At 38.9% G+C, this 288358-nt stretch overlaps 5 protein-coding genes across 6 annotated transcripts; 3 read left to right on the top strand and 2 right to left on the bottom strand.

Moving 5' to 3' along the window:
- Positions 1 to 194: 194 nt before the first annotated feature.
- Positions 195 to 5980, top strand: LOC137044742 (uncharacterized). The gene is made up of 9 exons (XM_067421003.1): positions 195 to 210; positions 3244 to 3277; positions 3510 to 3634; positions 4325 to 4357; positions 4513 to 4602; positions 4745 to 4816; positions 5148 to 5236; positions 5532 to 5634; positions 5837 to 5980. The coding sequence occupies exons 2-9, from the start codon at positions 3271 to 3273 to the stop codon at positions 5978 to 5980; spliced, it is 663 nt and encodes a 220-aa protein (XP_067277104.1). The 5' UTR covers positions 195 to 210; positions 3244 to 3270.
- Positions 5981 to 6377: 397 nt separating this feature from the next.
- LOC137044741 (uncharacterized) lies at positions 6378 to 15902 on the top strand. Its single transcript, XM_067421002.1, has 11 exons — positions 6378 to 6425; positions 6658 to 6727; positions 8279 to 8338; positions 9845 to 9904; positions 10008 to 10060; positions 12312 to 12369; positions 13872 to 13931; positions 14035 to 14085; positions 14462 to 14733; positions 14935 to 15128; positions 15770 to 15902. The coding sequence occupies exons 2-11, from the start codon at positions 6709 to 6711 to the stop codon at positions 15900 to 15902; spliced, it is 960 nt and encodes a 319-aa protein (XP_067277103.1). The 5' UTR covers positions 6378 to 6425; positions 6658 to 6708.
- Positions 15903 to 16659: 757 nt separating this feature from the next.
- Positions 16660 to 22153, bottom strand: LOC137044740 (uncharacterized). Its single transcript, XM_067421001.1, has 4 exons — positions 22064 to 22153; positions 19958 to 20068; positions 17108 to 17274; positions 16660 to 16705 (listed from the first exon to the last, which is right to left on the bottom strand). The coding sequence occupies exons 1-4, from the start codon at positions 22151 to 22153 to the stop codon at positions 16660 to 16662; spliced, it is 414 nt and encodes a 137-aa protein (XP_067277102.1).
- Positions 22154 to 54211: 32058 nt separating this feature from the next.
- On the top strand, positions 54212 to 119235 carry LOC137045011 (exportin-5). Its single transcript, XM_067421433.1, has 33 exons — positions 54212 to 54436; positions 59129 to 59250; positions 64120 to 64192; positions 64286 to 64423; positions 67920 to 68102; positions 68242 to 68268; positions 73445 to 73630; positions 76470 to 76546; positions 76801 to 76830; positions 76928 to 77021; positions 77113 to 77196; positions 77298 to 77423; positions 77500 to 77590; positions 79979 to 80107; positions 84432 to 84505; positions 84596 to 84751; positions 88368 to 88409; positions 88492 to 88581; positions 88783 to 88982; positions 89089 to 89188; positions 92198 to 92379; positions 93277 to 93377; positions 94111 to 94207; positions 94331 to 94467; positions 96372 to 96469; positions 101912 to 101958; positions 106539 to 106642; positions 106724 to 106783; positions 110599 to 110699; positions 110779 to 110886; positions 112905 to 113042; positions 116176 to 116340; positions 118623 to 119235. The coding sequence occupies exons 1-33, from the start codon at positions 54335 to 54337 to the stop codon at positions 118770 to 118772; spliced, it is 3612 nt and encodes a 1203-aa protein (XP_067277534.1). The 5' UTR covers positions 54212 to 54334; the 3' UTR covers positions 118773 to 119235.
- A 1150-nt stretch (positions 119236 to 120385) lies between these two features.
- On the bottom strand, positions 120386 to 271745 carry wdr11 (WD repeat domain 11). 2 transcript variants are annotated; one of them, XM_067421334.1, is made up of 29 exons: positions 271543 to 271745; positions 267719 to 267830; positions 264388 to 264541; positions 256944 to 257117; positions 256600 to 256792; positions 232135 to 232300; positions 226219 to 226378; positions 224449 to 224653; positions 216756 to 216856; positions 215333 to 215512; positions 208524 to 208608; positions 196032 to 196138; positions 184813 to 184888; positions 180685 to 180793; positions 177431 to 177555; positions 174298 to 174445; positions 165196 to 165302; positions 164876 to 164990; positions 158071 to 158242; positions 156221 to 156329; positions 145616 to 145678; positions 145306 to 145371; positions 144957 to 145128; positions 132397 to 132492; positions 128924 to 129089; positions 128224 to 128321; positions 124474 to 124619; positions 123793 to 123872; positions 120386 to 122016 (listed from the first exon to the last, which is right to left on the bottom strand). In XM_067421334.1, the coding sequence occupies exons 1-29, from the start codon at positions 271638 to 271640 to the stop codon at positions 121814 to 121816; spliced, it is 3786 nt and encodes a 1261-aa protein (XP_067277435.1). In that variant the 5' UTR covers positions 271641 to 271745; the 3' UTR covers positions 120386 to 121813. The 2 variants fall into 2 exon arrangements, with proteins under 2 accessions (XP_067277435.1, XP_067277436.1); XM_067421335.1 differs by having other exon boundaries at positions 226276 to 226378.
- Between the last annotated feature and the right edge of the window lie 16613 nt (positions 271746 to 288358).

The raw sequence follows: 288358 nt of genomic DNA, 5'->3' as shown, positions 1-288358 counted from the left end.
TGTGCTTCAATGATGACCCTGGGACAACAATTGCCTTAGCCAATCAGCGTTTGTGACGTCATCACCACGAGACTTGCGCCCCCTCCCCCCCCTGCCTGCAGAGTCCGCCAAATTAAAAAAAAAAAAAAAAAAAAAACTACCGCCTCTGCAGTGCGCATTGCAGACAGTGCGTGCGTGCATCCCATCTGCCAAAAGCACAGCAGTTACAAGGTAAGTCAAATGATTTAAAAAACTAAATTATAATATTAGTGTACAGCAGTATGCTACTATGACATTAGTTTGCATTTGCGAGTGAATTGTCAGATTACCAGCCAAGATTAATCACCATTGCTACATTGAACAGGACTAACGTTACAGACTGTGTAGGTTAAGTGATAACGTTACATATATATGGGTGCCAGTGACACAGCAAAGGTTCTTAAAATCTCTTTAATTAGCATCTAAGCGCAAAAATCTGTTGCGTTCAGTTGCATCTTAACAGCACTAACGTTACTTTGCGTGCAGCTCGGTCCAACAGACTGTACCGTTAACATTAACGTTACAGCGCCACGCGATTGACTCGCTGCGAGTTCCAGGTAACGTAGAAGTGTTTAATTTAGCTTATTTATCAGTATTATCTTATATCACCGATTTATTCTGTTACATGATGTTGTCTTCAGACCATCATATGCATATGTTGACCTCAAGTCATCACTGACTGATTCTGTTACATGATGTTGTCTTCAGACCATCATATGCATATGTTGACCTCAGGTCATCACTGATTGATTCTGTTACATGATGTTGTCTTCAGACCATCATATGCATATGTTGACCTCAGGTCATCACTGATTGATTCTGTTACACGATGTTGTCTTCTGACCATCATATGCATATGTTGACCTCAGGTCATCACTGATTGATTCTGTTACACGATGTTGTCTTCAGACCATCATATGCATATGTTGACCTCAAGTCATCACTGATTGATTCTGTTACATGATGTTGTCTTCAGACCATCATATGCATATGTTGACCTCAAGTCATCACTGACTGATTCTGTTACATGATGTTGTCTTCAGACCATCATATGCATATGTTGACCTCAAGTCATCACTGACTGATTCTGTTACATGATGTTGTCTTCAGACCATCATATGCATATGTTGACCTCAAGTCATCACTGACTGATTCTGTTACATGATGTTGTCTTCAGACCATCATATGCATATGTTGACCTCAGGTCATCACTGACTGATTCTGTTACATGATGTTGTCTTCAGACCATCATATGCATATGTTGGCCTCAATTCATCACTGACTGATTCTGTTACATGATGTTGTCTTCAGACCATCATATGCATATGTTGACCTCAAGTCATCACTGACTGATTCTGTTACATGATGTTGTCTTCAGACCATCATATGCATATGTTGGCCTCAATTCATCACTGACTGATTCTGTTACATGATGTTGTCTTCAGACCATCATATGCATATGTTGACCTCAGGTCATCACTGACTGATTCTGTTACATGATGTTGTCTTCAGACCATCATATGCATATGTTGACCTCAGGTCATCACTGACTGATTCTGTTACATGATGTTGTCTTCAGACCATCATATGCATATGTTGACCTCAAGTCATCACTGACTGATTCTGTTACATGATGTTGTCTTCAGACCATCATATGCATATGTTGACCTCAAGTCATCACTGACTGATTCTGTTACATGATGTTGTCTTCAGACCATCATATGCATACGTTGACCTCAGGTCATCACTGACTGATTCTGTTACATGATGTTGTCTTCAGACCATCATATGCATATGTTGACCTCAGGTCATCACTGATTGATTCTGTTACATGATGTTGTCTTCAGACCATCATATGCATATGTTGACCTCAGGTCATCACTGACTGATTCTGTTACATGATGTTGTCTTCAGACCATCATATGCATATGTTGACCTCAGGTCATCACTGACTGATTCTGTTACATGATGTTGTCTTCAGACCATCATATGCATATGTTGGCCTCAAGTCATCACTGACTGATTCTGTTACATGATGTTGTCTTCAGACCATCATATGCATATGTTGACCTCAGGTCATCACTGACTGATTCTGTTACATGATGTTGTCTTCAGACCATCATATGCATATGTTGACCTCAGGTCATCACTGACTGATTCTGTTACATGATGTTGTCTTCAGACCATCATATGCATATGTTGACCTCAAGTCATCACTGACTGATTCTGTTAAATGATGTTGTCTTCAGACCATCATATGCATATGTTGACCTCAGGTCATCACTGACTGATTCTGTTACATGATGTTGTCTTCAGACCATCATATGCATATGTTGACCTCAAGTCATCACTGACTGATTCTGTTACATGATGTTGTCTTCAGACCATCATATGCATACGTTGACCTCAGGTCATCACTGACTGATTCTGTTACATGATGTTGTCTTCAGACCATCATATTCATATGTTGACCTCAGGTCATCACTGACTGATTCTGTTACATGATGTTGTCTTCAGACCATCATATGCATATGTTGACCTCAAGTCATCACTGACTGATTCTGTTACATGATGTTGTCTTCAGACCATCATATGCATATGTTGACCTCAGGTCATCACTGACTGATTCTGTTACATGATGTTGTCTTCAGACATGCATTACCATGATGAATTTAGTTCTGCTGTGAGTGGGATGCTGATCTCAAGCTATTTTATATATGCTGTCCCATATCTGCACAGTTGTCATGTAATGAAGTGGAAGGATATGGCAGCACCCATTCCCTGCATTTGCTATAACTAAATAATGAATATTAATATTAATTCAAGATCCAAAAAAAAAAAAAGTTAGTAGGCCAAACACAGTATCATAATATCAATGTCATACTGACTGTACTTGCTTCAGAATCTGATTTTTTAACATCATTGTTGTTGTATTTATTTTAAAATGCTTGACTAAGAGAACAAAATAGTTGAATGAACTAATGAATGAAGAAATAAATATACTGCATCCAAAATATATTATTCAGTCATACAGCTGTCAATTTTATAACATAAATGTCAATAATCTGGAGCACATAAGTGGTTCCCAACCCCTGACCAGTTTTTTTTACAGAGAATCTACATGGATAAAATAGAGTAAAATGTGTTCCAAATTGCTTCCCTGATGGTTATAATGACCTCAGAGAAGACCTTTCACTGTCTTAATTGTTGCTTCTGTATTTGAAGGTCACCAAGTTGCAATAAGATCGCAAAATGGAAGGTATGATTTTCACTTTATTTAATGTAATTTAACTATGTTTAATTTAACATCTGTTCAACTCTAACACAATGTATACCTTGCTGTTGGGGGGAGGGGTTGCTTCTGTAAGCTACATGTTATAATAAACATACCTTTGCATTTCTTTCAGATGGCCAATTTAATTTGTATTGTTAATGAAAACCTAACGTTCTTGCAAAATGTGTCATCTATGAATTATTCTTTATCTTTGTAGATGTTAGGCCATTAAGGTGTCTTCAAAATAAGAGGCCAGCTTTCCCAATTGGAAGTGTGGGGCCATATAGTCTACAAGTGAAAAGTTTCACAAGTTTAATGGAGGACAAGGAGGTTTCTGATGAGGTAACTTAATATCCTTGCAAATATTTACACTTATTCTTTTCCACTTTCCATACCACCAAAACAAACAACCATGTCCTCTGACTAGCATTTAGCCTTCACATTATGGAATAAATATTATTCGATTAAATTTAAAAGGGGAATTTTGCTAAATAAATAATCTAGGTCATGTATTAAATTCATACAAATGTAAATATGAACACCTATTATTGATAATTTCTATGAAACTATACTTTTTCTTATTGATGTCACACTGAAGCTGTGGTTTTCATAATAGGGACCCTTTAAGCTTACCGAACAATAATACGAAGTCTTTAAAAGACAGTGTAAAATCACAGAAATGTCCACCAGACACTGTGAATGGATACCCATATCTCCGAGTGCAATGGTCTGATTAACTTGACATTACAGAAGGCATATAATAACAAGCACATCAATTGGTTAAGACATCAAGTAGGATGATTATATATATTTATAATATGTAATCTGAGCTCAAAGATAGTAGTGTGCTTAATGGGTACTTGGGCTTAATAGGTACGTTTACCCTACTTAATTATTTATTTTGTTTTCATTTGTGGAACCATAAAGGTCTAGCACAGGACTGGTGATAAATGATTCACAACATTTCTATGTGATTCAAAATATAGAGCAGTTCAAATCTTTTACCTTAAATTTTTGCCTTGAAATTTTCAGGTCATGAATTCAATATGTAATGTCCTTAGCAAGGTAAGTGTAATTTTACCAGCAATAATTTGAATTTGGATATATCTAAATGTGCAGTTAAGCTTGCTTTAACACGTTTATTTCTCTATTCAGTTCTTGATTTAAATGTTAGAATGTGAAAATGCAAAACAATATTTTATTTCTCAACCTTAAATCAGGATCGCCAAGGGGTTGTGCATGTGAATTCCCAGGCTCTCACAAAAATACTAGATGGCTCCAAAAGGGCAAAAAGTCATTATTTTCTGAAGGTATGATGAAATGTTTTGTCTCTTACCTGCATGTATTTGGTAGGCATTATGTTAATGAATCACTGCTAGGTGTCAGTTAGCTGAATTAAACATTGTCATATTTTATACCTTTGAATTCATTTTCTATTTCGCTGAATTACAGAATAACATTTTTGAAGGGGCCAAAGAGGTGGTTGGCGTATATCTTGAGCGTGGCAATCACTGGAGTTTTTTTGTGAGTCAAACCTCTTTAAAGTTTTTGTTTTTCACATGTAGATTCCATTTTATTCTTTCCTTTACATAAAAATCTTAGTTATCTGCCAAATCACCACTTCCAAATGCTTCTATTTTGTGTAAAAATGTGTCTTAAACACCACAAAACCCATGAAAATGAACAAATCTGACTAACATTGTTATTGTCAGATTTCTTCAACATCAGCAATTTCTTCAATGTGTTGTTTAAGACATGTTCTCATACACTGGAGGCCAATGACAGCTGCAAATTGGCAGAACATATTGCAATAAGTGTCTTATGGTTATTATAATGTCAAATACTTCTGTTTTAGCATTGCAATGTTGACAGCAGGTGCATCACCTATTTCAATTCCCTTGGAGAGACGGAGTGGCAGTGCCAAGCAATTGCTCAACACTGGTGGTTGGTATTCATTGTTTTGTTTACTATAGGGATGTCAGTCGTCTAGAGGCAAAGGTCTACTTTAAAGCCAATATGGCAGTACCTTCTCCCATTATATACAGTATATAGTTCCGCTGTTGTTCAATTATGCTCACACGACTAGCACATATACTCACCAAAAAATTTAGTAGCCAAATTTAGTAGCCAAAATTGAAATGGAGTTTTGACTGATATGGTTATAAGTATGACAAAATAATTATTTTAAAATTATATGTTGGAGTTGGATTTCAGTGTTGATTTATTTTGTTGATTACAGTGCATTTGCATCTGCAAGGGGAGTGAAAGGAGAGTGGGACCTTAAAACCATAAAGCACAATATGCAAACTGATTCAGTGTCATGTGGTGTCCACACACTTGCGGTAAGTTAATTTCCATTACCAAGCCTAGATCACTGCAGGCATGTGTTGTAACCAATTGAATTTAAACTTTCTGTCATACATAATTTCCCCTTGTACTTATATTAAAGGGTGAATAACATGTCAGAATCTGTATTTAGTGACTAATATCCTTTTTTTCCTCTGTCTTGCATTTTCTTTTAAAATACTTTTGTCTTCCTTCAAGTTTGCCACTGAGTTTATGAAGTCTGGTGGCTGCATTACCTTCTTCCAGTGCCCTGTAATACAACAAGAGAGAATGCGCCTGGCCTCACTTTTGTTTCAGTCTTTAGATATGTTCCTTATTGATGGAAATGTTATCAATGGATAAGTATATATATATATATATATATATATATATATATATATTTGAAGGGTCAGAATTTTGGGCCCTTGCCATATTTCTTACACATCAACAATGTTGTTTAAGGAGACTGGAGATAATCAGTGTCTCCTTTGTAAGTCAAAAAGGAAAAGCAACAGGCCACTTAAATAAAAAATAAAAAAAATCCATAAGCCAAAGTTTCAGAACCTTTTATACGCGCTTGATAAGTGGTCAAATTATGTTTGTTTTGGGGTTAGATAGCCAGAACTGTGGATGTACAACAGCAAGAAAAAATATTTTTGTTGGTCAATGTAACTGGAAATGGGGCAAGTGGTCAAAAATCTGAAACTGTTCCTTTAAGCCAAAAAATAATTATAATATACTGTATATATTTACAGATCGAACAAAAAAGTGTGGAATTTGTGCCAAAAATGTTTCAGGGATAAAGAAAGTAAGTGTTCACATACGATAGTGATATTCTGTATGTGTCTTCATGCATAATCATCATATTCTAAATGTGAATACACAAAAATGCATATACACACCATACACTCACAGGTTCATAATTTTTTTTTAAACTTATCAAAAAATTGTTGGCCTAAAATAATCATCCTTACAGATATCATACTTTGTGTTTCACATCCATCTTGTATATGTAATGTCTCTGTATTTTGTTTTATCAGGCTGCATGTACCTGTGGGGCAGTGTTGCATGTAGAGTGTGCAACCACACCCATGTGCTACATATGTCAAGGTAAAAGACAAAATCTCAGAAGTGACGTAATAACAAAAGTTGATTCTCTAATAGTGTTGTCACGATACCAAAATTATGACTTCGATACGATACCAGACTAAAATATCGATATATCGATACTAAATCGATACCACAGTAAAAAAAAAAAAAAAAGATAAGATGCTTAATATGACAACAGAACTTATTATTATTCATTGTTATTTTTTACAAAAAAATCATGTGGCCAGCATGTTCCTTAGGGTTGGGCATCGTTTTGATTTGAACAATTATTGATCAATTGATCAATTACTATTAAAATTATCTCACAAATTTTTGCTTTTTGTTGCAATAGCTTACACACAGCACAAGAAAGCTTGATTTCGAATGGTAAATTGAATTTAAAAAGACGAGTAAACAGTAATAAAATAAGAACAAATAAACAGATTACAAACAATAGCACAAATAAATGCAATAGAATAGAAGATACAAATGAAATAGACTGCTTTATTTTTTCAGGTAGGTCTAACATTCAGATAAGAAACTGAATTAAAAAAATGCATAGTAATTACATTTAAAACAACATTGGATAATGTTCTTTGTAAAAAATTCAATAGCGTACAGATGAAACTATTAAAGTTACACAAGTTGATCAGTCAAGAGCAGTTGATCGTTTGTCTTTTTGTAGTTTGAATAGCAAATGACTGCGGTCCCTTTAAGACTATCGGACGCATGGATCCTAAACACTGCTCCTGTTACTCGTTCTTCCTGAACTGTTTGCGACTGTGTTTACGTTAATACTCTTCCATTTGTGCACTGATAATTCTTTGAGTGTATTTGACCAATAATATGCTGGAAAAAGAAGCAAATGTTTGCACTTGTATCATGTCAGAGGCGGCTTTATTACGGTAGGCTGTGTGTGTGCGCTTCAGATGTGAGCACGAAATCTGCGGGGATTAGTAGAATTCATTTATGTGCAATCCCGCGCGAAATTCAGACCGATCACACACTAACACTAACACACTGTCATGAGGAAAGAGTCCAGCAGAACGCGCGTTCGCCGCGCTCAGAGGTTAACCGGGCTGAGTGAGAATATGCCGGTGTGTGTCAACTCGCTTTCGGTCGGAGAAGGAGAGCGCAGCTGGTATCGATACTGTAAAAACGGAGAATCGTATCGTTTCAAATATTCCAGTATCGATACATATCGATATTTTTGACAACACTATTCTCTAATAGGGCTGCACAATTACTCTCACTCACTCACTCACTCACTCACTCACTCACTCACTCTCACACACACTCACTCTCACTCACTCTCACTCACTCACTCACTCTCACTCACTCACTCACTCACTCACTCACTCACTCACTCACTCGCACTCACTCACTCACTCACTCACTCACTCACTCACTCACTCACTCGCACTCACTCACTCACTCGCACTCACTCACTCACTCACTCACTCACTCACTCACTCACTCACTCACTCACTCACTCACTCTCACTCACTCGCACTCACTCACTTACGAGTGTCGTAAATGATGTGAATTTTTTGTATTTGACTTTTCATACAGATGACGGCAACCCATTGGCCCTGATCTCTCTGCCTGCACCAAGCAGTGCATCACACTCAGGTAACTGCTTTATTGACTAGTTAGATTCCTTGCATCATGTAGAAGTTTCTTTTAGGATATCTCACACATTTATAATTTGTTTCTTTTTACACCACTGACCCAGGCCTGTTAGCCCAACCATCTAGATCTCACTCACTCACTCACTCACTCAAATACTCTCACTCACTCACTCACTCATTTAAATACTCTCACTCACTCTCTCACTCACTCACTCAAATACTCTCTCTCTCACTCACTGAAATACTCTCACTCACTCTCTCACTCACTCTCACTCACTCACTCACTCACTCAAATACTCTCACTCTCTCTCACTCACTCACTCACTCACTCAAATACTCTCTCTCACTCACTCACTCACTTATACTCTCACTCACTCAAATTCTCTCTCTCACTCACTCACTCACTCACTCACTCACTCACTCAAATACTCTCACTCACAGTCACTCACTCACACACACACACACTCACTCACTCACTCACTCACTCACTCACTCACTCACTCACTCACTCAAATACTCTCACTCACTCTCTCTCACTCACTCACTCACTCACTCACTCAAATACTCTCACTCACTCACTCACTCACTCACTCAAAAACTCTCACTCACTCTCTCTCACTCACTCACTCAAATACTCTCACTCACTCACTCACTCACTCACTCACTCACTCACTCACTCACTCACTCACTCACTCACTCACTCACTCAAATACTCTCACTCACTCACTCACTCACTCACTCACTCACTCACTCACTCACTCACTCAAATACTCTCACTCACTCACTCACTCACTCACTCACTCACTCACTCACTCACTCACTCACTCACTCACTCACTCTCACTCACTCACTCACTCACTCACTCACTCAAATACTCTCACTCACTCACTCACTCACTCACTCACTCACTCACTCTCACTCACTCACTCACTCACTCACTCAATCACTCAAATACTCTCACTCACTCACTCACTCACTCACTCACTCACTCACTCACTCAAATACTCTCACTCACTCACTCACTCACTCACTCACTCAAATACTCTCACTCACTCTCTCACTCACTCACTCAAATACTCTCTCTCTCACTCACTCAAATACTCTCACTCACTCACTCTCTCACTCACTCACTCTCTCTCACTCACTCACTCACTCACTCACTCAAATACTCTCACTCTCTCTCACTCACTCACTCACTCACTCACTCACTCAAATACTCTCTCTCACTCACTCACTCACTCATACTCTCACTCACTCAAATTCTCTCACTCACTCACTCACTCACTCACTCACAGTCACTCACTCACACACACACTCACTCGCTCACTCACTCACTCACTCACTCACTCACTCACTCACTCACTCACTCACTCACTCACTCACTCACACACTCACTCACTCACTCACTCACTCACTCACTCACTCACTCACTCTCACTCGTTCACTAACTCGCTGAATGTGAGTGTCGTAAATGATGTGAATTTTTTGTATTTGACTTTTCATACAGATGACGGCAACCCATTGGCCCTGATCTCTCTGCCTGCACCAAGCAGTGCATCACACTCAGGTAACTGCTTTATTGACTAGTTAGATTCCTTGCATCATGTAGAAGTTTCTTTTAGGATATCTCACACATTTATAATTTGTTTCTTTTTACACCACTGACCCAGGCCTGTTAGCCCAACCATCTAGATCTGCAAAAGGATTTGCACTACAACAGGATAACAAATTAATAAACTTTCTCTTTTCATCTACTCACTCACTCACTCACTCACTCACTCAAATACTCTCACTCACTCTCTCTCACTCACTCACTCAAATACTCTCACTCACTCACTCTCTCTCACTCACTCACTCAAATACTCTCACTCACTCACTCAAATACTCTCACTCACTCTCTCTCACTCACTCACTCAAATACTCTCACTCACTCACTCACTCACTCAAATACTCTCACTCACTCACTCTCTCTCACTCACTCACTCAAATACTCTCACTCACTCACTCAAATACTCTCACTCACTCACTCACTCAAATACTCTCACTCACTCTCTCTCACTCACTCACTCAAATACTCTCTCTCTCACTCACTCACTCACTCACTCACTCACTCAAATACTCTCTCTCTCACTCACTCTCTCTCACTCACTCACTCTCTCTCACTCACTCAAATACTCTCTCTCTCACTCACTCTCTCTCACTCACTCACTCAAATACTCTCTCTCTCACTCACTCACTCAAATACTCTCTCTCTCACTCAAATACTCTCACTCACTCACTCAAATACTCTCACTCACTCACTCACTCAAATACTCTCACTCACTCTCTCTCACTCACTCACTCAAATACTCTCTCTCTCACTCACTCACTCACTCAAATACTCTCAAGATTCAAGATTCAAGATTCAAACAGCTTTATTGGCATGGTGAAGGAAATCTTTACATTGCCAAAGCATTCATAACACTATACGAAATAAATAATAATACAAATAAAATAAAATTACATGAAAATAAACATAGCAATAAAAATGTCCAATCTTCTAATATTTACAAAGTGGTTAGCTCTGTCCTGCTGGAGGCTCTTTTGTCGTGACAGGACTTCACGTATCTGGCAGCCAGGTTTGGGTTCGCTGGGCTTTCTCCGAGCAGGAGTGGGAGTTTGTCCATATTTGATAATTGAAGGAAGTCTTTCTGATGGGTTGTGAAAAGGGGATAGAATGTGTCTCTAATGTTTTTATAATTGGGGCAGAATGTCAGGAAATGTAGCTCTGTTTCCAGCTGCTTCTCTGTGCAGTGAGGACACAGTCGCTCTTCCTTCGGCAGCCAGGTCTGTCTGTGTCTGCCTGTCTCTATGCTCAGACTGTGTTCACTGAGTCTGTACATGCTCAGGACTTTCCTCAGCTTAGGGTCGCTCACTTTACTCAGGTATCCTGCCAATTCATATTTTCTGTTTAGGGCCAAATAGCATTCCAATTTACTCTGTTTCTCTGTTGCAACTGTCCAATGTTTGAGGTATTTTTCTTTTTGTGTTTTAATGATTTGGTTTGGTCTGGCTATGTTTTTATTGTCAGTTTGTGACATCAGCTCTAAGACCAGTCGGCCGAGGGCGTTGTTCTCTGGCTTCAGCTCTCGGTAGGTCAGGGCTTTGTGATGGAGGGTCTTTTCATCGCTACTTTTTAAGTGGGCATGGAATTTAATGGCTCTTTTTTGAATGGTTATTACCAGGGGGTATAGTCCTAATTCTGCTCTACAGGCATTATTTGGGGTTTTGCGCTGAACTCGTAGCAAGATTTTGCACAGCTCGGTCTGCAGAGTCTCTATTGGGTGTTTGTCCCATGTTGAGAACTCTTGGTCTGAGAGCGGACCCCAGACTTCACTCCCGTACAGCGCGATGGGCTCTATTACGGTCTTCATTATTTTTAGCCAGATTCTGATTGGGATGTCAATTTGTATATTTCTCCTAATAGCATAAAAAGCTCTCCGTGCCTTTTCTTTTCAAATACTCTCACTCACTCTCTCACTCACTCTCTCTCACTCACTCACTCACTCACTCACTCAAATACTCTCACTCTCTCTCACTCACTCACTCAAATACTCTCTCTCACTCACTCACTCACTCACTCAAATACTCTCACTCTCTCTCACTCACTCACTCAAATACTCTCTCTCACTCACTCACTCACTCAAATTCTCTTTCTCACTCACTCACTCACTCACTCACTCACTCACTCACTCACTCACTCACTCACTCACTCACTCACTCACTCACTCACTCACTCACTCACTCAAATACTCTCACTCACAGTCACTCACTCACACACACACACACTCACTCACTCACTCACTCACTCACTCACTCACTCACTCACTCACTCACTCACTCACTCACTCACTCACTCTCACTCGTTCACTAACTCGCTGAATGTGAGTGTCGTAAATGATGTGAATTTTTTGTATTTGACTTTTCATACAGATGACGGCAACCCATTGGCCCTGATCTCTCTGCCTGCACCAAGCAGTGCATCACACTCAGGTAACTGCTTTATTGACTAGTTAGATTCCTTGCATCATGTAGAAGTTTCTTTTAGGATATCTCACACATTTATAATTTGTTTCTTTTTACACCACTGACCCAGGCCTGTTAGCCCAACCATCTAGATCTCACTCACTCACTCACTCACTCAAATACTCTCACTCACTCACTCACTCATTTAAATACTCTCACTCACTCTCTCACTCACTCACTCAAATACTCTCTCTCTCACTCACTGAAATACTCTCACTCACTCTCTCACTCACTCTCACTCACTCACTCACTCACTCAAATACTCTCACTCTCTCTCACTCACTCACTCACTCACTCAAATACTCTCTCTCACTCACTCACTCACTTATACTCTCACTCACTCAAATTCTCTCTCTCACTCACTCACTCACTCACTCACTCACTCAAATACTCTCACTCACAGTCACTCACTCACACACACACACACTCACTCACTCACTCACTCACTCACTCACTCACTCACTCACTCACTCAAATACTCTCACTCACTCTCTCTCACTCACTCACTCACTCACTCACTCAAATACTCTCACTCACTCACTCACTCACTCACTCAAAAACTCTCACTCACTCTCTCTCACTCACTCACTCAAATACTCTCACTCACTCACTCACTCACTCACTCACTCACTCACTCACTCACTCACTCACTCACTCACTCACTCACTCACTCACTCAAATACTCTCACTCACTCACTCACTCACTCACTCACTCACTCACTCACTCACTCACTCAAATACTCTCACTCACTCACTCACTCACTCACTCACTCACTCACTCACTCACTCACTCTCACTCACTCACTCACTCACTCACTCACTCACTCACTCAAATACTCTCACTCACTCACTCACTCACTCACTCACTCACTCACTCTCACTCACTCACTCACTCACTCACTCAATCACTCAAATACTCTCACTCACTCACTCACTCACTCACTCACTCACTCACTCACTCAAATACTCTCACTCACTCACTCACTCACTCACTCACTCAAATACTCTCACTCACTCTCTCACTCACTCACTCAAATACTCTCTCTCTCACTCACTCAAATACTCTCACTCACTCACTCTCTCACTCACTCACTCTCTCTCACTCACTCACTCACTCACTCAAATACTCTCACTCTCTCTCACTCACTCACTCACTCACTCACTCACTCAAATACTCTCTCTCACTCACTCACTCACTCATACTCTCACTCACTCAAATTCTCTCACTCACTCACTCACTCACTCACTCACAGTCACTCACTCACACACACACTCACTCGCTCACTCACTCACTCACTCACTCACTCACTCACTCACTCACTCACTCACTCACTCACTCACTCACTCACACACTCACTCACTCACTCACTCACTCACTCACTCACTCACTCACTCTCACTCGTTCACTAACTCGCTGAATGTGAGTGTCGTAAATGATGTGAATTTTTTGTATTTGACTTTTCATACAGATGACGGCAACCCATTGGCCCTGATCTCTCTGCCTGCACCAAGCAGTGCATCACACTCAGGTAACTGCTTTATTGACTAGTTAGATTCCTTGCATCATGTAGAAGTTTCTTTTAGGATATCTCACACATTTATAATTTGTTTCTTTTTACACCACTGACCCAGGCCTGTTAGCCCAACCATCTAGATCTGCAAAAGGATTTGCACTACAACAGGGTAACAGATTAATAACCTTTTTCTTTTCATCTACTCTCGCTCGCTCACTCACTTACACTCACAACTGTTAACAAATTCGCTCTGTAAACTTTCTCTACGTAATTGTACATTCGGAACATTTATATTGTTTATGTTGCTCCAATGATGTGTCAGCTTGATAATGTAGAAAACACCTAGAAGTCTCTGTGTTCAGTTTGTTTATATATTATAAACAAATATTGTTTACTTGTTTTGACATGGGACATAGTAAGAGCAGACATGTATATAGTGTTATATAAAGGAGTGACAGTCCTCCTCAGAATAATTACATATTTATAAACTGTCCCACATTGTAAACCTATGATGTTGACATGAGTTCTGACATATTTTTGAACAGAAAATACTGTTATGTCCATGTTGGAGGCCATAGGAAAACCTATGGCCTGTTGCAGTGAGGAAGAAATGGAGGAGGAGAAAGAGAAGCATGAAAAACTCAACGAAGAAAGACATAGGGAAGATGAGGGAGTGAAAGAAAAAGAAAGGAAAGTGTACAAAGTTTTAGGAAGGCTAACGGCGCAAGGGAAGAGCTACGAGGTAGATGAAGAGGAGTTGAGGAGGAGGGTTAAAGCAGAGAACATGTCTACAAACATGTTCAGGATGTTAATAAGGGTTTGTATTTAAACTATGCATACATTTTAAGTATAAAAACATCATGTTGAATTATTAATAACATCCAGTCATAAACAGTTCACATAAAAACCCACTCTGCCCCTCATAGCTATTTACAGGCACGGTACAGTACATGATTGATATTTAGAAAGCCCTGCTCTCGTGCTTTGCATCTGTGACACTGTACTTGTTCATACATAGGTTGGCAAAAAAGATGTCCCACCCAATGTGCTGCAGCAGCCGAGAAAGGCAAAAACAAAGGTAACCATATTTAGCACATTGACAGAGGGCGAGGCGGAAGACCTTGCCAAGGGGTTTGGCATGGCACTGGCCAAACATTTGCCAAAAGAAAAACTGCTTGCTGGGATACCTGAAGAGGACATCCCAGCAACACTGTAAGTGTCTGTTTTCTCTCTCTCTCTCTCTCTCTCTCTCTCTCTCTCTCTCTCTCTCTCTCTCTCTCTCTCTCTCTCTCTCTCTCTCTCTCTCTCTCTCTCTCTCTCTCTCTCTCTCTCTCACTCAATGACCTACACCTAATCATTTCTTGTTAGTCTCTGACTGTTTATGTAATTCTATGCTACATTAACTCCATATCACATTGTTGTGTCTAGGATTGCTGGCCTCTGAGGCCCAATAGGAAAATATGGTAGCAGCATGGATTTAGACAGATTTCTGCTTTTCTTTTTATCTTCAAGTACAAATGTTGGGCACATTAATGTTCTAGAAGTGTTTGTTCTGTTAACAGAAACTATTTTGGAGTTTCTTCACCCTTTTTTAAACTTAGTTGGCCTAATGTGCATTTTATTCTAATATTACCATTGTACAAACATCTTCAGCCTGCTGTCTAGTCCCTGTATCTAGAGGTTACATAATTAGAGAATGGTGTAATGTGTATTGCATTTAGACTAGGGCTATGATGCAAGTGTAATAATCCCAGTTTTCTGACATAGACAAGTGATTTAATAGCAGCATTGTGGTGAGTAGTTACTCAAGTATCAAACATTTTAATGTTTTTTATTATTATTATTATTTACAGGAGGAGCATTGAACGAATGAAGATCAATGTGCAAAACCTTGGTCCTGATTCAGACCTGGATTTGGTCACCCACCGCTTTGGGCCAACAGCAGTTGATATTTTCTTTTCATTTTTGGAAGACAGTATGAAATAAGGTTTGACACAGAAAACAATGTATATTTATTTTCATAATCAATAGTTTTATTGCAACTTTACAATAACTGCACTTTAATAAAAAGTTCTTTACCTTACAAACCTTGTTTGTATTATTTTTTGAACCTCTGATTGCTTTGTGTTTTCTTCTTGACTTGATAGGAAAACTTGTGACATCTGTCTTCATCTCTGAGGAAGTGTCTCTGTCAGTTTTTCTTTTTCGGTTTGCAAATAGTGGACGTACTTTACGTGACTTGTTCTCATCACAAAGTCTTTTAAAGTTCATATTTTCTTCTTTTGTCTGCACTTCTAGCTCATTTATTTTATGGACAATATCCTCAGGAATTCTCTTCCATGTCTGTAGAGTCTTTACTATACTTTCCAGTTTCCTGATAGTTGTACTACGCCTATCTTCATCTGCAATTTCATCCTCATTTGGTATTGGCTCCACTGAATTGTTAACAGGAGTTTTTGATTTTGTATCACTCAACTCATTTAAAAGTCCCTTTGCAAGTAGTAGACAAGCGCATTTTTTATGATATGTGAAAGTAAAGCAATCACATAGATTTGTCACAATACATGGTTTTGATACTGGTCTTCCAAATAAGCTTTCAACCTCTAGTGTTTTTTGAGGCTTTGCAGAAATGGTATACTTATTCTTTTGAATCAAGTTGTTGGCATGGGCTTGCAGTTGTGTGTCCATGTCTGGAAAGGTCTCACCATCAACACAAGTGAGAAGACTTAATAAAATGAGATGCTTACATGTGCGTCCCCTTGTACCAGCTATACAGCTGCAGAACTGTTCTGCAGGGCACACACAGTAAACTACATGTGGGTTACTTTCAGATGGAACATTGTATTTGTATGTCTCTGTTGAAGCTAGATTAACTCTCATGGCCCAACCATTGTCTAGCATTCTCTGAGCAGACTTCTTTATTTCCTCCATTTGACTTTCCAGAGGGTTATAGACCCTCCCAGCAGACTGCAAATCCTGTATTATGTTGAAGTACTTGTCAGTCTTGTTCAGTAGCACATCAATCAGATGATCCAATCTACGGTTTCGTATGCCACAGAGGAATTGATATTTTAAACGGTGGAAGAGTCTATATGGAAAAGAAAGCAGAGAAATCAGAAAATACTCAAAACCCTATGGTAGCTTTCAGTTTGTCCACTAATGAAGCAAACATGCATAAAAATGGTATATACCGTTCTATTAGATTGTTTGTGTCAGAGTCTCCATGCTTATAACACCTTCCAAAATTAGACCAGAGATGACCAATTGGCTCCCAGTGGTTCCTAAAGTACTTGCAGACATCTTTTAAGTCCTTAAACTGGCAGAGAAACATCTCAGCTTTTTTCTTGAATTCCTGGTCCTGTAAAAATCGATAAAGAAAATGTGTTTTGTTATTAGTACAAGAACTGCAGTTGATATATAGGTCATCCTTGGTAATCAGAGGTAATCCTTGATACAGACCTCAACCTAGTGTGTGCAGTCATGTTCTTGATTTATTATAATAAAACCATTTAGGACTAAATGAAACATGATAGAATAAACAATTCTATGATTCTATTTGCAGTAAGTAAAATAATTTTATATTAATAAAATATTTAATTTAATTTAAAGAAGACTACAAATAACTGAACGTGTCTGACTAATACAGTGTGAGCCAAATGAGTGTTGCATCAGGAGTCCGATTTAATTTATTGCGAGCACGAAGAGCTGACAGACAAGATGATCACTGTTTTCAAAGTGAAATGTACAACTTGTACGTTTTATTGTGAAAACACTTGCTTTGCAGCACTCAAGTGGCCGCGTTTTACTTTTGCTTTAGAATTAGCGATTTAAAAGCCCTTACCGATGATACTGGTATTGCTGATTAACCAGAAGAAAAATGTCTTTGTTACATTCATAATTTTAGATCAGATTAAAGGAACTGTATGTAAGAAATGTATTTCAATTAATCATAAAATGACCCTGATGTCACTAGACATTAAGAAATCATTTTAATTTCAAATACTTCAATCACTAGCTGCGTTTCCATTACAGATTTGCGAAAAACTTTTGCGATATTTCTTAAATGTCGATACAAAACTGTTGCGAAATGACAGCGTTTCCATAGCTGCAGTTATGCGACTAAAACGTTACTTTCCTCTCGCGATAGGTCAGTCCAAAACGATGGCACTTGGTAGGTTTGTACATCCCATCCATCACACTAGCCATTATTTTTATTGGAAGGAGACATGTGCTATCCACGCATTAATGGCAAGGAAAGCCTCTTAGGTTACTGAAGCGGCACGGATATGAGGTGTGTGTGTGTGTGTGTGTGTGTGTCAGATCTGCTTCAAGGTCTTCATGATGATGTAGCATTTCTGTGTTTAGAATCCAGTATTCCTGTAATCCTATATTGTCTTTTATGAGTTTAATAAAGAACTCCATCTCGTCTTCTCTCCAAACCGAACCCGTCATCTGTAAAGAATGATCGACTTTTACCCGCGCCAGGTTGACGCAGCTAGAGTAGAGCGAAATGTTTGAATTTGCATGTTAACTCAAATGTTTTTGTTTTTTTTACCACTTTCGTTATTTTGGCTAGATATTTCGTTTGATGGACATATGAACTGAATTTAGAAATGCTTTGGAAAAGAAAAAATGGCATTTAATAAACGAAATAATTTTTTTTGAAATGGAGACAGCGTTGGAGTGAGTGCATGCAAAATAATGAGTTCCCTGAGTCCACAAATAAAAATAGACAGCTTATAGTTTATAATTATGTCTTGAACTTATCTGTAGAGCTAAAAATGACAAGAGTATTGTGAATTGTTTCATCTCTCTTAAAGGAAGAAGAAAAAAATGAGAATGTCGGCGCTTTTATCGGCTGTGGGTTAAAGAAAACAGCCTAACTACGAAACTAAATAGGCTACGTTTAGGCCTAAACATTAGCCTGTAATATTATTATTTTAATTTAGCCTATATGTTGATTATGAAAAGTGAGCAGCATGAGTAAGAATCGCAATATGTTTGAGACCTGGGGAGTCACATGATTTTGATCACTTCAAGTTTTATTTTCTAGAAAGTCTTTCTTAAATTTTTTTTTTAGTTTTGTATAAATTGTATTTTTATTTTGATCGATGTTTCATAAATTAATTGCCTGTTTATTAAATAAGACATAAACTAAGATCGTCTGGAATGGATTGACGTATGTAACTGGCCTGTTTCCTCGGCCTTTGAGTAGCCTAAGGCTGAAACTATAGGCTAGCTCTTTCTGTTTTAATACATTTCTTGAATATATGTCTTAATTACAGTATATATAGCCCGTAGTCCTTATTAGGAGAAAATATATGTCCTTTTAACTACAATATCTTGTTATTACGACACAATTGAGTGGAAAATATAATATATAGGCCCTATGTTGCAGCAATGCATCACCGCAACAGGTGACATGTAAATGCGGAAAAAACGTTTCCATTGCAGTTTTGTGAAAATGTCCTTTTTCAAATTGCCTGAAAAACCACCTCATGAGAGCGTAAAAACTTTTTTGCGATATATGGGAGTTTTTGCGAAATTGCCGCGTTTCCATTGGGCATATTTTCTAATCGCAATTTCAATTTGCGCAATTTGAAGGGTAATGGAAACGCGGCTACTGACAACAGTAGTCTGGCCAGGATATTGTCATGTAAAAGTTGTTGTTGCAGCCCTCAACTGATGTTGATGTTGACATGTTGTGTTTTGGCCTGAAGCTCCACCCTCCACCTATCGGCCAATCACAAAGTCAGTAGTGATTTAAGCATCCGGGTTGTCTGCGCTACTCTAGTTACCACAGCTGCAAATCTACAAACGTTCCTGCTGATCCTGCAGCCAATCTGGCAACCTCGAGTCAGGGGGAGGGGGTATACCTGCAGTACCAGTTTTGGCCACAATCTAAAATACACTTCCTTTAAACTTATAGTCTAATAAATATAGTCTAATCAGCAACATTTAAAACTGGACAGCATTGCACTGTATGTATGTCACACTATAAGTAACAATTGCACTATAAAACAAATGAAAAAGCAACATACCGTGGAACAGGATTTCAGCTCTGACATTAACTGCATTATGTGTGCTCTCGAATCTGCCTTTTCAGGTCCACTCACACCAGATTCCGATCTTGACAGCCAACGAGTTACTGCCTGTGTGTAATAAATAAATTTGTAAATAAAAATAATTTATTTAAACTGGTGAGATATTCCATTGGTCTAATGAACGTGGCTAGAATTATTGTGTTAAATTGATGGCAACAACTCAAACCTTATAAAAAAAAATCAAATATGTTATTATTGCTATAGTTTAGTAAAAGTTAAATCAATATTTGTGAATATCAGAGAATTAAGAGACACACTTGTGATGTCACCAGGTATTTTATGAGTTCACACTTACAAATAAGTCCAATAGAAAATTATATCTGTATTTGGCCTACAGTCTGAGGAGAGGGCTCCAAGCTCGGTATTTGGCCCGAACCCAGAGTACTCCCCTTGTATTCCTGGCTGAAGTAGGAATGAGTCAAGAGTGATTTTAACAAAAGTAAAGAAATCATACTAAATGTTTTTTTTTGTACTGTCTCGAATAAGCTATTTTACATTTAAAAAAATGCTTTTTTTTACAAACAATCAATCAGTAATCTTTATTTATATATCGCTTTTTCAGTCACTATTGTTTCAAAGCAGCTTCAGTGTTAAACAGGACAATACTGCAGCAGAATTAGATTTGGCTGTACAGTCGTACTGGAGAAAACAGTGATGTTATCAGCTTATTTTAATTTATCATATAGCGACAATGTTGGCAGATCTGTATTATAGTTTATAGAATTAAATAAGACCTAATTCATACATTTTATTTGTATATTTAGTATTTAGTGTCCCCAACTGACCAAGCCAAGCCAGAGGCGACATACAGTCAACAAGAAAAAAAATTAGCTGAATTTATTACAATGACCCGTTCAAAAGTGTAAGAACCATTGATTCTCAATACTTCCACGGCACAATTAATACAATCCACGGCAGTGTGTCTTGTGATGGTTGTTGTTGAGTCTCTTGTTTGTCCTGAGCAGTTAAACTGACCAGTTCTTCAGAAAATTACTCCAGCTTCCGCATGTTATTTAGTTTTCCAGTATCTTTTGCATATTTGAACCCTCTCCAGCAGTGACTATGATTCTGAGATGTGAAAACAATTGAGAGACTCAATCACAATAATAATAATTTTAAAAAAAAAACTCCAGAAAGAAACACGACGCATTAAGTCGTGAACAACGCATTCACTTTTGTTTAAAGCTAGGTTGAAGAGTTCTTATTTTGTATGGGTATAAATTTTACCAATGTAGTACTACTGCCCTTCAGAAGCAACAGGAGATACTTACCAATTAAGTACAATTTCAAAGTTCAAATATGCAGAAGATGCTTAAAACTGAAGAATGTGCAGGAGCTGGGGGATTTTTCTGAAGAACATTGGGCAGTATAACGGCTTAGAACAAACAAGAGATTAAAAAAAACAACCATCACAAAACACACACAAAGCCATGGATCATATAGAGAACAACACATTATTGAGAATTAAAGATTCATAAACTTTTGAATGGGGTCATTTTAAGAAATTAAACTTTTTTTTTATTGTCGCATTGTGGACTATATGTAAATATCATTTATATAAAATATCTAATTCAGGACAGCACTAAATAAAAAATAACATGCATTTTTGTATGATATCTTATTTAGTTTCTTGCATAGTCTTCCTCTCATGGTGATAGAATAGACACGATAATTGCTGATGGCAAGTTTCTGATAACGTGCCCCTCCTGAACTGTAAATAAAATATGTCTGGAACTTCTCCAAAGACAAAGAATGGCAGACTGGTGTGAACCTACATTGGGGTTTAACACCCAGATAATCTAGAGTAATTATATTGTTGTATTATGTTGTATCTACCTTATTTTGCAAGGCAAAATGAGTTTTTCTATCTACTGATTCATTAGCCACTGTAGATAAATAAATATAATAATAACTACCTGCTGTAAATCCTAAAACTGTTTGTGCCATGTGTTTACAATTACAACTTTACAATAAAATAGACTTATATTATTCGTTCAAAAGGAGCAAAAATCTAAGCAGTCATTTAATCTTAACAGTACTTACTTGGGTTACATGGTACCAACAAAGGAGAACGTCTGAGTCGCTGAATACCTTACGGATGGCATTGATTTCAGCCTGGTCTTTATCAACCATAAAGCACCTACGAAAATAAATACATGCTTACATAAGGTGAGAGGCAGAGAAAATCTTTAGAAGTTACTAATTCAAATTTGAAATCATTCTGTACATTGTAAATGCACTAAGATTTATATCTACAGCAAGTAATCATAGAATGCAGTTAAAGGGATAGTTCACCCAAAAATGAACATTTGGTGTTTATCTGCTTACCCCCAGGGCATCCAAGATGTAGGTGTGTTTGTTTCTTCAGTTGCTCGTATAATGCATGCCAATGGGGTCTAATTAGAATTATAAGGAGCTCTATGCATTATACGAGCAACAGTTAAAAATCTTCATTTGTGTTCTACTGAAGAAACAAACACACCTACATCTTGGATGCCCTGTAGGTGAGCAGATAAACATCACAGGCTCATTTTTGGGTGAACTATCCCTTTAAGAAAACAAAGTTTTTTTCTTCATTGCAAGATTGTTCTCTATGCAAATAGTAAAAAATATATAATTACACATTTAGTGTAATGTGTGAAGCCATGTGTTCATGGACATCCTTCCTGTGAATCAATTGTGTGTGATCAAAATATAGTGTTTTAAATGCATTTGTGATGCACTCATTTAGGTGATTTAGACAAATAAATAAAAAATAGATGCACTGTAGTCAAACAACTAGTCATAGAAAAAAAATATTAACTTGTAATTAAGCTGACTTCAAAACCTGACTTTCATGAACCTGAAATAAAGGCATGCATAAAAAGTTAAATTTTAAAAATATATATCACCCAAAACTGTCAATTCTGTCATCATTTACTCTCCCTCAAGTTGTTCCAGCTTTGTTATGCTGAATACAAAAGAAGAAATTATGAAGAATGTTTGTAATCAAGCAGATAGCGCAACCATTGACTACCATAGTAGGGGGAAAATACTATGGTAGTCAATGGTTGCTTGGATCTGCTTGACTACAAACATTCTTCATAATTTCTTCTTTTGTATTCAGCATAACAAAGCTGGAACAACTTGAGGGAGAGTAAATGATAGAATTTACAGTTTTGGGTGAACTACCATTATTGAATAATGTTTGTATTACGTTGGAGCTACAGAAAATGTTGGTTTCAGCTTCTGTAGTGCCAGCTGAAGTGTGGCCTGCTTTTCATTTCCCAAGATGATATAGGCAACAGGTATGCCATGACCATGACTGTCCCTGACAACTAATGTGAATAAAGGAAAGCCATACTGGTTGACACCATGTGTTGCGTCCATAAACACAATCTCTCTTCCATATTCTTCTAGGTTATCTCTCATGGATGGTGTTTGAAGAACTATGACAAGATCAGTTAGATGACTGTGAGGCTGATAGAAAACAACAGAGTCTCTGAAAGGGCCCTCAAGAAGTTGTGTTGTGCTACTGGCATCATCTTTGTGTAGCTGATTTTTTCGCATCATGCATGTCCGGATATTTTCAATGTCTTTTGGGGTAACAAAATATGCTCGGTTGTTGAGATCAGTATGCCCCTTTTCCTTTGACCATTCGTGGGATTTTAAGAGAACTGTATCTGGTTTAACACCAAGAGATATTAGATCTTGAATGTACTTCACTAGCTCTGGACAAATTTTTTCTGAGTGACCCTCAGAAGAACTTGTTGGGTCATGTCCTGAATGAATGCTATAAATCCTTTCCACTAGAACCAGTTTGTTGAGCCAGTCAGTCCTCTTTTTAAAGGAAACATAGGCCTTACATCCTTTGGCCCTTCGACTTCGGGGTGTGTGTGCTCCAGAACGTTTGCATGTAAACAAGAAATATCCATTTTTCTGATTTTGCAGACTTGCAGAATTCACACTCCTGAAGTTAGCATCTTTGGAAGTGTTTATGGCAGCAAGCCGTTCTTGAATAAATTCATGAGCAGCCGAATCCTTTTCTAAAACATGGACTGTTATACGTGTCTCTTTTTTATTTCCTTTAAATCTCTCCTCTTTGTATACAGATGTCTTTATAAATTCCTCCATTTTTGATGTAAAAAAACCCCTAAAAAGCAAAGAAACACAAACAATTAGACAAAAAACAATCCATCCAAATCCATGATGATATCAAGAAAGCAATCCAATATTACTGTAAGCTTTTTTTCTAAACATTGGAGTAAAATGGAGATGTTACGTACAAGCCAACATATGCATATGATGGTCTGAAGACAACATCATGTAACAGAATCAGTCAGTGATGACCTGAGGTCAACATATGCATATGATGGTCTGAAGACAACATCATGTAACAGAATCAGTCAGTGATGACCTGAGGTCAACATATGCATATGATGGTCTGAAGACAACATCATGTAACAGAATCAGTCAGTGATGACTTGAGGTCAACATATGCATATGATGGTCTGAAGACAACATCATGTAACAGAATCAATCAGTGATGACTTGAGGTCAACATATGCATATGATGGTCTGAAGACAACATCATGTAACAGAATCAGTCAGTGATGACCTGAGGTCAACATATGCATATGATGGTCTGAAGACAACATCATGTAACAGAATCAGTCAGTGATGACTTGAGGTCAACATATGCATATGATGGTCTGAAGACAACATCATGTAACAGAATCAATCAGTGATGACTTGAGGTCAACATATGCATATGATGGTCTGAAGACAACATCATGTAACAGAATCAGTCAGTGATGACCTGAGGTCAACATATGCATATGATGGTCTGAAGACAACATCATGTAACAGAATCAGTCAGTGATGACTTGAGGTCAACATATGCATATGATGGTCTGAAGACAACATCATGTAACAGAATCAGTCAGTGATGACCTGAGGTCAACATATGCATATGATGGTCTGAAGACAACATCATGTAACAGAATCAGTCAGTGATGACCTGAGGTCAACATATGCATATGATGGTCTGAAGACAACATCATGTAACAGAATCAGTCAGTGATGACTTGAGGTCAACATATGCATATGATGGTCTGAAGACAACATCATGTAACAGAATCAGTCAGTGATGACCTGAGGTCAACATATGCATATGATGGTCTGAAGACAACATCATGTAACAGAATCAGTCAGTGATGACTTGAGGTCAACATATGCATATGATGGTCTGAAGACAACATCATGTAACAGAATCAGTCAGTGATGACCTGAGGTCAACATATGCATATGATGGTCTGAAGACAACATCATGTAACAGAATCAGTCAGTGATGACCTGAGGTCAACATATGCATATGATGGTCTGAAGACAACATCATGTAACAGAATCAGTCAGTGATGACTTGAGGTCAACATATGCATATGATGGTCTGAAGACAACATCATGTAACAGAATCAGTCAGTGATGACCTGAGGTCAACATATGCATATGATGGTCTGAAGACAACATCATGTAACAGAATCAGTCAGTGATGACTTGAGGTCAACATATGCATATGATGGTCTGAAGACAACATCATGTAACAGAATCAGTCAGTGATGACCTGAGGTCAACATATGCATATGATGGTCGGAAGACAACATCATGTAACAGAATCAATCAGTGATGACTTGAGGTCAACATATGCATATGATGGTCTGAAGACAACATCATGTAACAGAATCAGTCAGTGATGACCTGAGGTCAACATATGCATATGATGGTCTGAAGACAACATAATGTAACAGAATCAATCAGTGATGACCTGAGGTCAACATATGCATATGATGGTCTGAAGACAACATCATGTAACAGAATCAGTCAGTGATGACCTGAGGTCAACATATGCATATGATGGTCTGAAGACAACATCGTGTAACAGAATCAATCAGTGATGACCTGAGGTCAACATATGCATATGATGGTCTGAAGACAACATCGTGTAACAGAATCAATCAGTGATGACCTGAGGTCAACATTTGCATATGATGGTCTGAAGACAACATCATGTAACAGAATCAATCAGTGATGACTTGAGGCCAACATATGCATATGATGGTCTGAAGACAACATCATGTAACAGAATCAATCAGCGATGACTTGAGGTCAGCATATGGATATGATGGTCTGAAGACAACATCATGTAACAGAATCAATCAGCGATGACTTGAGGCCAACATATGCATATGATGGTCTGAAGACAACATCATGTAACAGAATCAATCAGCGATGACTTGAGGCCAACATATGCATATGATGGTCTGAAGACAACATCATGTAACAGAATCAGTCAGTGATGACCTGAGGTCAACATATGCATATGATGGTCTGAAGACAACATCATGTAACAGAATCAATCAGTGATGACTTGAGGCCAACATATGCATATGATGGTCTGAAGACAACATCATGTAACAGAATCAGTCAGTGATGACCTGAGGTCAACATATGCATATGATGGTCTGAAGACAACATCATGTAACAGAATCAGTCAGTGATGACCTGAGGTCAACATATGCATATGATGGTCTGAAGACAACATCATGTAACAGAATCAGTCAGTGATGACTTGAGGCCAACATATGCATATGATGGTCTGAAGACAACATCATGTAACAGAATCAGTCAGTGATGACCTGAGGTCAACATATGCATATGATGGTCTGAAGACAACATCATGTAACAGAATCAATCAGTGATGACCTGAGGTCAACATATGCATATGATGGTCTGAAGACAACATCGTGTAACAGAATCAATCAGTGATGACCTGAGGTCAACATATGCATATGATGGTCTGAAGACAACATCATGTAACAGAATCAGTCAGTGATGAATTGAGGTCAACATATGCATATGATGGTCTGAAGACAACATCATGTAACAGAATCAATCAGTGATGACCTGAGGTCAACATATGCATATGATGGTCTGAAGACAACATCGTGTAACAGAATCAATCAGTGATGACCTGAGGTCAACATATGCATATGATGGTCTGAAGACAACATCGTGTAACAGAATCAGTCAGTGATGACCTGAGGTCAACATATGCATATGATGGTCTGAAGACAACATCGTGTAACAGAATCAATCAGTGATGACCTGAGGTCAACATATGCATATGATGGTCTGAAGACAACATCATGTAACAGAATCAATCAGTGATGACCTGAGGTCAACATATGCATATGATGGTCTGAAGACAACATCATGTAACAGAATCAGTCAGTGATGACCTGAGGTCAACATATGCATATGATGGTCTGAAGACAACATCATGTAAGAATAAATCGGTGATATAAGATAATACTGATAAATAAGCTAAATTAAACACTTCTACGTTACCTGGAGCTCGCAGCGAGTCAATCGCGTGGCGCTGTAACGTTAATGTTAACGGTACAGTCTGTTGGACCGAGCTGCGCGCAAAGTAACGTTAGTGCTGTTAAGATGCAACTGAACGCAACAGATTTTTGCGCTTAGATGCTAATTAAAGAGATTTTAAGAACCTTTGCTGTGTCACTGGCACCCATATATATGTAACGTTATCACTTAACCTACACAGTCTGTAACGTTAGTCCTGTTCAATGTAGCAATGGTGATTAATCTTGGCTGGTAATCTGACAATTCACTCGCAAATGCAAACTAATGTCATAGTAGCATACTGCTGTACACTAATATTATAATTTAGTTTTTTAAATCATTTGACTTACCTTGTAACTGCTGTGCTTTTGGCAGGCACGATGCACGCACGCACTGTCTGCAATGCGCACTGCAGAGGCGGTTGTTGTTGTTTTTTTTTATTTTTTAAATTTGGCGGACTCTGCAGGCAGGGGGGGGAGGGGGCGCAAGTCTCGTGGTGATGACGTCACAAACGCAGATTGGCTAAGGCAATTGTTGTCCCAGGGTCATCATTGAAGCACATTGGTCTCAGGAAAACAAGGACGCGGCAAAATCATGACGTGCTAAGTGCACTCAAGTCTCTGGGTAACTCGATGGCGTAGATCTTCTTGTGAACACGGTCAGCCAGCCCATGCAGGAACATATCCCACTGCGCCTCCTCGTTTTATTGGCACTCAGTAGCCAGGGTGCAAAATTCAATCATGTAGTCTGAGATGGGTTGAGGGTCTGGAGGCAGATCATGAGCCTCCGGGCCGCCTCGTGACCCACTACTGCGTGGTCAAAGATCCGCCTCATTTCCTCAGAGAGTGCCTGGAATGAGGAGCAGCACGTATGGTTATTGGTCCACACCGCCATTCCCCTCCAAGCCACACGTACCAAAGTTAACACCAGTGCCACTCTCGAAGTCTCAGTAGGGAATGTAATCTGCTTTAATGAGAAAAACACGGAGCATCTGGTCAACAATGATCTGAAAAGGTCGGGTTTCCCCGAATACCTTTCTGGTGTGGGTATGCGTGGCTTGTGGTTGCTAGATTAAGGGGAATGGACGGCGGGTCGGCGTAGTGGGTTGTAGACTTAAAAATTAAGCTTTTCCCCCGTGGTAGTTTAATTCACAGGACCGGACACCAGTTATTTTGCCAAGAGATTTATTTTATATAATTTTATATCAGACATAGGAGAGAAAGACAATTTTCCTAGGAGATGATCTTCATTCCAGCTTTCTCTGTCCTCCTGGACACCCAGTTTGGATTTTATAGGTTGCTCAGACAGAGAAATCAATTGTATTACTAGATAAACAGGTTGTTTGCGCTATACCTCGTGCTTTCACGCGGCATAATATACCCTAGAACATATGCATAGAGAAACTTGTTGTTCATTGTTCAAAATATGTCTTATACAGAACTTGTGACATGTGTCATATGCATTGGTAGGAAAACAACATCATGCTACACAATACTTCCTTACAGAGAATTACAGTCACATGTGCATAATTGGAAAACTTATGCTACATATTCCTGTGTTCAAAATTATCTCCTCTCCATGTCCTTCACACTCCTTTGCTCAGACTCATTCTGACTAAATAATAATGATTATACAAATGATAATGAATATTAGTAAAGAATAATAATACAAATACATGATATTAACTGATTATACATACTAATAATACAAAATAATATTAAACAGTAAAATTTCGATCTACATCTCCCTTCTTCTGGAACTACGGCCGTCCGTTCCACACCATCACCCAGGTAGCCAACCTATTGAAGTGATAGCGAGAAAGAAGAATAGCAGACGAAGAAATAAACAAGGACAGAAGAACAGAAATGGAAAAAAAACAAAAAGAAACAAAGAACCCAAACCCATGTTATGTTCCCGAGATATGTGTCATTTAACGTCTATGTGTATGCATTTAATAGGAACCCCAATCTTCCAAGAAAGTAAAAACTAATGAATCTTCACCAGTGCCTGGACTCGTTCGGGCCCTGAACTCCTCCAGTTCCTGGTCAAAATAACAAACAAACATAAACGTTGATGTTAAAGAATTCCTATCCCTTGGGGTTGTGAATCAGTAAGCAGATGTTGATTGTTTGTGAGGTTATATTCTGTAAGCAGTGTAGTGTGTAAAATCTCCTATTTGACTCTGAATTTCCTATTCTCTGTTTTATCCACATGGTTAGAAATAACCAATCTAACAGGTTTGGTACTTTTCCTTCTAGTAACACATTTTATGAGTTGTATCACTAACAGAAACACAAAAACTCCAACCGTAATCAGAACTATCCATTCCGACCAGGATAAATCCCCCGGAATTTGTGCTAATTTCTTCTCAGACAGCAATTTAGCTACTCCATTCGCTACAATAACATGACCCATTGCTTGAATTCCCTCTTCTTGAGCTGCTTTAACACTCTCCTTAACTCTTTTAACCATTTCAAAGAGTTCATAATTCCTTTCCTCTACTAAATCATTATTCCACTATTGTGGGTCTAAGTTCAACAATTGGACATGTGGAACATGGATTCCATCCAATTGAAGAGGATAGAGAATCTCAACGCAAAATGGATCAGGAGGAATTGGACACAACTTCCCTCCATATATCATAGTCTCACTTATTCCATCATGTAATATACACCACTGTGCTTCTGACACCTGCCATGCACCTGTGGCTTGATCTAAAGGAACTACTTCCCAAACTGCAGATCCATTCAGGGATAGACTAAGCATTGTAGAACACGAGCAAATTACCCACTCATGTTCCTCAACACAACAGTTTATGGTAGAAATCATTGGTGTTTCGCCTTCAGCCCAATATCCATTTTTCCCTAATCTGATAACAGAGTTTCCTTGTCTAACGCCCATTGATTGGAATTGTCTCACTGTCATTATATTGCGCTGTCCATATTGAGGCCATACCATAAATAAAGGTAATGTACCGGAACCTGACAAAGAGTCTTCATCGATAGCAATTTTGACTAATGGAATATGTTTAGCAGAAGTCAAATTGAGTTGATTACCAAACACCACTAACAAAGATTCCACTATTCGTTCAGGAACTTTACCCATTCGAATAACTTGAACATCCTCTACCATTTGATCCTTTAAATTCTGAGCTAGGAATAAACATGCTGCACGATGTGTCTCAAAATTAGATGATTTTACTAATGCATCTGCCAATTCCTTTGCTGCATCGTTAAGATGTTGACCTGCTGCTATGATATGTAAAGAACCTTTAAGAGCTTCAGTGAGTCCTTTTCCTGTCATTTTTCCCACCCACTGAGTGTTCACTTAATTGATTCATTTGCGCAGTATTACTTATTGAATTGACAGAACCAAATACCCCCGCTACGTCTCCCCATATACTCCTAGGTTTACGACTTCGACTATTCAATGGATCTTTAGAGGTATAATATTTTACTTCTTTTTCCAACCATTTCCTTATTTGTGTGAAATTTCCACAATATGACTGATCATAAACGGTAAGAAGGGATATCAAATTATAATTGATACGTTGTCTCACCATATGGGCTTCATTTATCAAGGTTTTGGTTTCTTTTGCTAACAAGATACCATGAGCTGGTGCAATATTTGTAGTTGGGCATGTTTTAGCTTTATTTGTTTTTTCAGCAGAAAGATAAAAACACCGTCCAATTTCCCCAGTTTCTAGTTCAGTCTCACAATATTCATTCTCATCTTCTGAATGCCATACTCTTACATAATTTCCCTTGAATCTTGTCGTTCTCGAGGCAGTATCCCTTAGGAATCCTTCACATGGCAACACTATGGGATAAATACACCCTAAAGCCAATGAATCCCATATTGTAAGCATGTGAGTATGGTTCAAAATGAAGTTAATTTCCACATTAGTAGAAGTTATGAGGTCTAACCCCACAATTTCACATTGTTCTCTTGAACAAATTTCTCGTCGTTGACCACTACTAGAATATCCCCCGTCTTTCACTGGCCAGATTACTCTGCTGTGGTAACATTGATGGTGATAGTTACATCCACCATAGATGTCCTTACGATATTTAGCAAGATCTTTATCATTACTTGGCACCCAATCCCATAATCCCCATTTGGAAATAAAGGGTAAAGTAAAATGTTGGCCAGATTTCAAAGTTGCATTTCTAGTGATTCCTTGAACTTGAGGGGTCCATAAAGCTTGGCTTCCTTGGTAAATGCCAAGTAAAATTAAAAACAAGCATACCATCATCGTTGTGTATCGAGAATAACTTGCAACCATCTCTAATCAATGTCAATGGGAATGATCCCTGAAATGGAAGCAGAAAAATAATTAAACATCACTCCTTTGTTCCCAATCTTTAAAGCTAATGGATGTACATTGCTCAATTTCAGGCCATAAGTCATCATTATCATTTGGTTCATTCACTAAACAAGGTTTAACTTGTGACCAGTGATACCATCTATCTGTCCCTACACCCTTCCCTTTAAGGCAAACACTTGTATCTGTAGTTAAGAGTATCTCATATGGTCCCTCCCACCTAGGTTCTAAACCTTTCCTAGCAATACGTTTGACCATAACAAAACTGCCTAACTCGGGAATGTGTGGAATGTCAGTAGTGGTGTGTTTTTCATCCCATTGCTTGTTATTGTCTTTGATAGAAGTGAGTTCCATTGTCTAGGTACCCTTCACTAGGTGACAAAGGTCCTGTGAAATCAATTTGGAGATTTGTCCATGGCCCTGTGGGTCTTGGTGCATGTGACATTCGCACCTTTACAGGTTTTCCCACATTTGCTTTCATGCAGATCAAGCATCTCCTGCAATAATCATCAATGTCTCTCATCATCCGTGGCCACCACCATGTCTCGCTGATTTGAGCTTTCATTGCTTTTGCTCCAGCATGCACTTTTCCATGATAGAGCTGCATTAGTTCTCTTCTTGTGCCGACCGGCATCACCACTTGTCCTGTTGGAATTCTCCAGATACCCTGATCATCTTCTTTCGCTCCTGATTTTATCCATTGTTCTTTCTCTTCATCTGTCTCTGTTTGATATGACAAAAGATGGAGTTCAGGATTGTCTTTCCTGTTTTCTCGAACCAAGATGACAGGAGTAGGAGGGAGTAAAGCCGCTTCTCTGGCTGCTGCATCAGCTGCAGAATTTCCTTGGCTTTCCTTGGACTTGTCAGATTGATGTGATTTTACTTTGACCACGGCTGCTTCTCTTGGTAAGTGGCATGCTGCAATCAGGCGACGAATTATGGAAGCATGTTGTATTTCGCTCCCACTGCTAGTGATGAGTCCACGTCTTTTCCAAAGGGCAAGGTAGTCATGGACCACGCCGAAAGCATAACGACTATCTGTATAGATGTTAACTCGATCTCCTTCCGATAGTTCAAGAGCTTCTGTAAGTGCTGTGAGTTCAGCTGCTTGTGCTGAAAACTTCCCAGAAAGAGCTCCCTTCTTCACGACAGTTCCATCAGACTCCACAACTGCCCATCCAGTATGTCGTTTTCCATCAACGTAGTAACTGGATCCATCAACCCATAATTCTTTGTCTGGATTCTCAAGACGGATTGGATTAACTGGTCCAAGGCTTTCTTCTTCCACCTGTTTTTCACACTTGTGTGGTATTAACTTGATAGAGTCTTTTTGTCTCTTAAACCAATTTAACTGCTCATCCATGGATGCATTAATATCAAGTCCTTTTTTCAAAAATTTAACTTGCTTCTTGTTCTTCTTTTCCAGATACCATGCAGAAATTGTTCTGCTGTTACAGTCACCTTCTGTCATTTTGCAAATTATTGGTCACTCTGTATCTGTGTCTCAGAACAGCAGGGCTTATGGTATGTCTGTGTGTGTGTGTGTGTGTGTGTGTGTGTGTGTGTGTGTGTGTGTGTGTGTGTGTGTGTGTGTGTGTGTGTGTGTGTGTGTGTGTGTGTGTGTGTGTGTGTGCGTGTGTGTGTGTGAGAATCTCCAAAGGAGGGGCTCTCTCTCTCTCTCTCTCTCTCTTGTCTAAGCTATATATACTGTGTATGTATGCGCGTGTGTGGAGGATGTGTGTGTTCTGCGGTGAGTGCTTCCCTGCTTCTCTCCCTTTCTCTCCTAAACACTCAAGGAACAAAAGAAAAGAGGGAAAAGGTTAAAAGAAAATTTCTCTTATATTTTCATATAGAAAACACATATTTTAGTTTCACTCAGATAAATTTCTTCCTTTAGGTTTTTTATTTTTTATAATAATGTTTTAGTTTCTTTGTTCAGTTGAACTCAGATCAATTTCTCCTCCTCAAATACTGAACAGCTTCTGTCAAAATCAGAATGCCCGCAATTTCAGCTACTTCAGCATGTTTAAACGTTTTAGGATTCTCTATAAACAGGACTCCCCTTTAGAGTCCAGATCCGCCACTTTAAACTGCTTTTAGTCCAGCTTGACACCTTCCCCGTCTGTCTGTAACAGCACGGATCTTCAGTGTGTGAAATATTTTAGAGTCTACTTCCAGAGCAGAGTCGCCACATTTCACCACCTCGCAGTCATGTCAAGCTAATTGCTGAATCGCCTTATGGCTTATTCTCCCGAAAATTTGACTAAATGGTCTTTTAACCAAAGATCCACTTTTACCCCAGCTTCATTCAAATATTGTTTAAAGGTTCACTGATCTGAGCAACTTAAAAGTCCAAATCAAATCAAATTATTATTTTACTTTTACTATGTCTGACATATATTCATTGGCAATACAACTGGTATTTTAAATAACACAATTCTTTTTAGCAGTCTCAGTCAATGTCTATAATCATCAGGCAGACTTAGAACTATTTAGAAAGAAAAAAGTCTTACCTGATTGACAGACAAATGGCTGAAGATGCAATCCTGTTCGTGACGCCAAAATGTAGACTTAAAAATTAAGCTTTTCCCCCGTGGTAGTTTAATTCACAGGACCGGACACCAGTTATTTTGCCAAGAGATTTATTTTATATAATTTTATATCAGACATAGGAGAGAAAGACAATTTTCCTAGGAGATGATCTTCATTCCAGCTTTCTCTGTCCTCCTGGACACCCAGTTTGGATTTTATAGGTTGCTCAGACAGAGAAATCAATTGTATTACTAGATAAACAGGTTGTTTGCGCTATACCTCGTGCTTTCACGCGGCATAATATACCCTAGAACATATGCATAGAGAAACTTGTTGTTCATTGTTCAAAATATGTCTTATACAGAACTTGTGACATGTGTCATATGCATTGGTAGGAAAACAACATCATGCTACACAATACTTCCTTACAGAGAATTACAGTCACATGTGCATAATTGGAAAACTTATGCTACATATTCCTGTGTTCAAAATTATCTCCTCTCCATGTCCTTCACACTCCTTTGCTCAGACTCATTCTGACTAAATAATAATGAATATACAAATGATAATGAATATTAGTAAAGAATAATAATACAAATACATGATATTAACTGATTATACATACTAATAATACAAAATAATATTAAACAGTAAAATTTCGATCTACATGGGTGTTGTTAGCTGTTGCATCCGGTTGATGAGCTCAGACACCTGCGTCAACAACACCTGCACTGCGTATCGTATGCAATAACGGACGCCTGTTAATCCTGTCATCCATGCGTTGGTTGCTGGAAGTCAGATATTCCTTTATCTCGGATACTCTCGCTGGATCCATGACGGTCAGATTGTTCTGTCAGAGAAAGATACACAAGATCCAGTTGCGAGCTCAAAACAGTGTTTATTATACTCATAAGCACAAAGGAAGATCAAACAGGAAGTCCAAAGACACAGAGAAACCAGGAAGTCCAGGAAGGCATAGGAACAGGCAGGCTGGCACGCAGGCTGTGAAGCAGGGATGCAATGGGCCACTCCACGGCCGAAGCAGACAATTTTCCCAGGCGATGACACACACACACGCACACACATGACCTGGAAGCCTGCAACTATCTGACAGTGAATGTGGGTGAGTGAGGTGAATAAATAGGGAGAGATAATCAGGTGAAGCTGGAGGTGATGATGAGAGTGGCAATCCGTAGCCACGCCTCCAACACAACCACACAAACACAGAGAGAGAATAAATTGTGTCTTACCAAGTTGTGATGAAGTGTGTTAAAGGTGATATCACTAAACTTGAGGTTCCAATGAAATTTTGTTTTGCTGTTCACACGCTCTGCAAGTAAATTTCATAAACAATTAATAAGAAACAGAAAGTACCACATTGAATTAAACATGACCCTGTCCATCATGGCCTCCTAATCCCATAAAATTATTGGCTTAATCACTCTTAGTCTCCTCTCCACCAATCAGCTGGTGTGTGGTGAGCGTTCTGGCGCATTATGGCTGCCGTCGCATCATCCAGTTGATGCTGCACATTGGTGGTGGTTGAGGAGATTCCCCCTTCTGTAAAGCGCTTTGAGTGCCTAGAAAAGCGCTATATAAATGTAACAAATTATATTAATTATACTTATGACATTTATATGATCTAACACTTATATTCTCAGTACTTTCTTGGCAGAGATGGGGACTCGAGTTTGAGACTCGGACTCGAGTGCGACTTAAGTCGTACACACAGTGACTTCACACTCGACTCGGACTCGAGCTGCGGGACTCGTGAACAATGTTTATTTTTAGAAGGGCAGTCAAAATTAACGCTCTAATAACGCGTTAACGCAAATTCATTTTAATGGCACTAATTTTATTAACGCAGTGCATTTTCTGTTTGATCTGTGGCCCGTAGTTGGAGAAAGTGAGAGCAGCCATAGTAATGCAACTGTAGCAAACATTAATAGGGGAAGAAAAGTGTTAACAATAACATTACTCTGAAACAAGTGCAGTTGTAGCCTACATAAGATACCATTCTACTTAACTTTTATTAGACTCCAGATCGAAAAGTGCGTTTTTTCACTGAGTACATTTTCTGCCGTCCGAGCGCGATGCGCTGAAGCTCATACTTGCTCATGTCTGAGGTAAATCAACACCATCATCACAGCTTACAGTACATGTGTTTTATTGAACTAAATACATTACAATCAGCTCAAATGAATACGCAGGTTAGTTTTCTGAACAAGAGCGCTCCCGAGTCCGTGTTACTCAGATTGTTACCACAGTCCGTGTTACCACAGTTTGGCGCACACACATACCGGCAGTTCAATGGGGAAAGCACCTCTTAAAGGGGCCACGCTATATTCCTACTCGTGGAATATGGACCTCCAAGTATGTTGTGGTGCTGGTGCTCTCACAGGTGCGCATTATCATTATAATTCAGCGACAGACAAGGGAGTCCTTTTTCTTCAGAACCTTAATTTTTTGGTCTGTACTGTATAGGCTACTGTGCGTTTATGCTAAGGAAAATGCAGGTATTATATTAAAGGTAAAGCATTCTTGCTGTTTTTGTCATGTTGCAATAGCCTGTTTACAGTTATATAACAAAATCAAAGCTGATGTTATTAAGAGATAGGTGTCAAAATAACATATTACATGCTTTGAAATCCTATAGCTTTGCAGTTTTCTACACAGCCTGGATGGTTCGCCATACGTGATGCAACACTCAAAAGACTTAATATAATAAAGAGACTTGAGACTTGACTTGGACTCAAGCTCAGAGACTTGGGACTTGACTTGGACTCGAGCCCAGAGACTTGAGACTTGACTTGGACTTGAGCCCAGAGACTTGAGACTTGACTTGGACTTGAGCCCAGAAACTTGAGACTTGACTTGGACTCAAGCCCAGAGACTTGAGACTTGACTTGGACTTGAGCCCAGATACTTGGGACTTGACTTGGACTCGAGCCCAGAGACTTGAGACTTGACTTGGACTTGAGCCCAGAGACTTGAGACTTGACTTGGACTTGAGCCCAGAGACTCGAGACTTGACTTGGACTTGAGCCCAGAGACTTGAGACTTGACTTGGACTCGAGCCCAGAGACTTGAGACTTGACTTGAACTCGAGCCCAGAGACTTGAGACTTGACTTGGACTCGAGCCCAGAGACTTGAGACTTGATTTGGACTCAAGCTCAGAGACTTGAGACTTGACTTGAACTCGAGCCCAGAGACTTGAGACTTGACTTGGACTCGAACCCAGAGACTTGAGACTTGACTTGGACTTGAGCCCAGAGACTCGAGACTTGACTTGGACTCGAGCCCAGAGACTTGAGACTTGACTTGAACTCGAGCCCAGAGACTTGAGACTTGACTTGGACTCGTCCCAGAGACTTGAGACTTGACTTGGACTCTAGCGCAGAGACTTGAGACTTAACTTGAACTCGAGCCCAGAGACTTGAGACTTGACATGGACTCGAGCCCAGAGACTTGGGACTTAACTTGGACTCGAGCCCAGAGACTTGAGACTTGACTTAGACTTGAGCCCAGAGACTTGAGGCTTGACTTGGACTCGAGCCCAGAGACTTGAGACTTGACTTGGACTCGAGCCCAGAGACTTGAGACTTGACTTAGACTTGAGCCCAGAGACTTGAGGCTTGACTTGGACTCGAGCCCAGAGACTTGAGACTTGACTTGGACTCGAGCCCAGAGACTTGAGGCTTGACTTGGACTCGAGCCCAGAGACTTGAGACTTGACTTGGACTCGAGCCCAGAGACTTGAGACTTGACTTAGACTTGAGCCCAGAGACTTGAGGCTTGACTTGGACTCGAGCCCAGAGACTTGAGGCTTGACTTGGACTCGAGCCCAGAGACTTGAGACTTGACTTAGACTTGAGCCCAGAGACTTGAGGCTTGACTTGGACTCGAGCCTAGAGACTTGGGACTTGACTTAGACTTGAGCCCAGAGACTTGAGGCTTGACTTGGACTCGAGCCCAGAGACTTGAGGCTTGACTTAGACTTGAGCCCAGAGACTTGAGGCTTGACTTGGACTCGAGCCCAGAGACTTGTGAGCATCTCTGTTTCTTGGGTAAGCACACTGTAATTACACATACTATATGCAACCAATATTTTAATGAATAATTTGATACAATGCACTTATATGCAATATATTTTACTTATATTTAATATTACCTGCATGTCAATAGAGCTGCATTGTTTTATGTAATTACATTATAATTACACTATTGACCTTCCCTTAACTCACCCTTAAATCTACCCACACCACCAAGCCTGTTGTAACCTTACCCGTATCTCACCTCAATAGCAGCACAAGTGTTTTGCAATACAACATCAATACAATATGCTATACATGTTTTAACATGTTCCACTAAAAGTTAAGCATAATTATGATCTACTGGTGCACTTACAGAGCAGTTAAAATAGAACATCATTTAATTAAGTAACAAGCAGATTTAATGCTTGTGTGATTGAATGTTGATGTTTGTAGGAGCAGATCGCCGCACTTCCTACTGTGTGACGCCAGACTGCTGACAGAGAGAGCAGCTTACCCTTCACTATCTGTCACTGCTTACATTCCTGAGATCATCAGGATACAGAGTGATAACATGGTGTTTATCTGTGTTTATTCCAAACACTTGATGCAGCGTCAAAAATATGTTAAATGTTAAAAAAATATCTTTGATGTAGGACGTCCTGTGCTGTGTCATTAAAGTGGATCCGGTACATGATGATCAGATTATAAATGAGCTGCTTGTAAATGGGAGTTAAAAAGGTTATGATGTGCCTGCTAAGCTAACCCTTTCTCTGGAACAGATATGACTCAATCCATTTTTTGTGTCACAGGACTCTTAACCTGCGCCCCTATTTTTGACAACATACCTAAATTAAAATGTCTGCAGCTCTTAAACCCTATGGCCTATATTCCTAAATCTGGTCTTATTTTAAACTAGACACTTGAAATGTGTTACCCAAGAGCCATAATAACTCAAAGTAGTATAGGAACAGAGTAAAGCAAGTGACTCATGTTTTTAACTTTTTATTATTATTATTATTCACTTAGGGAAAAATGTATGAGACTATAATGTTAAGACCCTGAAAATAACCTAAATATGAAACCAAATGTGTGATCCTGTTTTGATTCAAATTCGAGGATGATTCTCTCACTGTAGCTTCTGTAAGCTTTTATGTCAAGAAAAGTCTAGGCGTCCTTTAAAAAGGGCCATTTATTTCAGAACATTTGTAATTGTAAAGAATAGTTTTTCCATTGAAATAAATGCAATAAACTGCTAATTATAATGAATTTACAGTTCCTGAAAAATGAAACTGTCATATAGTCTGCGTGCTCCACTGCGGTGTGTGCATAAACTGGCAGGCAGGTGGGCCGGTGTCATGGAAACGAAGCACCAGTAGTATTCACCAATAATATTTCGAAACACTGCGCAAGATAATATCCTTTTGATTGGTTAATTTGTCCATCAATCAAACCTTTGACTGACTGCAGATATCCAACAGAAACCATGTGTGCTTAAATTGACAGCATCAAAAAAGTCATCAAAATGCCTGTGATTGAAGGAGAGAGACCTGAGAGGGTTTAACTTGAGAGGAAGAGGCCAAATGACAGGGGATTGAAAGAATAATGATTAGAATCAATGTTTCATTGAAAATGGACATGGTTAATCAAAACGCTCATGCAAACAAAGGATGATTTTTAGTTTTTTCCCCCTATTTTTTGTTGTTTTGGATAAAAAAAAAAGTGGGATGCATTTTGAAGAGTGGACCCTTACACTGACATGTGATTCTTCGATTCGTCCGATCTGATCTGAAGGACAGGAGATGAAAGATGGGTACTGCGTTTATTATGTTATCCCTCAGATCAGCAGGATCAAATCAGTTAGAAATACCAAGAGTTCACTCAAAGCAAGGAGAGTCTGCTTTTAGCTATTATGCCAGATCAGATGTGCTCCAACAGTAGCCACATTCAAATCCAGACTCAAAACACATCTGTTTAGCTGCGCATTTACTGAATGAGCTCTGAGCACTGTATGTCCGACTGATCATACCCTATCTTATCTCTTTATTCTTTTTTATAATTGTTTTAGTTTACCTTTGTTCTTATCTTTGGTTATTGTTATTTTATATGTTCTTTTGAGTTAAATATGATGAGTGAAAACTGGGTTTGATGGAAATAGTAAGTTTGACAATAAGGTTTGAGTATGTGTAAATCTGTGGAGGGTATGATGAGTGAGAATGGGTTTAACAAGAAGGTTCCTGAGTAAAAATCAGGGAATAGTGATTGTAATGGATGTTATGAACGTGTTTGAGAAAGAAATTAATGAGAGGTGTTCTAATTAAGATGGTACATGTATGTAGGCTGTAAACTGTTTTATTTTTATATCAGACCATTATTGTGGATCTGACCATTTTATTTTAATTTATTTTGTATTATTATTTTAATTTTATTATTATTATCTTTACAACTGTTTTAACTATGCGTGTTTTTAATTTTTTATTCGTCCATATGGTATTCTTTTTTCTCATGCACTTGTTACCACTGTTTTAATTAATTTCTATGTAAAGCACTTTGAATTTAGCCTAGAAATCTAGACGCACCCTAGCGGCAGCAAATTTAATTTGCCCGCAAGTGTCGTCTAGCAACTCTCAATACCCTTTTGAGGTGTATTCCTCACAATCTGGACGGGCCAATCACGTCGTGTATAGAGTCGGCGGGCGGGGCCATAATGACGACATCCGAGTTGTGTTTGCGTGCTTCTAGTAAACACAGAAACTGGCGAACGGCGGTCTTTCGAATCAGCTCTGACCGCGACTCTGGAAGACTTGGAGTTAAGCTTTTCTCTGAGAAAAGAACAAAGAACGGCACTGAAGTCATTCTTAAAAAGGGAAGATGTGTTCTGAGTTTAGCCGACCGGATACGGCGAATGTTTAATCTCTCAACAAGCTCTGCTTCACCTTCGTTGCTCTGGTTGGTGTAGCGCTATCCTATCGCGTGCAGAGGGAGTTTGAAAGACAACCGTTTATCCGCCCCTCGGATTGAGCTGTCAATGGTGAGTTTCCAGATCAAACATCTTGATGTGGGTCAGGCTTGTCAGGCTACTTTGAATTGCCATTGGGTATGAAATGTGCTATACAAATAAACTTACCTTGCCTTGCCTTGTTGACATTTAAATGGCCGGTTCTTTAGGATTTCATTAAACCGTTTCCTCTCTGGTGAATTTATTGCAAAAATAAGTTCAGAACATGAATCCTGAGTGTTTTAGCTTTCAAATTATGCTTAATTTGTGATAGTTGATTTTATATTTGTATAAAACAAAATTAAATAAAAGTACAAACATGCCCACTTCCGTCACCCCACCCCAACACACACACACACACGATCCGATGCATAGTTAAGAGGTTAATGGTATGGTTTATTGACAGGTAAATGGATAAACAGGAAGAGCAGATGATGGAGCACACAGGACACAAAGGGACACCAGACAATAGGGGTGAACAGAGCTTGAAGTGAAAAAAAAAAACAACGAGAACCGGGATTAATCTTAGCATGAAAAACAGCCTTCAATTCTAAGAATCTTGGTGACAGTAAATGTGTCAAAGAATTTGGAAATTATGTAAACAGCATGTATGACAAAGATGCAGATGAAGATATCAAGCTACTGACACACACCTTGTCTTCTATTTCTGACACTGTAGACTAAAGAACATGCTGAACAGGCATTCACAGCAGTGAATGTGTTCATGTGTTTTTATATTGTTCTGCAGACAATTTCAGTATACAAAAAACGGAGAAGTGTGCTCTATACAGCTTTTTAAACAGCATTGAAAACACGGTAAGTCCATCTCTCACAGCCCCGCTTTTATACCTGTCATGGCACGGTTCTGAATAAGGTCTAGTGCTAAAAGACGAGGAGGAGCTGAAGCCTGACACCGTTTTCATATGAGCTTTAAAGGGGACTGAGGCAATCACAAATTATAGACTCGTGAGCCCTGGGGTGAACACACCCTACAGGGCAAGGGATCAAAGATGATGGAGCAGACAATGGAGTTACATGGTTATTATCCACAGGTCAATGTAATGGTAGTCTGAAGCTGATGCCTAGACACCAGAGGTGGACAGTAACTAAGCTCTTTTACTTGAGTACCGTACTTAAGTACACTTTACTGGACTATAATTTTTTTCTGGATACTTTTACTTTTACTTTTCAATACATTTGAAAGACAAATATCATACTTTTTACTCCACTACATTTCTATCAAGGTCGAAAGTCGTTTCTGTAGCAGCTCTGAAAGTCAGAGGATGATTTTTTCCCTTCTTTAAAAGTTTTTTTGGTGTTGTTGTTTCAGATAGTCTATCAGGAATCTCTCTTAAAGGATCACATACATTTTCCCACCTTTTTTTGAACACTGATCAGTTCATAGCAAAATGGAAAAAGACGGTTCTTAGGCACAAGTGTGTGTTCCCATAGCCATACTTTGAAAGTATGTTTCAGTTTTTAAAAAAAAATCAAGATTAGTTTAGTTGGCATACACTTGGTGCATGTCTTATAAAATATTAAACATATAAACATCTGGGAGAAAGAGAAGCGTAAAGTTGGGAGAATATCAGATGTGTATCAGTGTATTGGATCCGTGCATTTGGCCTTAAAGTGACAGCAGCTTTATAAAGAGCTTTGTAACTTTTCTACAAGTATTTAAATGAGTTTAAGTTAGTCGTATGCTAGTACGTCAGATGGAGCATCACTGAATGGCTTAAACCATGATGGCAGTGTGCATTTATACAACAATAATAAAATAATGCATTGGCATAAAAAAGGAAATTTACTTTGATACTTAAGTACTTTTGAAAACAAATACTTCTGTACTTTTACTTGAGTAAAAATCTGTTTTTACAACTTTCACTTGTAACGGAGTAATATTTGACCAGTAGTACTTTTACTTGTACTCAAGTAATAGAGTTGTGTACTTTGTCCACCTCTGCTAGACACTGACATACCCAGACCACGTGTTTGTGTGAGTGCTGGGTTATATGCAGTTAAGTGCTGATGATTAGAGTTCAGAGAGAGTGAGCAGAGTTTGTTGGGACTAGTGATGCTCGATTCTTGAAAGCCAGCAGCCGAGTCCATTGGAATGACCATGTTGTTTTACCTTGCTCTTTTAAAGGAAGTGTATGTAAGATTGTGGCCAAAACTGGTACTGCAATCTCTTTCAAATGACTGTAGAGCGGTGTATCCCCCTCTCCCTGACTCGAGGTTGCCAGATTGGCTGCAGGATCAGCAGGAACGTTTCTAGATCTGCAGCTGTAAACAAATCTACAGTTATCTACTTTATTTGTCCATCAGTACTGTTGATAAATTGTGGAACATTTCTGTTGGATAAAATACAGAAATCAAATGACATTGTGCTGTTAAAGTGACTGGTTCTGCATTGAGTATTTTTGTATGATCTAAAATGTCCGTTGACTGGTGTGAGCACTGAGGATGGACAGCACAGCAGCATCCTGGAAATGGTTTAGCCCACGACACCACAACTGCCATTATTGTCACATCTGGCCCAGAGGATGTTGTGGTCTCTTCATCCTCAGTGAGCCCAGAATCAGAGAGAGCTTTTAGAAAAAGACAGAAAGACATTCAGGATGTGGTTTTGGTCAAGTTTGTTCTGCTGGTTTCTGTATACATACAATGGAGCCCGACTTTCAGAAGCTTCAAAAGCATCATCAAATAATGTCATGAAGCTAGAGGGAAGTATGCACTGATGTTGTGTTATCAGTAACCAGCAAGACAAACTTGACCAAAATCAACTTTTGTGTAAAAAGAAAAAGCTCAGCCCCCAAATACAAAATTTATGAAATGTATGCATGCATTTATAGTGGAATAAGCAGCTTTATTGAGCTACTTACAGTGCACTTATTAGGGAGCATTTGTAGTAAAGAGCCTTGTTCACGGACACACTGGTGGTGGCGGCTGTGGAGATTGAATCAGCAACCTTCTCCTAGCAGTTCAGTGGTTTAGCCCACTATGTAAGCTGCTCATCCCAAATAAGGGCAGTGACGTCAGTGGCGTCCATGGGGTTTCCTTGAGTGTGCCGGGCGAGAGAGAAACACCTGTGTCAAATTAGTAAATAGAGACTGAAACTATAAAGGGATGATGCTTTTGTTGTTTGGGAGGGCTTTTTCTGTGAGTGCTGCTGAGTTCCTTGCCGAGGCTGCCGTGTCGGGACGTGGGCTGAGGATTGTTCCTGTTGCGTGCGAATAGCTGGGAGGGATAGTTTGTAGTATTGGGGTTTTCCCCTACTAAGTTGGGCGGCCGCCGTTGATTTCCCCGAACGCTGTATCCCACGTCCGGTAGCGGGTAAAGCCTAGTTCAGACTGCACGATTTTCAAACTCGTGGGGTCACAGCTCTATTCACACTGCATGACTATCTGGGGCATCATTCAGTCACTGCTGTGTTCACACTGCACGATGGTTTGACGACAGAGGAGTTCACACTGCATGACTGAAAAAGAGGAAGAATCGCCGACAACTCTCTCGCTCTCCGGTGTGCAAACTACGTTTCCCAAACACACGTGCGATGTGACTATGGATGTGACAAGTAAACAACGCGAGATCACACGTGCGTCTCGCGCGAGACTTGGAATTGTTATTAAAAATGATAAACTGCACAAAGTTTGCTTCAAATTGTATGTGCGCTGATTTGTGGAGAAAAAGAAAAAAGATTATGGCGGAAGAAATTGTTGGCGAGACAGAGGGAGCCAGGATTTTGTTCTGCAAAGACAGTTTGAGGTAAATAAATAATTATTTAATGTGCTGCTGCTGTGGCTGGATGTGCAAAATGTTTGGCCTTTGTTTCTGTTTGATAGAATTGTAAATATATCTATTAAAATACTGAAATTCTGCTTTATAACTCCTCCCCGAACCTCCTGCTGCCCTGTATCTCACTCTCTCATTGGCTGTCGGTGTAATTTTCAGTCAGAGCGCTGTTCACACAGCAGGAGTTTGAATCGCCGACAGGTCCAGATATTTAGCATGCCAAATATCTCACCGGCGTCGGCGACTCGTCGGCGATTCTCTCTGATCGCGTCTTTGATAATTCATACTGCGTGATTGTCACTCGCGTGCACGAGCACCGATTTGCCTGTGATCTCGGGCATTTGTCGGCGATTTCACAAAACCGGTCGGCGACTCAAAATCGGGGCAAAAATCGGGCAGTGTGAACTAGGCTTAAGGAAGCCAGCAGTACACTTTTATTTTCACCGCTGTATTAGTGTTTGATGTGTTTTTATGTATGGTGGTTGTATTGCCGGGGAGACTTATTTCATGTGTGTGCCAATATTGGTCCCCCGGCGCTTTTTGTCTGTAAAGTGAGCGTGTGTGTGTGCAGGGGGTATGAGGGCAGGTTATTATCTCCCATAACGCTCCTGTAGGTTATACAGCTCGACGAAGGCTATGTATTTGGCCCGAGTGGTATCGATGGTCTGAGTGATATTTGGTGTGTATTTATTGGTGTTATTTAATGAATTGATTATTTATGCTACTGTGAGGTTTTGCGGTGTAATGAAATCATGCATGTATTGTGATCATAGGAATTAATTGAATGGGTGTGTTTTTTATAATAACTGTTGAGACCCCGAGTTAAATATGTTCCTGCTTGTTGATGTTGTATTCTTCTTATAGTTAACCTTGCTGAGTATCAGTATTATCAATTAACAAATTTCCAGTGAATTGTACCTATCTTGATCATGTTAACCTGGCGCCCCCTGAGTTTTAATACCATTGTCCATGAATAAAATTGTTATATTTTCTCTCTTGAGTACTTGAGTGTTTTCTTGGTTATTGAGCCCACAGTAAATTCATGGTCCATTAGAGAACCTGTGAATTAACCTTTCGTAGTATTTGGGGGTGGTTACACACTATGCCACAAAAGTAATGAAGCTACAACAAAAATGTGCATGTAATTTTACACAAATGAAAATACATTTGGCAAGAAGGTTTTTTTTCCTGTTAAAATGTTTCTGGAGAGCAGGCACACAAATGTTTGGAGAAGACAGCTCATCCAGATATTCATCATGGTCTTCCACATCCTCTGGCTCAACAATGTCTCCATTGAAAAAAAGCGAGATTTGTGAAGCGCAGTGCAGTACGCTAGCCTAGAAATCTAGACGCACCCTAGCGGCAGCAAATCTAATCTGCCGCGAGTGTCGTCTAGCAAATCTCAATACCCTTCTGAGCCGTAATCGCCTAACTCTTGCCGGGCCAATCACATCGTGTATAGAGTCGGTGGGCGGCTCTATACGACGGCCACCATAATGACGACGGCCGAGTTGCGTTTGCGTGCTTCTAGTAAACATAGAAACTGAAGCACGGCGGTCTTTCAAATCAGCTTTGACCGCGACTCTGGAAGACTTGGAGTTAAGCTTTTCTCTGAGAAAAGAACAAAGAACGGCACTGAAGTCATTCTTAAGAAGGGAAGATGTGTTCGGAGTTTAGCCGACCGGATACGGCGAATGTTTAATCTATCAACAAGCTCTGTTTCACCTTCGTTGCTCTGGTTGGTGTAGCGCTATCCTATCGCGTGCAGAGGGAGTTTGAAAGACAACCGTTTATCCGCCCTTCGGATTGAGCTGTCAATGGAGAGTTTCCAGAGCAAACATCTTGATGTGGGTCTGACTCGTCAGGCTAGCCTCAGGCACAAAGGCATGGCTCACCTCTGGCCATGAAGAAAACAGAGCACCGGTGTGTTTTCAGCAGGCCAAAGGTATGCTCTTCTATGCTTCGTGCACGTGAGTGCTTGCTATAGAGACGAGCTGGCACAGGGTTCTGTACCGGCTCTCTGTGTGGGGTGATGGGGCAGATGGGTGCACTCTGGCAAGGATGGCTCGATGTCCCTTTCCCATTTATGATCAGTTTCCAGTCTGACTGCAGCAATGAGGGACATGACGGATGCCAAAGACAGGTGAAGGTACAGTGGTCAGCTGCTTCATCAAAATAAACCCACAGCACTACCACTGCTGTGTTGAGATGACAGCAGGATGTGGGGTTCACCGCCTGTAATGTGTGATTAGAACAATATGTTTGAATAAAGGATTGTTTCATGTGTTGTTTGACTTGTTTGTGATGGTTACTTTTATTCATCCTTCTACTCATTCATGTTTCCTATTGTTTGTCAGTAAATAAAATATTTCATTAATTTTATGCATGTATTCATTGCTTGACTGAAAATTGAGATGTATTCACCTTGGCTGCATCTAGCATATTATTCATGCATAGCTATGTCATAACAAAACAAATTACATTTGGCTTGTTTTACTAAAACATATTATTTTTAGTATAAAAAAAGTAATATAAATTCCAAAAAACTTGAGACATTGTACAAATTGTGAATAAAAATGGAATGAATTGATATGGAAGTTTCAAATTTCAATTTGACGTATCAAATGTTTAAACTGAGAAAATGTATAATTTTAAGGGCAAAATAAGTAGATTTTAAATATTATGGCATCAACAAATCTCAATAAAGTTGGGACATGGCCATATACCACTGTGTGGCGTCCCCTCTTCTTTTTATAACAGTCTGCAAACGTCTGGGGACCGAGGAGACACGAGTCTCAAGTTTTTGAATAGGAATGCTGTCCCATTCTTGTCTAATACAGGCTTCTAGTTGCTCAACTGTCTTAGGTCTTCTTTGTCACATTGTCCTCTTTATGATGCGCCAAATGTTTTCTATGGGTGAAAGATCTGGACTTCAGGCTGGCATTTCAGTGCCGGATCCTTCTTCTACACAGCCGTGATGTTGATGCAGTATGTGGTCTGGCATTGTTATGTTGGAAAATGTAAGGTCTTCCCTGAAAGAGACGACGTCTGGATGGGAGCATATGTTGTTCTAGAGCTGGGATATACCTTTCTGCATTGCTCATCTTTCCAGATGAGTTAGCTGCCCATGCCACACACACTCATGCAACCCCAGACCATCAGAGACGGAGCTTCTGAACTGAGCGCTGAGAACAACTTGAGTTATCCTTTTCCTCTTTAGTCCGGATGACATGGTGTCCCAGTTTTCAAAAAAGAACTTCAAATGTTGATTCATCTGACCACAGAACAGTTTTCCACTTTGTCACCGTCCATTTTAAATGAGCCTTGGCCCAGAGGAAACGCCTGCGCTTCTGGATCATGTTTAGATATGGCTTCTTTTTTGACCTATAAAGTTTAAGCCGGCAACAGCGAATGGCACGGTGGATTGTGTTCATCAATGTTTTCTGGAAGTATTCCTGAGCCCATGTTGTGATGTCCATTACAGTATTATTCCTGTATGTGGTGCAGTGCCGTCTAAGGGCCTGAAGATCACGGGCATCCAGTATAGTTTTTCAGCCTTGACCTTTACGCACAGAGATTGTTCCAGATCCTCTGAATCTTTGGATGATAGTATGCACTGTAGATGATGGTAACTCCAAACTCTTTGCAATTTTTCTCTGAGAAACTCCTTTCTGATATTGCTCCACTATTTTTCGCCGCAGCATTGGGGGAATTGGTGATCCTCTGCCCATCTTGACTTCTGAGAGACACTGCCACTCTGAGAGGCTCTTTTTAAACCCAATCATGTTACTAATTGACCTAATAAGTTGCAAATTGGTCCTCCAGCTGTTCCTTATATCTACATTTAACTTTGCTGGCCTCTTATTGTCCCAACTTTTTTGTAATATGTAGCTCTCATGAAATCCAAAATGAGCCAATATTTGGCATGACATTTCCAAATGTCTTACTTTCAACATTTGATATGTTATCTATATATTTTTTGTGAATAAAATATAAGTTTATGAGATTTGTAAATCGTTGCATTCCTTTTTTATTCACAAAATGTACAGTGTCATAACTGTTTTGGAATCGGGTCTGTAACTAAGTTCAGCCTTTATCATTATTATTGTGTGTAAGTGTTGGGGTGGGCTAGTAATGTAATTTATTTTGCAGTAAAAGTAGCCTAGTGATACTTACATTTTTCGAGTATAAAATCAATGGCCTTCTCCAAAGGTTATCTCTTTGAGCAGCTGCACAACGTCACCTTTCTGCAGATTCCAAACACTGAAAGCGCTGAGGAAAACCATACTACAGGGTGGTCGAGTTAAGCTTGGTCCATAATCGAATGCGCACATTTTTTTGTTTTCTTGAGGTGACAAGAACAAGAACAAAGTTTGTTCAGGCCAGGACATTCCATTCTTCATGAGAAAAGCAGGTGCCGAACATGTCCGTTTCTTTGCATTAACCGCATCCACTTTAAATTTCTGACAAATCACGCAATAGTTCTCTGACACCCACAAGAAAAAAATTCTGCTCAGACGATGTGACGCGAACAAACTGTGAGAACTCCCGAACCAGGGCTGCGAGAAAAAATTACGTCATTTTGTTTTTGCAGCGCTGGGAGAAAAAACATTTTTCTCTGTTCTTGTGGAGTATGCAAAGGCCATTACTCTATGTTTAATTCCTGTAATGGCATGTTCTCATGCTTATGCCTCATCAGAAATGTGATAATTCGATTACGAGATCATTGCATTCAAGTTTCAAAATGTGAGGGCGCTCGTGCAAGGAAACTCGTATTTACGTTAATTCCCAGAGCAATTCCGAATAACTAATAGGCTATTTCCTGCCCTGGTTTTTAGCCTCTCTCAAGACACACTTTGTTTTTACGGACATGCCGCACTGAAAACTTGAAAGTAAACGGCCACTGCTATGATTGGATAAGCGTTGCATATTTAGCAGGATTGTTTTGAAAGCGTGTGGAGAAACGGCAACCGGAATGATTCACCCACATGGCTCAATGTCAAACAAACCTTTATATTACATGGCCCGCCCGATCAGTGGATATGCCTGTACACCATATATGTTGCAGACAGCATGATCAAAACTTCCACGATTGTATTTTTTCTTCAAATATCAAGTCAAGAGAGTGAACAATGCGCATCAAGAAAGGAATGTTATTTCACTATTTAACATAGCAAGTCGGCAGGCCAGTGAAACATTTTGGTAGCCCGTCTGGAAAGCCTGTGCTGGTCATATTATTATAAATTAAATTATATTTAAATTCCACTCACAAAGTAAAACTTGTATATTATATTCATTCATTACTCACAGACTGATATATTTCGATGTTTATTTATTTTAATTTTGATCATTATAACTGACAACTAATGAAAATCCAAAATTCAGTATCTCAGAAACCTGGTGCCACACTCTAATCAGCTTATTAGCTCAAAACACCTGCAAAGGCCTTTAAATGTTCTCTCAGTCTAGTTCTGTAGGCTACACAATCATGGGGAAGACTGTTGACTTGACAGTTTTCCAAAAGGTAACAATTGAAACCTTGTACAATGAGGGTAAGACACAAAAGGTCATTGCAAAAGAGGCTCACTGTTCACAGAGCTCTGTGTCCAAGCACATTAATAGAGAGGCGGAGGGAAGAAAAAGATGTGGTGGAAAAAAGTGTACAAGCTCTGGGGATAACCACACGCTGGAGAGGATTGTGAAGCAATACCCCTTCAAAAATGTGGAGGAGATTCACAAAGAGTGGACTGCAGCTGGAGTCAGTGCTTCAAGAACCACTACACACAGACGTATGCAAGACATGGGTTTCAGCTTCGCATTCCTTATGTCAAGCCACTCTTGAACAACAGACTGCGTCAGAAGCATCTCACCTAGACTACAGACAAAAAGGACTGCTGAGTGGTCCAAAGTTATGTTCTCTGATGAAAGTAAATTTTGCATTTCCTTTGGGTCCCAGAGTCTGGAGGAAGAGAGGAAATGCACACAATCCACGTTGCTTGAGGTCCAGTGTAAAGTTTCCACAGTCAGTGATGGTTTGGGGTGCCATGACTGGTGTTGGTCCACTGAGTTTTCTGAGGTCCAAGGTCAACGCAGCCATATTCCAGGAAGTTTTAGAGCACTTCATGCTTCCTGCTGCTGACCAACTTTATAGAGATGCAGATTTCATTTTCCAACAGGACTTGGCACCTGCACAAAGCAACCAGTACCTGGTTTAAGGACCATGGTACCCCTGTTATTAAAGGGTTACTTCAGCGATTAGCATATGGCTTTGTATCAGTAGAAACCCTGGAGTATATTCAAATGATTGTGCTTCCCCCCCTCATATCCACCTGAGACGAGAGATTTATGCATTTTATTTCTGGAAAATTCCTCCGATGATGCAAATATCGTCAATTCGCGTCATCTGAGGATTTTTTGGCCAGAAGCTAAAGACTACAGCCAGCAGAGGGAACTATTTCCACATGTTTTCAGCCCGCACATGGGGGGTGGGAGATCACACTCACAGCTCAGCTTGCAGCTGCTAAACGGAGCTATGCTGAGCAATGTAAGTGTTTTAACTTCTCAAATTAATTCCTATGAAAGTTAAGCTTCCAAAGGCATGAACTAAAAATGTGGCAGACTGATAGCGCGCTGTGAATCAATGCCGCGTTTCTAGTGCAGTCGCGTTTATCTCAGCTCGCATCACGAGAGCTTATTCAGCTCATCACGAATGTATGGAATCTGACTCCTGCTGCGTTTGGGGCTGTGACACTCCCTCAGCGGCTAAATCGCATATTGAACAGACACGTTCAGGTTTTAATTTTAGTGTCTGTTCTTTAACTGAACTGATTTTATGAAAATGAAAGCGGTGGGAAAGTGAAAGTGATCCAGTAATCTAGTAGCGGTGGCTTTGCAAGTGGCCTCGTAGGGCAGCGAAGCATTCTGGGAATTGTTGTCTTTCATCCCCATGAGACAAAAATACACGTTCTGTCTTTTCTCAGTCTAGAAAGCACCAAATTAAAAAAAATATTTTCACATTTCTGCTACATTAATGACCCATTTTAAATACAGATTCATCTTCCCAGTGCTGAAGTACCCCTTTAATTGGTCAGCGCACTCGCCTGACTTTAACCCAATATAAAATATATGGGGTATTGTGAAGAGGAAGATTCGATATGCCAGACCCTACAAAGCAGAAGAGCTGAAGCCCACTATCAGAGCAATCTGGGCTCTCATAATACCTGACCAGAGCCACAGACTGATCGACGCCACGCTGCATTGCTGCAGTAATTCAGGCAAAAGGAACCACAACTAAATATTGAGTTCTGTACATGCTCATACCATGTTCATACTTTTCAGGTGGCCAATATTTCTAAAAAGCCTTTTTTGTATTTCCTTGTATTGGTCTTAAGATATATTCTAATTTTCTGAGATACTGAATTTGTGGTTTTCCTTAGTTGTCAGTTATAATCATTAAAATTAAAATAAATAAACATATGAAATATATCATTATGTGTGTAATGAATGGATACTTTCCCTTTTTAAAAAAAAAAAAAAAAAAAAAAACGATGATATTCAACAACTGTATAGCCCCGGGACGTTGGGCTTTTGCAAGCCCTGTGAAAGTATGGTATGTTATGTTTAGTTAGACATCATGTAATTTGATCTGTAACAATGCTATCTGTTTTTACTTGCATTAGTGTGTTGCTTCATTCATTAATGTAATCTCATCCTGTCTACAAATCCAGTCTCTTGTTTACAAACGAATCAATTGAACATGCAATGTCTTCCCCATGTAAGAGTGGTTCAGGGGTACATTTGAAACACCTCAAATAATATGCAACAAGACTGATGTGTTTTGCTTTGCGAATGCATATTAGCGCGCCGTCTTCGATCGTGGGGAATTTCGCAGTACATTCGCTTCTCCAGTCCAAAGACATTGGCGAATTGACGTCTACGACCCTTCCACATTTAATAGCTTCTCATCCTTACATGACTGTTAAAGTTAACTTACATTTTTGTAAACCTTAATCTGTGTTCTGTCATGCAAGGTCATCGTAAAATCTAGAGAAATGTTCGAGGTGGTCAGCGAGGTTGAGACACATGAGTTATTATGCTTTATTTGTTTATTGTTATTATGTTTATAATAAAACAGATCAAATGCAAACAATAACCTAATATACAGTATATTGGGTTATTGTTTGCATTTGATCTGTTTTATTGTTGCTGTTTGCAATTGTTCAATGTTTTTTACTGCCACTCCACTTTTCTACTGTTAGCCTACTATTAACATGATGAACTAAAATTCATTATTGTGTCTTGTGTTTGCCATTACTGCAGGCCTACAATGTTTTATAAATTAAGTACTTCTAAACTAAACAAAAAAATCTAATGAAATACTGAATGTTGAATGAAATGAAAACAGTTGAATTTGTATTTTTAAAGGGTATTTTACGTGTGCAATGAACTGGTTAGGCAGCTTTACAGCATTACGGATGGGTGTCTCAACTCGGTTACTATTCCAACTGCACCAAACAAGGTTTGCGTGACACTAATGTGAAACTTTATTGAAGCAAACTTTATAATCGTTCCATGTTTGCAACTTCAAGGCTAATGTATGGGGCAGAACGCTTTAGATTCTGATTTAGATTGTAGAAAATCTGATGAGAAGCTGAAGTGAGTGATATGTCTTCATTGATATTGGCGTATGTAAGAGATGTACGTTTTGAATTCTTTTATATTCTAAATGCGAATTAGGTTATGTCATTGTTTTGGAACATATGTAGGCCTAGCTAAGATGTAGCCTATTGTAATATAGGCTAGTATTTAGCCTATTCAAAAGCCAAAAATGTTACATTTTGATTTGATGGGGATTTTAATAGGCTATAACAAGAACAGGCTGAACTTGTAAAATAGTAAAATTTCCGTTTTTGTTTTCTACGATAAAATCAAGCCATCTGGTCTATGTTTGAAAAAGAAAGATAATGTAGGCCTAGTATCAATAGGAACAGAGACAAAAAGGCGCATATACAGTGAATGTAAAACTAACTTGTCAAAAACATAAATAAAAAAAACTACAATCCCCAGAATTCATGGAACTTCCGCCATCTTGATTAAGGCGGTCCACAGCGGCACAAACCTACCACGTTTTGTTTAATGCACATCCATAGAGGCTGAACTAGTAGCCAAGCGTGCAATAACATTTTACTAGTCTACTGGCGTTTTACATCCCATCTCCTGGACGTGTTTAAAAGCCATGGCTGAACCGACACGCGCTTTGTGCGATGAGCTTATAAAGGCAGTGAATGTGATGATGGAGGCAGAATCCAGTCAGACATACCGCCTGGAGGCCCTTAAGGTAAATTATCATCTATAAAATACTATTAAAAGGTTATTATGTATGTACTGATATGTGTATCCATATTATGGAGGTCCCATTTGAATAACATTGTTATGGCAACTCCCGTTTTCATTCCATTCATGTCTATTCAAACGATCAAGTCGTAATCTTATTTTATGTTTATATGCTCTTTATGTTGATTTATAACCTTATCGATATCAATTAGGACGCATAAAGAAGTGTGCAATACGCGATATTGTGTAATGTATCACGCATACATAAAATATTGTATGCACATTCACATGATCATTTACTCAAGGGATGCAACGTTAGCAGAGTGGACACAGATGCACACAATGACACAGATGATATTATTGGCATTGCAAGTCCAAAATTTAAATAAATCAATAAATAATAAACATTGCAGATCAACACTTCGCAGACCAGTCGTTCTCTAGGGGACCAGGGGCCAATAGGGGGCCCTCCTCAGCAAACTTAAAAGTTGGTAGCAGACTCGCAGGATGATTTAAACTTATTTAAATTAAAACAATATTATTATTATTATAAATTATTATGAAAAAAGTTATATTGATAGTATCCATGAAATATTTCTCTCACCCTCATTCCAAACCTGTAAGACTTTTGCTCATCTTCAGAAGACAAATGAAGATTCTTTTGATGAAATCTGAGATTTCTGCCCCTGCCTTGACTGCTATGCAACTGACGCTTTGACACTTCAAAAAGTTCATAAAGAGATTGTTAAACGAATCCATGAATTAAGTGGTTTAGTCCAATTTTTCGTAAGAGAAACGTTCACAATCGCTTTGTGATGAACAGAATATAATTGAGGCTTTTATCCACATTTAAACATGATCAGTGAACATGAACAGAAGTTCAGCCAAAACTGCTTGACGGACGAGAACAAACCTCTCTGGTTCTTCCTGAAGCTGGAACGTGCTGCATAATAGAGGTGGGAGTAAGTCACACGTGTGCAAGTCACAAATAAGTCTCAAGCAAGTCAAAGTTGATTTTTGTGAGAATCAAGCAAGTCAAGTCATACAAATCTTTAATTATTGAACTGAATTTAAATATTAAAATTAGCTACAACTACAGTAGTTATGGACTATGTGAGTTTTATTTGCGACAAAAAATGCAATATGCATTTCTACTCAAATAAGGTGTCCTCATTCAGCTTTAATATAATACAATTCTAAAAATTTAAAAATAAATAAAAATTAAAACTACAGTGGGGCAAAAATGTATTTAGTCAGCCACCAATTGTGCAAGTTCTCCCACTTAAAAAAAGATGAAAGAGGCCTGTCATTTTCATCATAGGTACACTTCAGCTATGAGAGACAGAATGAGAAGGAAAATAAAATCCAGAAAATCACTGTCTGATTTTTAAAGAATTTATTTGCAAATTATGGTGGAAAATTAAGTATTTGGTCAGTAAAAAAACGTTTCAGCAAAGTGTCTCAATACTTTGTTATACCCTTTGTTGACAATGACAGAGGTCAAATGTCAGCCGCCACCTGCTGATAGTTTAACCCATTCCTCAATGCAGATCTCCTCTAGAGCAGTGATGTTTTGGGGCTGTCGCTGGGAAACACAGATTTTCAAAGATTTTCAATGGGGTTGAGATCTGGAGACTCCAGGACCTTGAAATGCTTCTTACGAAGCCACTCCTTCGTTGCCCGGGCAGTGTGTTTGGGATAATTTTCATGCTGAAAGACCCAGCCACATTTCATCTTCAATGCCCTTGCTGATTGGAAGGAGGTATGATAAAAATTACAGGCCTCTCGTCTTTTTAAAGGGTCATGAAACCCTACAGCTAAATTTTTGAGATTTTAACAGAGGTATGTGTGTTGAACATCATTGAACATAATGTTAGCATCTGTTAGATTTAATTAAAAGGGGAATCTGGTCAATTTTTATGTTTTTCACCCTATTTTCGTCTTCCGGGTTTAAAAACTACATTGCGTCCACGTCACAGCTTGTGACGTACCATCGCTCTAATAGTGCTACGTGACGCATCGGTGTCTCATTATTATTAATGAGACTGAGTTTTCTTATCCTATGAGAAGACACCGTCTCTTAATTATTCATGACAGCACGTGGTTCTTTCAAATGACAGAAGTGACAGTCTGCGTGTTCACGGAGTAGATGAGAGGAGTTTATGATGGGTCGTAAGTGTTTGTTTCCCTGGTGTAAAGATTCTGGTGTGTTGCATGGCTTTCCCCGCGATGCTGCCAGGGCTAGTCTCTGGCTGCGGGCGGTTGGTTGGCCATCAACTAGCGACACCTCAAAGCTTTATGTGTGTAACAAACATTTTTCGAATGAAAGTTACGAGAACTGGAGACAGGTGGACTTCGGTTTTGCTCAGCAACGCAGTTTGCGTCTTGCCGGCAATGCTGTACCAAGTCCGGAGGACTTTTCTATCTGAACCATCTTCCCCTGGGGTTTCAGGAGGAGAAAAGTCCTCCACCTCAGCAGAGCCCTCTGTACTGCTTTTACTGTAGTCTTCACTGTCGCTGTCCATCTTTATTATGGGTGTTCTGGGACGCGCGTAAGTTAGATCTCGGCTATATGTACATAACGGTTGTTGTTTTTTTCGATCATTTTTTTTTTCTTTAAAAAAATATGCATTTATACTGTGTATACAAACATAATTCTATATTTATAAATGACAATAATAATTGTGTATGCATTTCTATATTTTAAACAATTCCGATTAATCTAATATATGTAGCAAGGCATTCGGTTACTTTAAATGGTCAAACAGACGGTTGTCAGTGTATTTTATTGGACTTTAATTTTGCCAGCTTTAAAAATCCTGCATTTCGTTACGTTTAACCCCATATTTTTGTTGAGATTTGGCATGGGCCACTGCTCTGCACTGATAGATGACAGTTGCTCGCCCCCCTCTTTCTTCCCCTGCCTCGCTCTGCCACACCCACCCCCTCCCCTCTTTTCACGGGCATGCACGCCCATTTAAGTAGCATTTTTCAAAAAGATTACGAGGTGGATTTGAGCTGAAAGAGGGGGTTTCATGACCCTTTAAAGCTACACTGTGTGATATTTTCCCCCATCTAGAGGTGTAATATACCTGACCATCCAGTTAATACTAGTTTCTGTTCCTCTCAATTCTGATTTCGTTTTAACTCCTACGGTGGCCAATTAAGTCCAAGATTAACATGGCAATCCCCCTCTTCACATTCGACACGGTGCCATCGAGTGTTAAAACGCGAAAGGCGAAGCTTGAATTTATGGGTATGTCCCTCTTTGGCTAATGTACTTTCAAGATGGAGGAGCAACATGGCGACCGGCATTCGAACCCCTCACCCGTATGTATTTTCAACGGCATATTATAAACTTACGAGAATACTTTATTACTTGAAAGAAGTAAATATACATTAAAGGTGCACTATGCAGCTTTCCGGCCACTGGAGGGGCCTATTCAAAACAAATGCGTAGTTTGATGACGCAAAGTGTGAGCGCAGCATCTTGGGAGATGTGGTCTTCTCATCACAGCCGGTGGAAAATGGGACTCGGGCAGAAATCACGTTCATGCATGTGGTTATTAACGTTACTGTAGTCTAAAGCAGAGCAGGACCGAGTGTTGTGGAGCTGAGCACGGCTGCTGGAGCGATTGTTAAACAAATACCCGCCTTGCGAATACCGGGACTTTTATTATGACGGGACGGGACACAGTCGCCGGGCGCCTGCACAGATCCACTCTTCCGGTTATGATTTTGAGGTAATGGAGCTCTCTTTATCATATTAGATACATTTAAGTGTGTTTAAAACGATGTTATGACGTTACTCCGTGCGTTCACTTGTTCACACTGCTAAGAGTAAAGCGCTCCTGCCAAATAAAAGCCGAAACCGAGGGTAACGCAGATATGACGCAATTGACAGGCGACTCCCTCAAATGCAATGCTGAAACGTCACGGTCATTAGTTAAAATAGCAATTTTCTCACAATTTACAAATAGTTGGAAACATCTGGGATATTGTAGGTACTCAACTGAACAAAATATATAACACCGGCCTAGTGGTTTATGGATATTTTACTGCAAAAATACTACATAGTGCACCTTTAATGAGCATATAATAAGAACTAAGTGTTTTTAGCTAAGAATAAACTAAAAAAGTTACACAGTGTAGCTTTAAGTGGGAGAACTTGCACAATTGGTGACTGACTAAAAATACTTTTTTGCCCCACTGTTGCTTAAAATGGAAATGTAGCTGTAATTATGGTGATTATGGACATGTGACTCGAGTCCCCCATCTCTGCTGTGAAACAGGAGGATGAATCTCATTGGTTCACATGTTAAGTAAGCATGATTGAGCTTCTGTTTACCATAACTGATGTGTGAGTTGATGAATGTTTATGTGTGAATTAAAGCCTAAAATAAAACTGTTCATCATATAAAATGATTGAGACTCTTCAAATAACTTGGATTAAACCGCTCAATTCATATGGATTAGTTTTATGATCTCTTTATGAACTTTTTAGTGTATCGAAGTGGTAGTTGAGTTAGCTTTCAACGGAGGGACCGAAATCTCTCAGATTTCATTAGATCTTCATTTGTGTTCTAATGATGAATGAAAGTCTCAAACTGAGGTACATACTGCCCCATGTATTTTGTGTTGCAGCCCTACTAAATGCTGTTGATAAATGTTTTAATATGTTTCTTTATTGTTATAGTTTATTGAAGATTTCAAAGAGAAAAGTCCCTTCTGCGTTGAATGTGGTCTTCAGTTAGCGGAGAAATCACAGACTGCAGTGGTCAGACACTTTGGGCTGCAGATACTGGAGCATGTAGTCAAGTAAGTGTCTAAAACACTTCTCTGTGTGTGTGTGTGTGTGTGTGTGTGTGTGTAAATGTGTGTACATAAATAGTAGGGGTGTAAGAAAATATCGATACACGTGAATATCGCGATATTATGTTTGGCGATATTGTATCGATTCTCAAAAACGCTGTATCGATATTTATATATTTATTTATTTACATCCAAGTTTCATGGCTTTGTGTTCGGTTTAAACCACAGACTGTATAACACCCAACCGCTAGATGGCAGTGTTATCTCAGAACGTATAACTGACGCGGAGTCGGAGAAGCGCAAGGTGAAAGTGCTAGTGTTTACATTAGCAAACCCAGCTCTCAAGACGATAGCATTATCCCGCTCCTGCAGTATACAGAGCTGAAGTGTGGACTCATGTTGGCTTCAGCTATAAAGAAGCCACTAAGGAAATCGACAAGAATCATTTTGTTTGCAAAATAGGCCAAGTTATAATCTAATACTCGGGAAACACATTGAAACAGAGAGCTCGCTTAACATCCTGACGTCCTGAATGTCCTGCACGCTTTCCTCTCAGTAACAAAATAAACACACTCCAAAACTGACAGCGGTGGCAGGAGAACGAAAGATAATAGCAATGTGGATATGGATGCACCAGCTCTGCAGCTCAGTAACGTTACTTGAAATAGCACTTTATACAATAGACTGCTTTATAGAAAACAGCTTTAGGGTCCGATCACACAGAACGCGTTTTTCAGGTTCGAAAACGCGAGGCGCACTGCACTCCCTTTTTTGGTCGGCGTTTTTTCATTCAAAAATGAGCAGTGCACTTTAATGTTTCTAGGCAACCCCCGAATCAGCTGTACTGTCAGTCAAATCAATGTAACGGTCAACACAACGGAAGGCCCGTCTCTTCATTCATTCGATTGGACAACAGAACATAAGCGCGATGATGTTGCACGCTTTTCTGCTCAGAGTTGACTTTTTTTCAACTTCATGCGCTCGGAGCGCTCCTTCAGAAACGCGAGGCGCCCAGGGCGCATAACGCTCTCAGCCAACCGAAATCCATTCAAAAAAGGCTTCTCGCTGCAAAAACGCGTTCTATGTGATCGGGGCTACTGTGTTAAATATAAAACAAACAGTCATTCAGTCATGAAATGGACTGCACTTCCTGTTGTTAAATAGCCACTGCTATACTGTGAACCTTTAAAACATATACACATAAAGAATCCTGCAGTCACTTTACATTTCCCTTAATTTAGATTGCACATTGCATATGATAAGTGATATAAATGATACTGTATTAATAAAATAAAATACTTTGTCTCGTGTTTTAGGCTTATGGTTGTGTTCTTTATTCTTTTAAATTATAAAAAACAAAAACACACAAAAAAGAAATATTGCAATATATTGCCTCTCTTACAATATCGCAATATATTGCAATATATTGCCTCTCTTACAATATAGCAATATATTGCAATATATCGTATCGTAACCCCTGTATCGTGATACGTATTGTATCGCCAGATTCTTGGCAATACACAGCCCTAATAAATAGCTATGTTTTCATCCAAAGTTGTGAATTTAACCAGCATAGCATGTAAAATGTGTTCATAAAGTACTGTTTCCACCTCATGTGTTCAAGAGAATAAAAGTGTCACTTCCTGGTAAATTGTCACAAGACATCTGGGAAACTTTCTGCAATCGGTAAAGCAACTGGCTCTTTTTTTGTGTGCAGACGAAACGCAAAAAGCACTGTCATGTTATCTTGCGTTTGGATGCAGGTGTTTGAGCACACAATTCTGTGTGACACTTCTGGGAGGGAGTTAAACCAAAACTTTCTGATGACAGACTTTAACTCAGGCCTTTTAGAAACATCAAACCAACATTTGAGATGCTGCACGATGTGATTGGTCTGCTGGTTAATCCTAGCCTGACGTGGTCATACTTAAAGGGGGGGTGAAATGCTGTTTCATGCATACTGATCTTTTTACACTGTTAAAGACTTGGAATCCCATACTAAACATAGACAAAGTTTCAAAAGTTAAGGTGGACGTTTGATGGGAGTATTTCTTTGTCAAAAATACTACTTCCGGTTAGTCATAAGTTTCGGCAAGTTTTTTGAGATCATGCGTCCCCTTTGACGTTAGTGGGGGCGGAATTTCCTTGTATGGGCCTTACGGACAATTCTACCGGAAGCGAGTGAGAGAGAGCGAGGGAGAGAGCGAAAGCAACAGCCTACGCCCATCAAAGCGCTGGTTTGTAGGATGCTGGACAGGTGACAATTACACATAGCATATAACAATGTCACCAAAAAAGTGCGTTTTTGGTTGCCAGACCAAGACAGTCCTGCACAGATTCTCCAAAAACCCCGCGGTAAGGCAACAGTGGATGGAATTTGCTTTTCCGGATCAGCAACTGAGTTGCGCGAATGTTTATATCTGTTCGCTGCATTTCGGTGCCGACTGTTTCATAAACAAGGCCCAGCTTGACGCCGGCTTTTCCAATCGCCTAATGCTGAAGGATGGAGCAGTCCCAACGTTAGAAGGGTGAGTGAGACTGCTTCAAATGTCTGTGTTTTTTTTAGTCCGCTTACTGTCTACACAAACCACGCGTAAACACACAAACACACGTGCACAACTGCACTTCCCACATGTACACCTTCAAAGACAAAAATACGACGATATAATTCAAGTATAAATATGTAAATAACACAAGCCGCTAAGCATTTTATATAGTTAGTGTATAACTTGTAACTTACCACATACAGACGTCCTGCTCTAGTCGTTTTTGCTGCTGCTCCTGTTCAACTTCAGCCTCTGGGTCTGATTCCGGATCATAGATGTATGGCTGTATCTGATTAAAAGCCATATTTTTATTTTGAATAAAGTTTTTTTCCCGCTGTTAGGGATGACACAGCTTTACGACGCACTCGACTCAACACACAGCGAGCTGCTGCACACGTCATTATTTAGCTCCACCCACACGACACGCCCCCACCCCCTCGGCTTTTTTCGGAAAGACTCGGAACAGCGCATCTTTCTTATATAATTATTAAAAAAATAAAGACTTTTCGGAGATATGCAGGATGCAATGCTACTGTATAGGTACTCAAGATTGACATGACACTGACTGAAACTGAGTGTTTCACCCCCCCTTTAATTTTAGTCAGAATATGAGTCTGATGCTCCATTGGGCTGTGATTATGGGGCGTGTTCAATCGAACCAGGAAAGACATCAATTGGACAGACCTACAAGCAATCAGAGCAACGAAGTGACGCATTGTCAAATGTCAACAGAGCTCAACTGCACTGTGTTGCCAAGTCTGCATTTTTTTCCGTGGGTTGTTTTCTATGTCCGCGGGTTGAAGCGACTATTATGTGATATATAGACCCATGAGTGCGAATTTTAGCAGGCAACCTTGCCAAAATAACACACATTTTACCCCCCAAACGCCATTTTTTCCCAGAGAACCCCCCGAGAAGCTATTGTTTTGGGCTAGTGGTTGGCGGGTTTTGTTGTAAAAACTTGGCAACCCTGTCTGCACGTGCTAAAATAAACGATCTTTGCCGGTGTTGTAAATTTTTTTAAGAACTTAATGATACACAGAGTACTTATCCAACATGATCATCATTTCAGAGAGAAATAGTGAAGGTGAATGCAGATACAAACAAGCTCTCCGTTTAGGATTCGAGTAAATATAATCCAAGCCCCTTTGTTGACGTGATGATTACGTTACTGTTTATCATCTGTCCGTCATCGTCTAAAGCCCGCCCTGATGATTTCATTGGTCCGAACAGTTTCTGTTTGGGGATAATCACTCCCCTATGGAGCAAGGCCAGACCGAACCACCCGACCTAAAAAATTAGTGGGCAGGGCTAAGTTCGGCTGGTATCCAGGCTAGGCTAACCCTTTTATCCAATCACATTCTTTAAAGGGTTACTTCACCGCTTTTTCATATTAAACTGTTATTCCCTTAACTAAAACGAGTTGATACATACCTCTCTCGTCTCAGTGCGTGCACTTAATCTCTCTGACGCGCGGTGACGATCTGATAGCATTTAGCTTAGCCCACTAAGCCCAGCTCATTCACTATGGTATCAAACAGAGATCAAGTTAGAAGTACCAAACACCTCCACGTTTCCCCTATTTAAATACAGTTACACGAGTAGTTGAACGATCAAGTATGGTGACAAAATAAAACGTGGCGCGTTTCTAATCGGATTAAAAAGGAGAACTATAATGTATGGCGGAATAGCACTTCTGAGAGTACTTCGGCTCGGCGCAGTAAAAAGTCCCGGCCGAAACATCTTTCCTCACACCTCCCCCTCACTCACTCATTTCTGTCAATAGGGAGATGCGAGGGAAGATGTTTCGGCCGGGACTTTTTACTGCGCCGAGGTTAGGTTGCGGTGCGTTCAAAAACATATTTATTTACAAAAACAAGTTATTCCGAGTCATTTAACTCAAGTCTGAGTCAAGTCTCAAGTCATGAATGTCAAGTCAAAGTCAAGTCGAGTCTTTAATTAATTTTTGTCAAGCAAGTCTCAAGTTCTAAAATGTGCGACTTGAGTCTGACTCGAGTCAAGTCATGTGAGTCATGTGACTCGAGTCCCCCACCTCTGCTATATGATAAATTGAAATGAGCTGATAATATCACTGTTTTCTCCAGAACGACTACAGCCAAATCAAAATTTTGTTGCAATATTGTCCTGTTCAACACTGTGAAGCTGCTTTGAAACAATCGGCATTGTAAAAGCGCTAAGTTTACTGATAAAAAATATCCACCTCAATTGAAGTTTTTTAATGCAATATCCCATAATGAATGAATGGATGGAAATATAGCTATAGTGAACAACATTGAACACTAAACTGAACACATTCTTCTATGAACAGGTTTCGGTGGAATAACATGGCACCGCAAGAAAAGCTCCAGCTGAAGAACTGCACTATGGGCCTGATGTCAAATGTGAGCATCTTAGAAGTGTCTCTACTCAATCTTCTTATTGAATGCGTTATGGCGATTGCTTATTTATTTATATGGCTTAATGTCCTGTGTTAGGGTACACATCCGATTCTGCAAGAGGAATGTCATGTAAAGGATGCGCTCTCACGAATAGTAGTTGAGATGATCAAGAGAGAGTGGCCGCAGCACTGGCCCGACATGCTGAAGGAGATGGAGGCCCTGACTGCTATGGGGGTAACAAGAGCTTTGGCTTAATGTTGTAGGACAGGGCGGCTTGATCCTGAAGTTATGCCATCCTGTCAGAGTTTAGTTCCAAAAAATACAAAGCACATTCAAAACCATAAAACTGGTCTCTGGTGAAGAATGGATGTTCCCATAATATTTTTTTCAGGCACAGTAGGGAGGTGCCGTGTCCAAGGCTCATGTGGAGGGAAATTTTGTACATTTTAAAGTTAATTTAATCAAGCTGATGCACTCTGAGATTTCTAAATTTAGAGTTCTAACCCATGTGTAAAATTAAACAAACAATTAATTCTGTAAATTGACCTCCCTGTACTTACATTTTTAAGGGGATTCAACTTTTTTGTTGTTTGCTTTTACATTTTTAGTTGATTTAGTGTCTAAGCTTACATTACATTCACACTGGTGTTTAAGGAAGCTTAAATATAGGAATTATGTTTATGTTTAGGAACAATTAGAATATAAAAAAATAATAAAAAAAATATTATTATTATTGTTTTATAATAATAGTAATAGCTATATTGTAAAACAATTGCACTGAAAAATAAATGAAAATGAATATTTCATTCATAATAGGGGTGTCCCCGACTAAGGAATTACACATTCGAATCAGAATTTTCAAATCTCTCTATGGGCGACCGATAGTCGAATCATCTGTGTGTGTGTAAACCATAGACCGGAAAAAAATAAATGGTATAAACAAAGGGCAGGACACTAGTCAGCTGGAGGCTAAGACTATTTTTATTTTACTTTACACACTTTTAATAAAGTGATCAAAACTAGGCTACACTACACATTCGTAAATGAACCGTTCTCTCATAACATTTAAAAGCCGCGATCGAAACACAGAACATCACACAAATATATAAAAGAACATTTTGATAAATAAACCTAAAAAAATACCTGCCTAGAGAGGAAAAGAACACTTTGAGTGCGTTTATATGCACGTTCTTAAGCCGATTGTGCCTAAAGGGGGTCTCACACCGGACTGAAGCTCAGCGCCGTCTCAGGTAGGCTATCTCACACCAGGCAGACGTGAACATTATATACGCGCAAGCTCAAATTTGAATCGACTTCTGACAGAAGAGCTGCACGATGAGTGTATCTTGTAGCACAGGGTGAAATCAGTATGTACATTCATGATTTGAGGGAAATCTACATTTAATCGCCGTGGACAGGCGTCGAATGCCGCCGTCGGTGTATATGTGTTCGAATTTTAAAGGCGCGGCGCGTCCGGTGCGAAGCTCAGTGCCCTTAAAGGGGCAATCACTCAGCGCCGCGACACGTCTTTATAACACTAATATTGAGCACCCCCATATTGCCAAAATGGTATGATCCTCGTTTCATAACACCCGCGAAGATTCGACCATGAGATCAGTGGTCTAATCTGGTCCTGCATATCGATGCATCGAATCTTCGACTATTAGGGGTCACACCTAATTCATAAGTATATTATTTATTTATTTATTTATTTATTTATTTATTTATTAGTTTACTTGACAAGGACAATGCAGACAAAACATTGTACAGTTTCAAGCAGCCGATGCTCCACATATAGGGTTCTAGCCTAGGGCTAATTTGCAGCCCCAGTCCCTGGCTAGTTTTTTTATTTTTACTTTACACCACAGTAGGGAAATTGCCACACTTGCCCCCAAAAAACACCCTAGCTACATAATCTTGAGTCAAAACAAAATGGGTCTCATTTATGAAATGAACATAGAGAAAACACACAAAAGGGGGAGTCTCCTTATCAACCACCACCGATGTGCAGCATCCACCTGGATGATGAGACGGCAGCCATATTGTGCCAAAACGCTCACCACACACCAGCTGATTGGTGGAGAGGAGACAATGGATGGTATGGTATTGGTATGAATGCGAGTGGTGGCTGCGTCAAATCTCACATTAGGTCTTGGCTCGGGTACACACGTTTTTTTAGTTAGCTTGTAGCAATGTAGTAAATCTGATGGAGAATTGTAATGAGCATTCTGTTCATTTAGAAATTAAAGTTAATTAAAAATACCACAAATGTTTTTTGAGAGTGAGAATTCACACATCGCCGCATCAAGTACCTTCAGCGTTCTGTGAACGAGAAAAACAGAATAAAGTTAACTATATAAAATAAATAGGACCGCAAGAAAAATATTTCGCTTAATTAACAGATTAACAAAAAAAAAGTGATTTAAAGGGTTCGTTCACCCAAAAGGGAAAATTTAGTCATTAATTCCTCTCCCTCATGTCGTTGGACACCCGTCAGACCTCCGTCCATCTTCACACACAGATGAAGATATTAGTGTTGAAATCCGATGGCTCAGAAAGGCCTTCATTGACACCAATGTCATTTCCTCTCTCAAGACCCATAAAGGCACTAAAGACGTCGTTACAAAGCCCATCTCACTACAGCGGCTCTACAATAATATGACTCGTAAGCGAAGAACTTTATTTACAAGCAGAGGAAGACGTGCCGTATCTAAGCCAATGGAGGTCTTTCTGAGCCATCAGATTTCTTCAAAAATATCTTCGTGTTCTGAAGATGAACGGAGGTCTTGCGGGTTTCGAACGACATGAGGGTGAAGAGTTAATGACAGAATTTTCAAAAGTTTTAGGTTTAATATTCGGTTCAGTTTAAGTTTCAGTACATTCAGTTTAATAAGTAACAAGAACAGAGATACAATCATTTCAATCAAGATTAAAACAAATATTGTGATATTTTTACATAATCAAAAGATACACATTAAAAACAGGAAAATAAACACATTAGCGCACTGCTGCAATGATTTGTTAAAAAAACAGAGGACGTGTACAAATCAGTGAAATTTTTATATTTGACACCTGGTTGCAACTAGCCTGACAAGTCAGACCCACATCAAGATGTTTGGTCTGGAAACTCACCATTGACAGCTCAATCCGGGGGGCGGATAAATGGTTGTCTTTCAAACTCCCTCTGCACGCGATAGGATAGCGCTACACCAACCAGAGCAACGAAGGTGAAGCAGAGCTCGCTGACAGATTTAACATTCGCCGTATCCGGTCAGCAAAACGCCGAACACATCTTCCCTTTTTAAGGATGACTTCAGTGCCGTTCTTTGTTCTTTTCTCAGAGAAAAGCTTAACTCCAAGTCTTCCAGAGTCGCGGTCAAAGCTGATTCGAAAGACCGCCGTTCGCCAGTTTCTGTGTTTACTAGAAGCACCCAAGCACAACTCGGCTGTCGTCATTATGGCCCCGCCCACCGACTCTATACACGATGTGATTGGCCCGACCAGAGTTAAGCGTTTACAGCTCAGAAGGGTATTGAGAGTTGCTAGACGACACTCGCGGCAGATTAGATTTGCTGCCGCTAGGGTGCGTCTAGATTTCTAGGCTAGGTTGGAACTAAACTTGGCAGGAATCTTCAGGAGTTGGTGTGAGAATGTTCTGAGATTCTGCTAAATAATGACATGTAAAATAATCATTGTCTATTCGAATAAATCACATTGTAATTCTCTTCAGGATGCTCAGACTGAACTCGTAATGCTTGTCTTGCTGCGGTTGGCTGAGGACGTGATCACATTTCAGACATTACCCACTCAAAGACGGCGAGATATCCAGCACACTCTTACGCAGAATATGGACAGCATCTTCACCTTCCTGCTTAGCATTCTGCAGCTTCATGTGAATGAGTACAACAAGTTGGTGAGTTCTTCAGACTTTCATGATCACATGCAAAACATTTTTTAAAGGATTTGTGTGCTTTTTCTACAGTCTGGTGCATGCTGCAGAATATTGCCATGTTCATAAGATTTCAATAGATTTTTTTCATGTTGTTTTCTAGAAATGCGTTGCTGGTCTGGAATTGAAGGTCAGTCGGGCGTTTCATCTTTATTTATCAGTTATAATAAAATTGGGGGTATGGGTTACTACTGTTCTTATTAGGGGCAAAATATCAAAGGCTCATTTTCAAATGCACAGTGTACATAACTTGAATTTATGGGATTAATTAATTACCTAGGGTAACAAATGAACCGTGTGAAACATGGATGAAGCTATTGTAAGCATTTCAATATATCAAACTGTTCTCGGCTAATTTATAAACACATTTGATGGTAAGATGCCAAAAAGGGTCTGAAGCTGTTGTGCTTAGCCCCATAATAGCTTTTTGCAGCAAATGTATTTAAGTTCTTTAAAAAAATAAGTTCAGTTTTTCTCCTCTTGACTGCCAGATGCAGTGCTAAGCACTAGTAGATAATCATTGTGCCAAAAAGATAGGTTGAGTAAATATAACAGTCTCTCCATGATGACACGAGGATAAACACTACAGCAGCTCAGTGGCTAGACTTTATTTGCTTTCTCGCTTATAATAGGTCATCTTTTCACGCCGTCCCATGCCGCGCTCTAACTGTCATCAGGACGGATATCTCCGATTCCCTTTTTCCACTATGTGAGTGGATGCTATTATATTTTATTGTTGTGTCGTCAAAACCCTGTGCTTCATGCTACTGTCTGGTGGCTGGTTTCAACCGTGCTTAGGTAGCGCTTTCACGTATTACACGAGTCATCTCTGTTTCAAGTTGCAAATTGTCTGAATACGCTTCTTCCAGATAACAGACACAATAGATGTCCATCATGTTTAGAGATTCAACACCTGAAGGAGGCTCTGACTGATCCGTGCTTGCATTTTTAGGATGCTAATGAGAGACAGCTCCGCCTTGCAAAGTTAGCCTCTTCTGTTAGCCTCGCACAACAGCCGGAGCACGCTCAAAAGTGCACTGCCGAGCAAGAAGAAATCTTTACCACAGACAGAAGTTTCTGAACATTTGCTTTTGAAGACTTTGACCACTCTCTCTTCAGAAATGGTGGAGATGAAACATCATCTTCAGTTTCTACAACCATCAGTGTCAGCTACACATACTGAGAACACGCATGTGGATGAGAGTAATTTCCAACTCCCACATGCTATAGATTTAGACACACTCTTAATTTTCTTGATAAAGAATGGGTGGTACCTGTCATTCAACCCACCCATGTTTTCTCCAGCCTATCTGTTGCATGTCGTTCAAGCAGTGGGTCTGTACATTCACCAGGCGCAGGCCAGGCCCATTTACTCCACATTATATATTATCTGTTCTGCAGATGGTGGTGGCTCGTTTGGGTCTTGACAAATCACCTGTCCAGCCCATTCAATTCAATGTTTTCTTCAGACAAGCTGCTCATAATGTGTTAACAATGCCACCATGTAAGGATTTTGTCTTACAGACAAAGAATTCTTACAGGTCCCAATGTGCCTAAAGGAGGTCAAAGCCTGCACTCTTGCCTCAATGGCCAGGGCTGACTCTATTGGGGTAGGATGGATGGCTGAAATTTAACAGCCAGTCACAGTATTGGTGTTATCACCAGATGAGTCTCTAAAAGGCAATCTACACTGCCCAAGTGTGCTTCTTGAAGAAGGCATATTTGTCTGTAGCCTATGTAACTCGAGCAGAGAATACTATCTGCAAGCTGTTTCTTTTCTGTAATGACACATTCGAGTCAGCGAACATTGGTGCTTCTGTACCTCAGTTCTTACAGACAGCTCTGTTGTTGACTATTTGTCGTGTGACTCGGGAGCTTGGGACACTTTCAGCGACCCGGCAAGAATTCCTTATGGTGTCCTTCTGCAACAAATAAGCATGTTAGCTGTTGCCACATCCGTGATGTTAGCTGTTGCCACATCCGTGATACATTGTCCCCATCACTATACTGGGGCGTTAGGACCCACAACAGACCACAGGGTGAGTGCCCCCTGCTGGCCTCACTAACACCTCTACCAGCAGCTACCTGGTTTTCCCAGTTGGTCTCCCATCCAGGTACTGACCAGGCTCAGCCCTGCCTAGCTTTAGTGGGAAACCAGTCTTGGGCTACAGGGTGATATGGCTGCTTGTGACATTTTTGACAATTCCTTGTCATTTGGGAATCTGTGAGAGAGCATTCTGATGCTGGGCACCTCTCTGTCTGTGTCATGATGTGACTTTGTTCTTTTATTATTCTTGACCTAGCTAGCTGGTGCAGCGATTATCCACTAGTACTTTTATGGAGCTAGAAATATGACTAAATGATCTGAATTTGAATTGTATAAATCTGAATTATTGACAAGTGTAATCTAACAAAATTGAATATTATGTTGCATTTTACATAGTTCTGAATTTGAATTTTTTTAAATGTTGAATATAGAACCTTTGAAATTGAACACATCTGAAATGTTTTTATGTCGAAATTGTTTAGACATGTATTTTCAAACAGCAGATATTTTGTTCTGAATTAATCGACTGGAAATATTCAGTTTTTGAAAATACAGATTCAAGATTTCAGATGAAAAAGAAATTCAGATCATCAAATTCAATATTCTAAAATTCAGATCATCAAATTCAATATTCTAAAATTCAGATCATCAAATTCAATATTCTAAAATTCAGATCATCAAATTCAATATTCTAAAATTCAGATCATCAAATTCAATATTCTAAAATACAGATCATCAAATTCAATATTCTAAAATTCAGATCATCAAATTCAATATTCTAAAATTCAGATCATCAAATTCAATATTCTAAAATTCAGATCCTCAAATTCAATATTCTAAAATTCAGATCCTCAAATTCAATATTCTAAAATTCAGATCCTCAAATTCAATATTCTAAAATACAGATCATCAAATTCAATATTCTAAAATTCAGATCATCAAATTCAATATTCTAAAATTCAGATCATCAAATTCAATGTTCTAAAATTCAGATCGCAGAAATTCAGATCTTACAGAAAGTAGGCCAGAGGTCATCAGGGAAGAGTAAAGGATGTCAGAAAAATCCAACGGAGCACCATCTGATCATTTCATTTCCTATTTGTAATGGAAGAAAGAGAAAAGGTCAAACAACCCCTTTATACTTTTTTTTTAAATCTTATTAAATGTATGCATTTCATGTTCAATTCTTACATTTGATTAATAAATGCAGTTATATTAGTAAGACACTAGGGCTTTTACCAATCAAATTAATTAATTTAAACTGCAAAAATAAAACAGCAATGAATAATGTTATGAGATTGATGTTCTAAATGTTTGAATATACAAATAAAAAAATACAATGATACTTTTAAACATGAAACTAAACCGCCAATAGGTGGCAGCAAAAGATCGTCTTAATGAGTGAGTCATGAGTCGTTCATTCAAATGATTCATTCAAAACGCTGATTCATTCAGTTCAAAACACCGTGCTGAGTGTTGTTCCTTTGGAACTATATTCGTTGGTGAAATCATAGTTGAAATAGAAAAAAAAAGGTTTTTGAATGGTCTAAAATGTAAGTACCTAATAATGAATTATGCTACACAATTCACGATTGCAATGTAGCTATTTGAAATCGTTTAGATTGCTGCTCACTTGTTTTGATTTCTCCACGAATGTCTCACAAAGAGATAGGCAGCGCCAGCCTCAACGCGACTTGTTACCAGAGATCCACTCCATTATCAGTCGCTGTTTACATTGAATATAATAATAAATAAATTATCTGGTTATTTTAATGTTTTATTTGTCCTGTCGGGAAAGTAAAACCCTCTTTGATTTGTCCCAGACAAAGATAATGTGGAGCCCTTACAGTCAGCCCTGTGTGTTCATTCATGATTTCTCTCGTGCTGTAAAGCAGAGGTGATTGGTTCATGTCATGAGCGCTGCCGTTTGTTTGAACCGAGGGCTACAGTGATTTGTGACTGTCACGCCATAGACTGTTAAAAAATAGGTCACGCATCATTAGAGCATTATTATTGTTAACAACTTCACCCCCCACCCCCAAAAGAAAACTCATTCATCTACATTCATTCACTTTTTCGAGTTAACTGTATTAGTGGACTAAAGTAGGGAATAGTGAGGGTTTATGGGGGCGATTTTGGATTCAACCCTGGAGAACGACAGAAGACGTCAAACGCTTAGATTTTCTTCACTTATCAGCGATTTGTAAATCACGCACGAAAAATGAGAAATCTAGCCGAAATCTCTTTTTCTGTGCATTAATCTAAAATGAACAAAAAAGTATAAAGGGCTGTTTGATCTTTTCTCTTTCTTCCATTACAAATAGTAAATGAAATGATCAGATGGTGCTCCGTTGGATTTTTCTGACATCCTTTACTCTTCCCTGATGACCTCTGGCCTACTTTCTGTAAGATCTGAATTTCTGCGATCTGAATTTTAGAACATTGAATTTGATGATCTGAATTTTAGAATATTGAATTTGATGATCTGAATTTTAGAACATTGAATTTGATGATCTGAATTTTAGAATATTGAATTTGATGATCTGAATTTGATGATCTGAATTTTAGAATATTGAATTTGATGATCTGAATTTTAGAATATTGAATTTGATGATGTGTATTTTAGAATATTGAATTTGATGATCTGAATTTTAGAATATTGAATTTGATGATCTGAATTTGATGATCTGAATTTTAGAATATTGAATTTGATGATCTGAATTTTAGAATATTGAATTTGATGATCTGAATTTTAGAATATTGAATTTGATGATCTGAATTTCTTTTTCATCTGAAATCTTGAATCTGTATTTTCAAAAACTGAATATTTCCAGTCGATTAATTCAGAACAAAATATCTGCTGTTTGAAAATACATGTCTAAACAATTTCGACATAAAAACATTTCAGATGTGTTCAATTTCAAAGGTTCTATATTCAACATTTTAAAAAATTCAAATTCAGAACTATGTAAAATGCAACACATAATATTCAATTTTGTTAGATTACACTTGTCAATAATTCAGATTTATACAATTCAAATTCAGATCATTTTGTCATATTTCTAGCTCCATATACTTTAGACCGTATCTGGCAGTCAATTCACATAACCACAGTTACATACGTAACTAGCGTTTTTAATTTATGTTTACAGTTTTTTTTTGATGTAATCTATCTGCTCTATATTCTCCATCTAGTTATTTATTTGTCAGATGAAATTAGCTGTGAATTGTTTTTTGTTTTTTTGACTTTTTCTTCCAGACAAAAGCTCACTGGCGAGTTGGTGTGGCCACTCTCAACACTCTGGCTGGCTACATTGATTGGGTTGCTCTTGGCCACATCACCAATGAAAACTGCCGTCTTTTGGAGATCTTGTGCCTGTTGCTGAGCGAACCTGAGCTTCAGTTGGAGGCAGCAGAGTGTCTGCTAATTGCCATTAGTAGGAAAGTAAGTGGCTGCTTCATTTACATTATACAATTGTTTTGTTTCAGCTGTATGGTTTTGTTTTCTACTGTGGTGCTGCGATAATGGAGCTCTTTGCAATGTTATACAAACGAGTCAGTTGTTGCCTTGGAAGACGCAAGAGTTTACAGATGATATGTGATATAAATATCATCTGTGTTATGAAGGATGACCAGGTATTTTTTTAACTGAATTATTAATTATTAGTTCTCATCCCTCAAATGTTAGTCTAATGCTGCGTTCACACCGCACGCAAATGACGCGATTCGCACGAGTGAGTTACATCTTAAGTCAATGCAGAGACGCGAATAGGCATTCTGCGGAGCGACTCGCGCGAATGAGGTGGTGCGATTCGCGCGAATGAAGCGGCAATGATCACGCGAATTGAGCGTTTTGAACGCGCGATTCGCGCAAAACACTCGAATCGCTCAAGTTGAAAAATCGGAACTTTGGCGGATATTCGCGCCGCGTTAACCAATGAGAAGCCTGCTTACTGCTGTCACGTGGTGAAGTGACGGATGGGAAACCCACAGGGGAAACCCCGAGGCCAGAGTAATTTAAAAATACTACTGTATTGTCACAAAATGTACTTTTAATAGTTTTCAGGCGAGAATGTAGTTGTTTAAAGCTCAAATATGTGATTTATTTATTAAGAGAGCGCCTATTTAAAATTTGATCTGGTGTTTTCGGAGGTGTGAGACCCAGGCGATCACCGGAGCTCAGGGCTCATCAACCCCAGTGAGAGCAGCCTTAACTCGCATAGTCTTTCTGCCGACTGCCGCTGCCTGGCAGAACCCCCTCCCATGACGCAAATTCGCGTCTGTTGTGTAGTGAATGTCACACGCGAATGAAGCGAATTTCACGCGCGAATGAAGCGAATGGATTCAAATTGTTCACGCGTCCAACTTTGTGCATATAGCACGATTCATTCGCGTGCGGTGAGAACGCAGCATAAGGAGAAACTGGCAGCCAGGCGACACATAAGTGATCGATGTATGCAGGAAAACTCCTTATACCCCTTTGCCCAAAGTGTGGTCCTGAAAAATCTAAGATTGAAAGGCTATATGGCCCTTCCCTTAGCCCTACAACTCCAGCCAAAAGAGAATCGAGACACCCCTACCCCTTCACATGAACCTTGAACACAGTAAACATTTTTAGAAAGAAAAGATTTGAAAGTTGATTAAAATGGGCTGTACTGGGTGTGTTTGGAAGAACTTGATGAATGATGGAAAATAGACTATTAATAACTAGCAGCAGGGCTTGACATTTAAAACCTGCAATTTTACCAGTGGTGTAAACGCAATCACTCCTTCTATCCACTTTGGTGGGTCCAATTTTATATATAATATTGTAGTCTTTTAAAAAGGCATCTGAAGTAATAAACTAAGTGCAATATAGTGCTGACAATTATTTATTTTTTTGGATACAGATCAATACTGAAATATCTAAAATGCTTCTCATACTCATTTTGCGCAGAATAGATACACGATACCAGCTGTGCTTTCTTGCTCGCTCATCTCTCCGACATTGAGTTACACAAACCTTCCTCCCCCCACTCACTTTTCATTTGCACCAGATTAATATTGTTGGTGTTACAGGGCTTGAATTTCGGCATTGGATTGTGTGTATTGCACGTAATTTTACAATTTTCCGCAGATGTTGTGCTCAAACCCAAAGTGCGCACACATAAAGCAACCTCTCAGTACTAATTTGAGTTATTTTCGATGTCACAATGCCTGTCTTGGTGAGTATTCATGTCAGCACAGTCAGTTCTGTTTTAGGTGAACGTAAACCGTTGAGCAAGAAAACGTGTGTAACCGTGTAGTGGAGCCGTGTGTCAAAGTCTTAGTGACAGCAGCCTATTAAACCTGCGGACAGATAATATTAATCTCTATATTTCCATGGTATCGATTAGGGCTGTCAAAATGGCTGAAAAGCTAAATTTGAAATTCTTCCTTAAATATGATCAAAATTCAAATTATAAAGGCAACTCTTAATGTTAGAGGGAAAAATTACTGCCTCCTATACCCACAAGAGGGTGCAACAAGCAACTAAAAAACAAATCAAGCATTGCATCTTTTATTGAAATCAAATGACATTCACTATTTAAAAGTGCATTCACTTTTCAAACAATTGTTATTAAATAAAATATAAATTTGATAATGTGCACGTAAGGAAAATTAGGTCGCAAAGGTGCATACAACTGCAAGTGAATCAGTAACTGGAGAAAACGTGCTTCATTAGACATTTACATTTACATTTATGCATTTGGCAGACGCTTTTATCCAAAGCGACTTACATTGCATTCAAGGTAAACATTTTTACATCTTGCTCTCCCTGGGAATCGAACCCATGACCTTTACGTTGCTAGCGCAATGCTCTACTGTTTGAGCTATAGGAAAGCTTACAGACAATGTAATGTAAAACACAAAATGGCATTATGCATTTAGCAGACGCTTTTATCCAAAGCGACTTACAACTCAGGAGTACAGGAAGCGATCCGTCAAGAAGAGGCAAAGAAAGCGCAAAACGTGCCCTAAATGCCAAGATTTGTACACTACTCAGAGTAGCAAAAACCAGAAAAGGGAAGAAGAAAAGAGAAATAGAGGAGGAAGACTTGAAGACATACAATGTCTTTTTTTTTTGACATTCAGAAACAATCCATTTTGACAATCCATTTTCACTCACTAAACATCTACATATTGTTCGTCAAAAACACCTAACAGTCGGTTTATAGTTCATATAGTGCAATTTAGTGTCAAGAGTTTATGTTTGAGTAATCAGTTGAAGTGTTTTTAATTGGGCAAATTCTTCACTTCCACAGGGAAAGTTGGAAGAGAGGAAGCCATTTATGGTACTCTTTGATGAAGCCGCCATGAACTACATCCTGTCTGCTGCACAGTAAGTAAAGTCTTGGCTTATTCTAAATCAGGGTTCCTCCACTGTCCTGCAGAGTTTAGCTCAAGCTCGCCTCTGTGCACTTTTCTAGTGCCTCTGAAGTCTTTGGTTAGCTTGTTCAGGTGTGTTTAATTAGGGTTTGAACTAAACTCTGTAGGACAGTGGCCCTGCAGAAACAGATTTGAGGAACCCTGCTCAAATGACTTTGATACTGTTCGAATGACTGCAAACTGCTGTTTGAATTTATTTTAATACAGGTCAGCAGATGGTGCAGCTTTGTGTAACCAGTGAGTTTACATTTTTCTCTTGAAACCAATCCAAGTTTAGTTTAGAACAACTGGGTTTACATCTGTTTTAACCGAAACTGTCGATCCTTCAATTCAGATCATCAGGTGCCGTTGTGGAAAGAAGGTACACTTTTCTGAAGAGGCTGTGTCAGGTTCTCTGTGCCCTGGGTAGCCAAATCTGCTCTCTAGTGGTGAGGTGATCGCATGAGCATCACTTTTGTGTATGATTTATCCTTTTTTCCTCTTATGAGAAATGCAGAAGATTTTAATGTTTCTCTTTAGGGTTCAGATGTTGAAGTACAAGTTCCTGCTAACCTGAATAAATATATGGAAGCTCTTCTTGCCTTCACTACTCATCCCAGCCAGGTTGAACTGCATTGCTACTCATTCATTGGTCAACCTTTAAGAATTTTTTGTAAATCTTGAATTCAACATTTAATCATGTATTTATATATTACTCCAAACAGTTTCTGAGGTCGTCCACACAAATGACCTGGGGAAACTTATTCCGACATGAAATTTTATCGAAGGATCCTGTAATTGGCCAAATGACCATAAAATATTTAAGAGCGGCAAGGATCAATCTGGTTAAAGTAAGTGCTGTGTATCAGTTTTGACTATTTGCCATCATACTCAATCATACTCAATTGCTCTGATTTCCTTTTACAGACTGGATTTCCCTCCAAGAATGATTGTCCAGGTTGTGAATTCTCCAGAGTGGACTTTGATAGTGATGAAGATTTCAGCTGCTCCTTTAACTGTGAGTTATTATTGGTTAGTACCTAGTTAGTTAATGGGGACATAACACACACACAGTTTCTGCCAGTCTCATGTTGTTCTTGAGTACCTATAGAGTAGTATTACTTCCTTCATCTCACTAAACATACTTCTTGACAGGCTGGAAAACTGGGTCAGGCTTTCTAGGATGGTCCCTAAATGTTTCAGGTCATACTGAGAAGGGAGAGGTTATTATGTGAGTATACAGGTCCTTCTCAAAAAATTAGCATATTGTGATAAAGTTCATTATTTGATAAAAATTAAACTTTCATATATTTTAGATTTATTGCACACCAACTGAAATATTTCAGGTCTTTTAGTGTTTTAATACTGATGATTTTGGCATACAGCTCATGAAAACCCAAAATTCCTGTCTCAAAAAATTAGCATATTTCATCCGACCAATAAAAGAAAAGTGTTTTTAATACAAAAAAAGTCAACCTTCAAATAATTATGTTCAGTTATGCACTCAATACTTGGTGGGGAATCCTTTTGCAGAAATGACTGCTTCAGTGCGGTGTGGCATGGAGGCGATCAGCCAGTGGCGCTGCTGAGGTGTTCTGGAGGCCCAGGATGCTTCGAGAGCGGCCTTAAGCTCATCCAGACTGTTGGGTCTTGCATCTCTCAACTTTCTCTTCACAATATCCCACAGATTCTCTATGGGGTTCAGGTCAGGAGAGTTGGCAGGCCAATTGAGCACAGTAATACCATGGTCAGTAAACCATTTACCAGTGGTTTTGGCACTGTGAGCAGGTGCCAGGTCGTGCTGAAAAACCAAATCTTCATCTCCATAAAGCTTTTCAGCAGATGGAAGCATGAAGTGCTCCAAAATTTCCTGATAGCGAGCTGCATTGACCCTGCCCTTGATAAAACACAGTGGACCAACACCAGCAGCTGACATGGCACCCCAGACCATCACTGACTGTGGGTACTTGACACTGGACTTCAGGCATTTTGGCATTTCCTTCTCCCCAGTCTTCCTCCAGACTCTGGCACCTTGATTTCCGAATGACATGCAAAATTTGCTTTCATCCGAAAAAAGTACTTTGGACCACTGAGCAACAGTCCAGTGCTGCTTCTCTGTAGCCCAAAAGTGTCTTGCCCTGGGGAATGCGGCACCTGTAGCCCATTTCCTGCCCATGCCTGTGCACGGCGGCTCTGGATGTTTCTACTCCAGACTCAGTCCACTGCTTCCGCAGGTCCCCCAAGGTCTGGAATTGGTCCTTCTCCACAATCTTCCTCAGGGTCCGGTCACCTCTTCTCGTTGTGCAGCGTTTTTTGCCACACTTTTTCCGTCCCACAGACTTCCCACTGAGGTGCCTTGATACAGCACTCTGGGAACAGCCTATTCGGTCAGAAATGTATTTCTGTGTCTTACCCTCTCGCTTGAGGGTGTCAAGGATGGCCTTCTGGACAGCAGTCTTACCCATGATTGCGGTTTTGAGTAATGAACCAGGCTAAGAGTTTTTAAAAGCCTCAGGAATCTTTTGCAGGTGTTTAGAGTTAATTAGTTGATTCAGATGATTAGGTTTATCGCTCGTTTAGAGAACCCTTTCATGATATACTAATTTTTTGAGAGAGAAATTGTGGGTTTTCATGAGCTGTATGCCAAAATCATCAGTATTAAAACAAGAAAAGACCTGAAATATTTCAGTTGGAGTGCAATGAATCTAAAATATATCAAAGTTTAATTTTTATCATTACATTATGGAAAATAATGAACTTTATCACAATATGCTAATTTTTTTAGAAGGACCTGTAGTTAAATTTGGCTATAAAGCAGCTCTGCAGAAAACAGTGATACTCTTCTAGCTGGTCTCATCAGATGTCAGTGCAGTCAGATCAATCCGTAGCTTGTTGTCTCAGTGTGTGTGTGTGTACATGTTTTTCTAGCCTGGTTGGGACTTCAACCTGAATGCACACATACTCATGGGTACTCGTGTCACTGTGGGGTCCTAAAATTGAGGTCCCAATGGGTACAAAAGCTTATAAATCATACATAATGAGTTATTTTGAAAATGTAAAAATTCAGAAAGTTTCCTTTGATGGGTAGGTTTAGGGGCAGGGGCTGTGAAGGGGGACAGAATATATGGTTTGAAAGATAGCGCACCGGATCATGCGCGCTGCGCGCATTGATTTTGTACCTTGTGATGGTACCAGCAGGTTCTGCCCACTCACTGACCGCAGAGGACAGGACTTGTAGAGGATGATGAATCTGGTTTGATTAGAATTTGGTGTTAGAAAAATGAATAACAGAAAAAAATCCTCCACCAACCAGTGCATTTCCTGTGATGTATATAGAATGAATGTTAATACAACCTAAAAAATATGCACCAGTTTGGTCAAACCCTAAACAATATTTGTTACACAGCTTTCAGGGCTCAGCAGGGGGAAGCAGTTCGTCTGGCTTGTAAAATTGTACCGTTTGAGGCTTTTCAAATTGCAAGGGAGTGGGCGCAATATCAGATCAACACACCTATAGATACTGGGAATACAACACGTGAGTATTGTTAATACACTTTCTTATGGTAGGTGTGTAAAAAAAAAAAAAAAAAAAAAAAAAATATATATATATATATATATATATATATATATATATATATATATATATATATATATATATATATATATATATATATAAAATATATGGTGTTTTTTGTTTGTTTTGTTTGTCACAGCTATGGTAGTGTGACATTGTTCATTGCAGAGCTTATGTTGTCCAGTAAACTGCAAATTTGAACTCTTATATATACCCATCACCCTTGCCTTGTCCTATACAATTTCACTATGTGGTCAGATTATATAAATATACATTTGGTGTTTATGCCGTGTATATACACTGATCAGTCACAACATTAAAACCACTGACAGGTGAAGTAAATAACATTTGATTGTATCATTTAAATGACAGCTATCAAGGGGTGGGATATATTAAGCAGCAAGTGAACAGACAGTTCTTGTATTTCATGCGTTGGAAGCAGAAAAAATGGTCAAGCAAAAAGGTATGAGTGACTGACAAGAGCCCAATAGTGATGTTTAGAGTTCACTGGGTCAGAGCATCTCCAAAACAGCAGGTCTAATGCCTGGTACACATTGTACGGTTTTGGCCTGTTATAGACGAAAAATGACCCTTCGTGACGATTTCTGTGGTCGTGGCTCCTAAACGTTGTTCCTACGTCGCACAGTGAGGGTTAGATTTAAGACCCCCGTTGTCACGGCCTTGCGACCGAAGATAGCCTGCGATTATTTTCTGACTGTCAGATATTTAGCATGATCATCTCACCACCTACGTCTACTGACTAGCCAATAAAAACACATCATGAAAAGGTGTATTGATCAACTCGACATGGCACTATTACCTCAAGCTCCATTAGCAAAATTAGCATGCCATTTTGGCCTCTCTTCCCTAGCCATGACTGTGTCCATATTCTCCTCTTTCGTTTCCTCTTTTTTTTTTCAGGACACAAAAACCACAATTGCCAAAGTGCGGTTCATCTTGCTCTTATTTTTTAACACTAGCGCATGCTGATTTGATTCTTCTACACTAACTTGCTTCGTAGCCTACGGTTCAATAGGTTTGATCATCACACAGTCTGTCGTACCAAGTTTATTAGATCCATGCAGTACGGTGCGATTTGTAATGATCTTATAGGATTGCCGAAATCACAGTCAGGCATTATGGGGTTTTCCACAGTATTAAGTTGTTGGTACCTACCAAAATTGGTGCAAGAAAGGATAGCCGATGAACTGGCATCAGGGTCATGATGGCTCATTGATGCACGTGGGGAGCGTCAGAACTGGTCAAACAATCCGATCTATGGAGACCCCACTTCGCAACTTGCAGGACTAAAAGGACAACTCCAGTGAAAAAATGACCCTAGGGGTAATTAACAGATGGCTACCTAGTTGATCGTTCTCTGGGATGCGTTTTCATGAAAGTCAAATGTAAAGAGTTTTATCTCTAAAAACAGATTAGCTTATAACGCTAGTCTATGGGGCACAGGGTAGTGAAATTAAACTGCTGGTTAATACGACTAATAGCCTCACACTAACACAGTAGCATAATGAGGGTCCCTACATGCAAACCGAAGCATTGAGAACTTTGTAAGTGTGCAAACAGTTAATAAGAAGATTGCACGTATACGGACAGCAGCCATCTTGGAAAACAGCCTTAACGAGTCAAGCCACGAATGCTTTGCTAAGTGAGCTGGTCAATAGGAATTTTGTGAAATCTAATTACATGGACATTTTTATTTATTTTTTCTCTGCTGCGTTTGGTGCTTTCTTCCGGAAACAGCGGACCATAGGAGATTCCAAGTCACAGTTCATCGCTTAGCACAGCGGTCGTCGCTCGACTCGTCTTTATAAAGTATCTTCTTATTAAACTGTTTGCACACTTACAAAGTTCTCAATGCTTCGGTTTGCATGTAGGGACCCTCATTATGCTACCGTGTTAGTGTGAGGCTATTTTGAGCCTTGTTAGTGGTATAAACTAGCGGTTTAATCCCACAGAATGATCTACTCGGTATCTTGATGCCAGTAGTGTTGTCACGATACCAAAATTATGACTTCGATACGATACCAGACTAAAATATCGATATATCGATACTAAATCGATACCACAGTAAAAAAAAAAAAAGATAAGATGCTTAATATGACAACAGAACTTGTTATTATTCATTGTTATTTTTTACTAAAAATTCATGTGGCCAGCATGTATGGAGGACCAACCCTGCACAAATTAAAAATAAATAAATAAATGAATGAATGAATGAATAAGTAAATAAATAAATAAATAAATATACACATGTGTAAATTAATAAAAACATAAATAGATAAATAAATGTGATAATAGGAAATGCGGCCGTCATTTACTGACAACTCTCCTCAGCTGGTCTGATTCTGCGTGCGTGAGCTTCATAGCTGTGGTGAGCTCTCAACCAATGATGTGCTGAAGCTACACAAGGACCGCCCTCCTCATTTACATGTTGCACACGGAAAAATAAATTAATCAATCGATCAATAAATGTAAAAATAAATACACGAGGGAAAAATGAATGTAAAAAATAAATGAACACATAAATATAAAAACAAATGTAAAAATAAATATAAAAATAAATGTTAAATTTAATTAACAAATAAATAAAAGTTAAAAAGATATATTTTTATAAAAGCAGAAAATAATAAATTAAGGGAAAGATAATACAAAATTGTATTTGATTAAAAATGAATCATATTTATTTTATCAAGTCGTTTATTCTGTTATTTATTTTCCTATTATCACATTTATTTATCTATTTATGTTTTTATTAATTTACATATGTGTATATTTATTCATTAATGTATTTATTAATTTAATTTATTTATTTATTTTTAATTTGTGCAGGGTTGGTCCTCCATAAGCATGTTCCTTAGGGTTGGGCATCATTTTGATTTGAACAATTATTGATCAATTGATCAATTACTATTAAAATTATCTCAATGTATTTTTTACAATGGGGTAATTGTGTTTCAATAGCTTACACACAGCACAAGAAAGCTTGATTTCGAATGGTAAATTGAATTTAAAAAGACGAGTAAACAGTAATAAAATAAGAACAAATAAACAGATTACAAACAATAGCACAAATAAATACAATAGAATAGAAGATACAAATTAAACAGACTGCTTTATTTTTTCAGGTAGGTCTAACATTCAGATAAGAAACTGAATTAAAAAAATGCATAGTAATTACATTTAAAACAACATTGGATAATGTTCTTTGTAAAAAATTCAATAGCGTACAGATGAAACTATTAAAGTTACACAAGTTGATCAGTCAAGAGCAGTTGATCGTTTGTCTTTTTGTAGTTTGAATAACAAATGACTGCGGTCCCTTTAAGACTAACGGACGCATGGATCCTAAACACTGCTCCTGTTACTCGTTCTTCATTTCCTCCTGAACTGTTTGCAACTGTGGTTACGTTAATACTCTTCCATTTGTGCACTGATAGTTCTTTGAGTGTATTTGACCAATAATATGCTGGAAAAAGAAGCAAATGTTTGCACTTGTATCATGTCAGAGGCGGCTTTATTACGGTAGGCTGTGTGTGTGCGCTTCAGATGTGGAGCACGAAATCTGCGGGGATTAGTAGAATTCATTTATGTGCAATCCTGCGCGAAATTCAGACCGATCACACACTAACACTAACACACTGTCATGAGGAAAAAGTCCAGCAGAACGGGCGTTCGCCGCGCTCAGAGGTTAACCGGGCTGAGTGAGAATATGCCGGTGTGTGTCAACTCGCTTTCGGTCGGAGAGGAGAGCGCAGCTGGTATCGATACTGTAAAAACTGAGAATCGTATCGTTTCAGATATTCCAGTATCGATACATATCGAAATATCGATATTTTTGACAATACTAGATGCCAGATAACATAGGATACACTCCGAGGTCTTTTGGAGTCCATTCCTCAATGCATCAGAGCTGTTTTGAATACATGATGGAGACCTACATGATATATTAGGCAGGTGGATGTAATGTTTTGGCTGATCAGTGTACCTATGACACCACACTTTGATTCCTTGTGGAATGAGATCAAGTTTGATTTACATTCTAAAATGAACATTTTTATTAATGAGGATGTATCTCATTTGTTTATAAATGTCCATGTTCATTCATTTTATTCATTGACTTAAAACACTGATGTTATATTGATATGAAGATAAATATCGTTGTATGTATACTTGTTTTACGTTAGAACATTATTTTAATATGGCTTCATTTGTGTCTTACTGTTATCTGTTGAAGCAAAGATTGTGTGTTCTGCTCTGTCCCCTTCAGCGGCTCAGTGGGATGCCATGACTTTCTTCACTGAAAGTGTGTTTGGACAGCTCTTCAAAATCCTCGAAAAAGAGGCAAGACCAAATAATTTATTTCATTGTGCAGCGGTTTTAAAGGGGATCTTGTCATTGAGATTTATTTTCTGTTTTTTTCCACTCCTGCAGAAGCTTCCCATAGATGAGGGCATGGAGCTGCTGCAGATGGTTGTAAAGTATGAGACGAGAGATCCTCTCATTCTGTCCTCTGTTCTTACCACCATATCCACTCTCTTTCCCTTCGTCAAACACCAACCTCACTTCCTGCCTCAAGTACTCTATAAGGTGAGGAATATAAATTGCTGTTTCAAAATGGTAAAGCACACAGTTTGCATTCGATCTACGCAATCAGAAGTTTTGTGTTAGAGAGAAAAAAGTTCCAAATGCAAATTTCGCTCATGTTCAAGTTAGTCACGTGAATTTGCCACACTGACCAACAGGAAGCTGTATGGCTTGCGTGTCTGTGAGAATGCTTCATACGTCGATATGCTTTTGACAATGTCCTTTAGTTTTTTGCCCAGTTTTGCTAATGTAATCACACCTTTATTGTTTTGAAATGCTGGAATAAAACCAAATGGAAAAAGGTGAATAGCAGTTCATATTTAGGTATAATCATTTTTTGTGCCAGCGCTGACTAAAATAGTAAAAATCCTCTTTTTTCCCCCTTTTAAAAAAAACAACAATACATGTGTTTAGGGTTTGACATCGACTATTTTCCTCACAACCCACTGTGGCTAGTGGTTTTCCAAAGTTACTTGCCTTTCAGCATTTTCTCTGGCCTCAATTTTGACATCGATACCATGTGGGGAAAACGGCCATATAGATATTTTTAATATTATCTCATAATTTGGCAGCAGATATATTAGGTAGGGCTGGGTTTCGATTCAAATTTCAAGAATCGATTCGATTCCGATTCTCAAGATCTTGAATCGATTATCATTATTTAATTCGATCCGATCTGATCTTCGAGATTAAGATAAGTTTTTTTGAAGAAAGCATTTTTTTCCAGCTGTTACCTGAATTACAGGACTGTAGTTATGCAGCCATTACGACTTCCTTGGCAGTAAGAGCGCGCTGCAGTGAGAACGGCTGTGTTCTTCAGCACGGTGACGGCGGTATAACGTTAGGCCGTGTGTCCACCAAAGCGTTTTTAGCCAGCTGAAAACGCTAGGCGCTCAGCTGAAAACTCCTCGCTGTGAGCGCTTGAGCGTTTTGGCAGGCAGCGTTTTTTCTCCTCAGTTGAGACTTGCTTGTTGTTATGATACGGAAAATCCACGGAGGTCTTTCTAATTTCACAGGTAGTTTGTTCCTGTATTGATTCTATATAAAATTGCAGATACAATGTAAAGTATTTGCTCTGGCATTTGTTTTAAATCGTTTTATTCCGTTATTATTGCTTGTTGTCATCTGATGACGACACGCAGAATGTGGCGATTGGTCTGTGTTGTATTTGTCCCGCCCCTCCTCCACTGTGATTGGACAGCTGGGTGAAGAGTGAGAGTGATGGTGATGAGCGCTGCGTTTTACTCAAAGTTGAACATTCTTCAACTCTCGGCGACCAGTAAAAAACGCTGAGCGCTCAGCGCGTGAGCGTGAAATACTCGCTCAGCGCCTCGGTGCGCTCCAGGCGCTCTAAAAACGCGCCGCTCTCATTGAAAACGGCAGTCAGTATTCTCTGTCCGTGGCGTTTCTGGAGTTTTCAAAGCTGCCATGTTCGTTGTGTTAATGTCTTCCACCTCGCGCGCATTGCGTCAATGACGCGGCAAATTAAAATTCAATGTAGGGGTTCAATTAACAAGGATTCAATTATTAGTCACACTTGCATCCAACAAAGCAGCACTAATAACCAAAAAAAAAAAAGAGCTTCCACATTCAAACTACTCTTTCTTTAGGACGAGCCCCCATTTGTTACGATTTCCATTCGTAAACCGCAACAAACAAAGGGAGACGCCACACAACCGCTGTATAAAGAATAATATTTAATACACTAAAGTAATATTAACATAAAATGTTGAATATTCAGTGTACATGTTAGTCAGTATGCAAGCGTGCAAGTGCAAGTATGAAATGCATGTAATCAATCCAACCAAATAACAAACAGGTGATGCGGATCGACACGGGGAAGATGAATCAATGTGAACTCCGATGCGGCTGTGGTCTCCCTCCAACTCCAACATAACATCAGATCTCAGGCACTCTCATGATGAACAAACGACGGACAAACCACTCCTGCATTCAATGCCAGGCCCAAACGTGCTCTTCACTCCTGCTCGGTTTGATCCAGTCCCTCTTAAAGGGACATGATTAGGTTCAGGTGCGAAACCACGCCTTCCCTCAGGCAATCACCTGTAACTCAGGATTAAACAAAGTGACGAAACCGTCACACTATTATTAAATCGATCCTCTGAGTTACGGATCGATCTTTAGAAATTAATATGAAAATCGATTTTTTTCAACACAGCCCTAATATTAGGCTGCTGGTACTTTAAGAGCTAACGCACGGACCTGTTAAACATGCGTTTTCTTTATCAACTATTTATGTTCACTTAAAACATTACTGAATTTGTTTATGTGAAAACTCTGCCAGACCAGCATTTTGTCATTGGTTTTGTGTATATTTGACTGTTTAAGTGCAATAAGCAGTGAAAACGAACTCAATTAGTATTGGAAGGCGGGTTATGTGTGCACACTTTAGGTGTGAGCACAAAATCTGTGGGAATACCACGCTGAAATTCAAGCCTTGTAACACCAACAATATTCATCTGGAGCAAATGAAACGAGTGAGTGAGGGGAGGCAGGTTTGTGTTCAACTCGCTGTCGAAGAGATGAGAGAAAGAGAAAGCACATCTGGTGTTGTGTATCTATTCTGTGGAAAATGAGTATTGGAAGCATTTCAGATATTTTGACAACACTACGGTTCAGTTATACATGGCTAATGATCAAGAATCAATCAGTCAGGAAAACGTTTAAGATCTGGATCACAATCTTTTCTAACTCCTTGTATTCTCTCCCCTTCTCCCCATCATTTTATGTCCTCTCTCCTCTGTTGTATTTATAAAGTCTTATGTCATGCATTTGCATATTGTTTACCTATTTCTTTGTTTTGTTTTTTATATTTATTATTAGCCTGTTTTAAGGCGGGCGTACACTGTGCGAATTCGGACACTCGGAAGGTCGTGAGATATTGCAGACGCTACGAGCCATTTAATTTGATCATCGCATCAAATCAGCTGGTACACGGCGCGACTGTTTGCACCGCGATCCGGCCGCGATCACACGAGTTTTCATGTAACACAGACACCGGAGCTTTCAATGTTGCTGCTATAGCTTTAGATACAAAAAATAAAGAAAAAAGGTGTGAACATTATTTGTTGAAAAGCAGAGAACAGCCATTCCTTTTAACGGAAACAACCAGAGGGAGAGAGAAGAGTGCACGTGAGAGAGAGAGAGAAAGTGTGTGTGTGTGTGTGTGTGTGTGTGTGTGTGTGTGTGTGTGTGTGTGTGTGTGTGTGTGTGTGTGTGTGTGTGTGAACGCAGTATGTGGCAGCCACTGAGCTAATAATAGTCATAGATTGAGCCTATGTGACGTGCTTGTGCATGATTTGGCAATAGGGGACAGTCATATGTTGGTAAAAATCGGGCCGACTCCCCGAACTTTTTAAACATGTTTAAAAATGATCGTAAGGTCGGGAGGTGCTCTTAACGTGCTCGGCTCGTCTCGTATTTCCTCTTACACGGTGCGAGCCGCGACCATACGAGCATCCACGATGTCCACGCGATTTCTCCCGAGAAAAAAAAATCGTCTGCGAGTTCGTACGACAGCAAAAATCGCACCGTGTACGCCTGCCTTTACCTGGTGCATTATAGATACGATAAACATACATTTTCTTTCCCTTCTAAGATATTTCCTGTCATCACGTTTGAATTGGTTGAAGAGCGCAAGGTAAGGTGCCCATACTTTTGAACATATCTGCATATCATCCTCTAATCAAACGCTTTTGTTGACGTTCAGTGGATGTGTTCAGGCACCTCGAACGCGAGCGGTGAAGAACGTCAGGAGACATGCCTGTTCTTCCATCATTAGGATGTGCCGAGATTATTCAGACTTTATTCTGGTACGTTAAAGCATGCAGGTACAAAGAAATAGTTCTCCACAATGCAGAACATGTTATCTAATTGTAGTTATGCTGCGTTCTGCTCTTCGAGGTAATTTTCAGTTTAATAAAGGATTTGATGTCAGCCATGAAATTGTTATATTAGCATTCTCTTTTTATATAAACGCTAATGATAATGGATTTTTTTTCATTGTTGTGTAGCCATGCTTCGACATGATGTATGAGCTTGTGAAGAGGCTGTTCTCCAATGAGATGCTGCTGACCCAGATGGAGAAGTGTTCTCTTATAGAGGCCCTGATACTGATCAGCAATCAGTTTAAAGACTATAACAAGCAGAAAGCCTTTCTGGAGGAACTCATGGCACCTGTTACTGCACAATGGCTGTCAGAGGAGATGAGGAGGTATGAATGGATGCCGTTGGCCAGACTGGCCTTTACAGAGCTTATTAATCTGATGTTGAAATGAGTGAATGATGTGTGATCCTCATTTGATTTCTGTGTTGTGTAGCGTATTGTGGGATCCTGCTACCTTCCTGGCATACGTTGGTGCTGATCAGGTGATCAGTGACCCTGATAAGGAGGACCAGATGGGTATCAACAGGTCACGGGTAGGTGTGCTTTAGGGCTGTGCTCAATAAAAGCTTCTCTTTGAATAACAAGGAATTTTTCAGCTCTGAAACTTGCAGGATATTCTTATATCACCATGACCTTCATATATATCAAAATCTCAAGGGAAAGCTGATTTCTCAATTCATCACCCCTTTAAGATGTGGAAAATTGGCTGTTGATGGTTGTTGTGTTTATGAAGAATATGGCAAAATCGTCAGCTGTTAGGGTTGGTGAAGGAAGAACTAAGAGCATCGGTGGTGCAGTATCTGGTGATTTAGGGGGAGGAAGTGTGGACGAGACCAAAGAGGAGAGATGGGAGAGTTGAGCGTAGGTTACACTGAAAGGTGAGCTGTGTGTTGCCGTTAGCCAGGTTGATATTAAAGTGTCATGAAAACACCCTGAGTGTGTAAAGCTGTGGAAAAATAGAAGAGTAGAGGTTGTGGAAAGGTGAGACAACAACCAGTAAAACACAGACCTGCAAAACACTCATTACACACTCAGTTGAGGGCACTTCTATTCAATTCTAATGCTGCGTTCCACTCCACTTAAAGACAACCACTTGCGAACTTCCCTAAGCTCTTCCCCCTGGGGGAATCCCTGCCGCCATTTTGAAGTGCGTTCCCTTTCGGGAAGTTTATATGGACAGACCCTTGCTCCCTTGATTTTGATCGAGTGAGCGAGTCTACGTCATATGTACACTTCAGGCAGCTTCATATACCACAATGCAACGCAATTGTGACATCACCACATATCGCTTTTAATTTACCCCACCACAAACAACTCTATTTTTTAAAACATTTAAAACAACCCAAACACATCCATATATATATAGAATGCTGCATTAAACAATTTCGTACAGGAAAAAAAAATAATAATAAATCAACTGCATAGTGGATTCCAAGTGATCATGGGCTTAGGGCGTTCCAGTTCAGTCCGTTGCAAAGTTTCCGCCAGTAGTGGGCACTCATGCAACGTAAGCAATGACACACATCCGAGTGAACGAGACGGAGGGAAGTTAGCGAGTGAAGGGCATGATAAAAACGAACTGGAATGCAGCATAACTCTATATGACAACAAACTCCCAAGAACGAGGGAGAAACGCAGAAAAACATTTAAAAGGTCTAATAATATTACATTTACAAACACTCAGAGGCAGAACTCAAGTATTTTTATTTTCCAAGTAATTTTGTTTTTCAAGTATATGTTTTAAAGTATATGTACTTTATCAGTGATCTTCTTTGGAAAATTTTTACTTGAAAATATAATATTGCACTTTTTACAGCAATACATTTCATATTGAATATCATTTAAAGGTGCACTATGTAGTATTTTTGCAGTAAAATATGCAAAAACCACTAGGCCGGTGTTATATATTTTGTTCAGTTGAATACCTAAAATATCCCAGATGTTTCCAACTATTTGTAAATTGTGAGAAAATTGCTATTTTAACTAATGACCCGGGTCAACAATTGCATCATATTTGCGCTACCCTCGGTTTCGGCTTTTATTTGGCAGGAGCGCTTTACTCTTAGCAGTGTGAATAAGAGAACGCACGGAGTAACGTCATAACATCATTTTAAACACACTTAAATGTATCTAATATGATAAACAGAGCTGCATTACCTCATAATCATAACCGGAAGAGCGGATCAGTGCAGACGCCCGGCAAATGTGTCCCATCCCGTCATAATAAAAGTCTCCAGTGGACGGAAAGTTGCATAGTGCACCTTTAATACTTAATTACATAAAAAAATGTAGTGCTGTATACTTTTACTCAAGTAATAATATTAAAAGTTTCACTTGAGTACAAGTAAGAAAGTACAACATTTTTAGTGTAATTATTAGGGCCGGGACTTTAACGCGTTAATTAAGATTAATTAACTACGGGACTTTAACGCGTTAATTAAGATTAATTAACTACGGGACTTTAACGCGTTAATTAATTACGCAAAAAAATAAATAACAATTTTAACCACACTTATTTTTGCACCGCGGAACATTTTCAATGAATGAGTTCCGGCGGACCGATTATACTGGAACACCAACTAGCGCTCACGACAACAACAAACCAGTGTGAGCATGAACGAAGAAGCTGATGAGACTGCATTGCTTGGCCCCGTGGATGGGAAATTTTGTTTTAAAAAACGAAAGGATGGAAGCGTCGACAAGAGCATGGTTGTGTGCAAGCGATACAACAGGGGTGTCCAAAGTCGGTCCTGGAGGGCCACTGTCCTGCAGAGTTTAGCTCCAGCTTGCCTCAACACACTGCTAAAGTTTCTAGTATGCCTAATAAAACCTTAATTAGCTGGTACAGGTGTGTTTAATTGGGGTTAGAGCTACACTCTGTAGGACAGTGGCCCTCCAGGAGTAGGATTGGACACCCCTGCTATACAACAAGGAATTTGCGTATCACCGCAGCACATCGAGCCTCAAATATCACAAATATGCTTTTGCTACACTTAATGACAAACATTGCACTGGTCTGCCGGACTGAAACAAATAAACAATATTTTGTTGATTAAGCTTATGTTTTCAGTCATTATTCAATGGTATGCTAAAAATCCATGTGAAATATTACTTCTCATTGTTCCAGGTCAAATATTTATATGCAATTAAAATGCGATTAATTTCGATTAATTAATTACAAAGCCTCTAATTAATTAGATTAATTTTTTTAATCAAGTCCCGGCCCTAGTAATTATGTATTACAAAAAAACAACACATTTTATTTATGAAATGTAGTGCAGTTAAAAGTATGCCATTATATATTATGCTGTGGAATGCAGTGAAGTAAAAGTTTTCTAAAGAAAAACACTGATAAAGTATATACTTAAAGAGTAGAAAGTAAAAATGCCCCACTATTAGTCTCTGAACAAACAACTCTCGTCAGTTTAAAACAAAAGCTAGAAGCTGTGTACCCTGGACACGGCACAGCGAATATGGTTGTGAAACACTTGTGTAATAAATGTGAATATGAGTGGCTTTGATTGGCTTGTCTTTTATGGCAGATTAGTTTTTGCGTGTACACCATGCTTGGAGTTGTGAAGCGTGCTCGTTGGCCTGCTGATCCTGAGGAGGCAAAAGCAGGCGGATTTCTGGTCAGCACTGCCTCTGATGGGACGCCCATCTACAGAAACCCTTGTGCAGAGCCCCTGCAGGCCCTGCTGCCCAACCTGCTGGCCCTCATCAGGTACATTAGGTCATTTCATAAGTAAGGGATAATGTCCACCCAGCCGATTGTTATCGCAGAATAAACCCCGACAGAGTGATCAGGACCCCGACACGAAGCGGAGCATCACTCTGAAGGGGTTTATTCTGCGATAAAAACCGACTGGGTGGACATTATCCCGCTTATTACACGGCTACTAGTCTCAAATATATTAGACACCAAATATTGTCTTGAGATTAAATATTTTATTAGCTCTTACGCAAAGCTTCCGCGAAGAAAAACTGCTTTAAGCCTTTATCTATTGCTGCTAAATGTTGAAAATGAATGCTGAAAGGGTTAGTTCACCCAAAGATGAAACCAAGCCTATGATTTACTCACCCTCAAGTCATTATAGGTGTTTATGACATTCTTCTGTCAGACAAATACAATCGGAGTTATATTTAAAAAGTCCAGGCTAACGTTAATCCCAGCTGTAGTTGTAGTTGTGTTTGAAGTCCATAAAAAAATGCAGTTGTCCGTCCAATAACGTGCTCCACACGACTCCGATGGGTTAATAGAGCCTTCTGGTTCCAATCGATGCGTTTGTGTAACAAAAATATCCATATTTAAAACGTATTTTATTGAAAAGGAAACCCGCCTTGAAGTCTTCCATTGTAGCCATGGTTGTTTAAGTATTTAACAGCCACAAGATGGCGCCAGCGTTAGGCATAGAAGTAGTACCGGTCAAGATAGTGCCCGGATGAGTGGTTGTTATCTGGGAATAACATACCGCTGGAATGCGCGATTGACCAATCAGAATCAAGTATTTCACAGAGCCGTGTAATAACTGAAAATAATCATGGTTAGCTTGTGTATATGTACTGTTTTTCTGCTAATGTAACAGTGTTTGAAGTAGTTTCATGTTCTTCACCCTTCTAGGACCCACAATAGCTTGTTCTTGCCAGAGAATGTCAACCGGCTTAGCGAGACCTTCACCAGAGTCTATGATATTTTGGATATGGAGAAGAATTTTGTGTTAGGTAGGTTTTTAATTTGTCCTGTCCTGATACAAACACTATCATTTAGGTTTTGCTGTAACTTGTTAAGTCAAGTCACATTTATTTTGCAGCTTCACTAAACATGATTTATTCACATATAAACAGGCACCAGCTCACATCAGTTATGTTAAATGGAAGCTCAAGCATGTTTGTGTGAGAACTAATGAGGTTCATCCTTGTGTTACGCAGCACGTTTACTCAAGCTTCCCGCAAAAGGGCTGTCACGAGTCAAGCAGGCTCATTTGAGCTTCTCATTGTTCATTGTTTAAATATGAAAAAAGTCCAAATTAAATCTTTTCATATAAAGTTGTTTGAGACTCTTCTGAAAATTTGGACTAAACCGCTCAATTCATATGGATTGTTTTTATCATCTCTCTAGGAACTTTTAGCTGTCAATATAGTGACAGAAATCTATCATATTTCATAAAAATCTTCATTTGTTTTCTGAAGATGACCAAAAATGTTGCCTGTTTAAAATGATTCGAGGATGAGGACTTAATAACAGAGTTTTTAGTTGAACTTTTCCCTTTATTTAAATATGAAACTAAGCTCTACACAAGACAAGTGTCATTATTCAGTTACTGATTATTATTATTATTCAGATTGTGTTCTCATCTGCTAGTATCATTACAGTTGAATGAATGATATCACTGAATATTAATTGTCTTTTAACGCCAAACTCCAGTTATCTGATGACTCCTGTTGTTTCCTACAGGAATTGCTCAACCGGTTTTAGATTCCTACGACACTCCAGTGTACAGAAACATTGATGAGCGCATGCAAGGCTTCTTCACGTCACTCTACGAAAACTGGTTAGAACAATAAAGTTCAATGATTAATATTTTAGTTTGTTTGTTTAATAGAATAAACTCTTCTCCAATGGTGTAATCTCACTTTCCTGATCCTCTTTATCCTTTTCTCTTTTCTTTTTAAAGTTTTCACCTTCTTGGGAATGCTGGTCCCTGCTTGCAACAAGACTTTTATGCAATCGAAGGCTTGGCAGAGCAGATTGTTGGTTCCGCCTTCATCCATCTAGACAGTGTTCCAGACCACAGGCTCCGCCCCCTACTCCATATCCTTTGTTGCTATTTGTTGCTTTTGTTGCACAATTAATCGGTAAAAGAGCTTGCTCTTGATTCAAACACCCACAGGGTTTCCTTACTGACAGTGTTTCGCATTATGCCTATTAAAGGGTTAGTTCACCCAAAAATGAAATTTCTTTCATTATTGTCTCCCCCTGATGTCGTTCCACACCCGTAAGACCTCCGTTCATCTTCAGTTTAAGATATTTTAGATTTAGTCCGAGGGCTTTCTGTCCTTTGAATGTAAGTTTATGCCCACTTGCTGTCCACGTCTTGCCTAGAAATCTAGACGCACCCTAGCGGCAGCAAATCTAATGTGCCGCGAGTGTCGTCTAGCAACTCTCAATACCCTTCTGAGCTGTATTCGCCTAACTCTTGCCAGGCCGATCACGTCATGTATAGAGTCGGTGGGCGGGGCCATAATGACGACGGCCGAGTTGCGTTTGCGTGCTTCTAGTAAACAGAAACTGGCGAACGGCGGTCTTTCGAATCAGCTTTGACCGCGACTCTGGAAGACTTGGAGTTAAGCTTTTCTCTGAGAAAAGAACAAAGAACGGCACTGAACTCATTCTTAAGAAGGGAAGATGTGTTTGGAGTTTAGCCGACCGGATACGGCTAATGTTTAATCTGTCAGCTTGCTCTGTTTCACCTTCGTTGCTCTGGTTGGTGTAGCGCTATCCTATCGCGTGCAGAGGGAGTTTGAAAGACAGCCGTTTATCCGCCCCTCGGATTGAGCTGTCAATGGTGAGTTTCCAGACCAAACATCTTGATGTGGGCCTGGCTTGTCAGGCTGGTGGACAGCAAGTGTTCATGCACTTACATTCAAAGAACAGAAAGCCCTCGGACTAAATCTAAAATATCTTAAACTGAAGATGAACGGAGGGTGTGGAACGACATCAGGGGGAGGAGTTAATGAAAGAAATTTCAGTTTTGGGGGAACTAACCCTTTAAACCTTTAAAGCGCTGTGTTGGCGCTGAACCAGAGAGATATCATGAACAGTGTAGGTATAAAAGAGCTTCACAAACAGTCTTTTTTTTTAACCACACAGTAGCATTATTTCTGTATTACAATAATAACAGAAGTAATGGGATACAAGTTTATAGTTTGGATATGAACACTGATGTCCATGGTAGTGATTAAAATAGAGAAAACCACCTTTTAAAAAAAGGTTCAGATTGTAGAATGATAAAGATTGTATCGATTATATAAAAAAATATATATTTATCAATAAATAATGAATTTCAGAGATTTGTTCAAAAATGCTAATTTGTCCAGTAATTATTTATTTTTGGTGTTTTTGCCTTTATTATAATATGACAGGAAGTAGACGAGAGAGACAGACAGAGAGACAGACAGAGAGACAGACAGAGAGACAGACAGAGAGACAGACAGAGAGACAGACAGAGACACAGACCCTGTATTTTACAACTGATTGAGTTATGTCATAATATATTTACAATATAGCAATGTATTTTTGTTTTTCTTCTTCTTTAATTATATTTTGTATTTAGATATCTATACCTGTATAACTTGTTACATGTTTAATGCTTTGGCAACATTGTACTATCCGACAGTCATGCCAATAAAGCTGAATTGAATTGAGACGATGAAGGACAGAGAGAGAGAGACAGAGAGAGACAGAGAGAGACAGAGAGAGACAGAGAGAGACAGAGAGAGACAGAGAGAGACAGAGAGAGACAGAGAGAGACAGAGAGAGACAGAGAGAGACAGAGAGAGACAGAGAGAGACAGAGAGAGACAGAGAGAGACAGAGAGAGACAGAGAGAGACAGAGAGAGACAGAGAGAGAGAGAGAGACATCTGGGACTTGGGCCTCATGAATGAAGTGCCGTAGGGTACAGATTGTTTTTGCTGTTTTCCTTAATGTCTTTCACGTCTGTTCATAAAGCAGCTGGTTGTGTCCTGTCCTCACGAGTACTATAACAGCCTCCTCTGTCCTCTGCTTGGCCCATTATTTGCCTATCTACAGCAGGTAAACTTCACATTACACCTCATTTAGTGTTTAATATGTTTATAGAATTTTTTTATTTAAACTTACAAAAACAATACACCAATGGAAAACAAAACCAAAAAATAGGAACCCTCCCACAAAAACACAATCCCCTGTGTCCGCTGTCAATCACACACACACACAAAAATCAAGCATCGAGCCTACATAGTTGAAAAAACAACTATTCTGACCCCCAGCAGACAATGGTAAACCCTCAGTATTGACCCCGAAAAGAAATAATAATGGATTCCGTGTTATTTTGACTCCAAGTACACAAGCTTCACAAATACCTCCCTGAAAATTGTTGAAGTTTAGGACAGAACCAGAACGTGTATATTCCTCTGCCTCTGCTGTCTTATACCGATCACAGGGAGGGTCAGGACTCCCAGGACTTCATAATAGCTGACATAGATGGGGAGTCTGAAATGAATGGCTCATTTAAATACTGAGGCAGTGTTGTTATAGTCATAAACTTACCACAGGGTCGTTTTAAAGAGGGGCTTATAAAAATCTAGGGGGATAAAGACCTGAAAATCGTTAGAACTACTACTTGATAATTACTGCAATTCTGAGAAAAATTAACCACCACATTATGAAGGTAATTTAAAGCCCATTTATAAAAAGTTACTTGAAAATATATTAAAATGGCTAGGGAAACTATTGCAATTTTGTGATTGATTGGTACCTTTTTATTAGTAAAAAAATGAGATTTAAAAAATGACATCTTAAGCAATGATGATTAAGCAATTCATTTTTAACACTAGAACTGCCAAGGCTGTCATTTTGACCATTTTTAAATTTTGCAATATAATAACTTTGTTTAAATCAAACCCGTATAGCTATAATACCCTGACTTGTCCTAAATGTGTGTATATTTTGTTGTAAGATTATTTTAGAGAAAGAGTTCAGAGTATTTCTACCCAAAATGGCCATAACGGTCAAATTGTAATGATTGCGTGTGCAGTGTATTATTTCAGTGTTTGCTAGTTTTCCCCGCCAGTGAAGATGCGTGTCACTGTTGTTTTTATATGCCATTGACCTTTGAAATGTCAGCAAGAAAGAGATAGACTGGCAGAGGTTTTAGCCGTGCTTCAGCGCCTTGATGATGCTGGTGGATGCACAGGATTGTTTCCGTTTCGTGTGATCCTGTGAGCGTTGTAAAGTCCAAAAGTCAAAAATGTGTTGAAAAAAGATAAGTCTAAAAATGTCCATATTTTTTATCTGACAAAATATTCTTCTTCAGTCCATATTAGTTGGCATTTAGACTTTCACACTGCGGTGAAAACTTTTCTCTCCCGCTTGCCACACAGTGAGGCATGCACCTAATGGGTCTTTTTTTATTTTTTTTATTATTATTTTTTTTTAATATCCTTTGCGTTTGATGCTTGTCAGACTGTACGAACATAATCACCACTGTAAGCCATGTCACACTGTAAGATCTCAGTTGTCAGACTGTACGATCGTCAAAGAGCTAAAAAACAGACGCGCGCAAAAAAACTCACCCGGAGTTTTATATCATCAATGAATGAAGCGTTGGGTGACAGTGAGCTGCATTACACGCGGGACTGAAATGCTGGCTACAAAGAAATCTCTAGCTCTCGTTTTGGTCATAGTTTGTCTTGAAAAACCGAGATATTTGTCAGTCGTTGTAGGAGAAGTCACACTGCAGGATAGTGTGCCAAATCTTCTGACACTGCCAGAATTTCATCTGAGGTCAAATTTGATCGCAGCGCTCATTAATCGGCTGCCGGTGAACATGTCAAACTAACGACCAAAGACGTCAGATTTTAGCCTAGGATCTGAGGAATCTTTTAGGATTTGCTAAATTTGTCTCAGACGGCCAAATCGTGGCCAAAATCGCACAGTGTGCACCCGGCTTTAGTCTTACACAAGTATATATTATAAAAAATATAATATGTAGACCAATTTGTGTCCGTTTGATCCATTTAATCAATGTTGTTCGATTTGATTCAAACTGATTTCGTTCACACTGGCATTTTTAACAGCGAACCTAAAGTTAGCGAACCAAAGGCATAGGGAGACGCTCACAACCTGATTGGTCGGTTTATATGACGCAGGAGCTGCTTACCGAACATTCAAAACAATGCTGTGTGCCGGATTAAACACCATCATTTTATGCGTACATATGGCATTATTTTTACCCGCTGAGAACTCATGAAGAGCTCATAAAATGTTCAAAACATTCAAAACAGCTCCAGGATTTCCTCCGTTGTGCAGAAAAGAGACGGTCGTTCTGTCGTCTGTACCGACAGTCGAGAAAGACGCCGCATATCCGCCCATTAGGTCTTAAAGGGCCAGTAGCCTGTCAAGCTTCGCACCTGAGACACGAATAGACTATTAACTTAAAGCTTTTACTTAAACACAAAAGGCACGTCCACTTTAATAAAAAAAAAGCCAGATCAAGAGCAGAAACGCAATAAAGTGCATAACTGAAAAATAAAGCATGGGCTCAAAACTATTCCAAACAGTGGGCGCATTAGGCTCAAAATAAAAATTGAAATAATAAAGTGCCCAAATCCAATAAATAATAAAAATTTTGATAAACAGTACAGCATAGTGTGCATTGATTATTAGTTTAACCATATTTACAGTAGGTTATAATTTTTATTATGGACAGTGATGGTGATGCAACATCGTAAACATTAATGTTTTTCTTGTATTTAGCCCTCAGGTGTTCCTTACTAATCAGTCACACTCATACTCATTGGTAGTCAAATGTGACCATACACATTAACAATTTTTTCAGTTAAATAAATGTTAGCTTAATAATTTTTTTAGGATATCTTTTGGTTTATTATTTATTAAATCTTTTAACATTTACTATTTGTGCAATAATTATGGTCTATTATTGACCACTTAAAATATTTATATTATTTATTACAATTAGTGTAGTAATTAAGGTTAAAATTGAGAATTCCAATGCAAAGAGGCAAATAAGAAAAATAAATAAAATAATAAACATTCCCCCACAGGTGGAAATCACGTTCGTGGGGGCACTGAGGTGCGATCGAAAAGGGCACGTTTACTTTCAAAGAGGAAGGGGCTCAGTTGCGCTGGTATTAAATACTATTTTGAAGGTAGTAAAAGGTATTAAATTCAATTTAAGAAGTTCTGTATATACCCTGTGACATGACAAAATGACATTCGGTGCAGTCTCTAGATTGACCGCTATGGCCATTCTAGTAGGATTGCGGTAGTTCTAGTGTTAAGCCCTTTTTTCTTTGGTATGTGGTTGGTGTTTGTGCCGAGATGTTCTTTTGGTTTTCACCTAACTTGGCACTGTGCATTATGGCCAAACATCTTCACTTTGGTCTTGTTGTTTGTTCCAGACAAACAAATTGTTTGGAAATGGCTGTAAAATGCTTTTCAGATTGATAGCAGCAACAATTGCTTCTCTAAGATCATTGCTGATTTCTTTCCTCCTTGGCATTGTGTTAACACACACCTGACGGCAAAATGCCCAAACTTCTGCTTTTTATGGAGTCCTTCACACTTGCTGAGAGTCAGTTAATGGGTCAAAGACATTTGATTAGCAGCGCCTGACTGCTGCTTATCCTCGTCTCTTAGTTTGTCACATGGCTTCACCATTTTGAACTTGTTTTTGTTAAATAAATAATGACACGGTGTAATAAGTCATGTGTTGTTGTTCATCTGAGGTTGTATTTAATTCATTTTAAGATCTGCCAAGGACCAGATGTTTTATGTCCTAATACATATAATTCAATAGGGTGTCCTTTCTCTTTTTCACATGACTGTATATTTGCATTGGTGTTAACTGAACACATTGTTCTTTGAAATAACTTAAACAAAAAAGTGTTTAAATTGCTAAATGAGCAATTTAAATAGTTTTGTTATATTTCACAACTGTGACTGTCTATATTATTATGACTTCTTCTCATCGCTTCTAAAACACCTTACTGTATGAAGAATGACAGACTGAGAGTAACTTGCTAATAGTTAAACGTTAGTTTTTTTTAAACTTGTATATCTGCTTCATTATAAAAAAATAAAAAAACTCATTATTTTTTTTTTACTGAATTAGTGGCAGGTTAGCCTTAATTATTGGCTTATTCTGGTTAATAAACTTAAATATCACTCAATAAGTGCCATAATTAATGTGGATAAAACTTAATCTTATGAACAGTGGTCAAATTGTCCTTATTACACTATTTTAGCAATTTATAACGCAACATCAGCAGTAATTAAACATAATTTCTAGCGTATTGTTCAGTTAACTTAACAGAATTGCACAGAAATATAATTACATCACTACACAAATATATGGCTTAAGTTGTAAATAATTGTTAATCATTAATTTATTAATAATTAATAGTGCTTAACTAATGTATTATTCTGGACCCTTAAAATAAAGTGTTACCAAAAAAAAGTTGAATAGATATTTTTCCTACAGATATTTGGTATTGACTTGGTGTGTGTCAAATTTGGTGTATCACCAGGGGTTTAAAGTCATGGTTTCTAGGTGATCCTTCAGAGAACTTTAACTCGATTTTTGTCAAAATTTACTTTGTCTCCTCTATCGACTCCAAACGTGTGTTGCAGTCTTTTATTTTTCTCCGATTCCATCAAATCATACATCATGTTGAAGGTTTTTTTGTTAAAATGGAGAATGTAAAAAAAAACATATTTTTGAAACTTTGCGCTTGCGACTCATTTTGTTGACACGGGTCACATTTATGTACACTTTATTTCAATGCACAAAAAATAGCCAAAGTGAAGTAAATAAATTTTCCAATTCCTTTTAACTAAATATTGGTGGCAAATGCGATTTGTAATTGCATTTATTCCACCAATGAGCTGCTTCTGTGTCACAGTCTTCGTCAAATGCAACTAAATGTCACTTCTGTGTCTTATCTGCTGTGCAAACATGTTTTGTTGAGACTGATTTCATTTGATTGGTTAAAGCTCTATAGTTTCTTAATATTAGAATTTAATTTATTCATTAAAAGTGAATTTCAAATAAAAAATTATGTATACTTCTAATGAACAATTGGCTTTATAAAGGTGAAGATGCTTCTGGAATGAGTTTAAGGGAGCAGAATCGTCTCTTAATGGAAAAGTTAATTTCCTTTAATTTGGTGCTGCTGTGAAACTAACCACTGCTAGAAAAATATGCCGATTTGTGGGAATCGGGCTTAAACCAGCCAAGGTTCTAGCACAAAAATACAAAATATCATATTCTTATCAACAAAATCCCAAACAATATTGAGATATTGTTCTGTTTTCAATGTTGCACACCCCTACTATGTAGCCTGACGTTTACACAGACACTTGACTGTTGTTTTATGTCATTCAGTCATTTTGGGTGAATTGAAACAACCAATATTGCTTTGAGCACAGGATTTGCCTAATACTATCTCCTATTTTTTGCTTCATTGAAAACAGAGACTGAGCTTTCGGTGGCAGGTCATCAACCAAAGGACCAGTCAGTGGTAAGATATTTTACTGTTGGATGATACTGTGTGACACTTTTTGTGTGATAGCCCTGCCTCGTGCGTGTGTGTGTGTGTGTGTGTGTGTGGTTAAGAATGAAAGCGTGAAGTTGCAGTTGTGTAAGACCTTTTCTTTTCTATTTTCCGTAAGACCCGACTGAAGCCCCATTCACACCGCCTCACTCCAGCTATGTGTTGCTTGGACTTGTAGCTGTTCAAAGTGCCACCGCTTTAGTGTTATTAATAGGTTGTTGGTAGACTGCATGTCTGGACATGTTTTTAAAAAAACGCAATCACAGATGATTTAAACTAAGATATTCTAATTCGACTTAAGCCCTATTCGGACGGTGATTGTTTCTCGTGGGGTCGTCAGGTATTTCCTCATTTACAGGAGCTAGTCTGTGATTTTATTGCGGTCTGAATCCAGAATGTCAGTGTTTTACTTCCTCCACCTTAGGGGTGTGCGATAGATATCTTCTGCGATAATATCGTAATTGTTGTTTTAACGATGTGCGATCTGACATTATCGAGTATATCCCTCACACACACGTCGAGTGTGTGCACTACATGATGTAGTCTTGAGGATTACTTAGACTACTGTAGGTGCAAAAATCCAGATATCTAGCATAACAAATGTGATATTGATTTTATACAAGTTTAATAAACAAGAATTTAGTATTAAGTGACTTTTTTGTGGGCGGAGTGGTTTGTGGGCGGAGGCGGAGCTTGGCGCTGATTGGTTTAAAGTTGAAGAATCGACAGACATGACAGATGGATCTTTGTGTGGTTTGATAACATCACCGAACACCAAGGGTGCTTCTTATTTCTGATCTGTGACTGAAAATGTATTTTGACCCTATTGAATTTTCTAAAAACCTGAAAACTATGAGAACTGTGGCTGTGTTTAAGGCAGTGCGTTATCATCTTGATCAATTCCTACCGCCATATTAATTTCCAATCAATTCCCCTTGCCACTTGCCAGACCCAGACAGAAAAAAGTAATCAATCTGAAAGGATGATCCAATCAGCGCCAAGCTCCGCCCACTGCCTGTTGATTGATTCAATATATCAGGGCAAACACACAAGTTAGTTTTTTGTTGTCTTTGACCTTGTAACCTTGTAAAAAGTGCTTTCAGGTCTGTCTAATAAAGTTTACAAACACTTCAGTCACTGCATAAATTATTATGAAATGGAGATAATCCTTATTAAAGCTACCAACAGAGCTGCCAACTCTCACGCATTGGCCGTGAGACACACGCATTTGATTGGTTTCACACGCTCACACGCCACACCCCTTATTTCTCACGCTGAAGTGTCAACCCTGTCGGTCAAATGCCTGAAAGATAAGTTTATCTATAGATCTACCTGATGAGCAACTCTTAATCAGAGCCGGTCGCCTAGGGCCCCGCCTTATCTTGGGAGGCCCCGTCGAGAGCGCATTAATGCAGCGCGAAAGTACATTAATGTAGTGCGCGAGCGCGAATCTCTCTGCTCGCGCGCGGAATATAATGCGCGAGCGCAAATTTCTCTCTTCTCGCGCGCGGAATGTAATGTGCCGAGAGCGAATCTCCCTGCTCGTACGCGAGAACTCTGCGTGCGCTCTCAGATACGCTGCACTTGGAAGATTTTTCTCTGGGCTCACTCAGAGAATATGCCTGCACTTAAAACGTGTCCAGTGCAATCGCGAATCTCTGTGTGTGTTGGAGAGAGATGCACGCAAAAAGAACTATACCAAACTAAGCTACTGATTTTAGTTGGTCTGAATCATGGGCGGCCAACTAAAATGGTCTAAATCAATTCCATTTGTTGCCTTCAGTAAATTAAATAGCTCAGTTTTTTTTCTGCCTGTATTGGGCCTTTCCCAGTAGCCTTCAATAAATTAACGTGTCTGCAAAAATGATTCATAAAACATAAATATCAGTTAACCAGATTTACTTTCTTCACTGACGAAAATTGTCCTTGACATGGTTTTTAAGCTATTGTTATCAAATTTTTTTGGTCTTCAGAACATATTAAAATGCACATATGTAGATCATAGAAATCAAAATTTTCTCGGGGGTGCATGCCCCCGAACCCCCCTAACTACCTCTCATTAGGAATCTCAGTGATTATAAAACCGTGCCTTTATTATGATTAAGGGATGTAGGTCTTATACAGAATAAGGCCTTAATATTTGATTTATAAGTAGCAATAAACAGCCAATATCCTAATATAGAATTGGACCATAAACTAAAGTTTTACCATTTTTGTCATACCCTCACTGGATCCGTCATTACTAAGTTACGCCACTGTCTCTATAGTGCTTTAAAATTGTGTGTGTCTATAGGATGTATACAAACCGCCATATAGATGCAAAAAACAAACAAACAATAGTACCCCATTTAAATGCAGATGCATATATAGAGAGAGCTATTATTATTATTTATTTGTTTATTTATTTTTTGCAATTTTTGCTTTGTACGGCAACATTTTGGTTGGCACCACCAAATCTCACTCTAAGTTTTTTTGAAAAGTTGGCAGCTCTGTACCAATGTTATTCAGCCAAGAACGGTGAGGGATTTTCTCCTTTTCCTTTGTTCTTTGATGAACTTAAATGACAGACAGCAGCAGGTTTATTAGGCTGCTGTCCCTTTAAGAGCTGACACGCATCCCATTTTCTTACAACTCTCTCCATACGTTTAAGACTTAATTTAACTATGCTTGGAGGGTACTCGACAAAACAATTTGTAGTTTTTGTCCATTTCAAGCAATGTCTGAAGCGGCTTTCTGTGCCCACGAGTGTGTGTGTCAGACAGGAGATTCACAGACACACGGCTGTACTGTACGTTGTCTTTTATGTCTTGTCATGCTTGAATGGTTTAAAAGCATTTGCATGAATAAGAGCGTGATCATATAATTTAACACTAGCCAAAGGATGACACACACACACACACACACACACACACACACACACACACACACACACACACACACACACACACACACACACACACACACGTTCTCACGTAGAGAAAATACATTGAGGAGTAAAGAGGATACTGACAACAGTCTGACAGACAGGACAGAGCAAGTAACTTTTGATATGAAACACTCTCAACTTTCAAATTTTACAGTCATTTTTTAAAGAAATGTAACGCCGTTTTGTGGCTCTTTAAATTGTGGTGATTGCTGTAGCGCCTCAGTTAAAGCTACTCGTGAGCTGATCATCTCTTTCTTCTGGTTCATTGATGAACAGCATCAATTTAACATGAATGAACACAAAAAGAAATGTTTCAACTGCGGAAAGACGTCAGAAACACACCGTTTTTAAAGTTCAAGTCCACCAACATTAATCTATTAACTCTCTTGTCGGACAAAATGGCTGATTCGGCGATGTGATTGGTCAGGTCGCCTGTCAATTAAACTTGCAGCGACAGATGAAATTATTATTATTAAAGCTTTAACATGATATTTCTATCATGTTAATTTTGACAGCCCTAGTCAAAATTCAATTAAACTCGCTCATAGTGCCAAAATATTCCAAAACATAATTTCAGATTTGATGGTAACACTTTATTTTAAGGTTCAGTTATTAACTAGTTGCTTATCATGCATATTACTAGGATATTGTCTGTTTATTAGTACTTATAAAGCACATATTAATGCCTTATTCTGCATGACCTGATTCTACATCTCTTTATCCGACCCAATACCTAAAGTTAAATGCTACAAAACTACCTCACTAACTATTAATAAGCAGTAAATTAGGAGTTTATTGAGGCAAAAGACATAGTTAATAGGGAATGTGTTCCCCATACTAAAGTGTTACCGATTTGACAAATAATCTGTTTTCTTGTCTGTACTAATGAACATTTTGCAGAGGTTTTAATATGAACTGCATTAGTGGTAAACCGCTCCTAGCAAATATACAAAGACTGCTGACATGCATCGTTTTATTATATCCATGTATGTGTTTGCAGACCAATCATATAGATGTGACAGTAGACAGAAGTCGGCAGCATTAGTGATCAGCTAGAAAACACACCACATCTAAAATGAGAACGAATGCTGGACACTCCACCACGGCAAGCTTACGCTCCTCTCTCTACTTCTGCGTGCATTGACAGCGTTTCAAAATCCAGTCAACAACAGAGGCACAGAACCAAGAGTTTCTTTGTGTCTGTTTCACAAGGATGTGTGTCACAATATTGAAGATTTGTCACTACTTATGTTTCATTGTGACTCTAAATAGTGGATTAATAGTATGTTGGCGTTGTCAAGCCAACGTAATAATAATGTTTAAATGCAACATTAGCTTTACTAAGCTAACGTAATATGTTTAAATACAGCATTAGTATCTTGGTAATCTCAACCCAGCTTCGGTTACAGAAGAACGATCCAAAATTTGCAGCATTTAGACCTTCAAAGATTAAACGGCTCATGCATCACGCAGTATGTTAGCCTTCTTAAGCCAACATAATGCATTTAAATAAAACTATTATACTGGCGTGAGAATGCCAACATACTAATGCTGTAAGTTTAAATACAATGTCTGTGTTCTTAAGGCAACATTATTATTAATGTTGCTGTTGATGTTTTAGTGCTCAGGAGGAGGATGAGGCCTATGAGGAGAACCATGTGACTCAGGAAATGGTGGAGGAGCAGCTGTTGCGTTTGGTCACGCGGGAGGTCATTGATCTTCTAAGTGAGTTTACCTCATGCATGTAAAGCTTCACTTTTTTAATACAAAACAAGAAAAAAAAACCTGGAATAAATGTGTTTTTAGGTGTGACTTGCATTACAAGAAAATGTCCAGAGCTGTCTACAAACAAAGAGGAAGCAGATGGTGAGTTAATCTCTTTCTCCCTGTATCTTTTGGTGGAATTTCAATGGTAACAAATGTTAATATGTATTTGTCTGAAAGCTACACAATGAGCAAAAATCCAGCATATAGCGTCAGTTCTGGCAGGTCACGTTAGTCAAGCTCACATCAGTTGACTGTCAGCTGATCACATCTGCCTATAGGAATATGACGTCTATCAAAGCATGCATATTAAGCTCCTTCAGTGCTATCAGCTGCTATCCCGGTTCTCCAGAGCTCATTTACCTTCCGCCATCCCTCAGCTCCTCCTCTGGTCAGTCAGGATTTGGCCCTGAATCAGACTATATTCCTGAATTTGGTTGCACATTTTAGTATTGACATAAATGCTATCTGCAATACATCATGTTGCTTCTGTTCTGTTTACCCTAGTGGGGTTTATCCCAGCTCTCCGTGCTCTTATCCATATTAGGCGGCATGGGTGCGGTGCGCTGTAGGGTTTTGGGGATTTTGGGGGGGAAAAAATATAATTTTTTTTCAATGTTTTTTATTTTATTTTATTTTTTTACCAACATTGCAATTTATTTTTAAGATCTTTATCTTCTGTATTTTTCAACAATAAATCATAAACCATTGCATAGTAATGCTGGGAATCCTTAGGCACAAAACCTCACGATCCCATTCCAAAACATTTTTTTTTCTTATCGAATAATCTCATTAATAACACTTAATCTTTTTTTTTAATTATATGTAATTATAAGTACTTTTTGAAATATTTACAAATTAAAAATGATATGAAAACAATTGGATGTTAATAATTTTAAATATAACATTTAATATAGCTGCAAAACATTAAAAGCTAGTAAATAATAAAGAAGAACAAACAATATACGAGCAATGAACAAAGAGAGCTTTCCGTATTTAAGAGCATCTGAACTGAGGGATTTTCTCAGCTTTACCTTTTGATTATTACTAATGGCATCACAGACAGCGGGAGAACTGCACTCACACTAATGCAGGGGTCTTCGAACTGGGGTCGGGGGACCCCCAGGGGTCTTCGAACTGGGGTCGGGGGACCCCCAGGGGTCTTCGAACTGGGGTCGGGGGACCCCCAGGGGTCTTCGAACTGGGGTCGGGGGACCCCCAGGGGTCTTCGAACTGGGGTCGGGGGACCCCCAGGGGTCTTCGAACTGGGGTCGGGGGACCCCCAGGGGTCTTCGAACTGGGGTCGGGGGACCCCCAGGGGTCTTCGAACTGGGGTCGGGGGACCCCCAGGGGTCTTCGAACTGGGGTCGGGGGACCCCCAGGGGTCTTCGAACTGGGGTCGGGGGACCCCCAGGGGTCTTCGAACTGGGGTCGGGGGACCCCCAGGGGTCTTCGAACTGGGGTCGGGGGACCCCCAGGGGTCTTCGAACTGGGGTCGGGGGACCCCCAGGGGTCTTCGAACTGGGGTCGGGGGACCCCCAGGGGTCTTCGAACTGGGGTCGGGGGACCCCCAGGGGTCTTCGAACTGGGGTCCGGGGGACCCCCAGGGGTCTTCGAACTGGGGTCCGGGGGACCCCCAGGGGTCTTCGAACTGGGGTCGGGGGACCCCCAGGGGTCCTCCAGAAGGCTCTAAGGGCTCCCCAGAAAATTTCAGTGGATTAAAAGACAAAGCAAAAATGGATAAAGTCAACTGAACCGTCTAACTGTTTCTCTCCTTGTTTGCCATGCACATAGTTTCCAGAATTGTATTAGTTTGCATTACATTGATTAAACACAAACTGTTCTTTCCTATAAAGCTCCACTGTGTGATATTTTCCCCCGTCTAGAGGTGTAAAGGTATATGACCATCCAGTGAATATTAGTTTCTGTTCCTCTCAATTCTGATTTTGTTTTAACTCCTACGGTGGCCGATTTAGTCCAAGATTAACATGGCAATCCCCCTCTTCACATTCGACACGGTGCCATCGAGTGTTAAAACGCGAAAGGCGAAGCTTGAATTTATGGGTATGTCCCTCTTTGGCTACTGTACTTTCAAGATGGAGGAGCAACATGGCGACCGGCATTCGAACCCCTCACCCGTATGTATTTTCAACGGCATATTATAACCTTACGAGAATACTTTATTACTTGAAAGAAGTAAATATACATTAATGAGCATATATATTTGAAAGAACTAAGTGTTTTTAGCTAAGAATAAACTAAAAAAGTTACACATTGTAGCTTTAAGCCAGGCTTGTTGATGATTCTTCTGCTGACTGCTTTACTCTCGTATCACGTTATTAGACTGTAATCGCAGCCTTTGCGGTTACAAAATGGTCTTTTATCATATCACGTTATTATCGCAAATGCAATTAATCGTTCAGCCCTAATGCGCAGGGAGTTTTTGCCCAGAACAGAACCACACCGCCAGTCTAAATGATATGCTAATTGTCTATCACTTTGACGATAGTGATCCTGCCAGAAGAGTATTTATTCAGTAAAATCATACATATTCATGTGAGGGGCAAGCTAATGCTAATCATGGGCTGGAATTATGCATATTTGTTACAAACAATAAGTGAGACTGGAACTACTGACATCTCTTTTTGGCAGGATCTCATATGACTTTTGCCTCAATAAACTCTTAATTACTGCTTATTAATAGTTAGTGAGGTAGCTGTTAAGTTTATTTATTGTGTCGAATTAAGGGATGTAGAATATGATCATGCAGAATAAGGCATTAATATGTGCTTTACAAGTACTGATATACACACAATATCATAATGATATGATTGGACAGCACATCTCAATATCACGCCACTTTGCTCATAAGAAGCACCTTGTGTTCTCTAGTTCCCGAAACATTGGACTAGTTTTAGATTCACTTGATTCTATTGAAACCTGGTGCATTTATGCTCACCCTGTGCACATTTGAAGTGATGGAGAACACCGATTTAATTCATTCGGTACTATTATCTGCTGCAGAGTGAAAACACTGCATCCCGTTGAAGGTGACGTTCTGCTGCTTTGAGGAGACGTCAGATTGCGAGCATTACTCTGATTACCGCACACTCGCTCACGCTTGCATGTGTGTTTTTTTTTGGAACATCATTGGCTAAAAAACATGTGCAGGTCACTTTACTCTCTGAACCTGTGTGTAAGGTGGCTTTCATGTACATTCAGCCAAACTCCGATCATCTTCTTCAGCTACCTAGACCACATGACCTTTACATTACCATTTTTTCCCTATGTGAGCAATGCTCGTGTTTCAGAATGAACCAGTGGTTTAAGGCTCCGTCCACACGAAGCCAGAGCTTTCCCAATCTGATCTTTTTTTTCTGCCTCATTTCAAGAAATATCTGCGAGATCACTGAAACCGACTCAAAACGATGTAGTGTGGATAGCCATTTATCCACTGTCTATAGTCATTGCGTCACCTATGCTCCGCCCACATCCCGCCTTTTTGCCCATTTTGTGTTATGGGAAAGAGTGACGCGCGATGATTCGCTCCCAAGATGGCGACGCCCAGCTCGCCCCTACTTTACGCTTCAGATCGGCTTATCGGAATCCTATGGGTGAGGTCACGGACACTACGTCCATATTTTTTTTACAGTCTATGGCTGGACGTAGTGTGATGACATCACCGTTTCGCAAAATATACGGATTGGCTGTACACACGAACACGCAAGAATATTGTTTTCAGATTCATCCACTTCATCCGGTTTCAGAAAATATTGGATTCGTGATTCCAAAACGGCGGATCCGTGTGGACGAAACGCTGATACGGTACAACATTTATATGCGTCTCCGTGTGGACTGGGCCTAAAAGTCTTCTGATTATTGTGATGCAAGTTTTTTTCTGTTCATCTTCTGCTCAGGAGATGAGGAGATGGTGACGATGGACTCCTCACAGGGGATACAAATGAATACAGCTACAGATGAGCTCTCAGCGTTGGGCAAGTGCCTTCTCCGAAGTGAGGTAACTAAACATTTCTTTGTGAGCTGAATTATTTGGCTTCTATAGCTAAGTCATTTTTTTCTTTTTTCTTTCTTTTCAGGATATTTATATGAACCTCCTGACTATATGTTTTAACTCCCTCTCCTGGAAGGACACCGTAAACTGTCAACGGACCGCTGGCGTGCTCTGCTGGACTTTACTAAAACAGGTGCCGATTCTTCCTGTCTGTCCCTCTTAAAGTGATGGTTCACCCAAAAATTGTGTCATTTACTCAGTAGTGCTGCACGATTAATCGAAATCGAACCGCAATCGCGATTTGGCTTGTGTGCGATTATGAAAGCTCAAAGGCTGCGATTTTAATTAAATAAATAAATGCCCAGTGTGTTAGAGAAGAGCGGCTCTGTGATAAACGCTGCTCTGTCTGAAAGACTGCGAGTTTGAGTCGCTTATAACGTTGCGTTTGAAAAAGCAGCACGAGTCAAACATCTTCACAACTAGTGAAGCGTTCATAAACTTGTTCAACAAAAGACAACGTTTAATAACATGCTTTACCTCACTTCATATCGTCAGTCGAGTGTGTGAGCTGATGTGGCTTCTCATCACAGTGAGGCAGACGATGCGTTATTTTATAGCATTCTATGTCAATCAGCACTGCATAATAATACACTTTATTATTATGAAAATACCCTTGACGGCTTGAAGAACTCAAATACACCACATTTTGCTGCAGTCGTGTTTATTGTCATCATGTTTCAATCAAAGCGTCTCTATCATCTGTTTACAGCGTGTTAGCTTCACATCATGGATTTCCTGAAAACTAACGTCATTACTTCTCTGAGGCAAATGTGGTGTTTTCCGTTCGAGGGCGCCCTCTGGCTTTCAGTATGAATTAAAAACTTTTGGGTAATCAATAATAAGAATAATACATTTTAAAACTTAATAAACTTTTTTGTTTTAGTTGTTATGACTGATCATGCTCAAATGTGCCGAATCAGGGACAGTTCGACACACGTCAGACCTCCGTTCATCTTCAGACACAGATGAAGATATTAGTGTTGAAATCCGATGGCTCAGAAAGGCCTTCATTGACACCAATGTCATTTCCTCTCTCAAGGCCCATAAAGGCACTAAAGACGTCGTTACAAAGCCCATCTCACTACAGCGGCTCTACAATCATTTTATGTCAGCAGTTTGACACGCGATCCGAATCCTGAATCGATACACTTTGTTTTAACATTTTAAACCCAGTTTCGATTGCCATTGATAATGTGTGAGATGAGAACACCGAGAACATACAAATAACGTTAATTAAACAATAATTTAATAAATATTGAACCCAATAATTAACCACAAATGAATAAACCCATAATGAATGTAAAGAAAAACAAACATACATAAAAATAGGATCTGGGGAGAACCAAGGGAAAACTGGAGTGTGCCAAAGAAACAAAAGTAATATCATCAAAAAAAAATATTGCTATATGGTCTCAAAAATAACCCTAAACTAAGAAAAGAAAGTAAAGAAAAAGTCTTTAAACTTCCCTATACTACCTGACAAACAGAAAATACAGAGTGAGATACAAACCCCCTGACCGAGTGTGTCTAAGCGTCCACATGTGCCCATGTCTGTCACGTGACATCTTACCTCGCCCCTTTCTCCATCCAGATGGACTTCATTTTACGCAGTTCAAAGACTTCAAATCTCTCACGTGAGACCTTTTAAAGGGTAAACTCGACAAGGCAATCAACATGACAAAGCTAAGCACAAACAGAAGTCAAAATCAGAACAAAAAGCAGTCTCTTAAGAAGCGTACTCCACAGGTGTTGAGCATCCGATGGGATGAGATGATGAGAAGAGCACAGCCAATCACGTCAGCAGGAACAGGTCAAACAGCCAATCATCACCTGTTAAAGTGATAGTGCAAGAGACAGAAAAACCTCACAAAAGAAACAGGGGAGTACTCATACATCCCATCAGCATTCATACAGTTTTGGAACAACTCAATAGTGAGGAAATGACTGAATGTTCATTTTTGGGTGAACTATCCCTTTAAAAAATGTCCACACATTCTGAATTCAGTCTGCAAATCTAAAGATGCAAGCTATTTTATATTTGAGTCTCTTGCCTGAACATACTGTGTGTGTGTGTGTGTGTGTGTGTGTGTGTGTGTGTGTGTGTGTGTGTGTGTGTGTGTGTGTGTGTGTGTGTGTGTGTGTGTGTGGCAGGTGCTCGGTGGTAACCTGCTCCCGGAGGCTGTGACGTGGCTCTACACGAGTGTACTGAAGGGTCTGCAGATGCATGGGCAGCACGAAGGCTGCAATGCTTCGCTAACTCAGCTGGCCCTGCTCATCTACGAGTCTCTAGTGCGTCATTCCAGCTCAACTATCATAGCTTGCACGTTTCATCTTGAAGTATTGGAAGTACATTTGTACATGTATTAACCCTCATGTGGTGTTCAAAACCCTATAACACCTCAGGTGTTCCTGGTCAAAAATGATCGGCCTATAAAAAATTGCTTATAAATCACTCATTATACCATATTTTTACCCAATCTTGGATTCAATCTTTTTGTCAACTTGTTCTCTTTCAATTAGCACTGGTTTTATATTTCAGTTTGCATCTGATTAATCGTGGGCCTCATTTATCTGAGAGTAGGCATGATCAAAAATGGTCACAATAGCCGACCATTGAAAGTGAATGGGAGAGACTGAAAATAACAGAACAATTTAGTTTTCAGGAGCAAGTTCATTATTTTCATGTACACATGAGCATATGTGCTTGCAAACATCGAGCCCTTAGACCTGTGCATGTATCGATACATTTATACACACGCTACCCAGACACACACACGTTAAAACACACAAACTTTGAGTATTACACACATTCTTTTCCACAGAGAGAAATTTGATCCTTCCCTAACCTGCATCTAACACAAACTGGCCGTGACTCAGTGTTGCCAACTATTTTCCAAGGAAAGTAGCTAAAGCCTGCCCAAAAAATCGCTAAATGTCACTAGATGACGTCATGCGTTAATTAGCATATTAGTGACGTCATCACGCCGTCCTTGCGTTCAGTCTGCCTGACGTTTTTTCTCTCCTAATCCGTGCTCATTTACTATATTTTACAATAATATAATACAGCCGACTGTCCAATAAATGTTTTCATTTCCTATACCTTTTTGTCATACAATATATGATATAGTGAATTACAAAAAAAAATTATATGTGTAAAATCTGAATTGAGAAACTGGATGAACTAAAGCTCTGTGATAGTGAGTAATATAAGTGATAAGCACAAGAGATGGAACTCATCATAACTAATTTATTCAAATATAAAACAAAATAAGCAGATAACATTAAGTGAGAAATCGATGGCAACCTTGTGTGCTCATGTGTAGCTCGCTCATTCACGTCTGTCAGCTTCTGTCTGTAGGCGCGTGCAGCTCCCCTCAGCCATTCACTGAACAGGGCAGACGCAGAGAGAGGTGTGTGTGACGGCAGAGGGGAAAAAAGACCTCGCGCTCGCAGGACAGTACTGGCGACATTTGTAAACTAAAGTAGCTGAAGTTTGTCCAAAAAGTCACTAGATTTGTCGCTAGTCGCTTTTTTGAAAATAAGTCGCTAGAGGGGTCTGAAAAGCCGCTATATATAGCGACAAAATCGCCAAGTTGGCAACACTGCCGTGACTGCAGTGACCCGGCTTCAAAAGAATCTTTCTTTCATGTTCTTGTTTCATCACAGCTTCCAGACAAAATATTATGACATTTTGTTTTGGAACTGTGAGGTTCTCACACAGAACTAGACAATATTACAATTTATATGTGCCTGTGATATCGCATGATGTATATTTGTATAAAATGGTACATTGTCACACTTGTGGTGTGTGTGTGTGTTTGTGTGTGTGTGTGTGGGGTAATGTCAGATGGATAAATGTATATTAGATGCAGGTTAGGGAAGGATCACATTTCTCTCTGTGGAAAAGAATGTGTGTAATGCTCTATTTTTTGTGTGTTTTAACATGTGTGTGTCTGGGTAGCGTGTGTATAAATGTATCGATACATGCACAGGTCTAAGGGCTCGATGTTTGCAAGCACATATGCTCATGTGTACATGAAAATAATGAACTTGCTCCTGAAAACTAAATTGTTCTGTTATTTTCAGTCTCTCCCATTCACTTTCAATGGTCGGCTATTGTGACCATTTTTGATCATGCCTACTCTCAGATAAATGAGGCCCACGATTAATCAGATGCAAACAGAAATATAAAACCAGTCCTAATTAAAAGAGAACAAGTTGACAAAAAGATTGAATCCAAGATTGGGTGAAAATATGGTATAATGAGTGATTTATAAGCTATTTTTTATAGGCCGGTCATTTTTGACCGGGAACACCACAAGTGTGACCTATATGCTATATTTTTTACAAAACAAAAGTTTCAAAACAAAATTCCTGGTGAAACATTAGAGTAGACTAGTGTGATCAACAATACCAATTTTCTTCAGATTTTATTTAATATTTCTAAAATTATAAAAAAAAAACTCAAAAAACTCAAAAAATGAAATGCCTATTCTCAAATAAATGAGGCCTATGATTAATCAGATGCAAACAGAAATATAAAACCAGTCCTAATTGAAAGAGAACAAGTTGACAAAAAGATTAAATCCAAGATTGGGTGAAAATGAGTGATTTATAAGCTATTTTTTATAGACCGGTCATTTTTGACCGGGAACACCACAAGTGTAACAAGGTAACAAAACTCCCACAAAAAAGTAAGAACATTTCCAAAAATGTTTTGAGATTTAGTTTTACCCTTTGGGAACAAAGTCACTAAGTTTCAGTCCAAAGCGATAACATTAACTAGTATTTTCGGGTAAAAGAATATCTTCTCCGGGTCAAATTGACCCGAACACCAATGCAGCAACACTTTTTGTCATTGGGTGCGTTTACAGGCGTACCAGTAAGCTGATAACTCAAAAAAAAAAAAATCAGCTTATTGAAATAATCTAGGTATAATTGGTATCAAGTTTACGCTACACTAGTGGCTGAATTACGCCTCTTTTGCGCATTCGTCTCTGACTCAAACATTACAGATGCAGCTCTTACGGGTGCTTGTGAAGGCATATCTCAACAGGTAGACTATTTTGTAACAAAAAGGTACAACACATTAGATATAAACATACAGTATATACTTTTAGATGTGTTGCTATGTGTCACGAGTAAGCAATTGAGTAGTACGATATTGACGCGTCCGTTGTAGTGCATGAAATTTTTTTTTGAACAGGGCATTGAGATTGAAAAGTCTTATCCATGTCTTTATTGTGTACACACACTCACGCCATGTTGAAATGATAATTCAGCTCCCAGTGGGACTCTTTATAACCATTATCAGTTTAATTGTTATAAGTCAGTGATGATCATGCTGAGCTACACAAAGAACAGCGACGTTAACACCAGGGGAGGAAATGTCATCGGGTTTCACTGTGATGTTTCTCTGCAGAGGCCTCGATACGCTGAGCTACGTTTGGTCATGAATCAGATCCCTGATATCCAAGTGGATGCCCTGGAGCAGTTTGATCAGAAGGCCATCCAGCCCGCCGTATCAAAGGCAGGAGAGAAGAAAAAGAAAGATCAGTTCAAACGGCTCATCGCAGGCACTGTCGGGGTATGGCTACTTTTAACAGTATTTAACACACACACTGAACGCTAACTTTCTTTTTGTCAACTGTTAGATCACAGAATTAATTTTCAAGATGAATTCGAGAGCTGTATAATGTCTTATCACTTTCATTATGGCTATTGAAGTCATACTCGATTATATTCAAACTTAAATTTAATAAAGCACATAGGGTGACCAGATCTCCCGGAAAATTCAGGACAGTCCCAAAATCTAAACTGTTGTCCCGAATCCCGAATCTGACCCAAGTTGTCGAAAATTAAACTAAAGCAAAATCTTGAGTAGTGATTGTCTGATAAACATTAAAAACTGTCTGTGGAGATTGAGTCGTGCTGGGACCAGCCCCCGCCGGCTGCTCATTGGCTGCAGCAACTTTTTTCTAAGTAAAAAAAAAAATACCGTAGGCTATGCGTGAATTTAGATATGCACTGATAAGCTAATTTTCATTCATTTCATTGGCATTGCTGGCGTACCTGAACCCCAAAAACGCCTCTGCAGGTACAGTACTGTAATTAATCTATGCACAAAGACAATACAACCTTTTTGTCCCCTTTTGTATTTAAGTATCCCTAGTCAAATGAAAACTGTCATCCTTTACTCACCCTCAAGTTGTTTCAAACCTGTATGCATGGGCGTCGCTAGGCCCTTTGAAGCCCCCCTAAACTTATGCCTCAGCCCCGCTAAAAAAAATGCGATTAACCTTTAAAACATATGAAACTGGCAGCAGGCTTAGGCTTCGTCCCGTCTTTTAGTCTGTCTGTGTGTTGAGTTCTTCAATTCGCTGCTGCAGCGGCGCCGACCAGAGCGCACGTCAGAAGCAGAAGTGTGTGTGTGTAAATCTAAGCCTCATTGGTCTGTCACCGCTCCTCAATGTCAAAATATTTGAGAAAACCAATCAAATCAGAGTAGGCGGGCTTTATGTTCACACAGAAATTTCTGAGGCCATGAGCGCGAATTTTAGCAGCACAACTCGACAACGTAAAGTGAGAGAAATGTAAGCAGTTGAAATAAACATTTATGTTTGACAGACAGCTGCTGCTTTAAGTTAGAAATGTTAAATAATAGAAAATTTTTAAGCCAAATGAATAATCATTTGTCTAATTTCGTCATTTTGAGTTGAAAATATGCCTGTGATTCATAATGTAGCCTAGGCCTAATTAACGAAAAAGCAATATTAACAAAGCCATTTTCATCAGATAAGGCATACTGATAATAAATGTGTATATATTGTAAATTAATATAATTCCATTTGTAACCTTCAGTAAATTAAAAAAATCTATTTTTTTCAGTATTGGGCATAATGAATGTGTTTATATAGTGAATTAATTTAATAAACTTAAACTTTAATAAACAGTAAATTAACATGTCTAAAGAAAATTATTCATAAAACATATAAATATCAGTATGTTAAAATGTAAACCATGTTTTTACTTTCTTCACTGACGAAAATGGAAAAACTATATCAGTCAAAGCTCAGCGTTATGAGGGGAAGAGACAGAGAAAAAGAGAGATGTGGAGATAAGAGACAGATAATCTACTGCTCAGTGACATGGTATTCAAGCTATTGTTATATAATTTTTTGGCCTTCAGAACATCTTAATGCACAGATGTAGATCATAGAAATCAAATTTTCTTGGGGGACCATGCTACTGAACCCCCCTAACATCTGGGATCTTGGTGATTATAAACCTGCCTATAGATTATTGGATATGATTAATGCATGTATCCTACAATATGGCCATGCAATAAGGTATTAATATTAGCTTTATACATAATAATTAACAGCCAATATCCTATGGGTATGCATGTTAGTAAGCTATTAGTTAAAAGCGCAATTTGGACCCCAAACTAGTGTTTTTTTTCGTCTTTTTTCTCATAGGCTACCCTCAATGGGGGCTAAGCCCACCTAAAATGAAAATCCTAAAAACACCCCTGCCTGTATGAATGTCTTTCTTCAGCTGAACACAAGGGAATATATTTTGAAGATTGTCAGTAACCAAACAGTCGACTGGAGCCATTGACTTCCATAGTAGGAAGTAGTTTTTTATTTTATTTTTATAAAGTGAACTATCCCTTTAAGCCTTGATGATGCAAGTTGCTGCAGTACAAAAAAAAAAATACTTCACCAACCCCCATCCTGAACATCTGGTCATCTTATAAGCACATAATCAATACCTGAGATTATCATTGTCATCAGAAATACAGTTTGAATGTTCTTGTTCCCGATATTTGACAATGTTTAATCCATTGGTCCGTGTGTGTGTCGACAGAAACCCCTTGGCCAGCAGTTCAAGAAGGAAGTACACATCCGAAACCTTCCGTCTCTGTTTAAGAAGCCAAAGCCAGCGCAGGACATGCTGGAGAACACGGACGCTGCAGGTCTGATCGCGCTCTTCTCTCCGGACCGGGACGACTGCTGAGGGAACCGCAGCTTCACTTCACTGAGTCTGTGTGTGTGTGTGTGTGTAGTGCAGCATCCCGTCCGAAAGGTCTTTTTAGGACAGGGGATGTATTGAAATGAGGAACGACAACAAGGACATTTGTGTGTCATGTAATTTGGATGTATATTGTCTCTTTTCTTTTGTATGGATCTGTACAATTGTTATTTAAAGAATATTAAAATCTTGCGGTCAGAGCACCTCATTTAAAAAAAAAAAAAACTTTTGAGAAAGCTTGAGAATTCTTGCTAATTATACATCAAATCTGTTCCCGGGGATCTGATGTGCAAAACCAGCATCCAGCACTACATTCCAGACGGAGGAAATGAGCTATTTTTAAATAAATGACAAAATCAACACTAATTGGCATTTGTCATGTCTGTGTACAGATTCTGTAAAAAGTGTTGTGATTTATACTCACAGTTTTTAATAAATGTATACCTGGACAGTTTTCAGTGATTGTGTGGACTCTTTCCTCAGTTGTTAAATATAAAGGTTGATTATGATTTGACTCTTTTAACTTTAGTTAGTGTGTAGTGTCGCTGTTTGAGCATAAACCACATCTGCAAAGTTATGACGGTCAAAGGAAAGGGAGATCATTTCTTTTACAGAAATCACTTTTTAAGGACTACAACAAGCGGCTGGTAAGGACTACAATAAGCTTCTTCCTGGGTTAGTGACATCACTGACCCTGAAACATACATAGACCCAGAGCCATAGAGAAAGAGTCGCGACAACTCCATTGGAACGTGTTTTTTTGTTTTATTTTTTTACACCAATGGCGGCTCGTGGAGACTCAATAGTTCCCGGAAGTAGCAGCCGCGCCATTGAGTGACTGCAGAACAGAACGTTCGTGATGCACTTTTAAAAGGTAAGACGTTTAATCAGGAAGATTTTAAATTATCAGCACATCTTAATTCCGTTTCATCCATGGTTATGGAATTAGAGAAAATTATTCTACTTATTTTATTTATTTATTTTTCTGCAAGGTATGGAAAGTTAAAGATTAGTTAAATATAACATGTCGATGTATAGTAAAATTATTGAAAATCAATGCATTTATTGACTATTAATGACCAAAAATCGCAGTTCTGTCACTGTGAGTAACCATTTGAATTGCCCGCCAAAGCACTTCCTGGAACTATTCGAGGTCTACATGAATCACGTGACTATCGAGCGACTCTCTCTCTCTCTCTCTCTCTATGGCTCTGCATAAGAGAATGTTTGAGTGTGATGGACTGCAGCTGGATATAACCAAGTTTAGCCTGCGTTCTTGTTATATTAACTGTCTTTTCCTGACCAGCAGGTGGCGTCGTATGCCGTTTCAAGGGATTTGAGACAAAATCATTTTGCAAATCAATTGGTTCAGTCTCTGTATCTCTCTCAATCCATATTTGTTACAGGAGTTTATCCTCAAAAACCAGGATTTTTAATACGATTTTTAAAACCAGGTGTTTGTTAATACGGTTCTGTCATTTCTTTGCGCTCGTCCCAGATCTGGGGGCTTGGATCATCACACCAAAGCAAATGTGAAGAAGTGCACAGGCAACTGAAACCTAGGCTACTTTAAAAATATGTAACAGAGGACATTCAAATGGATGGTACAGGCGGTATTTATTACTTTGCATATATACATGGAGTATATTCACACAGAAAGCTCAAACACACAAACATACAAATGTTTAAATAGGAACACAAGTCATGACAAATTATTACTCGCTATCATAACCTACCAAAACAAGGCAGGGCATTCCAACAACCAGAATTCAACAAATGAATTAGATTAAATCACAGACACAAACATGGTGTCACAAATATGAAGGGTTTGTAGTCACGTCTCATTTCAACAGGGCCATATCCAAATACTCCAGAGATCTGAAGCTACATGGAAACATACACACACACACACTCAGGTCACAGAAAAAAAACACCTGCAGGAACAAGTGCAATCCAAGACGAAAATCCAGTTAATTCACATCTTATATTACACCAATACAGGCAATGACAGGCATATACATCACTGAAGGAACAGCTCTCGTGTGAATTATATCACATGAAGGAGTGGATGAGTTATTAGTATAAGTATATGAGTTATAAATCTGTTGTTTTACATTTCAATTTGAACCATTTAACTATCAAATAACCATTTATGTGACTGACAGTGATGCTCACAGAACCTTTAAAGAATATTTCTAGCCTACACTTCACCACAAAATCAGAAGGAAGAAATAAGAAATTATGTTTTGTGTGTGTATAATTTAAATAGTATGCATACTTCATGGTGATTTATGCAGATTTAAATCCTGGGGATTACTGCCCTGATTTTTAAATATTATCTTTAATAATTACACTGTCAGAAAAAAAAAGAAAAAAAAATTACCTCTTTAGGGGAACGGCAGCTGAACTCAACTCGAGAGTGTAGAAATATAATAAACCTCAAAAGTTTGAATGCATTAAACATCACAGCCATATCAATTATTTAATATAACAATACATAATCTTTTGAAAGATATGATTTCTTGGTGCTTTTCTTAGGATTTTGGTGTGAAACTGGGCACGTTTAATGAGATCCATCTAGTTCTCGTCTATATTCCGTCTTTAAATGGTTCCCTAATCTGAAATCATACAAAAAAACAAATCAATAATCTGAGGCATACTTAGTGTCAAACACGTAATAATCCAGTTTAAAGGTTCCTAAAATGTGTTTTGATTAATTATCGTCATTACTAATGTTGTTTTGGTTTGTTTTAAATCACTATGAAAATATATTTTTGGTCAATAAAACAAGTGCAAGAACAGGTTTGGAATCCATTACAGCAGGATGAGAGGAATGTTTCGGGATAACACACACACACACACACACACACACACACACCTCACGACCAGCAGAGGGGCTCAGAAGACCACGATGAGACCAGACAAACCGTTTGAAACCACAGGAAAAGATGTTTGCTGACTAGCATGCTTATGGGTGTTATAAGGACGAGATCTGAAGACGATATGCATCTTGTTTTTGATGGTCCTCATTCTATGCTGACAAGAGGTTTGTCCGCCTGCTCGTCACTGGGGCTGGGCTCCGGCCCCATGCCCTCAGTTTGGGAAAGCTCATCCAGCAGAGACTTCCCTCTCTCTCCAGCCTGAGACGCCCACAGCACGGCGCCCTGTTTCAGCCCGATGGAGCGAAGCAGCTTAGCGTAGTCCACAAAGGCTGAGCCTATGAGCTTATGTGGAGATGCTGAGGTTAAGGAAGACTGAGAATCAGAAAGTAATACAAGTAAAAAGAAAAAAAGTTTAAAGATCAAGTTACCGTTATCTCTTCATACTTCATACCCCTAACAGTATGTGGAAACGTGAAGGGTTAGTTCACCCAAAAGTAAAAATTCAGTCATTAATTCCTCTCCCTCCTGTGGTTGGACACCCGTTAGACCTCCGTTCATCTTCACACACAGATGAAGATATTAGTGTTGAGATCCGATGGCTCAGAAAGGCCTTCATTGACACCAATGTCATTTCCTCTCTCAAGACCCATAAAGGCACTAAAGACGTCGTTACAAAGCCCATCTCACTACAGCGGCTCTACAATCATTTTATGAAGACACGAGTATTTGTGTGCAAAAATACTAAATAATGACTTATGCAGTGATGGGCCGATTTCAAAACAAAGATTCAAACCGTTATGAATCAGTGAATCGATTCATGATTCAGATCGCCAATGTCACGTGATTTCAGCAGTTTGACACGCGATCCGAATCATTAACCTGATTCATAACTGTTCAAATCTTTGTTTTGAAATCGGCCCATCACTATATAAGTCGTTATTTTTATTCTCGCGGCTTCAATTAATGACAGAATTTTCCTTTTTGGGTGAACTAACCCTTTAAGTGGACGCCAAGACACTGTTTTTTGTAAACCAGAGGTCCATTTTCAAGGGTTTTGGATTTCAGAGACATTTTTAAAGGTGAAGTATGTAATATTTATTTATTCTGCTGCTGTCTGTGTTTTTAACGTTAATCAAACAACAAAAGGCAACGGAACAAATCACTCACTGCTCTTGGCTGAATAACCTTTGCAACTTTAATAAGGATTAATCTATATTAAATGTATACCGTGAAGACGACCAGTGTTTTACATTTGATTAGTTTGTTCAACGTATCTACATGAAAACTACAGATACTTGTCTTTAATAATGTTTAATTTTTAGTTAGGCTAGTAGGTTTAACTGTGCCATTGAAATAGAAAGAGAGACTTTGTTACTTTTGTGGACTTTTTTTGGTATCTAAAATGTTGGTGTCATAACTGCCGGTTTCATGGCCAGTAAAACATGTTTAAATTTCTAGTAAATTTCTCAAGTTCACCGGCCATTGGCAGATGAGGCAGAAAGGTTTAGCCCCTGACTATAAACCGATGCACTTACGTCACGCTACATAAGGTGCAGGTTTAGCATATTCTGATGAAAGCTGTCTGAAAGTGATGGTTTATAGTTACATTTTCTTGTACGTATTCTTACATCAAAAGACACTGATTCATCAACTTTCGTCGTATGGTGTGCGTTTTGTGCGGTTTTTAAAACGCCAGCTCTTGTGCACCAATTCACTTGCATTATATGCACTCAAAGAGATGGATTCATTAGATGGATACACGTCTGGGACGGCATAAGGGTGAGTAAAGAATGAGAAAATGTTCATTTTAGTGTGAACTATCCCTTTAAGAGTCATCTACTTTTAGATGAGAAGGTCGCATTAAAAGACTGGGAAGACTGGCAGAATTGAAGAGGTTAATCTAGTAAAAATGTAGTCAACATTTAGGAGAACATTAGCATATAGCCTCAAAGCTAACAGATATGACCTACAATTATTTCATAGCGTCTTTATTCTTTAGCTTACAAAAAATGTGTATAAAATACTAATGATAATGAAAAAATAAAACCATACAACATTAGTTTTAAATAAGTTTTAAATGCATTTTTCTGTTTGGAAAACAGGAAGATGCATCAGAAGGATATTGACGTCGTCATTTCTCTCCATCACACCATACTTCAAGCAGGCTTCGAGAAAGAGTGCAGCACGGTCGAAGTATCTCATGCTGTCAGGAAATGTAAAGATATATTAGAGAAATACATGAGCGTTGTGTCCTTTATCATCACATTCAACTGTAATGGCGTTTAGGAAAAGATACGTTAATCAATATTGTATGTGTTGTAAAACACACCATTGTGAGCGACACATTGAGACCAGTTCTCACTTAAAAATTCATTATGCAATTTTAAATAAACTGTTCACCCTATCCTTTACTCTCGTGTCATTCCAAACCCATTTGACTTTTGGAACACACAAAGGAAAAGTTTGCAAGAATTACCACAACGATCCAAAAACAGGCACCATAATAAAGTCCAAATCTTCTGAGTGACGAACAGATCCAAATGTTGCTATTCACTGACTATCTTCCCCTAAGCTGTAGCTCATAAATCTCATTCACATTTCTGCATATTCACAACTTGCCATAGTTAAGTTTGATGTAAACGATGCCATACCGACATTCTGCTGAACATTTCCTTTTGTGTTCCAAGAAAAAAAGAAAGTCCCATACGGTTTTGAAACAACATGACAATTTAGTTTATGTATTTATTTCTGATAAAGGGCAACTTGAGCTAAACAAGAAATCTAAAAGGAAAAGCAAAGCCTACCTGTGGAGCATCTCGCCCACTTTTTGAAAGCATCCTAATGAGAGCAGGACCAGGATGGCCTTTGACTTCTGATTAACCTGAGGAGAACACAGATGCTCTGCCCAGCGCTTCAGCACATCTGACCCTTCTGCTGGGTTCAGACGCACCTGAGAGAGAGGGGGGGGAGAGGAGGGGGGAGGGGAGGGGTGTTATATTCCTCACCAATTACAGATCGTTTGTTGCATATTGATCACAACAAATTGCAATCTAATTGGCTGACTGCTCCATTCTAACTGGCTGGCTTCCACATAATTTTCCCATGTCAGGTAGAATGATTTTTATTAATCTATCATTAGATTTTCAGGAAACAAAGTGATGTTATTTATATAAGAATCGATATGATGTGTGCTACCGAAAAAAAACTTGTTTGTGACATCAAATCTATTTAAAAACTTTGAAATGGACAGTTACTAGCAAGTAATCAAGTTATTAATTGTTATTACCCCCCCTGGTTCTTCTGCCCAGCTAAGGGCTATTTCTGTGAATAGCCAGGGTGGCCTGAGGATCACAGTGGGCCCCCCACTCATCTAGTGCATCGCAAGCTGTGGAGCTTCCAGGTGAGGTCCTGGTCCTTCTCATGGGGGCCCTAGCGATTCATTCAGGGCTCAGGTGGAGGATCAGATGTCAAAAGTGCAATCAAAATGCTGCAAATGTTCCAGAACGCTGCGGCACATCTTGTCTTCAATGAGCCCAAAAGGCTCAAAAATCTCTCTGCATTGGCAACCATTCGCTGCCCGGATCAAGTTCAAAGCTCTGACTCTTGCTTATGGATCTTCCACGAGCTCAGCACACTTCGACTCGCTCCTACGAGTCTACCCCCCCACCAGAAGCCTTCGCTCAGCTAATGAGAGGAGGCTTGTGGTACCATCACAGAGAGGCATGCAATCCCTCTCCAGAACTTTTTCATTCATTGTGGGTGGCCAAGGGGTACGTGGAGATCCCTAAGGTGTAATGCCTGATTGCAATGCAATTGTGTCCTCAAAGCTCTGCTGCCTGGCGGGGTAACCCGCATTTCCCATGATCCAAGACCTGTAAGATCTCGTCCGGGCTTACAGCCAAAGCAGACCCGCTGGACAGGCCGCCTCCACCTGCACGCAATGTCCCTCCTGAAAGTATACCAGGCTAAGGCACTTAAAGAGCTGTACGAGGGTAGTTCTGACCCAGGTTTGATGCAGGATGTGACAGACCTCGTCATGACCTCGGACTTCGGCCATGCAGTAGAGAACTTCGCCTAGCAGTCCTCAGCTGCACAAAAGCAGATGGAGGCTATCAAGCACATCCTGTGTCTGCAGCCTGCTGCTATGCCGAAGGTGCCCTCCAAGGTCTCAGCATCAGCTTCCATCCAGGCCACAGAGTGGAGTGGCCACAGGGAAAACAATGCAGACCGCCCCGGCCTCTGCCAGAGCTGTCAAATGTTAGTGCAAGTGGCTTTGTGAGGGACGAATCAGCTCCACACCACTGTCCCCCCCAGAGGAGGACCAGGTGGAAGAATCCTTTGTTTGGTTTTCTTTATATTCCGCCGCTGGCTCCACAGAAACTTAAAAAAAGAGCAGTTTCTCTGGGTCCCAAGTGAGCGTGGATCCCCCTCTTCTTTCGGCAGCGGTCAGCTGGGTGCACTCCGAGGATGTGATGCCTTTTTATGCCCAAACGTGGAGCCAGGTAAGTCTTGCACCGCACACTCCAGGACACTGTGCCTTCTGGGTCAAGTCCCCGTGCTCAACCTGTGGTCCCTCTGTGGTGACTGCTTGTCAAGTCAAGTCAACTTAACTTTATTTATACATCCTTTTACAATGACGATTGTTTCAAAGCACCTTCACAATGTTAAACAGGAAAATATTGCAACATAATTTGATTAGGGATTCAGTGCGTCCTCGTGAAGGTTAACAGGTTAACTGATGACCGTTTGACCGATGGTTGCCCGTATCAACGTTAACCGATCAAAGTTGTCAGTAAAAAAAAAAAGTGATCTCTAAATTAGACCATTATAGATAGTGGACTAAACGCTACAGTTAGCCGTCTCATTCCAAAATCTTTTTGTGTAAAGTGAACAAATCCCTCACACTCAATTTTTCATAACTCGCCTGTTTGTACTTAATAAACCAATGCAAACATTTGGCGCGAGGTCACAGAGTTTGGGTTTGCGCGCTCGCAAGGTTTGCCAAAAGTAAACAGGCTAAAACACTCGAGGTTATATTCCATCTACATTTCTGTGGTAACACATAAGGTGTTGATCATCGTCTTTCTTTATTATTGTTAGCACTACCTCGAACTAAAGCGGCGTCTCTTCGGAGCGGTCATTTTCTTAAATGAGCCGCGGAAATGTTTCAAATGAGCTTCTAACACTAGACAAATGCTTTTATTTTCAACGCGATCACCTTGTACCCAAACCATTTCAAAATTAAGGAGCCATTTGTCCTCCGATTACAAACAAGCTCCTCGGCGCCGCGTTTGCGGGACTCATGTTTCGGGCTGTAGAGGATTTTAAAAAAGTGATGTGAGTGGAAGGGAGGCGGCGGCGGCGCCGGGACAGTGTGTGTGTGTGTGTGAGAGAGAAAGAGAGCGGCAGAAGGATGCGACAGAGTTGCAAAATTGCAGGCGCAGCTCGCGGCTGTTATTTCAAATTGCGCAGCATATTTTAAACTAATCGGTTAACCGGTTTCAACCGGCTAACGAGGCTCGGTGGTCGGTCAAGAAAATGTTTAGTTTTTGCCATCCCTAAATTTGATTCCGCTGTACAGTCATTCTGGAGAAAACGGTGATGTTATCAGCTCATTTCAATTTATTATATAGTGACAATATGGGCAGATCAGTGACATAGTTGATACAGTTAATTTAGTAATTGATTTTATTGGATATTTATTTGGATATCGAAATTTGAGTGTCCCCAACTGAGCAAGCCAAGCCAAAAGCGACAATGGCAAGGAACCAAAACTCCATCAGGGCATGATGGAGAAAAATAAACCTTGGGTTGTAAAATTTCTGTAGGCTTGGCTAGCTCTTCCCAGACCGCCTCACTGGCTCATTCGTACAATCAGTTTTGACTATAGGGATTCAGTTCATTCAGTGCTCTCCTTAAGTTGCTTAACTACTTGCTCTGCGCTGCTTCAACAATTGCTGCTACAAGACAAGTACATACTGGTCCAGACTGACAACACTGTCACCATTGTGTACATCAACCATCAGCGTGGTCTACGCTGCCGTCACATATCGCAATTCACCCGCCATCTCATCCTCCATAGTCAGAAGCATCTGAGGTTGCGTCATACTGTTAACACCCTGGGCGAGCTCAAATGTGCAGCCGACGAGCTCTAACAACTGCCCACACTCCTGCGAGAAAATGTACTCCACCCCTAGACGGTCGAGCTGTTTTGGAGATGCTTCGGGGCAGCACAGGTAGAACTGTTTGCCGCTCAAGACACGTCTCATTGCCAGTTGTTTTACTCCATGACGAGCGTACCCTCAGCACGGATGCGTTGGCACACAGCTGGCCTCAGGGCCTACGCAAATAAGCGTTCCCCCCATTGAGCCAAGTTATATTATTATTCTACATTATTCGTGGAAATTAATTTAAATAATCAATTCTAATGCCATTTTTGCTTCTAATATTTAAATTGGAGATATATGTAATATTCATTGCTGTTTTCTATCACTAGTAAAGTCATATGGTGAATATATCATGAACATTTGATATATCGTGTTTGCTCGAGGTACCTTGGCCAGCCAGGCAGCACGGTTCCACTCTCCATATGTCTGCAGATAACGACAAGCATCCGCCGCTTTGTCAATCAGGCAGAGCAACTGCACACCCTCTAAGAGTAAAAATAGTGAGAAAATAAAACACTCTCATAAGCATTTGTGTGGAATATGATTAATGTGCTTAATAAGCTCATACTCTGGCAATGATAGCTATTAATGCAAACCCTGAATAGCTGCACAGAAACAAACAGTCTGTTCTTTATTTCACATGATTAAGGTTGGAATCATGCAGACACAAAACTGTTTAATATGTTGAGTATTTCTTCAAATAGCTCTCTCTCTCTTCTTTATGAATAAAAATAACTATTTATCTTATTTTTTTCCTGGTCATGTTTTCGTGACATTCACCCAAGAATTCTGCTGGTCTCTAAGATAGCATGTTTTGACTAAATTAAGGCAGCATTGCATGTACAGTATCTTTTGTCAATAAGGCAATCCCAGAATACAATATAACAATGTGTATTGTCTGCTCCTCACATAAAGCTCCTCGTATGGCTTGCACCCTATGAAATATAGGGAATAAGTAGTGCGAACTACTTTTATGACACCTTTTTTGTTCATTTTTGAGTTTACAGCAATTGATCAATGTCTGTTTTCATTGTAAGGAAAAGAGCTTCTAAAGATAATCACACAGCTCACACTAATCATACTCTACCTGCCAGTTTGCCATTGGCGATCATGTTCGTGGCCACCAGTTTAATGGTGCTCTGAGACGGGCCGGATGAGGTGATGGTGGTCACCAGACAGGCTTTGAGAGAGTCACAGTAGTAGCTGGAGTTATCCGCACTGGTCTCCAAAAGCAACTGCACCGCACGGTCCGTCTGATGAAGAAACATATAACAATTGTATATTCTGATTATCGTCTGGCCTCTGAAATATTGTAAATATAAATGAACAGAGCATTGATGGCATAGTCCCGAGTCCGATTGGCCATATTTGATCAAAGTAATACGATTCTAAAGGTGAGCTTTCAGAGGCTTTAATCAATAATGTTGTGTTCACCATCAGTTTTGAGATCACTAGTAATCAATCATTTATTTCAAGTAAATACTCTTTTCTATTAGTTTTCCTTATACTCCAGTACTCCAGATTGTCCCTTTGTTAACGACTCTTGAAAAGGGCAGCTCCGAATGATGGATTTCCACCCAGCAGGTCCTGATATTGCAGACCAGGGTCATGTGTGAGGTGTGTCCGTTTGTGAGGTGTTCATGGGAAATACAACTATTGAACCATTAAAGCTGCCCAGGCATATGAACGGCCACCAAAGTACTGTATATTTGGTGACACATTTTTATGCTTTTATTTATCTGAGAGAAAAACACCCTCTGCAGTACACCAAAAGATTCGTATGTCCGAATACAAAGTAGTCAAAAATAGCGTGATGCTAGTACCCGGTTGACTTTCGCTGAGATTCTGAAGTGTGCCTGTGATGGACACTTTACTATCCCATGAGGCCACGGGAGAGGATTTGTGAATGGCAGTGAAACTGTTGGTGGGTCACGTGACAGTAACAAATGGGCGGATGCAGTATGTCTGAATTTAATTCATTCTACCTACTGTAAATTCATACTATAAACAACATACTTTTTTTAACAGTCGTGAGGTAAATTCATATTCAAGGGTAGTTCCTACTCAGATAGCATGCAATTTTTTAATCAATTTATAAAGATGTACAATGGCAGCTCAGAGATGTACAGTAGCATTTAAGTATGAATTTGAATGAATAAATTAAGGCTAAAATTAAAACTACAAAGTCTTCAATATACAACATTTATATATAACAAGGTCTTTTTTTATTTTTTTTTAATTAAAATCATTTTAGAGGTGAACTGTCCCTTTAAGGACAGCGTGTTCACTAGGCTGCTGCTGCCAATTGAAGAGCTGCTCACATCTCATATACAGACAGACACACACGATTTTACTTTCACTTTAGACATAACCGACTGTGTTTATATGTTAAACTTGTGTGTATTTGACAGTATTAGCGCAATAAGACTGTCCAGTAATGTGTGTGTTTGACAGAAGTTTAGTGCGCGCGCTCAATGCAAAACAGTGCATGTGTTGAACTGTCCGTGCCTTGCGAGTTAAAAATAAGAAATGAAATGTTTAACCGGCAAGGCTTTAAAACGCAGCTAACTTCAGAGCATATGATTGGATATTTGCTCATATCAGCACGTAGACTCACAGACACACTCAAACATAGCCGAAATAAGCTGAGAGAAATATTTCAAACAGAGATAAATTTAAAAAAAAAATAATTAAATGCAAAACCACGCATATTGAACCGTGAATGCTGTACCGAATGGTTCAATATTATATTGAGTATTGTGGCTTCCCTAATATATACAGTCTTGTTCAAAATAATAGCAGTACAATGTGACTAACCAGAATGATCAAGGTTTTTAGTATATTTTTTATTGCTACGTGGCAAACAAGTTACCAGTAGGTTCAGTAGATTGTCAGAAAACAAACAAGACCCAGCATTCATGATATGCACGCTCTTAAGGCTGTGCAATTGGGCAATTAGTTGAATTAGTTGAAAGGGGTGTGTTCAAAAAAATAGCAGTGTCTACCTTTGACTGTACAAACTCAAAACTATTTTGTACAAACATTTTTTTTTCTGGGATTTAGCAATCCTGTGAATCACTAAACTAATATTTAGTTGTATGACCACAGTTTTTTAAAACTGCTTGACATCTGTGTGGCATGGAGTCAACCAACTTGTGGCACCTCTCAGCTGTTATTCCACTCCATGATTCTTTAACAACATTCCACAATTCATTCACATTTCTTGGTTTTGCTTCAGAAACAGCATTTTTGATATCACCCCACAAGTTCTCAATTGGATTAAGGTCTGGAGATTGGGCTGGCCACTCCATAACATTAATTTTGTTGGTTTGGAACCAAGACTTTGCCCGTTTACTAGTGTGTTTTGGGTCATTGTCTTGTTGAAACAACCGTTTCAAGGGCATGTCCTCTTCAGCATAGGGCAACATGACCTCTTCAAGTATTTTAACATATGCAAACTGATCCATGATCCCTGGTATGCGATAAATAGGCCCAACACCATAGTAGGAGAAACATGCCCATATCATGATGCTTGCACCTCCATGCTTCACTGTCTTCACTGTGTACTGTGGCTTGAATTCAGAGTTTGGGGGTCGTCTCACAAACTGCCTGTGGCCCTTGGACCCAAAAAGAACAATTTTACTCTCATCAGTCCACAAAATGTTCCTCCATTTCTCTTTAGGCCAGTTGATGTGTTCTTTGGCAAATTGTAACCTCTTCTGCACATGCCTTTTTTTTAACAGAGGGACTTTGCGGGGGATTCTTGAAAATAGATTAGCTTCACACAGACGTCTTCTAACTGTCACAGTACTTACAGGTAACTCCAGACTGTCTTTGATCATCCTGGAGGTGATCATTGGCTGAGCCTTTGCCATTCTGGTTATTCTTCTATCCATTTTGATGGTTGTCTTCCGTTTTCTTCCACGTCTCTCTGGTTTTGCTCTCCATTTTAAGGCATTGGAGATCATTTTAGCTGAACAGCCTATCATTTTTTGCACCTCTTTATAGGTTTTCCCCTCTCTAATCAACTTTTTAATCAAAGTACGCTGTTCTTCTGAACAATGTCTTGAACGACCCATTTTCCTCAGCTTTCAAATGCATGTTCAACAAGTGTTGGCTTCATCCTTAAATAGGGGCCACCTGATTCACACCTGTTTCTTCACAAAATTGATGACCTCAGTGATTGAATGCCACACTGCTATTTTTTTGAACACACCCCTTTCAACTAATTGCCCAATTGCACAGCCTTAAGAGCGTGCATATCATGAATGCTGGGTCTTGTTTGTTTTCTGACAATCTACTGAACCTACTGGTAACTTGTTTGCCACGTAGCAATAAAATATACACGAAAAACCTTGATTATTCTGGTTAGTCACATTATACTGCTATTATTTTGAACAAGACTATATATATATATATATATATATATATATATATATATATATATATATATATATATATATATATATATATATATATAAGTGCTGTGGCCGCTTACGCATTAATGCATGTAATGCCCCGCTAATGCATTACAACAGTTTTTTGTAATGTGAATCTTACCTGTCCCAGCAGCAGCAGCTGGTCAGCACACTTTTTGGTGTGTTCATAGCTGGACCTTTTGACTTCTTGTAGCCGAACTCGCTCCAGCTGAAACCTCTAAATGAGAGAAAGAAAATGTGATTTGCAGGTCATTCTGTGTTCTGTAGATGACTGTTCTGCGTGCAATACAAATTCATAAAAGTAATTATTACTAGGGAAAGTAATAGTATTACTTTGTTTTAAAAGTAGGTGGGACAGGAGTGTGTGTGTTTGTGTGTGAATGCGTGTGTGTGTGTGTGTGTGTTGTACAATAATAATTGCAGAAAAAAAATACCATTACAATGTCCAGAAATCAATTTCAGTTTTATGTTTAAAGTATCGACAAAGAACTTGTGTTTAATGTATAAGAGCTTGTATCTGCCACAGAATAAAACATAAAAAAAAAAAAAAATCTCACAAATGTGACTACATGTTTTCCATCACTTTTTCCCCATAATTGTGAGATATAAACATGCAATTGCATGTTATAAAGTCAGAATAGCATGATTTAAAGTCAAAATTTTGAGATTAAACCTTGCAATTGCGATTAATAAAGTCCAATTTTGAGGTGGAAAAGACGTGTGTGTATAGCTCACAATTCTGACTTTATAACACATAATTGCCAGATAAAAAAAGAGAAGAAACACACGATAAAAGGTTGCAATTACTTTTTTTTAATTCTGTGGTGAAAACAAGCTTTCATATTAATGTGATAGTGTCATTCTTACATCTACTGTAATAAAATGCATTGTTAGTCCCGAGATACTTCACAACAGTGAATAAATGCAGAGATTTGCTGTCAACATTCATACTCCCTAATGGTCTGGTGGTAGTTTTTTGTTAAGCTTGTCAGAGGTTCTGGGTTTTAATCCACTCTTGTATCGTTTTCTGCGGCGTGACAGTATATCAAGAGCAGGGACACATTGTGTGCATTTTGTTTTGTGATTTCACCAAAAACAATAGAGTCTTTGCAACAGCGTTTATGCGATTGAATGAAGTGCTCGTCTGTGTGTGAAGAACACAAGCCACAAGATAACAGTGGTAACGGACAAACCAACACTCAACATGATTTCAGGAACAAATCAATCCAGTGTCAGAATAAACGTCAACTGGATGCGTTTCATTTGCATGAATTACATCAGTGGTGGGGACAATATCGACCCTGGCTAACACTGCTGGAGACACGGACATGGACACACACACACACTTTGAAAACTCCTGCACTACAGTCAATTGGTCTGACACTCAAACTGGCCTTTGACCTTGATGCCATTTGGGGGCTTTTACACCGGCTTTTTACACCGGTCATGTTTGCTGCGGTCCGAATCCCAGTGTATTTGTCCCGGTGCGCCCCTTAATGTGTTGGTCTGTATTCACACTCACTTGACTCTATCAAACCCCAGTGCATTTGCATTCATTCAATTGCATTGTGTGTGTGTGTGTGTGTGTGTGTGTGTGTGTGTGTGTGTGTGTGTGTGTGTGTGTGTGTGTGTGTGTGTGTGTGTGTGTGTTTGTGTGTCTGTATGTGTGATGGGTAGGTTGAGGGGTAGGGGCAGTGAAGGGGGATAGAAAATAAGGTTTGTACGGTATGAAAACCATTATGCCTCTGAAGAGTCCCCACATTTCACAAAAATAAACGTTTGTGTGTGTGTGTGGGGGGGGGGGGGGGGCATGTTTTTGTGACATGAGGACACAAATGTGTATAATGACATGGGTATGACACAGGTATTACAAGGAGAGGGTGAACTATGAGGACATTGGCCATGTCCCCACTTTTCAAAATGCTTATAAATCATAGAGGATGAGTTTTTAAAAAAAGTAAAAATGCAGAATGTTTCCTATGATGGGTAGGTTTAGGGGCAGGGGAAGTGTGTGTGTGTGTGTGTGTGTGTGTGTGTGTGTGTGTGTGTGTGTGTGTGTTGGGTAGGTTTAGGGGTAGGGGCAGTGTAAGGGGACAGAAACAGTACAGTACAAAAACCATTATGCCTATGGAATGTCCCCATATGTCACAAAAACAAGTGTGTGTGTGTGTGTGTGTGTGTGTGTGTGTGTGTGTGTGTGTGTGTGTGTGTGTCGCATGAAGGTGTCTTTCTTCTGCTTGCAAATGGACTCTGTATCAACATCAAACTTATATTTCAGAAGAAGTAAATACAATTCTGATCCACATTTAGAGATAAAAGCAGCCAAATCATGACTGAGATTATTCTAGACTCTTACTCCACAGTGAAGAGAAGGTTTCTAAAGATAGATCAATAGACCTTATTGATCAGCTCAGGGTAATACATATATCATTACAAGAGAATTCAAATGACAGACTCGTACAGCTTCATTCTGCGGGTTTCCGTCACACAAACAGCTCAGATATGCAGTGGGATTGTACAAAGCACCTTTGAAAGCCTTGCAGCCAGGTTTATCTCGCAATATCTTAGAAATCAGCAGATGATGAAATTCAGATGGTGTCTTGAAATACATGCTTGTGAGAAGCATAACATTAACAGACAGACAGCTTTTCTCAAAAACACACATTGAAAAAACAAACTTTGCGAATCGAGCCCTGCAGATAAGTCTCATTGCATTCTGCGCAGTTCACATCTGTAATAATGCGGAAGGCAATTTATCAGTTTTGTAGTTGAGAGCTTCACACCTCAGGACAAAATTTGTCCTGCTTCTATCAAAATTCAAAGCATTTTCTCTTATAAATGGATACTTCACGGCTGGCAAGACGGGTTTTCATTAGGGGGGATCGTTGTGACCTGACTAGAGAAACAACAAAGCGAGTTGAAAATCAGTGATGTTACAATGTAATTTGATTGACATGCACTGAAAACCTGCAATATGTGTGAGAGAGTCAACCATGGCTCTTCATATTCATGGAGTCGCATCATATTTAATCAAAACAGGAATTGGACTTTCCGCATTCTTTTGAAATAAAAAATAAGAAAAAAGTAAAACTTTCATGAAGCATTACATACATTTTTTTTTTCCAAATTAATTCTTAAAAAGAAAACCCTCTCATATTAACCAGACCATTTCATGAAACAAAGCTGCAAAAACAGGCCCATGCTTGCGGCCAGAAAGTGATCAGAAGTCTGATTATTAATGAGAGTTGGTCATCTATGGCACTGTCAATGACCATCGTCTATCAATGTGACAAAGTACACAACTCTATTACTAGAGTAAAAGTAACAGTACTACTGGTCAAATATTACTCCGTTACAAGTGAAAGTTGTAAAAACAGATTTTTACTTAAATAAAAGTACAGAAGTATTTGATTTTAAATGTACTTAAAGGTGCCCTAGAATGAAAAATTGAATTAACCTTGCCATAGTGAAATAATTTCAGTACATGAACATCACATACTGTGAGTCTCAAACACCATTGCCTCCTAGGGGTGTAAGAAAATATCGATACACGTGAATATCGCGATATTATGTTTGGCGATATTGTATCGATTCTCAAAAACGCTGTATCGATATTTATATATTTATTTATTTACATCCAAGATTCGTGGCTTTGTGTTTGGTTTAAACCACAGACTGTATAACACCCAACCGCTAGATGGCAGTGTTATCTCAGAACGTATAACGGACGCGGAGCCGGAGAAGCGCAAGGTGAAAGTGCGTGCATCACTAGTGTTTACATTAGCAAACCCAGCTCTCAAGACCATAGCATTATTCCGCTCTTGCAGTATACAGAGCTGAAGTGTGGACTCATGTTGGCTTCAGCTATAAAGAAGCCACTAAGGAAATCGACAAGAATCATTTTGTTTGCAAAATAGGCCAAGTTATAATCTAATACTCGGGAAACACATTGAAACAGAGAGCTCGCTTAACATCCTGACGTCACCCGCGCTGCTGAGAAGCGTTTCGATAGAATGTACTGCACGTTTTCCTCTCAGTAACAAAATAAACACGCACCAAAACTGACAGCGGTGGCAGGAGAACGAAAGATAATTGCGATGTGGATATGGATGCACCAGCTCTGCAGCTCAGTAACGTTACTTGAAATAGCACTTTATACAATAGACTGCTTTATAGAAAACAGCTTTAGGGTCCGATCACACAGAACGCGTTTTTCAGGTTCGAAAACGTGAGGCGCACTGCACTCCCTTTTTTGGTCTGCGTTTTCTCATTCAAAAATGAGCAGTGCACTTTAATGTTTCTAGGCAACCCCCGAATCACCTGTACTGTCAGTCAAATCAATGTAACGGTCAACACAACGGAAGGTCCGCCGCTTCATTCATTCGATTGGACAACAGAACATAAGCGCGATGATGTTGCGTGCTTTTCCGCTCAGAGTTGACTTTTTTTTCAACTTCATGCGCTCGCAGTGCTCCTTCAAAAACGCGAGGCGCCCAGGGCGCATAAGCAGCGCGCATAACGCTCTCTGCCAAACGAAATCCATTCAAAAAAGGCTTCTCGCTGCAAAAACACGTTCTGTGTGATCGGGGCTGCTGTGTTAAATATAAAACAAACAGTCCTTCAGTCATGAAATGGACTGCACTTTCTGTTGTTAAATAGCCACTGCTATACTGTGAACCTTTAAAACATATACACATAAAGAATCCTGCAGTCACTTTACATTTCCCTCAACTTAGATTGCACATTGCATATGATTAGTGATATAAATTATACTGTATTAATTAAATAAAATACTTTGTCTCGTGTTTTAGGCTTATGGTTGTGTTCTTTATTCTTTTAAATTATAAAAAACAAAAACACAAAAAAAGAAATATCGCAATATATTGCCTCTCTTACAATATCGCAATATATTGCAATATATCGTAGCGTAACCCCTGTATCGTGATACGTATTGTATCGCCAGAGTCTTGGCAATACACAGCCCTATTGCCTCCTATTTCTTTTGTAAATCTCGTAAATCAAAAACTCCACAGAAAAAAAAGTGCTTAATCTCAACATAAACCCAACCGTGACGTAAGCGTTGGGGATCGTTTATATGCACGCCCCAACATTTGCATCTGTCCAAACAAGCCGAATCTACTGATGGTAAACAGACACTCGAAGATAGCAAAAACGGCTCTCATGACACACGGTTGAGGTTTATTATAATCGGAGACCACAACAAATCGTTCGCTTGTTCGGCCCATTTCAAGCAAGCTTCACTCAGCGTCTTAAACTGAAGAAAGGGACAACTATATTCCTGCAAGCAGTAAGTAATTTATCCACTTATTGACTGTTTAAACAATTTCTGATTAAATTGAAAGTTTCTTAGAGAGACCGCACTGTCTAGATAACTCAAGATGCTAGTACAGTAACAATAGGAAACTCCAAGTACCATACAAAACTAAATAGTGTGTCTAATGACAAAGGGTAATATTATTTTGTATTACAAAATACAACTGTAGATACTTTGGTTACAGATCGTTCACTCGATCCTTCTAGCAAACGTCACCTCTTCCACCATATAAGTTCAAACGATAGTTAATGGAGATTGATAAAAACTACTTAGCTTACTTGTTTATTGGTGTTTTCAGATCACCCGCGCGCATATGGCTGCCAGATTGGACATGTTTAGGTAAAACACCGGATAGTATAAGAGTTCTTTTCACAGAAAAGCTCTGTTTGGGGGATTTAATTACTGAAATCTGGCAACCGCACAAACGCGAGCTCTTTCTCGCGCAAGGATTGATCTAAAAACACCAATAAACAAGTAAGCTGCATTTTATCAATCTCCATGTGAGATGTTCTGCTTAAAGTGTCATTCAGTCGGTCTGTGTTCTGTCAGGACTCACGAGTCGCTTCACTGAACTGCTGTGAGCTGCTGAAATAAGCCAATCAGAGCAGAGCTCAACATTAATATTCATGACTCTTCCAAATAAGGCAAAAACAAAGCATTACATCCTAGGGACAATTTATAGGGTTGTAAATGGATCTGTAAAACTGTATCTGGACAAGTTTTGCCCTTAAATAAGCCACATACCCTCTATGTAGATATCAGAGAACAATTTAACATATTGTTTCAAATCATTCTAGGGCACCTTTAAGAATCAAAAGTAAATTTCCTTTTTTTTGTCAGAGCATTATTTTATCATTGTTGTATAAATGTACATTATGCCATCATGATAGTTTAAGCCAGTCAGTGATGCTCCATCCGACATGCTATTATATGACTAACTTAAACTCATTTAAATGTTTGTATAAAAGTTACAAAGCTCTTTACAAAGCTGCTGTCACTTTAAGACAGAATGCACAGATCCAATACACTGATACACATCTGATATTCTCCCAACTATTTACTCTTCTCTTTCACCCAGACATTTACATTTGTTTACATTTTATGAGACATGCATCAAGTGTATGCCAACTAAACTAATCTTTAATCTTTTCAGAAAACTGAAACATACTTTCTAACTATGACCATGGCCACACATTGTGCCAAGGAACAGTCTTCTTCCATTTTGCTATAAACTGATCAGTGTTCAAAACATGTTTTGACATGTATTCACATGACCCTAACAAGAGAGATTACTGATAGGCTGTCTGCAAAATAAAAATAAAAAACCTTTTAAAGAAGAAACATATAATCTCCAGACTTTAAATGCTGCTACAGAAACGACTTTCGACTTTGAAGATCTTGATAGAAATGTAGTGGAGTAAAAAGTACAATATTGGTCTTTCAAATGTAGTGAAGTTTCCATAAGTAAAGTACAGATAAATGATAAATGGACTGCATTTATATAGCGCTTTTAACAGATCCTATGGCCATCCAAAGCGCTTTACATTTTGCCTCACATTCACCCATTCATACACCGACGGCGGTGTCAGCCATGTAAGGCTCATCCAGCTCGTCGGGAGCAGCTGGGGTTAGGTGTCTTGCTCATGGACACCTCGACACTTGTTTTGCACTTACAAGAGAAAAAAACGTATTTGTTTTACTTTCGATAATGGTGCAGCAATTATGCACTTTTCTCACAATAAAGCAAGTGAGTTCTGTTTAATGGAGTGTTTTTAATTTTAGGTATAAACTGCAAAAATGATAAATACCTCAAATAACATGACAGCCTCTCTCCATTTAGGAAGAATAACTGGCTATTATAATTAAACCCCTGAAGTCCTGCTGAATATTGATGTGTTAATATTCAGAGTCTCTCTCTCTCTCTCTCTCTCTCTCTCTCTCTCTCTCTCTCTCTCTCTCTCTCTCTCTCACGAATCAGTGTCATAAATTCACTAGTATACTTCTAATCCCAGTCTAATTACTAATGCTCCATTGACGCCATTCAGTAAATTGTAGAATAGAACAACAGAAATGTCACATCGTCTTAAGTAGATGTGAGTGGTGCTTTCTCATGCTGCCTCATGTTTTGGGTTGTTGCTTGTCCAAAGTGTCTCTATATCCTTGTTCAGTTTGTCAGTCCAAATCTGATATAAATGTCTACACTTTATCACGACTGTTCAGATGTGATGTGTGTCCTGTGGCTCTCTTTAATTTTCCAGAATATCTGCTTTGGTTTACAATGCAATGACACCAAAAACAACACGGAGGGGTTTGCAATATAATGTGCCGTGCAGTGAGGACACCTTATCACTGGACCACAGAGATGTCTCCATTTTACTGTCATTTTCAGCGTGACCTGCACATCAACAACACAACGTCGCCTTGTTTCTGCGTTTACATTTTACGTGGTATGAGAATGTGGCAAACGGAGAAAAGCTACGCCAAATCCGGTCAGAGCAGTAAGACTGACAAAGATTTCCAGAAATTAGATTTGAAAAGGCTTTCAAAACTCATATGCATGTAGCATGAAATGGATTTATAAAACCACATTTCATGTGATAATTTGCCATTCACACTTGCTAAATATGATCGGATTCCAATCAGATATGCACACGACAGATTCGGACTGACAGTCTAAATAAGGCTTCTGTTAGATGCGCTATAGCCCTGTTCTCTCCTTCAATGCACATGGATTTTTTTTTCTGGAAGTCCACCAGGGTTGTTTCTAGGAATAGGCGAGGAGGGGTGTCAATAAGTTTCCCAACAGCCCCCTTTACACGGTGACATCACTCAATTTTAGCAAATAAATAATTAATGTGTTAAGTACATTTAAACGGAAGAATTTTAGCATAAAAAGGTCACATTTTTCAAATGTTTTTAGAAAAACAGTGATCAGAAATACAAATATTAATATTTTAAAATTATATATGATGAAATAAATTATGTTGTCTGTAAAATAAAACAAGCTTTGGCTGTGGTACAGGGGGGAAATTGGTCCAGAAAACAAGATAAAGTGTTCTGTTCTGTTCATATATGAATATGTCACAAATTGATCTTGAAATCATTTGCAATATTTTGAATTACCCCCCCCCCCCCCCCCCACACACACACACATACACATCATACATTTTTTCCCAATAAATTAGTATTAATTAAAACCAGTGAGGAAAATATTTATTTTACAGTGGAGCATCATTAACTGAGTGCATATGACTGACAATATAGTCTAAAACCAACTAATTTTTGTTTTATTTTATTAATTATCAGGAAGCATGTAGATGTTAAAGAAGAAAGATAAACCAGGAATCTATATTGTAAACTAGAAACAAATAAATTATTGTTTGACACAGTTGGACGCATCATTAATGCCCATAATACAAACTGTGCTGGATGAGTTCTGCGCCAAAGCTAATACTTTGAAACAGGTTGTTCAAACCCTAATACTAAGTATAAGCAATAATAATGAACATACATACAGTGCATCTGGAAAATATTCACATCACTTCACTTTTTCTGCATTTCGTTATGTTATGGCCTTAAATTCATATTTTTTTTCTTCAATTCTACAGACAATACTCCATAATGACAACATATTGAAGCACTTTTGGCAACCATTACAGCCTTTTTGAGCCTTTTACAGCCAATTAAAGTCTTTTTGAGTATGACGCTATAGGCTTGGCACGCCTATTTTTTGGCAGTGTCTCCCATTCTTCTTTGCATGACCTCTCAAGCTCCATCAGGTTGGATGGGGAGCATCTCAAGGACATTCACAGAGTTGCCCTGTAGCCACTCTTTTGTTATCTTGGCTGTGTGCTTAGGGTCATTGTCCTGTTGAAAGATGAACCTTAGCCCCAGTCTGAGGTTCAGAGCGCTCTGGAGCAAGTTTTCATCAAGGATGTCTCTGTACATTGCTGCATTCACCTTTCCCTCTTTCCTGACTAGTCTCTCAGTTCCTGCCACTGAAAAACATCCCCACAGCATTATGCTGCCACCACCATGCTTCACTGTAGCAATGGTATTGGCCAGGCGATGAGTGGTGCCTTGTTTCCTCCAGACATTATGCTTGCCATTCAGGCCAACTAATTCAATCTTGGTTTCATTAGACCAGAGAATTTTGCTTCAGGTAGCCTGGTTTTACCAGACTCTCGTACATTTCATTTGTACATAGAGTCTGGCCACTCTCCATTGACAAGGGTTTATTTCCGCGAAGGCAGGCACCCTGTTGAGGTTTAAAACTATTGGATCTGCCCTGAGCCACTCTGGATCTGCCATAACCAATCGCTAACGTTTGGTCGTGACGTATGTCATGCGCCCTTCGCCTGTTTCACTCATGGAAATCCGACAAAATAAAAGTGCACATGTGCATGCCACCTCAGTAATAAAACTATAGGATAAAACCTAAAACTCATGCATTTGGATTGTGATTTATTCATGCCACGGTGGACAGGAGAGTTTTGTGATCGGGAACGCGGCGCTCACGCGGTCCGTAACATCATTATGCTGTAAATAAAATGTCAAATGCTTGGTATGATAATAAATGCTGCTATAAATAATGGACCGATTCAAATGTTTAAGTGCTTTTATTTTAATTTGTTGGATGAAATATATTGCTCTTCTAAATAGTGTTGTCAAAAATATCGATATTTCGATATGTATCGATACTGGAATATCTGAAACGATACGATTCTTAGTGTTTACAGTATTGATACCAGCTGCGCTCTCCTCTCTGACCGAATAGAGTTGACACACACCGGCAACTTCACGGAGCAGTAATGAACGCAATTGGCTAGCGTCTGCTCTAGGATATTTGCATACGGCGATCTGATTGGATGACGCCTGCGCTGGCGCTTGAAAAGTTGAGAATTCTTCAACTTCTACCGCTTGCAACGCGAGTGAAGCGCCGCGACGGAACCCACAATTCAGTTCGGCAATGGATGATGTCACCCATTCAAAGTAAATGGGAAGCGTTAACGCCTACGCCCCGTGTAAAATAGTTTCATCTGTACGCTATTGATTTTTTTTTTGGAACATTATCCAATGTTGTTTTAAATGTAATTACTATGCTTTTTTTTAATTCAGTTTCTTATCTGAATGTTAGACCTACCTGAAAAAATAAAGCAGTCTATTTAATTTGTATCTTCTATTCTATTGCATTTATTTGTGCTATTGTTTATAATCTGTTTATTTGTTCTTATTTTATTACTGTTTACTCGTCTTTTTAAATTCAATTTACCATTCGAAATCAAGCTTTCTTGTGCTGTGTGTAAGCTATTGCAACACAATTACCCCATTGTAAAAAATACATTGAGATAGCTTTGTGAGATAATTTTAATAGTAATTGATCAATAATTGTTCAAATCAAAACCATGCCCAACCATAAGGAACATGCTGGCCACTTCATTTTTAGTAAAAAATAACAATGAATAATAAGTTCTGTTGTCATATTAAGCATCTTATCTTTTTTTTTTTTCTTTTACTGTGGTATCGATTTAGTATCGATATATCGATATTTTAGTCTGGTATCGTATCGAAGTCATAATTTTGGTATCGTGACAACACTACTTCTAAATACTTGCCAGCATTTTAATGAAATACAAGTCTAGAAATGCATCCTAATAACAGCAAAGCAACCGTATGGTGTTCTGCAGTGGTCAAAAATGATTACAAACAGTGAATTTTGAAGTGATATATTGTTGAAAACTCAGAGATGTGGATTCAGACAGCTATTACATCAACACGACCTTGTGTTTGTCAAAAGCAGTCGGTAACTCGGCCGGGGATTTTTACGGGGGTGGTGAGAGATGGACGGCAATAAAATAACTGACCAGTCCCTGTAACTTAAATGATGGCAATACCTTCTGACCCCACGAGAAACAGTTACTGTCCGAATAGCTTCAGCCAACTCCTTCATCACTAACAAAGCGATCTGGAAAATCAAACTTTTCCTGAATTTACCCTGTTGGAGGGCCACCAACAAACCCCAGCAAAGACTGTTATTGCTTCGGCTTTAACTTATGGAAATTCGGCAGCGGTGCCACAATGCAATGAATGGTTTAGTTTGCATCTTTCTCCGCCGCCATTACTGAACTAAGTTACATCTCAAACTAGCGCTTGACATCAACGTCATCGTTCTCAGCCACTCCCTCTGTTCGCTGATTGGACTGGTAAAAATTTGTTCGGAGAAAACCTAAGACTACACAGCAGTTCCAGACGTAGTACTGAAGGAAAATGAAAATTGAGCGGAAGTACGTAGGAGGGCAGAGCCAGGCTATCCTTCAGGTGCCTTTTGGCAAACTCCAGGTGGCCTTTCACTGAGCAATGGCTTCCACCTGGCCACTCTACCGTAAAGGCCTGGTTGGTGGAGAGCTGCAGAGATGGTTGTTCTTCTGGAAGGCTTTCCTTTCTACACAGATAAACACTGGAGCTCTGTCAGAGTGACCATCAGTTTCTTGGTCACCTCAATGACTAACGCCCTTCTCCAACGATCGCTCAATTTTGCCAGGAAGAGTCCTGGTGGTTTCAAACATCTTCCATTTACGGCTGATGGAGGCCACTGTGCTCATTGGGACCTTAAATGCAGCAGAAATGTTTCTGTACCCTTCCTCAGATCTGTGCCTCGATACAATCCTGTATCGGAGGTCTACAGAGAATTCGCTTGACTTCAGGGCTTTTTTTTTGTGCTCTGACATGCAATGTTAACTGTGGGACTTAATATAGACAGGTGTTTGCCTTTCTAAATCATGTCCAATCTACTGAATTCACCACAGGTGGGCTCCAGTCAAGATGTAGAAACATCTCAAGGATGATCAGTGGAAACAAGAGCACCTCAGCTCAATTTAGATTATCATGGCAAAGAATACTTATGCATAAAAAAATAAAAAATAAAAAAAAACTATGGGGTATTGTTGTAAAATTGAGGAACAAAATAATGAATTTAATACATTTTGTAATAAGGCTGTAACATAACAGAATGTGGTAAAAAGTGAAGCACTGTGAATACTTTCTGGATGCACTGTGTATGCATACCTTATCAAACAGACGTAACATCCCCCCCAAAACAAAAACAACAATAACAGGGGAAAAATTACATCTTTAAATGCCACACACACCATACCATTCCACTACTGATTTTCCACAAAATGCTGACAAAAGCCCAAAATCTGAGGTGAACTGGTGTTCGTTCATAATCATTATGTATGAATTTCTAAATTATTGCTACAAGAGCTCAAAGCATTCTTGGTTCTGAGGCTGTCATTTACATAATATCCATATCTATATATTGTTCAGTATATATCAGCAGTTCATACCTGGAAGAAGGAGCTTTCACATAGGGTGTCATGACAGATGTCCAGGTGGCTGCCAGGGGTGTTCTGAGGGCCCTCCGCTGGTGTTTGGCCTTCTGGAGCAGATCCGGAAAAGGACTGGATGTAATGAGAAGCCACTGTCCAGAACTGAAGGTCTGATTCATCCCCAAACAGCCTGATGAAATATTAATAATAATGAGTGGCACTCACAGCAACAAGGCAAAAACATTAACAACAAAAGGTGAAGATGTTTGGGGCACCACATTTATATAATCAGAAAATATTTACAAATACAGTCTATCTAATTTAAATCTGAACTAGAATGCATTCCCATAAATTGGTGCACGCATACCGAGACACAAGGAGGCAGCGTTGCAGCAAGTTCAGATTTGGATCCTGGAGAACGCTTTTGATGTCACTGAGTGAGAAAAAAAAAACAGTTAGACATGACCCAGAATGAAAGCATTATGAAAGAGAGGGCATCATGCACTTTTAAAAAGCTCTTCACATAAAACAATGCAAGCTATTTGAGGATAATTGTGTCTCTGCTTTTATTTATATATACTTCTTTGAAGGCAAAGATATGGCCCTGAATAGCCATACTTGAATTACAGAATAATTATAGAAACAGTGCTGCACTCTTTTTGGGGGAGTGAACATACTTAGAAAGAGAGTTGAGCTGTTCCTGGATCAGTCCCTTGATTTCATCTTTTTCTATGTAGTCTCTAAGGATGGAAGCACACAATACAAGTCAGCAGAGTTCAAAGAGTTCATCTTTTGTCTGGAATCAAGTTGCTGTTCAATTGTAAAAAGGCCTGCTCACACAAAGTTTGATAAGAATAGATTAAAATAGACCAACTATTTTCCGTTGTTGAGTTGCCCCCCCCCCCCCCCCACAATAATGATTAACCAATAGATTTCTTTAACTTTGCTAAGACCCTTTCTCTTTGTGTGTCATTCAGTGTAAACATGCGTGAGAAAGTGTCAAGTTGTAAAGGCAATTTAATTATATGTGCGCTAAACTTATTTTTTGCCTTTAACTTAATCACAGGAAAGTGAAATCCAACAATTTACTAACCATCGGCTAATTCATTTTTTTTTTTTTATCTGTGTGAAATTTGGTCGCATATGCAATAAATGTATAGTCTGGATGGCAGCCGAACTCAGCCCCGCCCACAACATTTGAGCTTTGGTCTGGACTTGATCCATAGAGGAGTGATTATGGCTGAACTGAAACTGTTCAGACCAATGAGATCATCAGGGTGGGCTTTAGACGATGACGGACAGATGATCAACAGAAACTGATCAATGAGATCATCAGGGCGGGCTTTAGACGATGACGGACAGATGATCAACAGAAACTGACCAATGAGATCATCAGGGCGGGCTTTAGACGATGACGGACAGATGATCAACAGAAACTGACCAATGAGATCATCAGGGCGGGCTTTAGACGATGACGGACAGATGATCACCAGAAACTGACCAATGAGATCATCAGGGCGGGCTTTAGACGATGACGGACAGATGATCACCAGAAACTGACCAATGAGATCATCAGGGCGGGCGTTAGACGATGATGGACAGATGATCACCAGAAACTGACCAATGAGATCATCAGGGCGGGCTTTAGACGATGACGGACAGATGATCAACAGAAACTGACCAATGAGATCATCAGGGCGGGCTTTAGACGATGACGGACAGATGATCACCAGAAACTGACCAATGAGATCATCAGGGCGGGCTTTAGCCGATGACGGACAGATGATCAACAGAAACTGACCAATGAGATCATCAGGGCGGGCTTTAGACGATGACGGACAGATGATCAACAGTAATGTAATCATTCACGTCATCAAAGGCACTTGGGTAGCATTTGTTCAAATCCTAAACGGAGAGCTTGTTTGTATATGCATTCACCTATGTCTCTCTGAAATGATCATGGTGGGCAAATACTCTGTGTATCCTTAAAATAGTTTTTTTTTTTTTACACCGGCAAAGATCGTTTATTCCAGTGTGCGTGCAGACAGGGTTGCCAAGTTTTTACAACAAAACCCGCCAACAACTAGCCCAAAACAATAGCTTCTCGGGGGGTTCTCTGGGAAAAAAATGGCGTTTGGGGGTAAAATGTGTTATTTTGGCAAGGTTGCCTGCTTAAATTCGCACTCATGGGTCTATATATCACATAATAGCCGCTTCAACCCGCGGACATGGAAAACAACCCGCGGGAAAAAACGCGGACTTGGCAACACAGTGCAGATGAGCTCTGTTAACATTTGACAACTAACGTTATGCGTCGCTTTGTTGCTCTGATTGGTTGTAGGTCTATCAAATCGAGGTCTTCCCTGGTTGGGTTGAAACACGCCCCATAATCACAGCCCAATGGAGCATCAGACTCATATTCTGACTAGAGCTGAGGATGACCACGTCAGGCTAAGAGATTTACTCACATTGTAGAGGATTATATGGATTTAAACAATTATAGTTAGTGTGTATATATCTCCAATAAGACCTTCAACAGCATTTGTAACATGCTATTACAAGACGGTGACTTTATAAAATCTCTCAGAAAAGCAATGGGTGAATAAGAAAGGACAAATGTTTTATATAATTTTCCAGTTGTGGAAATCACAATTTAAGAATTCACTGTGGGAATCTGAAAATCTATTCACAGAAGTTTATCTAAAAGCCTCAAAAAAGGATCATACAATACATCTGTGTGAAGGGATTCATAGAGAAGCACATTTCCCTTTAAAATAATGATATGCATGTCTGAGAACTTTGTGAATAGGCTTTTATATTAAACTCTCTGAAGTATGAAATATGAAATCACGAAAGAAATCAAAGTTTCTTGTTCTTCAAAACAAGAATATAATCACTTTGAAAGAGTTACACATTTGTCAACTGCGAAATAAAAACTTTCTAAACAGAATGTGATGACGCACGACCCCTGACTACTTGCTGAAATGATTGGCTTCTGGGATTTACTCTACACAAGAACTCAACATGAGCAATATTTTTAATATTTAAAATTCCTGATATTTCCAGGTTTTCCTCGATCACAAGAACCCTGTAGGAAATACCATATGAATTAATGATAAGTAAATATTTAAAACTGGAAAACACCCAAGTGGGAGCAAAAGTGATGCATACGAATCAATATGCCATTTTTTTTGCAACTGCAGGAAAGATATAGTAAGGCCCAATTCCATCACCTCTTCGTTTTGTGCGTTCATGTGAAGGGGTAGGGGTGTCTCGATTCTCTTTTGGCTGGAGTTGTAGGGCTAAGGGAAGGGCCTTTCAAACTAAGATTTTTCAGCACCACACTTTGGGCAAAGGGGAATAAGGAGTTTTCCTGCATACACCGACTACCGGCTGCTAGAATGCGTGTAGTGATGTTGCCACTCTGGATCGATCCTTTATGTGTCGCCTGGCTGCCAGTTTCTCTGTAGCTTGCTAAACAAGCTATTTTGAGTGATGAGAACAGAAATTAATAATGCAGTTAAAATAAATATCTGGTCATCCTTCATAACGCAGTCGCTATTTACATCACGTATCATCCGTAACCTCTTGCATTACCAACTCTTGCGGCCGGCTCTGATCAGCACTGAATGAAAAGGTTAATTAACAAAGAGAGCAGTTTGACCCGACGGAAAAGCGGCTTCTCCAGTCTTGTATGTTCTGTTTCAATCTGTATCGTCTTAGGAAACTCAAAGGCTCATACGTTTTTGAACTGAAAATAAACACCATTTTCTTAAATCCAAATACAGTGCAAAACAATGTTGGGGTAATTAATCTGTTAAACGTGCCCGCGTCTGATTCGGGTTAGATATAAATCCCATATTTGTGTAGAGTACACAGATATTTGTATAGAGTAAATCCCAGAAGCCAATCATTTCAGCAAGTAGTCAGGGGTCGTGCGTCATCACATTCTGTTCAGAAAGTTTTTATTTCGCAGTTGACAAATGTGTAACTCTTTCAAAGTAATTATATTCTTGTTTTGAAGAACAAGAAACTTTGATTTCTTTCTTTTCTATCTTTCGATATTTCATGCTTCAGAGAGTTTAATATAAAAGCCTATTCACAAAGTTCTCAGACATGCATATCATTATTTTAAAGGGAAATGTGCTTCTCTATGAATCCCTTCACACAGATGTATTGTATGATCCACATCTGGAAATTATATAAAACATTTGTCCTTTCTTATTCACCCATTGCTTTTTTGAGAGATTTTATAAAGTCAACATCTTCATTGCTGTTCATACTGGTTAAATGTTACAGGACACTAATAAAATAATCAGGGCATGATGACGGAAAATGGTGTAGTAGTGGTGTCTCATTTCTTAGAGGAATATTTTCACCCCTATTACTTGCCACTCTGTTTCAAGGGGCAATGGGGAAGCCATAGGGGTAGGGGTTAGCAAAGGGGTATAAAAAATAGAATTGGGATTGGACTTACAAATAGTAAAAAGGTTTACAAATAGTATGGAGCTAGAAATATGACAAAATGATCTGAATTTGAATTGTATAAATCAGAATTATTGACAAGTGTAATCTAACCAAATTAAATATTATGTTGCATGTTACATAGAACTGAATTTGAATTTTTTTAAATGTTGAAATTGAACACATCTGAAATGTTTTAATGACGAAATTGTATAGACATGTATTTTCAAACAGCAGATATGTCTATTTTCTGATTTAATAGACTGTAAATATTCCGTTTTTGAAAATACAGATTCAAGGTTTCAGATGAAAAAGAAATTCAGATCATCAAATTCAATATTCTAAAATTCAGATCATCAAATTCAATATTCTAAAATTCAGATCATCAAATTCAATATTCTAAAATTCAGATCCTCAAATTCAATATTCTAAAATTCAGATCCTCAAATTCAATATTCTAAAATTCAGATCCTCAAATTCAATATTCTAAAATTCAGATTGCAGAAATTCAGATCATACAGAAAGTAGGCCACAGGTCATCAGGGAAGAGTAAAGGATGTCAGAAAAATACAACGGAGCACCATCTGATCATTTCATTTCCTATTTGTAATGGAATAAAGAGAAGATCAAACAGCCCTTTTATACTTTTTTGTTTATTTTAGATTAATGCACGGAAAATTTGGCTAGATTCCTAATTTTTCGTGCGTGATTTACAAATCGCTGATTAGTGAAGAAAATCTAAGCATATACGTCATCTGTCGTTCTCCAGGGTTGAATCCAAAATCCTAAACCCTCACTATTCCCTACTTTAGTCCACTAATACAGTTAACTTGAAGGAGTGAATGAATGTAGATTCGATGAGTTTTCTTTTGGGGGTGGGGGGTGAAGTTGTTAACAATAATAATGGGAAATGCTCTAATGTGGCGTGACCTATTTTTTAACAGTCTATGGCGTGACATTCACAGATCACTGTAGCCCTCAGTTCAAGCAAACGCCGGCACTCACGACATGAACCAATCACCTCCGCTTTACAGCACGAGAGAAATCATGAATGAACACACAGGGCTGTCTGTAAGGGCTCCACATTATCTGTGTCTGGAACAAATCAAAGAGGGTTTTACTTTCCCGACAGGACAAATAAAACATTAAAATAACCAGAATAAAACATTAAAATAACCAGATAATAATTTATTTATTATTATATTCAATGTAAACAGCGCTTGAAAATGGAGTGTAACAAAGTGGTAACAAAGTCGCATTAAGGCTGTCAAAGGAACAACACTCAGCGCGGTGTTTCATACTTAATGATTCAGCGTTTGGAATGAATCATTTGAATGAACGACTCAATGACTCATTCATTAAGACGATCTCTTGCTGCCACCTGGCGGTTTAGTTTCATGTTTAAAAGTATCATTGCATTTTTTTATTTGTATATTCAAATATTAAGAACATCAATCTCATAACATTACTTATTGCCGTTTTATTTTTGCAGTTTAAATTAATTAATTTGATTGGTAAAAGCCCTAGTGTCTTACTATTATAACTGCATTTATTAATCAAATGTAAGAATTTAACATGAAATGCATACATTTAATAAGATTTTAAAAAATGGCCTTTATAAAATGACATAACGCCCTGGGGTAAATATCACAAATATGCAGATTTAAGTATAAGGCCTTTGTAAAAGCTGATAGAGCACTGATGAGAAAATTGCTTCATAATCAATATATTTATACCACTCTACCTGATAGGCCGGAAGTTAATCAATATCAAATCTAATTTTAAAACTTGTGAAAATGCCCAGCGCTATAGTGTAAATGTTTTTTACTTGAAGCAAATGCTTCCTTTACCTTTATTTTCTTGTCAGAGTGCACCAAAATGCTCCGTTTACATATTAAAAACTACTGGGAGGCAATGCCCCAGAGAACCCCCTAAAAGTCTTTAATTCGCAAACGTGTCACCTTTTTCACCACTTGTCAGTTTGCAGGTGTGTATTTGAGGGTATAGGGGGCGATTTCAGATTCAGCCCAGGTCTGTTCAATAGTAGTCTTATAGCAGTAGAAGACTACCGCTTCTTAAACTGTACAGGGCAGGTCCTAGATCAGGCAACTTTTCTGTGCAACTTAACGCGTTTCACAGAAAAAAATGTTTATCTGATAATATAAAATATCTAAAATATTAATCAGCACCCGACCTTATTTAATTGTGCGGTAAACCACGCGAAAAATGCGAAATCTAGCCGAAAACTCTTTTTCCATGCATTAATCTAAAATAAACAAAAAAGTATAAAAGGGCTGTTTGATCTTCTCTTTATTCCATTACAAATAGGAAATGAAATGATCAGATGGTGCTCCGTTGTATTTTTCTGACATCCTTTACTCTTCCCTGATGACCTCTGGCCTACTTTCTGTATGATCTGAATTTTAGAATATTGAATTTGATGATCTGAATTTTAGAATATTGAATTTGAGGATCTGAATTTTAGAATATTGAATTTGATGATCTGAATTTTAGAATATTGAATTTGAGGATCTGAATTTTAGAATATTGAATTTGAGGATCTGAATTTTAGAATATTGAATTTGAGGAACTGAATTTTAGAATATTGAATTTTAGAATATTGAATTTGAGGATCTGAATTTTAGAATATTGAATTTGAGGATCTGAATTTTAGAATATTGAATTTGAGGATCTGAATTTTAGAATATTGAATTTGAGGATCTGAATTTTAGAATATTGAATTTGAGGATCTGAATTTTAGAATATTGAATTTGATAATCTGAATTTTAGAATATTGAATTTTAGAATATTGAATTTGAGGATCTGAATTTTAGAATATTGAATTTGAGGATCTGAATTTTAGAATATTGAATTTGATGATCTGAATTTTAGAATATTGAATTTGATAATCTGAATTTTAGAATATTGAATTTGATAATCTGAATTTTAGAATATTGAATTTTAGAATATTGAATTTGAGGATCTGAATTTTAGAATATTGAATTTTAGAATATTGAATTTGATAATCTGAATTTTAGAATATTGAATTTTAGAATATTGAATTTGAGGATCTGAATTTTAGAATATTGAATTTGAGGATCTGAATTTTAGAATATTGAATTTGAGGATCTGAATTTTAGAATATTGAATTTGATAATCTGAATTTTAGAATATTGAATTTTAGAATATTGAATTTGAGGATCTGAATTTTAGAATATTGAATTTTAGAATATTGAATTTGATAATCTGAATTTTAGAATATTGAATTTTAGAATATTGAATTTGAGGATCTGAATTTTAGAATATTGAATTTGAGGATCTGAATTTTAGAATATTGAATTTGATGATCTGAATTTTAGAATATTGAATTTGAGGATCTGAATTTTAGAATATTGAATTTGAGGATCTGAATTTTAGAATATTGAATTTGAGGATCTGAATTTTAGAATATTGAATTTGAGGATCTGAATTTTAGAATATTGAATTTGATGATCTGAATTTTAGAATATTGAATTTGAGGATCTGAATTTTAGAATATTGAATTTGAGGATCTGAATTTTAGAATATTGAATTTGATAATCTGAATTTTAGAATATTGAATTTTAGAATATTGAATTTGAGGATCTGAATTTTAGAATATTGAATTTGAGGATCTGAATTTTAGAATATTGAATTTGATGATCTGAATTTTAGAATATTGAATTTGAGGATCTGAATTTTAGAATATTGAATTTGATGATCTGAATTTTAGAATATTGAATTTGATAATCTGAATTTTAGAATATTGAATTTGAGGATCTGAATTTTAGAATATTGAATTTGAGGATCTGAATTTTAGAATATTGAATTTGAGGATCTGAATTTTAGAATATTGAATTTGAGGATCTGAGTTTTAGAATATTGGATTTGAGGATCTGAATTTTAGAATATTGAATTTGAGGATCTGAGTTTTAGAATATTGGATTTGAGGATCTGAATTTTAGAATATTGAATTTGATAATCTGAATTTTAGAATATTGAATTTGAGGATCTGAATTTTAGAATATTGAATTTGAGGATCTGAATTTTAGAATATTGAATTTGAGGATCTGAGTTTTAGAATATTGGATTTGAGGATCTGAATTTTAGAATATTGAATTTGATAATCTGAATTTTAGAATATTGAATTTGAGGATCTGAATTTTAGAATATTGAATTTGAGGATCTGAATTTTAGAATATTGGATTTGAGGATCTGAATTTTAGAATATTGAATTTGATGATCTGAATTTTAGAATATTGGATTTGAGGATCTGAATTTTAGAATATTGAATTTGAGGATCTGAATTTTAGAATATTGAATTTGAGGATCTGAATTTTAGAATATTGAATTTGAGGATCTGAATTTTAGAATATTGAATTTGAGGATCTGAATTTTAGAATATTGAATTTGAGGATCTGAATTTTAGAATATTGAATTTGATGACCTGAATTTTAGAATATTGGATTTGAGGATCTGAATTTTAGAATATTGAATTTGAGGATCTGAATTTTAGAATATTGAATTTGATAATCTGAATTTTAGAATATTGAATTTGATGATCTGATTTTTAGAATATTGAATTTGAGGATCTGAATTTTAGAATATTGAATTTGAGGATCTGAATTTTAGAATATTGAATTTGAGGATCTGAATTTTAGAATATTGAATTTGATGATCTGAATTTTAGAATATTGAATTTGAGGATCTGAATTTTAGAATATTGAATTTGAGGATCTGAATTTTAGAATATTGAATTTGAGGATCTGAATTTCAGAACATTGAATTTGATGATCTGAATTTTAGAATATTGAATTTGAGGATCTGAATTTTAGAATATGGAAATTGATGATCTGAATTTTAGAATATTGAATTTGATGATCTGAATTTTAGAATATTGAATTTGAGGATCTGAATTTTAGAATATTGAATTTGAGGATCTGAATTTTAGAATATTGAATTTGAGGATCTGAATTTTAGAATATTGAATTTGAGGATCTGAATTTTAGAATATTGAATTTGAGGATCTGAATTTCAGAACATTGAATTTGATGATCTGAATTTTAGAATATTGAATTTGAGGATCTGAATTTTAGAATATGGAAATTGATGATCTGAATTTTAGAATATTGAATTTGATGATCTGAATTTTAGAATATTGAATTTGAGGATCTGAATTTTAGAATATTGAATTTGAGGATCTGAATTTTAGAATATTGAATTTGAGGATCTGAATTTTAGAATATTGAATTTGAGGATCTGAATTTTAGAATATTGAATTTGATGATCTGAATTTCTTCTTCATCTGAAATCTTGAATCTGTATTTTCAAAAACTGAATATTTACAGTCTATTACTTCAGAACAAAATATCTGCTGTTTGAAAATACATGTCTATACAATTTCTGCATTAAAACATTTCAGATGTGTTCAATTTACAAGGTTCTATATTCAACATTTAAAAAAAATCAAATTCAGGACTATGTAAAATGCAACACAATATTTAATTTTGTTCGATTACACTTGTCAATAATTCAGATTTATACAATTCAAATTCAGATCATTTTGTCATATATCTAGCTCCATAAAATAGTAAATGTAATGCACATCCATAAATGTACAAGCAAGTTTTTAATCTACTTGACAATAAAGCTTCACTGACAGTAACTTGTTTATTTTCACATTGCTCAGCATTTCATTCAGATGTTCTTGTCTCTATAAAAAAAAAAAATGTGTGCCAGAAGGAAAGGACTGGACCGCAGAAAGTTCAAAATCTCAAAAATCATGGTCATGTTTACGCGTATAAAACTCAGAGAGAGAGTTTGCTGATTCCTGTCAGTGCTGTGCACACTCGATTTCCTGTTATTGGTGATCAGTTATTGTGTCTCGTATTTAATGTTAATTTAGGGGGTTTGATGTTTCATGAAAATCAACAGGCTACCTTCAAACATTCTGGATTTTTTTTTTTTAAAAGTGCTTAGGTAACGTGCACAAAAACCCTGCTGCTCCTGATGACTAATTGATTTATTAATGCTGTGTGCAAGTCATATAATGATGTGAATGGGTAACAAGTCTATGAGAGCAAAACTGTGAGAAACCGAACAGTATTTATCTGATTTTTTTTTACCTCATATCCCGACAAGTCTCATCAAGTTTTCCCATCGGTTTCCCAATAGCGGCGCGATCATAGATACATACCATGTAGATCCTCATTCGACCGATCTGCGCAGGCACTAATGAGGATTCTATATATATATATATATGATCGTGGCTCTATTTGACCTCATTAGACGGAAGTTAGAGCCGATGGGAAAACTTGATGAGACTCGTCGGGGTATGAGGTAAAAAAAAAATAGATAAATACTGTTCAGTTTCTCACAGTTTTGCTCTCATAGACTTGTTACCCATTCACATCATTATATGACTGGCACACAGCAACGGTTGAGTTAAAAATCTTCATTTGTGTTTGACTGAAGAAACAAACACACCTACATGTTGGATGCACTGGGGGTAAGCAGATACACATCTACTTTTCATTTTTGGGTGAACTAACCCTTTAATAGTGAGGAATTGGACCCTAAACTAAAGTGTTATCAAAAGTTTTCTGATATGAATGCAGAAACTTTTGATTTACCTCATGTCTTTGCTCTAACACCTAAGGATAAAACCATTGTGCCTGAAGGTCAGATTTTGTCAGTGGTTTCAATGAAGATATAGTTATCACAGCAGACTAAAGGACAATGTGCTGGGAATGACTTTTGAATGGAAACGGATGAGACAGAATAATGAAGCCGTCACGCACATATGAGTGATGTCCATGGTGAATGTGTCAGACCACGGCTGCAGCAGCAGAAAGGCCTTCAGTGTGAGAGCAGCTCGAGGCAGCAGAAGATAGGGACACCATACTGGATCTGAAACAGAGACCACAGAGGCACCAATTCAAACTAGTCTACTCCACATCTGTCTGATGGCATGACCCATTTAAAGCCCTGAAAATTTTAATTTCATAAATAAAGTATACGCATATGCACATACAAACTGGAGGATAAATGGTCCCCAACATATTAATTAGCTATCCGAATGCAGACTTGCCATTGATTGTTAGTTTTCTTAAAAGGATAGTTCACCTAAAAATGAAAATTCTGTCATCATTTACTCTCCCTCAAGTTGTTCTAAACCTGTGGGTAACCAAACAGTTGATGGTCCCCCCTTAACTCCCACAGTATATGAAAAAAACAAAAAACAAAACAAAACATGGAAGTCAATGGGGAGCATCACCTGTTCGGTTACCCACATCCTTCAAACAGCTTGAGAGTGAGGAAAACACAGATTTTTCATTTTTGGGTAAACTATCCCTTCAATATAAACTGCCTGTCAAAAATGTAAATTCTTGGCCAAAACCAAAAATTTGTGACACATTGGGCTGATCGTTTGGATTTGTCTGTGAGAGACTCTCACCACACAAGGTCACATTAACTCTGAACCTCTTTTCCAGCTATATATCACCCATCACCATTTACATTTCTAATTAGATCTAATTAAACCTTTTCACATGCACACTGTTTTCTTCCACGAAAAACAATTTGTTGAATACTAAAATAATGGTTTCTAGTCACTTGTTCTGCATTGTTGTATATTTAAATTGAAAAAAAAAAAAAAAAAAAAAAAAAAACATCTTTATTTAAACTTATTATAAACTGTTATAGACAAACCCTAAAATACAACACTTGGCGTTAGTAGAGGATTAATTGGCTGAATCTCACAAGACCGGCCAAGAACACACTCAGATCACCGGATCACACTTCTCCCCAAACTTAAAACACAATCAATTCAATCAGTAACACTTAAAGCATTTATTTATAATATTTACAGAATCCTTGTTAAGTCTGAAATTGGTTTTCTATCATGAGTCTTAATGCTTTATACCATATCAAGGTGTTCAATGAATATATAAGTATTATATTGCATTATAACTGTTTTTACAATTCTTCATGAGACCATACAATGCATTATAAAGTGCATTACAAGGCAACGATTAATGCATTCAAATGCTCTTATAATGCATTATATATAAAGGCTTTGAGTAAGTGTAAAATTAAAACACTAATAAAGTAAAAATATTTTGAAGTTCAGCCATGAAACTCAGTTTCTGTTCTGATTGGTTTCAATTTAACTCCACAGACAATTTTATCCATTATTACTTCCGTTTATAACCACAATGCATCCAAACGAATACAACTCAGTGCTCTATTTAAATTCTTATTCTAGCCCCTCCGCCTCCCCAGCACCACCTGCCTAGATCTGCTATAGTCTCTCCCTCTCTCTCTCTCTCTCTCTCTCTCTCTCTCTCTCTCTCTCTCTCTCTCTCTCTCTCTCTCTCTCTCTCTCTCTCTCTCTCTCTCTCTCTCTCTCTCTCTCTCTCTCTCTCTCTCTCTCTCTCTCTCTCTCTCTCTCTCTCTCTCTCTCTCTCTCTCTCCTCTCTCTCTCTCAGCAGAAGCTAGTTGTACTTTCTCTGCAGCAGCAGTGTAGTCCACAAAACATATGTGCATTTCATTTGCATTTCTACTATCCCTAGAGCTGTCATGACTGAAACCAATTTTAGGACCTTTAAAAAAATTAACCTGTGACCTTTTTTCAGCGAAAACCACTCACCTGTCAGGTCCTGCTCGTCCATTCTGTAACTGGCAGACTTCATGGCCATCTCCAGCACTCTTACACAGCCATCATCTGATGCCAGCACCACTTTATCTGACGTACACCAGTCGATATCCAGAATCCTATAATTCACGTTCCGCCCCACTCTGATGCTGCTCACCATCTGCACCTGTAGATGTATGTGATAACCAGTGTTATGTAATAAGATTACTTTTTCAAGTAACTAGTAAAATAACGCATTGCTTTTCAAATTTACAACAAAATATCTGAGTTACTTTTTCAAAAAGGTAACGCGTTACTTTTTCACATTTATGTGACTGACAGCTCTCTCTTCTTCCCATGGCGAGAGAAATTAAGGCATTGTGTGTGAACAGGTTATTGTGGTTCTAGATTAAATTTGAGCAGTATTCCTCAAAATGAATAAAATCAGTCAAAAGCAAAATCAGACTATGCAAACCTTCAGTAAACTAAATGTTAAATAAAACAAATATTTGTATGCATTTAATCTACCTTTATTGACCAATTTGCTGCTGACCTTTGATGATTCAGTTAAACCATGAGCAAAATTAACAAGATTTTTTTTTAATTATTGGTAAAACTTTTTTTCTCCTGCATCCTATTCTTCCATTATCTAGAATGGCAGCACAGCACAGCTGCGGCCTCTACTGTTAATGTGTTCATTTTTATTTTTGCCTCTCAAACCTATTTTAATTTTGTTTATGAAGAGGTCTTTACATTTGCACAAAAATATATTTTTGTTATAAAAAAACAAAAACAAAAAATAAGCCAAGCCCAGGTGAGAAAAAGTAACGCAAAAGTATCATAATGCATTACTTTTCTTAAAAAGTAACTAAGTAACTCAATTAGTTACTTTTTAAGGGAGTAATGCAATAATGTAATGCATTGCTTTTCAAAGTAACTTTCCCCAACACTGGTGATAGCATGATCTTAATAGGGATATACAGACAGTGAAAAGTCCAAATGTTGATACTGTAGGATTATCAGCACTCTTTGGCCCCGTCCACACGAAGCCAGAGCTTTCCCAATCCAATTATTTTGTTCCCCTTGTTTCAAGAAATATATGCGTCCACACGAGATTACAGAAACCAACTAAAAACTATGTAGTTTTCATGCCAGGCCAGTGTGTGGCGCTGTAATTCTGCCACAGAAATACACAAAAAACGGAGAAGAAGAGTTGTGGCTAGCAGGGGTATAGCAGTGGTAGGAGGTGAAGAAAAATCTCACGATAAATAACAATAAATACATTTGCTACTTAACAGATGTGTTTTATTAATGCCTACACCAACCCCAACCCAAAACATACCCTTACAATAATGTAGATACGGTAATTAAATGACGCGATATGGATGTGGGCATGCCAGAGCTCGTAGTTGTATCCCTTAACTCTTTCACCGTGCTGGACGTAGTGTGATGACCACCATTTCAGAAAATATACGGATTCGCTGTACAGATGAAAACGGAAGATTGTCGTTTTCAGATTTATCCACTTTGGGACCCGGTTTCAAAAACTATCGGATTCATGCATCTAAAACGGCAGATCCGTGTGGACGAAACGCTGATACGGTACAAAATTTATACGCATAAAGCTAAATGCGTCTCCTTGTGGACGGGGCCTTATACTAGGACTCTGTTGAATGCCTGAATCTGATTGGTTGACAAACGTTTCTAAGGTGTGGATTATTTTCAGGAAAACGCACGGCAAAAGAATCTCCCGGCAGGTCTTGACCGCATTACAGTTCCAACTCACTGCTGTTAATTTAAATGTCTTTACAGCTCACATCAGCAAATAAAGATAGTAAACAAAAGGACAAAATGACTAGTTATTTCCATGTTTTATTATGACTAGAAAATAATCAAAACAATGTTTTGACTTAACCCACCGGTGAAGCTAAAAATGATTGTTTTTGAATTCTACATATGAAATGGCAGCTCTTATCAGTTGGCCAGTGGGGTGGAGGCCCCAGTTTGACCTAAAAAAATGTAGTGGCAGCAGCAGAAAAAAAAGGACTCAAACGTAACCACTTGGTCACCGTCTGGAGCCATGTGAGAGCAGACTGATTGCTATACAAGAATGGGAAGAAGTGCTTCCAATCATTGTGTTCTTGTGCAAGCAATGGTTCCCTCCAAAGAAAGATATGCAGCCACCATCACTTTGCATCAAAATGGCCTTACATGCAAGGGAATTGCTGCCAAGAATACTGCACCTAAAATAACCATTTACTGGCTCATCAAGAACTTCAAGACAAGAGGTTAAAGGGTTAGTTCACCCAAAATTGAAATTTATGTCATTAACTCCTCACCCTAATGTCGTTCCACACCCGTAAGACCTCCGTTCATCAATGGAACACAGTTTAAGATATTTTATATTTAGTCCAAGAGCGTATCTAAGTGTATGCACACTATACTGTCCATGTCCAGAAAGGGAATAAAAACATCATCACAGTAGTCCATATGAGACATCAGTGGGTTAATTAGAGTCTCTTGAAGCATCCAAAATACATTTGGGTCCAAAAATAACAAACATTGTCTTCTCTTCTGTGTTCCTCCAAAATGATTCAAACTGTTCATGAATCAGTGAATCGATCATTGATTTAGGTCGTCACTGTCACATGATTTCAGCAAGGGGGTAATCTAGCGCTCGGAAAGCGTTCCACCCCTAGGGGCGGCTATTGCTAACCAAGCCATCACCTGCTGTTAGCATCCCATTGACTCCCATTCATTTTTGAGTCACTTTGACAGTGAATAACTTTACATCTGAGACGTTTAAAGACTCCATTTGTCCATTGTTTATTTCTAAAGAAACACGACAATGCATAAAAGGCTCCATTATCTTGCATCTTACACTATCGCCCCGCAGAAGCAGTTTTTGTAAAAATAGGCTAACGATTGCGTCATAACCAACGCGACTCTGTCGCACAGTAGAGAAATAACCGTATAGACAGGAGGAGACGCTCAGAAGCAATCTTTTACTGTCTATGAGACAGTCGGGGGGACGTGGAGACATAAAGTCTGATAAAGTCAAGGGAGAAGAATGTGGAGAAGCCGATAGTGAGCAAAAAGCAACGGGACAAAACATTTAAACAACGGGATTCAGATTTCACTTTCCACAACTACTAGAAGACCTACAACTGTCAGACAGGTTGCTTACATCACATCTACATCGTCAAGCTCAGTCTGAGCCTGCGCAGTACGCTCAGCCTTAAGGAAGTGAGTGCTTCTAATTGATCTCACTTTCCGCCGTTGAAGTCAATGGGATAGCTCTGTCCATTTCTTTTACTGTCTATGGATTTCAGTAGGGATGCACCGAATATTCGGCAACCGAAATTATTCGGCCGAAAATAGCCAAAAAAAGCACTTTCGGCATTCGGCCGAATAAGTAAAAAGGCCGAATAATTTTGGCCGAACAATGACGTTTTTAATGACGCGATCAAAAAGTAACCCACGTAGAGTGAGAGCTGCGTGCTTTATGCAGCAAACATGTCAGCAGTGTGGAAGCACTGTTTAGTGCTGAAATTTAGTGCTCATGTCATCGATGAGAAGAGGAACCGACTTTCATGTGAGAAAGCAGAGAAGCTACTTTTCATAAAGAAGAACCTGCCACTTTTCCTGAAGAAGTAGGCTAAGTAGGCTTATGTCTAAGACAGTTATTTATTTGTTGTGGGTTCATCCACATTTTTTGCACTATTCAATGCACATTAGTTGTTGTAGACATACAGAGTTACATTCTTTCAGCAGTCAGTTATAGGCCTAACATAGGCTATTCAAGAAGGGGGGCTTCTAAGATGGCCAAATAAAAATATATTTTTTATTTTACTAATTATTTATTTTAAGTTATGTTGTGCTTAGTTTGTATAATATCTGCTGGAATGTTAAAAAAAAATCCAGTGTTAAATAAATATTTTGAAATTGTATTTTTGTTATTTGATTTATTTCTCTGAAAAGCCACACAAAATAGTAAAAAGCAAATTTTTACTATTTAATTATTGTAATGGTAAAAAAAAATTGCCAAATAAATGGAAAAAATGCGAAACACCGCGTTCGGTATTCGGCCTTCGGTCTTCGGCCAAGCATTTCATTATTATTCGGTTTCGGCTTCGGCCAAGAATTTCATTTCGGTGCATCCCTAGATTTCAGCAGTTTGGCAGTTTGACGCGATCCGAACTGCTGAAATCACGTGACATTGGCGACCCGAATCATTGATCGATTCACTGATTAATGAACAGCTTGAATCTTTTTGGAGGAACACGGAAGAGAAGACAATGCTGAATAAAGTCATAGTTTTTGATAGTCTCATAGTGAAGAGATTCTAATCAACCAACTGATGTCACATTTGGACTACTTTGATGATGTTTTTATTCCCTTTCTGGACAGTATAGTGTGCGTAGACTGCATATGCTCGGGACTAAATATAAAATATCTTAAACTGAGGTCCAATGAAGAATGGAGGTCTTACGGGTGAGGAAAGACATTAGGGTGAGCCATTAATGACATAAATTTCATTTTTGGGTGAACTAACCCTTTAAACTGGAGTGAAGAAAGCAAGTGGTACGACCATCTACTCCTGAGAAGTCGGCTACAGAACCGTGTCACCTGCAGTGTAGATCTCGAGGCCAAGACATTTGGACAACGGACTGGTGCCAAGAAGGGCAGGATAGAAGCCACTTCTCTCCAAGAAAAAAAAAATCAAGAACAGACTGAAATTCATCAGGAAGTACAAGATTGGAAAGCAGAAGACATGTGCAAAGTTATTTTCTCTGATGAAGCACTCTTCAAACTGTTTGGGGCATCTGGAAATTCAATTGTCCTGAGAAGAAAAGGTACCATGAGCCCAGTGTCAGGTCAACAGTGAAGCATCCTGAGACCATCCATATGTGTGGGATTGCTTTTCATCAAAGGCAGTGAGTGAACTCACAATTCAGCCCAACATCACTGCCATGAATAAAGAACGGTATCAAAATGTCACTTCTCCCAACAAGAGCAATTTGGTGATGATTTGTGTATTTTCTGGCAAGACAGAGCACCATGTCAAAAGGCAAAAGTGGTAATGAAGTGCCTCTGAGATTACATTGAATTGGAGATTACATTGGATCTGTGGCCTGCCAACTCCCCAGATTTTGATCTCATAGAGAACATGTGAACAATCCACAAAAGGTAAGAGGACAAGCAAAAGTCTTCAAATTGTGATCGACTTCATTGAACTCAATGGACCCCATAACTGCCATTATAAAGCTTGGAAGTGTCAGGATATTTATTAATATAACTCCAATTGTGTTTGTCAGAAAGAAGAAAGTCACATGCACCTAGGATGGCTTGAATAAATCAAGGAGGTTATAATTTTTTTTTTTAAAGAGGACTAATCCTTTAAGAAACAACATTTTGCTTGTTTATCTGTTTTTATTGTTGATTTAAACAATGCTTTTAAATGTGTTTCCATTTTAGATGTATGACTCTTGTCTAGATACCACCATTGGTCTCTCTGACTCGGTCCACAACTGGTTTTCTTCTTATCTCACTGGGAGAACTGAACATGTTGCGTTAGGAGAAGCTACATCCCTGTCACACAATGTCACCTGCGGTGTTCCTCAAGGCTCAGTGCTCGGCCCCACCCGTTCATACTCTACATGCTCCCCCTTGGCCGTCTCATCAACCGGCATGGGATTTCTTTTCACTGCTATGCTGATGACACTCAACTTTACTTTAGGACAAGTTCATCTCCCTCTGCTGACCTCACACCATCCACTTTGATCACTTGCCTGGATGAGATAAAGGCGTGGATGAAGCAAAACTTTCTGCAGCTAAACAGCTCCAAGACTGAAGCTATCCTAGTCGGCACGCCACTTCAGGTCCAGAAGTCCGTTATCACCAGCATTGCTTTCTCTGATCAGGTCATTCCTCTTTCCACTTCAGTCACCAATCTGGGGGTCAGAATGGAATCACAGCTTACTTTTGAAGCGCACATCAAACACCTGTGAAAGACCTCCTTCTTCCACCTCAGAAACATTGCCAAACTTCGTCCCATTCTATCACTGGCTGATGCGGAGAAGCTTGTCCATGCCTTTATCTCCTCCAGGCTGGACTACTGCAATGCGCTCCTTATTGGCATCCCTAGCAAAAATCTCCAGAGGCTGCAGTGTATTCAGAACAGCGCTGCTAGGATCCGCATGAGGGTGCGCAAATACGACCATATCACCCCCATTCTAAAATCACTCCACTGGCTTCCTGTGTCGTTCAGGATCGAGTACAAGATCTCTCTCCTTACCCACCAGTGCATCCATGGTGATGCTCCCTCCTATCTCAAGGAACTCCTCACCACACAAACAGCCACTCGTAACCTCCGCTCTGTTTCGCTGTATCGCCTCAAAACTCCCACAGCCAATCTCCGTACTCTGGGAGATCGGGCCTTCTGCTCTGCAGCCCCCAGTCTGTGGAATGCTCTCCCTGACCACCTGCGGACCCCACAGACTATAGATGCTTTTAAGCGTGGTCTTAAAACCCACCTTTTTAGCAGAGCTTTTAATTGACTTGCTACTTGTTTAATTTATTTTATTTTATTTTTCGGTTTTATTTATTTATTGTTGTTCATTGTTTTTTTTTGTTTTTTAATTCTGTAGCACTGAGATTTTGTTTAATATAAAGTGCATTATAAATAAAATTTATTATTATTATTATTTTTATTATTAGATAGAAAATGGGGAATTGCTAAGATGGCCGCAGAGCAAAATCAAGTAGTGATGCTTTTTCTCAAAAAAAAAAAAAAAAAAAAAAAATGAACAACACACACCTCTTTGGTATCCCAGACCTCGGCACCGTCTGTGTACATCACCAAAAGTTTTTGGTTGCCTTTGCCTGGAGCAAAACGAATCTTCTTAACCCACCCGCGGTGGGTAGGTACACCCCTGAAAAATATAAATGAGTGTGACATTTTATCAACAAAGTAAAAGTGTGTTTGATGCACACAGTTGTACTTTTCCAACTCAGTCCTCAGTATGTGTCATTTCAGTTCAGTAAGTAGTTCACCAGTTTTAGAATGAAATCAGTTTACACACAAACTAGACTAGAGACATGTTTGACTTGAGTTATTAGTGATATATACATTTGTACCTTGAAAGACGGGCCTTTAGGTCCCAAAAATTGAGGTTTCCATCAACATCTCCCAGCACTAGAGTGTCTCCTTTCCATGCAATACAGGCAATACTTCCCATACTGCCCTGAAAACGAGAAGAAGAACTTTAGTTTCCTGCGTAGAAGACACAGGACACAGGTAATATGCCACAACACCAATACAATTGTCACAATGTTGCATTTAAAAAGGTTTTAAGAAAACACAAAGTTAATCTCCAAACTAAAACATATAGAGCTGTGGTTCTTTTTAGAGCGACATCCCCCGTGAAGCATTTAATCCTTCTGCTTACACCTTTCTTCCACTTAGACTGCAGTCATACCTTTTTCAATATGGGACAATATTTGCCCCTTAAACTGATTTTTTTTTCAGTGCATGTTTTTGCCTTTAAAAATACCTTTATAAAATAAATACTGCTTTAAATAAAAACATTTCCAATAGAGAAATATGCAATAATGGCAAAAACTAAGTGATTTTTTAAAATATTAAACTTCCAGTAAGTGGTGGTAACACACTGTCTTTATGAGTGAGTCATCCCATACAGTTATTCATTCCTACGTTTGTTCATTCATTCTTCAATCGATCTCTATGCTCTGTTACTACAATCCTGCCAAATACATGCTCCGTTTAATGCTATTTTAAGGTGAAGAGAATTAAATTAACAAAACGCATATGCAAACAAAATGTTAAGTTTTGCTGTCACCCCAAGTACCCGTTTGAGCGTTTGAGAACCACTGACATAGAGCGATAACAAATGCCAACAGATTCAACAAATACAGAACTTAAGATGTGAAGTCAGAAGTCTGAGAGTCTGTCCCAGGTTATTTTCTAACATTCAGGAGGATATTTGCAATGCGGCATTATATCACTCTGATAAGAAAATCTTATTTCATAGATTAATATTGACATGCTGCTGGGACATCTTCAAGTAACCCTAATCTAAAGATTCATAAATATCCCAAAGCGGGGTCAGCGCATGCTGAGGGTCACAGAGCGCAGAAGTCACCAACTTTCTGCAGAGTCAATAGCTCCAGACCTCCAAACTTCTGTGGCCTTCAGATGAGCTTAAGATCAGTGTGTAGAGAGCTTCATAGAATGAGTTTCCATGGCCGAGCAGCTCATCCAAGCCTTACATCACCAAGAGCAATGCAAAGCGTGGGATGCAGTGGAGTAAAGCAGCCGCCACTGGACTCTAGAGCAGTGAGACGTGTTCTCTGAGTGACCAATCACGCTTCAGTCTGACAATCCCATGGACGAGTCTGGGTTTAGCGGTTGCCAGAAGAACAGGACTTGCCTGACTGAATTGTCCCAAGTGTAAAGTTTGATGGAGGGGGAATTATGTTGTGGGGTTGGTTTCAGGGGTTTGGCTTGGCCCCTTAGTTCCAAAGCGTCGGTACATAAAGACATGGATGAGCGAGTTTGGTGTGGAGGAACTTGACTGGCCTGCTCAGAGTCCTGAGCTCAACCCTTTAGATCGACTTTGGGATGAATTAGAGCGGAGACTGAGAGCCAGGCCTTCTCGTCCAACATCAGTGCCTGACCTCACAAACGTGCTTCTAGAAGAATGGTCACAAATCCCCATAAACACACTCCTAAACCTTGAGGAAAGCCTTCCCAGAAGAGCTGAAGCTGTTAGAGCTGCAAAGGGGGAGCTGACTCCATATTAAACCCTCAGATTAAGAATGGGATGGCATTAAAGTCCATGTGCATGTAAAGACAGATGGCCCAAAACCTTTGGCAATATAGTATAGTATGTATATACACAGCAATTTTAAACATGTTGTGATATGTTGAGTATTACAATAACATGTATTGCTAAATATTGTGATTTATAAAATGTTGTGTTCAACTGCAAATATCCACCCCCCAAAAAAAGTTCTCAGCCTGTTAATTTTACATCTTCATATCCATCTTCTTTGTTCCTTTTTTGCTTAATATTTTCTTTCATCTTATTTTATTTTAAAGAAATTACAGTTGAATTAACAGAATTAACCCAACAAAGTAAAAGAACAGATGAATAGGGCATGAGATACTGATAAACAAGAATATGAGTTATGTGTCACTGGTTATGCTGAAGACATATATGTGGCGCTTACAAACTCAAAATACACAATAAAGCAAACGGATCTGAACAGCTGATCAGAAATAGGCATTGTGGATTGTGAAAAAAGCCATGCAGGAGATAAAAGGATAATGAGGATGAAGAAGAGAGCGATTTTCTCTCCATATCCTCTTTCATCTCAAAAGTTTGAAACTGCAGATTTTATACAAAACATTGCAAGGAAATGTTTGAAAACTCCTTTGATCTTATACAGAAGAGTGTGTACAGCTGTATTCAGGATATTTCACTTTAAAAAATTATCTGAAAATTGAATCTACTTTCTTTATGTATGCCATATTATATAGTGATGGGACAAAGCAGGCTTTAATAGCACAAAAATGTAAGTTTATGTATAAAGTAATTATTTTGGAATAACTGGGTGTGACATTCACTTTATTACAAAATGTGTGAGGAAATGTAGCATTCAAAATGATAAAGAAATTGAGAGCGCATGATGGTTTTTAGCTTTATATACAGTGGGGCAAAAAAATATTTAGTCAGCCACCAATTGTGCAAGTTCTCCCACTTAAAAAGATGAGAGAGGCCTGTAAATCTCCTCATAAGCACACTTAAGCTATGAGAGACAGAATGAGAAAAAATTGTCTGATTTTTAAAGAATTTATTTGCAAATTATGGTGGAAAATATGTTTTTGGTCCATAACAAAAGTTAATCTCAATACTTTGTTTTATATCCTTTGTTGGCAATGACAGTGGTCAAACGTTTTCTGTAAGTTGCCACAAGGTTTTTACACACTGTTACTGGTAGTTTAGCTCATTTTCCCATGTATATCTCCTCTAGAGCAGTGATGTTTTGGGGCTGTCGCTGGGCAACACAGATTTTAAACTCCCTCCAAAGATTTTTTATGAGGTTGAGATCTGGAGACTCCAGGACCTTGAAATGTTTCTTACGAAGCCACTCCTTCGTTACCCGGGCAGTGCGTTTGGGATGATTGTCATGCTGGAAGACCCAGCCACATTTCATATTCAATGCCCTTGCTGATGGAAGGAGGTTTTTACTCAAAATCTTATGATACATGGCCCCATTTATTCTTTCCTTTACACAGATCAGTCATCCTGGTCCCTTTGCCGAAAAACAGGCCCAAAGCATGATGTTCCCAACTCCATGCCTCACAGTAGGTATGGTGCAACTCAGCATTCTTTCTCCTCCAAACACGACAAAATGAGTTTTTATTTTAGATCATCTGACCATCTGACATTCTCCCAATCCTCTTATGGATCATCTAAATGCTCTCTAGCAAACTTCAGATCGGCCCAGACATGTACTGGCTTAACCAGGGGGACACGTCTGCCACTGCAGGATTTGCGTAGTGTCTCACTATTGGAAGCCTTTGTTACTTTGGTCCCAACTTTGCAGGTCATTCACTAGGTCCCCCGTGTGGTTCTGGGATTTTTGCTCACCGATATTGTGATCATTTTGACCCCACAGGGTGAGATCTTGGGTGGAGCCCCAGATCGAGGGAGATAATCAGTGGTTTTGTACGTCTTTAATTTTCTAATAATTGCTCCCACAGTCGATTTCTTTACACCAGGCTGCTTCCCTATTGCAGATTCAGTCTTCCCAGCCTGGTGCAGGTCTACAATTTTGTTTGTGGTGTCCTTTGACAGCTCTTTGGTCTTGGCCATAGTGGAATTAGGAATCTGACAGTTTAAGGTTGCGGACGGGTGTTTTTTTATAGTGGCTTTTTTATAGTTTTCATATGACTATATGAAACCATTTATATCAGGAGGACCCCTGAGGGTCCCTGGACCCCAGTTTGAAAACCCCTGTTCTAGGGTATTCCTGAGATTTAAGACATTACAAGCTTATTATTGATGTCTTTCCATAGTTGAAACACTAACTGAGATTGCATGAGACATGAATAGTTTCAGTTGACGTTCAATCATTCATGTTCAGTTTGTGCTGTGATTAGTAGTAAAGAGGAAGAGATGATCAGTTCACATGCAGCTTTAACTGTCAAGAGACATTAAAGAGCACCAAAACTGTTTTTTGTTTGAATTTCGCTAGCCTGACGTCGTCATACTCAGTTCTATTCAGAATAGGAATTTGATACTGCTCCATTGGGCTGTGTTTATGGGGCGTGTTTTAACTCAACCACGAAAGAAAATGGCTCTGCACATAACTAGATAGACCTACAACCAATCAGAGCAATGGAGTAAATGACGTATGCTGAGCGACGCATAGCATTGGGCCACTGAACTCCCTGATGGAGTTTTGGTTCCTTGCCACTGTCGCCTTTGGCTTGGCTTGCTCAGTTGGGGACACTAAAAATATGATTAAAGTTATTCAACTTATTATACAAATAAAATGTATGAATTAGGTCTTATTTAATTCTATAAACTTAAATACGGATCTGCCAACATTGTTGCTATATGATAAATTAAACTAAGCTGATAACATTACTGTTTTCTCCAGTACGACTGTACAGCCAAATCTAATTTTGTCGCAATATTATCCTGTTTGACACAGTGAAGCTGCTTTGACACAATCGTGATTGTAAAAGCGCTATATAAATAAAGTTGATTGATTGATTGACTGAATCTGCATTAACGACAACAGCTGGGGCAACAGCCTTAGTCCTAATGGATTATCATAGCTATCAACATCCAGTGTTCGGCATTTTGCGTACATGAGTTTTTGTTGTAGATGTCTAAAAAAAAAAAATTGTTGTGTACTGTGCTAATTAATTGAGACTTCTTACAGCTCTTACAGGTTGTTGGCCTTGTCTGTTTCGTTGCTTCTATTACTCTCCCCTTTTTTGTAAGTCGCTTTGGATAAAAGCGTCTGCTAAATGATTAAATGTAAATGTATGTAAAGTATTGGGAAGTTCAGATCATTTTACTAACTCGGATCTTTGAATCTCTTTCAGTCATTTCAAGTCTTTTTTTTTCATTTCAACAGAATATAATTAATATGTCACATGTTAAATTACCTCCAAAATCTAGTACTTATGCAAATGTTGATCACATTTGGAATAAAAATTTATTATATGCTAATGAAGCCAAGATTTAAGAAAGAAAGAAATAATTCATTAATTGCTCAGCTGGGTCTTCAGGCTATGTAGTATGTTTGTTCACCTCACCTCCAAATCAGAGTCGTTCTGTGTTTTGTCACTTCAAATTTAATCACGTCTGTTCTGTGGAAAGATTAGTTCACCTCTCAAGTCTTTGGGTTCGAGTCGTTCACCAACTCACAGCCCCATTGGCTAAGAGCAAAATAACCTGTACAGAACGGATGGCCTGTAGCACGTGCGATCAACACAAAATGAACAAATCGCTCTCTGAGACAACTCGTTGTTCCAGAGTCCTATTTAAGAATAGTAAAAAAAAAAAAAAAACTGATCACTAACGACACATCACTAACGCATAACTTAGTTGTCACCAGAACTCAACTACACGTTCGCTGGAAGAAGTAGAAGAAATTATGAGTGTAAACGATCTTTGTCGATGTTGTAAAAAGAATTTAAGGATACACGGAGGATCAACACAACCATCTTCTTTGAGAGAAATAGTAAAGGTGAATGTATATACGAACAAGTCTCCATTTAGGATTAGAACGAATTCAACCCAAGCGCTCTTTGGTGAGGTCAATGATTACGTTGCTGTTGATCATCTGTCCATCATCGTATGATGATGAAGAGAAGTCCAAATGAAACAATCCCCCATCGTAAGTACACACTAATGGCCTAAGACACGAAACAAGCGGTTTGTGTGAGAAAACGAACAGTATTTATATTGTTTTTACCTCTTGTACACCACAGGAAACACGCACGCACGCCCTCGGATCAGTCGGACGTAGTGGTGTACAAGAGGTAAAAACGATATAAATACTGTTCGTTTTCTCACACAAACCACTCGTTTCGTGTCTTAGGCCATCAGTGTGTACTTACGATGGGGGATTGTTTCATTTGGACTTCTCTGTGTATGCTCTTTGAGGTGGTGACCATAGACCTGCATTATGTGAGGCACAGACAAGAACGGTTTGACCTAAAATGATCAAAATTTAAACTACTGGGGAAACAAATACTCCTACATCTCGGATGCCCATGAGGTAAGCTAAAACATATCAAAATTTAATTTCAAAGTGAACTATCCCTTTAAAGATGACATTTTGGTAAACATACATAGTTCATTTATTTTAAGCCATACAATGTAGCAGTGTGATCACTGGTACGTCAAGAAACAGTTAGTCATCTACAGCAAACACAACCTGCTGTGAAGCCAGTGTGATTAAATAATGAGCAGTGTATGCAGTGTGTGTTCAATTATTACTGCAGCAAAATCAGACTAGAACAATCTTCAAAAGTCCATCGCTCCCATTACAATGACTAAAGCTGTCGGCACTTCATTGAGTTCTGCTGAAGCTAATAATAATGAAACCTTTGTAAAGCAACTCTGAGTATAAATAGGCACTATAAAAGCCATTAAAAAGTGCAATGGAGTATAAAAAAGCCAGTGAGCAACAGCCAGACCTGAAATTACTTGTGAAATGAATGCAGATTTCAAATTTCCACTAGGAATAAGGACTTCTTTTCATCCGTTTTTATGAAATGTATTTTCTCAAGACCAATTAAAGAAAATATAAGGAATAAACTGAAAGACTAAACTGTTCTCTATATATACATGTCTAGGAAGCACTCAAAGTTGTATTAGCAACACTTCAAAGTTTGAAAATACATTTACATTTATGCATTTAGCAGACGCTCTTATCCAAAGCGACTTACAACTCAGGAGAACAGGAAGCGATCCGTCAAGAAGAGGCAAAGAAACACAAAAAGTGGCCCAAATACCAAGATTTGTACACTACTCAGAGTAGCAAAAATCAGAAAAGGGAAGAAGAAAAGAGAAATAGAGGGGAGAGAGTTTTTTTTTTCTTTTTTTTATGTAAGATTAAGTGCTCATGGAAGATATGAGTTTTTACCTGTCTTTTGAATGAAGCGATTGATTCTGTCATGCGTATGGAGGACGGACGATCATTCCACCAACCAGGAACAATGAAAGAAAAAGTTCTGGAGAGGGATTTCATGCCTCTCTGTGATGGTACCACAAGCCTCCTCTCATTAGCTGAGCGAAGGCTTCTGGTGGGGGGGTAGACTCGTAGGAGCGAGTCGAAGTGTGCTGAGCTCGTGGAAGATCCATAAGCAAGAGTCAGAGCTTTGAATTTGATCCGGGCAGCGAGTGGTAGCCAATGCAGAGAGATGAATAGAGGTGTGACATGAGCCATTTTGCGCTCATTGAATACAAGGCATGCCGCAGCGTTCTGGATCATTTGCAGCGGTTTGATTGCACAAGATGGAAGTCCAGCCAGAAGCGCATTGCAATAGTCAAGTCTAGAGATCACCAGGGCTTGGACAAGAAGCTGTGTCGCATGCTCCGAAAGGAACGGTCTGATTTTCCTGATGTTGTGCAATGCAAACCTGCATGACCGAGCTGTCTTTGAGATGTGGTCTTTGAAGGACAGCTGGTCATCAAAGATTACTCCAAGATTTCTGACCGACCCTGAAGGGGTAATCAAAGACGAACCTAGCTGGATGGTAAAATCGTGTTGTATGGTCGGATTAGCAGGGAAAACAAGCAGCTCAAACAAGCAGTTGAAAAAACTATTTCCAACAGATCTAATTTTTTACATTTATTTAAAAAATAGCATAAAAGAAACTGTACCTTCTGATCGCACTGCAAAAAAAGTCATGTTCTTTTCAGTAGTTTGTGTTTTCCAGTGCAAATATCTTAAAGATTCTTAAATCAAGACATTTTCTCAAGAAACAAAATTATAAGATATTCTTGTGAAATCTTGCAAAAGTGATTTTATAATTAAAACAAGAACAAATAAACACTTGTTAATTTTTTAATCATAAACTCACTTAATTGTGTTCAATTTCAGGGCGGGCTTTAGACGATGATGGACAGATGATCAACAGTAACGTAATCATCACGTCATCAAAGGTCATCTTAAATTATTTTATTTTTTTTCACAACATCAACGTAGATTGTTTATTCTGGCGCACATGCAGACAGGGTTGCCAAGTTTTTACAACAAAACCCGCCAACTACAGCCCAAGACGAGCCCAAATATCCAATAGCTTTTCGAGGGGTTCTCCGGGAAGTCTCCAGCGTTTGGGGGGTATAATGTGTGTTATTTGGAAAGGTTGCCTGCTAAAATTCGCATTCCTGGGTCTATATATCACATAATTGAGGTCGCTTGGAAAACATCGAAAACAACCCATGGGAAAAAAACTGAGATTTGGCAACACAGTGCAGTTGAGCTCTGTCGACATTTGACAACTAACGTTATGTGTCGCTCTGATTGGTTGAAGGTCTATCAATTGATGTCTTTCCTGGTTTGTTTGAAATGCCCCATAATCACAGCCCAATGGAGCATCAGACTCATATTCTGACTAGAGCTGAGTATGACCACGCCTCGCTAATCTATATAGGACTTTCTGCACCAATTGAAGACATTTTTAAGGCCGTAAATTGTAGAAGGTCAAATTAAGACTTTTCAAGACCCGCGGAAATCCTGAAACACTCAGTAAAACTACAAATAGTGTCTTGGGGGTAACACGAACAGTTTCTGCCAATCTCGTGTTAATCTAGAGTACCTATAGAGTAATATTGCGTCCTTCATATCTCTGCAGAGTCTTTAGATTGATCAGATGTTTAAAAGACAGATAAACTGTAACAACTCTTTCTGAAAAACAGTGGAGCTCGTGGAGGCGTCCGATGGGCTGAGCTAAAGAGTCATGAACACACACACACATACACACACACACATACACACGCACGCACACACACTAGAATCCAGAATTTGGCATAGAAATGCTCTGTCAAATTTCATTTATTAAAATTTTGGCCAAGTTTAGCATTAGAATCAACTCATTATCAGTTTAAATTTGTCAGAATACATGAAATACCAATTACTGGTTATTGGATGCAGACAAAAGATGCAAAACAAAAGGAGACTCACATCAGGTGGAATGCGAGCCCCGTCCTTCACGCTGTTGCCTTCCACGGTGATGTGATAGACCTGGCCGTCTGTGTCAGTAAACACAAAGTGCTCTCGAGCCGATATGCCCTGACCCGTTTCAGACTTACTCTCAGCATCCTGCAACATACTGACAGACAGCAACAGAGAGATGATAAGAGTGCTGATCGAAACCGCAAAACACAGCGTGTAAAGTGCCATATCAAAGGACCAATTTACCAATGATTGGGCAATCAATGCTAGACTCTTTTGAAAAGTCTAGCAAAAACGGATATTAGACAGACAACTTAAAAAAAAAAAAAAAATCTATATTTTATCCATCATGTAATTCAAAACCTGTATTACTTTTTTTCACTCCATGGAACACAAAATAAGAAATACTGAAGAACATACGGTCCTCACTTTTCTATCCGACAAGAAAAGAGATGAGCTCTAGAGCTTTAAAATTATAAAAAGTGCAAACAAGTTTAATAAAAGCAGGCCATGCAAAAAAAATTTAACAAATAGGATTTGTTAATAACGTTTTATAGAACAGCACGACACATTGTTAAAAGATCGCAATCAAACAACCACATGATCTTCCTAAATGACAACGATTCGACTATGTCCATTAAATCTTCGAGAAGTATGTTCACACAGCAAACATTGAGATCTGCATAAGGGCTACCTTCAGTTGTCCGGTATGAAACCGCTTCACAAACACACTTTTTTACGACAAAGTAACATTATTTCTGTTACAATGATTCAGATTATCACAGTACCAGGATACAAGGTTATAGTTTAAATATAATCACTGATGTCTCAATATAAAGTAAAGCATATTTAAAAAAAACCTTTTTGAAAGTAACTTGACTCTTCAAATAAAGACTGTATTAACTACATTGTTGCACCACTAGGTGACGAAAAGTGGCTGTTAAAAATGAACTTGTCATTAAATCATTCGTTCGTTCTAGTCTTGTAAAAAGTCGGTACTGAAATGTAAAAAACGTGACGCTTTGAGCACTGTTAAGCAGAATCGTAAAGACCTCAACAGCGCTCAAAGTGTCACATTTTTCACATTTCAGTACCGACTTAATACCAAAGTGAGTACACTAACCACAGTCGGCGAGAGCATCAAACTGGTCAATATTTTCAATGTGACGATGTGGGCATAGAGGAGAGTTCAAGTCAGGTCAACTTTTTGGTAATGAATTTTATCAAAATGTATCTTTTTGTCAGTGTCTTCCAATATTTAACACACTTTTTTTTCTTTTCTTTTTTTACAATTTTGGAGCTGAATGTTTCATCTCTTCTATGGAATAATGGATCCTGCACACTGTGCGATTTTTCAAAATCCTTTGCGAATTTCCCTTGTCAGACTGTACGAACATGATCGCCATGTCACACTGTAAGATCTCAGTTGACATTAATGTCAGACTGCACGATAGTTAAGGCGCGCTAAAAACGGACGCGCGCAAGAAAACTCACCCGGAGTTTTATATCATCAATGAATGACGCGTTCGGTGACGGTGAGCTGCATTACACGCGGGACTGAAATGCTGGCTACAAAGAAATCTCTAGCTCTCGTTTTGGTCATAGTTTGTCTTGAAAAACTGAGATATTTGAGTGTCGTCGTAGGAGAAGTCACACTGCAGGATTGTGCGCCAAATCTTCTGACACTGCCAGAATTTCGTCTGAGGTAAAATTTGATTGCAGCGCTCAATAATCGGCTGCCGGTGAACATGTCAAACTAACGACCAAAGACGTCAGATTTTAGCTGAGGATCTGAGGAATCTTTTAGGATTTGCTAAATTTGTCTCAGACAGCCAAATCGTGGCCAAAATCACGCAGTGTGCACCCGGCTTAAGTCGAAGCGATTCAGCCAAAGACGTCTTATGAAGCCAAAATGCCTGGGTTGCTTGGCTTTGCCAAATTTTTAAACATATTATTGGGCAGAAAACATTAGAAATGTGTTATATTGGGTGCAGCAAGATTTGCAATTAAAAAGCTCTCAACGGGCACTAATGGAGGCTGCCTCTTGCTCTCCGGCAACTTTAACATCCCTCCTATGCCTACCAATTCCCTTTAAGTGCATTACCTAAATAAAAAACAAACCCAGTTGTTAAACATTCAGTAAGGACTTGGTCTCGCTTTAAATCTTAAAGACCCTTGTCATTCCCACCTTCCCTGATGGATGGGGCTTTTAATATTTGGAGGGAGCATGGCTTAGTCACGGTTGGCATAAACAACATTATTGCATCCTTCACTCAACTTCAAGAAAGATTTGACCTTCCCAAGATATTTTCATATACAGAATTTTATTCTTAATCTCTTAAGATCTGGGACCATTTTTTGGGATTTCCACCTGGATTTGGCCTACCAAAATTTAAAATGGAAAAGCTTCCCATACAATGGTCTAAGTTCAAAATGTTGGTGTCATTTTATAGGAAACCCTTTGAAGTTACATAAAACACTGCTAAAAGTCATAAACATGTAAGTATATGTTGTCTAAGCTGTAATAACCCCCGAAAAAAATAGGCACTTTTTTATTTTGTGAATTTTTTTATTTACTATAAATTCAGTTTTGAAAGTGTGTAACTCAGACCCTTTAAGCTCTAGGTTCCTGCAGACAATTTCGGCTGTTTCCACTAAATTCCAGAAAATAGTGGAAAAAATAGGTTTGTCTGTGTCATGTTGTATGCAAGATTTATTCAAATTGATCTGAGGGACTACCCCTTTTTTTTGTTTTTGTTTTTTTAATCATTTTTAACAAAAAATTATAACAATCAAAAAGCATTTTTTTTTGGGGGGGGGGGGGGGGGGGGAATTACAGCTCAGACAACATATACTTACATGTTTATGACTTTTAGCAGTGTTTTATGTAACTTCAAGAGGTTTCCTGTAAAATGACACCAAAGTTAGTAAAGCTGCAAAGGCTACACTGTCGGCCTGTAATAAGTTTAATTTATCATATTCCGGCAAAATACCAAACAGTGCTGTTATGGGGTTGGGGTCTACTGGTGAAGTTTATGCAGCTTTTATGTCGATTTGACAGCCCTTGGTCATGGTTTCATTATTCATTAAATCAACAAGCATTAGAGTGAATGATGACATTTGTCTTCTGGCTCAATCAGACCTGATGACGGAGGACTCCACACTGCTCTGCTCCGCATCAGCGAGGGTGGTCTGTCGGGCCATGGCCTCGCGGGCAGCTAGCTGCTTCTTCTTCAGACTTTTAAGGTTATGCGAAGGAGACCACTCCTGTTTACACACAAAGAAATGCTATCATGAGGCACTGCACAGATAGTGATTGATGGAGGATTAAATGTTTTCTTTAAAGGGGGTCATAAATTGCATTCGATTATTCAGATTTGTGACCGTGGAGCACAGACCCAGTCACAAGTCTCACGGGTATATAGTGCCTTGCGAAAGAATTCGGCTCCGTTGAACTTTGCCACATTTCAGGTTTCAAAATATAATGATATGAAAATTTATTTTTTTGTGAAGAATCAACAACAAGTGGGACACAATCATGAAGTGGAAAGAAATTTATTGGATATTTCAAAAAATTGTAACAAATCAAAACCTGAAAAATTGGGCGTGCAAAATTATTCGGCCCCCTTAAGTTAATACTTTGTAGCGCCACCTTTTGCTGCGATTACAGCTGTAAGTCGCTTGGGGTATGTCTCTATCAGTTTTGCACATCGAGAGACTGACATTTTTGTCCATTCCTCCTGCAGAACAGCTGGAGCTCAGTGAGGTTGGATGGAGAGCGTTTGTGAACAGTAGTTTTCAGTTCTTTCCACAGATTCTCGACTGGATTCAGGTCTGGACTTTGACTTGGCCATTCTAACACCTGGATATGGTTATTTTTGAACCATTCCATTGTAGATTTTGCTTTATGTTTTGGATCATTGTCTTGTTGGAAGACAAATCTCCGTCCCAGTCTCAGGTCTTTTGCAGACTCCATCAGGTTTTCTTCCAGAATGGTCCTGTATTTGGCTCCATCTATCTTCCCATCAATTTAAACCATCTTCCCTGTCCCTGCTGAAGAAAAGCAGGCCCAGACCATGATGCTGCCGCCACCATGTTTGACAGTGGGGATGGTGTGTGTTCAGGGTGATGAGCTGTGTTGCTTTTACGCCAAACAATGTTTTGCATTGTTGCCAAAAAGTTCAATTTTGGTTTCATCTGACCAGAACACCTTCTTCCACATGTTTGGTTCATCCACACTTTTTATGGATATCTTTAAGAAATGGCTTTCTTCTGGCCACTCTTCCAGAAAGGCCAGATTTGTGCAGTATACGACTGATTGTTGTCCTATGGACAGAGTCTCCCACCTCAGCTGTAGATCTCTGCAGTTCCTCCAGAGTGATCATGGGCCTCTTGGCTGCATCTCTGATCAGTCTTCTCCTTGTATCAGCTGAAAGTTTAGAGGGACGGCCAGGTCTTGGTAGATTTGCAGTGGTCTGATACTCCTTCCATTTCAATATTATCGCTTGCACAGTGCTCCTTGGGATGTTTAAAGCTTGGGAAATCTTTTTGTATCCAAATCCGGCTTTAAACTTCCCCACAACAGTATCTCAGACCTGCCTGGTGTGTTCCTTGTTCTTCATGATGCTCTCTGCGCTTTAAACAGACCTCTGAGACTATCACAGTGCAGGTGCATTTATACGGAGACTTGATTACACACAGGTGGATTCTATTTATCATCATTAGTCATTTAGGTCAACATTGGATCATTCAGAGATCCTCACTGAACTTCTGGAGAGAGTTTGCTGCACTGAAAGTAAAGGGGCTGAATAATTTTGCACACCCAATTTTTCAGTTTTTGATTTGTTAAAAAAGTTTGAAATATCCTATACATTTCATTCCACTTCATGATTGTGTCCCACTTGTTAATGATTCTTCACAAAAAATTACAGTTTCATATCATTATGTTTGAAACCTGAAATGTGGCAAAAGGTTGCAAAGTTCAAGGGGGCCGAATACTTTCGCAAGGCACTGTATGTGGCAATAGACAACAATACATTGTATGTGTCAGAATTATCAATTTTACTTTTATGCCAAAAAACATTACGATATTAGGTAAAGATCATGTTCCATGAAACCCTTCAGTAAATGTATCAAAAATACATTATTATTAGTAATATGCATTGCTAAGGACTTCATTTGGACAACTTTAAAAGAGATTTTCTCAATATTAATTTTTTTTTGCAGCCTCAGATTACAGATCAAAACAAACCATACATCAATTATTCAGCTTTCAGATGATGCATAAATACAATCTGAATAAATGTACCCTTATGACTAGTTTTGTGGTCCAGGGTCACATATATGGTCATGAACCCTATTGATTCAGATAGGATTATTATTATTATTATTAGAAGGTTCATCCTCAAAGCCTATATTTCCTAAACAAAACCTCAGAACTTCCCAGAATAAGGATATGCATCAAGCTTTTGTGGAGATCAGAAATAGGTGAGAGTGGTTTATGACGATGTTGATGGGAATACTTTTCCCTCTCAAGCAAAGTCACATATTCATGCAGTATTCCCTTTACAGTTTTATTTCATATTCTGCTCATATATAATTTGTCTGATTATAAATATAATTTTAGGTGGTGGAAAGTTTTTTTTTCTCTTTTTTTTCTGGCTGTTGACAGTAATTTCTGATTTATGGAGTGATAAAAAGACCTTTCTCTATTCAAGTATGGTGAAATCTAGTAGTTAAAATGTTCTTTTCCCAAATCACCTGGGGTGTATTTTTTATTGGATTCTTTTTAGGTTGAATGTTCAAGGGATAATGCAACAACAAATATAACCGTGAAATACATCTCCGTGTGTGACTTGTTATGTGTTTAGAAACAGTGCTACCAACTGATCCCGACATGACAAAATGCTATTTTTCATATCATTTTAAAAAAAAAACTCAATTTTCCGATGTCAGCCAAATGCTACCTAGATTTGTCTGTGCTTTAAAAGGCCCTCAAACGCTGTGATTTCTGATCACTAGAAGTCGCTGGTAAATATTTTACCCCTAGGAAGTAATCAAGATGCAAATGAGCTGGCAGAGAGGTTCCCGTGAAAGAGACTGCATTTACTAAGGTTATTGTTGGGGTTATTTGCGAGGCATCGCTAGTGGCACCATTACATTGTTTACAGCCCCTGCAGTCAGAAGCACACAGCGACTTCGCCCTTCAATGAGTTTGTGATGAAGCCAGCCTCCTTGCAGAGAAAGATTCAGAGTAATCTCTCTGCTCAAGAACTTGTAATAAAACGGCATCCTTGTAAATACAAACAGTGCTGTAGATGGAATGATATATAAAAGTTAAAAACAATAATCAATTATATAAGTGATAAGCAGCACATTGTGAGCTTGATACAGTACCAGGGCAGTGACGGTAGGGAAGTTCTTGGCCATCTCGCGCAGTAAGGTTCCTGTGCGGACATCCCAGAGCTCCAGAGGTTTTTCTCTGAACACCACCACCAGGTATTGCCTAAAGACGACCAAGCATACATACAGTTACACTTCATCCTCGGGACAACACAAGATTATTGAGGGGGAAAAAAGAGCATCCTACATTAAAAGTAAGCATACTACACTTTTTGAAATTTTACTGTAAACCGTTGCACAATCTGGCTTGCTTAAAGTTAGCATTGACTAAAGTGCCCCTAATTAATGCAGTGTGTAATATCACTGTTTGTGAATGTAAGCGTTCTGCAAAGTTGTCGAAAGTGCACGATAAATAAAGTTATTGGGCCTTATTTTAACGATCGAAGCACATGATATGGAGCTCATGGTGCAGGTGCTCTTAGGGTGTGCCCGAATCCACTTTTGCCAGTTTAACGATTGGAAAATGGTCCGCGCTCTAGGCGCATGGTCCAAAAGGGTTTCCCCATGTCTCTTAACCCTCTGGTCCTCTTCGCTTTAGGGTCACACTTCTCCTCCTCCCGGTCAAAAGTGACCGAAGCCTAGACATGTAGATTTGAATGTCAGTTTTTGCATTCATTTTACTACATTCAAACCTGAGCACAGAGGAGAACATATTAAACATATAACATCAAAATTCAATAAAAATGTAACAAAAATGAACAGGTATGTTTTATCACCGCATAATAGATCTAATTTTAACCTCTTATTTGAAACTTTTAGCTAAATTTTTCCACATTTATAACAGCCATACCAGTTCATTTTTAAGTGTATATTATTGTGGTTTGTGTGTGTGTGTGTCTCTGAGTGTGTTTATGTGTGTGTGTGTGTGTGTGTGTGTGTGTGTGTGTGTGTGTGTGTGTGTGTGTGTGTGTGTGTGTGTGTGTGTGTGTGTGTGTGTGTGTGTGTGTGTGTGTGTGTGTGTGTGCTTGTCTGTTTTGAACTCTTGATGTTTTAGAGTGTAACATCTTCCTTGTTGTTGTTTTTTTACTTCATTAAGGCTGAATTATTGATTTTGTTTCACACATTTGCAAAATGTGCTCTGTGTTATAGTCACACTATTTATATATATATTGGTTGGTTGAGTATATTTTGCACTCTTGATATTTTAGACTGTCACCCCTAGATTGCTATTCACTTTTTCTGGTTGATGGCTGATGTGTGGTTTGTATCACCAAAAGATTCCCTGAGTTTTTGTATTTTTGCGTATTTCCCATTCATTATCTATGGCGGTCATTTTTTACCGCGAAGGAGACAAGTGTGACAATTTTTTTACGATCTTTTAAAATATCCGAATCACCACCTTGATTTTTTTGTGTGTTCACATAGCTAATGCAACAAAAGTCACAAAGTGTCATCCCATTCCGCTAAAGCAAAAAAAAAAAAAAAAAATCAAAACGTACAATGTTTCGGTCATTATAAACCGAAGAGGACCAGAGGGTTAATTAGTCATCATGGATGTGTTTTGGCCGTAACGTACAATAAACCAATCTGAGTCTCATCTCCCTTTCCCTTGAAATGCCAATTTAGATTGTACCATGGCGGATTCGCTATTTACATGGAGGAATATACACCATCAACTGGGCGAGTCAGTTTAAATACATGTCGGCCTCAATATCTGAATGATTTTAATAGGCTACTTCAGCATTGTGAAAAGTGTATGTTTCAGGTCGACATTTTAGGTAACGACTGTTACTTATGGGACTTGCTTTATGTTAAAAAGAGTTATTAAACGCAATAATTTGCGATTAATAAACAATAACTTGCAGTCTCGTCTGTCTGACACACACAGAACAAAAGGTGAAAGATTTGTGACATTAATATTTGCTAAAAAACTGCTGGTCACTTTCAGAAGTTGTAGTGATGCTTTCTTTTCCCAGAAAGAGTGTGAAACACAAACTGTTTCTTTCTCAGTTTTTAAATATTTTTAAAAAATATAATTTAACTAGATTTTACACACTAATAGCAATATCGCATTGCATATCGAAATTCGCACAGCCTTACTGGCTAACTCACATTATTACAGTCTTACTACTACAGTAAATCAGCTGTGGGCTGCAGTACCTAAAACTGTGTCTATTAATATAAATTTATTTCAGTCGATTTCTGGTATTGCCATCCTTACAGAGACATTTTGTCCCCACAACAGGGGTCTCTCTTTAACCACCTCGAGTGCGCAGATCCACTTGGATGATGCGACGGCAGCCACAGTACAGCGGCGCCAGTGCACTCACCACACACCAGCGATAGGTGGAGAGGAGAGAGGGGGATAGAGCCAATTCAGTGGATGGGGATTATTAGGAGGCCATGATTGGTTAAGACCAATGGAGGGAATTTGGGCAGGACACGGGTTTACACCTCTACTCTTTACGAGAAGTGCCATGGGAGTTTTAATGACCACTGAGAGTCAGGACTCGGTTTAATGTCTCATCCGAAGGATGGATTATCTGTGGATTACCCCGTTTATATGGTCATATTTCCAGCACTGACAAGTTAAAGCTGTCACTGTGTGAAGGGGTATTATCTCCCCTTACACTAACACTAAACCTACCCATCACACACAACTTTCTGCATTTTTACATTTTCAAAACACTTTATATTTTTATGATTTATAAGCCGTTTTCCACATGGGAACCACAAAAATGTCCCCATAAGGTCAACATTTACTGCTATTTACTAGCCTTGTGGGGATAATATAGGAAATACCAGGTACACACGCACACACATAGATCAGGAGATTGTGCTGCGCACCCACAGACACACCCAGGAGCACCAAAAAAACAAAAAACATTCGCAACTTGTATTAACAAAAGGTTTGCTACTGATTTGCTTCATTATAATTCTCAGCAACAAAGTAGTAACACCACTGTTTTTGAAGTAATTAAACTCACAGCTTTACCATTTACTACATTGCTAATCGTTGCTAAGAAAAATAATGTAGCACTTTAGAGACAGACACACAGGTAATTTACACATGCACACACTCTCTCTCTCACTCAAAAAATTAATTAAAGTAATCTTACCAAACTACTTTATCCCTGTCTTATTAAAGTCTTATTAAAGCGTTCCTGTAGCTCAACCAGTAGAGCGTGGCGCTAGCAACGCCAAGGTCATGGGTTCGATTCCCAGGGAAAGCAAGAAAATAATTGACAATGTAAGTAAGTCGCTTTGGATGAAAGGGTCTGCCTAATGCATAAATGTAAATGTAAGTGGGAAGAATGATGATGATTTGTAGCTAAAATACCCAACCTCCATTTTCCCTTTCCAGTCAAATTTTGCACTGAAAACATTATTGACAGCTTTAACTCATCAGGGCTGGAAATACGACCATATAAGCGGGATAACCCACGGCTAGCTGTGCATTACATTATTTTAATTATACATTATATGTACCGTGTTGCTCTAGACTAGACCGGATGAACAACTCTAGACCGTAGTGCCAAACAATGAAAATAATTGTTTTGGGCTTCTTAATTCATAACCACTCCAGCAGGATTTTAGGTTTTAAGAAAAAATATTATGGGTATTTTCAGCTTGTGCCTTGATTTGATTGGGTCACCATTTGGAACATATAACCATTTTGTAAGTATGGTGTAAATATTTCAACCTGAAGCTCAAAATGACTAAAAATTCACATTTACATTCCGAGAGAGTCGAAACAGTCACTGTGAGATTCTCCAATGGAAATCAATACTGTCTGTCATTTGTTGTAAACAGTGAAAATATGTCTTTAGGGTTGGCTGATAACCAGCAGACACTGACTGAACCGTTTTAAACTGCAATTTAGAAAGTGATAAAGGTGATCGTTTTGAAACGGTGGCAAACAATAAATAAAATTCCCTCTACTGCAAGGTTAAGCAATCAGACACATCACTCAGGATGTCCTCAGGTTGAAGCACTGCAACGTGAGAGTGGAAGTAGACGGAGCTAATGAATGTGCACCCCAGACACCTGCCAGATAGTTCCCCAGAGTAGTTTGTGCATGTCCGTATTTGACACCACTAAACGTTAATCACTGATGAGGGAAACGTCTTTAAGTGCTCCCTGAGGGTTTGGCGCCAGGGTGAAAAGCATTATGTTACTTACTTCAGATGTGACACTTTAATCATTTCAATGGCTGGCTCATCGTTCCCCCGCTCACCTCGAAATGCAAAGCACCGCCCTGAGGAAGAAGGCACAAAATATTAATTATACAAACAAACAGACAAACAATAAAATGAATGTAATCTGAAATATATAACAAAACAGGTAACACTTTAGTATGGGGAACACATATTCACTATTAACTATGACTTGTGCCTCAATAAACTCCTAATTTACTGCTTATTAATAGTTAGTAAGGTAGTTTTTGTAGCATTTAAGTTTAGGTATTGGGTAGGATTAAGGGATGCAGAATAAGGCATTAATATGAGCTTTATAAGTACTAATAAACAGACAATATCCTAGTAAGATGCATGCTAATAAGCAACTAGTTAATAGTTAATAACTGAACCTTAAAATAAAGTGTTACCACAAAAGATACAAATTATGGCACTGATTAAAATAATGTACTTTGCATGGTAGAGTTAGGCTGTGTCCACCAAAGAGCAGTTTCAGCCAGCTGAGTAACGCTTCGTTTAACTGCTTACCCATAAACCCATGGCTGATGAAATTGTCCTTCAAGCATTATTTTTTATATTGATAATGTGGTAGTCTGGGGAAGACATTACAGACATGGATACTCTGTAACTTCTCCTTTGTTGTTCAGTCTTTGTACAAGTAGGGTGTGACGGCTGGTAGATGATGTATTTGTTCCAGTCCTCTGTGATTGTAAAGCTGGGTAAAGTGTGACAGGGCCTGCCTTTTTACCCAAAGTTGAACACTTTTCATCTCTTATTGACCAGCAAAAAAAGAAGCAGCACACAGCACTTAGTCACGCTCCTATTGAAAATAACTGAAAAACGATGCTGGCCTCTAGGGGAAAACTTCTTTGGTGGACACAAAGCCTAATTATGCTGACAGTGACTCTGAACTATTTGGACACTTGAAAAAAAAAAAAAAAGTCTGAATGTCATAAATAAAAAATAAAAACTCAATATCAAACCAAATGGTATGCAGGAAAACAAAGAGCTTTTCTTAAAACAAACTTTTCTAAGCCATTTTGGGGCCAGACAGGGCAAATTAGCACGAGCACAAGTTCATAAAAGTGCAGATGGGAGTGGACAGTTCTCCGTGTGATCTACTGATGATACGCAAATGAATGAACACAGCCAGATCATTTCCTTAATGACCAACGAAATCGACCCGTTATCGTCTGGTTTAAGACAGCAAATGATGCCGCAAACACAGGTAAACTGACAAGCGCATACCTTAGTAAATCACCTCACATGATTCATTTTAAATCCGCTGCTCCCGTAATGTTTGATTATGACACGGAAACTCCTACAAATGCATTTGCAATAAGTTCACCCGCAAAAACTGCTGGGTCAGACGTAAGATCCCATCGTTTGGGTAGTTTTTGTGTTACCCAGCTTCTGGGATTCATTTTATGCAAAGCAACATAAAGGAACACGATGTGAGTCTCCTAAACAAGTGTCGCAATGCTCTTTTCGTGTGATGCAAACGCCTGATGCCTTGCATAACATTTTATGATTTTATTCCAAAATGGACTAAATAAATACAAATTCTTAGGGCCAGATTTACTAAACAGGGCAAATTAGTGTGAGAGTGCCATTTCTTAAAAGTGCAGATGGGAGTGGACGGTTCTGTGTGTGATCTACTGATGATACGCAAACGAATGAACACAGACGCAGCCGGATCATTTCCATAATGACCAATGCAATCTACCCGTTAGTGTCTGGTTTAGGACGTACTTTTTTGAGGATGTAAACAATGGGGCACACAAGTAAACTGACAAGCGCAAACCTTAGTAACCCTAGTGAACTTGCGTGATTTATTTAATACTCTCTTCCCATGAATTTTGTGCCTGAAAGGGAAACTCCTACAAATGCATATGCAATAAGGTCAGCTGCAACAGTTGTAACCCCGTCCACGCCTTTTGAGCGCTAATTTTTCACTGCGTGTCTTTAGTAAATCCTGACAGTACTTTTTTTAATGCCAAAAGAGGGTTTGTGCTGGCGCTGTTGGTGTCAACTGGCATTAGGACCTGTGTCTGAAATCGCTCACTTGTTCATGCACACTATTCCCTCTATCATCAATGCCATATATACAGTGTGATTAGTCAAAATAACAAATCACCAATTGCAGACAACTTATTTATTACACTTAAGTCACTCCCAGTTCAGGACTTGGCTGTTCTACCAATGAGCTAATGTGTGCTTGGTAAATAAGAGGACCAGGGCCAGGACTGAGAACCACTGTATTGTATGTAAACCTTGTGGAGATCTGATGGTCTGAAGGAGCCTCTGTAGTAAACCCAAAAAATCTTGGGAGCAAAATATCCATTAGTGTCCGAGTTTGCTTGATCATTTTGTTTACATGTATAACCCATATAAACACCCCTTACCCAAAACGAAATAATTGTAACACACTGGCTTAAATGAATTATTGCTTCATTGTTTTTCTAACTGCTCAATATTCTCCAAATGCTCCACAGCGCCATGATTGTTTGGTAAAGTTATGAAAGGCAAGTGTGGAAGAATAGTTTATTTATATATTCGAATCATCGCTGCAAGTGTTTGAGATCAGGAAATAGCAGGAAATATAACTCTTCACAGTCGCAGTCCTGTGAGGTGTTTTGTGTGTGTGGCTTACCTGGGGAACACATGGCCCCAGGATGCACTATGGGAAGAAAGCGAGCCTGCGGAGGCAGTGTGATGCTTTGGGCAATGTTCTGCTGGGAAACCTTGAGTCCTCCATCCATGTGGATGTTACTTTGACACGCTCCACCTACCTAAGCATTGCTGAGACCATGTTCAGCCTTTCATGGAAACGGTATTCTGGTGGCTGTGGCTCTTCCAGCAGGATAATGCTCCTGACACAAAGCAAAAATGGCTCAGGAATTGTTTGAGGAGCACAACAACGGGTTTAAGGTGTTGACTTGGCCTCCAAATTCCCCAGATCTCAATCAGATCGAGCATCTGTGGGATGTGCTGAACAAACAAGTCCGATCCATGGAGGCCTCACCTCGAAATTTACAGGACTTAAAGTATCTGATGCTAACACCTTGATACCACATAACACAGTACACCTTCAGGGGTCTAGTGGAGTCCACCAACACAATATTAGGAAGGTGGTCATAATGTTATCCCTAATCAGTGCAAGTTTTGTATACACACAACCCTGCTAAGCTTCAGTGGGAAACCAGTCTTGGGTTACAGGGTGATAAGGCTGCTGATAAATACTGCAATATTGACTTTAGACCAGGTTTATGCTGGTCAATGAATGGCGCAGTCACCTGGTTTTCACACCAGCACGTCTTTGGGCGAACAGATGAGTGCCAGTGCATTTCCTATTTCAATAATGTGGCGCTGGGCGAGAAAATGATAACTGCGTCGGGCTAAAACGAACAAAAACACGTGTCTTGCACCTAACTCCGCATTGTGCCAAGTGTATGATAGGGCCCACAGTCTCCAAATATGATTGCGTAATGTTAAACTTCGAATTAGTATGAAGATCTGTCCTTTCTTTGTGGCCTCAGCCTCATGGTAAAACTAGTTTTTGCAAAGAAATTGATGATCATTCACACTTGAGTATAAGAATGAAGGAGAAAAAGCAGTTCCTGTAATTCAGGAGGTCACTCTGTGCTCATGATAAGCCCCTGTACTCCATAAGAGATGTCGCTTTATCTGAAAGAAAAAAGGAATTTGTTTGTGTTGTCCACAAAACCCCAATCCCAATAAATTGAAACCTTTTCACACGTTTGTGTGGAAATTGAATTTCGAAAATTGCCATCCTATTAATGGTAATAGCAACATAATTTGCTGTGGAAATTATGGAGGTTAAAGCTTATTCTGTTTGAGTACTACCTGTATAATGTTGATTTTTGTGTCGAGTGCTATAATTGACATACTATTTATACTGTCTATCACGGTCACAAACTATTATGTTGCGTAGAACTGCACTTGAGACTTCCACTCTGTTTAACTTGTGTGGTTGGTTACTTGATTTAAGTAAGCTTTAAATTCACTGCCTTTCTACATTCTTTGACATTCTCTACAACCAATTTAATTATTTCATGAAAAAAGTTTTTTATTATTAGTTAAAGGGGTCCCTTTTTAAGAGCAATTGATGTCTCTGATGTCCTCAGAGAGAGAGAGGGAGAGCGAGAGAGAGAGAGAGAGAGAGGGAGAGAGAGAGAGAGCGAGAGCGAGAGAGAGAGAGAGAGAGAGAGAGAGAGAGAGAGAGTCCCTTTAAATGCAAATGAACTGCTGCTCCTTGCCCCCTTTCTGGAAGAGGGCGGAGCTGCAAGAGCATAAGTTATAACTTATGTTGTCATCTTGCTTTTATGATATGCTATTGCATTTGTTTGTACTGTATTGCAAATAAAAGTGAAAAGACCGATATGACAGTCTCCTAATTGTGCTCTTCCTTTTCTCAACCTGGCCTTTGTTGGGTGTTCCTAGGGACGGGATTTATGTCAATATGTCACTAACCTATAGAGAAGCTCATTGTAGTCCCTACCAGCCATTTGTTGTAGTCCTTAAAAAGTGATTTCTGTAAAAGAAAAATCTCCTTTTGTTTGAGTGTCGTAACTTTGCAGATGCTGCTTATGCTCAAACAGCAACACTACACACTAACTAAAGTTAAAAAGTCAAATAATAATCAACCTTTAACATACGGTACCTTTAAAAAAAGGTTTGTGTGCGTTAAATGCAGAAAATTGTGCTAAAATGAATAATAAACAAAACTGTCGACTGATATTTATCTTCATCAGTCTGCTCCTCTCTTGACTCATTAATGATTTGAGAGTTTGCAGAGCCCTGATTTGTTCTCCAGATTGTCAAGTGTTTGGAAAGTGTGTGAAGGACTTTATATCCATATGCAAGTGTGTGATATTCACTGAGACAAAGTTTGTATGGAGAGAGTGGTCTAATTAAGGACCTATTCTAATGAAGACAGGGAGCTAATCAACCAAAAGAGTGCAGACAGTTGTGGAGAGTTAACAACAACAAACAAAACACTGATGAAAACGCCATGCTAGGATTTGCATGCCGTACATCATCCACACACACACACACCAGATGACCCAGAAAACTGTCGTAAACAAGCAAAGTTCTGTAAACATAAAACAGAATTCATCCAAACCACTTCAACTAACTAGACATGCGCCGGTCTATGATACATCACGGAAATCAACATGCATGATATTGTTATCATTGGCACTTTAAAATACCATAAATGATCCCTTATTATGAATTGTTTCGATTTTTAAAGGGTACATAACAGTTTCTGCCCATCTCATGCTAATCTTGAGTACCTACAGAGTAGTGTTGATCCCTCATAATTCCGAAGAGTCTTTAGCTTTATAACTAAAGAGTCAGATTTATAAAAGACAGATATGCTGTAACGATTCTTTCCGAGCACCGCCAATCTTTTGTTGAGACATGCCGTGGACAGAGCTAAAGAGACACGGGAGCGTGCGAACACGAACACGAACACACACACACACACACACGCACGCGCACGCACACGCGCACGCGCACGCGCACGCGCACGCGCACGCACACGCACACGCACACGCACACACGCACACGCACACGCACACACACACACACGCACACACACACAGGCATTATCCCTGGACACCTTTTGATTCACTATACGTTTGTGTTGTTCACATTACACACTTAAACATCGATAGCCAACAAAACACACACATTTGATGCAGTTACACTCGCCGCCTGCAGTTTCCATTCATGACCGGGAACACACACACACAAACACTTGCAGAATGCTGGAAAACAAACTGCATCCACTGTTTCCTTAACACTGGGTTATTCTGGAAGCTGAACAAGGTGATCTTTACCTTACAACCAGAAACACACTTCTTTGGTGTCATTGGGTACACGCGTTTACATGCGCACCAGTAAGCTGACAACACAATTAAACCGCATTTACATGACTTTATTAAAAAACCGGGTTATTTCCTTGTAGTGACGTCAAAAAAAATAATGTCCGTATTTGACTCAGAGTTGTTCAAATGTTACGTCAGTTGTGATGTTTAATAAAGCGTGTTAGCGGGAGATTTACGGCTCATATTATCCCTCATGCAGCGTTTAGACTGAACCTCTTCTGCTTCTGCTGCAGGAGATGAGAACACATCTTTACAATGCTCTGGGTCTTAAACGAGTCTGTGTTTGTGATATATGTCCTTATTTTATGCCAAACGCTCGCTCTGTCTGGATGTGTTTAAATCTGCTGTAAGTTTGCGTTTTTGTCACCTACCACACAAGCAGGTTAATGCGTTTACATGCCGCGCAAAATCGGGGTAGAAGGCAAAAAACGACCTGTCCCGACCGGTTTATGCTTACGCCGTTTATGAGCTTACTCCGATAAAATAAAACTGATTACCGCGTTTACATGACCATGTTCATTGTCGGCTTATTAGGCATAATCGGCTTAAGAACGTGCATGTAAACGCACGCATTGTTGATCTCACGGTCTAAAAACTAAATGTCAGCGCTGCAGACGGCTCCTGTAACCGAATGAAGCTCGATAATGGGCGTGCTCTTGCTCTCGCTTCGATTGATCTGGAAGAAATGACCATATAGTACAACTTAACTATTGAAATGATCAGTAATTTCCACAAAAAAAAACTAAATTGCTCATCTTGTGCACCACAGATTATGTAATTACGTCAGAAAAGTCAGGCTAGACGTAAGCGGAAGTAGCGCCGCCAACCAACAAAAGCCAACTAAAAAGTGGGTGGGTCTTGTCCCACACACACACACACACACACACAATGGTTCCGACGCCCATGATTATAATATATTTTGACTGTGTTTACAATTATTCATGAGATCACACAATGCATTATAAAGTGCATTACAAGGCTTAATTAATGCATTAAAATACTTTTATAATGCATTACACATAAAAGGCTTTAAGTAAAGTGTTACCGTTATTGTATTGCTCATTATATCTTAAGTGTTAAGTGCCGAACTGTCCCGCAGGCAGTAGCCAGTTAGATTGAAGCCATTTGTGTGCTATTGCCTTTTGGTTTGCTAATTATAAAGGCATGTACAGCTGTATTTGCTACAAGCTTTGATAAACCATATATTTAATTGGAATCCGTGTCAGTGTCTGTCACACTTATGTCAAGACCTACTCGAGTGCCCCGAGCAAGAACGCAGACAAGGCACCTAGAAATGTATTTGCTTTTTCTGCTTCCTACTTTCTTTTCTATTATCTATTTGTCCATATTCAACAAGTTTTCAACACATTCATCTCTACATAAACACTGTAACATCCCACACAGAAGAGGACACAATCCTGCTAACTGCGTCAAAATCCTTTTCAAGGAAAGTCTGTTCACTAGGCTGCCACATTTGCTATTAACGCAAATAAAAACCCTAACGCCTCGGGGCAGCTATTTCAGGCGTCCAAGACCAAGTCATATTTATTCAAATGGGGAAATCCTGAAATATCAACTGCTTACCACACTCACATTTAAACAACATATTACAAATCATCAAATGGTAAATGGACTGCATTTATATAGCGCTTTTAACAGACCCTATGGCCATCCAAAGCACTTTAAATCTTGCCTCACATTCACCCATTCATACACCGACGGCGGTGTCAGCCATGTAAAGCGCCATCCAGCTCGTCGGGAGCAGCTGGGGTTAGGTGTCTTGCTCATGGACACCTCGACACTTGGTCAGGTGGAACCGGGGATTGAACCACCAACCTTTCGGTTTGTAGACAACCTACATGGACCAGAGCACTGACTGTTTCAATCAGCTGCAGTGATACGTTGACTTTACCAATTAGCGATTGGCTCTTTTATTTGTTTAGAAGGTAGGACTAATTCAGCCATATTGAACATGTCACGTCGTCTCATTCAAAGTAATATGATTGCACAGTCTTTTTATATCTAAAGTCTTTGGGCCCTATCATACAACCGGCACAATATGACACCAAGCGCTACGTTAACCCAGCACTAAAAAAATGTTTTTTTTCCTAGTTATTATTTTCACGTCAAGTGCCATCTTGTTTAAAGGTGCACTATGTAGTATTTTTGCAGTAAAATATCCAAAGACCACTAGGCCAGTGTTATATATTTTGTTCAGTTGAGTACCTACAATATCCCAAATGTTTCCAACTATTTGTAAATTGTGAGAAAATTGCTATTTTAGCCAATGACCTGGGACGTGTCAGCACAGCGTTTGAGGAAGTCGCCTGTTAATGGCGTCATATCTGCGCTACTCTTGGTTTTATTCTGCAGAAGCGCATTACTCTTAGCAGTGTGAACATGTCACAGCAGCGCCGACCGAACGCACAGAGTAACGTCATAACATCATTTTAAACACTTAAATGTATCTAATATGATAAAGAGAGCTGCTTTACCTTATAATCATGACCGGAAACGCGGAAATACCGTAGGCGCCCTGCGACTGTGTCCAGTCCCGGTGCTCGCGAGCCGTGTGTGTGTAACAATCGCTCCAGTGGCCATGCTCAGCTCCACAACACTCGGTCCTGCTCTGCTTCACACTACAGTAACGTTAATAAACTCATCCATCAACATGATTTCTGCCCGAGTCCTATTTTCCACCGGCTGTGATGAGAAGACCACATGTCCCAAGATGCTGCGCTCACACTTGGCGTCATCAAACTACGCCTTTGTTTCGAATAGGCGCCCTCTAGCGGATGGAAAGTTGCATAGTGCACCTTTGTTTAAATAGCAAATGCACTGGCACATCTGTTCCATGGGTGTGCTGGTCTGAAAACCAGATGTGTTCAGGAGTATTGTTTTGAGGAACTGAAAACGACTGACCATTGAGCAACACAAACTAAGCTGGATCACCGTTTTCTCCAGAGCGGCTGTACAGCCGAATCAAATTCTGTTGCATTATCTTCCTGTTAACACTGTGAAGCTGCTTTGAAACAATTGGCCTTGTAAAAAGCACTATATAAATAAAGGTGACTTGATTTGATTTGATGTGTCTGGCATGCAGACCGTTCTTTCCGTCATAAAACTAGCAAAAATGGATTCGGACACGCCCTAAGTGCACCTGCGCCATGCGCTCAGATCATTAAAATAGGGCCCTTTGAGTCCATTCTGCACCGCTAGAATCGCCAGCCTCCCACCGCATCTTTAACAGCTGATGTTTTCGCACATTTGTTCACAGACAAATCCACAACCATCAGCAGTCAGTTCTTAGCTTCACATATCCGGAAACTCAGAAACACACCAGCACCTCGAATTTGCCCTAATGTGTGAGGTCCTAATCAACACTGCTTGCATATTTAATGAATTAATTAAATTTTAATGTGAGATTTGCCTAGTAGTCCTAGTTTGTACCCTGAAAAATAGATACATTGAAGTATATGACTACGAATCAGCTGGCGAATCAGCTGATCGTAGTACATTAATATTCATTAAGTTCTTCTGTTGGGTGCAAGGTTTCCAAGCAACGCCTGCATGACCCAACTAATATCGACACACTATAGCTTAATTAACAAAAAGCAGAAAGCAATGGAATTAAACACAATGTGAAGGTCTTGAAACATGTTTTTTTAATGAAATTGACTTGACATTTTGTTTTAATAACATAGGACCCAATAAAACTTTCAAAAACATCCATGCATATTCACCAACTACCAGAAAAATGCTATGAAAATCAGGCGACAACAAAGTGAAATGTATTTGGCCTTTAAGGAAAGACAAAATCTGGATTTTTTTTTTAATAATCTGGCAGTATGATGAGTTTTGATCAGATGTCATTCCCACCTGTATGGCCAAATCAATCATTGCTCACTCTTTAGTGTCCCAATAACAAACCACACGTGTGATAGGGGAAGAGATAAAGGGATAGTTCACCTAAAAATGTATATTATCCTATAATTTACTCATCCTAAAGCCATCCTAGGTGTATATGACATTCTTATTTCAGAGGAATACAACCAGAGTCTCTTCCAAGCTTTATAAAGGGAGTGAATGGCACCATATTTTGGAAGCCTAAAAAGCGCATACAGCCATCATAAAAGTAATCTATACAGCATTTATTAACGTGTTTTGTAAGAAAAATATCCATATTTATAACTTTATAAACTATAATCACTGGTTTCTGATATCGGCTGTACAAGAGTAAAATTAGATGTGAAAAACAAGATTTTTTTTTTAAGGGTGCTTTCACACCTGCCTCATTTAGTTCGGTTGAATCATACTAGAGTTGGTTTCCCTCTTTGGTGCGGTTCGTTTGGTCAGGTCTGAAAGCAGCAATCGCACTCGGGTGCGCACCAAAAGCGGACCAAACAAGCGTACCGAGACCTCCTTGAAGAGCTGGTCTCGGTACGCTTTCAAACAAACTCTGGAGCGGTTCGTTTGTGGTGAGAACGTGATCCGACCTCGAACAGAACCAACTGTAAAAGTACTGATCATTTTTGGACTGAACCAGCTGCCGTAGTTAGCTGGGCTGACATTGTGTGCATGACATTATTACCTGATAGATCGTTGGCAATATTTTCGGAAGATGAGCATGTCAAGAGTTAATAATTAATGCACGCCTCCGCTTGAAGTGACGAGTGATGCGCGCTCGCCGTCTGCAGTGCATTAGAGCGTTGTTTTCACCGCGCATCCGCGCTTCATTATAGAAAGCTATTATTTGCATACTGTTGTAAATACACACAGTGTAGTAGATTATGGCCAGGGACACAAGCAGCCTGCGCAGTCGTCTCCCCATAGTGTTATTATAGTTTGCTGGCTTTGCCTCTTCTGTTGGAATTTTCCCACACGTAAATTCTGACCAATCGAGAAGCAGTTTAGGAAATACGCCATGGCCAATGAGTGATGTGGATGTTGTCACGTGCCTGCGTTTTGGTTCGTTTCAACTGGTTCAACCAAAGCAATCAGTGTGGTGTGAAAAGTAACCAAAAAAGCTGCAAAATGCAACAATGTATAATTGTTTGCCCTTGGTTCGGACCAAATGAACCGAACTAGAGATGTGAAAGCAACCTAAGAGAAAAGTGGCAAGAGCTTGAGCCTAAACAAGATTTTTTTCACTCCCATTTCAAATCTTGAAAGAACCAGGACATTTTTCAATACAACTCTGATTGTGTTTGACTAAAACTAGAAAGGGGTATACAACCGAGCAATGTACAATCAGCATGAAATACCAGTGTGTAATGTGTGTGAGCATTACCTGTGCGTAAGTCCACATGCTGCAGCTCATTCCTCACAAGTCCAAGGTTATTGGGAACGGAGGTGGCGAAGGACAGAAAACTAGTCAAACTGACCCATTCGATTCCTCTGCAAGACACAAGGATATCAGGGGGGAAAATCAGAAGACAGTTCCTTAACGTGCCACTATTATGGATTTCTGAAAATGATTTTTCATGCGTATAAGTTATTGTCTCTCAAAAGTAAGAGTTGACTCTGAGTCAATTAAACGAATCGTATTTTAAACGAATCACAAGTCACTATGTTATGACGAAACATTAGCATATTGCCCGTCCACTTATTAAACGCACATTGTGTTTCATATTGTGTAGGTCTCTGGCTAACCGGCTAACTCACTTTATTACTGTCTTACAGAAATACTACTGTGAATCAGATGTGGGCCACTATTACCTAAAACTGTGTCTATTAATGCAGATTGTGAGTTGTTCTAACTACTTTGAGTAAAGATAAAGAACTTTACAGTGTTTGCAATTGCTGAGCATTAAGAAGCCCCTTGACGGCGCTGAAGAGCAGTTATGGTTATGGCCGCCTAGCTTCCAAAATATGCACTATATGCGGTAGACCAATCACAACAGACTGGGCCATCTGACCAATCAGAGCAGAGTCGCTTGTGGAAAGGAGGAATTTAGAGAGACTGATTCATCCATCGAGTCGTTTAAGAAATTAATAAACACTGTGGTGATTTGTAATGTATATTATGAGAACATGAAACTGTTTTTTGACACATGTAGACATACATAAATTAGAAAACTTTAAAATAGCGTAATATAGGCACTTTAATCTCCAGTCCACCCCCTCTCTCGGACCTTTAATACCATAATTGTGCTGTTTTTGCTACTTTACATTAAAGATGTTACGATCGACTAATCTGAGAAATAAGTGTCAACTTGTGACCTGATGACAATTTTTTTTTTCTTTTTTTGTGTGTATTTAATACTTTAATGTTGCTATGTTCTTTACATCAATACAATGATGATTTCTTAACAGAACATGTTTGCAGGTTAGTTTAAAAAAATACTCTAGGTGGGCTGGAGAGTGAGCTTACAAATTAGAGCATGGTTATTAAGTACTTTTTTAAATATATTACATTTTATAGCTCCTTAAGAAACTAAATAAACTTTGACTGTGTATTCTGAATTTCTCTTTTTTTTCCATTTATAGCACTTCTTTTACAACAGGGGTTTTCAAAAGCATTCCTGGAGCCTCCCCAGCACTGCACATTTTGGAAATCTCCCTTATTGGACACACCCAGCTCAGCTCATGGAGTACTAAACTAATCAGCTGATGAGTTAATACACCTGTGTTAAATAAGACACTAATAAGGGAGACATCCAAAATGTGCAGTGCTGGGGAGGCTCCAGGAATGATTTGAAAACCCCTGTTTTACAACACATGTTGCACAGCAGCATCCTCAGCATTGGTTTTGCTCTTGAAAACTCAAAACATGAAAGGCCTTTCTAATAAATCGAAACAGACTGATCAAAATTAAAAACAAAAAAACGAAGAAAAAAACCCCATAGAGTTTAGAGAAAGTCTGTGTTCGGGAAAAGCAGGATGGTGGACTGTCTAATGAGAGACCGTAGGGTGGCGAGTCCTGGCTGGGGGATCCAAGCAGAGAGCACTAATGAGACACAAAATGGCCACATGATTAATTAGGCCAATTCTTCTGGAAAAATGCTAATTATATGGTAATGAGGAGCCTGTATGGATTGAGGGCACAGGGCCGGGGAAAGTTTCAGACTTTGTGCATGTGTTGCATGATGACAAGTGAGCAGTAGTGGCTCTGACCAGGGCAGAATCTGGGTCTTAGTGCTCGTTTATGTTAAACATTTTGTAAGCTTTATATTCCAATCGCTGAAAACACATTGACAAAACTTTGGCAAATTTTGGCAAATTTGGCACTTGACTTGCCAGAAGCAATGAGGTTCATTCTCGTGTTACGCAGCACGTTTGAGCTTCCTCGAGAACCAGTGAGGTCTTCATTTGTGCATGATATTTTGTCCTCCAGGGCTGCATGACAAGTTACTGAAAACTATGAATTATGCTTTTTTTCCGTGTTCATCTTTCTTTAGTGTGTAATGTTCACTGATCTGTTTTATGGCGTCATGTGAACTGGATTTCCCCTGATCCCATAAAAGGTGAAGCCACTGTGCCACCATATTGGCATTCCCTAGAAAGCTCACCGGTTCTATTGAATTAATAGGGAATTATATGATTTTACTGAGAAAACATTGCCTAAGGAAACACCATTTTTATATCTGAAGTCTCCCTGTACCTGTATCCCATGTCCCTCTTACAACACAAACGTCCTAAGCATGTAAATGGTTATTCATTTAAAGTCGGGAATTTCCCTTGCTTTTTAAAAAGTTCCATTCAAAAGGGAGTTAATCCACATAGAAAAGTGCCACGTTTTATTTTGTGTCACCATACTTGATCGTTCAACTACTCGTGTAACTGTATTTAAATAGGGGAAACGTGGAGGTGTTCGGTGGCTTCTAACTTGATCTCTGTTTGGTTCCATAGTGAATAAACTGGGCTATCAGATTGTCACCGCGCGTCAGAGCGATTAAGTGCTCGCACTGAGACGAGAGAGGGATGTATCAACTCGTCTTAGTTAAGGGAATAACATAGATTAATATGAAAAAGCGGTGAAGTATTCCTTTAAGGCAGGTGTCCCAAAACTTTTGGCAATTTAGTGTATTTCAAGTGGAATCGAAGAACGAACTGATGTAAGTCTGTGGGTTTGTTTTAGTAGTTCGAAGCTACCATTCATCCATGATGATTACATAATAGGAGGGTGTGTTCTGGGGCTCTACCAGTGTAATGTTTGTTGTGAGGATAATGCACAGCACATTCACTTTCGCTCGGCCTTTTGGAAACTTTTTAGCCCACTGGCAAAGAACGAAAATAAAATTAGCTTGAAGTATATTGGGGCCTTTGATTACTCTTAGAAAAAAACCTTAAAATAATCTCTAATCTTTGGCATTCAGTATGCAGTAAGTCATAAAATAATGCTTTTGAAACAGAATATGTAATTCCAGCAGTCTTGACAAAACTTCCTCAGTTAAAACCTCAATAAAAATGAACCAAGCATGCAAGTCATCCATTTCACAAGGAAGTGCCTCAACAGAGACAATAGATGGTGTTTGTTTTCAATCAATTGCTTAATGACATAATTGATTAAATCTCTGGCTTAATTAATTAGGGGGAAATGTTGTCTGCTGCATTAAAGAGAGATAATTAATAAAATGAGGGCAGACGGGGTGCCATGGGGTCTGAACTCTGCAGTGAACATCTGAACCGAATCATTAACACCATTTTATGAGTTTAGATGCAGGGCTGCTTCATTGTCTATTGAGATTGCTTTTGACAGTCCTCAGTGAATCCTAATACAAGTTAGAAACACAGAATCATATTTTTCCTACAATCATACAAGGAGGTTTTGGTTTGGTTCCTGACAAGGAAGTCAGGAAACCAAAATTCAAACAATGAAGACATTCACTATAATTATGTGTGTGGATATACATACCAATTCTGTATTACTATCTCCTGCATTTTAGAAAAATCCACTTAAGTCTGATGATATAGTCACAGTTTCTTTGGCATCTTTTTATTCCAAAAGCAAACAGCAAATGGAGCTAATATACACTCACAATGTGATGTAATACTATAACTAGGAAATCATAATCCTAAACCTTGAATCATTAAAACATTGGTGTCTGGGACGCAGCGAGCCTGCGCAGCATGAGTTTATACAAGTTTTGCTTAAATGTGTGATATGAATAAATAGTGCTCATAAACGGCTGTTGAGATATTCTCAACTGAAACAAGACGCTTGGACCTGGAAACAGTATTTCTAATGTCATGACTTCTTAACAAGTAGATATTAAAGTCACCTCAATTAAATTAAAAACCCTTTGAATTAAAATGGATATGGCAGGGGTTGCCAATCCTGCTCCTGGAGGACCACCTGCCTACAGAGTTTAGGTCAAACACACACCTGCCTGGGATGATTTTAGTGATCCTAATGCCACATTCGAGAAGTCTGAAGTATGTCCAGGCCGAAATGTCCCGATTTCTGACCTCAGTAAAATCCCAGTTAATTACACAACTAGATGGCACCACAACTCAGCAAGAACATTTCAAGTGTGCCAATTACTTCCAATTATTCAAAACTTTTCAACTGTCCAATGTGAAATATAATGGTATACCATTTCAGACATTATCACAAGATAGCTGTGTATCTAGTAGTTAGTGAACAATTAAAATAGGTGAAACTGTGTTAGTGTGTATTGTCTGACTCAACATTTTTCTCTCATATTTCTTCTGTTGTTAAAAACTCTTTTTTCCATCTCCGTAATATTGAACGTCTTCGATCTTCTCTCACTCAGGCTGATGCTGAAATTTTAATTCATGCATTAATCACATCCCGTTTGGATTATTGCAATGCTCTGTTTCTAGGTCTTCCTAAAAAACGTATAGCTAGTTCTCACCTCCACCAGGCGCTCTGCTCACATAACTCCTTTACTGCATGATCTTCACTGGCTACCTGTGGCATTACGTATTTATTTTAAGGTTCTACTTCTAACATTTAAAGGCATTAAACAATCTCGCACCTCCATATCTGTCTGATTTACTACACCACTACTCTCCTGCCCGGTCCCTCAGATCAGAGCTTGGTCTTTTGTCCACTCTTCGTTTTAGGTTGGTAGGGCTCTTCTACAGTGAACTCTTCGGTTCACTGTAGGTGGTAGAAATTATGTAATTCGCTTTCCCTATCATTGCGCAAATTACCAGTAAATTATCTCGTCTACCTTCAAGACCCAGCTTAAGACATATCTATTTAATTTGTATTTTGAATAATGTGGCTATAGAAGACCTGTGCTTGTCTTGTGTAGGTGAGTATGCTGATGTAATTTTGTGCAAATGTATTGTCTAACACTATGTAAAGCGACCTTGAGCTTTGGAAAGGCGCTATATAAATACAACTTTTTCTTTTTCTTTTTCTTTTTCTCCTCCTCCTCCTTTTTCATCTTCTTCTTCTTTTTCTTCTTTTGCTTCTTCTTGTGAGGCTCTAGCCCTGAGTTCTGTATAGGTTCCAGATGGCGATAAGAACCATACACTGTATACAAAAAAAAGCACATTGGCCTCCATCCATCATGGTCCCCTATACATCCATGAATACAGAGATTAGCTATTTTACCCGGGCTCCTCTCCACTGATTCATGTGATACACCTGTCTTTATCTGTCTGCACTGGCTACGTTCCAGACGTTGATGCTTGTGTAAAACAGCCACATCCTCTCCTGCGTATGAGTCTACATCCCCTCCAGAACCTGTGCTCGGCGTGCAGGGCTCAACGTTACAGATTTTTCACATTTTTGAAATAACTAACAGAGATAAAATATTACAGGTGAAAAAAAAAGTAGCAGCACAAATAAATGCAATAGAACAAAGATAATAAATGAAATAAACAGTGCTTTAAGGGGTTAGTCCAACAATTCAAAATCCTGTCATTAATTCCTCAACCTCATGCCGCTCCAAACCTGTAAGAGCTTTGTTCATCTACGAAACACAAATTAAGATATTTGGTAACACTTTAGTATGGGGAACACATATTCACTATTAACTATAACTTTTGCCTCAATAAACCCCTGATTTACTGCTTATTAATAGTTAGTAAGGTAGTTTTTGTAGCATTTAAGTTTAGTTATTGGGTAGGATTAAGGGATGTAGAATAAGGTAATGTAGAATAAGGCATTAATATGTGCTTTATAAGTACTAATAAACAGACAATATCCTAGTAATATGCATGATAATAAGCAACTAGTAATAGTTAATAACTGAAGCTTAAAATAAAGTGTTACCAGATATTTTTAATGACAACTAAATGCTTTCGTGTCACGTAATGTTATGAAGTGACAAGAATTTATTTATTACATTTTATTTTAAGAATCTATTCACACAGTGCAGCGCTTCCGGGTTTTACGGCAGAACGCCGGCTCACCATTGGCTGAGCACCACATGCATGCGCTGTAGTGCTTACGTGAAAGAGAAAATATTATTGAATAAAGTCATTATTTTTGTATGTTTTTTGTGCACAAAAGGTATTCTCGTGGCTTCATAACATTAAGGTTGAACCACTGGAGTCACATGGACTATTTTAACGATGTCTTTACTACCTTTCTGGACCTTGAAAGTATTATTTACATTGCTGTCTATGGAGGGTCAGAGAGCTCTCAGATTTCATCAGAAATATCTTCATTTGTGTTCTGACGATGAACGAAGGTCTTACAGGTTTGGAACGACATGAGGGTGAGCTAATAATGACAATTTACATTTTTGGGTGAACTAACCCTTTGAAATTTTCAGGTAGGTCTAACAGTATTCAGTTATCAAATGTTAAAGAAACTGAATAAAGTATTTAAATATAAAATAACACTGCACTGTCTTTAATGTATCAATTAAATGTTGATTATTCCTTATTAAAGCGATAGTTCACCCAAAAATGAAAATGTAATGTTTATCTTCTTACCCCCAGGATATCCAAGATGAAGGTGTGCTTGTTTTTTTCAGAAGAACACAAATTAAGATTTGTAACTCCAACCGTTGCTTGTATAAAGCATATCAATGGGGTCTTATTAGAATTAGACTTTTGTTCTACTGAAGAAACAAACACACCTACATCTCGGATGCTCAGGGGGTAAGCAGATATTACATTTTCATTTTTTGGTGAACTATCCCTTTAAAGTTATTAAGTGAGTGATTTTCTCTTTGTCTTATGTTGTGTAATTGACATTAATGACAGACTTTTGGCTGTCATTCCAAATGATTGACACATTGTTTATTGTATGTGTGTTTCCTATAGCATTATTTAATTTTCCAGAATATCTGCATAGGCTTCTATGGCGTTGGTAGGTATACATTTAAAAAAACAAAAAATAAATACAACAGCAACGTGGAGGAGTATGCAATATAGATATTGTCTAATTTACAACCTGACAATATTTTTGTGTCTTCTGATGCAGGAGGCTGGTATGCATTTGCTTTATTCTGTGCTGTCGTCTCCGCAGGTCTCAAACCATGTCTCCAGAATTTCTGCTCAAATGGCAGCAATAACCTTGTTACTGCTGTGACATTCAGCATGTCCTCTAACAAAGTGACATGTTTTGAATAGGACTATTAACCACATATGAATGAAGTGTTGAGCTTCATTCATTTGTGGTTTCACTTTGTTATAGGACATGCTGAATGTCACTGTCAGTCCAAACGAGGCTTTTAAGACCTAATGCACAGATCTAATATACTGACTAGAGGTCGACCGATTCATCGTATTTGCCGATTAATCGGCACCGATCGCTGATTGGTGGAACAATCGGTTATCGGCCAAAATCAATACCGATAGTTTTTCCGGTTTGTGTCCGTTGCGGGAGCGGCTGAGAAGGCTATTGTCATTACACAGTAGCCTACGAGAGCTCTGAGAAGGGTCTGCCGGCATTATATAGCGCGAGAGCGACCTCTAGAGGCCAAATGAAAAACTATCACTGATTGTTTACATTAACGCGTGAGGCTCCATGCTTCACAGCTCACACTGCACAGAGCGCGCTGACACATCTGATGCGCGTTTAAAACACCAACAGAGAAACAGTATGAATACAGAACACTTCAGTGTATGTTGCCAGATCATTATAAAGTCATTGATTTGTTGACTAGATGCTTTAGCAGGGGAAGAACAGCAGTATATGTACTTTGTCGTCGAGGCTGACAGGACGCTAATATTAGCAGCAACGGTTACCTCAAGCATTTAAAACGATGTAACTGAGAAACTTTTTTTGATGTGAGAAACTGTATCATGCATCCGACAGAAATATAAACGCATCAGACGTCAATACATGCTGTTATTTTGATAAGAAAACCATTGTGTCCTAAAGCGAACTGTTTGGATTTATATGAAATGATAACACTTAATATAATACAATAGTATTCAATTTGTAACATTAAGTAAGGTTGTAAAATGCTGTAGAAGTATTATTCATTGTTAGTTTTATCTGTTAACCTTTTTATGCACTATGAACTAACATGAATGATTAAGGTAGAATTGTATTGCTCGAATATTAATACATGCTATAAAATGTACATTACATAATGCATTTAGTTCATGTAAGCTAAATAAATACATCATTGTTAACAAATGGGATTTGCAGACTGTTACCTGACATTTACATACATGTTTCTAGGTTATAGCTTAAGAAACATTTATTTGTAATATTTTAATGCTTTGGTTATTTTCTGTAGACTTTTGTTTCTGTTATAACTTCTCATTTTAATATTTTCATATTTACATATGAAATGTAACACATTTTCATGGTTCAGTACTTTTTTATTTTTTGTAATAAAGTTCAGCACTGCTTTTTTTACCTGTTATTTTATGTATTATTATATTTTAATCTAGCATCTTTTTAAAAACTATCGGTCGATTAATCGGTTATCGGCAAGTGAGGTCCAACCTAGCTATCGGTATCGGTAAAATCCACTATCGGTCGACCTCTAACACTGACACAAACTATTTACGTTTACTTACCAAATCACTGACTACGTTTACTTGGATACTTGCCAATTTTGTGTGTATTTGCCCATTCAAGTGCAAGAAGACACAAACTTGTGATGGTAATTGTGGTGGTAATGCGGCCATATAATTAAATACATATCAGTTAGAGTGGGAATCACCGCTTCCTTGCAATGCAATGTTTTCAGAGTAATGACCTTTTGAATAATGACATTTGAAATAATAGATTCGGTTTAGAGTCAGTCATGGCTTCTTACACTAAAACTATTTGTATATTTCTATAATATTGATCTCCAGACTTTACAAAGTAATGGGATTAAGTTAGTGAAAGAGTATAAATATCTTGGCACCATTGTTGATGATATATGTTGGCTCTTATATAACTCAGTTGAAGAAAGAAATAAAGATACATTTTGGGTTTTATTAAAGAAACAAGTTTTGTTTTTCATTTAATGTAAGAACGAGGTTCATTTCTGCTACTTTTTTTCAGTGCTTGATTAAAGTGGTGTGTGTATCAATTTGCTTCTCATCTTCTCTCTTCTTGGATGCCGTTTATAGTGCTCTAAGATTTATATCAGGTTGTTAACCTTTAACTCATCGTTAAACTTTGTATAACAGAGTAGCCTGGCCTTCTCTGTCTATTAGAAGATAAATGCACTAGTATCTAACTATTAATAAACCTATTCTAGGGAAGTTGCCTTCACATTAAGGTTGGCTTATTCAACGGAACATTTTAGGATTAATTCCCTTCGGTCTCAAAATTTTTACACTATTTCTGTTCCGTTTCTTAACTGGGAAAAGGGGCTTTTGCATATGTTTGACAGGAATCTATTCCAAATGAAATTGAAATAACTATCTCTGGTGTCTATGGAACTTTTTAAATCTAGTATTTGGTCACTTGAAGAAGACTCAATGATGTGCAATTGATTTTCAGTGTTTAAAATTTTTTTATTGTTATTTTGCTCTAAGTTTGTGATTGTAATTGCTGCCCATTCTTGGCCAGGACACTCCTGTGAAAGAGATGTTTAATCTCGGAGAGATTATCCTGGTTAAATAAAGGTAATACTAATAATAATGTGCTCACCTACAGAACCAGACAGTATTATTATTATTATTATTATTTTTATTACGTAATGCATTTCCTAATATAAACTATAACTTGTTTAATTTGTCTGTTAGGTTGGATTGCTTTCTCACAACCAAGTAAACAACTCCAGAGTTTGTTTTCCATTTTCCCAAGACCACCTCCTTCATGCACTCTCGGACAAATTCTTTTGGTGTGAATCCGAACGTAATTTCTATGTTCATTTGCCTAAATGAAACTAAGGGAGGAAATGCATTAGATTCTGAAACAAACGCTCCTAAAGTGCATAGTGTAGTGGGACTAGAGTAGTCTTTACAGTTAGTCATATATCATTTTTTTATTCACGACTTGTCTTGGGGTGGTTGATTGCTCCTTTTTGCAAGATGTAAAATATGTCTCCAGGGGAATTTTTGCTCAAAATACCCCACAAATAAATTTTATAGCATGTTAAAAGTGTCACTTTTTGAGGATGAGCAAAAATGCACTGTTTTTGTCAGTGTCCCTTTAAATGCAAATGAGATGCTGCACCCGCCCCTTTCAAGATGCGGATGGAGCTTCAACAGCTTGATTTAGAGGCTCCGACGCAGACACGCACTGAAAATATCAGAAACTGTTCAGCCTTCTGTGTTCAAAACGGAGTTCGACAATGATGGAGAGACTCGAAAAGAAATGGCATTTAGAATGAGACAAGACATTTCAGAATGGATAGTGTTTTTAATATTCTTTAGTGATGATATCACCCCCTTGTTGTGTGCTTTTGGGGCTGAGGTTTATGTAAATTTCAGGGTTAGTGATGTCACTGACCCACGATGAAGCTTGTGTAGTCCCTACCAGCCGCATGTTTTATTCCTTAAAAAGTGATTTATTTAAAAAAAACTCCTTTGCTTTGACCTTTGACCGTCATAACTTTGCAGATGTTGTTTATGCTTAAACAGCAACATTACACACTAACTAAAGTTTAAAATGTGAAATCATAAATCAACCATCCAAAGTTAAGATCAAGGTTATTTTCGTAAACGAAAACTGAAACTAAGACTAAAACTATTGGTCAAAAAACATTTTCGTAAACTGAAATAAAATTAAAAAATCTGAATAAATAAAAAACTAAAACTAAACGAAACTAACTACTCTTACTAAAAAACTAACTGAAATAAAATAATAATTAGCAAAAATAAATATTCGTTTTCGTTATTAATAAGCTCTCTTTAATGTGGTGGAGAATCTGACAGTGGCGGTTGAGGGAGTGTCTGTATATATGCGCTACGGCGCGTGAAGTGATCTGAGTGACGGACACGTGCAGAGAGGCAACACATCGCTAAACGGCAGTTCACAAAGAATCAATGCGTCCGTGGCAGTGAAATGGGAAATAACACAAGGTAATGAGATGCACGTTGAACTTCTTTTAACTTAAGCTCGCTGTTTTAGAATGCCGTTTCTTACGCGACGAGAGACGCAGGCACAAAAGTCAGCAACTAATAGCAAGTACTAGCCTACTGTGCATTTGAGATTTCATGTTTGCATAATATTGACAGGCTCGAAGGTGTTTTCATAATCATTTACTACTACTAATATTATTATCTGTGTGGAGACATTTCCCCACAAAGTAGGGAATACCAGGACACACACACACACACACACGTGTTTGTTTCACTATATATAAGTGAGGACATTGCATGGACTTCCATTGATTTTATATCAGGTTAATGATATTTTATATTCCCTAACCCAATCCCTATCCCTAAACCTACCCATCCCAAGAACGTGCAAAACAATAGATTTAAATAAAAACATGTTTTGGCCGATTTATAAGCCTTTTTAGCTAGTGAGGACCAGTCAAATGTCCTCACTAGTCAGTTATCATAATATTTTACTAGATAAGTAAGGACATTAGTCCTCTTTACAATTATAGCACAACACACACACACAGAGCACAACAGTGTGTGTTGGCTGTATTCAGATGGCTTTAGCTGTGGTCTTACACTGCTAGTCTACATTGTACTACTGAAGAAATTAAAATAAGCTTTTAATTGTTTAACAATATTTCATCTTTGTTATGAATGAGTTTGTCTGGAATTTATAATTTTTACTTTTATATTTTTTACGTTGCATTTATTTTATTCTTTAAGATAGGCTAATATTCAGAGGATCTATGTCAAAAATATCAAATATAATTTTTTAATATCAAAATATAATTTATTTCATTTTTAATCTCCAGATCGTTGTTTGTATAGGTCATAGTTTGACCCAACTTTATGCATGTTTTGTAAGACCGTCCTGGGTTTAAACAATAATGCTCGTTTATCAAGTTATTTCACTTAAGGATGTTTAGTAAGAATAAACTCTAATCTGTGCAAACATTAAACTTTGCTGAAATTAAAAACCTTGATTTGGTCTCTACACTTCATTATGGTAACTCTGCTAAACTATAATTACTAAAACTAAAACTGAAACTAAATAAATAAAAACTAAATAGAAATGTATTTGCAAAATAAAAACTAAACTAAAACTAGCAAAACCATTTGTAAAACTAACTAAAACTAAACTGAAATTTGTAGCAAAATTGAAAACGATACTAAAATAAAAACTAATTTCAAAGAGCAAAACTATAATAACCTTGGTTAAGATTGGTCTATTTGAATCTGAAGACAGACGGATTTCCCTTTGCTAGTTCTTAACACATAGTCTTAACATAATGGCTGTTTATGCAATTGGCACCTAGGATTGAACACCAATGTATGGTAAGATTCTCATGTCACATCATGAATGTATGTATAGGTGTAGCATGCCAGTGTAAAGGTTTCTTACCTGACTTCACAGGAATGGACACTTAGCTCTTTGTGCAGGAGGCCACTAGTCAAGTTGTACACCAGCACAGAGCCATTGCTTGTACCTAATGAGCAAACATGAAAAACACTACTTAATATCATTGACATTTACATTTACATTTAGATTTATGCATCTGGCAGACACTTTTATCCAAAGCGACTTAAATTGCATTCAAGGTACACATTCACATTATTGTCAGTTTTTGCTTTCCCTGCTAGCGCCACGCTCTACTGGTTGAGCTACAGGATTATTGAATATTGAATTATTTGACATTGAATTACTTGACATTGAATTATTTGAAACATTGAATTATTTGAATCATCCTTGTGAATGCATTAGCAATTATTTGCAGTTTTTTTTTATAACTAAAATAATTTAATCATTTTTTGCCTTTGATTATAAATACATAATGATCATAAAACTTGTCAAACTACATTTTCATAAGTAATTTCTGATGACACTGTTCATAACACAGCCTGCTCAGGCTGAACAGAACATCATTCTTCCTGTCAGTGGAGGAGAGCAGAAGTTAAAAGATGTGGCACTGAGAGGAGAAATGAGAGAAGAGTGACTGAGGAGAGGAGTCTGAGAGGTAGTGAAGTGTTTCAGAGAGTTTCAGTGATGGGACGGAGCTGAGGCAGCATGACAGTTGCTTTCGTGGGTATATTTTTTGCCAAGTTGATAGAGTGAGTAAGAATTTGCTGATAAAATTATTTAAGGGGACCTGATATGCCCTTTTTCGAAGTATTGATTTTGCTTTAGGGGTCTAATGTTTTCATACTTGAACACACTACTAACTAACTCAACCAGGCCCCGTCCCTACGTAACTCTACGTAAGAATTATTTAAATAAGGATTATTGTGACGTGTTGGTTCCCAGAAGAAAACTCAAGATTACAATGGAGGTGCTTCAAGGAGTTCAGAAACACTGACACTGATATAAAGAAGAACCCCCACTGGAGGGACTTTGTGCTTTTGGGAACTTTGCAGTGTTAATTTCGTTGACGAATAATTTTCGTCAACAACCTTTTTTCAGTGACGAAAATTAGATGATAGCTTAAAAAAAACAGTTTCGGATGAGAAAACCTATGATGAAATACTGGGGTCCACGATTGGACACAAGGTCTTCAGCAATACTGAAATGACAGAATACATTGTGGAACAAGGCATCTGCGACTTACAAATGCAGTGGTGAGGGGTATGAGTTTACAAGTCTTGGAGAATCGGTCCACAATTATCAACATGCAGGTGAAGTTCTTTGATGGTGGCAAATCTGTCATGAAATCAATTTCCAGGTGTGTCCACGGTCGGCAAAGTATAGGTAAGGGAACCAGTTAACCCTCAGGAAGCCTTCTAGCTTGGGGAATGTATTGGTTGATTGACCACTGGATGGGGCTGACGATCATGGCTGGAGGGAGGACAGGTTCAGGATCAGAGCTCTCTGGATCGGGTTGATACAGACGGGACAAGGTGTCTGCCTTTCAAATCTTGGTTCCAGGACGCTAGGAGACAGTGAAGTTGAATCTAGTGAAAAGAGGGCCCAGAGGGCCTGACGAGGGATCAGTCTCTTTTGCATCTTGGAGGTAATCCAGGTTACGGTAATCTGTGATAACTCCCTCCAGCCAGTGTCTCCACTCCTCCAAGGCTAACTTGATGGCTAGAAGCTCTCCGTTCCCGATGTCATAATTTTGCTTTGCCGGGGATAGTTTTTTGGAGAAGGCACGTCGTGGTGCCGCTGTGACAATACCTGGTGGATGAGGCATCGACTTCAAACGACGAATGGAAGGTCAGGGTTCAGATGAACCAGGATCGGAGCGGTAAGGAAAGCTACTTGGAGCTGGTGGAAGGCATCTCGGGCAGATGGGGTCCAGGACAGAGACTTGGGCCGGCCTTTGAGGAGCGAGGTGAACTATTGACGACGGTCATCATAATCAATGAAATGCCACAGAATAGAATCTTGCATTAAAAAAAGAGCATAGAGATATTTTATTTGTTGTTTGATTTTAAAATATAAAACTTGTGATCATTTTGGACGATATAATCGTGATATGAACATTTCATACCATCCCATGTCTATTTACTACTGTAATGATAATGAATGGAACTTTTTAAAAAGCAAGGGAAATTCCCGACTTTAAACGAATAACCATTTACATGCTTAGGACGTTTGTGTTTTAGGAGGGACAGGGGATACAGGTACAGGGAGACTTCAGATATAAAAACGGTGTTTCCTTAGGCAATGCTTTCTCAGAAAAATCACATAATTCCCTATCAATAGAACCAGTGATCATTGGTTGTGGTTGAGGAGATTCCCTCTTCTATGTAAAGCGCTTTGAGTGCCTAGAAGTGCTATATAAATGTAATGAATTATTTATCTTTTTAGGGAATGCCAATATGGTGACACAGTGGCTTCACCTTTTATGGCATCAGGGTAAATCCAGTTCACATGACGCCATAAAACAGGTCAGTGAACATTACACACTAAAGAAAGATGAACAAAAAAAAGCATAATTCATAGTTTTCAGTAACTTGTCGCGGAGCCCTGGAGGGCAAAATAGCCATATAACTTCAGCACAAGCCTGTTATTTTCATCTTAAAAAACAAAACTATGTGTACAAGATGAATGTTTTGGGCACGTGTGACCCATATACCACCACCTGCTGCAGTATTTCAATCACTTAAAATGCTAACGTGAAAAACACCATCGAATGAGTTGCACCAATAAGGATTAAATTAAGCAAAGTTTAACGCTAATCAAGGATTTGTTAATCTGGGTTTTATTTTAAAACGAGTTGTGTTGCAACACTTCATTTTAAACACAGATTAACTGTGAATAAATATTGTTAGAATTAAAGGGTACTTCGACTCGGCGCAGTAAAAAGTCACGCCTGAAAAATCCTCCCTCAACTCTCACCGTCACTCTCATTTCCGCCAATAGGGGGATTTTTACTGCACAGACTCTTAACTGCACAGAGTTGAAGTACACTCAGAAGTGCTATTCCGCCATACATTATAGTTCTCCTTTTTAATCCACTTAGAAAAGCGGCACGTTTTATTTTGTGTCACCATACTTGATCGTTCAACTATTGGTGTAACTGTATTTAAAAAGGGAAAACGTGGAGGTGTTTGGTGCTTCTACCTTGATCTCTGTTTGGTACCATAGTGAATGAACTGGGCTTAGTGGGCTAAGCTAAATGCTATCAGATCGTCACCGCGTGTCAGAGAGATTAAGTGCACGCACTGAGACGAGAGAGGGATGTATCAACTCGTCTTAGTTAAGGGAATAACATAGTTTAATATGAAAAAATTGTGAAGTATCCCTATAATGCTTTTTATTGAACTGAGTATATGTCAGTTAAATTCAATTAAAAACAATTAAACAAGTGCAAGTCGTGACCATCAAACAGCCGACACAGACCCAATCGATGTGTCTGTGTAGCCCATAATCGTATTGTCATGCTTTTCAAATTGTGAAACGACTAGTGATACCCAAGCTCTAAAAGAGATGTTTGCTAAAGTCCATAAAATCAGTTGGCAAAGAATAATGTACACAAGGAAATTGTAGAAGGCATCACATTGTCAGACTGTGTGTGCACAGTCTATTCAGAGAGAAAGATAATTTTCCAAGAAATCTCAGAGACCGTAAATTCAGATCTGAGCGCATCAGACAGCTTAGCATTCACTGCACCATTTCTATCAGAGAAGACCAGGCTCTTGATTTCAGTCCAAATGTCATTACATTTGTATGTAGGCTGAACTGATTGACACTGGTGCATTCAAAATTGCACAACTGTCTGGCTTCAAATGTCACACGAGCGCATATGGACCTTCTCTCCCTCAAGTGCTAAATGACCACTTCTTTTAAGTTCTGAGCTGGTTAAAAAGCCACCCGTGGGAATGTTTCAGCAACAGTCCTTGTGCATTGAGGCAGAAAGAGAGTTTGAAGTTCTGTATCATCCCTGAGGCTAAAACTGTGCTGTGGAGTTACTTTAGAAATGCATCCGTCAAGAGCCATTCCTGGTATAGGGTATTGACAACCGCAGTGTGCTTGTTGAACTGATGTATAGAGCACTAGAGGAGCTACCAAACCTCATCAAGACTGCAGCGCTGCGTTGACTTCAATAATGTCATGACAATTAGAGAAATTCACCAATCACAGCACTCAAATTACAATCTGCAAGATCCATGGACCAAACCGGGTGAAACCTCATTTGAAACATATTGATATTTCTATAATGCAAGAAAACAGATTTTCACACATTTAGGAGGTCTTTAAGCTGTAAAGTATTTTCCTTTTCTCTGTTACTGAGCAACAGATGTAACTCAATTAGTGCTCCATTTTTAGCCACAGCTAGCTGAAATCATATATTAGACTACAAATTGTCAAAGTTTCATATGTTTTGTGACTTGTGAACTTGAGTTTTTAATATCTGTGCAAAGCTTTCAATCTTTGCAGAATCTTTGGTTAGGAGAAGATCGAGGAAACAGAACAGCTATGGCCTTGCCGGTCTGAAATGCTGTGATGAATGGTGTTTGCATAAGATTTTATCACATTTTTGTCATTTCAGCTCATTTGATTTTGTTCTCTTGGGCTCATTCGCTTTGCTGTCAAAAAATCAGGTCATGCTTGCAGAAATACTGGATATGTTACTTTTGTGAAAAACAAATTCCCATCAATATGTGCTCCCTTGATACATGATATGCTACAGTGGTTTTGGGAATATCTACAGTTGAACTATATCATTCAGCTGGCAAGTAAGTCATATTGGGGTGTGTGATTTGTCATCTATGATAATATTGTAATAGTTGTTTTAACTGATGTTATACGTTTCACCCACTTTGCCAAAAAACAAACAAAAAAACAAAACAAACAAACATAAATGCCTCTGAAATTCATGATATGAGGCAGAAAAAAAAAGATATATATATATACACCGTCACCCTGGAAACGAACAAGGATCACCTGCAAGCACTCGGCACGGACTGGACCGTCACAGCTGCAGGCGATCAACACACACAATAAAGCACAGCACCTCAGAACCCCAGTTTGAGCACAACCCTCCCTGCAGCGACGAGCTAACCTTCCTTTCTCTCTCTCATCCAGAGAGCAGCCTGTGATGCTCCGACCACACCGCCTCACTGACGTCACCGCTAGCCGCTCGGGAACCCGGAAGAGGGAAACACAGCGCACCTGCACCACTTTCATTCAACGTTTGTTCACCGTTTTAACAATAAATCCATCCTCCGGGGGATTTTCACCAATTTCATTTTTGTGTGATCCTTCACCCTGCCACTCTATATATATATATATATATATATATATATATATATATATATATATACACACACCTAAAGGATTATTAGGAACACCATACTAATACTGTGTTTGACTTCCTTTCGTCTTCAGAACTGCTTTAATTCTCCGTGGCATTGATTCATCAAGGTGCTGAAAGTATTCTTTAGAAATGTTGGCCCATATTGATAGGATAGCATCTTGCAGTTGATGGAGATTTGTGGGATGCACATCCAGGGCACGAAGCTCCCGTTCCACCACATCCCAAAGACACTCTTTAGGGTTGAGATCTGGTGACTGTGGGGCCATTTTAGTACAGTGAACTCATTGTCATGTTCAAGAAACCAATTTGAAATTATTCGAGCTTTGTGACATGGTGCATTATCCTGCTGGAAATAGCCATCAGAGGATGGGTACATGGTGGTCATAAAGGGCTGGACATGGTCAGAAACAATGCTCAGGTAGGCCATGGCATTTAAACGATACCCAATTGGCACTAAGGGCCCTAAAGTGTGCCAAGAAAACATCCCCCACAACATTACACCACCACCAGCAGCCTGCACAGTGGTAACAAGGCATGATGGATCCATGTTCTCATTCTGTTCACGCCAAAATTCTGACTCTACCATTGAAAATGTCTCAACAGAAATCGAGACTCATCAGACCAGGCAACATTTCTCCAGTCTTCAAATGTCCAATTTTGATGAGCTTGTGCAAATTGTCGCCTCTTTTTCCTATTTGTAGTGGAGATGAGTGGTACCCGGTGGGGTCTTCTGCTGTTGTAGCCCATCCGCCTCAAGGTTGTGCGTGTTGTGGCTTCACAAATGCTTTGCTGCATACCTCGGTTGTAACGAGTGGTTATTTCAGTCAAAGTTGCTCTTCTATGAGCTTTAATCAGTCGGCCCATTCTCCTCTGACCTCTAACCTCAACAAGGCATTTTCTCCCACGGGACTGCCGCATACTGCGTTTTTCCCTTTTCACACCATTCTTTGTAAACCCTAGAAATGGCTGTGTGTGAAAATCCCAGTAACTGAGCAGATTGTGAAATACTCAGACCGACCTGTCTGGCACCAACAACCATGCCACGCTCAAAATGGCTTCAATCACCTTTCTTTCCCATTCTGACATTCAGTTTGGGGTTCAGGAGATTGTCTTGACCATGTTTTTAGTTTTTGTCTAATATTCATATTATAAAGTTCCTCAATATCACATGAGCAAGAGTACAGTATTTTTTCCTGAATATAAACACAATTGCAAATATAATGACTTCATGATGTATAATGCTTTTTTTCTCCATTTTGCCAATGAAAATAGTTCAGAACATTGTCCGAGACAAAGGCACAAAGCCACTATTCAGGTTTTTAGTGTGAAGTGTCTTTATCAGTTCTATCTGACGAGAGCTGAGATTGTACACCTTGCTCTTTGTGTGCATGTTTAAATATCAGCTGTGGAATGAAGGGGGAAAGTGTCTGGTCTTTTTATGTGCAGTACTCACCCACGGCCAGTAAGGGCTGGTAGTGGTTGATGTTCTTGGTGGTGAGCGGAGGACACATCCGCAGGGAGAAGGGGGGCAAGGGCAGCCCAGACAACAGCCCTGTCAACAGGAATTTCAGATGCACTTCCTGCTGATCTGCCAGGGGTCGTGGGGAGTCCACTCCAGAAATCAGACTGTGACCTGGAACAGATCACATAATTCATCTAAATGAAACAACAGAGCAGCTCTTTCAGGAAGTTGAGCGAAAAGAGAGAGAGAAAGAGAAGAGAGGAGAGAGAGAGAGAGAGGAGAGAGAGAGAGAGAGGAGAGAGAGAGAGAGAGAGAGAGAGAGAGAGAGAGAGAGAGAGAGAGAGAGAGAGAGAGAGAGAGAGAGAGAGAGAGAGAGAGAGAGAGAGAGAGAGAGAGAGAGAGAGAGAGAGAGAGAGAGAGAGAGAGAGAGAGAGAGAGAGAGAGAGAGAGAGAGAGAGAGAGAGAGAGGGGTTATTGGTGCAGTGAATTGGTGCAGTGAATGCCATTAAATGGCTATTAAATCCAGATGATTAATTCAGCTATTATTCTTTCCTGTGTACTATATGTACAAATCTGTTATTTTTTAGGACAGTATTAAATAAAAATAAAAACAACATACTCAACTCATTTTTTATTGAAATGATTAACAATTGAATGATTCTGTAAGCTGCATGTAAACTTACAACTGCAACTGTATGGTAATTTAATGAATGTAATAGATTTAACAGCAACAAAAATGAACATGCATATTTTTTCAATGATTTTAAAGAGACTTCATGAAAGGTTCACATTTTAAAGTCATTTTTTTGGCTACTTTAAAATGTAAACCTTTCATGAAATGCACAGTCATTCTGACTGCTTAATTAATTTTATTTAAAAAAACAATAGAAAATATACTATTATTTTTTCTAATATTTCAACTTGTACAAAAATATTTGATATTCGACTGACACCCACAGTCCTCCTCAATTTGGGCACTGCTTTTATGGACCTTTTGAATTGTGTTTAATGCTTGAAAGCATCAGTCCCCATTTATTATAACTGCATGGAAAAAAGTGCCCAGCATAATTCTTCAAAATCCTCTTTTCATGTTTCACGGAAAAAAGAAAATAATGCAGGTTTAGAAAACTTCTTTTAAGACCCAAACGCCCACCCAATGCCTGCCACAGGCTATGAGTGTTATCAGTGATGGACTTCTAAAGGGGAAAATAAGATGTGCAGATTCTGTAAAAGACAGACAGTTGAGTGAGGCCTCAGGGTCTTCAGCCTGGAAATATCTCCTCTAGTCAAAGGCCAGGGGAATGAGGCTGAAGACGGTTTAAATGAGTTATATTTAGAAGCTAGGATAGGGCAAGCTTGTGGAAGAAAAGAAGTGTCTGTGTGTGTGTGTCTGTTGTTAAGATGGCTATCTTACCGATCATTGTATTCAGAGAAAGATCCGGGATGCATTTCTGATTCTGACGTAAAGGCGTCCCACAGAAATTCACGGGAGAATACAAAGGAGGCAAGCCAGAACTGAAAAAAAATGTTCCGTTGGTTAAATCTCACAAAACATGTCAAACACAAAGCATTTCATTAAAACAAACATTTAAACCGTATAATAAACCTGCCTACAGTTGCACAATTTAAATAAGAGTGGACTGCACAGATTATTTGATGAGAACAGAACTAACTGGAAGAAGACATGGATGTTTCTGCAGAACTGCTTTATAGTCGTATTGATCTAATTTAATAATTGATGATCTTTACAAAGGAACTGAATTAACATTGAAGCTGCAAAAACACTTTTTGTTTCCTTTTTAGAGCTGCTTTACAGCTGGATTGAACTATGTTTGCATCATTTAATCATTATCTACCTGTTGATACCTGTGAAGCTGCTTTGAAACTAAAGCTCTACATAAAGAAAGGTGACGCAACTTTTAAAGGGGTTGTGTGATATGAGAAATCAAATTTGTATTCAACTTTATATAAGAGCATATAAGAGGTCATTGTACAATCAAAAATTCCTGCATGTTTTAAATCCTAAAACATCTGATATAGCATATAGATATGTGTTCAGATTATAATGACTGGCTGTCTACACTGATACAGTATACAGATGTGTGTTCAGATTATAATGACTAACGCTGTCTACACTGATACAGTATACAGATGTGTGTTCAGATTATAATGACTGATGCTGTCTACACTGATACAGTATACAGATGTGTTCAGATTATAATGACTAACGCTGTCTACACTGATACAGTATACAGATGTGTGTTCAGATTATAATGACTGATGCTGTCTACACTGATACAGCATACAGATGTGTGTTCAGATTATAATGACTGATGCTGTCTACACTGATACAGTATACAGATGTGTGTTCAGATTATAATGACTAACGCTGTCTACACTGATACAGTATACAGATGTGTGTTCAGATTATAATGACTGATGCTGTCTACACTGATACAGTATACAGATGTGTGTTCAGATTATAATGACTGACGCTGTCTACACTGATACAGTATACAGATGTGTGTGTTCAGATTATAATGACTGATGCTGTCTACACTGATACAGTATACAGATGTGTGTTCAGATTATAATGACTAACGCTGTCTACACTGATACAGTATACAGATGTGTGTTCAGATTATAATGACTGATGCTGTCTACACTGATACAGTATACAGATGTGTGTTCAGATTATAATGACTGGCTGTCTACACTGATACAGTATACAGATGTGTGTTCAGATTATAATGACTGACGCTGTCTACACTGATACAGTATACAGATGTGTGTTCAGATTATAATGACTGACGCTGTCTACACTGATACAGTATACAGATTTGTGTTCAGATTATAATGACTGACGCTGTCTACACTGATACAGTATACAGATGTGTGTTCAGATTATAATGACTGGCTGTCTACACTGATACAGTATACAGATGTGTGTTCAGATTATAATGACTGATGCTGTCTACACTGATACAGTATACAGATGTGTGTTCAGATTATAATGACTGATGCTGTCTACACTGATACAGTATACAGATGTGTGTTCAGATTATAATGACTGGCTGTCTACACTGATACAGTATACAGATGTGTGTTCAGATTATAATGACTGATGCTGTCTACACTGATACAGTATACAGATGTGTGTTCAGATTATAATGACTGACGCTGTCTACACTGATACAGTATACAGATGTGTGTTCAGATTATAATGACTGACGCTGTCTACACTGATACAGTATACAGATGTGTGTTCAGATTATAATGACTGGCTGTCTACACTGATACAGTATACAGATTTGTGTTCAGATTATAATGACTGATGCTGTCTACACTGATACAGTATACAGATGTGTGTTCATATTATAATGACTGATGCTGTCTACACTGATACAGTATACAGATTTGTGTTCAGATTATAATGACTGATGCTGTCTACACTGATACAGTATACAGATGTGTGTTCAGATTATAATGACTGATGCTGTCTACACTGATACAGTATACAGATGTGTGTTCAGATTATAATGACTGACGCTGTCTACACTGATACAGTATACAGATGTGTGTTCAGATTATAATGACTGACGCTGTCTACACTGATACAGTATACAGATGTGTGTTCAGATTATAATGACTGACGCTGTCTACACTGATACAGTATACAGATGTGTGTTCAGATTATAATGACTGACGCTGTCTACACTGATACAGTATACAGATGTGTGTTCAGATTATAATGACTGGCTGGCTACACTGATACAGTATACAGATGTGTGTTCAGATTATAATGACTGAAGCTGACTACACTAATACAGTACACAGATGTGTGTTCAGATTATAATGACTGACGCTGTCTACACTGATACAGTATACAGATGTGTGTTCAGATTATAATGACTGGCTGTCTACACTGATACAGTATACAGATGTGTGTTCAGATTATAATGACTGAAGCTGTCTACACTGATACAGTATACAGATGTGTGTTCAGATTATAATGACTGAAGCTGTCTACACTGATACAGTATACAGATGTGTGTTCAGATTATAATGACTGAAGCTGTCTACACTGATACAGTATACAGATGTGTGTTCAGATTATAATGACTGGCTGTCTACACTGATACAGTATACAGATGTGTGTTCAGATTATAATGACTGAAGCTGTCTACACTGATACAGTATACAGATGTGTGTTCAGATTATAATGACTGGCTGTCTACACTGATACAGTATACAGATGTGTGTTCAGATTATAATGACTAACGCTGTCTACACTGATACAGTATACAGATGTGTGTTCAGATTATAATGACTGATGCTGTCTACACTGATACAGTATACAGATGTGTGTTCAGATTATAATGACTGATGCTGTCTAGACTGATACAGTATACAGATGTGTGTTCAGATTATAATGACTGATGCTGTCTACACTGATACAGTATACAGATGTGTGTTCAGATTATAATGACTGGCTGTCTACACTGATACAGTATACAGATGTGTGTTCAGATAATAATGACTGACGCTGTCTACACTGATACAGTATACAGAAGTGTGTTCAGATAATAATGACTGACGCTGTCTACACTGGTACAGAATACAGATGTGTGTTCAGATTATAATGACTGACGCTGTCTACACTGATACAGTATACAGATGTGTGTTCAGATTATAATGACTGATGCTGTCTACACTGATGCAGTCTACAGATGTGTGTTCAGATTATAATGACTGATGCTGTCTACACTGATACAGTATACAGATGTGTGTTCAGATTATAATGACTGACGCTGTCTACACTGATACAGTATACAGATGTGTGTTCAGATTATAATGACTGATGCTGTCTACACTGATACAGTATACAGATGTTTGTTCAGATTATAAAGACTGACACTGTCTACACTGATACAGTATACAGATGTGTGTTCAGATAATAATGACTGACGCTGTCTACACTGATACAGTATACAGATGTGTGTTCAGATAATAATGACTGACGCTGTCTACACTGATACAGTATACAGATGTGTGTTCAGATTATAATGACTGATGCTGTCTACACTGATACAGTATACAGATGTGTGTTCAGATTATAAAGACTGACGCTGTCTACACTGATACAGTATACAGATGTGTGTTCAGATAATAATGACTGACGCTGTCTACACTGATACAGTATACAGATGTGTGTTCAGATAATAATGACTGACGCTGTCTACACTGATACAGTATACAGATGTGTGTTCAGATAATAATGACTGACGCTGTCTACACTGATACAGTATGCAGATGTGTGTTCAGATTATAATGACTGATGCTGTCTACACTGATGCAGTCTACAGATGTGTGTTCAGATTATAATGACTGAAGCTGTCTACACTGATACAGTATACAGATGTGTGTTCAGATTATAATGACTGGCTGTCTACACTGATACAGTATACAGATGTGTGTTCAGATTATAATGACTGAAGCTGTCTACACTGATACAGTATACAGATGTGTGTTCAGATTATAATGACTGACGCTGTCTACACTGATACAGTATACAGATGTGTGTTCAGATTATAATGACTGACGCTGTCTACACTGATACAGTATACAGATGTGTGTTCAGATTATAATGACTGACGCTGTCTACACTGATACAGTATACAGATGTGTGTTCAGATTATAATGACTGATGCTGTCTACACTGATGCAGTCTACAGATGTGTGTTCAGATTATAATGACTGAAACTGTCTCCACTGATACAGCATACAGATGTGTGTTCAGATTATAATGACTGACGCTGTCTACACTGATACAGTATACAGATGTGTGTTCAGATTATAATGACTGATGCTGTCTACACTGATACAGTATACAGATGTGTGTTCAGATTATAATGATTGACGCTGTCTACACTGATACAGTATACAGATGTGTGTTCAGATTATAATGACTGGCTGTCTACACTGATACAATATACAGATGTGTGTTCAGATTATAATGACTGGCTGTCTACACTGATATAGTATACAGGTGTGTGTTCATATTATAATGACTGACGTTGTCTACACTGATATAGAATACAGATGTGTGTTCAGATTATAATGACTGGCTGTCTACACTGATACAGTATACAGATGTGTGTTCAGATTATAACGACTGGCTGTCTGCACTCAAACAGCATACAGATGTGTGTTCAGATTATAACGACTGGCTGTCTACACTGATACAGTATACAGATGTGTGTTCAGATTATAATGACTGACGCTGTCTACACTGATACAGTATACAGATGTGTGTTCAGATTATAATGACTGGCTGTCTACACTGATACAGTATACAGATGTGTGTTCAGATTATAATGACTGACGCTGTCTACACTGATACAGTATACAGATGTGTGTTCATATTATAATGACTGATGCAGTCTACACTGATACAGTATACAGGTGTGTGTTCAGATTATAATGACTGACGCTGTCTACACTAATACAGTATCCAGATGTGTGTTCAGATTATAATGACTGGCTGTCTACACTGATACAGTATACAGATGTGTGTTCAGATTATAATGACTGGCTGTCTACACTGATACAGTATACAGATGTGTGTTCAGATTATAATGACTGAAGCTGTCTACACTGATACAGTATACAGATGTGTGTTCAGATTATAATGACTGAAGCTGTCTACACTGATACAGTATACAGATGTGTGTTCAGATTATAATGACTGATGCTGTCTACACTGATACAGCATACAGATGTGTGTTCAGATTATAATGACTGATGCTGTCTACACTGATACAGTATACAGATGTGTGTTCAGATTATAATGACTGATGCTGTCTACACTGATACAGTATACAGATGTGTGTTCAGATTATAATGACTGGCTGGCTACACTGATACAGAATACAGATGTGTGTTCAGATTATAATGACTGGCTGGCTACACTGATACAGTATACAGATGTGTTAAGATTATAATGACTGGCTGTCTACACTGATACAATATACAGATGTGTGTTCAGATTATAATGACTGGCTGTCTACACTGATACAGAATACAGATGTGTGTTCAGATTATAATGACTGGCTGTCTACACTGATACAGTATACAGATGTGTGTTCAGATTATAATGACTGATGCTGTCTACACTGATACAGTATACAGATGTGTGTTCAGATTATAATGACTGATGCTGTCTACACTGATACAGTATACAGATGTGTGTTCAGATTATAATGACTGACGCTGTCTACACTGATACAGAATACAGATGTGTGTTCAGATTATAATGACTGGCTGTCTACACTGATACAGTATACAGATGTGTGTTCAGATTATAATGACTGGCTGTCTACACTGATACAGTATACAGATGTGTGTTCAGATTATAATGACTGACGCTGTCTACACTGATACAGTATACAGATGTGTGTTCAGATTATAATGACTGACGCTGTCTACACTGATACAGTATACAGATGTATGTTCAGATTATAATGACTGAAGCTGTCTACACTGATACAGAATACAGATGTGTGTTCAGATTATAATGACTGACGCTGTCTACACTGATACAGTATACAGATGTGTGTTCAGATTATAATGACTGATGCTGTCTACACTGATACAGTATACAGATGTGTGTTCAGATTATAATGACTGGCTGGCTACACTGATACAGAATACAGATGTGTGTTCAGATTATAATGACTGAAGCTGTCTACACTGATACAGTATACAGATGTGTGTTCAGATTATAATGACTGAAGCTGTCTACACTGATACAGTATACAGATGTGTGTTCAGATTATAATGACTGACGCTGTCTACACTGACACAGTATACAGATGTATGTTCAGATTATAATGACTGACGCTGTCTACACTGATACAGTATACAGATGTGTGTTAAGATTATAATGACTGGCTGTCTACACTGATACAGTATACAGATGTGTGTTCAGATTATAATGACTGACGCTGTCTACACTGATACAGTATACAGATGTGTGTTCAGATTATAATGACTGACACTGTCTACACTGATACAGTATACAGATGTGTGTTCAGATAATAATGACTGATGCTGTCTACAGTGATACAGTATACAGATGTGTGTTCAGATTATAATGACTGACGCTGTCTACACTGATACAGTATACAGATGTGTGTTCAGAATATAATGACTGGCTGGCTACACTGATACAGAATACAGATGTGTGTTCAGATTATAATGACTGACGCTGTCTACACTGATACAGTATACAGATGTGTGTTCAGATTATAATGACTGATGCTGTCTACACTGATACAGTATACAGATGTGTGTTCAGATTATAATGACTGATGCTGTCTACACTGATACAGTATACAGATGTGTGTTCAGATTATAATGACTGGCTGGCTACACTGATACAGAATACAGATGTGTGTTCAGATTATAATGACTGGCTGTCTACACTAGTGTCTGACACTGTCTATAAGTGAAGACAGCCAGTCATTATAATCTGACCTTTCATATGGATGTTTTTAAAACACTTATACGTGCAAAACACATTATTAACATTACAAGTGAACATAACTAAAAGAACATATTAAAATAATTTAAAAATCCATGTCATGACCCCTTTAGATTACCATGGAAATATCACAATGCAAACCTCAAACAGGTTTTGACAAAATATATTTTTATTTTATTATCTTTTGGGGATTTTATTTTATTTCATAAAATTATAAAAAGAATGTATTGGTGTGTTTTAAGTAGGACTGTTTTGATATAAATGTTTAGTAGTCAATACCAATAACAGTGAAATTATATTCTTCTCAATAGCAATTGAAAAAATACATATTCATAGTATGTTGAATATGTCAGATTATTTAAATTAAGATTAAAACTGTAAAATTGAAGCTCAAATGTATTATCAAGTAAAATCAGCAAAGCCTACATTATAGTAAGTACGGTAAGTCAACCAATGTCTACCAATGTAAATCAGTACTAACAGGTTGCTTTTTTATTGTCAATGTGATACTGAAGAACCCATCATTTTCATATTCAGTACTTTGATGTTTGAAAAAGTGTACCTCAGGTTGGATGTAGATTTACTGGCATGAGCTTTGAGCTCCCACAACATCACCCTTCCATCACTGACCACCAGGGCGGCACTGTTCTCATTGACCGGACAGATCACCACTCGGTAGGGCCGCACAGTCTTCGTCACACGGATAGCGTCACACTGGGAGCGGAGATCGTATACCAGCTCTTGGACATTCTGCTCTGGATCAGTCACTGGAACAACAAAAAACTGGTATAAGTAAATGTATTTTTTTAAAAATGGCCAATACAAATCTTGTTGAGAGTATCATGTCTTTTCTATTGCCTTAACTTTTTATATCCCCAACAAATGTGTTATTGTCCATCACAATGTTTCACTGTAGACATCGTCTGCTGCCAATTTGGTAGACAACGCCCAACCCTAATTAGTTGTCATTTTTACCAACTATAAATGCCAAATCATGACGTTAAACTGAAGCAGACATGGATTTGCAGGCATATACAATCACGTGAAAAAGAAAAGACACCCTATTGTGGAATCAGTATCAGGACATAATAATAATTTTAAAAATCTGGTTCTTGGCAGGTCTTAAAATTCAGAAAATAAAACTTCAAACAACACAGATGAACAACAACACTTGGAAAAAAATCCCACTGTGTCATTATTTATTTAGCAACAATAAAGCCAAAATGAAAAAGCAATGGGTGACAAACTAAGGACACTGTATGATTCAATTTCTTGTAGATTCACTTTTAGCTGCAATAACCCTCTCACATCATTCTGGAGGGATTGTGGCCCGCTCTTCTTTACAATGTTGCTCCAGCTTATTGAGGTTTGTGAGCATTTATGCACAGCTCTTGCCACAGCATTTCAGTCGGATTGAAGTCTGGACATTGATTGGGCTAGTGCAACACCTTATTTGTTTTCTTTTTCAGCCGTTCTGTTGCAGATTTGCTGTGTACTTGGGATCATTTTCCTGCTGCATGACCCAATTTTGGCCAAGCTTTAGCTATAGGACAGACGGCCTCACATTTGACTCTAGAATACTTTGGTATACAGAGAACTTCATGGTCCACTCAAAGACTGCAAGGTGCACAGGTCCTGTGGCTGCAAAACAAGCCCAATCAGCATGATGTTTGTTGGTATGAGGTATTTGTGCTGATATGCTCTTTTGGTTTTCACCAAATGTGGCGCTGTGCATTATGGCCAAACATCACTTTGGTCTCCTCGGTCCAAAGGACATTGTTCTAGAAGTCTTATGGGATTAGTTCAGATGCAACTTTGCAAACCGAAGCTTTCCTGCCATGTTCGTTTCAGAGAGAAGAAATTTGATGGAAAAACAACTGTCTTTCCTCCTTGGCAATGTGTTAACACACCTGAACAATCTAGACTGCTAAAACTTCTGCTTTTATAGAGTTGGTCACACTTGCTGAGGATCAATTAATCAACAACCTGACTGCTACTTAATTCTTATGGAAAAAGTAAGGAGGTCCTTAGTTTGTCATCCATGGCACTGAGTAATATGTCAGGTGTTGATGTTTTTATTGAGGTTGAGGATTTCTTTTTAAAATTGTAACACCTGTCTAAGGAATTCAATAGAGTGTCCTTTATTTTTCACATGATTGTATATTTGCATATCTGTCTGTGTACGATGAAATATGTGATGTGATACGTGTGAATATACGTAATATATAGTTTGAATTTGGTGTGTTGATGTGGTGAATCCGGACAAAAATGTCCACCGTGTGGACAATAAAATGAACTAATTATGTATATTAAAATTGTGATGTGAAATTACTTATATGCCCCATCCCTGGACAGAAGGACGGTTGTGAAGGCACAAAGCCTGTCTTGCCTGTTTCATTAGGAGAAGGTGTTGTTGAGCGACACACACGCAATGTGATGCAACCATTCTCGTGGAGGCAGTAGAGAGCATCTCTCTGGGCACAAGGAATCACCTACACACACAAGGCAGAAAACATTAGAGACTTCAATGTTTCCCCAGCTAAATTCAAGACACAATATATTATTCCAAAAACGTACAGTCTTCAAGAAAAAGTGGCACATGGGTATAATGCAATATATGCACCAAATATGAAACTCTTTTGTTGATCTTATTGCTATTTTTAAAACTTAACCTGTTGACTATCACCTCCTTTTTAGCATGGATCTGAGCTTAAAATGCAGGAATACAGACCTACGGTTGGTCTCTTTATAAAGAAACTCAGCAGGTTATTACAGAAGTGACAGCATTTCAAAAAAGAAAAAGGTAAAAAAGTTATAGCTAAATGTAAAGCAAATGTACGGAAGTAAAAAATAAATAAATTTGATAATACATAAAAATAATGTAAAGAAATACATTTATTTGATAAACTATAAAATATATAGCCTGGATTGCAGCCGAACTCAGCCCCAGCCACAACATTTGAGCTCGGGCGGTTCGGTCTGGACTTGATCCATAGAGGAGTGATTATGGCTGAACAGAAACTGTTCGGACCAATGAGATCATCAGGGTGGGCTTTAGACGATGACGGACAGATGATCAACAGTAACGTAATCATCACGTCAACAAAGGGGCTTGGATTATATTTCTTCAAATCCTAAACGGAGAGCTTGTTTGTATATGAAATCACCTTTACACTATTTCTCTCTGAAATGATGATCATGTTGGGTAAGTACTCTGTGTATCATTAAATTCTTTCTTTTTTTACAACACCGGAAAATATTGTTTATTCTAGCACGCATGCAGACAGGGTTGCCAAGTTTTTACAACAAAACCCGCCAACTACAGCCCAAGACAAGCCCAAATGCCCAATAGCTTTTCGAGGGGTTCTTCGGGGGAAAAAAATGGCGTTTGGGGGGTAAAATGTGTGTTATTTTGAAAGGTTGCCTGCTAAAATTCGCATTCTTGGGTCTATACATCACATAATTGAGGTCGCTTCAAACCGCGCAAATGGAAAACAACCCACGGGAAAAAACAGAGGTTTGGCAACACAGTGCAGTTGAACTCTGTCGACATTTGACAACTAACGTTATGCGTCGCTCCGTTGCTCTGATTGGTTGTAGGTCTATCCAATCGAGGTCTTTCCTGGTCTGGTTGAAACACGCCCCATAATCACAGCCCAGTGGAGCATCAGAGCATCATTGCGTATGACCACGTAAGGCTATAAAATATATATTTTACAGAAAAAGGATTTCTAAGATTGCAAGAAAAATCAACGTCATATGTCTAACCAAGTTGCGTTTTAAATGTTAAGTTATATCACAAAAACCTGCCAAAAGGAATTCCATGTTAACGGAATTATTCCATGATTTACTCAGCCTTAAAGCTACACTGTGTAACTTTTTTAGTTTATTCTTAGCTAAAAACACTTAGTTCTTTCAAAAATATATGTGCTCATGAATGTCTATTTACTTCTTTCAAGTAATAAAGTATTCTCGTAAGTTTATAATATGCCGTTGAAAATACATACGGGTGAGGGGTTCGAATGCCGGTCGCCATGTTGCCCCTCCATCTTGAAAGTACATTAGCCAAAGAGGGACATACCCGTAAATTCAAGCTTCGCCTTTCGCGTTTTAACACTCGATGGCACCGTGTCGAATGTGAAGAGGGGGATTGCCATGTTAATCTTGGACTAAATCGGCCACCATAGGAGTTAAAACAAAATCGGAATTGAGAGGAACAGAAACTAATATTCTCTGGATGGTCATATACCTTTACACCGCTAGATGGGGAAAAATTTCACACAGTGTATAAGACATTCTTCCAAGACGAATACATTCAGTTATATTCCAAGCTTTATAATGGAAGCCCAAAAAAAGTTCATCCATCCATTATAAAGGTAATCCACACGGCTAAATAAAGGACTTCTGAAGCAAATCTATGGGTTTGTACATGGAAAATATCCATATTTAATGGATACAGATGGATACACTATTTTGAGCTTCAAATTTTGGGCTGCCATTATAAAGACGATGCCTTTAATGCAGTGTTCAGTTAAAAAACTCATAGGATTATAGGTCTTTATAGGATGAATTTTGAGCATTTGGGATTTTAGATGATACTTAATTTCTGATGATTACTAAAATATGTGATAGCAAAAAAAGGCAATAAAAAACTTGAAGTTTCCCAGTACCAGATTACTGACAGTTAAGCCTAGTTCACACTGCCCGATTTTTGCCCCGATTTTGAGTCGCCGACAGGTTTTCCGAAATCGCCGACAAATGCCTGAGATCACAGGCAAATCGGTGCTCGTGCACGCGAGTGACAATCACCAATCACGCAGTGTGAATAATCAAAGACGCGATCAGAGAGAATCGCCGAAGAGTCGCTGCCGCCGGTGAGATATTTGGCATGCTAAATATCTGGACCTGTCGGCGATTGAAACTCCTGCTGTGTGAACAGCGTTCTGACTGAAAATTACATCGGCGATGACCGACAGTCAATGAGAGAGTGAGATACAGGGCAGCAGGACGTTCAGAGAGGAGTTATAGAGCAGAATATCAGTATTTTAATAGATATATTTACAATTCTATCAAACAGAAACAACGGCCAAACATTTGCACATCCAGCCACAGCAGCAGCACATTACAAAATTGTTTATTTACCTCAAACTGTCTTTGCAGAACACAATCCTGGCTCCCTCTGTCTCTCCAACAATTTCTTCCGCCATAATCTTTTTTCTTTTTCTCCACAAATCAGCGCACATACAGTTTGAAGCAAACTTTGTGCAGTTTATCATTTTAAATAACAATTCAATGTCTCGCGCGAGAACTCCGGTCTGACGCACGTGTGATCTCGCGTTGTTTACTCGGCACATCGCACGTGTAGTTGGGAAACCTAGTTTGCGCACCGGAGAGAGAGAGAGTTGTCGGCGATTCTTCTATTTCAGTCATGCAGTGTGAACTCCTCTGTCCTCAAACCATCGTGCAGTGTGAACACAGCAGTGACTGAATGATATACCCCAGATAGTCATGCAGTGTGAATAGAGCAGTGACCCGACGAGAATCGTGCAGTCTGAACTCGGCTTTATTAGCCAGCCTGGATAAAAGACCAACACCTTCAACTCAACCTTGTGAAGACAGAACTGCTTGTGGTCTCAGCAAACCCACTTCATCAAAACTTCTCCACTCAGCTAGGTTCGTCAAGCATATCTCCTTTTAGGATAGGCATAAACCTTGGAGTTGCGATTGATGGTCAGTTAAACTTCGCAGACCGCATTGCCAGAACTGTCTGGTCCTGCAGATTTAAAATGTATCATTAGGAGGATCAGACACTTCCTATCAGAGCATGCTAAAACCTAAGTGTCCAAGCTCTTGTTAAAAGAAAAAAATAAATAAATATGGTTTTGAAACAACATGATAATGAATAAATAATAAGAACATTTCATGTTTGAGTAAACTATTCTTTAAACGATATCTAGTTTGCATTTTCAAATGGACCTAACTGCCTATATGTATACTGAATATAAAAAAAGTGATGGGTATAAGTATTTGGGTTCTGGTAACAGAAGAACTAGGACAAATGTGTGAGCCTTCAGTGTGTGTGTTACTGGCTTATGCCAGGCTCCCACGGTCAGCCCAGATTCAGAGTATGAGTGCTTGCAGCTGCGCCATCAGTCATGCAAATTGCCTTCCTGACAAGTGCTTTATAACACTTAATGCATATACGTGTGTGTGTGTGTGTGTGTGTTTACCAGAACTCTGATTGAGGGGAGAGATGGAAGCGTTAAATACAATTGTATATACACATTACACAATAAAACCGATCAGGGGCCGTATGTATAAAGCCGCTCAGAGTAAAATGCGTGTCTTAAGTGAGTCAAAATTTTAAGATTTACACAATTTTACTCTTATTCCTAGACTTAAGAATAAGTGTGATTCATAAAGGTTCCTAAGTGTTAAGACAAGGTCTCAGCTCCTAAATTATTTAAGAGAGCTGAAGAGGTTTCCTAACCTAGTTAGGAGTAACGAGATGGCAGCAGAGAGCAGGAGACACACACCTTCCAAGGAAAATATAATGTATTGGAGTTCAATTATGACAGGGAGCAGATAAAATAATAAAAACTTGATCATCAAGATTATTTTTGTAACTGACCTAGTAAGAAATTGAATAACTTCTGGAAAAAAAAAATCCTCCCAGCTGTTTTCCAGCATGTTTTGCATATTTGAACCCTTTCCAGCAGTAACTGTATGATTTTGAGATCCATCTTTTCAGACCGAGGGCGATCGAGGGACTCAAACACAACTATTAAAAAAAGTTCAAACATTAACTGATGCTCCAGATGCATTAAGAGCTGGGGGAGAAGGTCAAGGTAAATTGTACTTGTTTTGTCTTCTGGGTCACAGGTAAATACTCTAGTATTTAAGGGCAGCACTGAATGAAAATAAATATTATATATATATATATACACACACACATACATACATACATACATGTGTGTGTGTGTGTGTGTGTGTGTGTGTGTGTGTGTGTGTGTGTGTGTGTGTGTGTGTGTGTGTGTGTGTGTACGTGTACATAAGGGATGCCACAATTCTCAGTATAATATTGAACCGTTCGGTACGGCATTCACGGTTCATTATGCGCTTGAGAATTGCGTTTCTTTGGTTTTGCATTTAATTAATTACTTCCATTTCTCTCCATTTGAAAATATTTATCTCAGTTTATTTCAGCTCTGTTTGAGTGTACCTGTGAGTGTGCTGATATAAGCAAATATCCAGTCATATGCACTAAAGTTCGGTGTTTTTTAGCCGTGTTTTAAAGTTTTGCTGGTTAAACATATCATTCGGCTGGTTATGCACTGTTTTACATACAATGAGCACGCACGCCTGTCAAACACACTTAATGCCTTAATGCGCTAATACTGTCAAATACACATATAGGTACACATAAGGTTAACATATATAAATAAACTCAGTCGTTATGTCTAAAGTGAAATAAAAAACGCTTTGGTGGACACACGGCCTTAGAGTGGAGACTGAGAGCCAGGCCTTCTCGTCCAACATCAGTGCCTGACATCACAAATGAGCTTCTAGAAGAATGGTCAAAAATTACCATAAACACACTCCTAAACCCTAAACCCAGAAGAGCTGAAGCTGTTAGAGCCGCAAAGGGGGAGCTGACTCCATATTAAACCCTGCAGATTAAGAATGGGATGGCATTAAAGTCCATGTGCATGTAAAGGCAGGCGTCCCAAAACTTTTGGCAATAGTGTATATGTGCTTGAAGTGCTTGGCCAACACAGAATAATAGCACTTGGCCAAAATGTATAGTGCAGATATCTGCTTGAATGAGTGCTGTGAATGAGGTGTCAGAGGTAACCAATCTCTGCGTGTCTTTAAGCATTTCTGCTCACGTTCAGCAGAAGAAGAAATAATCATGTCTCCCATGCACTTCATGTGAGAAGCACTATCTGTGTGGCATGTGTAAAACTAGTGCACGAGAAGCGAAGCATTTGACGATACACTGCACAACATCTGTTTAAAATGCACACGTCCTGTGTCTTGGACCGAATTGTTATTGGTTCTGCGTAAGAGCATTTATATGTGTCAATGTGTGTACTGTACCGAGAGCCCTGTATCTGTTCGGTAAAGATATATCTATTTCAGATGGCTCAATGTAGTTCATTAAAACACAAAAATCATTTTATCAAACTGAAAAAAACACCTATTCCATTAAAGACATGCAGACTCCTGCATTTCCTCACACACACACCTGTATAAAAGGCACACCGGAGCGCTCGATGGCGACCACTCCAACGGTCTGACTGAGCTCCAGGTCTAGGATGAGGATCTCTCTGGGGTACAACAGCAGCATGTGGTTCCTCTTAGATGGCAGATATGAAAGTTGGAGACAGTCATTGAGAGTCACTGCTTCAGCCCTGCAAACAAATATACACACATTGCCATGTCACATTTAAATCATCAGTTTGTCCTGCCTGCTTCAATGTTTAACTACGGCCCAACCTGCTTTTGGGTTAAATTCTACAACACAATCAGATCACAACGCATCTTTATCCACAGGTGTTCAATGGTGAATGGTCTTGCGTAGCCAATTGCTGTGCGATAATTGGTGTGGTCACTATTTCACTGCTTGATCTTTTTGTGCTTCTCAATTAAGGGAATTCTGTAGTCCAAAAAATGTATTTAAATAAAATACAATTTTCCAAAAGAAATGCATAGGGAACCAGGGTTATTTTTTTACAGTCTATGTAATAACTTATGATAACATATATTATCATTTTAAATCTAGCTTTACAAGCTTTGTGAATATGCTAGTGCTCTTCCGCCATTCTGTTAATTACCTCTTTAGTAAACCAATACATAACCATCAAAAGCAGCACAGCTTGAATCTCTTCCATACTCGTTATTAATTTCACCACGTAAACGACCTGACCCGATTACTTTTGAGTGTGTCCTTAAAAGCGCGCATCACACTTACACCAGTCTGTAATGTTGACAAGAGAGGAAAGTTCATTTTTCTGAGGGGTAAACTTTTTATTTCGTGAGAAGTTATGAAGATAATGTTGGAATAATGACACAGACACAGCCTGGCAACACCCTGTCATTCAACTGCGCCTGACAGAAGAATTTATTTTTTCTGAGATGATTATTACACTTTACAACAAATAAATAGCTTATATAATACCGTATTAGTCGCGGTGGCCGTTAAGAGTTGCTTTAGCTACAGTTAACACATTCCAGCTGCTGGAGAAAACAGCGTCGACATTTTTGATGCGGCAGACAAACTGCATCACAAAATGATTGCGAATGAAAGTCAGTGCTCACATGTAAACACCAGATTGGATTAGATAACGTCTCTGGTAAACAGTCCACTAAATCTTTCAATCGGAATGACAAAAAAAGTGTGCATGTAAATGTGGCTATTGTCACGCAAAAATGATTACTGTCCATCCACATCACCGGACTAATTGGCCTAATCTTCATGGTACTTTAATCCGCAGTGGAAACGCAGACAGTAGCAGGTCTGGGAGGAAAAACAGTTCCTGTAAAAAAAGTTCCTGGTACAAATTGTTCCGGGTAATTTTGGTGGATCCGGGCCTTAAGTCTGCTGGCATCTTCCACTTCTACATACCATTTTGAGTCTTTGACGTAATTTTATACAGATGCAACATTTATCACCTATATATGTAGAAAACATAGTTCATTCAATGACCATCGGATGCACAAAAAACTGGAAAACAACCTTGTGCAGGAAACAACATTGTTTTTAAAATGCATCAGGTTGATGAATGCTAATGAAGAAGCACACATTAATAATCAATGTCAATACATTATATTAAGTTTGGTCCCCAAAGGACCCATTATTTAGCCTAGAAATCTAGACGCACCCTAGCGGCAGCAAGTCTAATCTGCTGCAAGGATCGTCTAGCAACTCTCAATACACTTCTGAGCTGTAAACGCCAAACTCTGGTCGGGCCAATCACGAGTCAGTGGGCGGGACTTAACATAATGACGGCCGAGTTGCGTTTGCATGCTTCTAGTAAACACAGAAACTGGTGAACGGCGTCTTTCGAATCAGCTTTGACCGCGACTCTGGAAGACTTGGAGTTAAGCTTTTCTCTGAGAAAAGAACAAAGAACGGCACTGAAGTCATTCTTAAAAAGGGAAGATGTGTTCAGAGTTTTGCCGACCGGATGCGGCGAAAGTTTAATCTTTCAACTAACTCTGGTTGGTTGAAGTGCTATACAATTGCGTGCAGGGCGTGCAGAGGGAGTCTGAAAGACAACAGCTTATCCGCCCCTCGGATTGATCTGTCAGTGGTGAGTTTCCAGACCAAACATCTTGATGTGGGTCTGGCTTGTCAGGCTACCCATTATTCTGATATAAGCAAAACTTAATAACAAACATTTTAAATGAAATCTGTGCACGTTTTTGTATTTTATATTAAAATGTTGTCAGTAGTTTATAGAATAAAACAAAAACGTTAATTTTACCCAAACACATACATATAAATAGTAAAACCAGAAAAACTGTTAATTTTGCAATGGTCTCTTAATTTTTTTTCAGAGCTGTATGACCATGCTACCCTGATTTTAGCCTCTCTTCATTGGCTTCCAGCCTATTTTACAATTTTAGTTTAAAATATTAAATGACCAAGCTCAATCATCCAATAAAACCATTATACATCTACTAGATCCTTAAAGGGTTACTTCAGCGATTAGCATATGGCTTTGTATCAGTAGAAACCCTGGAGTATATTAAAATGATTGTGCTTCCCCCCCTCATATCCCCCTGAGACAAGAGATTTATGCATTTTATTTCTGGAAAAATTCCTCCTATGACGCAAATTGACGATATTTGCATCATAGGAGGAATGTTTGGCCAAAGGCTAAAGACTACAGCCAGCAGAGGGAGCCATTTCCACATGTTTTGAATCCGCGCATGGGGGATGGAGATCACACTCAGAGCTCAGCTAGCAGCTACAGGCACTCATTTAAACGGAGCTATGGTGAGCAATGTAAGTCTTCTAACTTCTCAAATTAATTTCTATGAAAGTTAAAGGGGGGGTGAAATGCTGTTTCATGCATACTGAGCTTTTTACACTGTTAAAGATTTGGATTCCCATCCTAAACATAGACAAAGTTTCAAAAACTAATGTTGGACGTTTGATGGAGTATTTCTGTGTTAAAAATACTCCTTCCGGTTTCTCACAAGTTTCGGCGAGTTTTTTTCGAGTATGGGTCGGCTTGACGTTAAATAGATCGGAAGATCCTTGTATGGGCCGTACGGGCTCTTCTCCCGGAAGGGTGCGCGCGCGCGTAACTAGAGGGAGCGAGAGGAAATGCACGCCGTAAACAGTCTCTCAGGTGCAGATCCAGTCGTCCGTGAACACTTATGACGCGCCGCGCTCCACTTCATTCCTATGGGTGACGTCGAGCGACTTCAACGCTTCAGCACAGCGTTCCGGGAAGGCAGCGCTGCATTTGAACCGATTTGAACGCAGAAATGACGGGAAGCTTTAAGGCATCGCTTCAGTCACGTCGCAAAGTGGATTTCCACGGTCACTGCTGTCACAGGACTTCACCAAATCATACCAAAGAAGTGTGTTTTTGACAGAGCGGTCCCAGCGATAAAGATTCGGTCCTGCTTTGGAAGCAGCCGGTGAGTAAATCAACTTCAAATGTCTCTGCTATTGGCTACCGTCGCATGAGTAAACATCAGTAAACGATACGATCGCGTGCTTCGTCATTCAAATGCGCTAACGGTTACTCCATTGTTGTTCTGTATAACACTAGTCTGACTCTGACGTGCAAAACCGTTTTGCTTGCTACCTCTAAGGTCTAGTCACATACAATAGTCCATAAACCGAATCATGTCCTCATAAACTGTGCGTAAAGACACACAAAGGCCCCTAAATACAGTACATACCACAGAGACGGACATCCTGATGTTGCCGTTTCTCCTGTTCAATTTATTTCAGCCTCAGATTTGATTGTGGATCATTATCTGTATTAGCCTATGGTATTAGCTGAGATAGCTGAGATGGGTTTCTCCACGCTTGAGGACATCACCGCTTTGTGCACATTCGTCATTCTTTAGCTCCGCCCACACGATACGCCTCCAGGCGCTCGGTTTTTTCCGGAAAGACTCGGTACAGCCCATATTTCTTTTATAAATATGATAAAACTAAAGACTTTTCGGAGATATGAAGGATGAAATACTACTCTATAGGTACTCAAGATTGACATGAGATTGACTGAAACTGAGTGTTTCACCCCCCCTTTAAGCTTGCAAAGGCATGAACTGAAACGCGCCAGACTGAACTCGTTGTGAATGTATGCCGCGAGTGTAGTCGTGATTACCTCAGCTCTCATCACGAGAGCTCATCAGCTCATTTATCTGACTCCTGCATTTAGTGCTCAGTGCTGTGAGACTCGCGCGGTGACTTACTCATTATATTGAACAGACACGTTCAGTATTTAATTGTAGTGTCTTCTCTAACTCAGTCACTGTAATCAAGTTGGTGGCTTTGGGAATGGAGCAAAGCATTCTGGGAATTGTAGTCTTTCATCCCCATGAGACAAAAATACATGTTCTGTCTTTTCTCAGTCTAGAAAGCACCAAATTAAAAAATAATTTCACATTTCTACTACATTGATGACCCAGTTTAAAGACCCAGTTTAAATACAGATTCATCTTCCCAGCGCTGAAGTACCCCTTTAAGATCTTCTTTGGCACTCCTGCACATCCCTTGATCACATCTGAAGATAAAGGGTGATTGAGCTTTTTCAGTTTCTGCCCTCCACTCAGACATGGGGAGTAATGAAGAACAAACACTTTGTTACTGTACTTAAGTAGATTTTATTAGTATCAGTACTTTACTTTTCTATTTACTACACTATTTATTTTTCTTACAAATTTTTACTTTTTACTCTTTATATTTTTACACAAATATCTGTATTTTGTACTTCTCAAATTTTCAAACCAGGCTCGTTACTTTAGTTTTAATCTGTATTTGGTGGCATCTCTAATAAATCATGAATCGGTTAGTCTTGACTGGCAAACGCTATGATTCAAGCCAAACAGAGTAATTAATAGGAGAGACTTGAGAATGCAGTGAAAGTGCACAGGTGGAGCAAAGAGGCAAAACTACTGATTTGTTCAGGACTTCAAGTGCAGGTCAGCTTCATCTGTAAATAGGCTATTGCAGTTGTCTTTGTTTACTTAGTTAAAGGTGCACTATGCAACTTTCCATCCGCTAGAGGGCGCCTATTCAAAACAAAGCCGTAGTTTGATGACGCCAAGTTTGAGCGCAGTATCTTGGGACATTTGGTCTTCACCTCACAGCCGGTGGAAAATAGGACACGGGCAGAAATCATGTTGATGGATGTGGTTATTAACGTTACTGTAGTGTGAAGTGTTGCGTTGTGCCTACACAAACACCCGCCTCGCGAGCACCGGGACATTTATTGTGACGGGACAGGACACAGTCGCCGGGCGCCCGCACTTCCTCGTTTCCGGTCATGATTATAAGGTAAAACAGCTCTGTTTATCATAATAGATACATTTAAGTGTGTTTAAAATGATGTTATGACGTTACTCTGTGTGTTCGCTCGGCGCTGCTGTGACATGTTCACACTGCTAAGAGTAAAGCGCTCCTGTAGAATGAAACCGAGGGTAGCGCAGATATGACGTGTTTGACAGGCGACTTCCTCAAACGCTATGCTGACACGTCCCGGGTCCTTGGTTAAAATAGCAATTTTCTCACAATTTACAAATAGTTGGAAACATTTGGGATATTTTAAGTACTACTGAACAAAATATATAACACTGGCCTAGTGGTTTTTGGATATTTTTACTGCAAAAATACTACATAGTGCACCTTTAAGCATTAAACTGACAGCAACTGTTAGCAGTAACACCCCATTACGATCATAAGCACTGGAGATGCAAGATGGCGCCGCCGTGTTCGGTCACCGTTCAGGTCGCTCCTCTGAGACTTTGCTTTTATTTATTATTCTACACTCTTTTGTTCTCGATTTTTACTAATCTATCATCAGCCTTGGTCTGCTATGATAGCAAAACACTTTTGGATATAGGTTATCGCTACACTGACCTGGTTCAAGACGCTTTCATCAATCCTCTGTGGCCACCTGAGATTCTTCGGAACGCCGAGTTGAACAAAGGCAACTCGACTCGTAGGCGAAGATTCAAAAAACACAGCGGGAAACACGCTGGGATCCGCAACAGACTGAGGAAGAGAGCATTCAGTCCTCCTCTCCCGAGCATTCTGCTCGCAAATGTCCAATCCTTGGAGAATAAGATGGGCGATCTTAGAGCCAGGATAAGTTTTCAACGGGACATGAGAGACTGCAACATCTATTGTTTGTCCGAAACATGGCTCACGCCCGCGGTCCCGGACACAGCTGTGACGCCGTCTGAGAACTTCTCTATTTTCCGAATGGACAGAACAGCCGAGGCCGGTAAAACCAAAGGCGGTGGAGTGTGTTTCATGATAAACAAGAAATGGTGCGATCCCAGAAACATCTCCATCCTTTCGCGATCCTGCTCGCCTCACCTGGAACATTTATCAATCATTTGCCGCCCATTCTATCTGCCTAGGGAGTTTTCTTCGGTCGTCGCCACTGTGGTTTATATTCCACCATAGGCAGACACGGGACTGGCTTTATCTGGCCTCCATGATGCCATCAGCGGCTCCACAAACAGCCACCCCGATGCGGCTTTCGTCGTCGCGGGTGATTTTAGCAAAGCCAACCTTAAGAAAGTATTGCCTAACTTTCACCAACATGTCTCCTGTCCCACACGAGGAGCAAACACACTGAATCACTGCTATTCACTGTTTAAGAATGCCTACAAGGCTCGTTCACTACCAGCCTTTGGTAAATCGGACCATGCCGTCATTTTCCTTACACCGGAGTGCAAACAAAGGCTCGTTCAGGAACCCCCGGTGAGGCGGGAAGTTAAACGCTGGTCGCCTCATTCAGAGATCACGCTACAGGCAGCTCTTGACGACGTTGACTGGGACATGTTCCGGGCGAGTTCATCGGACCTCAGCGAGTTCACTGATGTGGCACTCTGCTTCATCAACACACTGACAGAGCAAGCCACAATAACAATAACTATAACGTCCTTCTCTAATCAGAAACCGTGGGTGGATAGTTCAATCCGCGCTGCAGTGAACGCCCGCACTGCCGCATACAACGCCGGTCTACTAACAGGGAATATGAGTGATTATAAATCATCCTGTTATGCTCTCCGACGCGGCTTTAAAGCCACAAAGCTCCGTTATAGGGATCGCGTGGAGTCTTATTTCCAACTCAACGACTCCCGGCGGATGTGGCAGGGACTGAGGACCATCTGTGCTTTTGGAACGAAATCCTCTGCAGAAGTGAGAGCTGGTCCGTTGCTTGTGAACGAGTTAAACTCTTTCTACGCTCGCTTTGATGGCAATCGCGGCAGCGCGACACCGCCGAGTGACGCGTCAGAGAGAATCACTCAGAGCTGCAACAATCACGTGATCTCTGTCTCGGAGGATGAGGTTCGTAGGACACTCAAGCGTGTGGATGTTAGGAAAGCTGCTGGTCCAGATGGCGTTTCAGGTCGTGTCCTGCGGTCCTGTGCTGAACAGCTCGCCGGACTCCTCACATCCATCTTCAACGAGTCCCTTGCTACATCTGTGGTCCCAACCTCATTCAAAAAATCCCCCATCATCCCTGTCCCTAAGAACAGTTAACCCTCTTGCCTAAGTGACTATCGCCCAGTGGCTCTCACGTCTTTAGTCATGAAGGTCTTTGAGAGACTCATCAAAAACAACATCTGCTCCTCCATCTCTGACACCTTGGAACCTCTTCAGTTTGCCTATCGTCCCAATAGATCGACTGAAGATGCCATCTCTCACGTCCTCCACTCCTCCCTCACACACATCGACAGCAAGAATGGGAACTATGTAAGACTGCTATTTATTGACTATAGTTCAGCCTTTAACACCATTGTTCCCATTAAGCTAACTAACAAACTCCTGGATCTCGGACTGAACTCTTCTCTCTGTCACTGGATTGAAGATTTCCTCACTGGCAGACCTCAGGTGGTGAGAGTAGGACAGTTCACCTCCACCTCCATCACCGTGAGTGTGGGAGCTCCACAGGGCTGTGTCCTCAGTCCCCTGCTCTACTCTCTCTACACGCATGACTGTTTGTCCACACACAGCTCCACCTCTGTCATCAAGTTTGCGGATGATACTGTTGTCCTGGGCCTTATTTCCAACAACAATGAGACCGCATACTTGGACGAGGTGGAGCAACTGACATCATGGTGCCAAGACAACTGTCTACTTCTGAATGTGAACAAGACCAAAGAACTGATTGTGGACTTCAGGAAGAGACAGCAGCGGTCATATTCCCCTCTCATGATCAGCGGGACACCAGTAGAGAGAGTAAGCAGCTTCAAATACCTGGGTGTGAACATCTCCGAGGACCTGACCTGGACTGCACATATCCAGTCTCAGGTGAAAAAGGCCAGGCAAAGACTGTACCACCTGCGCCAGCTGAGGAAATTCCGGGTCTCACCAGCTATCCTGAAAACTTTCTATTCAGGGGCGATAGAAAGTTTACTGACTCAGTGCATCACAGCGTGGTATGGTAACAGCACCAGTCACGACTGCAAAGCCCTGCAAAGAGTGGTGCGCTTGTCCGAGCGCATCTCAGGGTCAGCTCTCCCGTCTCTGCAGGACATCTACATCAAACGATGCAGAGGTAGAGCTAAAAAAATCATCAAGGACATTAATCACCCGGCCAACCCACACTTCACCCGGCTGCCTTCTGGTAAGCGCTTCCGTAGCCTGATGGCCAAAACTGAGAGACTCAGGAGGAGTTTCTTCCCACAGGCCATCAGACTCCTGAACGCTGTCACTTAACTACATGTGACTTCACCTCACTTTAGTATTAACAAACTCACATACTGATATTGCACTGCACTTTATTCTTGTGTCCCATGTAACTACTCATTATAATGCTGTTTGCACATTACACTCCTGCACTTCTGTTATCCACGTATTTATTTTTATGGTCTCCAGTTTACTTTATCTCACTTATTTTATTCCACATCTCTTATTTCTTTTACTTGATTTATTCATAATTCTACATATGTATATATATAGCACCTTTATCCTATTCCTATTTTATAATTTATTGTGCTTTTTTTGTTAATTGTTATTTGCGGTCCATGGAGCGGACCTGTTTACATTTCACTGCCGGTTGTATTCTGTATAACTGTGTATGTGACAAATAAAACTCTTGAACTTGAACTCATCACCCAAAATACTGTATGCTAAAGGACATCATTTTCTACTGTAAAGGTACAGTACTAGCCTAATTTAGCAGACAAACAATCAAATAATTCGTTTTATTATTTAGAGTGAGCTTGGGCAGACAAAAACTCAACCCTTACCATAATTGCCCACACAAATTGCCATAGTTTAGCCATAGAATTTGCGGTAAAACTATGTTATACAAATAGAATGCAATCTGCCATACAAAAAAACAAAAGAAACATGTTTATACTTCTACTATAATAAAAGCATGGTTATTTTTTTTTCAGGGAAAAATATAACTCATGATAATGCAATAACATGTTCAGTATTAGGAATTTTCTATAAAGATATTGTCATAATGACGTTATTATTGTACTAATTTTGACATTTAGGCAATGTTTTGTTAAAAATCTACAAAAAAAATGTTGTTGTTTTTTTATTTATAAAACATTAACACATGTTCACATGTAACACTTTAAATGTATATAATGTGCAAACAAATTACAATGAGGTGATTGCTTTGCAACAAGGTGGTTATAACAGAAGGCGTGCTGGTGAAAAAGTGACAGGTACAAGAAAATTTGCACAAAAAAAGATGGCCTGGATGAGTATGAGGTTGTGAGCTTTCCTGGCCTGAGATTTTGTCCCAGTCCAGTTCTGTTCTACATGGTGGTTGTTCAGCCTGGACACATTCACTAGCTTACAAAATTTGAAATATAAAATATTTTGTATCAATATGACATGACATTAGTTACCAGCGTGGCACTAAAACAGGTAGTAGTAGTAAGTAGTAATGGCTACTTTTTACTTAAAGGGGGGGTGAAATGCTGTTTCATGCATACTGAGCTTTTTACACTGTTAGACTTGGGATTCCCATCCTAAACATCAGAGGTGGGACAAAGTCATTGTTATGCAAGTCACAAGTAAGTCTCAAGTCTTTGCCCTCGAGTCCCGAGTCAAGTCGAGTCAAAGATGAGTCAAGTCTCGAGTCGAGTCAGAAGTCAAAGCCAACAAGTCTCAAGTCGAGTCCAAAGTCCTACCATTTTAGTTTCGAGTCACTTCAAGTCATCTTACCACAAAAATAAAAATTATACAAATTATGTATGTCTGTAAGATTTGTATTTATTTAAACCTGTTTTTATACAATGACATTAAGCAAATACAGTAAAAAAACTGAAAATGTAAATTTTCACAGAAAATGCTTGTATTTCAGCAGCATATTGCACTAGAACAATGCACAGCAGCTTCAGTCCTGTATTGTGTTGACCTCATATTGCAAAACAGTTCAACTTTCAAATAGATATGGGTCCTTTTAGCCTAAACTTAGGGCCATTATGGGAATATTGTTTAGCTTATTTTTGGTTTAATTTAATAATTTTATTTATTCAATTGTTTTGTTTTGCTATACTTTTTATGCCAGCTTGCCATGGCAAAGCATATGACTTCAGTTTCTGGAGGGAAAGGGCTTTCTTATGACTTTTGAAGCAGTGAAAATATTCTTAATATTGCATACACTGAAACTGAAATATTATTGTATACCGTAGTGTATAATAGACAATGAATATTGACACAACAACATTGATATGAGTAAAGAGTTCAAATACAACATGTGAGGCTATAGATTTTCTGACATCTGTTTCATATTCTTCTCAGGTATGAAGAATACCTAGAGGGGTGGGGGGCCCAAAACAAGCCCAATATTATTATATTATTTATTATCATCAGTATAATTTATGATTAATAATGTATCAATAAATGAGCCTGCAACATATTAAATTGAAATCTCGTGGAGTTTAAAAAGCAAATACAGATGGGATTTTACAAAATTCTTCAAGTTGCAATAAAGACTGTGAACAGAAGAGGTTTGTAGATGGAAAAAGAGAAAAAGTGACGTGAAGGATTATGGTAACTCCAGTCGGAGTTATTGCACACATATAAGGAGCAGTGGTGAACATGCACACTATCAACCGTAAAAAGGATAAGCCCTGCATCTCAATGTGCAATCTGCCCTAAAGAGTGTTGAAAATTACTAATGTCACATAGCTACTATTTAGGATTATAATGCACTTTTTTTACAGTCTATGATTGGGAGTTGGTGCATAGGAAAACACTGAGAGTGCTGCAATATAGAGACATGTTTATAATAATATACATTCGAACCATACCTACTGTTATTATTAGTAGCCTATACTTTTTTTATTATTTATTTTTATAATAGCCAAATAATAATAGTCATAATAAATAGCCTACATTATAAAAAAATATTTTTAAAATTAAATTAGGTGGCTTTCCTCCTGTTTCCTCTCCATCTCTGTATATCTCTGCTGGTTGCATTGTTTGTAAAAAATAAAAATAAAATGTATTCGTCTATTTACGTCTACGAACTATCATTACATTTATAACATCACATCACATGCCTGCACTTTGAACGCAATTTTTCTTCAAAGAGGGGAAGGAGGCGGGATGTATGAGGACGAATGAATACAGCACTTGTATCGTTGCACTATGTCTATTAGCTGTGAGAAGACAGTGTCAGGCAATGTATTTGGACAAAACAGTGACCATAAATGTAAAGAAACGAAGTTGCTTGTCATATTTTCCTAACAAGCAACCACATTTTTTAAATAAGCCCAAAAAACCGCGACCCGCAACTCAAGATTTTTTACCACGACTTGCCAAAAAAAGAAGCCCAAATAAGTCACGTGTTATACGCGGACTTGGTAGCTATGGATACTGTTGAATCAAACCAACGTGGGAATACAGTGATTGGATGTCGTGACTCGTGCTGGCAGCGCGCGTGCTCTCTGCATGCATACAGGTGCAGCTTTTTTTCACTGAGAGCAGCGGCTGTGTGAAAGAAAAATTGCCAAAAAGTAGCAAGTCTTCTCGAGTCATAAGGCTCAAGTCCAAGTGAAGTCACGAGTCATTGATGTTAAAGTCCAAGTCGAGTTGCAAGTCTTTGTACATTTTGTCGAGTCGAGTCCAAAGTCATCAAATTCATGACTCGAGTCTGACTCGAGTCCAAGTCACATGACTCGAGTCCACACCTCTGCTAAACATAGACAAAGTTTCAAAAACTAATGTTGGACGTTTGATAGAGTATTTCTGTTTCTAAAATACTCCTTCCGGTTTCTCATAAGTTTCGGAGAGTTTTTTTCGAGTATGGGTCTACTTGACGTTAATAGAACGGAAGGTCCTTGTATGGGCCGTACGGGCTCTTCTCCCGGTAGGGTGCGCGTGCGCGTGACTAGCGCGAGAGAGGAAATGCACGCCGTAAACACTCTCTCAGCTGCAGATCCAGCCGTCCGTGAACACTAATGTCGGTTATAGTCCGCGCCGCTCCACTTCATTCCTCCACTTTGACATTAAGGCGACTTCAACGCTTCAGCACAGCATTCCGGGAAGGCAGCGCTGCATTTGAACCGATTTGAACGCAGAAATGCTTCAGTCGCATCGCAAAGTGGATCTCCACACTCCAAGAAGTGTGTTTTTTACGGAGCGGTCTCAGCGATAAAGGTTCGGTCCTGCTTTGGAAGCAGCCGGTGAGTAAAACTGCTTCAAATGTCTGTGCTGTTGGCTATCCTCGCGTGAGTAAACATCAGTAAACAACACGATCGCGTGCTTCGTCATTCAAATGCGCTAACGGACTTCATTGCTGTTCTATGTAACTTATAACGTTACACTACTCTGACGTGCAAAACCGTTTTGCTTGCTACTAAGGTTTGGTCGCATACAATAGTCCATAAAACGAATCATGTCATGTTGACAGGCCTCTAAATACAGTCCATACCACAGAGACGGACATCCTGCTGTTGCTGTTTCTATTTCAGCCTCCGAATTAGATTCTGGATCATATCTATTAGCTGAGATAGCGAAGGGTTTCTCCACGCTTGAAGACGTCACCGCTTTGCGCATTCGCATTCTTTAGCTCCGCCCACACGATACGCCTCCAGGCGCTCGGTTTTTTCCGGAAAGACTCGGTACAGCCCATATTTCTTTTACAAATATAATAAAACGAAAGATTTTTCGGAGATATGAAGGATGCAATACTACTCTATAGGTACTCAAGATTGACATGAGATTGACTGAAACTGAGTGTTTCACCCCCCTTTAAGTACATGTCAGAGCCAATAATTCTTTACTTCAATTTGAGTGAAAAAGTGTAGTGCGTACGTCAACTTTTACCAGAGTCTTTTTAAACATGAGTTTCTGTACTTCTTCTTGAGTAAAGGATGTGTGTACTTTTGCCATCTCTGCCTCTGCTTATGGAAACAGCTGCCACTGGACATCCGCCTTGCACCTTCACTCACGGTTTTTAAATCTAGGCTAAAACATATCTTTACTTTCTTGCATTTTTTCATTCATTAATGTTATTTATATTATTTATGCTATCTGTTTTGTTGTGTTCAAGCACTTTTTTTACTCAATTAAAAAGAATAGGACTATTTCACAAAGGAGTGGAAGCACAATAGGTTTTTTAATCATGTAAAACACTGCAAACAACACTTGAGATGTTGATACCGTCTGTGTACATGTATGGAGTTGGATAATTATCACTATGATGAATCTCAGTCTTGATTTAGCATAGTTGCTGGTGGTGTGAGTTAAATGCATTAATGCTTTAATTTAGCAAGGATGCATTACATTGACCAGAAGTTACAGTAAAGTAATTTATAATGTTATAAAAGGTTTTTTTTTGTTTCAAAGTAATACTATTATTTTGAACTTTCTATTCATTAAAAATAGGTTTGCATGTTTTCTTTTAGTCATTCCTCTTAAAATTGTATATGTGTGGATGTCTTTAAATGATACATGGACTGCCTGTCATGTGTGAGTAATTAAATTAAACAGAAAATAAACCAGTACAAATATTTTGTCCATAGCAATACTTTTTTCACTGCTGTAAAAGTGAAGTGACTGGCAGATGTTTTCCATGCACAGCATGCCGACTCAATTAATCAATATTGATTGTACATTTCTTCCATTATTGTTTATTATTAATTGTATCCATTTGTTGTTGCAGCCCTAGAAATTATAATTTCTCACTCTGAAAAATTGGTACATAACCCTGACACACACTAATGTTCTCTCTGGGAAAACTGTAGATGAAACATAAACAAAAGCATGTATAACTTAAACATGCTGGGATCCATTTGTTTTCAAAATCCATTAGTTAAAACATACCGATGGGAAAAAAAGAAATGCAAAAATCAACAACAGAAACAATGGAAAACAGCTATTAACAATATTCATATTGCCTAGTTATATGCAGCATTATAACATTTCTGCTAAATAATACCAAGCAGTCAGCGTGGTGGATCTTTTGACTGAGAGTTGTGTCAGTGGCTTTTTAAAGGTGCACTATGCAACTTTCCACCCACTGGAGGGTGCATATTCTAAACAAAGGCGTAGTTTGATGACGCAAAGTGTGAGTGCAGCATCTTGGGACATGTGGTCTTCACCGAAAAAGCCGGTGGAAAATAGGACACGGGCAGAAATCATGTTCATGGATGCGGTTATTAACGTTACTGTAGTGTGAAGCAGAGCAGGAGCGAGTGTTGAGGAGCTGAGCACAGCTGCTGGAGCGATTGGTTATTAACGTTACTGTAGTAAAGCAGAGCAGGAGCGAGTGTTGAGGAGCTGAGTACGGCCACTGGAGAGATTGGTTATTAACGTTACTGTAGTAAAGCAGAGCAGGAGCGAGTGTTGAGGAGCTGAGTACGGCCACTGGAGAGATTGGTTATTAACGTTACTGTAGTAAAGCAGAGCAGGAGCGAGTGTTGAGGAGCTGAGTACGGCCACTGGAGAGATTGGTTATTAACGTTACTGTAGTAAAGCAGAGCAGGAGCGAGTGTTGAGGAGCTGAGCACAGCTGCTGGAGCGATTGGTTATTAACGTTACTGTAGTAAAGCAGAGCAGGAGCGAGTGTTGAGGAGCTGAGTACGGCCACTGGAGAGATTGGTTATTAACGTTACTGTAGTAAAGCAGAGCAGGAGCGAGTGTTGAGGAGCTGAGTACGGCCACTGGAGAGATTGGTTATTAACGTTACTGTAGTGAAGCAGAGCAGGACCGAGTGTTGTGGAGCTGAGCACGGCTGCTGGAGCGATTGGTTATTAACGTTACTGTAGTGAAGCAGAGCAGGACCGAGTGTTGAGGAGCTGAGCACGGCCGCTGGAGCGATTGGTTATTAACGTTATTGTAGTGAAGCAGAGCAGGAGCGAGTGTTGAGGAGCTGAGCACAGCTGCTGGAGCGATTGGTTATTAACGTTACTGTAGTGAAGCAGAGCAGGAGCGAGTGTTGAGGAGCTGAGCACGGCCGCTGGAGCGATTGGTTATTAACGTTACTGTAGTGAAGCAGAGCAGGAGCGAGTGTTGAGGAGCTGAGCACGGCCGCTGGAGCGATTGGTTATTAACGTTACTGTAGTGAAGCAGAGCAGGAGCGAGTGTTGAGGAGCTGAGCACGGCCGCTGGAGCGATTGGTTATTAACGTTACTGTAGTGAAGCAGAGCAGGAGCGAGTGTTGAGGAGCTGAGCACGGCCGCTGGAGCGATAGGTTATTAACGTTACTGTAGTGAAGCAGAGCAGGAGCAAGTGTTGAGAAGCTGAGCACGGCTGCTGGAGGGATTGGTTATTAACGTTACTGTAGTGAAGCAGAGCAGGAGCGAGTGTTGAGAAGCTGAGCACGGCTGCTGGAGCGATTGGTTATTAACGTTACTGTAGTGAAGCAGAGCAGGAGCGAGTGTTGAGGAGCTGAGCACGGCCGCTGGAGCGATTGGTTATTAACGTTACTGTAGTGAAGCAGAGCAGGAGCGAGTGTTGAGGAGCTGAGCACGGCCGCTGGAGCGATTGGTTATTAACGTTACTGTAGTGAAGCAGAGCAGGACCGAGTGTTGAGGAGCTGAGCACGGCTGCTGGAGCGATTGGTTATTAACGTTACTGTAGTGAAGCAGAGCAGGAGCGAGTGTTGAGGAGCTGAGCACGGCCGCTGGAGCGATTGGTTATTAACGTTACTGTAGTGAAGCAGAGCAGGAGCGAGTGTTGAGGAGCTGAGCGCGGCTGCTGGAGCGATTGGTTATTAACGTTACTGTAGTGAAGCAGAGCAGGACCGAGTATTGTGGAGCTGAGCACGGCCGCTGGAGCGATTGGTTATTAACGTTACTGTAGTGAAGCAGAGCAGGACCGAGTGTTGAGGAGCTGAGCACGGCCGCTGGAGCGATTGGTTATTAACGTTACTGTAGTGAAGCAGAACAGGAGCGAGTGTTGAAGAGCTCAGCACGGCTGCTGGAGCGATTGGTTATTAACGTTACTGTAGTAAAGCAGAACAGGACAGAGTGTTGAGGAGCTGAGCACGGCTGCTGGAGCGATTGGTTATTAACGTTACTGTAGTGAAGCAGAGCAGGACCGAGTGTTGAGGAGCTGAGCATGGCCGCTGGAGCGATTGGTTATTAACGTTACTGTAGTGAAGCAGAGCAGGACCGAGTGTTGAGGAGCTGAGCACGGCTGCTAGAGCGATTGGTTATTAACATTACTGTACTAAAGCAGAGAAGGAACGAGTGTTGAGGAGCTGAGCACGGCCGCTGGAGCGATTGGTTATTAACGTTACTGTAGTGAAGCAGAGCAGGGCCGAGTGTTGAGGAGCTGAGCACGGCCGCTGGAGCGATTGGTTATTAACGTTACTGTAGTGAAGCAGAGCAGGACCGAGTGTTGAGGAGCTGAGCACGGCCGCTGGAGCGATTGGTTATTAACGTTACTGTAGTGAAGCAGAGCAGGACCGAGTGTTGAGGAGCTGAGCACGGCCGCTGGAGCGATAGGTTATTAACGTTACTGTAGTGAAGCAGAGCAGGAGCAAGTGTTGAGGAGCTGAGCACGGCTGCTGGAGCGATTGGTTATTAACGTTACTGTAGTGAAGCAGAATAGGAGCGAGTGTTGAGGAGCTGAGCACAGCTGCTGGAGCGATTGGTTATTAACGTTACTGTAGTGAAGCAGAGCAGGAGCGAGTGTTGAGGAGCTGAGCACGGCCGCTGGAGCGATTGGTTATTAACGTTACTGTAGTGAAGCAGAGCAGGACCGAGTGTTGAGGAGCTGAGCACGGCCGCTGGAGCGATTGGTTATTAACGTTACTGTAGTGAAGCAGAACAGGACCGAGTGTTGAGGAGCTGAGCACGGCCGCTGGAGCGATTGGTTATTAACGTTACTGTAGTGAAGCAGAACAGGAGCGAGTGTTGAGGAGCTGAGCACGGCTGCTGGAGCGATTGGTTATTAACGTTACTGTAGTGAAGCAGAGCAGGACCGAGTGTTGAGGAGCTGAGCACGGCCGCTGGAGCGATTGGTTATTAACGTTACTGTAGTAAAGCAGAACAGGAGCGAGTGTTGAGGAGCTGAGCACGGCTGCTGGAGCGATTGGTTATTAACGTTACTGTAGTGAAGCAGAACAGGAGCGAGTGTTGAGGAGCTGAGCACGGCCGCTGGAGCGATTGGTTATTAACGTTACTGTAGTAAAGCAGAACAGGACCGAGTGTTGAGGAGCTGAGCACGGCTGCTGGAGCGATTGGTTATTAACGTTACTGTAGTGAAGCAGAACAGGACCGAGTGTTGAGGAGCTGAGCACGGCTGCTGGAGCGATTGGTTATTAACGTTACTGTAGTGAAGCAGAGCAGGACCGAGTGTTGAGGAGCTGAGCACGGCTGCTGGAGCGATTGGTTATTAACGTTACTGTATTAACTTACACAAACACACAGCTCGCGAACACCGGGACTTTTATTATGACGGGACGGGACACATTCTCCGGGCGCCCACACTGATCCGCTCTTCGGGTTATGATTATGAGGTAATACAGCTCTGTTTATCATATTAGATACATTTAAGTGTGTTTAAAATTATGTTATGTTGTTACTCTGTGCGTTCACATGTTCACACTGCTAAGAGTAAAGCGCTCCTGCAGAATAAAACCGAGGGTAGCGCAGATATGACGCGATTGACAGGCGACTTCCTCAAACGCTGTGCTGACATGTCCCGGGTCATTGGTTAAAATAGCAATTTTCTCACAATTTACAAATAGTTGGAAACATTTGGGACATTGTAGGTACTCAATTTAAAAAAAAATTTATAACACTGGCCTAGTGGTTTTTGGATATTTTAATGCAAAAATACTACATAGTGGACCTTTAAATGGCTCTTATTATGCCCCTATTTACAAGATGTCAAATAAGTCACTGATGTCCTCAGTTTTTTAAGTTTTAGCTCAAAATACCCATGTTAAAATTTTCGACTTTTTGAGGGTGAGCAAATACGTGTAATTTTTGTGTGTCCCTTAAAATGCAAATGAGCAGATGCCCCGTCCCTTCCGAGGGCGGAGCTTCAAGAGCTTGTGTTAGTAGCTCTGATTACCTCACGCAGACACACACTGAAAATATCAGAAACTGTCAGAAAATTTCAAACCAGAGTCGGAAAATGATCAGAGACTCAAGAAGAAGTGACAACATGAAGAATGAGACAGGACATTTCTAAATGGATAGTTGATGAGTTTATGAGTTAACTATCTTCAAGTCATTGATTAGTATATTCTGTCAAGATAAACTATAAATTGCGGGTGTGGGAACTGTTGTAAGATACACAGAGCCAGAGAATATATGCTGCATGAAGAGAGAACATAGTTTAGTTTAATTACGGTTATAACTTATGTTGTCCTCTTGCTTTTATAACATGCTATTGCATTCGTGTTACATAGTATTGCAAGAAATGTGAAAGACGGATGTGACAGCTTGAGATTCCTCAATGTGCTCGACTTCAACAACTCTTCCTCTTTTCAACGTGGCCAAAAAAGTAATAAAAAAATAACAAAGAAACACTACAAACAATTAAAAAACAGTGTGGGCCAAATGTGGTAATTAACCAAACTGTATGTGTGTGTGAAAGCAGCCATATTAAGAACTCAAATGTAAGCCTGACAACTGTATTCTGTCGCTGTCTGAACATGACCTGATTTTGTGTAAAAGAATGCTCCAGGTAAAACATGTAAGTCCCGTTTTGTAAAAGTAATACACATTAAATATATTTGATCGGTTATCTGATACAATCAGTCAAGGTGAATTTCACTTAATATTTCCATGTACCATTTGACCACACAACTCAAAGAAAAGAAGCAGACATGAGCAGCATGCAGAGGAAAATATTATTGCAGACACCCTAGTTATTTGTATCACCATTTTAAAATGATTGGGCATAAAATACCAAAACAAAAGAAGTGGAAGACAGAAAGATCATGATTAAAGGATTTGTTTGGAACAAAAGAGCAGGAAGTAAGTCAGGGTTGGCAGGGAGCGTAGGATTGGCCAGGTCTCAGATCTGCTGCTGCTGTCTGAAATTCGGAGCTTATATTAGAAACTTTGGTCCTCCAAAACAGCATCCCCTGAGCTAAGCCTCTCATCCTTCACTCCTACATGCGCATTGAGAAGAACACAAGCACGCTCTTGCTTTACACACACACACACACTTCTTTAGCAACCACTTTGTCTATTTTACGCTACAGAGACAATTTGTGTCTAAAAAGTGCCCTAGAGCTTGTGTGGCCTTCGGCTTGCGAAGAGTAAAACCAGGGACAGATATGAGCCTTTATTCCATAACGAGGTTAAAAAAAAATATATACACACTACCCACAGCTACAGCATCATTAAAACACAAAGTCAAGGCTGACCCAACTATCCTCCTTGTTTACAAAATGTGGGCCGAGTGAACAGAATAAACTAATGACTACAGCTAAAAATAGACTGATATTATGTTCCCTTTGATATGTTCACATCAATGCTTCAACAGAAGTTGATGTTGTGGGAATACCCCTGGGTGGTATTGGTCGTCTAATGGCACACCCATATCATCATCCACTTAGATTTAGAAAAGTAAACAGAAGATCTTACAAAATACTGATATTGACACACTATAATGCTCTCTAACAGAAAAATGCTTTTTAAAAAACTATTTAAAACAAATACATCATTACAATCAAAATAATTTGCAAAAAAGCACCTAAAGGACTCTCTCAGACTGTGAGAAACATGATTCTCTGGTCTGATGAACCTCATCATGTCTGGAGGAAACCAGCTCATCCGCTCATCACCTGCACAAAATCATCCCAACAGAAAAGCATGGTGGTGGCAGCATAATGCTGTGGGGGTGTCTTATCAGTGGCAGGGACTGCCAAACTGCTCAGTGTGGAAGCAAAGCAGAATGCAGCTAAATACAGGGATAACCTTAATTAAAACCTAGTCTGGAGCATTCAGAACCTCAGACTGAGCAAACTTTCCAACAGGATAATCACCATCCATATTTACACTACAGAATAACTCACAGTTATAGAGGGACGGGACATTTCCTGCCAACCACAACACACTGGGCAAGCTTGTTGAAGAGAGGTGTGCTATAACTGTTCAAAATGACCACTTCTAAGAGACTAACAATCGTTTTCCTAGTGATAGAATGATGAAATGGGCAAAATAAAAGTTCTGATAGATTTACAGGAGGGAACCGAGCCATAGCAAGAGATCAAGAGACAGGAATGTTTTGTCTTGGGCCAGCAGCAGACCTCAACACATTGTTACACAACACAAAAAGATTTGAAACGCAAAAGAGGATACATATTATGAAAACACCACACTGCACTATGCATAACAAGAGGATTCTGTACGTGCCAGAAATAGGGAGGAAAATGGTCATGAAAAACTAAATAATGATTGTGTTGCAAAACTTGACTGCTATTATGAGTGGACAATAAAATGATGAAAAAACTATGAACTATGACATGAGCCCTATAAAATTCACTCATGCTTTTTCACAATTCATTTAATCTAAATTGCGGGGCTAATGGTGAACTAATGACATCTGAAGGGGGCTTTCTTTCGGTTTAGAGGATGGAAATCAATTCTGGGAAAAAAGCTGAATCAATCAGACTGCAGGAGGCAATGGGACGTGGGTTGGGGAAACCCGACTGCTAATAAGAAAGCAGTGAACAGAAGGAGTGAGACGAGCTGCTCCACTAAGAACTCCTTATATTCAATCAGACTGTGAGAGACACGGTCGATGGAAAATAAAACCACATGAAAAACTCCCACTGACATCACAGAGCAAAATAATGTGCACATAGATGGAAGGAGATCAGGAGGATGAATCAGGAGGAATCAAACAGACATATACAGGTTGACTGACTGAATGTCAGAGGAGAGCGAGAGCGAGAGCGAGAGAGAGAGAGAGAGAGAGAGAGAGAGAGAGAGAGAGAGAGAGAGAGAGAGAGAGATAATGGCCATCCCCCACGCTCACTAAAAATTATTGTCCCGGACGGACACCAGCCGCTGCCTCATGTCTTCTGTCTAGCTAGCAAACAAGATGAAGCAATAAAATAATTAATTTACATAAAATGTAATATAATGAGTAACATTTTATAATACCTTAATGCCTAATAAATTATGAATTCATAGCATGCATAAACATTAATAAGCAGTTTAACAGCTCTACATGGTTTATTCATGATTTATAAGCATATCTATAATGTTTTTAATTGTATTTTCATATTTTATTAATGATTAATTTATAATTTCTAAAGTTTTCCACTTAAAATCTCCTTTGTAAAAACTACGAAATGTTTTATAAGTACCTGACTTAATCATGAACTACAGTAATACACACTGAGTAACTATAACCTATGTCTAAATAATAAGATATATAAATGTACATTTAAATAGTTTATTAATTATTTACTTGCACTTTCTAAATGACCTTATGAACCACTGACAAATCCTAAATAACTGATCTGTAAATAATGTAATACTTAATTTAAAAAATTATAAATGTATCATTAATAAAGTATAAAAATAGTATAACAATTTTAAATATATAATAGATATGCTTTTATAGCTGCATTTATAAACTGCTTATTAATGTCTATCAATGCTTTATAAACGATGAATGAACTATTTACTAATGTTTAACTAATGATTTATAGCATGCAGTTATTAAAAAGTGTGACCATATTAAAGGTCATTAAGATGCAGAAATTCATAGAGGATGCATTATTACATTCAGAAACAACTGGACAGAGGAGATATTCAGATGAAGCTCAACAGATAAAATGAAAGGAGAATGGCAAAATGAACGTATCTATTATCTACTCCACCAAACATTTTACATTCATTTATTTGTTTATTGCTCCAGCTCCTAACTTAACTGCACTGTCTTTCAACTGTACAATACATACATTATTAATTTAATGAATTCATCCTTAATTAAAATAAAAAATATAAATAAAAACTGAACATGATCCCAGCTTTAAACCAAGTCACACTGTGAGATCTTAAGAATCGTTAAAACCAGATGCATGCATCAGACTCGTCCAAAGTTTTACATAATCAGTCCATGACATGTAAAATATCTTATTCAGTACAGTACTAAATAAACAATAGCATGCATTTTGATCTCTCTTTGTTAAAATTATTCACGGGTTCTGCAACAGTAAACATGTTGTTATAATTATGTTTTATAATAAACTATGGTGTAAATAATATCTGTCACTATTCAGGGTTTTTCCTGGGTCAGAAATGGTCTTTGGTGGTGGCTGACCAGTCATGGTCATCCACACACACGCATACACGTGCATACACACCCCAACAGTAAAAGTACCTACCCACGTGATCTGTGAGCCCAATAATGAGAATAAATGTAAAATAAATGCAAACAATTTTTTTTTCTTTTTGTTTCCTCATCTAATTTTGATATCATTATGTACACTCTAAAAATGTTGGGTTGTTTTAACCCAATGTTGGGTCAAATGTGGACTAACCCAGCGATTGGGTTGTTTTAATCCTGCAGTTGGGTTAAATAATTGCTTAAGACAACCCAATCGCTGGGTTAAAACAACCCAATTGCTGGGTTAGACCATATTTGACCCAACATTGGGTTGTTTTGACCCAGATTTTTTTAGAGTGTATGATGTCTTGATGTTTGTTTCTTTAGTTCCTCATTTTTACACAGTTTGCATGGTTTACTGATTCATTATTTTGACAACGATTATTAAAAAGCAGCATAAAAAATGTAATAACAAATAGTCTAATTCTCTGCCATAAACAATTTAACTTGCGTTGTTCTGCTTTCACCTTATTCCTAAACAAAATTTAAATGCATGAAAATACTGTGGATTATTAATACTAATTCTTACTAACCCCTCTTGTTTAATGGGGTAAGCACACTTAATTCTCATTTCAGAGGTGTTGTGAGTAAATGATTACACACTGATTCGTGAGTTCAGTGTTGGACAGATCAGTTCATTAATGTGAATCGGTTCAAATGAGTCATTAGTTCGCGAATCGGACAAAAGCGGACACGTTATGTTTGAAACCAAACTCTTAAAACAACGCAAAAGATTGATCACAGAAAAAACTTCATAAGGATATTTTTCAGTTTATTTGAAAGTATGGTTCATGTCAGCTGCGTGTGCAAAACGTCTTTTAAAAGAGGTGCGATTTTTGAGCAAAATTCACATCCAGCAGTAATTCAGGGAAAATATTGTGCGCCACGTGGCGCACGGATTCAGTCTTCAGACCTTTTACCATTTTGTCAGTTCTGTTGATTTTGATTGATATGCGCGAATGAGAGAGAGAGAACGGTGATGGTTTTGAAGACAGAGAGAGCGCGCGGCTCTCTGCTCGTTCTCCTTCACTCAGTTAACGAGGGCGCACGGTAACTGAGTGTCAGAACGAGCAGAGTCACGCGCATTAGTAATCTTTAAATCACAATAACTCATCAAATAATGCTTTGGCGGGACAAAAATTTGCTTTGGCGGCCGCCAAAAAAATGTCAATGTACGAAAAACCCTGCTATTTGGACCAAGTATAAATTTCTATTTACTATTTACACTACTATTAAAATGCTAGGGTACACTTTATTTCAAGGCGTCCGTGTTACAGTGTAATTATGCATTTAAATACTGTGCGATAATTAACTACAAGTACTTACTAGTGTTAGGGTTAGGATTGGTGTTTGGTTTAGGGTTTAGTTGCATAAAATGATGCATAATTTATAGTTATTACTACAGTAACTACATGTAACAGGGACATTGTAAAATAAAGTGTTACCAAATACTGCTATTTTCATTTTTTCCGTAAAAAGCCACTGCCTATTAAAAAAATACTGCTAAATTCTAGAGGTAAGCAAGAGCCCTGAGCTATTTTTCAGCCTCATTCTCACCCAGCTTAAAAACAAAGGTAAAACAAGGTCAAACATGCTTCTAATGTCAAACACTTTCTCAAGACAAATGAGTACCCGGAAATACCCAACACTCTCTTTGCAACTTTTGTCAAATTGTCATTCAAACATTGAGTATATGGTGCTCAGAATGCGACTCACGTGGGTTTCTCGTTAGTGATGAGCACTTTGACCTTATTGAGGGCTTTTTTGGCACCGGTGGGTTGAGCCGCAGCAGGTTTGCTGTGGGCAGGACTGGAATGAGGACTGGCGATATAAACCTTCTTGCCTCCACTGCCCGGTGGTTTAGAGTGTGAGAAATCTGTGATGAACACTATACCCTCACTGGTCAGCACTATGACAAAGAGGAATAAATTGCAGAAATCAGAGAAAGAGTCAAGTTTGCAATTCCAAAAAACAAGTAGTTTGCAACGAGAACATCACTAATAACTGTGAATGCATCTGTGTATCACCAATTACTATTATAAAGGTGAAAGAATACACACATGCCAGATTGGAGGGCTCAAAGGGGTCAAAAGAGAAAGACAAGATGTTCTCAGCATAGCTCTTCTTCCACAGCTTGGTGCCCGTGTCTCCGTTCCACAGGACAATGTAGTTGGGAGGATGGACAGCCAGAAGAAGATCCCGTGAAGCATCCTGAGCCCACAGCCAGTCCATATCTAAACCAAGATGCACAAGTGAGGAGAGATATGCATTTATTCATTCATTTCTTTTGTGAGTCAATCTCACAAAGCATTTCAAGGGCATGTCAGGGTCAAAATAAACATAGAAAAAAAATAAACAAGATATTATATTATGCATACAAATGTGGTCCTAATTCTCATCAGATAAGTATACTTATACTTATCTGATGAGATATAAATATACTTTATAAATATACTTTAAGGTAGTTTTGCTGCATCATCTTTAACATATTACTTAAGCAAAAATGCACTGCCTCAGAGTCCTGCACGGGTCCATTATTGGAGACCCGTCCCCAACCATACCCGCAAAGTTCAGCACCAGATCCGACCCGTGGCCCGTGAAAATATCAAAAATAAATCTGCACTCTCCCAGACCCGTTATTTAGGCCCGTTACCCGATCCGTGCCTGTGATAAATCACACACTAAAATCATTCCAATGAAAATGCTTTATTTTTTATCTTGCACCTCTCTCAATATCCCAACAAGGCTAAAGTGCCTTTAAAGACTTGTTGTCAACAATTTTATATACTCTGTCCACTCACCAACTTTCCTTTTACTTAAAGTATAAGGCTACGAGAGGCATCAACAAAAGTCGCACTGTCGCAGTAGTGCGCTCAAATGGCATAACGTTGTCGCATATGTGTAATTTAAACATAGAAATATTGCACATATTTTCCATCCGCGTTACTACCCGCCTGCAAGGACTTCATTACCTGCCCGCTTCCCCGACCGTGAATTTTAGGAATGTCACAATCCACCCGTTTTAGCCACTTTTATGTGGGCATCTGCGGGTACCGACCCGTTGCAGGACTACACTGCCTGGCCCCCAAAATAGTTGCTGTTTGGATTTTAATCGGCAACCGCTTAAGAGTCAATGATTGGATCATTAGTGCAGTGATTTTTATGTTTCTAGCATATTATGTAGCGTTTCATTTCTTCAACAGCCATCTAGGGCAGGGGTGTCGGTCCTGGAGGGCCACTGTCCTGCTGAGTTCAGCTACAACTTTATCACACCTGCCTGGAAGTTTCCAGTATGCCTAGTAACACCTTGATTAACTGGTGCAGGTGTGTTTAACTGGGGTTTAAGCTAAACTCTGCAGGACAGCGGCCCTCCAGGAGCAGGATTAGACAGCCCTGATCTAGGAAGACACATTATGGCCATATTCCAGAATGACAAGGTCAAGATTCATCAGCTCAAACTGTGAAAGAATGGTTGGGAGGGAGCATGAATGATTCATACATTTTTAGTCAGGAACATGTATTGACAATGCAAGAGTCCAGCACTCTGTAAAGTCTCCTCCAGCACATCCCAAAGACTTTCAGTGAATTTAAGATCTGGACTCGGATGTGAAAATGATCCTTCATGCTGCCTCCAAAACATTGTTTCAAAGTTTGATCTGATGAATTGTCCTCCTGGAAAATGGCCATGATGTATCTTCCTACATGGTTATTTAAGAAATAAAAAGCTACACTCTCCATCAGTTAGGGTTGGAAGAACTGCTGCCAAACATATAACATTGCTAGCACATATAAATCACTGCAATACTGATCCAATCATTGACTCTTAGCATTTGCCTGTTTAAACCCAAACAGCATTTTTTTTAGCCAGGCAGTATATAATTATATTAGAGTAATTTCTGATGTAATTACAACAATAAGCGTTTAATGAAAAATTGCAATGAGAAAGTGAATCATGGCTATTAAATATAAAATTCATTATGGTGATGAGAATTAAGGTTGAACGCGCTTAATTCTTAATTAAAATAATGTCACAATGGAAAACATCTAAATGGATGGTAATAAGAATCAGAAAAGTATGTAAATAAATAAGGAAATCAGGAAAAGTCTTGTGGGGTTAACTGCTTTCTTCCACCAAAGTTTCAAAACTGCCATTGATACTTAAACAGACACAGTACATTTATTTAAAATTTCATTCAAAGATAACATTCATTATATAAATTCACTAATTTGATTGGTAATCTATAGAAATATCAACTAATGTAAAATCATACATAATATGATTAATATATACTATATGGACAAATGTATTGGGACACCTGACGAACAGAGACTTTAACGACATTGATAGCATTCTAGCTACAGCCTGCACTCTTCTGGGAAGGCAAGGTTTTGAGGTGTTTCTGTAGGAATTTAGCCCATTTATCCAAAAGAGCACCAAACTTTACAGTTGGCACAATGCAATCAAGCAAGTAATGTGTTCCTGGTACCTGCCAAACCCAGACTGTCAAACAGAGAAGTGTGATTTTTCACTCCACTGAACCCATTTGTGTGTGTTTTACACCACTCCATCAGAGACTTGGCATTGTGCTCTGCGATGTAAGGCTTGCATGCAGCTGCCCGGCCATGGAAACCCACTCCGTGAAGCTCCCGCCTCACAGTTTTTTTTACGCACCATGCGCCTCAGCATTTAGTGACCAGCTCGCTTTGAGACTTTACATGGTCATCTGCTGCTGTTGCTAAATGCTTCCACTTTCTGTGGAATATCCAGGTAGGGCTGAAACTAGAGGTCGACCGATTCATCGGATTTGCCGATTAATCGGCACCGATAGCTGATTGGTGGTACAATCGGTTATCGTCAAAAATCAGTACCGATAGTTTTTCCGGTTTGCGTCCATTGCGGGAGCGGCTTAGAAGGCTGCTGTCATTACGCAGTAGCCTACGAGAAGGGTCTGCTGGCATTATATAGCACAAGAGCGGCCTCTAGAGGCCAAATAAAAAACGATCACTGTTTACATTAACACGTGAGGACACGTGAGGCTGCGCGCTCCCCCGAACGCTGCACAGAGCGCGCTGACACATCTTTCGCGCGCTTAAAACAGCGAAAGGGAAACGGTATGAATAAAGAACACTTCAGTGCATGTTGCCAAATCATTATAAAGTATTTGTTTTGGTGACTAGATGCTTTAACAGCGAAAGAACAGCAGTATGTATGTACTTTACTTTGCCGTCGTGGCTGAGAGGACGCTAACATTAGCAGTAACATTTACCTCAAGCAGTTAAAGCGATGTAACAACTAGTGATGTAAGAAACCAGACTGTATGGTCATGCATCCGACAGAAATATAAACACATCAGAAACGCATTCGATTTCAATACATATTTTGGGGGGTTAATAATAATATTTTCGTTTAGTTTTTTCCAACTAGAGCTTAGATCGGCTCAAAAAGACCGACCCTACCCGAGCCCGCGCACCCGTGAGACCGGCCCTGCCCGACACATTAACTGTAATTATGAGCCCGAGCCCGATTCAAACCCGATTATTTTTTTGAATACGTTCTGTCGAGAACGAGCCTGTAATAACTAATGAGCGGAGCCGGTGTGACTCAATAATCCGCAGGCGCGCACTCGACCCAGAGGTAAAATGATGTTCGTTCAAATCCAGCTCAGACATGACATAAATCTGTAGTTTACTATACTTGTTGTTGCCATTAAACATTTTTTTAAATTTGTGTTATAATAAATATTATAGCTTATATATTTTTTTTAATTTCATCTGATTATGATAGGCTATAAGTGCAAAGATGCGAGTGGGTCAGAAATTATTTTGGTGGTTATATTTAGTTTAATATTAAGTTTTGTTTTGTAAAAATTCTCTCTTTTGTTTTGTACAAATTGTCTCTTAATTTTAATAAAGGTTTCTTCGGCTAATTGCATGTATTTAATTAATAAGAAGCAAATATGTAGACTATGAAATCACGGAAGCGATTGCTTTCATTGCTCATGAACTGGAGCACGTCTCAAATAAACTGAAACTCAGCAGGCTTGCCTCACAGACATGAGAAATATGTAGCCTAATATGAGTAGAAACGAAAAGATTTAAAAAAGCAGTCAGTGTTCAGAACTCACACGGTAAACAACCAGCTTGATGATCACGGCGATGGGGCATGAGCGTGATGTTAAAGTTTAAGGGATTTTTTTTTTTTACCTCATACTGAATATGATCGGGTGAAAGCACATTTTAAACAGGTATACTATTCACACACGTACACTACTAATCGTTCTCTATAATGCATTCAAAAATATCTTGAAGTGCTTACCTTCTTACAGTTATCAGTGGCCAGTATACAGTTATTATATTATTCTATTATATGATTTTGAATGAGCAGAAATCTGTATTGATCCGTAGATAAAATAACTGATGAAAACGTTCATCTTTTAAACGTTCACCACTGCAAAAAGCATCAATGATATTTAACTTTTAATGCTGATAAAGCCATTAAGTTTGGCATAGTAGGGGAAAAATGCACACAAATGTTTCAATAAACCACGTTGAAACTAGGCTCTTAATCTCCTATTGTTTGTTTTATAATTTTTTTCAGTTAAAGCAGGTTAAAAACCGAACTTTATAGTGATATTTCAGAGCTTACTAAAATACTTTAGCAGTAATTAGCCGCAAATTTCCTCAGAGTGAAGACGGAGCGGTGTTTCTGATATCAGTGAGCGAGGCGGGGAGAGGGAGATGGTGAACCCGGAGCGGAGCTGGAGCGGAGGGATTCTTGAATGCTTAGATAGAGCATGGAGGGGAAATTGCCGCCGCTCCACTCCGCTCACATACTCTGGTGTCGACTCGCAAGACTCGCAGCGGGGCGTGGGCGTGGCATCACGATGGTGTTTCTCCATCGTGATGTCGGTCAGCCATCACAATGGACGCTATGATATCATCGTCTATCGGCACAACCCTAATTTGTTAACCTTTTTTATGCACTATGAACTAACATGAATGATTAAGATACAATTGTATTGCTCAACTATTATTACACGGTGTAAAATGTATATTGCATATTCATGTAAGCTAGCTAAATAAGCTAATACATCCTTGTTAACAAATGGGACTTGCAGTCTGTTACCTGACATTCACATACATGTTTCTAGGTTATAGCTAAAGAAACATTTATTTGTAATATTTTAATGTTTTAGTTATTTTCTGTAGATTTTTTTCTGTTAGAACTTGTCATTTTAATATATTCATATTTTACATATGCAATTTAGAATAGCATATGTAAATATGATTAATTTATTATTATTATTATTATTATTATTATTATTATTATTATTATTATTATTATTATTTTAATTTAGTAGCTTTTTTTTTTAACTATCGGTCGATTAATTGGATATCGGCAAGCGTGGTCCAACCCAGCTATCGGTATCAGTAAGATCCACTATCGGTCGACCTCTAGCTGAAACGATTAGTCGACATTGTCGACAACGTCAACAATAAAAAGATTTTGACAAATATCTTTGTTGAGTAGTCGTTTGATCATGTAAGGGCCGCAAATACCGCGATTTGACCGCTACGGCGCTGTGACGCTAGAGTGTAATGCAGCCCTTACAAATGCTATTACGGTAGAAGAAAACAGCAGATATTATAACAGAGTGCAAACAAATCCGATCTGGCAAAGTGTGGGAAAGTTTCACAAAACTATGAACCAAGTATGTTGTTGTGTGCAATACATGCAAGGGGCAACTTGCTTTTAATGGGAGCATGATGTGCATGTTGGAGCACTTAAAGATGAAACATCCCAGCACAAGAAGAGCCGGTGAGAGGAGAGTTATCCAGCTGAAGATAACTAATTAGTGGAAAACCTCTTTATTGGAGAAGGCAATACTACTAATAATATTAATGATAATGATTAAAGTATAAATAATAATTACAGTAATGTGATTTATTTTGGATAGAATAAAGCTTGATCGAGTTTAGGAGTCCTTATTGTAAAACTATTAGGTATTATATCACTTGCCTGTATTTTGTTCCATATGATATGCATGAAGACAAAAGGAAATAGGATAATTCATGTCAGTTACGGTTTCATACTGTTAAAGCTACACTGTGTAACTTTTTTTGTTTATTCTTAGCTAAAATCACTTAGTTCTTTCAAAAATATATGTGCTCATTAATGTATATTTACATCTTTCAAGTTATAAAGTATTCTCGTAAGTTTATAATATGCCATTGAAAATACATACGGGTGAGGGGTTCGAATGCCGAAACATTAGCCAAAGAGGGACATACCCCTAAATTAAATCGTCCCCTTTCGCGTTTTAACACTGTCACTTTTTGCGTTTTAAATCGGCCACCGTAGGAGTTGAAACAAAATCAGAATTGAGAGGAGCAGAAACTATTATTCCCTGGATGGTCATATACCTTTTCACCGCTAGATGGTGGAAAATATCACACAGCGGAGCTTTAATTAAAAAGTGAATGAGAATCTGTCAGCTCACTTGTCATGTAAAAAAGATTGTAGTTTGTATACTTGTAATAATTGTTTGCAGATTAATATTTTACTATTCTTTATGTCCTGAAGTAAATATCCCGTTTAAGCAGCATCTATTATTGATCACTTTTTTCGTTAGAGGAATTGCAGCTGATTTAGTTATTTATTTTCAACTGGAAGAGAACAGAATATTTAAACCATGCGTAGAAAGCATTTGTGTGTGATTTGAGTTGGACAGAAATCTGAGGACTTAAAGAGAATGAACTGTTTAGTTGGTTCAAAGTTCATTAAAACAACCATTTCAAAATGCTAAAGTGGTTATCTTTTTTTATATTATAGTTAGAATATGTGTACCTCAATGTTTTAACTAATTGTATAATCGTTCAAAACGCATTGATTAGTCGTCAATGTCACTAATCGATGATTAGTCGATTAATCATTCCAACAATCGATGATTAGTCGATTAATCATTCCAACAATCGATGATTAGTCGATTAATCATTCCAACAATCGATGATTAGTCGATTAATCATTCCAACAATCGATGATTGGTCGATTAATCATTCCAACAATCGATGATTAGTTGATTAATCATTCCAACAATCGATGATTAGTCGATTAACCATTCCAATAATCGGTAGATTAGTCGATTATCAAAATAATCGTTTTTTACAGCCCTATATCTAGGAGGGATGAAATTTCATGAACCGACTTATTGCAAAGGTGGCATCCTATCACAGTATCACACCTGAACTCACTGAGCTCCTCAGAACGACCCATTTTTGTCACAAATAATTGTAAATGCAGATTGCATGGCTAGGTGGTTGATTTTATACACTGTGGCAATGAATGAAACACCTGAAATCAATAATTAAGAGATGTGTCCAAATACGTTTATCCATATAGAGTATATTAAATATTATCATACATCATCTGTTTTTCCCCATTTCTTGGTTAACCAGCACATAGATGGATTAGTTTAAGATAAGCTTATTAAAAAATGTTCTTACCCTGAATAGGTTTGGTGTGTTCCTGGATCTCACAGTGTGCCATACCACTCACCACATCCCAGACAATGATCTTCCCTGCCGCATCCGCAGATGCCAGGCGCAGAGAGTAGGGCGAGCTGAGACTGTGGTGGTAGTTTTCTCTGGACCATTTTACCTAATACAGTAAAAACAGGACACAACAACAACTAAATATTCCATTTGTACATTTTGATGTGATTGCAGTGGTTGTATAGATGTTGCTAAGTCTAGTCAAAAGGGCCCACACCTAAAGCCGCCTCGCTACTATCTCCAACAAGTGACAGACCAGGAGTCATTTTCACTAGTATGCAATTAACCAAAACTAGCAAGTACAACCCTCCTAATTTGTATACCATGGTAAATGGAAACATTACTGAAATTACCAAAATGTACTATACCAAAAAAAAAATTTGGCATAAGTGGTGCGTGAATCACCGAGCACACTCCAAAAGTGTGATGAGATTTGCGCAAGCCATTTTTAATCGCGACATTGATGTGGATTCAAATTCTGTTGAAAATGTACTACCCATAAACATTACTGAGAAGTCAAAAATCATCTACAACAGCCACATAAACTATAAAGACTGATGAGATGAGAAGGAAAAAAAAAAATCATATAGCACTAACATAAAATAGAAAGCTTACTTATGTCACCACTCTTAGTTTTCACGTTTTATGGTAAATGTTGACTAACTTGTAGTAGAATTGCTAATAGACAATATGTTAAGGGAACAGATTTTTCACAGGCCTATAGATTTATACAGTATTACAGCTGTGGCAAGTTGTAGCTAATGTTTCTAAATATGCAGATTGCTATTTTCCCTTCTGGTGTCATTCACTTCCAGTTATGTTTAGCTTTAAAAAACAACACAAGATTGCAAAATGTTATTCCATTATCATATTATTTTAATGTATTGTAGTAATCTCCACATAATTTTCACACTGATTTGTAGTGCAAATAGTTTTACCGTTTACTGTACATTGTTATTCTTCTAGGCATTTTCCTATAGCAGCTAATAAATCAGAAGTTTTGCAAATCTACAGAAAATATTTTACTTCCACGTTGCAAAATTAAGTGGATAGGCCTGCATTTTTGCAGCTATGGTGGTGGTCACATGGCCTAAAAGATTAAAGCACACAGCGGGGATGAAAAACAAAGTCGGAGAGCAAGGCTCCCTAATGCTGGTAAATGCAGGCTATAACTCATGAGTCAAGCAACAGGCGGCCACACACACCAGCTTAATTTACCTACAGCTACTCAGTCAGCACCACAACACTAAGACATGCAGGAAAGTGACCATCCGGCTGCTGTCTGCAATGAGTTATTTCAGTATGTGCAAAACTGATAATCAAATGATCAATCAATCAACTTTATTTATATCGCGCTTTTACAGTGACGATTGTTTCAAAGCAGCTTCACAGTGTTAAACAGGACAATATTGCAACAAAATTTGATTTGGCTAGTTTGATTTGGCTGTTTTTTAATTCTGACTACGAATGTTTTTGTATAATAGAGTCAGCTGTGCCATCCGATCCAGAAATTGAGTTCTCTATCATGGCACATTGTGCTTGAATGATCAAAAACATCAAAATAGTCATTGTGTGGAGTATTGACGTGAACACAGCTGGTTATGTTTAGAAAGTCAGCATGAAACAGAAGTTGCAATATTCTTTTCTTCCCTATCCTCCTGAGAACCAGGGGCAAAAGTGTTGTACATTTAGTATATTTTGTGTCATTACATATGCAAGACAATAGTCATGCATAGATAAAAACTATGCTTTTTTTTGTTGTTGTTTCTTTTTAAATCACCAATCAATTTTTAGGTTTCAGGATTCTTTTTTTTTTTTTACCAAACTTTGAATAAAGATGATTCTCAACTATGTTATGAAAGCTATAAAAGAACGATTTGCTATATCATTTTGCTTTATGCTAGCCTGACAAGCCAGACCCACATCAAGATGTTTGGTCTGGAAACTCACCATTGACAGCTCAATCTGAGGGGCGGATAAACGGTTGTCTTTCAAACTCCCTCTGCACGCGATAGGATAGCGCTACACCAACCAGAGCAACGAAGGTGAAACAGAGCTCGCTGACTGATTAAACATTCACCGTATCCGGTCGGCTAAACTCCGAACACATCTTCCCTTTTTAAGAATGACTTCAGTGCCGTTCTTTGTTCTTTTCTCAGAGAAAAGCTTAACTCCAAGTCTTCCAGAGTCGCGGTCAAAGCTGATTCGAAGGACTGTTGTTCGCCAGTTTCTGTGTTTACTAGAAGCACGCAAACGCAACTCGGCCGTTGTCATTATGGCTCCGCCCACCGACTCTATACACGATGTGATTGGCCCGTCCAGATTGAGAGGAATACAGCTCAGAAGGGTATTGAGAGTTCCTAGACGACACTTGCGGGCAGATTAGAATTGCTGCCGCTAGGGTGCGTTTAGATTTCTAGGCTAGCTTTATGCAATATGTGTGTAAAATGGCCATAAGCGGGTTATTACATATAAAACATATATGTGCATTATATAGTTTGCATATTAATGTGTTGTTGGAGCAACATTTATTGAAAAAAGACATGTAATAATGGGATATTAATATATTTTATATATATTCATCCACTGAACTTCTGGAGAGAGTTTGCTGCACTGAAAGTAAAGGGGGTGAATAATTTTGCACGCCCAATTTTTCAGTTTTTGATTTGTTAAAAAAGTTTGAAATATACAATAAATTTCATTCCACTTCATGATTGTGTCCCATTTGTTGTTGATTCTTCACAAAAAATTACAGTTTTATATCATTATGTTTGAAGCCTGAAATGAGGCAAAAGGTCGCAAAGTTCAAGGGGGCCGAATACTTTCGCAAGGCCCTTTACAGTGGGTACACAAATATAAAAACATATACATTTTTAAAAACAAAAATAAAAATAAATAAATTAAATTATATAACAAAGATTTCTCTCCTTACTGTGAAATAAAATGTATCACATTGTGAAATAAGATTTCAGTCATATCACCCACATCTAATTCCCTACTATTCCCAGGTCTGTAACCATGGGAACGCTGGTTCTTTGAGAGTGTAGGGAAACCAACTTGATTATGTCACTTGTCACTTGTTTTAGACAGTCAAGGCTATAGAGAGTCTTTTGCTGTGATTCTTGTTACCATAGTTAACAGCAACTTCTCTGATGGTGAAAATTCTATCACAATTTCAGCAAACTAATCAAGGAAAGCACACATCTACTATTCAGCCTTCTGTTTTGGTCAACTGAACAATGTGTGACTGTGTGTGACAAATGGAAGAACAAATAAAACCCACCTTAACCACATTGGCTTTGTGTCTCTCCAGGACCTGAATGGTCTGAGCTGTATTTGGGTCAATGATGAGGATACTAGAGTGACAGCCTTGAGCGATCAGACCCTGCCATCCCCTGAGCACAGAGAGAGAAAGAAGATGAAAACAGCACCAGGGTGAATCTGACAATGTAAAAGCCTAAATTAAAAGCCGACATTTTATATCATGTTTTTTTTCCCCCACATTACAGACATGTTATAAATAACATACAATACAAAATATTGAAAGGTTCTATAAATCATTCTTATTTTCTTTAAACAAAATTTCCTTGATTTTCCAGTCGTTTGAAATATGATCCAGCCACATTCTAGCCATGTTTCAGATTCACCCAATTTAAATTTATTTTAATCAAAAACAAATAACAACAAATATACATATCAAGAAATATATACACCGATCAGGCATAACATTATGATATTGTGTTGGTCCCCCTTTTGCTGCCAAACCAGCCCTGACTCCACTAGACCCCTGAAGGTGTGCTGGGGTATCTGGCACCAAGATGCTAGCAGCAGATCCTTTAAATCTTGGGGGCTGCATGAATCGGATTTGTTTGTTTAGCACATCCCACAGATGCTCGATTGGATTGAGATCTGGGGAGTTTGGAAGCCAAGTCAACACCTCAAACTAGTTGTTGTGCTCCTGAAACCATTCCTGAACTAGTTTTGCTTTAGACGGGGTGCATTATCCTGCTAAAAAGAGCCAAAGTCACCAGGGAATACTATTTATATGAAAGTTTGTGTATACTCATATACAGTGAGGAAAATAAGTATTTGAACACCCTTCTCTTTTGCAAGTTCTCCCACTTGGAAATCATGGAGGAGTCTGAAATTATAATAGTAGGTGCATGTCCACTTTGAGAGACATAATCTAAAAAAAATCCAGAAATCGCAACATATGATTTTTTAACTATATATTTGTATGATACAGCTGCAAATAAGTATTTGAACACCTGTCTATCAGCTAGAATTCTGACTCTTAAAGACCTGTTAGTCTGCCTTTAAAATGTCCACCTCCACTCCATTTATTATCCTAAATTAGATGCACCTGTTTGAGGTTGTTAGCTGCATAAAGACACCTGTCCACCCAATACAATCAGTAAGAATCCAACTACTAACATGGCCAAGACCAAAGAACGGTCCAAAATACACTAGAGACAAAATTGTACACCTCCACAAGGCTGGAAAGGGCTACGGGGAAATTGCCAAGCAGCTTTGTGAAAAAAGGTCCACTGTTGGAGCAATCATTAGAAAATGGAAGAAGCTAAACATGACTGTCACTCTCCCTCGGACTGGGGCTTCCCCTGCTTAAATCAGCACATGTCCAGGCCCAGCACATGTATATAATTATACAATGAAGACTTTGCAGTGTTATTTTACTATTAATTTAATTGTATCTGTTCTATCTATGCTTGTAGTCTATTATTTTCTTTGCAAATTCACTCCCCAACCAAATCACACCAATCATCCTATCCAGCTATTCAAGTCATCTGCTGAAACTGTTTTCATATGGCAGAAAAACCAAATATTGCAATGTCAGTTGTGTCCAATATTGTGAGGGCCTACAATATTCAATGATAGAAAAGCAAGTCAGACTCTCAAATTCACCTAGTTTATCCCATACACAGCACACAGACACCATAAAGGAAAATACAGTTTTAGCAATAGAGGCAGAACTCAAAGCCTGTTGAAGAACACCAGACAAACAAAATAACTTAAAGCCAGATCTGATGAAGCACCCACAGTGAAATAAACTGACAGGACATTCAGCACACCATTAATAAAAAATATTGGATAGTGAAAGACGCAGTATAAATATAACGTTGGATTACACTCTTAAGATTCTATGTTATGTTACTTACTCAATTCACAAAACAGTCATTTAAAAAAAAGAAAACTTGCATTATGATTGACAAAGTGGCCAGTAACAACGCGGGACAAACTTTTCTGTTATCTGTCCAAACGACTGAGCATCATGGCTATTGAAAGAGTAAAGTGTCATTAAAGGGATGGGTCTAATGCTATTTCATGCATTCTGACTTATTTAAACTTTAAAGAGTTGATTGATTCTCATGCTAAACATGGCCAAAGTTTCAATAAAATAATTTGGACGTATGACAGAGTATTTCTGTGCCAAATACACTCCTTTAGGCAGGGACGTTGTCAGGCCTACTTTAGGGGGGGGGGGGGGGGGGGGGGGGCTGAAGCTACCCCAAAATGTTCCTAAGCCCCCCTTAAATGATAATAAGAACAACAATAACAATTTGATTTATCAATAACCGTATCCTCATTCATAGTTAGACGCAAGAAAAGCTACCAAAAATAGCCGAAAAGTCGGAAGTTGGACTGTACAGAAGAGAGCCGTTGTGGTATGATACACCGCACCTTCTCGTTGCATTGGTGTGAACTGAGGCAGCTTTCAGAGCGTTAATTCCATTTCACTCACACTCCGTTTGCAGTTCATGAAAAGGTTTATCCCACCCCTCTCTAACCGATTACAATTTCATTATATGGAGCATTTTCTTTCATTTTCATTCGATTGGACTTTTAAACTGATTAAACCCACCTATAGACTGTAAAAAACCTGTTTATTTAGTTTGATTACGGATATTTCACGTCATGTTCGAATGCATATTCGAATATCGAATAAAAAGTGAGCCCTAGCACGCACACACACACACACACACACACACACACACACACACACATTAACCAGTGCAAGAGCAAGACCAAGAGCACGCCCATCATTGAGCTTCATTCAGTTACAGGAGTCATCAGCAGCGCTGTCATTTTGTTTTTAGACCATGAAATCAAAAATGTCACTAAGGAAAGGGTTTCTGGTTGTAAGGGAAAGATAACATTGTTCAGCTTCACGAACCCAGTGTTAAGGGAACAGTGGATGCAGCATGTTTGTGTGTGTTTGTTCCCGGTCATGAGTGGAAACTGCAGGCGGCGAGTGTAACTGCATCAAATGTGTGTGTGAACAATGCAAACGTATAGTGAATCTAAAGTTATCCAGGGATAATGCCATGCTGTAGCGTGCCTGTGTGTGTGTGTGTGTGTGTGTGTGTGTGTGTGTGTGTGTGTGTGTGTGTGTGTGTGTGTGTGTGTCCACTAAGATGGCAATATCCGAAATCCTTGTCCTTGTGGGGATATTTTTTGGTACCCATGAGGAAAACATCTTATTAATCATACAGAAGGAGTTTTTTTGAGAAAGTAAAAATGCAGAATGTTTCCTGTGATGGGTAGGTTTAGGGGAAGGGGCAGTGTAGGGGGATAGAAAATACAGTTTGTACAGTATAAAATCCATTACACCGATTGAAAGTCCCCATAAAACATGGAAACGTGTGTGTGTGTGTGTGTGTGTGTGTGTGTGTGTGTGTGTGTGTGTGTGTGTGTGTGTGTTATCCCATCAGCACCATACAAGCAAATATACAGTCTGAACTGAAGCACTGCAAACAATAAATAAGAGATGTGTGTGCTGCAGTCAACACTGTTTTTACTGTAACAATATTCTACCTCATCACAAGCTATTATCACTAATGTATGTATTTTTCTACTTATTATAAAAATTGGAAAATTATTGTACAGGACCATTGGGAAAGCAGAACATCTTTGTCCATTTTTTTTATTATATAGCAACCATGCGTTTTGATGACAACCAGACACAAGTGTTATGTGTAATGTAACACATTTATATCAAAGCAATGTGTTGTGGTTGAAAACGTCCAAATCTGTGTGTTATATCATGATTGTATGTGTTGACAGTCTGCGGAAGCTAAAGCTACTCACCAGTCCACTGCTGTCTTGTTCTGTAAATTAACGGTTCCGGTCAGTGTTCTTGCGGCCAGTTTAATATTGACAGTGTACGGAATCATTGTTGAAGCCATATGCCGAAACTACATGAAAAAGTGGAATGTTTTGAGTCGTTTTAAATGTAATGAATGATCGAGCTGTGTTATTAGGAAGTGTTTGCAGTGCGTCTCATTACTGTTCCGTTCAGAAAATGTTCCGTCAAATCTATAGTTCCGCCATGAGTCACTAAAGTGTGTAATGGTCACTATACCAACAATATGATACGATATTGGTTAATAACATTAACCTCACTATTTATTCATTTTTATCATAGGATCATAGTTCAATGAATTTTTGCATTTTGTGTAATATCACTTTGAGAAGATCCAGTAGCCTTCCCTAATAATCAATTCAGAAAAGCATCATCATTCACAAGCCTGTTTTTACTTCCTTTTTTATAATTTTTACTTCCTTTTTTAATAATATGTTATTTTATTATTAGCTACTAGGTCTATATTTTATGTTTATCCTAACTGACCTCGATACAATGTCAAGTCACCTTTATTTCAATAGCGTTTATTGTTTCAAAGCATTTTGACAGTAATAAACAGGAAAGTAATAACAGTCAATGTTGTAAGTTTCATCAAATATGAGTCAAATTATGTCGTAAAGCGGTTTCACGGAAGACAATATTGTTTGTTATTCAGATCACGTCAGTTCAATGTTGATTCAGTTCAGTTGAATACTCATTTTGATGTAGGCCTAGACAAATTCATCAATTATTAAACAAATTAGATTCAGCTATAAGGCTACAGTAGACAATAGTGTCAGTATCTAGCTCAGTTCGAATTGTGTTCTCATCTAATAGTGTGAGTGGAGTCAAATTGATATTGAAATATTCAGACTAAGCAAGCCAGAGGCAAAGGTGGTGAAGGAGGCAAGGAGCCCAAACTCCATCGGGTGACAGAAACTAAGAAAAACATTGGGAGAAAGTCGTGCTCCTCTGGCTAAATGAATGAACACAGTATTTGATTTATGATTCCAGGCTGCATTAGGTCAGATTTGTGGACTGATATAATTCAATAACAATAATTATCCAAATTATTATAGATGCTTAGCTCATTGCACTTCATAAAAAATGAATTACTGTTAAGTCATAACCAGATCATTTACTATTTATGCTTCAGTAACCATTTAATTTAATTAGTAGGCCTATTATATAATATTTTGCATAACTTAAAACTTTAATTTAATCTGGCTACACCAAGAAAGTATCTAAAAGTTTATTTTAAATATATATATTTTTAAATACAATGACTACAATGTTTACATCATTTAGTCAAGTTAATTTATATTATTCTGTAGCAACATATTTAAAATATCAAAATATGGATATGGGTGTAATGAAAAGGTGATTAATTGCACTGATTATTTTATTTGCTGTGCTTGTAAAACAGTTAGGCTAAATAATGAGTTAACCAATACTCATAAAACCCTGATGTATTGAAGTTGCAATATGAACTCTAAAACACTAGCAAATTATGTAATTAGTGGTGGTAAAAGCTCTACATCTCAGCTGCTTTTGATTACTAATTCAAACGTCTGACCTCTTTGCAAAAATGTCTTACAAAGAAATTAATATTAGCTGTCACAGAGACATTTGTAATTTATAATGACACCCTATGATCCTATACCCTAAATTTGTAGTTTATAATGACACCCGTCATGGATCAACAGATGCCAAGATGGAGGAGAAAACAACTATAGGGTAAGTGACTATACAGGCAAATGTGAGAATCAGCCTCATGATATCTGTCATTTACTTGGGCCATACTATCACATAAGAGCACCGTTAATTTGATCAAATTTAAGCTGAAAGACTAGGTTTTCCCTGATTAAAAAAACAACAACAATTCAGAAATATGCAACAAAACAGAATCCAAAAAATAACAGAATATAACACACTGAAGCTTTTATTATATTTCACACACTTTATTGGCATCAGTATGGATCCTTTAACATTCCTGGAACCTTTCCATTTAACAAATGGTTCTTTATAAGGGGCAAAAATCTTTTTTTTTTTTAAAGATTTTTTAAATGCCAGATGCATTGCTTCATGCCCATTTATAAATCCTCACCGGTGGCCTCATGGGATAGTAAAGTACACTGTAAAAAAAATAAAAAAAATAAGGTGGTACAACAGCAAAAATCTTAGTACCAATTTCCACTAGCTTTTTTGTGTTGACTCAACTTTTGTAAATCACAGTTATACGAACTGAAAATAAGTTGTCTGACATATTGTTTTTTTAGTTGTGTAAACTAGACATTATTTGTTTTCTGGAGATATGCAACTATTCAGTAACAAATCTTTTGTAGTTGAGCCAATTCAGGAAATGTTGTCCATTGGAAACAGGTTTAGATTAATTTGGTCATCACCATTTTGGTTTCCTTTGGTTGGGCATTTAGCCTCATTGTGTGAGTTTGTAAAGGTGTTTAGCCAAAAGGCATAATTGCTTCATAAATGCTTCATGCCGTAATACATGCTGGGAGCCAACATAGTATTAATGTATCCCCCTACACTAACCCTACCCCTAAACCTACCAATCACAGAAAACTTTCGGCATTTTTTGAATTTCAAAAAACACCATTTAGTATATTTTAGTATGAGGACACAGACATCGTCATAAACCATGTTTATGTTGTAATACCCATGTCATTATACATGATTGTGTCCTGATAAACCATATACATGAACATACACACACTAACAGCAGGCCCTGACAGGAGGAGGACAGAGTAAAGGTACAGGACCTACAATTCCCACACTTTTATGAGCCAGAGGTCCAGTGGCATCCTGTGTGTAATATAAGTGTGTAGGGGGGGTGTACAGTGTGTGGTCAAAGAAAATGTGTTCTGATGAATATTCCTCACAGAAAATTCCTCACAGCCAAGGCCAATAAGTCTTAGTTTGAAAAAATAATGAATCATATCCTTTTTATTTTGATAAAAAACACCATACAAGGGTTAAACACTGTTACAAAGTCATACAAACCATTAAGACTCAAACTGCCCAACTAAAGGAAACACTCATCACCAAAATGGTAACCAAACATTTCCAATAAAAAAGTCTACATCTGAACCTGTTCATTCTTAATAAGAACTTCTGTTTCCAATAGACACAAAGGGCACACCCAGCGCAATTGACTTTGTACACCGACGCATGTGTCATTCCTATTTTGCACCCGCGCAAAGCACGCTTTTCCCTCGACAGAAGCACGTCGCTAAACTAGTGAATGAACTTGCGCTCCCTGGGCGGTTCAGCGCAAAAAAGGAGGCGTATTCCGGCGCAAACAATCTCTGGTGCTATTTTGCTGTTCCATTAAACAATTGCGCTACTGACCAGAAAAAACCCAGTCTAAAGTCAGTGGCGCGTTGCGCGTTGTTCATTATGCTATTTTAAGGGCGCATGCTTGACCATAATGCAGGCTATAGCGTGCACAACGCGCATACACTTTGCTCATGTAATCTACACAGATGCAACAGTTATTTTTGCAAATCATAAATTGTTACACTAAAAAAAATATTAACACATTGTGGTGTGCCACGAAGATGTGAAAAAATAGGCATAAATCTAGCTTACAAATTATTCAGGCTAATTGCAGTAATAAGTATCAGACCTGTTTGCCCAATAGTGGCAAGACATATATGTATATAAGGACATCTGACAAATTGGTTTGTCCATCAAGAACCAGGAAAAAACTGTTTAACCGACGCTATTTTGGGTGGGTTTCTCCCATCCCCACACAACACAACTTCTCTGTCAGCTGCTCTTACAAGAACATCAGTCTCCTCGGCTGTGAACCGCTCCTGGTAAATACGCCATAATAATAGCGATCCATAATGGAACTTGCGCAGCTGCTTTTAAAGGGAATGTTGGATGCCGCTCTGATTGGTTTATTCACATTACGCCCAAACCACACCTATGAATAATGAAGCTACTTCAGACCAACCCATTTTAGATTTGCGCCGGGCGCAAGAGCCATTTATCCCGCTGGGAAAATAGCAACAGCGCCGAGACCCGCCCACAAAGTTACTTGCGGTTCGCGCTTTGATACTTGCGTTTCAGATCGTTAAAATAGGGCCCAAAATGTTGAATTGGCTCAACTACAAAAGATTTGTAACAGATTAGATGCATCTCTCCAGAGTCACGTTGACTCAACTAAACATTTTTTTTGTGTGTCACAGACAACTTATTTTCAGTTCGTAAAACTGTTATTTACAAAAGTTGAGTCAACATGAAAAAGCTAGGGGAAATTAGTACTAAGATTTCACGAGTTTGTGTGCCCATATAATCTTAGTGAAAGTGGTAAACATATTTGGCTTGCTGTCTGCTATAGAGGGGCTCAGAGAGGATATTCTACCCAAGCTCAGATTGCCCCCCTATAACAGGCAAAATTGAATGAATAAAATAATGAATGAATGAGTTATTTATATAGCGCTTTCATGTGTACTACTGTACACTCAAAGCGCTTTACACTTGTGTCAGGGATCTCTCCTCAACCACCACCAGTGTGGTGTACAAAATTGTACAAAAGGAGGAGCAGGGGAGGAGGAGGGATGCTGCAGGAACTACAAAGGGGAAGAGGTAAGCTGCTGGTTTTATACCTTGGTATTAATTGAAAGATTAGATGGGTCTACTCCTCCCGAAATTACGTTTATTAACTTCACTTTTTTTTGTTGTTGTTGTATGAGATTTTTACAGTATGGATTTTTGCTGAACCAACACAACAAAATCAGTCATTTCAACTTTTTTCAAGTTGTGTTTTTTACAGTGTATCCATTGATTGCACACTTCACAATCTTGCTGGAAGTAGTAAGTCATCTGGGGAATTTTCGCCTACAGTTTTTTTTAATACTATGTATTCTGACATAGCCTACTAAACTTTTTTTCCCGCAAACTATATAATAGGGGAAAAAATGCTTTTGAATAGCGTTGAAAAGATCATAATTAAACAACAGATCCCTTGAGAGTTCCTAAAGAAAGAAAAACCTTACCACAAAAGCTCTAGTCATAACTCTTTACTGGAAAAACAGTGCTAATGGAAAAAAACATGGGCAAATAAAAACTCACAAATTTAATGTTTGTCAAATTATATTTGTAAATGTATAATTGTGTTTGCTACAGTAAGTCAAGACACTTATCTGTGATTAAATCCACAAAACCCTGGAACACATAAGGGTAAATCTCGATTTTCTTTCTTCTCATGTTTCAACATCCATTTATAGGTGGCTTTCCCCTAACAGAGTTGCAGCCAAACACCTCGCCCCCGATAAGGCAAATCAATAAGTCCAAATAAGTGAGGTTTTTTTTTTTTTTTTTTTTTTTTTGGTTTTTCATCTCACAGGGTTTAGGTCTTAATAACCATGCTAGCCTTGAGGAGCCGGCTGCCGGTGTGTGATGAAAGGCTGTAATGAGAACAGTGAGAAAAAGCATCGTACATCAGGTGGAGTTAAAAGTTAATTAGCTGCTGGTAGATTCAAACTCTTGCTCACCATGGAAACTTTTCCAGCTCTGAGAAAGGCCGCCCTTCAGTCTTCATAACCAACCTTTTCAATTTACAGTGTTTTCAATTCCTTTGATACATTTCCTTTATCATGCAATTCACAAGAGATGCGTTTTGGAAACTCCACACTGATAACACCGATAAGCTTTTTTAATAAGGGTCACATACTGTCCTTTCCTTAATTTGTTCATACAATTTCAGATTCAAAAACTAATCTATTTGTAAAATTAGTGTGCTGAAAATCTCTCTCACACAGTCTGTACATGATATAGGTATACAATTAGGCCTGTGTGTCATGTGGGACATGACATAATCTCCCATCTGGGGCATATTGAACAGCTACTTCCCTTTTGTAAAATATTCAATATCGTTTTTTTTACAGCTCGGCCAAAGCCAGTAAACTCCAGTTTCCTCCTAATCTCTAACCGTTTCTCCTCCAATTATTCTCCATTATTGCATTGTTGGTCTGATTGGTTTTCCGGTTTGCTGTGACCAGCTACGGGTGGGCCTGAATGACTGCTTAGCCATCCTGTTAAAAAAATAAAAAATAATATATATATACATACACATACAGTTTTCTAAAATTGTCTAACAATTCTTCAATAATTATTTTAATGTGATTAATTTTGCCATTCATTAGAACATATTCTAATATTAATAATGCTAGTTTGTCTCTTCAGTTCATGAAGTTCTCTCTCTGTGTGTGTGTGTGTGTGTACTTGTTTATATTAGTGATATAAACCTGAGATTGCCTACATTGTGGGGACCTGCCAGCGGTCCCCAGCATAAGGGATACAATGTACAGTTTGTACGGTATAAAATCCATTAAGCCTACGGAAAGTCCATAAATGTATGTGTGTACATTTGTCTTCCTGCTGTCTTGTTCCCTGTGCTTCATGGAAGGCTGGCCATTTGTGTCCCTGCACTTCCAGACACCGCAATTTAGCTGACCCACTGCTACACTGCAAAAAATGCTCTTCTTACTTAGTAACGTTGTCTTGTTTCTAGTCTAAATATATAAAAATTCTTAAATCAAGATGCATTTACTAGATAAATAAAATGACATAAGACATTTTCCTTGTTTTCTTATATTTATATATTTATGCATTTGGCAGATGCTTTTATCCAAAGCGACTTACATTGCAATCAATGTACACATTTTTACATTATTGTCAGTTCTCAGTTCTTTGAGAACTGACAATACTGCAAGTCATTTATTTCTTAAAAGTCTTAAAATTTCTTAATTTATTTCTTAAAAATAAATTAAAAATGAAGTGAGATTTTGCATAAAACAGGCAAAATGATCTGCCAATGGGGTGAGAAGTAATCTTGTTTCTGCTTGAAATCTTGTTTCTTGTTTCCGTCCCAAACAGAAACAAGATTATTTTTCTCACCCCATTGGCAGATAATTTTGTTTTAAGCAAAAATTGAATTGAATTCACTTCATTTTGATTTTATTTTTAAGAAAACAAGAAAAAATATATTATGTAATTTTACTTTTCTAGTAAATGCATTTTGATGTAAGGAATTGATTCGGATCAAATAATTCAAAGGGGTAGTGAATTACAGTGAATTACAGTGTAACCGTGATACATATTAAATGATTCAAAATTAATATTTAACACTTTATTAACTATTCGTCCAGCGATATGTTGAAATTAGAGTACATCATCAATCTTGAATCGGGATATTACCCATTACAGCGTCAAAAATATAAATTTTATGTTCACTGTTTGTGAGCTTGGGTCACACAATCGATCAGTTTGAGGCAGTAACTTATAAACACATAGCCAAGACACTTGTATAGATGAACAAGGTAAACAAAAGTTTATTGAACTATTCTAAACACAAAAAACTAACGAAAACACACATTCATACAGTTACTGGGAAAGGGATGTCTGTTAATGGAAAGGAGTGAAGTCCCAATGTCTCGTTCAGACATTAGCCACAACTTGAGAATCAATAAACTAGCAGGTCAAACTTATTTTGTTCGCTTAGATACCAGTTTTTACCAGTTCAGCCAGAATGAAGAGTCATGGGGTGCTTCTCAATATCCCTCCTTGTTTCCTCGCTCCTCCGTCCTCCATCCTATGACTCGGAAACCGATGGAGCTCAGCCATCTTGTAGGAGATCTCAATTCTCTAACTGCACCGCGAGGAGGCGAGGATGGAGGAGTGAGGATCTTCCTGAGGAGTCATGAGTGAGGATACACTGGAGGATCCTTTGCTGAAATGTTTTATCGACTAAACGTGACGCAAGCATTAATTCTCCTCCCCCCTCATATCGTGCCACGGTTTATTCATTATTATTATTATGTTTACATGTACAAGACACAAATGTTTGTCAAATAACAACACCTGACAGTTGCAGAATAATATCAAAGCACAAGAAAATGAAAGAAACAAATAGAAACTAATACTATACAATGAGAACTGGTAATATTAATTAAAATATGGACAAATGTGGTGTTTTGTGGAGGCTGAAGCTCACATATAAAAAGTTATCTGTAATGTTCAAGAATCCTGACTAAATCCAGCGGTGCAGAGTCATAAAGGTGCCATGTGTAAAAATTGAGGTAAAAATATCCAAAAAATTACCTACACGCATCAAAAGAATGAGAAGAAATAAGGGCGATGATGTCATAAAAAAATGTCACGTTATTGTGCTGCAGAGATATCAACCTTAATTTGCAGTAGCATTACTAGCATTACAGGTGTCGTAATACCGGTCTCGGCCATGGGAGGCGGTATGCGGGAAACATAACCACCAGCCAACCTGGCGTACTTGAACCTGAAGTCAAACGTGTGGAAAGTACAGCCCACTACTTCATTTCAGTTCAGGGAAGAGAGTGGACGGATGTCCGAAGCCCTTGGCCCCTTAAATGTATCTGATATGATAAAAATAGCTGTTTTTACCTGACCGGAAAAAGCGGAAGTGCGGGCGCCCGGCGACTGTGTCCCGTCCCGTCATAATAAAAGTCCCCGTACTCACGAGCCGTTTAGAATAGGCGCCCTCCAGTGGACGAAAAGTTGCATAGTGCACCTTTAACTGACGCCGCTTTAAAGTGACGTTAAAGGGAGTGAGGATATATCATTTCACTTGATTCAATTCCTCCGTCCTCGCGTCTTTTCCTGGCATCCTTCCCTGGCATCCTGAAGGGGCGGAGCTAAGGAGCGAGGATAGGAAGCTAGGAAAGGAAACGAGTATGCACAAATAAGAATTGGGAAGCGCCCATGTACTTGCGTTTGAATGCTCCTATAACGAGCATGGGTTCCTCATAGTACGGTGTTGCTCGGCTGGTATTCAGCTGTTGTGGTCAGAGGGACGAATAGTTGGTTTTGCGGGGTGAAAGCCGAGTCCTGGATGGCGTTAGCTGGTCGCTACGCGACGGGCGTCTCTGTGGTGCGGCTGCATAGACGTTTTCTTCGGCGAGGTTCAGACAGAGCATGCGTCTCAATCAGCTCCCTAGTTCAGTAGTCAGGGCACTGATTAGAACATAAGTCAATGGGCTCACTCCCTGATCAGTGCCCTGACTACTGAACTAAGGAGCTGATTGAGACGCACCCAGAGTTTTGGAGTGTGGTGAAGAGCTCTAGGTAGCTCAGAGGACGCTGCATGCAGGCAGGAAAGGCCCGCACGATCAAAGCAGAAGTAACCGCAAAACCATGGCACTCAGTTAAGCACGTAGCAAAACAGAAAAGCAAAGATATCTTGTTTGCCCGGGAGTTTTAAACGGGCCTCAAGGTCCTTCCTTGGCGTCTCTGGCCAATGAGATACTGTTGTGGACGGGTGTCTCCCTCACTTTTCCTGTTCATGCATATCATTAGTGTAATGTCCGATTAAACACTTTTAAGAAACCAACCTTCCTATTGTGATCACAGTACATTTGACACAAATTTACCTTGCATCAAAATGATGAGCATAATTTATCCATCACATAGACATCAAACAGCTTGTCCATGATGGGAATAGAAGATAGTAAAGATTCATATGTGATACGTGTCTCGTGTACAGAGAAACTTTACAAGTTACATGACAATATACATAATACCTTATATATATGTTTGCGAAGTTGCCGTTGGGTGGATTAATTCATATTATTGAATCTGAAATTTAAGTTTATTCCTCGTGTCTGCATTGGTGTGAGGTCTTTGTGTGATGTTCAAAGAGCCTTTGGAATACGAGGTTTGAGGAAGGAGTGGGACGACGAGGTTGTATCTGTCTAATGTTTGTGTTGACTTCGAGGCTGCCAAAAAACTTTTAGTGACTCTGTGTCAACGAGACAGGTCCGATAACGATTTAAATGTATGTCTGTCAGTAATAAATGAGTCCCTTCTTTGTGAGGTTGTGCCCGCTGTTACGCTTGTAGAACAAATAAAAAAGAACGTCACGTGACTCATGTTTTCCTTGTGCTGGTTTTGAGATAACGGAGGTAAAGGGGGAGAGATGTTGTCTCTGGCCCATTAGGGTATCCTTGATTAGTTTAACGATCGGTTCAGGTTTTGGAGAGGGGGTCTCTGGAATGCTTTGTTGTGTCGACTCGCTGCTGGAATATACATATTCCTACATTGATTAAAGAATTTTTAGATATTTGGACTGCAAACAAGAAAAAAAAACACTAAATAAGAAGAGCATTTTTTGCAGTGTATACTCTTATTGGACTTTCTCAATAACCCTGCTGTTTCACACTTGCTACTGAATCCTCCTTCATTGATCTTGACAGAATGATCTGACCACCAATGGATTCAGTGATCGCTACCAGTCTGAGAGAAGCAACAGGGCTTGCGTGGAACATCAATAGGAACAGATGGCAGCTACAGGTCGAGCGGTGCAAGCCTTGGTAGCGCAGGTGTCTGAGCTCACCAACTACAGCAACTGAGAGCTCCCACTGTGCCACCCCACCGTCCATTCCCCCCATCCCTCTGAGGGTTGATCATCAGCATGAGCCACATCTACCCACTCCAGAAACACATGCTGGTGAGCCTAACCTGAGACGAACAATTTTAACCAAATGCTCGTTATTCTTTTCTCTTTAGCCCTTGACGTTCCTCCACAGAACAGTTGAGAGTGGCACTGGTGTTGGTGCTTCTATCAGGATGTGCGGCTCTGTGGGGAATGGCGGTGTGGGAGAACCAAGATTCTTGCTGTTCCTCATTCCAAGCACTCTCAGAGGAAATAAGGTGGATTTTTGATCGAGCGGTAGTGGGGTGTGAGGCGGCTCGCTTAAGCATAGTTCAGACTGCATGATTTTCAAACTGGTCGGGTCACTGCTCTTTTCACACTGTATGACTATTTGCAGCATCATTCAGTCACTGCTGCGTTCACACTCAGTGGACTGATCGATCTGGCACTGCGAGCGGACCATAGACCGTAAAAAAATATGGACGACTCGACATCATCCGTTTCCGCTGGCCATATTTGAAGCTTTCAGGCGGGGGTGCACGGCGCTGACATCTTGGGACCGAGTCTGCGCAGTAGCGATTTCGGGACCGGAGTTGCGCAGTAGAGCGCAGGAAGTAGAGCAGGAAGTACAGCTGCGATATCAAAAGCCCGCCCATACTCTCGCAGATGCAGAACAATTAATTATGTTGGTGTGAAATAAACAGTTATGGAAATGTAGAAATTAAAGCTTAAGCTCTAATCTGCTCCCAAAAATTTCGAAAAAAGTCAGTTAGTGCCTCAGTGACAACTTCACTCAGAGAAGCCGTCAGTCTCAGCTGTCAATCATGACGTCACCCCCCCGTTTTTATAGCATCAAATAACTAACTCAAACTAAACTTATTTTTAAAACGAACACCTGAAATGAAATCATCGTGATGATAACTGCCTTCAGTGACATAAACTAACTTTGGGGAAAATTTTTTAAAGTGTAATTTTATTATTTAGTTTGCCTCGCCTCCATTAGAAAACACAGAGGGGCGGCTATACTGGGACCGGTCACCGGGGGGCGATCGAGGCGCGAAAGCTTCAGTAAATGAGAGGCAGACTGCAGGCTTGGAGCGGACACACAGTTACAGCGACTGGAGAGGAAAACTCACCAGGTGTTGGTTTCCAAGAACCCAGGGTATTCCAGGTCTGTAGATCACAAACCCATGCAGGTGGGTAGAGCTCAGCTTTCCCTGGAGGAGAGAGAACAGTGGAAAATGGGGGGGGGGGGGGGGGGTCTGCCTTTACTGCGGGGGAGTCTGGCACTTTCTGAGAGACTGTCTGGTAAAAGATCAAGCATGGCAGTAGGGCTGAGGTTACTGTCGTCAGGAGACTCTGTGGAGAAATCCTCATCAATGGGTGTGTTTACATGCACGTTCTTAAGCCGATTATCCATTATGATTATACATGGTCATGTAAACGCGGTAACCTGTTTTCATTTATTGGAGTAAGGGAATAAATGCTGTAAGCATAAACCGGTCGGAAAAGGGAGTTTTTTTTCCTCTTACCCCGATTTCACGCGGTATGTAAACGCATTAACCTGCTTTTTGTCGGCTTGGAGCAAATTTAAATGCATCCAGACAGAGCGAGCTAGCTAGCTTTTGGCATGAAATGAAGAAACAAACACAGACTCTTTTAAGATGTGTTCTCATCTCATGCAGCAGAAATAGAAGAGGTTCAGTCAAAACGCTGCATAACTGCATGCAGCATGAGGGATAATATGAGCAGTAAATCTCCCGCTGACACGCTTTATTTAACATCACAACTGACGTAACATTTGAACAACTCTGAGTCAAATACGGACATTATTATGTTTGACGTCACTACAAGGAAATAACCCGGTTTATTAATAAAGTCATGTAAACGCGGTTTACTGAGTAGCATCACTGAGAAATGTCCTGCTCAAGGTTCAGGTTGAATTACTAGTTCTTACAATGTTTCATCATCGCTTCAGACTCGCTCTGGAACTGGTGTACAATCAGCATTATCGTTGTTGTCTTTACAGTGTGTACATTCGCAGAGCTTTAAGAAGCATTCGGATGGAGCTGAAGATCAGTTATGGTAATGAGCGGTAGACAAATCACAACGGACTGGGCCATCTGACCAATTAGAGCAGAGTCGCTTGTGGAAAGGAAGAATTTAGAGAGACTGATTATTCCATCGAGTCGTTTGACCATTGTCGCATGTAAACCTGTTGTTGGGGACCTCCAAAACTAAATTAGGAAACTTTAAAATAGCATAATAGAGGCACTTTAAGGGCTGTGAAGTCCACAAAGGTTAAGCTGATGCCGTGTCCCAATCCGCATACTATCTGTCCTAATCGTATTCGAAAATTAGAATTAGCTCATCCAAATATCGTAGTATGTTGAAATGTATATTACAAAGAATCTGAAGTGCAGATCTGTGCACACTATAATGGCTAATATTACCCACAACCCATTGTGCATTGGACAAGTACTGAATTACAACTGCAAACATGAATAAAATATACAAAGTACAGAGGTTTAGAAAAAGAGTTTGAGTGATTATTAACCAGTATCTAAACTGACAAAAATATATTTATTCAATGTGATCCATATTGTATTTTATCTCCAACAGCATTGTGAACTTTTGTAATGATACGTTTTATCATTAATGTTTAAATGCATCATTATGCAAACACACGAGGAGTCTCAGCATGAAAGACCCACCGCTGCCAGATTTCTCCCTGAAACAGTAGGAAATTAAATTCAATTGAATGCAGTTTAAACGGTGTCAGGATGCATGTAAGCAACAGAGCGGTCTGTTAAAGACACCATTATGAAGAAACATTGTCTCCCAAAGCTCGCCAACTCTTCTGATACACACTTAAAATAATTAATAAAATAATAAAGCACATCCATCCTTGATAAACATATTCCACACAGCTCAGGGGGGTTAATAAAGACTTTCTGAAGTGAATTGATGGGGTTTTGTTAGAATAAATACCCATATTTAACACGTTACAATGTAAAATATCTATCTGGAACCCATTCACCGCCATTATAAAGCTTGGAAGCATCAGGATACTTTATAATGAAAAACTGATTGTGTTCATCAGAAAGAAGAAAGTCATTAACTCCAGGATGGCTTGAGGTTGAGTAGATCATGTGGTAATTTTCATTTTAAAGTGAACTAATCCTTTAACAACTTGTCTAAATATATTCCCCTTGGTCTAATTGTGTAGATAATGAAGAGTATAGAACTATATAAAATCACATCTTTGTAAAATGTCAATATTTGAAACGCTTGAAAATTTTTATTATTATTTGTACATATTATTTGTATGTTGAAACCCAGTACTTACATTTAAAAGTGTAATCCAGCACATAATGAATTCTGGGGTAGACTGTTGTATCCTTCATTGCCCAGGATTTGGGACAGCCTTCGTTGTGATGCAATTTGCCTTCAAATGTGGCTTTCGAAGGATGCAGCCTCTAATTTGGGTCCATCAACTGTTAAAAAAGAAAAAAAGGAAAAAAAGATGAACAGCACCTGTCTGCATTATTCCACTTCAGAAAAAAATAAATATAGGCAAAATATTCCAGTAACGGTCATTGCCAATTACCTCGAATGGAGTTGTGGAGCCATTGCAATAAGGTCCCCATTCCTAGAGACTCAATCGCAAACACAACTTTATAGCATCAAAAAAGTAAAATCAAATTTATTAAGAAAAAAACACTTGAACTCACAAAAATTTAGGCTAATGATTATGGACAATTAAATGCAAAAAAGTTGGCTTAACCACTGAAAAAAGGTTCAACGATTGTAATTAAATAATTAATTAATTGTAAATTCGATTTGTAATTTTAAGTTAACAAGCATAAAAGTTGCAACAAGTTAACAATGCATTCTGGGTGCATCATTCAAAACTCATCCATGGCTCCCAGCATGCATTGCGGCAGAAAGCATGTCACCCTTGTTGAGATTCTTGGGCTGATTCTTGATGTCTGTGTGAGTAAATCTCACAGGAGGTCAAAGTGTTTAATGTACAATCGGTTTTAAACCTTGTTCAGCTGGGTGAAACACTCAGTTTCAGTCAATCTCATGTCAATCTTGAGTACCTATAGAGTAGTATTGCATCCTTCATATCTCCGAAAAGTCTTTAGTTTTATTATATTTATAAAAGAAATATGGGCTGTACCGAGTCTTTCCGGAAAAAACCGAGCGCCTGGAGGCGTATTGTGTGGGCGGAGCTAAAGAATGATGTTCGCGAACAAAGCGGTGACGTCCTCAAGCGTGGAGAAGCCCATGGCTATCGATCTCAGCTAATACAGATAATGATCCAGAATCCAGAATAAATTGAACAGGAGAAACAGCAACATCAGGACGTCCGTCTCTGTTGTATGGACTGTATTTAGTGGCCTGTCAACATTTGTGTGTCTTTACTCGCAGTTTATGAGGACATGATTCGGTTTATGGAGTATTGTATGCGACTAGACCTTTAGAAGTAGCAAGCAAAACGGTTTTTCACGTCAGACTAGTGTAACGTTATACATAGAACAGCAATGGAGTAACCGTTAGCGCATTTGAATGATGAAGCAACCGATCGTGTCGTTTACTGATGTTTACTCACGCGACGGTAGCCAACAGCACAGACATCTGAAGCAGTTTTACTCACCGGCTGCTTCCAAAGCAGGACCGAACCTTTATCGCTGGGACCGCTCCGTCAAAAACACACTTCTTTGGTATGATTTGGTGAAGTCCTGTGACAGCAGTGACCGTGGAAATCCACTTTGCGACGCGACTGAAGCGATGGTGTGAAGCTTCCCGTCATTTCTGCGTTCAAATCGGTTCAAATGCAGCGCTGCCTTCCGGGAATGCTGTGCTGAAGCGTTGAAGTCGCTCGACGTCACCCATAGGAATAAAGTGGAGCGCGGCGCGCGTCATAAGTGTTCACGGACGACTGGATCTGCACCTGAGTGTGTTTATGGGCGTGCATTTCCTCTCTCGCTCTAGTCACGCGTGGGCACCCTACCGGGAGAAGAGCCCGTACGGCCCATACAAGGACCTTCCACTCTATTAACGTCAAGCCGACCCATACTCGAAAAAAACTCTCCGAAACTTGTGAGAAACCGGAAGGAGTATTTTTGACACAGAAATACTCCATCAAACGTCCAACATTAGTTTTTGAAACTTTGTCTATGTTTAGGATGGGAATCCAAGTCTTTAACAGTGTAAAAAGCTCAGTATGCATGAAACAGCATTTCACCCCCCCTTTAAGAAAACGCTGATCACCATGATGGTGACATAAAAAAGACAAAATAATTCAACACAAAAAATAAAAGAAAGAAAGAAAGAAAGAAAGAAAGATAAAAACTCAATCAGCTGAACAAAAGATCTTAAATTGGGAGACTTACTCAGTTAATGGACTTTGTGTAAAAGTTGAGTAAACTCAAAAATGCTGTGCAGCATGTTGCCTTACAATTTTAAGTTATGTCAACTTTTTTCTTTTTTTTACAGTGTGCATTGTAATTTATCTGCTTGGCATTTCGCTACAACACAACCTTGTTTCAGCAGTGACTTATAACATCTGTTTTATCTCATGCTTGCGATTTACGTAGTGACAAACCACGCAAAATTTGATGAAAGCGGTTGGACTGAAACTTCCAATTTCCAGAAATGCAATTTGAATAGGATTTCAAACCAGCAAAAGAAGCTTGAAATGGATTTGTAAATCATATTTCATATATATGATCAAATTCCTATCGGATGTGCACAAAGGATCTGATCGAGGCTTCAAAGCCCTGAAATAGTTCAAGCGAAATCAAACATGTCATTTCAAACAAAATCAGGCAGAAAAAAAAGTTGGTTTCATTTTGGGAGTTTCAAACCGCTTGCCAAAGCAAATTTTCTGTAAAAAGTCTTCTTTGGCTGGTAAACACCTTCAAACCGTTGGTCTGTGGGAATTATGCAATATGTAATAGTGTGGCTCTGCTTTCTTTAATGTGGAAATCTTCTCCGGTTCATTTCTTCTATTCAGTCCATCATGGTCAGACATCCGTGAGTAAAAACTGAACACACTGGAGAGCTGCTTTGTAGAAGTGTAGACTTGAAAATTAAGCCTTCCCCCATTGTGGTTGAATCTCAGAAGCAACACCAGTTATTTTGCGAAGAGATATATCATTTTTGTTATATGCCAGGAGAGGCTGACAATTGACTGAAAATATGTCTTCATGCCAGCTTCTCTGTTCTGTTCTGGGTTTTATAAGCTGCTTGACCATAATTACCAAATGAATTGCAGTACCAGAAAAATAGTGAAGGGATCGAATAACCAGCACTCTTCCACCCTCAATACCATGACC

The sequence above is a fragment of the Pseudorasbora parva genome, chromosome 17 (assembly GCF_024679245.1).
Source record: "Pseudorasbora parva isolate DD20220531a chromosome 17, ASM2467924v1, whole genome shotgun sequence".
Classification (NCBI taxonomy): domain Eukaryota; kingdom Metazoa; phylum Chordata; class Actinopteri; order Cypriniformes; family Gobionidae; genus Pseudorasbora; species Pseudorasbora parva.
Note: the sequence above shows the minus strand (reverse complement) of the source record. Positions and strands in the feature narration are given on the sequence as shown.

What these genes read in the sequence shown, in the direction of transcription:
- LOC137044740 (XM_067421001.1), bottom strand. Translation starts at nt 22,153, where the DNA reads ATGGTTGATAAAGACCAGGCTGAAATCAATGCCATCCGTAAGGTATTC. An exon ending in GTTGGTACCATGTAACCCAA is followed by an intron (nt 20,069 to 22,063) that starts GTAAGTACTGTT and finishes TATTACACACAG; the next exon opens with GCAGTAACTCGTTGGCTGTC. An exon ending in ACAAACAATCTAATAGAACG is followed by an intron (nt 16,706 to 17,107) that starts GTATATACCATT and finishes TGTGCCCTGCAG; the next exon opens with AACAGTTCTGCAGCTGTATA.
- LOC137045011 (XM_067421433.1), top strand. Translation starts at nt 54,335, where the DNA reads ATGGCTGAACCGACACGCGCTTTGTGCGATGAGCTTATAAAGGCAGTG. An exon ending in TTGCTGGTCTGGAATTGAAG is followed by an intron (nt 68,269 to 73,444) that starts GTCAGTCGGGCG and finishes TTTTTCTTCCAG; the next exon opens with ACAAAAGCTCACTGGCGAGT. An exon ending in TGGGTATCAACAGGTCACGG is followed by an intron (nt 89,189 to 92,197) that starts GTAGGTGTGCTT and finishes CTTTTATGGCAG; the next exon opens with ATTAGTTTTTGCGTGTACAC.
- LOC137044741 (XM_067421002.1), top strand. An exon ending in AAGCAGTGCATCACACTCAG is followed by an intron (nt 8,339 to 9,844) that starts GTAACTGCTTTA and finishes CTTTTCATACAG; the next exon opens with ATGACGGCAACCCATTGGCC. An exon ending in TGTTCAGGATGTTAATAAGG is followed by an intron (nt 14,734 to 14,934) that starts GTTTGTATTTAA and finishes GTTCATACATAG; the next exon opens with GTTGGCAAAAAAGATGTCCC.
- LOC137044742 (XM_067421003.1), top strand. An exon ending in TATGTAATGTCCTTAGCAAG is followed by an intron (nt 4,358 to 4,512) that starts GTAAGTGTAATT and finishes ACCTTAAATCAG; the next exon opens with GATCGCCAAGGGGTTGTGCA. An exon ending in GTGGTGTCCACACACTTGCG is followed by an intron (nt 5,635 to 5,836) that starts GTAAGTTAATTT and finishes TCTTCCTTCAAG; the next exon opens with TTTGCCACTGAGTTTATGAA.
- wdr11 (XM_067421334.1), bottom strand. Translation starts at nt 271,640, where the DNA reads ATGGCTTCAACAATGATTCCGTACACTGTCAATATTAAACTGGCCGCA. An exon ending in GCATGTGGACTTACGCACAG is followed by an intron (nt 184,889 to 196,031) that starts GTAATGCTCACA and finishes CTTCTTCCTCAG; the next exon opens with GGCGGTGCTTTGCATTTCGA. An exon ending in GTGAAAGCTCCTTCTTCCAG is followed by an intron (nt 132,493 to 144,956) that starts GTATGAACTGCT and finishes TCTCTCATTTAG; the next exon opens with AGGTTTCAGCTGGAGCGAGT.